General features: G+C 31.3%; 33 protein-coding genes, 3 long non-coding RNA genes and 1 other non-coding gene across 70 annotated transcripts in view; 16 read left to right on the top strand and 21 right to left on the bottom strand.

Annotated features, from left to right (window-relative positions):
• Positions 1–5,928: 5,928 nt before the first annotated feature.
• On the bottom strand, positions 5,929–7,886 carry LOC137816453 (allene oxide synthase 1, chloroplastic). The gene has a single exon (XM_068619591.1). It carries the CDS (start codon positions 7,628–7,630, stop codon positions 6,074–6,076), a length of 1,557 nt encoding a protein of 518 aa, XP_068475692.1. The 5' UTR covers positions 7,631–7,886; the 3' UTR covers positions 5,929–6,073.
• A 15,776-nt stretch (positions 7,887–23,662) lies between these two features.
• On the bottom strand, positions 23,663–40,044 carry LOC137816452 (exocyst complex component SEC3A). Of its 2 annotated transcripts, none has more exons than XM_068619589.1 (25): positions 39,769–40,044; positions 39,325–39,425; positions 38,853–38,933; positions 38,615–38,682; positions 38,405–38,507; positions 37,668–37,816; positions 37,180–37,297; positions 35,973–36,077; positions 34,470–34,571; positions 34,256–34,393; positions 33,808–33,936; positions 33,649–33,729; positions 33,300–33,374; positions 31,638–31,811; positions 31,409–31,553; positions 29,945–30,009; positions 27,720–27,890; positions 27,547–27,626; positions 26,866–26,947; positions 26,263–26,360; positions 26,058–26,166; positions 25,897–25,965; positions 24,374–24,439; positions 24,200–24,289; positions 23,663–23,949 (listed from the first exon to the last, which is right to left on the bottom strand). In XM_068619589.1, exons 1-25 carry the CDS (start codon positions 39,941–39,943, stop codon positions 23,839–23,841), a joined length of 2,685 nt encoding a protein of 894 aa, XP_068475690.1. In that variant the 5' UTR covers positions 39,944–40,044; the 3' UTR covers positions 23,663–23,838. The 2 variants fall into 2 exon arrangements, with proteins under 2 accessions (XP_068475690.1, XP_068475691.1); XM_068619590.1 differs by having other exon boundaries at positions 39,325–39,395; positions 39,769–40,039.
• Positions 40,045–43,545: 3,501 nt separating this feature from the next.
• Positions 43,546–50,369, bottom strand: LOC137816451 (uncharacterized). Of its 12 annotated transcripts, XR_011081814.1 has the most exons (4): positions 50,333–50,354; positions 49,813–49,886; positions 49,639–49,708; positions 43,546–49,546 (listed from the first exon to the last, which is right to left on the bottom strand). It is a non-coding gene; the product is annotated as an uncharacterized lncRNA (long non-coding RNA). The 12 variants fall into 12 exon arrangements; XR_011081808.1 differs by having other exon boundaries at positions 43,546–49,327; positions 49,413–49,546; positions 49,639–50,369; XR_011081806.1 differs by having other exon boundaries at positions 43,546–49,327; positions 49,413–49,886; positions 50,333–50,369.
• A 1,807-nt stretch (positions 50,370–52,176) lies between these two features.
• LOC137816448 (probable hexosyltransferase MUCI70) lies at positions 52,177–56,122 on the bottom strand. Of its 2 annotated transcripts, none has more exons than XM_068619585.1 (7): positions 55,548–56,122; positions 54,439–54,659; positions 54,169–54,345; positions 53,928–54,083; positions 53,244–53,520; positions 52,687–53,007; positions 52,177–52,590 (listed from the first exon to the last, which is right to left on the bottom strand). In XM_068619585.1, the coding sequence occupies exons 1-6, from the start codon at positions 55,906–55,908 to the stop codon at positions 52,775–52,777; spliced, it is 1,425 nt and encodes a 474-aa protein (XP_068475686.1). In that variant the 5' UTR covers positions 55,909–56,122; the 3' UTR covers positions 52,177–52,590; positions 52,687–52,774. The 2 variants fall into 2 exon arrangements, with proteins under 2 accessions (XP_068475686.1, XP_068475687.1); XM_068619586.1 differs by having other exon boundaries at positions 52,177–52,580; positions 55,548–56,114.
• A 1,531-nt stretch (positions 56,123–57,653) lies between these two features.
• On the bottom strand, positions 57,654–60,927 carry LOC137816450 (small ribosomal subunit protein uS9c). Its single transcript, XM_068619587.1, has 2 exons — positions 60,532–60,927; positions 57,654–58,187 (listed from the first exon to the last, which is right to left on the bottom strand). Exons 1-2 carry the CDS (start codon positions 60,850–60,852, stop codon positions 57,900–57,902), a joined length of 609 nt encoding a protein of 202 aa, XP_068475688.1. The 5' UTR covers positions 60,853–60,927; the 3' UTR covers positions 57,654–57,899.
• A 1,240-nt stretch (positions 60,928–62,167) lies between these two features.
• LOC137816447 (protein DETOXIFICATION 33) lies at positions 62,168–69,154 on the bottom strand. Its single transcript, XM_068619584.1, has 9 exons — positions 68,695–69,154; positions 66,435–66,630; positions 65,210–65,555; positions 65,041–65,127; positions 64,368–64,424; positions 64,004–64,242; positions 63,122–63,240; positions 62,900–62,986; positions 62,168–62,403 (listed from the first exon to the last, which is right to left on the bottom strand). The coding sequence occupies exons 1-9, from the start codon at positions 68,947–68,949 to the stop codon at positions 62,344–62,346; spliced, it is 1,446 nt and encodes a 481-aa protein (XP_068475685.1). The 5' UTR covers positions 68,950–69,154; the 3' UTR covers positions 62,168–62,343.
• A 6,415-nt stretch (positions 69,155–75,569) lies between these two features.
• Positions 75,570–78,998, bottom strand: LOC137816446 (F-box/FBD/LRR-repeat protein At1g13570-like). Of its 2 annotated transcripts, XM_068619583.1 has the most exons (5): positions 78,781–78,998; positions 78,603–78,656; positions 77,161–78,003; positions 76,334–76,489; positions 75,570–76,187 (listed from the first exon to the last, which is right to left on the bottom strand). In XM_068619583.1, the coding sequence occupies exons 2-5, from the start codon at positions 78,603–78,605 to the stop codon at positions 75,906–75,908; spliced, it is 1,284 nt and encodes a 427-aa protein (XP_068475684.1). In that variant the 5' UTR covers positions 78,606–78,656; positions 78,781–78,998; the 3' UTR covers positions 75,570–75,905. The 2 variants fall into 2 exon arrangements, with proteins under 2 accessions (XP_068475684.1, XP_068475683.1); XM_068619582.1 differs by lacking the exon at positions 78,603–78,656 and having other exon boundaries at positions 78,781–78,954.
• Positions 78,999–80,924: 1,926 nt separating this feature from the next.
• On the top strand, positions 80,925–85,508 carry LOC137816445 (type IV inositol polyphosphate 5-phosphatase 11). The gene is made up of 8 exons (XM_068619581.1): positions 80,925–81,045; positions 81,159–81,318; positions 81,461–81,600; positions 82,237–82,313; positions 82,408–82,533; positions 83,483–83,667; positions 84,139–84,276; positions 85,228–85,508. The coding sequence occupies exons 1-8, from the start codon at positions 81,023–81,025 to the stop codon at positions 85,417–85,419; spliced, it is 1,041 nt and encodes a 346-aa protein (XP_068475682.1). The 5' UTR covers positions 80,925–81,022; the 3' UTR covers positions 85,420–85,508.
• A 3,535-nt stretch (positions 85,509–89,043) lies between these two features.
• Positions 89,044–95,245, top strand: LOC137816444 (protein DA1). 2 transcript variants are annotated; one of them, XM_068619579.1, is made up of 12 exons: positions 89,044–89,796; positions 89,911–90,082; positions 90,164–90,254; positions 90,839–90,971; positions 91,346–91,466; positions 91,603–91,686; positions 92,305–92,424; positions 92,541–92,753; positions 93,291–93,347; positions 93,467–93,585; positions 94,513–94,571; positions 94,740–95,245. In XM_068619579.1, the coding sequence occupies exons 2-12, from the start codon at positions 89,969–89,971 to the stop codon at positions 95,036–95,038; spliced, it is 1,410 nt and encodes a 469-aa protein (XP_068475680.1). In that variant the 5' UTR covers positions 89,044–89,796; positions 89,911–89,968; the 3' UTR covers positions 95,039–95,245. The 2 variants fall into 2 exon arrangements, with proteins under 2 accessions (XP_068475680.1, XP_068475681.1); XM_068619580.1 differs by having other exon boundaries at positions 89,111–89,796; positions 89,911–90,070.
• Positions 95,246–95,737: 492 nt separating this feature from the next.
• LOC137816443 (lysM domain receptor-like kinase 4) lies at positions 95,738–98,166 on the bottom strand. Its single transcript, XM_068619578.1, has one exon. The coding sequence runs from the start codon at positions 97,946–97,948 to the stop codon at positions 96,050–96,052; it is 1,899 nt and encodes a 632-aa protein (XP_068475679.1). The 5' UTR covers positions 97,949–98,166; the 3' UTR covers positions 95,738–96,049.
• An 11,624-nt stretch (positions 98,167–109,790) lies between these two features.
• Positions 109,791–111,289, bottom strand: LOC137816442 (probable galacturonosyltransferase-like 1). The gene has a single exon (XM_068619576.1). The coding sequence runs from the start codon at positions 110,881–110,883 to the stop codon at positions 109,831–109,833; it is 1,053 nt and encodes a 350-aa protein (XP_068475677.1). The 5' UTR covers positions 110,884–111,289; the 3' UTR covers positions 109,791–109,830.
• An 8,530-nt stretch (positions 111,290–119,819) lies between these two features.
• LOC137816441 (probable 1-acyl-sn-glycerol-3-phosphate acyltransferase 4) lies at positions 119,820–123,801 on the top strand. 2 transcript variants are annotated; one of them, XM_068619574.1, is made up of 4 exons: positions 119,820–120,081; positions 121,644–122,247; positions 122,500–122,630; positions 123,305–123,801. In XM_068619574.1, the coding sequence occupies exons 2-4, from the start codon at positions 121,676–121,678 to the stop codon at positions 123,751–123,753; spliced, it is 1,152 nt and encodes a 383-aa protein (XP_068475675.1). In that variant the 5' UTR covers positions 119,820–120,081; positions 121,644–121,675; the 3' UTR covers positions 123,754–123,801. The 2 variants fall into 2 exon arrangements, with proteins under 2 accessions (XP_068475675.1, XP_068475676.1); XM_068619575.1 differs by lacking the exon at positions 119,820–120,081 and adding an exon at positions 120,120–120,693.
• Positions 123,802–127,194: 3,393 nt separating this feature from the next.
• Positions 127,195–128,765, top strand: LOC137816439 (pathogenesis-related thaumatin-like protein 3.5). The gene is made up of 2 exons (XM_068619573.1): positions 127,195–127,346; positions 127,904–128,765. Exons 1-2 carry the CDS (start codon positions 127,298–127,300, stop codon positions 128,599–128,601), a joined length of 747 nt encoding a protein of 248 aa, XP_068475674.1. The 5' UTR covers positions 127,195–127,297; the 3' UTR covers positions 128,602–128,765.
• Positions 128,766–131,329: 2,564 nt separating this feature from the next.
• Positions 131,330–133,335, top strand: LOC137816438 (pathogenesis-related thaumatin-like protein 3.5). The gene is made up of 2 exons (XM_068619572.1): positions 131,330–131,447; positions 132,388–133,335. Exons 1-2 carry the CDS (start codon positions 131,396–131,398, stop codon positions 133,068–133,070), a joined length of 735 nt encoding a protein of 244 aa, XP_068475673.1. The 5' UTR covers positions 131,330–131,395; the 3' UTR covers positions 133,071–133,335.
• An 863-nt stretch (positions 133,336–134,198) lies between these two features.
• On the bottom strand, positions 134,199–143,518 carry LOC137816437 (uncharacterized). The gene is made up of 17 exons (XM_068619571.1): positions 142,993–143,518; positions 141,483–141,836; positions 141,239–141,379; positions 140,751–140,883; positions 140,531–140,644; positions 140,369–140,442; positions 140,205–140,279; positions 139,597–139,689; positions 139,420–139,480; positions 138,561–138,893; positions 137,300–137,426; positions 137,098–137,197; positions 136,449–136,518; positions 136,212–136,364; positions 135,975–136,070; positions 135,299–135,618; positions 134,199–134,863 (listed from the first exon to the last, which is right to left on the bottom strand). The coding sequence occupies exons 1-17, from the start codon at positions 143,074–143,076 to the stop codon at positions 134,606–134,608; spliced, it is 2,586 nt and encodes an 861-aa protein (XP_068475672.1). The 5' UTR covers positions 143,077–143,518; the 3' UTR covers positions 134,199–134,605.
• A 5,561-nt stretch (positions 143,519–149,079) lies between these two features.
• LOC137816436 (uncharacterized) lies at positions 149,080–150,157 on the bottom strand. Its single transcript, XR_011081804.1, has 2 exons — positions 150,033–150,157; positions 149,080–149,368 (listed from the first exon to the last, which is right to left on the bottom strand). It is a non-coding gene; the product is annotated as an uncharacterized lncRNA (long non-coding RNA).
• Positions 150,158–152,285: 2,128 nt separating this feature from the next.
• LOC137816435 (calcium uniporter protein 4, mitochondrial-like) lies at positions 152,286–154,795 on the bottom strand. The gene is made up of 2 exons (XM_068619570.1): positions 154,110–154,795; positions 152,286–152,849 (listed from the first exon to the last, which is right to left on the bottom strand). Exons 1-2 carry the CDS (start codon positions 154,647–154,649, stop codon positions 152,394–152,396), a joined length of 996 nt encoding a protein of 331 aa, XP_068475671.1. The 5' UTR covers positions 154,650–154,795; the 3' UTR covers positions 152,286–152,393.
• An 11,772-nt stretch (positions 154,796–166,567) lies between these two features.
• On the bottom strand, positions 166,568–168,387 carry LOC137815403 (calcium uniporter protein 4, mitochondrial-like). The gene is made up of 2 exons (XM_068618544.1): positions 167,776–168,387; positions 166,568–166,965 (listed from the first exon to the last, which is right to left on the bottom strand). Exons 1-2 carry the CDS (start codon positions 168,310–168,312, stop codon positions 166,609–166,611), a joined length of 894 nt encoding a protein of 297 aa, XP_068474645.1. The 5' UTR covers positions 168,313–168,387; the 3' UTR covers positions 166,568–166,608.
• A 2,286-nt stretch (positions 168,388–170,673) lies between these two features.
• LOC137816434 (methyltransferase-like protein 2) lies at positions 170,674–174,708 on the top strand. Its single transcript, XM_068619569.1, has 9 exons — positions 170,674–170,996; positions 171,099–171,330; positions 171,974–172,110; positions 172,303–172,336; positions 172,852–172,927; positions 173,324–173,501; positions 173,600–173,689; positions 173,786–173,885; positions 173,993–174,708. The coding sequence occupies exons 1-9, from the start codon at positions 170,709–170,711 to the stop codon at positions 174,139–174,141; spliced, it is 1,284 nt and encodes a 427-aa protein (XP_068475670.1). The 5' UTR covers positions 170,674–170,708; the 3' UTR covers positions 174,142–174,708.
• A 2,960-nt stretch (positions 174,709–177,668) lies between these two features.
• On the top strand, positions 177,669–180,571 carry LOC137816433 (protein BRASSINAZOLE-RESISTANT 1-like). Its single transcript, XM_068619568.1, has 2 exons — positions 177,669–178,043; positions 179,032–180,571. Exons 1-2 carry the CDS (start codon positions 177,789–177,791, stop codon positions 179,725–179,727), a joined length of 951 nt encoding a protein of 316 aa, XP_068475669.1. The 5' UTR covers positions 177,669–177,788; the 3' UTR covers positions 179,728–180,571.
• Positions 180,572–186,337: 5,766 nt separating this feature from the next.
• Positions 186,338–188,354, top strand: LOC137816432 (protein BRASSINAZOLE-RESISTANT 1-like). Its single transcript, XM_068619567.1, has 2 exons — positions 186,338–186,750; positions 187,445–188,354. The coding sequence occupies exons 1-2, from the start codon at positions 186,502–186,504 to the stop codon at positions 188,138–188,140; spliced, it is 945 nt and encodes a 314-aa protein (XP_068475668.1). The 5' UTR covers positions 186,338–186,501; the 3' UTR covers positions 188,141–188,354.
• A 2,193-nt stretch (positions 188,355–190,547) lies between these two features.
• LOC137816430 (peroxisomal membrane protein 11A) lies at positions 190,548–193,164 on the top strand. 6 transcript variants are annotated; one of them, XR_011081802.1, is made up of 3 exons: positions 190,548–191,621; positions 192,119–192,228; positions 192,722–193,164. XR_011081802.1 is itself a non-coding variant. In XM_068619564.1 (2 exons), exon 1 carries the CDS (start codon positions 190,670–190,672, stop codon positions 191,579–191,581), a length of 912 nt encoding a protein of 303 aa, XP_068475665.1. In that variant the 5' UTR covers positions 190,548–190,669; the 3' UTR covers positions 191,582–191,621; positions 192,722–193,164. The 6 variants fall into 6 exon arrangements, 3 of the variants coding, with proteins under 3 accessions (XP_068475665.1, XP_068475664.1, XP_068475666.1); XR_011081801.1 differs by having other exon boundaries at positions 190,558–191,569; positions 192,722–192,912; XR_011081803.1 differs by having other exon boundaries at positions 190,560–191,617.
• Positions 193,165–194,641: 1,477 nt separating this feature from the next.
• Positions 194,642–198,035, top strand: LOC137816426 (probable protein phosphatase 2C 55). Its single transcript, XM_068619559.1, has 5 exons — positions 194,642–194,890; positions 195,039–195,920; positions 196,030–196,354; positions 196,478–196,627; positions 197,385–198,035. The coding sequence occupies exons 2-5, from the start codon at positions 195,169–195,171 to the stop codon at positions 197,679–197,681; spliced, it is 1,524 nt and encodes a 507-aa protein (XP_068475660.1). The 5' UTR covers positions 194,642–194,890; positions 195,039–195,168; the 3' UTR covers positions 197,682–198,035.
• Positions 198,036–198,746: 711 nt separating this feature from the next.
• Positions 198,747–202,733, top strand: LOC137816425 (arabinosyltransferase RRA3-like). The gene is made up of 2 exons (XM_068619558.1): positions 198,747–199,195; positions 201,319–202,733. The coding sequence occupies exons 1-2, from the start codon at positions 199,025–199,027 to the stop codon at positions 202,432–202,434; spliced, it is 1,287 nt and encodes a 428-aa protein (XP_068475659.1). The 5' UTR covers positions 198,747–199,024; the 3' UTR covers positions 202,435–202,733.
• A 7,579-nt stretch (positions 202,734–210,312) lies between these two features.
• Positions 210,313–214,263, top strand: LOC137816424 (deSI-like protein At4g17486). Of its 2 annotated transcripts, none has more exons than XM_068619556.1 (4): positions 210,313–210,472; positions 211,363–211,603; positions 212,776–213,063; positions 213,825–214,263. In XM_068619556.1, exons 2-4 carry the CDS (start codon positions 211,393–211,395, stop codon positions 214,082–214,084), a joined length of 759 nt encoding a protein of 252 aa, XP_068475657.1. In that variant the 5' UTR covers positions 210,313–210,472; positions 211,363–211,392; the 3' UTR covers positions 214,085–214,263. The 2 variants fall into 2 exon arrangements, with proteins under 2 accessions (XP_068475657.1, XP_068475658.1); XM_068619557.1 differs by lacking the exon at positions 210,313–210,472 and adding an exon at positions 210,484–211,134.
• A 379-nt stretch (positions 214,264–214,642) lies between these two features.
• LOC137816423 (lysophospholipid acyltransferase LPEAT1-like) lies at positions 214,643–222,187 on the bottom strand. 2 transcript variants are annotated; one of them, XR_011081800.1, is made up of 9 exons: positions 221,499–222,174; positions 220,512–220,640; positions 220,336–220,373; positions 220,052–220,116; positions 218,901–218,969; positions 217,748–217,881; positions 217,270–217,410; positions 215,871–216,016; positions 214,643–215,007 (listed from the first exon to the last, which is right to left on the bottom strand). XR_011081800.1 is itself a non-coding variant. In XM_068619555.1 (9 exons), the coding sequence occupies exons 1-9, from the start codon at positions 221,985–221,987 to the stop codon at positions 214,988–214,990; spliced, it is 1,149 nt and encodes a 382-aa protein (XP_068475656.1). In that variant the 5' UTR covers positions 221,988–222,187; the 3' UTR covers positions 214,643–214,987. The 2 variants fall into 2 exon arrangements, 1 of the variants encoding a protein (XP_068475656.1); XM_068619555.1 differs by having other exon boundaries at positions 215,953–216,016; positions 221,499–222,187.
• A 1,353-nt stretch (positions 222,188–223,540) lies between these two features.
• LOC137816422 (APO protein 3, mitochondrial-like) lies at positions 223,541–226,395 on the bottom strand. Its single transcript, XM_068619554.1, has 2 exons — positions 225,843–226,395; positions 223,541–225,155 (listed from the first exon to the last, which is right to left on the bottom strand). Exons 1-2 carry the CDS (start codon positions 226,229–226,231, stop codon positions 224,261–224,263), a joined length of 1,284 nt encoding a protein of 427 aa, XP_068475655.1. The 5' UTR covers positions 226,232–226,395; the 3' UTR covers positions 223,541–224,260.
• Positions 226,396–234,924: 8,529 nt separating this feature from the next.
• LOC137816427 (uncharacterized membrane protein At1g75140-like) lies at positions 234,925–237,313 on the bottom strand. Its single transcript, XM_068619560.1, has one exon. It carries the CDS (start codon positions 237,043–237,045, stop codon positions 235,090–235,092), a length of 1,956 nt encoding a protein of 651 aa, XP_068475661.1. The 5' UTR covers positions 237,046–237,313; the 3' UTR covers positions 234,925–235,089.
• Positions 237,314–239,299: 1,986 nt separating this feature from the next.
• LOC137816428 (outer envelope pore protein 24, chloroplastic-like) lies at positions 239,300–241,696 on the bottom strand. The gene is made up of 3 exons (XM_068619561.1): positions 241,381–241,696; positions 240,953–241,312; positions 239,300–239,657 (listed from the first exon to the last, which is right to left on the bottom strand). Exons 1-3 carry the CDS (start codon positions 241,579–241,581, stop codon positions 239,577–239,579), a joined length of 642 nt encoding a protein of 213 aa, XP_068475662.1. The 5' UTR covers positions 241,582–241,696; the 3' UTR covers positions 239,300–239,576.
• Positions 241,697–242,656: 960 nt separating this feature from the next.
• LOC137816429 (uncharacterized) lies at positions 242,657–245,800 on the top strand. Its single transcript, XM_068619562.1, has 3 exons — positions 242,657–242,999; positions 243,854–244,192; positions 245,252–245,800. Exons 1-3 carry the CDS (start codon positions 242,673–242,675, stop codon positions 245,729–245,731), a joined length of 1,146 nt encoding a protein of 381 aa, XP_068475663.1. The 5' UTR covers positions 242,657–242,672; the 3' UTR covers positions 245,732–245,800.
• Positions 245,801–247,522: 1,722 nt separating this feature from the next.
• Positions 247,523–247,607, top strand: LOC137816746 (small nucleolar RNA R16). Its single transcript, XR_011081861.1, has one exon. It is a non-coding gene; the product is annotated as a small nucleolar RNA R16 (small nucleolar RNA).
• A 5,635-nt stretch (positions 247,608–253,242) lies between these two features.
• LOC137816419 (protein ESSENTIAL FOR POTEXVIRUS ACCUMULATION 1) lies at positions 253,243–261,687 on the bottom strand. The gene is made up of 9 exons (XM_068619550.1): positions 261,442–261,687; positions 260,427–260,515; positions 259,362–260,264; positions 259,144–259,273; positions 257,910–258,701; positions 255,034–257,746; positions 254,203–254,393; positions 254,034–254,093; positions 253,243–253,828 (listed from the first exon to the last, which is right to left on the bottom strand). Exons 1-9 carry the CDS (start codon positions 261,512–261,514, stop codon positions 253,455–253,457), a joined length of 5,325 nt encoding a protein of 1,774 aa, XP_068475651.1. The 5' UTR covers positions 261,515–261,687; the 3' UTR covers positions 253,243–253,454.
• A 3,198-nt stretch (positions 261,688–264,885) lies between these two features.
• On the bottom strand, positions 264,886–267,747 carry LOC137816421 (protein LIKE COV 3-like). Of its 2 annotated transcripts, XM_068619553.1 has the most exons (6): positions 267,248–267,747; positions 267,072–267,124; positions 266,316–266,425; positions 265,927–266,094; positions 265,617–265,838; positions 264,886–265,123 (listed from the first exon to the last, which is right to left on the bottom strand). In XM_068619553.1, exons 1-6 carry the CDS (start codon positions 267,362–267,364, stop codon positions 265,020–265,022), a joined length of 774 nt encoding a protein of 257 aa, XP_068475654.1. In that variant the 5' UTR covers positions 267,365–267,747; the 3' UTR covers positions 264,886–265,019. The 2 variants fall into 2 exon arrangements, with proteins under 2 accessions (XP_068475654.1, XP_068475653.1); XM_068619552.1 differs by lacking the exon at positions 264,886–265,123 and having other exon boundaries at positions 265,139–265,838.
• A 171-nt stretch (positions 267,748–267,918) lies between these two features.
• LOC137816420 (glucan endo-1,3-beta-glucosidase 7-like) lies at positions 267,919–271,545 on the bottom strand. 2 transcript variants are annotated; one of them, XR_011081799.1, is made up of 5 exons: positions 271,067–271,470; positions 269,900–270,567; positions 269,109–269,462; positions 268,398–268,929; positions 267,919–268,237 (listed from the first exon to the last, which is right to left on the bottom strand). XR_011081799.1 is itself a non-coding variant. In XM_068619551.1 (5 exons), the coding sequence occupies exons 1-5, from the start codon at positions 271,128–271,130 to the stop codon at positions 268,200–268,202; spliced, it is 1,422 nt and encodes a 473-aa protein (XP_068475652.1). In that variant the 5' UTR covers positions 271,131–271,545; the 3' UTR covers positions 267,919–268,199. The 2 variants fall into 2 exon arrangements, 1 of the variants encoding a protein (XP_068475652.1); XM_068619551.1 differs by having other exon boundaries at positions 268,398–268,695; positions 271,067–271,545.
• Positions 271,546–275,160: 3,615 nt separating this feature from the next.
• LOC137816418 (uncharacterized) lies at positions 275,161–278,319 on the top strand. The gene is made up of 3 exons (XR_011081798.1): positions 275,161–275,537; positions 275,645–277,395; positions 277,764–278,319. It is a non-coding gene; the product is annotated as an uncharacterized lncRNA (long non-coding RNA).
• Positions 278,320–281,523: 3,204 nt separating this feature from the next.
• Positions 281,524–284,099, top strand: LOC137816417 (uncharacterized). The gene is made up of 6 exons (XM_068619548.1): positions 281,524–281,692; positions 281,848–281,954; positions 282,137–282,313; positions 282,783–282,881; positions 283,123–283,368; positions 283,477–284,099. The coding sequence occupies exons 2-6, from the start codon at positions 281,892–281,894 to the stop codon at positions 283,765–283,767; spliced, it is 876 nt and encodes a 291-aa protein (XP_068475649.1). The 5' UTR covers positions 281,524–281,692; positions 281,848–281,891; the 3' UTR covers positions 283,768–284,099.
• Positions 284,100–284,124: 25 nt separating this feature from the next.
• Positions 284,125–285,282, bottom strand: part of LOC137816415 (uncharacterized protein At1g01500) — a 3,956-nt gene continuing 2,798 nt past the window's right edge. For all 9 annotated transcript variants that reach the window (XM_068619541.1, XM_068619538.1, XM_068619547.1 and 6 more), the window contains exon 3: positions 284,125–284,643. In XM_068619541.1, coding sequence (XP_068475642.1) covers positions 284,407–284,643 — 237 coding nt within the window. In that variant the 3' untranslated portion in view covers positions 284,125–284,406. The remainder of the gene's footprint in view (positions 284,644–285,282) is intronic.

Raw genomic sequence — 285,282 nt, 5'->3', positions numbered from 1 at the left:
TTCAGAGGTTTCGTTTATCATGGAATTTCTCAAAAAACTAAAAATGCATGCACAGGAATTGAAACCAGGGAGAAGCGACATTTGTGTTTTTTGGTGGAGACCCTTTGCTTCCACCACTCACTAGTACCCTACCCTTAAAGGGATTCATCACCTTCTTTCCCTTTCTTTTCTCATATCACTTATATGCTCCAAATATTCTTATACTGACACGTACAAAACATACAAAACATGCATTATTACTGTAAAAAAAATTATTAAATAAAAATTAATTTTAAATATTAAAATAATTCATTACTATATTAATTAAATTAAAAATAATCTTATAAATTAAAAAATTATTTAAATCTAAAATAATTTTTATTATTAATACAAATTTACAAAATAATTTTTAAATTAATTATCTAACTATTAGTTACCAAAATTTTAGCTACTAACTACTTATATTTTAAATTAATCTTTATTATTAAAAACAAATTTTAAATTAGTCTTTATTATTAAAAACAAATTTATATTATAAAATATTAATAGTTTAAAATTTATTTTATAATATTATATTAATAATAAAAGTTAATAACTAACTATTTTTTTTTAAAAAAAAATTTAGTGTATGGTGTTATTTGAAGGAAAAATTTAGGCCTTTCTCCGTCTTCCACATGGTGAACATAGGAATGTGTGCCCCCACTGTGTTGCCAGGAGAAGGAAGTAAAGCACGTTGGTGAAATGAATTATTGAGCAGGGAAATTAGAAAAGGACCTTGCCCTTTGCCCAAAGATACATCATATTTCAAAAATCTAAATAAAATATATCACATTTTCTTTGTTTAATAAATAAATAAATAGTAGAATAGAATAAATGAAAATAACTTGATAGAGTATAAATATATAAGTAATAAAATGGAAATTAAAGTTTTTTGGTCGAAAACAAAAAGAAAAGTGAGAAGATATAGATGGTTTGTGAACAACTTATTTATTTATTATTATTTTTTTATAAATTTATTATTATTATTACATATATTTATCTCTTTGTAGTTATTTTTATTTGGTTATACAAGTAAACAAATTTGTCTGTCTGCACACCCATGGGCCAAACTGATTTAAGTGTTTAGTGGGCCAAATCTACAGAAGCCCATAATCAAATGGGCAAAACAGATGAGGCAGTTTCTTCCTGCACGCCTACATTTTTCTTCCTGCACCCACGCAAAGACAAAACTGTCCCCCGTATAAAACTGTATATTTATTGTTTTGCATTTTGGATTATGAAATACGGTAAATTTTTGGATTGGTGCTTCCGGTAAAAATTTGGATTGGTGCATCCGGTAATCTCCCGGATTGGTGCTTCCGGTAATACATGAATGATAGTGTTAATCCAAAATAAAAAAAATGCAGAACATCCATAATTGAAAAAACTATTCCAGATCCGTCAATCCGTAATTCAAAATATGCATTCCAGATTCAGAAATCTATAATTGAAAAAAATCATTATGAATCCACCAATCCGTAATAGAAATTAGGTTTCTGGATTCAGCAATCCAGAAATCAACAATTTATGCAAACTTTGCTTACGGAACACCCCGTCATACGGAAAACAACATGATTCACTTCCGGATTGATGAATCCGTAGCACAGTCCCAGATGCCGAATTCAAATAACAGGTGAAGGTAATTTCGGAATTTAAAAAATTGTTGGGGTGCAGGAAGAAAATGTAGGGGTGCAGGAAGAAACTGCCGAAAGCTGAATAGAAACCCATGTAGGTCATGGGTTATGCTTAAGCACATTTAGCCAAATTCCTTCTGCACCTTTCAAATTGTGACCTTCACCCCACCCTGTTACAAATTTCCATAATTACACTTCATTTTTGGAATTAAAAAAAATAAATCTGAGAAAATAAATTCAGAATAGATCATTATATACCGGAAATGAAACTTTGGAATAGAATTCAAAAATCAAAATCTCATTTAGAAAAAACAATTTCAGAATAAAAAAAATACATTTTGGAAAACAAATTTGAAAGTATGTTTTAGAAAAAAAAATTAAAAATCTAAATCCAGAAACATATTAAAAAAAAATCATAAGTATTTTTTATCTATACCTTCCTTAAAAATCAGATGCATATTCATATTTGATTTGGTGCAAGAAGTAATTGCCGCACATTTATTTAACCCGTGTTTTGCTGACATATACTAACTCTACTTACAACCAAACAATTCCCATGCTTCTATAAAGTATTGAAAAAAAAAATCACACTCATTTGATCTTTAATCTTTACAAGTTTACAAATTAATTGAGGTTTTCAGTTCTTAATTAAATAATTTTTATTCGTCTCTTAGATCAATTACATTAATATTTTTTTTTTCAATAGATAAAGATAAAATATTTTTTAAAGAAAATCATTAAATAGTAACTAAATTTAGATAAAAAATAATAATTAGTTGTTGTATTAATTAATTAAATACTAATTTAGGGAGTAAAAAATTATTTATATCTGAAGTGATTTCTGTTAATAATAAAAATTTATAAAATGATTTTCAAATTGGTATCTAAATTACCTACCTTAGTTATAACTACAAGTATTTTAGATTTTAAATTAGTTTCTAAAAGACTAATAGAAACTAATTTAGTATATAAAGTAATAAGTAGTTAAAACCTTAGTAGCTAATGGTTAGATATCAATCTATAAACCATTTTATAATTTTTTATTAATAATAAAAACTACCTTAAATATCAATAATTTTTTTAATTTATAAAATGGTTTTTAATTTAGTCAAATAGTAATTAATTATTTTAGTTTTTAAAAATATTATTTTTAATTATTTTCTTACATTGGAATGATATTATATTGAATAAGTTTCCTTTTAAAAATAAGTGACATTTACTATTATTCTTAATCCATATAAGTATCATGAAAAACACGTGAAAGTATATGCTGATAATAAAAAAAAACGTGAAAGTATATGACATGGACATCATGAAGAAAGTACCTCAAAAGCTTTATGGAAAGAGCAAAGGAAAAAAAATTTTCTTTTTTTAGGCTTTGTTTGGTGAACATATAAAGAAGTAAGAAACAGAGAAGTACTTGATAAATAGCTTTCACTGTTTTTATATAATAATTAGATTCGCATAAACTCCACTAACTTATATTGTGGATATGCATAGACTTTTTTTAAAATATATAAAATAGTTAAGTATATATATATATATATATATATATATATATATATATTTAAACAATTATTGGGGATGTGTAAACTTTTCATATCTTATGTGATGCAAATAGAATAAAATTATGAAGCAACACTAAAAAACTAAAATGAAAGAAAAATACTTTAAAAATTAAGATGAATAATCTATTAATGAATTAAAATTACAATTGTAAACTATTCAAATAATGCAAGTTTAATATCTAAATGCAACATCACTTACAATCTCAATCAATAGAATAAACTGAAACTAATTTCCTGACTTAATTTTGAACTTTTATTTTCAATCTGGCACTATATAGCTCTGAACCAAACATTATTTAAATTACTTGTTCAATTGTTTTTTGTTCCAAACAGACAAACACAGTTCAAACAAGATATTTTAACTACAAAATCTATGACATTACTGTCGAAACAACAGCTGCTGATCTGTATAACCAAGCATTAAAAATGATTATTTCAATAATTTGTTAAAGAAATTGTAGAGTGTACGGGTACGGTATCTGAAAGCTTAACGTTATGTGAGATCGACCGACACAACCAAATTCATTATGTCCAAACATAAGATTAACAAGATTAATAAGTGATTAAATATTTGATAATATATTTTTAATTATGATCTAAAATTCTAATTCGGCTCAATAACAAAAAGTGTATGATAATCATATAATTAGACACAAATTTCAAAAATAAAATAAGTCATCATTTAGTACTAATTATCCTAAGTGTCGAATACCGAAATCTCATTTGAACGTCGAAGTGTCTTTTGCAGTATCATTCGAACTTAGAGTTCGCGAAGACAAGAAGAAAGAGAATGAAAAAAAAAAGAAAAAAAGAAGTAGATTGATCGAAAAAAAGTTAGACAATCATTCTCTTGATCCAATCACGTTCAAAAACATAAAAAAATGTGTGATATCTCAATTATTTTGTTGTGTGTTGTTTTGCATGTGAATTGAACCGTTTTGGGGAGGCCAATGTTAAAACGATGGGAAAGGAGAAAAAGTTAGCTGATAATAGCATTAAACTCTAGGAGTGCGTGTGTGTATGTATATAATTGGTTGAAAGTCACATTGAAATGAGGACCCAACCCAATTTGAAGTTGTTGGTGATTGTTGAAGAGTGAGTACATTATGATTGTGAACAGAAACTGCATACAACACTCCTTCTAGCCTCCACTAGTTATAGTGGAGTGCATAATGTCCCCACCACAATACCTACTATTATTAGACCACACTACCTAAAGTCCAACTCTGCAATTTGCTTCCAGAGATTACAGCTATATAAACACACATCATATCACAACATTCACCCAATCTAACTTTAATGCCACCTTTTTACTATGATGAGTATTCCAAACTCCAATGGATTATTAGAAGGCTTATGATTTCATATTCAATTCCAATTCGATTGAATTGTTAAAAATTAACTATCATCAATTTCGACACAACTTGATTGGATTATATAATGTTTACGATTGGATTGTTAAAAATTAACTATCATTAATTTCGACACAACTTGGTTGGATTATACGATGTTTAGGACGATCAAAACATTAATAGACTCACTTAAGACGACATCAAATATCAACAAAAGTCAATCTTATCTTATGAAAGTTTTATGTTAGATGTTTTATACCATTAGTTACTCTCATATCCTATTAAAAAGATAACTTATTGAAATATATAACTTATTAATTATTAATAGATATATTAATAAAACTACTTCAAATCATTAAAAAAATTATCTGTTATACTTAAAATTTGTTAAGAAAAATACAATTTTTTTTATTAAATAATATTAATCAAGATTTAAAAAATAACAAAAAAAATAACTAAAACTTATAAAATACATCTCACATGTCTCACTATAGATAAGAGAACTCAACTTTAATTTCAAATCATTTGATCTTTGAACTGAGTATAAGACATTTTTTAAGGATACCAACTTATATAAGTGTCATTAATTGTGTGGGTTAGAGAAAAGGTCAACTATCACTCTAATAACTAAAAAGAGTGTCATTGGCTTTTTTACACTTAAAAATCCTTTAAGTTTGTAAAATAAATAGTAGTTATTAATTTAAAACGAATATTAGAGATTAAAAATAGTGATTAAAATTTTAGAATGATTAAAAAATAAAAGAATTATTTTTATGAATTAAAACCAAAATCTACTCATTTTATAAAGACTGAGACTAGTGTTTTAAAACTCTCATTTTTTTTAATGGAAACTAAAATTACCGGATCCAAAACTATATTTAAATCTAAAATTTATAGCATGGATATTATTTTATTAAATTTGAATTGTGTGAATAGAATCTTTCAAATATTAAAAGTATGTACTCTTGATATTTCATCAATTGATACTTATTTATTAATGTTTGATTTGACTTGTAACATTAATGAAAAACTAGAATCCCACCTAAGTGATATCCAAAGAATAAGACTCGCACAATTCGTATTTGGAGGACTAAAAGAGTTCACAGTTTCGTAATATTCTTTATAAGAAATGCTTGTGTGATACTCAAAAGATTCAATTTTAGTGGATAAAAACAGTAATACAATCCAATTTTTTATACAGTCACATTAAAATTCTTATTTTGTATTTTATTTAATTAAAAAAATTATTTTTTATTATATACATATATATATATATATTTATTTATTTCTAAATACCTAGGAGAAGAGTGAAATAAGGATTAAAATATGTGAGAAAAAGAGTAATAAGAAACCTAATTAAGAAGAAGAGGTATATGGAAGTAAAAATTACAGGAAGATTATAAAATTTAGAGAGAAAAGATGAAGAAGAGAAAGTGGGAGAATTAACAGATATGGAAGGTGATGAAAGGAAAAATAATAGTAATAAATAAAGAGAATGAAGCTAAAAGCTTGATCTCTTGAGGGAGGTAATGGTGACGGAAGAACCCAACGGAGAAGTTCCGACCTGAATATCGAAGGAGTCATAGCGAAGAAAAAACTCGACAAGAAGAAGCCTTGAGACCAAGGTCACGAAATCCTTCCCAGCACATTGCTTGTTCCCCACTGTCGGAGATTCAGTTTCAGGTCCATTCGACCACAGCACGTGTTTCAGCAGCTTCTCCCCTTCCTCTCCCACGAACCTGTCCCCGACAAATTCCTCGGCCCTCTCGAAGATCCTATGATCCTTGGTCGCGAACGGCTGGTACCCGAACAGCAAGTCCCCCTCCTTCACCTCGAACGCGTGATCGTGGCTCTCGATCACGAGGTCCCTCTTCGCCCTCCCGAACTGCAGCGGCACCGGAGGGTCGATGCGGAAGGCCTCGTACACCACGGACTTCATCAGAGGCATCTTCTCCATCGCCGCCATGGTGATCTCCCCGCCGGCGTCTCTCACGGCGGAGCGAATCTCCTCCGCCAGCCGCGCGTGGAGCGTCACCCCCGCGCGTCCGATCCACTTCATGACGTTGGGGAAGAACAGCTTCATCCCGCCGAAGGAGTTGAAGCAGGTGGCGAAGAGGAGATTGTGGCAAGCCTCGTCGCGCGTGATGCCCAATCGCTCCGCTTCGTCGAGGACGGAAGTGGAAGAGGAGTAGAAGAAGTCGTAGAGTCTCTGGTAGTCTTTTTTGATGAGGGAGGGAGGGAGGCGGAAGGTGCGAATGGTGGATTCTTCTAGAAACTGGGGGAGGCCCAACCGGAGGAGTGGGCCCAGCTGGAACAGAACCCATTTCTGCACTATTTTTGGGCCGTCGAGGCCCAGTTTGGTGTCGGCGGGGTTGGCGGCGAAAAGCGACCGGGCGAGGAAGTTGAACGCGGCCTGGTCGTTGGCGTCGCCGAAGCTGGCCTTGCCGGTTTCCGCGAGGTTGGACTCGAGCTGGAGGAAGAGGTCTCTGTAGGAGGCGTGGAACTCCGGGATGACGTGGCGGCTTCGGGACTTGAGGAGGAAGAAGATGAGCTGCTTGAGGAGGGCGTGTTTTGGCTCGGAGGGGTCGAGGTAGGAGAGGACTCTGTGGCCGCCGGTGAGGTCGGTGGAGGGCATGTAGGTTCCGGTGAAAACATCTTTTTTCTCGACCTTGGAGGTGTCGAAGAGGACGGGGAAGCTCTTGCCGTCGAGGAGAACGACGACGTTTGGTTTGAAGGTGATGAAGGGACCCGGCGGCATGTTGGTGCGGAACACCGTTGACTGGTACTTCTGGATTCGCGACTTGAAGAACTCGTCGCGCCCTTGCTTGTAGAAATAGTCTTGACGGTCCTTCCAGGGACCGATGACCGGCAGCCCCCAGTCGCCGGGGATTTTGCGGATCGGAAGCTTGGTGGGCTCCGGGGAGGTGAGCGACAGTGGCGGCGATGGTTTCTCCGAGACGGAGGCTCTGATGGAAGAGCGTTGTTGTTTTTTTCTTCCGGAGGAAAACTCCAGTTGCAGGAATGGAGAGGAGAGTGTGGAGTAAGAGGATGATGCCATTTTGGGTTTGGTTATGTTGTTGTTGTTGTGTTGTTCTCCCTTTATAGTGTTGAGTTGTTGGGTGTTGTGTTATTTATAGAGAAAGTTTGAATGTGGTGCGCGTCATAGAGAGTGGTCGGTTTTGTTGACCTTAAAATGTTTGAGTCATACTCAGATTTCTGCGTTCTTTGTTTCTTTCTCCGTCCCCTCCTCCGTCCATCTTTCTATCTACAACAACAACAACTTCGTTTCCCATTAACAATTCAATTCAATTCTCATAAATAACTACTTTTTTTCTTCCTTAAACATTCAAAGTCATCACATATTTACTATTGTCAAAAGAGATCTCTAGTCAAATAATGTGAACAAAACATGGGACCTCGCAAAAACCATTCACTAATTATGTTTTTTTTATAAGAGGTATCGTGTTTCACATCTCACAACAATTAATTATTATTACATAAAAAAAATTATTAAAAAAAATAAAATAAAAAAATATAGAAAGATTATACTAAAATTGATATATTAATAAAAATGATACATAGTTAATTTATACCTATTAATAAAAACTATAAGAAAAGATAAGATTAAAATCTATTATTACATGAAAAACCATTCACTAATTTCTATTCAAGTTATTAAGTGAAAATTTAGCTCAAATAATTCTATTAATTGAGGATATGGTTAGTTAAGTAGTGTTAACTAACATAAAAAGTATAATTAATTGTTTTCTTTTAGTTATGTACTTCAATATGGTAGTTTTCTACTTTAATTAAAAAAATTGTAATGAGTGTGGAGAGGAATAAATTAGATTTTGATTTATGTATTTGAGGTGATTCAAAAGTTTAAGAAAAGAGGGGGAACAAAGTTTGTTGCCGTCCTACTCATGAGCACATAAATAAGAGGAAATGGTATACAATTACAAATATCCTTTAATTGTAAAAGTGTAATGCTCAAAACACTATTGCCACCAATGAATTCACATCTTTGAAATGACATTCTTATTATTCTTTTGAAAATTAATTTGTGTGTTTAATTGATTGCTTCTTTGAAAAGTTTAAAAATTAATTAGTGGTAGGTTCAAAATATCATATAAAAGAAAAAATATATAATTTTATTTGTAAAATGCATTGTTGGTTAACCATGTAAAAAGAAGTTACATTATTATATAATTAATTTATTAGCCGTAATATATCTAATATATAAAGAACAATTTTCTTACACTGGTAATATTGGAGGGAGAGAATTAATATTTATATAAGTATGGTGACGAAAAACATTTCATCTTTATCCTATATGCATATTTATTATTGTTGTGATTCAAGGAGTTTATCTAAGTACTAACTTAAAATAAATAAAATAAATAAATAAAAAGTATAGCATACTCATTTTGGCTTGTTGTAAGAGAGTTTTTATGTTTGAAAAAAAGTTGGTTCTTCATTCTCCTCCCTCCATATTTATATCTAAAATCACCAATTTAAACGGAGTATGCATAAACGATTTTTATGGATTTTTCATCGAGAATATAGGTTGGTTAAGGTTAATTATTGGACATAGGTGGTTGGGGAGATCATCTTGTCTCCGACTTAATGATATCACAACGTTTGCGCAAATGTTAGATTTCTCAAACAATCTCTATGAGAAATATTCAAATAACTCATATTGTTAGTGACCTTGACATGAGACTGGACAAGATTAGGCCGATACACAGCCTCATCCTCAAATCGAGTAAACAAAGAGACTTACACATATACTTGGACAACCCTTAAAAAAATATTCAAATAACTTGTATCTTGAGATATCTTTCTACAAGACCAAACAAAACTAGAATGATATATTTATAAAATAAAAATGCAAATTGAGAAATAATTATATTAAAATCTATATTATTATTATTGATATAAAAGTGGAGTCAATAGTAACCATTAATGATAACTAATAATTTTTATAACACAATCAAGGAGGTGAGTCTCTCTTTAGTAAAAACACATGTATTTTAACCTACTCGTACAAAATACAAAATGCAATTAGTATATTTTGACAATCAACTACTTTCTTATTCCTCCAAAATTCCATCTAAGTACTTTTTATAAAAAATAATAATATTATATTACATCATCTAAATGTTATTATCTTTTAAAAAAATCCTCTTAAATTTTTTTACTTCTCTCTTATACCACAATAAAGATATGACCATTCACAATAGAAAAAAAAAAGGTGACCATACTTTTTTCACTACGATCTAACGCGTTAATTAATATTTTATTTATTGAAGTAAAATAGTATTTTGGAATTAGTGAATTAATATGAGTGTGATATATATAGGAGTAAACATAAATCAATAATTTCCTTTAACTGAATTATTAGCATTCCATAGAAGTGGTGAGTCCAATCATAAAGTGTTGTTTTTCCAATGGGAGTGCTCACAAACTTTTTCAGATATTCTTTCTTGTCTCACTCATCATGGATAAAAATAATATATTAAAACATCACTCTCCAATCATATTTTCTAATTTTTATTTTTTATTATTTTAATGCTTATGTCTCTTTAGCAGAGGCTGTAGGTTGTGGTAAGAATACTAAAAAAAATGTGTATGGAAGATGGTTGAATTGATGTTAATAACATGGCCACTTTTCTTTTCATTTTACAAAATGGTTATATATTTTTCTAATTATAGAGTTTTTAAGTCTATCTAACGAATTAAATGCAAATATCTTAATATATATATATATATATATATATATATATATATAACATTTTAGAAGTAGAAGGTTAAATGAGGTTGGTTCAGCTAACCTAATATGTTAAATAATCAACTTAATGAGATTATTTAGGTTGTTATTATATAAATTGTTCATATCATGTGATGTAGTGTGTTGGATAGTTATAACATTATTTGTGTAGTTACGAAAAAATATGCATTACAAGAAAATTATGAAATAGAAATTAATTTTCAGAAAAAAAAATAATTAGTTATTATAATGACTAAATTAGAGACAATTTTAGAGATTAAAAAAATTTTAGTTTTTAAATTAGTTTTTATTATTATTAAATGACTTTTAAATTGGTGTCTAATTAGCAACTAAGGTTTTTGTTACCAAATTCAGAATCTAAATAATTGGTAGTAAAAACCTCGGTTGTTAATTAGACACCAATTTAAAAATAATAAAAACTAATTTAGAAATCAATTTTTTTTAGTCTCTAACATGATCTCTAATTTAGTCACTATAACAATTAATTATTTTTTGTTTCTAAAAATTATTCTATTTCATGATTTTTTTTTTTGTAGTGATAGTGATAAAAATGATATATCATTATTTTAATTCATCTATTAAATCATAGATTTGCATATAATATATTTTGGCTTGACTTGATTTTACTAATTTTACAATATATATGTGTGGTATAATTATGATATAATTATTATTTTCCCCTAAATTAGGTCAATAATAAATTTATTAAAATGAACCAAAAAGAATCGTAATTAATAGCGAACACTCTATCATAGTGGCATTAAATATGTATCATGATGTGAAAATCATGAACACGTTATTAATTTTGATAAAGAACATTTATTATTTTTTGGTGATGATATATATTTATAGCATTATAACCAAAGTTGAATAGAAATGGAAGATCTTGTTTTACACGAAAGCACATAGCTTTATGTGCAACTTGGGAACATAAGACTTTTTTATTATTCTATCATAAAAAGGAAGTCAGAGCAGCCAACACGTCTTTTTGAACTCCCACGTGCTAATTTATCCTAATATTCTCATTAATTACAATTTCACTTAATAATTATTAATTTCTTATGTTGCTAAAGTAATTATAAGGTTCCAATTCAAATATTCTAACACACGTGTTAATTTCAGTTTTCCAGACATATCACTATAATTTATTAGCTTTTCAAGTCACTTGCGAGATAAACAATACTTTTTTCACTTTAATACTTAGTGCATTTTTTTTAATGAATTTTCAAATTTTTAATTTCAAACAAACAATTATCCATTTTCTTAAGTACCCTCCTCATTTGGGATAGACCTATGTCTCACCAAGTATTTTAAAAAAAAAACTTTATACTAAAGTGTTACAAAAATATAAAATTTAAGTATTATACTTAAGTAATGGGTTGTCTTTAGGTACATTACAATAAAATCACCAAATTCTAATTAATTTTAGAGATTAAAATAATTAAATATTATTAAATTAAATTTAAGACTATTTTAAAAATTAAAAAAATTATTGATATCTAAAATAATTTCTATTATTAATAAAAATTTATAAAATAATTTTTAAATTAGTATCTAACCATTACTTACCAAAGTTTTAGTTACTAATAATTTAAATTTTAAACTAGTTTCTAAAAGATTAATTGATACCAATTTAGAATCTAAAGTATTTGTAATTAAAACATTGGTAGTTAATTTAGAAATTATTTTATAAATTTTATTAATAATAAAAACTAATTTAGATAAAATAATATATAATTTAGTTAATATAATAACTAATTATTTTTAGTCTCTAATTTTAGTTGTTAATTAATGAATTTTTTATAGTGATAATAAATTAGTGTTCTTTAGGTGATGAATGTATTGATTATGAACGTTGGTTTTGGAAGATTTAGTGAGATTAGTAAAAATATTGAAATTTAAAAATTTGAGAAACAAATAAATCTTTAATTTTTGGATTTGTTTTCCTGGTATCTTATATTTTTTTTTATCTTTTGAATCATCTTAGAGTATTTAAATTTATTTAACATACAATAAAATGAAAAAAATCTCTATAGATATAATATGGCTTAAATTAAAAAAAAAAAAAGACTTGAACTTACTTACTTAAAATCAGTATTTTGAATCGTAATATCTTGTATAACTCCTCTTTCATAAATTTAGTTAAAGTAAAGGATGTATTTTAAAGAACAAGGTAGTAAATGTTAGCTATATATGACAAGAAATCTTACGAATATATATAATAATTATGATATAATGACAAAATTGATGTGACGGTGTGAACCAATTTTATAATAGTAAGTCGCAAAAATATACTATTCTTCTAAGATTATATCATCTTCAAAAATTAATAAATTTCTTCTTTCTTTTAATGCACGTAAGAGGATGCTCTTGCCTAACCTAGATTTGGATTGAGTAGGCAATTAAGCACTAAAACAATTTATTAATTATCATTAACTTCTTTACTCAAAATAACTGCACTTTTTTTTTTATTTTCTTCTTTGAGCAATTTTACTACTCATTGCAATGTTCTTTTTTTAATACCATGTTTTTAAGTACTCATCAAACTTCACGTGGGTTTTACTAGTCGTAGTAAATAACTTGGTCTGCATTTTACAGTGAGGTCAACGCATGGGTTTATTTTAAAATATTTTATTCATATTTTGAACGTATTTTCTTGAACGATAAGAAAAAGTGCTTCTGAAAATGTTAAAAGTTTGAGGTAAAAGTTGTAATCAAAATGAGGTGTAAGTTAAGGATAAAGTTTTCTACCGATTAAGAAATTAGTATATTTTATTTTTATAAGTAAATACAAATCTTATCTTATAAGTTAAATTTATGCGGTGAGTTAAGTTTAAAGTTCATTTCTTGACATGGTATCAGAGTCATTTAAAGTCTATCATAGTGAGAGTTTGTTGAGTCTATCGTGTTACCTGTTATCAGACCGTTATCGAACTACTCATAACATAAATTTTCATGCAAGAGTTGGTAGTCTCGGTGTAAGGGGTGTTGAAAATCTCACATCGATTATAGAATAAAATATTTCATTATTTATTAGTAGGTGCAAATCTCACCTTACAAATCGATTTAATGAGATTGAATTAGACTTAAATCCATTTATTGACAGTTTAAAAAATAGATAAAATATATTTTTTATATTTATATCTAGTCATCTAATTTTGTATTAATAGTTTCTTTGAACCATACTTAAAATTTAGGTTTGAAATATTTGGACTCTTTGTTTTGTAGTTTCTGAGTTTAAGAAATCTATAATTGGTAATTTAACCTAAAAAAGAGTTTAGTGCAAAGATTGAGCTTTTGTTGTATCAGATGTTGCTCTGTTTGTGACGTGAAAGTGTGAAAAAAAGTGCTTTGTATTCTCACAAATCAAAAGCCAATATCTTAACTTAATCTTTAGCTTCAAAGTCAATCCATCTCATTTTAATTAATATATTTTCCCAATATAAAGTATGTTATTATTTGTGTATATATTACTTATTTTATAACATTCACAAGTCAAAATACTATAGTCCATCCATAGATTTCCATGTTCTTTCACATGTGCTTTTCATTCACTCTTTCATCTTCCACTATTCATAATCAAAATAAATCAATTACTTGCTAATTTTAAAAATTATAAACACTAATTCCATGATTAAATATGTGAGATTATGCAAATTTATTTACTGAAATAACAGTATTTACTTCACTTTCAGAAGTTTTGTGAAAGTATTTTGCGATTAAAATCTAATATTGAATATCAATTTGATAATAAATAAAAATTTATTTTATTTTTAATTGTAGAAAACATATTAAAAAAACGAAAAAACAAGATTGAATTCTTTCTATAATTTTTGTAAATATTGTTTAATTATGATAGTTAAAACAATAGTTTTATAGAATAGACATTCGGTCAACTACTTCTCAATAAGAAAGGTGTCTAATGAGATATATTAAATGTTTTTTTTTCAATAAAAAATAAAATTAATTAATTAAAGTGAAACATTTTAGGGGTATCCAACTTTTATACAGACATACCAAGTGGTGCAGAGAGATTAAAAAAACATATAGATATATTTTCTAAATACATAAACTAAACAAATTACACTTATAAATAATGCTTACAGAATTGCAATACCACAAAACCTACTATGTTTATACTTTCTTATAATAAATGTAACAATTTGTTTAACAAATTCACTTGTTTAAAAATATTTTTATAGTGATTCTTTCTATTAAAACGCAAAGTAAAAACGATAAAGAGAAAGAGAAATGATACATAAAATCTTATTATTTTATTTATACTTTCCCGTATCTTTTTTTTTTAATTTGTTTACTTACCTGGTTTTTTTTAAGCACAATACGGACCCAGAATAAAATTGCAGAAAGTAAGGCGAAATTTCACAAGTTTTGGTAGAGGATAGCCATGGTTTGAACAAAATTTCTGAAAAATTCTCCGGAAATAGTTTTTTCCTGTAATTCCACGTAAGATACTCCATTGAATTTAGGACAAAACGCCACAAATTTCAGGTCAAACGGATGAGTATTCACCCACGAAAAAAATCAAACAGTTTCGCACACAAACAAACATTCCTTTCAGCTCTGGCAGTGATGAATAAAAAATTTATTGCCAATCTCGTGGGACGAATCTGGGGCTCAAATCTCAGCCAAAACTCAACAGACACACTGACGAACGTCTGGTAAAATTTCAGACCAAAATACCCAAGGAGTAAGGCGTAGTAAGTCCCAGACCCAGAGTGAACAAAACTGGTATTCCGAAAACAAAACGTCTTGGCTTTTCTTCCCCGTATCTTCTTTTTGTGATTTGTTTATGGACGTGCCTCCATACCTGAATGCAAACAACATATGAAAGTACTCGTGTGAATTTTTTCAGAGCAATACGGACCCAGAATAAAATTGCAGAAAATAAGGCGAAATTTCACAAGTTTTGGTAATGGATAGCCTTGGTTTGCATAAAATTTCTGAAAAATTCTCCGGAAATAGTTTTTTCCTGTAATTCCACGTAAGAATCTCCACTGAATTTGGGACAAAACGTCACAAATTTCAGGTCAAACGGATGAGTATTCACCCACGAAAAAAATCAAACAGTTTCGCACACAAACGAACCTTCCTTTCAGCCCTGGCAGTGATGAATAAAAAATTTATTGCCAATCTCGTGGAACGAATCTGGGGCTCAAATCTCAGCCAAAATCAAACAGACAAACTGGCGAACATCTGGTAAAACTTTCAGACCAAAATACCCAAGGTGTAAGGCGTAGTAAGTCCCAGGCCGAGAGTGAACAAAACTGGTTTTCGAAAACAAAACGTCTTGGCTTTTCTTCCCCGTATCTTCTTTTTGTGTTTTTTTTACGGACGTGCCTCCTTACCTGGGTGCAAACAACATATGAAAGTACTCGTGTGAATTTTTTCAGCGCAATACGGACCTAGAATAAAATTGCAGAAAGTAGGGCGAAATTTCACAAGTTTTGGTAGAGGATAGCCTTGGTTTGCACAAAATTTCTGAAAACAACTCCGGAAATAGTTTTTTTCCTGAAATTCCACCTAAGAATCTCCACTGAATTTGGCACAAAACGCCACAAATTTCAGGTCAAACGGATGAGTATTCACCCACGAAAAAAATCAAACAGTTTCGCACACAAACGAACCTTCCTTTCAGCCCTGGCAGTGATGAATAAAAAATTTATTGTCAATCTCGTGGGACGAATCAGGGGCTCAAATCTCATTCAAAACTCAATAGACACACTATCGAACGTCTGGTAAAAATTTCAGACCAAAATACCCGATGAGTAAGGCGTAGTAAGTCCCAGGCCGAGAGTGAACAAAACTGGTTTTCCAAAAATAAAACGTCCTGGCTTTTCTTCTTCGTATCTTCTTTTTGTGATTTCTTTATGGATGTGCCTCCTTACCTGAGTGCAAACAACATATGAAAGTACTCGTGTGAATTTTTTCAGCGCAATACGAACCCATAATAAAATTGCAGAAAGTAGGGCGAAATTTCAGTTGTTTTGGTAGAGGATAGCCTTGGTTTGCACAAAATTTCTGAAAAATTCTCCGGAAATAGTTTTTTCCTAAAATTGCATTTAAGAATCTACACTGAATTTGGGACAAAACGCCACAAATTTCAGGTCAAACGGATGAGTATTCACCCACGAAATAAATCAAACAGTTTCGCACACAAACGAACCTTCCTTTTAGCCCTGGCAGTGTTGATTAAAAAATTTATTGCCAATCTCGTGGGACGTATCTGGGGCTCAAATCGCAGCCAAAACTCAACAGACACACTGGCGAACGTCTGGTAAAAATTTCAGACCAAAATACCCAAGGAGTAAGGCGTAATAAGTCAAAGACCGAGAGTGAACAAAACTGGTTTTTCGAAAACAAAATGTCCTGGCTTTTCTTCCCTGTATCTTCTTTTTGTTATTTTTTTACGGAAGTGCCTCCTTACCTGGGTGCAAACAACATATGAAAGTACCTGTGTGAATTTTTTTAGCGCAATACGAACCCAGAATGTAATTGCAGAATATAGGACGAAATTTCACAAGTTTTAGTATAGCCTTGGTTTGAAAAAAATTTCAGAAAAATTCTTCCGAAAGAGTTTTTTCCTGAAATTCCACTTAAGAATCTCCACTGAATTTGGGACAAAACGCCACAAATTTCAGGTCAAACGGATGAGTATTCATCCACGAAAAAAAATCAAATAGTTTCACACACAAACGAACCTTCCTTTCAGCTCTGGCAGTGATTAATAAAAAATTTATTGCCAATCTCGTGGGACGAATCTGGGGCTCAAATCTGAGCCAAAACTCAACAGACACACTGACGAACGTCTGGTAAAAATTTCAGACCAAAATACCCAAGGAGTAAGGCGTAGTAAGTCCCAAACCGAGGGTGAACAAAATTGGTTTTTCGAAAACAAAACTTCATGGCTTTTCTTCCCCGTATCTTCTTTTTGTGATGTTTTATGGACTTTCCACCTTACCTGGGTGCAAACAACATATGAAAGTACTTGTATGAATCTTTTCAGCACAATACAAACCCACAATAAAATTGCAGGAATTGGGGCGAAATTTCACAAGTTTTGGTAGAGGATAGCCTTGGTTTGAAAAAAATTTCTGAAAAATTCTCCCAAAATAGTTTTTTTTTTTTTTTTTCTGAAATTCAACCTAAGAATTTCCACTGAATTTCGGACAAATTTATTATCAAATGGATGAGTATTCACCCACGAAAAAAATTAAATATTTTCCTGCACAAGCGAACCTTCCTTTCACCCCTGACTGTGATGAATAAAAAATTTGTTTCCAATCTTGTGGAACGAATCCAGGGCTTAAATCTCAGCCAAAATCAATAGACTTAGTGACAAATATCTGGTAAAAATTTCATATAGAAATACCCAAGGAGTAAGGCGTACTAAGTCCCAGACCGATGGTGAACAAAACTGGTTCTCCGAAAACAAAACGTTCTTGCTTTTTTCCCCGGATCTTCTTTTTCTGATTTGTTTATGGCGGAATTTCAAAAGTTTCGTTATAGGCATGTTTGAAAAAAAAATCTGAAAAATTCACCCGAAATAGTTTTTTCATGAAATTCCAAGTAAGAATCTCGACTGAATTTGGGACAAAACACGACAAATTTTTTGCTCAAACAAATGAGTATTTACCTAGGAAAAAAATCAAACAGTTTCACATACAAACGGACCTTCCTTTCAGCCCTGGCAGTGATGAATAAAAAGTTTATTGCAAATCTTGTAGAACGAATTTAGGGCTCAAATTTCAGCCAAAACTCAATAGACACAATGACGAATGTCTGGTAAAAATTTCATACCAAAATACCCAAGTAGTAAGGCGTAGTAAATCTCAAACCGAGAGTGAACAAAACTGGTTTTCCGAAAACAAAACGTCTTGGCTTTTCTTCCCCGTATCTTTTTTTTTATTTGTTTATAGATCTGCCACCTTACCTGGGTGCAAACAACATATGAAAGTACTTGTGTTAATTTTTTCAACGCAATACGGACTTAGAATAAAATTGCAGAAAGTATGGCGAAATTTTGCAAGTTTCAGTAGAGGATAACCTTTGTATGAAAAAAATTCTAAATTTTTTTTCCGAAATAGTGTTTTCCTGAAATTGCAGGTAAGAATCTCGATTTAATTTGGGACAAAACACGATAAATTTCAGGTAAAACAAATGAGTATTCACCTAAGAAAAAAATCAAACAGTTTCACAAACAAACAGACCTTCCTTTTAGCCCTGGCAGTGATGAATAAAAAGTTTATTGCAAATCTTGTAGGACGAATTTGGGGCTCAAATCTTAGCCAAAACTCAATAGACAGAATGATGAATGTCTGGTAAAAAAATTCATACCAAAATACCCAAGGAATAAGGCGCAGTAAATCCAAGACTGAAAGTGAACGAAAGTGGTTTTTCGAAAACAAAACATCATCGCTTCTCCTCCCCGTATAATCTTTTTGTGATTTGTTTATGAACCTGCCTCCTTACATGGGTGCAAAAAACATATGAAAGTAATTGTGTGAATTTTTTCAACGCAATACGAACCCATAATAAAATTGCAGAAAGTAGGGCGAAATTTCACAAGTTTCGGTCGAGGATAGTCTTGGTTTGCAAAAAAATTCTGAAAAATTCTACCGAAATATTTTTTTCCTGAAATTTCGGGTAAGAATCTCTACTGAATTTGGGACAAAACACGACAAATTTTTTGCTCAAACAAATGAGTATTCACCTAGAAAAAAAAGCAAACAGTTTCACATACATATAAACCTGCCTTTCAGCTCTGGCAGTGATGAATAAAAAGTTTATTGCAAATCTTGTGGGACGAATTTGGGGCTCAAATCTTAGCCAAAACTCAATAGACACAATGAAAATTCAAAACCAAAATACCCAAGGAGTAAGGAGGAGTAAATTTCAGACCAAGAGTGAACAATACTAGTTTTCCAAAAACAAAACGTCCTCGCATTTCTTCACTGTATCCTTTTTTTGGGATTTGTTTATGGACCTGCCTGCTTACCTGGGGGCAAACAACATATGAAAGTACTTGTGTGAATTTTTTTCAACGCAATACGGACCCAAAATAAAATTGCAGAATGTAGGGCGAAATTTCACAAGTTTCGGTAAAGGATAGCCTTGATTTGCACAAAATTTGTAAAAAATTCTACCGAAATAGTTTTTTCCTAAAATTCCAGGTAAGAATCTCAACTGAATTTGCGACAAAACGCGACAAATTTCGGGTCAACTGGATTACTAATCACCTAGGGAAAAAATAAAACAGTTTCGCACACAAACAAACATTCCTTTCAGCCATGACAGTGATGAAAAAAACCATTGCAAATATTGTGGAACGAATTTGGGGCTCAAATCTCAACCAAAACTCAATAGACACAATGACGAATGTCTGGTAAAAATTTCAGACCAAAATACGCAAGGAGTAAGGAGTAGTAAATCTCTGACCAAGAGTGAACAAAACTGGTTTTCTGAAAATAAAACGTCCTCGCATTTCTTCCCCGTATCTTCTTTTTGTGATTTGTTTATGGACCTGCCTCCTTACCTGGGTGCAAACAACATATGTAAGTACTTGTGTGAATTTTTTCTACGCAATACGGACCCAGAATAAAATTGCAGAACGTAGGACGAAATTTCACAAGTTTCGCTAGAGGATAGTCTTGGTTTGCACAAAATTTCTGAAAAATTCTTCCGAAATAGTTTTTTCCTAAAATTCCAGGTAAGAATCTCGACTGAATTTGCGAAAAAACTTGATAAATTTTAGGTCCAACGGATGAATATTCACTTAGGAAATAAATCAAACAGTTTCACAAACAAACAGACCTTCCTTTCAGCCCTGGCAGTGATGAATAAAAGTTTATTGAAAATTTTGTGGGATGAATTTGGGACTCAAATCTCAGTCAAAACTCAATAGACATAATGACGAATGTCTGGTAAAAATTTCATACCAAAATACCCAAGGATTAAGGCGCAATGAGTCTCAGACCGAGAGTGAATAAAACTGGTTTTCCGAAAACAAAACATCCTAGCTTTTCCTCCCTGTATCTTCTTTTTGTCATTTGTTTATGAACTTGTCTCCTTACCTAGGTGCAAACAACATATGAAAGTACTTGAGTGAATTTTTTTCAACGCAATACGGACCCAAAATAAAATTGCAGAAAGTATGGGAAAATTTCGCAAGTTTCAGTAGAGGATAGCCTTTGTTTGCACAAAATTTGTGAAAAATTCTCCCAAAATAGTTTTTTCCTGAAATTGCATGTAAGAATCTTGACTGAATTTGGAACAAAACGCAACAAATTTCAGGTCAAACAAATGAGTATTCACCTAGGAAAAAAATCAAACAGTTTCAAACACAAACGGACCTTCCTTTCAGCCCTGGAAGTGATGAATAAAAAATTTATTGAAAATCTTGTGGGACGAATTTGGTGCTCAAATCTCAGCCAAAACTCAATAGACACAATGACGAATGTCTGGTAAAATTTTTATACCAAAATATCCAAGGAGTAAGATGTAGTAAGTCCCAAACCAAGAGTGAACAAAACTGGTTTTCCGAAAACAAAACGTCCTATCTTTTCGTCCTTGTATCTTCTTTTTGTGATTTCGTTTATGGACATGTCTCCTTACCTAGGTGCAAACAACATATGAAAGTACTTGTGTGAATTTTTTCTACGGACCCAGAATAAAATTGCAGAAAGTATGACGAAATTTTGCAAGTTTCGGTAAAGGATACCTTGGTTTGCACAAAATTTTTGAAAAAAATTTCAGGAATAGTTTTTCCCTAAAATTTTAGGTAAGAATCTCGTCTGAATTTGGGACAAAAAGCGAAAAATTTCAAGTCAAACGGATGAGTATTCACCTAGGAAAAAAATCAAACAGTTACCCACACAAACAAACCTTTCTTTCAACCTTGACAGTGATGAATAAAAAATTTATTGCAAATCTTGTGAGACGAATTTGGGACTCAAATCTAAGCCAAAACTCAATAGACACAATGACAAATGTCTGGTAAAAATTTCATACCAAAATATCCAAGGAGTAAGACGCTGTAAGTCTGAGTCCGAGAGTTAACAAAATTGTGTTAGAATCGTGATAGAATAAATATTTTTTGAATTTGACATTTCAGTGATACATATCCTACAAGTATCGCACAAGTGTCGATATACAATACATGTGTCTGATACAAACACACCATTTAAAAGGTAAAACTAATTGTTCATTATTTTTCACTTAGAGGATATCAATTTATTTATAATTTTTGTCTTCAATTTCTACATGTAAAGAAGACCATACTATGTAAACATAAATTCATATTTCTTTAATCACGTGTTTGAACAATATTTAAATTTTCTTCTTCATTAATCATAGTTACAGTTTTTACTGCTAAACAAAAAGACGGATTGATTATAGTTCAATTAATTGTTAAACCAAAATATCAACACGTGGATTGCTGATAATATAGTCTTTATAAAAGGAAACACCAAGTTTTGATTCGTGCAGCAATGATCCTAGAAGATTATAGTGCCCAATTTTAGCATAGAAGACAAAAAGACATAATAACATAAATTTCAACTTACTAATATAACTATCATTTAATAATATTATCTTCTATCACATGATTGTGGATATGAAACCTATCAACCAACACTACCATTAAATGATCCACTAAATAAATACAAAATCCAACGCTTTTATTTTCATTCAATAATCTATAGTTTTAGAGATTAATGTTAAAATTATCACAAATCCAACACTTGTTATTTTTTAACTATTATAGTTGTATAACATTTATCAAAGGAATGAATTAATTTTTATTTAAGAAATGAGTCAAATTTTAATACCATTTATAATACTCACACATTCTATTAAATCAACAAGACTAAACTTTTTTATTATTTGATTTTTTAATGTATATTTGAATGCTTTTAATTTTTAAGATATAATTATTTTCTCAAATTTAATGACAATATTTATATTTATAACAATCTTTACCTTAAACATTTTGTAATATATTAAAATTTATCTTAAAAAAATTATTGAATCTATTACATCACTTATAATAATACTGACAAATATCACTTCAACCAAAAGTGTTGTATATCATTCTCATTTTAGAAACTAATTTTATAAAAAAAATTAAACTTAAACTAATTTCTCCATAATCCTTGAGCAACCATGTTGAAAATAAAGTTTAGATGAATTGCACATAATATAATTTCTGTTTAATAAACAAGTAAAAATGTAAATACTGTAATAATAAAATACATGTATAAAAAAAATTATACATTTGAAATTGCAAACATCTTATTATCCTATCTCTTTCGTACTTGACGTGACCTGTGGTTGACCATGGCATCTCTGTTCTTTGCTTTGCAGTGTCTTCTAAATTATTGTTTCCTTCCAACCCAAAACAAAATGCTACTCATTTCACCTCATCTATATTTTAAAGGGGACAAATTTGTTTCACTTCAATTCTATACATTTAAAAAATAAAAATAAATGCATTTGTTTGAATTTAAGTTCCATAAAAAATTATTTCAATTTTAAGTATAATATTTTAATATATGAATTTTAATACATATATATTTATTAAAATAATATTTTTTATTTTTTAAAGTATAATTATTATTTTTAGAAACACATAAGTTTACGGGTTAATTCTATCTAATTTCATTTAAACCGAATTTAAATAGGTTTTGTGTGTTAGATATTTAACTTCAATTCATAAGATTTTTTTAATCTAATCAATCTATTTTAGTGACTATTTAGAATTATTCACCAAACTTACTTTACCAAATTTATGGGTTGTATTCATCTTTTTTATCTCTAATAAATCGTAGTAAGAGTGCTAAGAAAGAAATATTGGATTGGTGAGTTTAAAAGTATACATAAAGAAGAGTTCAGAAACTAAGGAGTTAAAAACATTTTAGGGCAAATATGTGCTAAATTTTGTTCTCATTTATTGAGTGGATTTTGATAACAACTACACATAAAACATCTTCAATGACACATAAAAGGCTCCACAACAATAATTATTCTAACTCAAAATTGACACTTATATATATATATATATATATATATATATATATATAGAGAGAGAGAGAGAGAGAGAGAGAGAGAGTATAATTGACAGCTATATCTATTTTATATGTTATTCTAGGCCATAATTGATACCTATATCTACCAATATTTGAAATAAATTTATGTACGAAATTATCATACAAGTCGTACTTGGGTACTGACTTTCTGATAAAGCTCTAAAAAAATAATTACTTTTTGGAAATGTTAAGGGGATACATAAGCAAGATACTGGTTCATCACATTCCTTAGAAGAAACGTTAAAGTGCTTGTTTCAAATAGTCAAAACTACAAAGATACACTTTATTGAATAAATAAAATTAAATAGAGAGAAGAAAGATCATACCTTACATAAAATGAAAAGAAAGACAAATATTTACATACATAAACCTCTACATGGAAGCTAAAAGGTCTCTCATCTCTGCAACTGATGGGATTGACTCCGTAGGGTAAATCTTAGCCACAAGTTGGGCAAAACCTTCGTACTTATCAAGAAACTCCTTCTGCAAAATTTACAAAAAATAAATACGATTAATTAGCACGTATTTTCTACTTAGTTTTACAATCACAAACCTGTATTGAAAATACATAATTGCGTGAAGGTGGAAAAAATGATCACACAACATCAAAATTTATCTTAATGTCTGCAAAATTGCACTTGCTATCAACCAAACTGGCGAAACACTTGTTAGACACTCACTGACGACTGTTGGCAAATATTTAGTGGAAAAGCCTTCATTTAGTACATCTTACCTTGCATTTGTCCCATAAAGAGGGTAATAGTTCCTCTGAAGTCAAGTTCTTTTGCAGTTTCTTATACATCGTAGCAATGGACTTGTCAACCTAAGTAGAGGAGCAAATACATAAGTTCAAAGGCAGACATACAAAGTGAGAAGAGATCTTCCAAGAAAATCAGAATCACCGTACCCCAGATAAACTGGATTTTAACATCTTCCGAAGATCCAGTTTTGACAGTCCAAGTTGAAAAGGAATCTGAAATTTATGCAAAAGAATAGAACTCTGTGAATGTTGAAAGTCAAATTTAATGTGAAATTTGTCTAACTAATTAATTCACAGTTTCATGCATCCAGGAAAACATAGACAAGAAAAGACAATGTTAAAAGATGCATCAGCAAACACAATTCTTCAAGCTCGCAAAATTCGTCAGTAGTCGTCCTTAGATGCCGGTGCTCAGTCAATGAAGTAGCTTCAACCACACGAAGTTAATTCATCTGAACATAGTCTGGGTCTACTTCTATCACTCTTTGGTATTCATCTGCTGAAGTTACCTTTTTTGAAGAGCCACCGTATTACACCTCTTTAGTTGAACCAAGTGTTAAGAGAAGTCTACGAGGTTTTACCTATTCCCTATTTTAGTCACTTGGTCCATCTTTGCTTCCTTGTGAAAACCATCCCCAGTTCAACAGCCTTATTGGATGCAACTCGCCAAATCCACATTAGTGACCCCTAGTCAGTAATAATACACTCAGCCCAGAAACCTATAGGACTTTGTCATGTCGTTTGAATTAAAAGTTGATCACACAGTCGATTCTAGAAGACTTGGGAAAATTGGTTATAACTGCTAGTAGCGCTTATTTTACATTTTTATATTTTGCTAGATTCCTGGAAGTGTAGATTGCCAATTATTGGCTGTTGTACTTCGTTAAAAATTCCTGTGATGAAAAAATACAAGGCAGAGAAGAATAAATTTACCATTATTTAGTAGCTTAGTCTAGTTATCTCATTTCCTAAAATAGAACAGTACCCCTATCATGTGTCCTCCTTTATCAAGTGACTTGACCTTCTATGGACCTGCATGAACTCCCTCTCACTCACTGAAAGGGTACTCAAATCTACAAGGTGACTTAGTTTCTCGCCCATAAACACAGTGACAGATGACTTAGTTTCTCTATCGCTGGGTGAACGTGTGAGGGTTGACCCATATGGTAAAATTAACTTAAAATCACTTAGTTGCTAAGCAGTACACCTAAGGTCTTAAAGTAACAATACCTTTTCTCTGGTAGCTAAAATTGCTTGTTTATTTCTCTCTACGCAGCCAATAGGTCATTGACCATTATATTAATTATTGTTAAAATGTTTTTCTTCATTAAGATCTGAATAAAGAATATCCGGAGCAACAACCACTTGGTTTTGCTGCGTAGGGTGATTGGGATTTAGTTTTGCAGGTTAGGGAAAGCAACCACATAAGGTTATATTCATCAAAATGCTTTGGGTTGATTATCATATTTCTTAATCAATTTAGTGATTCATTCTCTCTTGTTTTTCTTCCTCCGTCTATATATCTAAAACCTCATTATTTGAGAAAGTGAGAAACATTGCAAACAGTTAGTTCGATAAATAGAATTTCTACACATGACAAGATGCAGTATAGCAGGAAGTAGTACCCTGGAATCTATGAAGGATAAAAATGTAGCACTATACACACAAACCTCTTCAGGTGGAACAGTGAACATCAAGTCCTCAATCCTTCGAGCAAACTGGAAAAGGCGTTCAAATTGCTTTCCAATGCAAAATAAGGGATAATCAGCGGGGCCCCAAGGATACCAATTCATGTGTGTTGACACAAAAATTGAAAATAGATTATACTCACATAGTAGATTATCATGCTAATATGACGTGTACAAGCTTGCTCATAGGCTTCACTGGCCTGATGATAAAACTTGGCCAAAGTGGGCACAATGTTGGCGAGGTCATACAAACTGAGTAAAAAGAACAAAATAATTGAAAAATGGAAAATGTCTTTCCTTGCAAAATCAACCGAGTCAAATTAAATAGCCTCTTGGCAGAGGAATTACCTATTCTGAAAGGCAGCATAGTTCTCAAAAAGAAAAATATCTGCATGCTTCGGTTCTGTTTGTGCAATTTTTTCTAAAGTTGCAAACATTATGCTAACCTGTCAAGCAACATTCCCAACGGCAATGTTATGGTAACGGTTATGTAGTAAATTGAAAACAAAAATATTAAGGACTAATTTCCTCCTATGTGAGCTACAGACAAAAAAGTGTAATTAGTAAACCAACAAAATTAATAATTCAAGATAAAGAAAACTTAGCAAGAACTCTATTATAGAATATCTCCATTCTACAAGATGGCGTGGAGATGCTATGCTACACCATATCTTCATGACAAGAACAATGTTGCTAGTACAGTTCCACTAAATATCCTCTATAATCTATTTACATTAGTTGTACTTATTCCTATTTACTGATACTCATTTCTTACAGTAAATAAAAATTGGAAATATGCTCTATTTGATCCAAGAACCTGATAATTAAAATCTATAAAGTCTACCCCTTTTCTCTTATTTTAATCTCATTACTTTCTAAAAGCATGTTCTTGACTTGTCAGAAAAATAAAAAACACATAAAACTGGATAGAGTTCTTAACGAATCACTTACAAATTTTGTATATGCTTGGTCAACCAAATCCCTAGACTGACCCTGGATGTACTGCTCCATCCGAGTTGCAAGGGTTGCAAATCTATGCAAAACAGTCAACGAAACATTTAGCATCAATCACAGAGACTTGAGAGTTGAAATAAATGCATACTAGAAAGAATCAATTGCAGAAGTAACTTATAATTGCTTCCAAAACAAAAACCATTATTTCATAAATATCATTATCCATTGAAATGATTTTAACCAATCTGTCTACAGAATTGTAACTTATTAGCAGATTGATCTTACACCAATTTCAGTAGTGTAAACAATTATAATATTTCCTCAACTTGTACCACAAATGTGTGTGTAAAAACTCAACCTGGAAAGTAAATTTTCAACAAAGAATTTGAAAATTCGTGTAATTTCAGGAACCCAAAATGAACTAACCCAGTGCAGTTTGCAAAATGTAGGGGATCATAATAGAACAATTTTAGTGTAACATTTTTAATAGAGACAAATTATGGTGTTAAGATCCTTTCATGCAATTAGAGATACTATTCTACTTCTCTCTTTCTATGTTCCAAACCTTGCATAACTGGCTAAAAAGGTAGCAGATAAGTGTTGTACTACTACCATTACAAAATGAACTTCTTATTAGTTTGGAGGAGGGGACAAATAAAAAAAACAAATTCATTTCACCTGGGAATGTAGGAGAGAACACCCATTTGGCGAACATTCCGTTCATTTCTTTCAATTTGATGGCAAGCTTCATCAACAAACTGCAAAAACATTTCCAATTAAATAAATCAGGTTAGCATTTCAATTTAAAATGCAATGGAAAAATAGTCTTCTTCATGGTACTAGTCACTTACACGGTTGAACTGCATAGATATCCGAGACTCCAGGTCACGAAGTAAATCACGTACAAATCCTGCTGCATCAGCTTTCTGACCAGAGAGATAGCGCTCTGTTATTCCATGCATTGATATACAGCGTAGAGGATCAATCTTGTACGCCCAGTCCACAACAGCATAAAAGTCTTCCTGAAATCATAAAAAAGATTATTTGTCTGTATTAGCTGAATTTTTAAACATACTAAACCACTGCCAACAACTCAATAAAACCTGACCAATTATGACAAACAGTGTATTCAGTCCTAGTCTGTAAAACAAAAATAGATTACATTCATCTCATAAATCCAATAATGTTGGCCTTCTAAAGGCCTATGCTTCATATTAAATGTTTTCTTGTATACCAGAGTGGGTGGATTCTAGCACCTAGGTACTCTTATGCTTATGTGCAGACATTTTGCTTAGAACTATTGCGTTCTATAAACCTTAAGCAGAAGTACACAAATATATGAAGTTCACACTGCTGCTAAGGGGAGAGGTTGAGGATTAAGGCACATTGGGCTTCAACAATTTATCTTGAATTTACCCTGGATTTGGTTTGTGGAACACAATAGTTACAGAGAGAATGAAGAAACATTGAAGACAGGATCACCTTCACTATTATGGTTTATATTCTTAACCACTTCGTTTCTAGAACTAATGGACTGATTAAGAGGTTGATGGTTGGTCTGGAAGGGATTTTAGCACCCCGTATTTGCTGATAACACAGTGCTATTGGAACCAGAGGGTGATTCCTCTGCCAATGTTCTAACTGTTATAAGATTCTTTGACATCATCATTTCTGGACTTGGAGATTAATTATGCTAATTGAAGTCCACCAATGTCTAATGTGAATAGTTATATTTAAACCACCTTTCACTGTTTGAACTTGATGTCAATCTCTTCACTAACCTGTCATATCTAGTCACCCCTGGGTGGCCCTGTGCCTTATCCTTTTAGGACCAATGGTATGAAAATTTTCCAAGGTTTAAGATTATAGGAGTGCACTTTATTTTTGGGAGGTCAGGTTACTGTTACACAGACTTGTTTTCTAACATCCCTTTATACTTTCTCCCATGTGTGGCAGCATGATTCCTTTGGTAGAGGGGGAAAAATCAACTATAGACCAATTCTGAGTTGGGAGGTTTGTTTGCGACCTCAAAGGCATCGGATGTCACTGTAATTTAGGGTCCAATAATGTGGCATTGACAACTAACAATTTCTTAGAAAGTTCAGGTTTATGGTATAAAAGTTGAGGTTGTGGCAGGTCTGATTCATACTATAATAAGAAGTGAGACATGGGACAGCAAGTCTCTTTATGTATTTAGTCCTTCAAAGTTTACTGGACAGGGTTTATTCTCCTTTAAATTTCTCCTATAACTCACTTTGGGTGGCAATTTTCGTATCAAATTTTGATTTTTTAAAGGATATCTGGGTAGTATTAAAAATGGACTAGGCCTAAGTCAACCCTAGAAGCTAACTCAAGGCAATCAAATTGTTTCTGGTTGTTTTCCTCTTGTAGTTATTTTCAGTTCATGACAGTCTTGCAACAGTTTTTGTTTGGACAAACCTAACTGGAAATTCATATCTCCCAATGAGTTCAAATCTTTTGTCTAGACTGCTGCCCTTAACAGGGATCCACATTAATGACATGCTACAAAAGAACAATTTCACTGCATTGTCTCTGGTGATTGTAAGTTTCTCATTAGGATGTTTTATCCTTAGAGGTGAGAAAAATGTAAAAATTAGACAGAACTATTGTAAAACTAAACTACTAAAAGTGTTTGTATGAATCTGAACTGTATAACTGTTTAGATAAATTGAACTGCATTATAGTTTGAGTGTATTGGACTAAACTAAACTACTCTGAATTGATACTGAACTATCTAAATTTTTTGAACTAGTATCAATAGACATCTATTTTAAAACATATTTTTCAATCACAAATCATAGTTCAATTTTGTTCAAACAGTTTAATTTAGAAACAATTCAATTCAGTATCAGTTGAATTTTTTTAACAGCCCTTGTGTCCTCTACTTTTGTACCATCTGTTTCTTAAACAAATTTCTTTTTTCTGACCCAAAAGACTTAACAAACACAAATCTTATTGTGTCTCTCACCACTATGCTAGATTCAGATATCTTCATCTCACAAATATCAGAAGCACAAAAAGTTAATTCAGATATAAAGGGCAATGTTGTGCATACTTGTATTCCATCAAGTAAATCCTTAAGTGATTTATTCAAAGCTTCAAGCTCGGCAGAAGTTTTACCTGCAAAATGGAAGATATGGTGAAATTCCTGAAAAAAGATACAAAGGGAAAGTAAACTGAACCATCTATCTTTACCTTCTACATACATACATAAATACCCACACACTCACACATATAGTAAAGGAGACTTCAAAAAATATTATCAGTTGAATGAAACTTTTAATTTATATACTTCTAGTAAGAATTGTTTAATGAAGAATTTAGTAGTTCACATTAATCTGATTTATTATAATTGAAAATTAATTTTTTTAATTTTAATATTGAGTAACAAATTATTTATTAATTATTTTAATATTCAAAGTAGTAACAATAAATTTATATTACTCTGTATGCCCCTTTTCTAATTAGTTTAAAATATTTTTCATGAACTACAGTGATTAAAAGCAATATTTAAATTTAAAATAATTCACAATATGCTAATAAATAAATAATTATGTATATATATATATATATATATATATCATACACATAACAAATTTAATTAATTTATTATATATGATACTAAAAAAAGAATGATTTTTTAAATCAATACTAATTATATTTATCAATTAAATTAAAATAATATTATCATTATGATTATAAATTGTATTTCGTATACAAGTTCAAGCAAAATTGTGATTTTAATTCTAATTGCAGTAATTTACCTATAGGTGACTGTTCTTATTTAAGCCTTTTGATTCCTATTTATTTTATTTTCATTACTTTGTTCGATATTAAACTACATCATAGTATCATATTAAGGCCTTTAATTTCACAGTTTAAGTAGAAGATGTAAAAAAGAAAAGTTGAAGTGAACGGTTACATTTACAAGACAAGATCTATTTAATTAAACACTTGATTGATTACTCCTGTTATAATGATTATTGTAGACACTTTCCCCTTATGTCACCATATTAATTCTCAAATTATCAGTTTCCTGAATTTTTAAAATGTAACTAGTATGGAAAAAGGGAATTATTATGTTTAGTAAGTAAAGTAAAAAGGCTAATCTATTCTGACTTTTTATAAATATTGATTATATACATACATACATACATATATATATATACATATATATGAATCTGAAGGTGTAATTTATAAAAGACTTCATAAAATTTCTATTACACACACACATCAATAACTAAATATTATTTTAACATTTTTATTAAATAATTTTGTACAGGTATTTGCATCAACTCATAATAAGTTTTAAAATCTGGAAAAAAAAAACCTAAACAACAATTTTTTTTAAAAAAAATAACATCCACAATTTTTAAAAATATTACTGAAAAACACATTAAAAAAACTACAAATGTAAAAAAATATATCATATAAACATGTGCATTCACGGGTCTATACTCAACTAATAGATAAACAATATAGAACATGACACTATTTGTGGTGAGTCAGGCATGAGTACCAGATTTGCTGTCATTCTCATCAATATCCAGAATTCCCAAATCATCATCATCATCATCATACCCAGTTTTGTTTCCATTAACAACACCTCCAGGAGGAACAAGTGTAGGAACTTCAAAGCACATAAAGTGTGCAAAAAAAGAACTCTGCAATTTATGCCATGAAGAATTATACATTTGAAATATTTAAGACAAATCTGTGCAGAAAATGAAAGAATATCAGAAGATTACCTCATCCACCAGAAGTGGGATAAAAATCGTAAGCATCTTTGCATAAGCATCGGAGACTGTGGAAGTGTCAGTAGCGTTTACATTCTGACCAGAACCTGCAGAACCTTCGAGCCAAACAGTTGGATTTCTAGATGCTTTAGTACTAGCACGAAGCTCATTGGCAAACTCACGGGCCTGCAAAAGAATGTGTGAAACCTTAGACTCCAAATACTAGGCCTACCATTGCATAAAACACAATATCAGTCAAAGTTGGTTTTATTCCCTAAACCTTACATAAGGAGATTTTGGAACCAGTAATTTTTATAATTGGTGAATTATAAAGAAAAATGATAATAGATAATTCTTTTAATAAATTAGAATGTTATTTAATTTATATTTGAATTCCCTAAAGATAGATGTCAAAACTCCTAGGGTCATTATTCTAGTAAAGTTCCATTAAAAAAAATGAGACCTACAACAGCACACTTTAACCAAAACAGAATATAAGACCCGAATTCTAATATTAACTATAACACAACTTCAGGTCAAATACCAAATTGCAATCACAACACCAGTAAAGGAAGATAGAAAAAACTCATGATGCAGCACTAGTGGTGAAGGATCTGCTAAGTGTCAATAAAATTAATCCAGGTTGAAAAGTACATCCCCTCTTCAACTAGTTAAGAAATGATAGATGCATAAAAGTTATTCGATGTTTGACACCTTTTTTATAAAGATAGTTGTTGAGATTATACACAAGGGAGAGAAGATATGGGCGCATGAGTATATTGAGATTGATATTGACTTGATATGATACGAAGTCTTGCAACATGATGAAAAAACATAAATCACCCACCCTCAGTTTATACTAATATAAGATTAAATAAAGAAATAAATCGTGATTTATTTTCCAATTCTCCCTACAAATTCCCCAGATAATAATAAGGAAATATTGAAGCCAAGTGAGAGATAATCTAACGTACTCTAACATATTCTGATATAATATAGACAATCTTCTTTCTAAAATATTGACACATAATCTATCATAATCTGTAAGAAGTTCCTTTTGCTCACTCCTAGTTATGTCAATCATAAAGCAAACAATCCAGGTAACCTAGCTCCTTCCAATACTAACAAGGTAAGAACAAAAATCCCGAAGTTTAACATAATAAGGCCCGAGTTTAAGCAGGCTACAGTATTGAATCTGAGGGTCAAAAAGTTACATGCACACAGAGGCTTAAGGATAAAACTATGCACCACCTGAAACACAGTACGTAACTAATAATCTATTTCCCATCACGTTCAAATCCAAAAGTGGCCCACCTAAACTTGCTCAGTAAGACAAATCTTAAAAATAAATGGTCTAAAACATGAAACATTCCAAAGAGCACAAACTTGACAACTTAATTTGGAACAAGTTACACTTTTATGTTCAATCACTCAGAAAATAGTCACAGGAAAAATTTAAATTGGGAGATCTATTCTCTCCAGGAACTTTATAATCCTCCCAGCCAATGATTGATTTTTCATTTATTTTATATATATTGATTAGCTAAGAAATCATATTAATTAATACTTTTTTCACATTTATAATGATGCTCCTTGCTTCATTTCATTACAAAAAATAAAGGAATGCATCATAATAAGGAAACAAAAAAAAAACCAGCATGATGTGCAACAAACCTCCCTGCGAAGAAGCAAGTTTAGAGAACTGCAATACGCTTTTCTCAGTGGACCCAAGCAATTCTTATCAAGACTCTGCATGTGTCCAGAAAGATAATTTAGGTAGAGAAAAAACACTGGACAAATATATGTATCCAAAACCAAATTCAAGCAGGAATAATAGGCACTGTTCGATTTGAGAAAATGTTTTCTAATTTGATTCTCTGCTTTTACTTTTTTGAACAAAAAATGTCACAATTTTTTTATTTGTTTTCTATTTTCAAATATTTGTATAAGGAACAGGGGAATCAAAGTTCTACAAAAGCTTTGAAAATAGGGAACAAATGAAAACAGAAAGCATTTTGTTAACCTTCAAATGTTGCAGAAGACGTGCATATGTCCTGCACTTGTACCGCAAGTCAGCATGATCAGGCCTCTTTAACTGTCCTCGCTGTTTAGAGCAAGCAGAAAAAAATGACACCAATAAACTTCCAGGGTAACAATTCTATAACAAATTTGTAGAAAATACCTGAGAAAAGTAGCTTTTATCACTTATCATGAAGTCCACCAAACTAGCAAAATAATTTCTCAAGAATTCGGATGCTCTCCTGACAAAAGTAGATTTTAACTTTTCAAGGTCTGCACGCTTTTCTTTAACCTGTAAGGAGACATAGAATCAGAACAGATGGTTTTTAGGTCGAACACATATTTGCGATATCAACCAAAGCCAGATTATTGTCGTTATTCTTTGTGATACCAAATTCGTAGCACTCTTAGAATTCCCCCAGCCAAACAAAATTGTAGAAATACGGAATGAAAAATCATATCAGTCACCTTGAAAAGATTTCCATTAATACTTTCCCAACAAATACAGCACGCCCTCTGTCTAGTGGATAATTTTGTTTCCTAAATGGCTATGACATGATTGATTTGTTTTACCAAATGATTTGTAAGAGAGAAGTAAGAAGCGAACATACAGCTCTCATATTTGCATAACTAGGGTCTAGATTAGGTGCTTCAAGGCCACGTAAGGCACTAGTCAACCACTCACATGCTTCAACATTTTGAAGCATTCGAGCTTCATCAAATGAACCTCCTGTCAAACTTGCAGCATACTACACCCAACAAAAACTCATTAAAATAAATACAAGCTAGCAAGTTCATTTGGCTTAAATTAGGATACAGGCATACCTCAGAAGGGACACGCAACCGCTCAAGAAGCTTATCAAGCTCTTCAATGAGAGATTTGTTATTAACTGACTGCATTTCTAGATTGTTATTGCGGGTTTCTATCTGGACATAAGAAAAGTTATAAGGACACAGTATAGCAAGAGACCAGTGCTTCTCAAGAACTTTAACATAAAAAATTATATCACCTAGATAACCTAGAAAACCAAACAATACTAAAATTGCATAAAGCAACTTTCAAGCACCACAAAAGTGGTCACTTTTGTAGAAATAAATGTGACCATAATCCAACTTTCCAAACATTAAATCCAAAATTAGATTAATATCATTTTAAACACAAGGAAGATGTTTGGCACATTAACCATCTGCCCCAGAATCTTAAGACACTAGGTGAAGACAAAGCTCTTATTGCATGAATGGGGTGACAAGGATAAAACTCTAGATCATTCGGCCTTCAAGAGTTTGATACCATGCCATGAACCAAGCATTTTATAAGGAAAAAAGAACTGTTTTTTCTTTTTCCTATTTTTAGAAAATAAAAAAACTTAGGAAAGAGAAGACAGTGAGTATATACAGGAGGAGGTAGTAAAATAACACTTTGTTTAGATGGGTGTATTTAGGAAGCAAGGATATAAATGGAAAGGAAATGGGGAAAAAAACTGTTTTTTCTTTTGCCTAATTTTAGAAAATAAAAAAACTTAGGAAAGTGAAGACAGTGAGTATATACAGGAGGAGGTAGTACAATAACACTTTGTTTAGACGGGTGTATTTAGGAAGCAAGGATATAAATGTAAAGGAAATGGAGAAGATGAAATAATTTTCCATGGTTTGGATGGTTGGAAATTAAAGAGTAGGAGAATTAAATTTGGGAACTCCCTGCAAAAAAAAATTCCCTCACAAGAAGGCATGAAATGGAAGGGAATAAACAGTGTCTCATTATATTAAAGAAAAACTAATTGAATAAAAAGTTATATTCGTAAGTTAATTTTAATTTGTTTAATTAATATAAAAAAATTATAATACTCCTTTATTTATTTCCACTCGTCCAATTTCCTATTTTAATCCATCCAAAAAACTCATTTTTTCCACTTCATTTTTCTTCTATTTCTTTCCTCTCTATTTCACTCATAATCCAAACAAAGCATAAAGCTCCTCCATCCCTCTATACGAAAAATTACTGATGGAGCTCGTTGGACAATTACAAAAGTTATTCTATATGACATGCATTTTTAAAGTTGTAGTAGTCTCATGCATTAAGTTTTTTTCCCTAAAATATCAATATCATTAGTTAATTAACAGTCTTTTAGCCAAAAATAATAAATGCTAGAAACTAATGAGATGGAGTTTTTCTCTTATGAGGATTGGATAGATACATAAATCCCCTTGACTTACCAAAGGAACAAGGAAAACTAAACAAATGATTCATGTTTCCAGTGCCATTACAACCACAGAGTAAACTGTATCTAGGAAATTCATATTCTTAAATTGAAGGGTAGAATTCCTTACCGATGCAATATCCTCCCTCATGTGCCGGAGTTTTAAATTGAATATGCTTAACCATTCATCCATATCTTCCACAACACTGGTTGCAGCTTCAAGCCCTTGCATAACCTGCACAAGGCACACAAGTAGCATGAGCCAATCTATAAAAGCAAATTAATTTGTTATAAACCAGGGAAAAAGTGGCCCTCCTTGCCTGTGTTTATAAAAAAATAAATGAAAAATAAAAAGGGCAATAATGAAGATTAATTAATAAATAGTAAGTGGGGGTTATTATTGGAAAGTAACGCAAGAGATAGAACAAAGACTAAATAAAAAATAAGATTGTCGGAAAGAAATAATAGGTAGTTATAGGAGTGATATAAGATATACAGAATGTGTACATTAAAACATCATATTCCCTCTATATATAGTTATAGACAACTAATGAACATGGAGATTTGTGAAATTGATTTGCATAGCAACTCTATTACTCTAAAAATTATAAAAATGAAATAGTGAGATACAGTTACAACTTGAAGTATCAGCACAAAATATATACTTCAAAAAGACATAAAATCAGGGAAATTTATTGATTTCATAAAAAAATTGAGTCCAGGATTTTAAATAATCAAATCATAGCTTAGTCAACAGAAAATCCTAGTTCAGTCTATCATTTAAAACAAAGGGAGAAAGTTAAGCCGCCATAAAACATATGAACCAAGAGGCCTACAAGAACATATATAGCAAACAAAACAGCAATACCCACCAAAGAAATATCTTAGAATTTTGGCTCACAGCCTAATTCAACTATATAAAACCAACTTAATAAAGTAAGAATTGATCAAGCTTTATAAGCTCTATTTAAGTTACAACTCTAGTTGATTTGGGACTGAACACTTCCTTCAAGGTTGCAATTAAGGCAACACAAAGAGCCTTGGGCCATACCGCAACTAATGAGGGTTTTCAACACACCCCTGCCTACCTAGGGCTATGGTTCCAGAAAGTATGACAATGCAAGTCGCCCAATATGGCATTAGACCTAACTCAACTCAACCCCACAAAACTGGTTTCTAAGGGAATGATTGCCCAAGCTTTATAAACTCAATAAACCACATCCCTAGTTGATGTTGGATTAACACCTTCTCAAGGCAACCCAAAGAGGCTGCAAATAAGTCAGACTAGGGGTAACCAAAACTTCCAATGAAAGGCCATAAACTAAGAACGGTAATACCTCATCCATCAAAGGTTCACTTTCTAAAAGAGAATGCACATTTGCTGCTTCCAGAGCCTGGAGCTCCCTCTTCAACCTTTCAGAAAATTCTTCTGCTTCACCAATACCCATGACATAGCTGCACAAATAAAAATAAAATTAAAAAACTCAACCATTTATTGGATCAAACTTGCACTGTGAAATAAGTCCTGAGACATGATTTAGTCAAACTGAATTATATACAAATCTAACTGTATCATTTAACTTTGACAAATATGTTACAATCATTATGTACAACACCTTCTAATAATTATGAATTTCCTGTATCAATATGAATCATAAAATGTGGCCAGCAGTTTTGTAAGGGAAGACCCAGAGACTCAAGTGTAACCCTAGGATTTAAAGAACCTGGTTCCACAATTTATCAAAAACACAGGCCATTATTTCAAGAAAATTCTTACTTATCATGAATATCTAGCCTCAATAAGACAAAGAAGAATAGCACCTACGTTCCCAAAAGAGCTTCCATGTCCTCTTCCTCTGCCTGGGAAACAAGTTCCTTTTCAACGTTAACTTTCAATTCTGTCTCCCTCACAACAGATGCAACAGGACCACCATCTCGCACTTTATTCTGAGCAGAAACAGGGGGTGTATTTTCCTATTCCACAGTTTATGAAAATAAATAATTGGAGCAGAAAACTTACAATCAATAACTAACTGAATAATGGAATAAGAAATTCGCACAGAGACAATCCAACACTATGTTTGGATGGGAAGTTAGGAAGGAAGAAGGATAGAAAAGGAAAAGGAAATGTTGACTTTAATCCTTGTCTGGGAGATTTTTAAGGAGAGGGGGGAATGAGATGTATTCCCTTAGTGGGCCCATTCCCCTCAAATTGGCAAGCAAACAGGGAAAATTATTTATTCAAATTAAACAAGGAGAAGTAACTCTCTTTTTCTCTGTTTAACTTTGAATGGAAAGGAAATTCCCCTTCTTTTTTACTTCATGACGGAGATATAATTCCCTCCCCTTCCCTCCCTCGACTCAACTTCCAAACATATTAACACCCCAGCTTGAAGTCATAGACTTGATACCCACAGATGAGATATGTCACGTTCCATACAGGGTAGCAAGTACAAATTCATTATTTATTAAGCAATAGAAGTTAAAAGAATTCAGCTCAGTAAAATAGAATTAGGGCTACTTGATTGTAAAGAAGCACCAAAATTAAGAGATTATATGCACCTTAGCCCAAAGAGCCATCTCCACAACATCTATACCGACAACCTTTGGAAGGCGACCCAAAACATCTTTGCATATGTTCAAGATGCAAAGAAGGAGGCGATTCCTACAAGATAAGTGGTGGACACTGTGAGAAAATTTGCATCCCCTCACATAGAACTCAACCACTAACTAACTGTCCATACATAGATTAACATTTCTCTCAAATATAACCTGTCATCAATATTGCGCATGGACCATTGAGGAGGAGCGACACTCTGGCTTCTAAGGTTATCAAATCCCTGCAAGGTACACAGGAATCAGCATAACAAGCATATAATTGGGAAGACATAAAAAAAATAAACTCCAAAACAGCGAATTGCAGGATGCTTCTCATAGCTTCTGTGTCTGAAACTGAGAACAACATGTTTAGAACTAGAACATAAAGATCTCATCCATTATGGAACTTTACCAGAGTAAATGTACATCCACTGGGATCATTTGCTACAACTTCCACTTTTGACAGGTGCTTTAGCTTGTATAGCTTTGCAGGCTGCAAGCACAACAGTTTTACAAAGTTGAAAATGCTAGACAGGAGGGTGAAGAAATGCCACCCAAAAAAAGAACACGTGACAAGAAACAACATCTAAAGGGGAATCTCTAGCTACTCTGAATTCAATTTGAAGGGGAGGGGGAATCATATATTTTCTCAATCAAAGAAATTATTATATAGTCCAGAATCACCAGACGACCTTGGTCTCAGTCAATCTCAAATTGGGCACATGGCCAAGCTTCTCAGGTAACGAGAAAGAGTTAATAAACCTCGATTATGTGTTATGTTGAAACTGACTTGACCATTGTGGTCAGGAATTACTATATAATAATTGCTGGATCATGAGCTAAAATCCAAACATATGAAAATAAGAAAAAGAAAAACAAATTACTTCAAGAACCCCTCCCGTAGAATACTTCAATACGCGAAGAAAAGCCGATGTCCTCTGACCCTTCGATTTCGCTGCAGCAAATACCACGTCATCACCAACAACTACACAAATGTAGAGTTCAACAAACAATTAAAACACAACACACGCTGAAGAAACCACACACAAACACTCCCTCCTTAAGATCCAACAAGCTAAATATCACAAAAGGCAGACGAAGTTAATCAAGCATTACTGCATAAACCATAGCTAAACCTAATGCGAAAAGTGTGTTGAAGCTTCAAAGTGTAGTTATAGTAAAAAAAAATCAATGTTCACATCAGAGTAGTTAATTTGATTCCTTGAAAGCTAAAACATCGGTGGAATCTTGCGTAAGCAAACTCGAAGTAGCGAGTACATGAAATAGTGGAATTGAGAATTGTAGAGAGGGAATTAGAGGAAGGTAACTGGAGAGAGCGAGAACCCTAGGCTTGGCCATTTGGCGACCGAGCTTGGACGATTTTCCCAAGATGCCGTGACTCTTGGCGACGCGAAGCGCCATCACGATCTTCTGCTTCGGATCCTCAATTGCGGCGTCGCAAGCTCGCCGGAGCTCGCCATCGTCGGCGCTCGATTTGGCCATTTAGCGTTCGTCGCTGATCTCGAAGCTCCTCTCGTAACTGAAAGAGAGAGAAGAAGAAGAAGAAGAAACAATGTGAAAAAGTCCGTAGCATAGTCACAGTTAAAATGAGAGAAAAACAGACTTTTCTTCGAACCAGAATCTTCTGCAGTTCAGTTTTGAACTGCGTGAATCGTAGCCGTTGGTTGCACTTCTAGCTGAACTTAATATTAATAAGAAAATAAAATAAAATAAAATGCACGGTGAAAGATTGAAATGCAGCCTGGTACAGTTATTTTAAACTGTGGAGGATTGGTATCCGTGCTGGACAATGGTTGGATTTGTTTTTTCTCCCTTTTTGACGAGTCTTTGCAATTTTGACGCAATTCACCGTAGTCATAGTCCGAAACCTTAATTTTTTTCTTTTTGTATTTTTTGAGGATTAAAATATAAAATAGACAATTAAAAATAGAAATTAATCTTCCTTCTTGTCTGAATTGGACTCTAACCATAAATTAATATCTTTAATATATTTTCATCTTTTAGTTTTTTTCCTTTTCCACGTCAATATACACATTTATTATTTTTTTTCGTTTGTATGAACAAAAGGAAAAAATACATCTAAGTGAAATCCATCGTGTGATATTTTTTCCTTAACGAAATTATTTTCGTTTAAGTGGAATTATCATTTGAGGTCTCTATTGAAGAGATATTTACTTGGGCTGTCTAATTTTATTTTTATTTCTATATATACATGCGTTTTATGTAAACATGTTTGGCTGTGTGCTTTGATGAATATTATTATTGTAATTTACTATATAATGATGTGTACATATATATAAATAATATATTTATATAAGAAAGGTGGTATACCTATGTCCATGTATGTATTATTTGAGAGTATTAAGTAAATGTTTATATTATAATAAAAATTTAATAACATTGACTATAGAGAGAAATTAAAGTGAAATTTATCTTATTAGTGACAAAATACGGTCAGGTCGATCTACAAAGAAAGGCTTAAATGAGCTAGCAAGTCAAATAGGTCATCCCTGTCACATATGATAACTTATGACCTACCATTTTGTCAAGTCAAATCATTTTAGAGTAAGTGAATCAATATATATATAATTGAGATTTAATTAAGGATATATTTAAAATTTATTTTAATTTATATAATTATGTTACATATATGAAGTGTTTAAATAGATCAAGTTTTACTTTGAAGAATAAATTAATAAAACTTTTTTAAGGAGCGTGTGTATACATTTATTAATGAATATTTTAGCTAAAAGTGGTCAGGAATTAGAAATCCAATCCAAATATGGATTTGGAACAAATTTATTAACTTTTTTATGTTAAACTTATATATAATATATAACTAGTTTTCAATATTTTATAGTAGCTTAACTTTTATTAATATTAATATTATTTTTATTATAAGTAACTAATAATATTCATATATATTATTATTGACATTAGTTTTATTAATAATAATATGACTAATTATTATCAATATTATTAACCTTACTATATTATATCGTGATATAATATGTATATTATATAAATTATCTATGAATATGTATTTGTTACTTACGAATATATATCTAAAAATATTTCAGATTAAACTTAATTTTTAATCTTATTAGTTTATGTTTAGAAAGTTGTAATGTCCCTTAAAAATAGATTACGTATTGATATTTAAAGACATTAATACTGTATTAACAAACATTTATTTGTTGAATTAAATTAATAACAAGACTAGATTCAAATACAACAACAAAAATTAATAAAAAAAATAACTCACAATAACTTACAAAAAAAAATTGGAAGTACTTTTAATTTATATTTTACATTACACTTGCTCTTCCTGATTTCTTTTGGAAATATTACACTTGCTCTTCCTGATTTCTTTTGGAAATAGAACCCCCTCATTTTCTTACCTTATAATTCGTAAATATGTCATCTCAAAATTTAACCTCATATATATAAAAAAAATTCTCTAATTATTTACAAATTTTTATTCTTAAATAATAATCCGTAGGTAGCTCATCTACATAACAATTATGTAAAGTAAATTTGAAAATTCTTTTAGTGAATTTTTACTCATCAATTTTAAATTCAACATCTACCCACACAAAGCTCTATAGTATTATTCTAACGAGTGAATTATATGTTTTCTCGCCTTTTGATTTGTAAAGAATGTCCTTACCAAACCAGGATAATACTTGTCTTCAATTTCCACAAAGATTTTAAGACCTTGATCCTTTAGAAATCTCTAGAATATGAAATATTTGCTTATAAACCATTATACATCAAGATAATGAGTGGTTCATGTGCTTTCATTTATGTACAACCTTCCAATGATGCAGACTTATCAATAGTACAAGTTTTTCCTTTACTTTTAATCACCACTCTCTTCATTCTTTTAAACGATTTATAAGGAGAGACCATTCTAATACAGAGAAAATATAACAAAAAGGCAAAAGGAATGAAACTCTTTCTCAAACAATAGATATATACTCATCAATTCTCATTAAGACCTAGTAGGTATTAGTTTGAAATAAAATATGATCAATTAATGATTGATAACTGTTAATTGAAAAGGAATTGTATAAAAGTATCAATAATTGCCTATTTACCTTGATGATCCATTATTTCATACAAGAAAATCAATATTACATGTAAATTACCGTGCTACAATGGTCTTTCCTTAATCACACCAAAGATTGAAGAGAATAGAGTTTAAAAACAAAAGAAAAACTTCGACTACTAATATATCTCCATCGTTAATAGGCTAGATTTATGATCTATAAATATAATCTTTATTCATAAATGAATGGAATGATAGTTCATTAATGTAGAATGGTTTACAAGGAAAGGTTCCCCATTACAAAAAAAGTGTTAAGGATAAAGGTCTAAAAAAAAATGAAAGATCAGTATTATCATGACTTGGTGAGGACATTCTTTGCAAACCAAAAGACGAGAAGAGGTTTGATTCACTAAATGAGTCAGAATAGTATTCGAGAACTTTGTATGGAAAGATGTTAGATTCAAAACAGATGCTCACAAAACACTATTTTTAATGAATAGGGAATAATTGCATTTCATCTTCCCTTAAGAATCACCACAGGAGTATTCTCTTAATTTTAAGAGAATGCTTATGGTGATTATTAAGGGCAGATGAAATGCAATTATTCACTACTCATCATTAAAAAGTGAGAATATAAGAGATGGGTTAATCCTATTTAAAGAGCTTATGATCGATAATCTCATAATCGACATCACTCATTGATCTAGTCTCATTGATCTAGTCACACAGTTTCACACTTTACTTGTTTGCTAATTCGGAGGGGAAAGAAAGGCATTATTTTCTCTTTATGCAGATTTTCTCAACTTAAGAAAACGCAACAAAAAATACATTAAAGATAAATCAATTAACATTGAGAGAAATTTTAATAGAATTTGGAATACGGCATAAGAAATTTAACCTTCCAAAGATGCAGACCTATCCATAGCAAGAGTTTTTCTTTCTATATTCAACCACCATTTTATGTCAATTTAAAGGAGGATCACTGTAGTACAAAAAAAAAAGATCCCAAAAGGGTAAAAGAAATAAAAACAAATAAATGTTAATAGGCGCAAATTATTTATAACTTTATGTTCGGTGATCGAGTGCAGAGAAACATAATAATAGAGAGGAATACAATCCTAATGTTAGATGATCAAGTCCGGCGAACTCGTAGAAGGTTATCTTGAGCAGTTGCCGTTTCACGTTCCAGCTTCATGTAGATGATAACACGCTCAAACAAATCCTATTCCAAAACAGTGCTGTTTAAAAACAGCAAGGGATTACGATTGAGCAATTCAGAGAGGCAAATCTGACAATTAAGGTGACTTACTATTGTTATAGTCTGATATTCATAAACAATAAATGAAAATACAAAAGAAAGCAAAGTAAGAGGATTAAATTTTGCGATGAGAAAAATAGCTTCGAGAAACGGCAGGTCTAAATTAAAAATAGCTTCGAGACAAAACTGTAATGGCCATGATATTTTGTTTCCCTCATATCTTCTCTTTCCCTTTTACAAAATTAAATCACACAAGACTTTAAATTAAAGCATCATAAGTTTAACTAGTCAAAGATTAAGACATAAGAAAAGCAAGGGTAACAAAACCTAAAGCATCACAGATCCCCTGGCTTCCACATCCTAGCTCACATATCAGTTGGTTGTCTTCCCCGTAAGGCCCAAAAATTGAAGAAAACTACAAAGTAGAAAAATCAGAGGGAGATGTCTTCACTTGTAAGATTTCCTCGATGAGAGGAATGTTACACGAAACAAATCCACCAAACATTGCTGCGGAAAACAAATCACAATTGAATCCTTATATTTGATGATCCAGTCCAAAGATATTAAATGACAGAAAGGAAACTCATCCAAAAAATTATATTACCCCTCAACATTAGAATTATTTTTTAACCTGAAAAGGAATGAACATAATCACAGATCAAACAGCTAGATTTGATAGATTTCACTAATCAAAAGACTAAGAATAGAAACAATAAGACAACTTCAAAACAAAAAGGAAACAGCATCAAAAGGAGATGTCATCTTTCAGCATGCTCGATGAGATAAATGGTGGAACAAATGACAATTCAGTGATCATGTATGTTAGGTGATCAAATCCCAAAAAAACAAATTTAGGATTTTAATACTCGAACAATCTTATTTCGACGCGCAAATTCAAAATAGATATCCTTGCAAAAAAAAAACGCATCAGAAAATGTAATGGTAACAAAACCTAGAGCTCAGAGGGTCTCCTGCTAAAGTTTCCACGCCAATAACTCTCGGAACTTGTCTTCTAAAATTTCCACACCCAGTACACAAAATTAATACAAAACTGCTGCAGCGAAAGAAAACACAATTCAATCCAAATGTTCGGTTACCAACTCCAGCGAAGTTAAATAATAGTAGAGGAAATTAGTTTATCTTGAGCAGGCAACTGATAGTAGTTAGAAGAAATTATGCTATATATTCCAGAAATGATTGTTAATACCCAGCTTCATGTAGATCGTAGTACTCAAACATATATTCCAAAAGCACTGTTAAGAAAAAAGATATCCAATTAAATTGGAAATACTAGTATAGATCATATTAAAAAGTACCGAGAGTAATCCTCCAATTGCAAACTAATATTGTTGCTCAAACTACTCCACTCCACAGAAGATTGGAACCATTCCTGATACGGATATAAGGAAAAAACAAAACTCACAGAAGAAAAAGTTCAGAATGATCACACAATAGAACCGGGCATAAAATTTACCTAATATAGAGCTTTTTTTGAGACTGAACAAATCATCAAGGGATTAAAATTGAGAAATATAACCAGCAATAAGATAGAGGTCAGTGTGTAGTACAAATTAAAATCCAAGATTCAGGATAAATAGTGGAGATCACCAAATCATGTAAGAAGACACCTACTGCATCAACAACCAACCACACACTCACTGAAGGGGAGGGAAGAACATACTAGACCGAGGAAAAGTGGAAACAGAAAGCAAATTTGAGCATACAAAATCCAGTCTAAAATAGAATACTGACCCAAAACTAGTCGACCGAACACTGCAAGAAAAAAAGGTTCACAAAATCGTCAAGAAACCAACAATATGCGTAATAAAAAAAAATCGTTAATTTACCTACATTTGTTACCCTTTTCAATTTATTCATACCTAAAGATCACCAAAATCCATTCTAAAATAGAATACCGACCCAAAACTAGTCGAACGAACACTGCAAGAAAAAATGGTTCACAAAATTGTCAAGAAGAAACCAACAAATGCATAATAAAAAAAATCTTATATTTACCTATACTTGTTACCGTTAACAAGTATTCATACCCTAAAGATCACCAAAATCCATTCTAAAATAGAGTACAGACCCAAAACTAGTCGAACGAACACTGCAAGAAAAAAAGGTTCACAAAAACCTTAAAGAAACCAACAAAATGCGTAATAAAAACAATCTTAAATTTACCTATACTTGTTACCCTTTTCAATTTATTGATACCCTAAAGATCACCATAGAGCAAACTGATACAAGAACAAATGTCATCCAGTGGTCATGATCATCTGCTAAAATTGGATATTCTTTGGTCTTCCATTATAAATTTGGTTATGCCTAAGAAGAAAAAAATAAAAATAAAACCGAGAAGTTCATCCAATCAAGAATTAATGCAACAGAAAAAAAAAGTAATGTAAGAGTAAAAAGAACTACTAATGTTTCATTGTTAAAGGAATCTCCTGCCACTGTTTTGCACATCCTATCCCACACATCTCTACAAAGAACAAGAATTCAAGAAAACTATAACTGGTAATAGAGGACTAAGTTTAGAACAAATTATATAAATTTAAGAATTAAAAAAACAAGGCAGACAAGATCGCTCATAACATGCTCCATGATATGCTAATCTTAATTTGAACTCAATGTCTAACATTTTATATTTGATGGACTTCAGTTCAATGAGAGCGACCCAAATCAAGCAGAACTATTGGTGAAATATTGATGCTAGGCCAAGCAGAACTACTGGAGAAATATACTGATGCTAGACCAACGAAATGTAGAAACGAAAGATACCGAAACACCTCTGAAGAAACAAATGGCAGTTAAATCCTTATGTCAGGTGATCAAATGCCAGAAATAAAACACATTAGGAAATGTGTGGGTAACAAAACCTAAAGCTCCACAGGATCCGAGAGACTATATAAGATGCAGGTACACTGCACGAATCTAATATAAACACTTCTGCAGAGAAACAAATCACAATTCAATCCTAATGTTCGTTGATCAAGTCCAGCGAAGTTAAATAGTAGAAGAAATTAAAGTTATCTTGAGCAGTTGTCGTTTCAATGTAGATGATAGCGCTCAAACAATTCTTATTCTGAAAGCAGTTCTGTTTAAAATCAGCAAGGGATTAAGATTGAGCAAAAATCAAGCATTTAAATTTATAAATGCTCATCCAGCAAATGAAGTCTCATACAAGAGGACATTTCAAAGAGAAAGAAGAGCAAATCTGACAATTAAGGTGACTTTTTATTGTTAGAGTCTGATATTCATAAACAATAAATGATAATAGAAAAGAAAGCAAAACCTAAAGCTTCACAGATTCCCTGGCTAAAGTTTCCACATCCTAGCTCACAAGTCAGTCACGATTGTGTTCCCAGTAAGGCCGAACAATTCAAGAAAACAATTAGGAGTGATCATATTAGGTTATAAAATCCCGAAAGTCAAAAATAGAAGAAAACTCAAAAGAACTCAGGTAATCCTGAATCGTTGGTCGATGTAAACACTGCGGGATTTTAATCCTCCACCAATCTTAGATTCTCGACAAGCAAGAAAGGAATGAACATAAACAGTTCAACACCTACACATAAACAGTTCAACACCTAGACGTAATCAAATGAAGAACTGTATTCAAATTCAAATGGATATCCGTCAATGTAAATATAAACGCATCAGAAGATGTAAGGGTAATAAAACCTAAAGCTTCATAGGATCTCCTTCTAAAGTTTCCACATCCATTGCTTGTCTTGCACGTAAAGACCAAGAATTTAAGAAAAGATAAAATGAATTAATAAATTCAAGAATACAAAAACCAATGCAGACGTATTCGCAGAAGGCTCGATTAAGACAAACCTGCTGCAGCGAAAGAAATCACAATTCAATCCAAACGTTCGGTTATCAACACCGGCGAAGTTAAATAATAGTAGAGGAAACACGTAGAAGAAATTATGTTATTTTGTGCAGTTGCCATTTCACGTTTAATCCCCAGCACATTGAAGATCGTAGTACTCAAAACATATCCTATTCCAAAAAAGGATTGTTAAGAAAAAATATATCCAATTAATTGGAAAAACTTGTATAGATCATAATAAAGAGTACCGAGAGTAATACTCCAAAATCCCAAAGTGACAAAGTTGTCTAAACCATTCCTGATATGGAAATAACAAGAGAACACCAGGCATAAAATTACATAATAGAGAGCTTGGTTTGAGATTTAACAAAATCAGAAAGGGATTAAAATTGAGAAATATAACCAGCAACAAGATAGAGGTCAGTGAGTAGTAGAAAATCAAATCCAAGATTCAGAATCATTAGTAGAGATCGCCAAATAATGTAACAAGACAATCACTGCTTCAACATCAACAACCAACCACAGACTCACTGCTTCTTCCCTGTGATATGAAGCAGTGGAATAACATACTAGACCGACGAAAAGTGGAATCAGAAAGCAAATTTGAGAATACAAAATTCAGTTCAAATAGAATACCGACCCAAAACTACTCCAATCACACTGCAAGAAAAAAAAGGTTCACAAAATGTGTAATCAAAGAAAAAATTAAATTTACTTATACTTGTTACCCTTTTCAATTTAATCCTCAACCCGTTAATGTGCTGAAAAGGAATGAAAATAAACACAGATCAAACAGCTAGAAGCTAGATTTGATAGATTTAAGTGATCAGAAGTATAGAGAAACAACGAAAAATTCAAAACAAAAGGAATTGTCATCCCTCAAAATGCTGTGAGATAAATGATGAAACATACTCCAAACACCACTGCAGAGAAACAAATGACAATTGAGTGATCATATTAGGTGATCAAATCCCGAAAAATCAAATAGAAGAAAACTCAAAAAGAACTCTGGTTATCCTGAATCGTTGGTCGATGTAAACACTTCGGGATTGTAATCCTCAACCAATCTTAGATTCTCGACGCGCAAGAAAGGATCATAAACAGTTCCACACCTAGACGTAATCAAATGAAGAACTGCATTCAAATTCAAATGAATATCCGTCGATGTAAATAAACACATCAGAAAATGTAAGGGTAACATAACCTAAAGCTTCAGAGGATCTCCTTCTAAAGTTTCCACATCCATTGCTTGTCTTGCACGTAAAGACCAAGAATTTAAGAAAAGATAAAAATGAATTAATAAATTCAAGAATTCAAAAACCAATGCAGACGTAGTTGCAGAATGCTCGAGTGAGGTACAGGTCGTTACACAAACCTGCTGCATCGAAAGAAATCACAATTCAATCCAAATGTTCGGTTATCAATACCAGCGAAGTTAAATAATAGTAGAGGAAACATTTCAAGTTTAATACCCAGCACATTGAAGTCATTACAAAAAGGATTGTTAAGAAAAAATATATCCAATTAAATTGGAGGAACTTGTCTAAACCATTCCTGATATGGAAATATCAACAGAACACCAGGCATAAAGTTAGAGCTTGGTATGAAGCGGTGGGAATAACATACTAGACCGACGAGAAGTGGAAACACAAAGCAAATTTGAGAATACAAAATCCAGTTCAAATAGAATACCGACCCAAAACTACTCCAATCACACTGCAAGAAAAAAGGGTTCACAAAATGTCAAGAAACCAACAAATGTGTAATCAAAGAAAAAAATAAATTTACTTATACTTGTTACCCTTTTCAATTTATCCCTAAAGATCACCATAGTAGAAACTGCTAAAAGAACAAATGTCATTATTCCATCCAGTGGTCATGATCATCTCCTAAAATTGGAGATTCTTTGGCCTTCCATTATAAATTTGGTTATGCCTAAGAAGAAAAAAATAAAAATAAACCCGAAAGTTCATCCAATCAAGAATTAATGCAAAAGAAAAAATTAATGTAAGAGTAAAAAGAACAACTAATGCTTCACTGTTCAAGGAATCTCCCGCCACTGTTTTGCACATCCTAACCCACACATCTCTCACATCTCTGCAAAGAACAAGAATTCAAGAAAACTATAACTGGTAATACTATAACTGGTAATAGAGGACACAGTTTATAAAAAATTAGATCAATTTAAGAATTAAAAAAACCAAGGGAGACACGGTCGCTCATAACATGCTCCATGAGATGCTGATAACACTAAACGGAAATAATCCAAACAACGCTGCGTAGAGAAACAATTGAAAATTCAATCCGACGTTTGGTGATCAAATCAAGAGAAATTACGTAATAGAAAGGAAACTCATCGAGAAATCAGGATAAACACACCAAATAGGAATAAACACAAATAACACACCAAATTGATAAGTCTCCGACATCAAATAGCCAGTCACGAATAAACGCATAAGAAAATAATCGGTCATCAATACCAGAGAAGCTAAATAATAGAAAGGAAATTGGAAAAGAAATTAGGTTATTCTGAATTAGCAATCCGAAAATCCAAGAAAACCACACCAATCCATCGCAAACATCATATAATTCGCCAAAACCCTAGACAAACTTGATCAAGAAGGAAACTGGTAAGAAAGAAGCACAACAATCACCAAAACAATACCAACAAAACCGAATCACCCGCGCAATACAAACAAAACTAAGGCAAAATCCATATACCAAAATAACAGAGACCACAACACCAAAGAGAACGAATGAAATTTTTTTGGCGAAATGCCGTATATATAGAGGGAAAGTCAAGATTGTCGGCTGAGATTAAGCGGTGGGTGGAAAATTGGACGGTTATGGTGAAATTAAAATTTTAAAACTCGCAGATACTTATCTTTTTTTATCTAGTTATTATTTTATGAATTTTAACAACTTATTATAAATCTTTTTCATTTTTTAAGACATAATTCATTAATTTTTGTATTCAAAATAATAAAAATTTAAATATTATTTTAATCTTAATTTGAATTAAAGTCTAACATTTTATATTTAACACATTAGATAAAATTTTAATGTATTTTTTATTTAAATAAATATTTTTTTATTTATCTTATCAATTTAATTTCTTAATTAATCTTTTTAAAATTATTTTTCATATTATTAATTTTATTATAATGAGACACTTTTGTTATTTTTTTTTAGAATATGACCTTTTATTGCTATTTCATATTTAGAGTAATATGTTATTATTATTCTAGTAATATTATTTTGGTTTTCTAAAAATTATATTATTAGGTTTTTCATATTTTTAACAGTGTCGTTCATATTTATTATTAGTGTTTTATTTTTTATTTTTTTCATTGCATTTCAATTAATAGCATCTTTTTTAATATACAGTTTATAGAAAATCTGTAAATTCTTATTTTATTTTGAAAACTTCAAATTTTACTGTTTCACATAACCAAAACATTCATATATATTTTTATGATTTAAATCTTTTTCCTAAATCTTCTTAGATATTTTACTATAAAATATTTTAAAATCTCTAGGAAAACATGGTAAATTTTCTCTAAAAATTAATTCTCAAACATAAAATCAGAGTACACACTAACTATATTCTTGAATATTTTTTAAGATGTATTTCAAGTATTATCTCAATCCTATAATTAAAAAAATATCCGATGCATATTTTATTGTTTTAATTGAGCATTCTTTTATTTTAAAAATAACGTTATATCCTAATGTATAAATTATTAGTTACGAATTTTAAATATAATTACGTATACAAATATTTTTTTATTATGAGTTTGTAAAATATTTATCTCATGGAATTTTTTTATTTATTTTTAGTAGAATGAAGTTCTGTTACCTGTCTAAAAATTTAGCTATTTATTTATTTAAAAATATATTACATCATTACTTGCATTCACTCAAATTTACAAACATAGTAATGCAAATTATTCTATAATATAATATATTACAAGTGTTATATCTCAATCCTTAACTTAAAAAACAATATCATATATATAAATTTTTTTTTATAAAAGTTTTCATGTTAGATATTATTATGCAACTTGACATCTCAGCTAGACTGACACTTCAAGTAACAACAATCATCTGCCGTCACATGATAAAAGTATTATTAAAAAAAAAATACAAAAATATGAAAGGACTAGACCAAAACCCACATGTGAACAAAAACGATACATAGGAATATCATATATACATATTTAGTTTTAAATATAAGTTGTGTTATATCATGATTATCTTTACATATTCTAAAATTCTTGAACCTTGTCAAATTTACTATCAATATTAATATAATACATTATTTTCTATTATCTTTAATTGTAATATTAAAACTTAAGATTAATATTAAGCTATTAATCTTATATGTAGGGCGAAAGTGTAACTTTATTTTAAACATATGATAAAAGGAAAACTTTTAGATGTTACTCCATTTTTAGATGCTACTTTACTCTTTTTTTTCAAAAATAACATATTTAGCATTTTATTATTTTGTTATATACTTAAACATTGAAACTAAAATTCCTAAAAAACTACCCAACACAATCTTGAAATGGAACCCTCTCATCATGTAACTGTTCTATATCAGGATTTTTTTTTTCTATGCTTTCTGATGTGTTTCAGAGGTGTGGCAACACAATGCATCATCAAGCTGAATAGGTATCTGTTGCATCATCAGTGGTTCGAAGTTCTGCTCTGGTTAACTATTTCATTGTATGCCTTACATGATCATTGCCATCAATAGACTCTCCAGGAATAATTGCTACATGTCTGACAAAATATCTATGCCACCAACCACATAGGGCTGCATTTATTCATTCTAACTAAATAACAGACACAGGAATCTCACAGTTCATGAAAACATTGTTACTATAGAAGTTTGTGTTGGGAAACAGGTCCAAAGCAAAATCTCTTCTTTGTTTGATTTCTCTTTCGATCAACTAGATTCTTTCTGAAGTAACCTAATCAAAGAGCTCACAATAAGCAAATGAATACAAATTATAATCATTCACTGACCATGAGAGAAGAGGGGATGAAGTTAGAAAAACAACACATACCTGATTCAGATTGGCTAAAGAAACTACTGAAATAAGGAATGAATTGGATAAATGTAGGTAGGCATTGCTTTCAACCAGTTTAACTAAATCAGCTTCGCAAAGGTTTGGCCTTGCGGACATGGCCCATACTATTGACAAGATCCTTGCGAGCACAAACAGGAAAAGTATTGATGTTTTTGAATGCTTTCAGTCTCCACAGAACATATGGGAAGCTGAGCTGATCCCTAGAAGTGAAGCGAACCACCTCATTAAACCAGACGCACATCAATAGATTAGTTAGGGGTGTATGCTTCCTGACGATAACAGAGGCTTCACAGAGAGCTGCACATCACAAGTTTAATGGAACATTTTACAAAATATATGGGAAATGTGGAGATACAAACCAATGTAAGCCAAAGTTTGGCAACAGAATGAATGAGAGGATTGAAATCTATAGACAATTTGACATATAGCAAGATCTTAAATGAAATAGAACATGGATTTTTTTTATTGAGGAAAAGAAGAAAAGTATTAAAATTACTTTACTTTTAGCTAATAAAAATATGATCAGTGCATACCTTTTTTTCCACTAAATCTCTTGTCTTCAGGCAAGCCATCTTTTCTGTATTGAGTCAGTTGCACTTCAACTTCCTCTGGCTTGGCTTTGTTCTTCTTGACAACAGCCTTAGCCTCATCATAGACACTACTGCGAGCTCCATGTTCTGATATGGCAAGCAAAGATTTTGTGCGCCAAAGAAGTGCTTCCAACACACCTAGTGGGTCTCTCCGGAATTGAGACTTGGAGTCTACCCAAATTGAGTATTTAGATTGAGGAAAAAGGCGATGGCTTAACATCTGAAAGAGTTCCAAGTGCACACATGGTTTAAAAAGTGAACAAAGGAAAGCTTTATCAGAGAATGATACCCCAAATTAAAGAATAATTGAGAATAACACATCATGCTAGGCATATACAACAATAACAAAAGTCTTGTGTCATTAAGTGAGGTCAGATGCATAGATTATGCAACGCCTTTGAACTCAATTAAACACCAAATTTTCATTGATCTGGTAAAGGCATGTGTCAATTGATGAAGTTAATGAAGGACAACAACCATTATGAGCATGCATTTACATGAAAAAAAAAATATCTTCAAAAGGGGCAGGACACAAAACTGAGTGCAGCCACATGTTAATTATGCACTGCTATAAAGACATAGGAAATGGCATAAAAAAGAAGACACCAGGCTTCAAAGATTTACTACCTTGGGAATTTTACCATTCAACCTTTGATCGGAAAAAGGAAGATCTCGAACAACAACAACACGCCACTTTCCAATAAATCCATTTTCCCCAATTCTGCGCTCTACCAACTCCTGCGCTTTGACGGTGATTTCATCCCAGAATGCAACATAGCAAACCTGCATACCACTAAATAGATTTGGCAAATAAGATCAGCGACTTCTACTATGTATCGATGACAAACTCTTATACTGCTTAAATAACCTTCTTAAGCGAAGCCTCGGACATTCCAATTGGCTGATAGAGATCGTCTCCACCACCAAATGCACAAGTAGATACCACGACTTTGCAACCTTGCATGTAAGTTTTATCTTGATCAGATATCTTAAACCCTCCATTCACACTGTAAAACCCACAATGTACCAGCATAGTTTCTTTCACCTACACGAAGAAACAAAGGCTAGAGTAAACATATAACTACCGCCAGGCAAAAAGAAAAGTGGCTAAAAATGAGAACCAAAACCAACTCATTACCTCAAAAGATCTATCTCTCTGCTGAAATGTTTGATTTCCAGTAAATAAATTAAACCGTGTGTCCTCTGTACGCAAATGAGACAACGTAATATTCCCTCCTACAAAAGGCCTATCACTCTCTGAAATGTATAAAACTTCACCAACAGGAACACTAGAAGATTCTTCTTCTACAGGTATATCCAGCTGCTCAAACTTTTCAGGAGGTAGGAGCTTCAAGCAACCTGATAGGGATCAAATCACACATCAACACCTCATTCTATGCATCTTGAAATGAAAAAGATTAACATCTCAACTGAGAATTATCCACTTTCAAGAGACACTTAACTACAACATTTCAATGCACGCAACACAATTAAGTATCAACCATTAGCGAAGGCATATTTAATCATTAGTGCCACAAGTAGATGTTGATAAACATACACAATCATTTACTCTTAACCACTTATGCAAAACTTGTCACCGTGAAACATTTCAATAACCCTGATGACATGCTAACCACTTGCAATAAAATATATTTATCACAAGTGTCAGATATTTCTATTGTATACACAACCATTTCCTCTTTAACCATATGTAGCATAGACACTGACACGAGCACTGATACGACACTGACACGGGCATTGATACGACACAGACACGGAAATACGTATAATCTCTATGCAGGACAGGGGACACAAATCTATATATTATATAATGAATTATATAAATTAACCATAACTATTGATGTGCACAAGTATGTTTTAGGTTTAGGTTTTTTTTAGCATAAGAAATATGGCTAGTTCAAAAGGATTTGTTACTTATTTTTATAATCATAATAAAATTTTATACAATAGTATTTCTTCTTTTTAAAATTGTGTTCTCCTAGAATTGTCAAAAATCCGAGCTTCATAGTTGTATACACATCCATTTCCTCTTTAACCACTCATTAGACAAAGTCAATCGCACACCACTAGGAATTTTTCAACAACCTCATGAAACTATTACCCATAAGTGGCAGAAGTTTAAACGACAATTGTATACCTTCACTCTACACAAAAGCTAACCACACATAACGAACCTCACGCTAATCATTACTAATCTGAAAACAGAGAGAGAAAAAAGGTACTTACGTTCTCTGACGCCACCAACAACATGCGTGGTAGGATCGAGGCGATTCAAATTGGCGGGGGGTTCCTTCCGCGGTGTGGTACTAGATCCATTAGCTCTGTCAGTGTGTGTTTCAGTGTGGCTGTTCGTGTTTAAACTATTCAAGCTTCGCCCAATTCTGGTGGCCTCGAATATGAGCAATCCCGCAGCGGGAACAATGACGAGCAGCATCCAGTATCTGAGGAGTAGCTTCCGCAGCAATCTTCTGTTGCCGAGTTTCTTGCGCTTCCGTCGCGCGCGGATCCGCATCCGACCCAGCTCGTCGGATTCCTCGTCCGACAAGGAGATCGAGACACTGTTGTTGTGGTTGTGGTTGTGGAACATTATGGAAGATGAGACGTCACAAGGTTGCGAGAGGGAAAGAGGGAAATTGAAACGGGAAACGAGATTTAACGACCTAAGAATTGCCCATGATTTGCTTGCATCGTGTTTGTGCCAGACTCAGTTTAATATGCGCTTTACTCTTTCTTCATGCGTCGTCCTTCTGAGGTGCGGTTCTATTGGTACCTCTCGAATGCGAACAATTTTTTTTTTATATAAAAAAAAACTTAAATAATGTCTTGTCCTATATAAAAAAACTTTCTCATTTTCTTTTTTTAATTTTTGTTTCTATAAGAAAATTATTTTAAGTTAATTAAAATTGGGAAACTTTTTTATTTAAATGAACACTAAATATAACCTTGATGTTTTGTTTTACATGTTTACTCACTTTGGTACACACTTTGTAAAATACATTTCAATGTAAAACTTATTAAAGAGGCTAGTTCAACAGTGTGGGTAAATTACTGTACATCTTTTAGTATTTGTGTTTAATTCTTACGAATAATAATAATATATATACTTGTGGATGAAATTAATTTAGAGACACGTTTAAATTAAATTCGATGATTTTAATAAGTCCATTTTAATATTCTTTTGCAAAACCCTATTTAATTTTAAAAGCCATGCTTCCCCTCTCGAGTTTTGTGTTTCTTCTTCCTTTTATCTAGTCTAGTAAGTTATTTTACAAAATCTTTCTAATATTTTATAATGAAAATATTATATAAAAAAGTGAATTTATCTAATATTTATGTTTAATAAATACACATTATCAGTGTAAATGTCAATCTATTCGATATTACTTTTAAGATAGTTATTATAAAAAATAACAAACATGTATGGAATTTTATTCGAATAACAATGTGATAACACTTTATACTGTCCATCATAATTTTTTTTCTTAATATTTTGAAAGCAAAATAAGTACTTGCTTATCATAGAAAAGAAAGTAAGAATTAATAGAAGAAAATAGTGCTTAGATTTAAAACCATTTGTTATTTAATAGAATATTAATATTATATATTCCTCTTAATCCATGTATAACCTATTTACTTTTTTTATAAAGAAAATGTTAAATGAAGTAATATACACGTATATATAATGTTTTAAAAATATAAAACAAATTAAAAATAGACATTAAAAAGAATAATTGAAGGATTTAGAGTTATTGTCAATAGAAACAAATGTAACATCTTCCCTATATCTATGCACAGATAGAGATAGGCTTGGCATAATAAGAAATGAGGGATAAATACCATAAAATTTAGGTCATAAAAAGAAAGCTACATTATAATAGTAAAACATATGTAGCATATACACGAATATCATCACAAAAATACATATAATTTCTAAGTTAAAATGTAGGACACGGAAATACAGATCTATATATTATATAATTATAAATTATATAAATTAACAATAAAAATTTATGTGCACAAGTATATTTTAATTTTTTTTATAGTAGAAAGATGCATAAATAGTTCAAAAAATTTGTTCCTTAATTTTATAATTATATTAAAAATTTATGCAATAAGTTTGGATTTTTAGAAAATTAATGTTTCTCATTTTTAAAATTGTGTTAAAACATGCTAGAATTGTCAAAAATTCAATAAATATTTTCTGAATTGGACACTCCACCGATGCGTGTCGTACGAATGTCGGTATTTGATACATGTGTCCAACACGGACACACCATTTAAGAGGTGTATCCAATCCTCTTTGAGTAAAACACTAGTTTGGTTGGGGTGAAATTAAATGAAATGGAGAGAAATCTCATTATACCTACAATTCCCAGTTCCATACAGATGAAGGAAACAAGAGATGGGGAAGCAGAGGGCAAGATTCTGAATACATACACGCCTTGGGATAATACTCTTCAATTTCTCTTTACTTTTCCTAACGAAAATCTACAAGTACAAATGAAACACAAGAAACAGTTCCCAATATAATCCAATTCCAGAGACACCAGGAGGAGCCATAGATGTGAAATCCAAACCTCAACGTTTGGAATATTGAGGGGCTTTGCGAGCTTTCTTCAAACCAACTTTCTTCCTCTCAACCACTCTGGAATCTCTGGTAAGAAGTCCTTCCTGTCTCAAAGGTACTCTATGATCTTCGCTCACCTTCAGCAAGGCACGGGCAATGCCAAGAGAGATTGCCTGAGCCTGACCAGATAGCCCACCACCCTCAGCTTTCACAAACACATCATAACTATTTTCATATCCCAAAGTTATCAAAGGGACCTTAATGTATTGAAGCCACAACGGATTTCCTTGAAGATATTCCTACACAAAATTAATGTAAATCAGACAAAAGAGAAACGACAATTATCAATCACACACAGACAGAGATCCCAGGTGTAAAAATCCATTAAAAAATGAAAAGTCCTAAAAGACGCAATCACAGCTGTAAAATGGTGTCTACAGAATACAAATAAGTTTAACATTATCTGATTCCAATTTGAGCATATTTCTCATTAAATCCTAAATCCAAGATGACAATATGAGAAATCTCTTAATCTCACTATGTATAGTGAAAAAGAAACAATGAGACACCAAGAAACTTCAATCACACAAACTAGTAAAAGCAATCCATTCATAATATGAAAATACAAAGTTAATTTAAAAGAAAATAGTGAAAGACCCACCACACATGTGCATTATGCCATCGTAACTCGTAATACTATTTATTCTTCCACAAAGATAAACAAAGAACTTAAGCAAAAATCCAACACCAGATGTTCAAATTATATCATGTTTAAGCCACCAAACCAAATGACACACCTCAAGGGATGCTTTGTAGAGATAGTGGAAAATAAAAGGAACTTGAAAATTATCCACATCAACTCAACCATGCAAAACCAAAGTGAATGTGAACAAGTACATAAGAACAAGTTGGAGTCCCCACCCCCCACCCAACAAAAGATCCCACAATGAGCACAAAGAAGTCCATCCTTTTTGTGCTCTTGTTTTCAGCAGGAGAAGTTTGTCCTGGTTTGTGAACCAGAACTTGGCACTGCACATGCAACTTGTGCTTCAGATTGAGCAGTCAAGAAACCAAGCTCCCTTTGTTTTCTTCCTGAATAATCAGGTAGAAATTTTGTTAAATGGAAAACATGGGATCCTGTTAGCAGCCCAAATACAGCAACTCATGACACACCAGGGCACACGGGCCTTCCCAAGCCCAAACAGACGTCCTCTAGGCCAGCATGGCTCAACAACTACTACTAGAAATGACCTGTTTCAAAATTTTCTTTTTCCTTTACCTGTAGAATGTGTCGAGGTATACACCTTGGATTTCAGTACAGTTACCTTTGGTCTTTTAAGTAATTCAGGTCCTTGTAGTTCGAAATCATGAATGAAAAGTATCTTACCTTCTTTTCTTCAGTATAGTGGCTCGCTTATTTCCTTTAATTTTTCCCTCAACCGTGACTTAAGCCTAACGTTTTTGGTGCTCTCATTGGTGTAATCTAACCTCTGACTTGGGAGAAGCGAGATTAAGGTCCATGAGGAAGCCCGTGACACATTCTATGTGGATGTATTCAAGAAGAGATTTTGCACCTTCACGAAATACTCATCCAGCTCTTCCCAGATACCCTTTCAGTTTTATAATAACGATTCACATTAAGTGACCCTTGAGAGTAGTTAATCAACTCCATTATATTACTAAAAATGTGCTTCAGGTCCAATACAATTACAGTCACATTAACTTCCTTGGAGACATAATTAGGAGCAAAAACAAAAGGATACTTTAGTTACTCTGTCATTCCAGAAGCAGCACAGCACCAGAACCATCTCCTCTGTTGACTGTGCTTGTGCTAAACTATCTGCTTTCTCAACTGAGGCAATTTTCACGCCACAGAACAATTAGCAGTGATGGTCACTGGTGAGATGCTAAGAAAAAACCAGGTTCGGACAAGGGTTATCCATAGTGTGAAGAGAGAATGAATTGGAGCAGTCATCCACAAAAGAATAGGAAGATAGCCATTGACGAGCAAGAACATAAATCACAGGAACCTAAAGAACTACTAATACCACACCGAATACCAGAGAGTTTATGAATCAGCAGATTCTGAATCGATTGAATTTCACAGTAGCACAATGCAAACATATATCAGCAGCTCTAATTCATTAACTCACAAGACACCAATGATTGAGCAACTAACAGGACCTATGACAATCGAAACCAACTAACAAGACCCTGTCTGGATAAAATCTTCCACAAACACTACTAAGTAAACAAAACAAAATCAACTGAATATAGCAAAGAAATCCTAAAATTTCCAGTTGAATCATTTTATCTATTTTTCTAAACTTGTCCACTTACTATCATTCTAATTCCTAAATATATGTTAATATATCATTTAAGTCACTTTTTATTTACATTTTAGACTAATATAATTAACAAATTGCACTTTCCCGAACTTATTCAGAATTTCTTAAGGTAACAGCACTATGTACTTCTAGGAACTAAAATGGCGATTTCTACAAACTGAGCATCTAAATTCAACTAACTAAACAGTGAAAACTTCAGACACCGCAAATTAAAAACAACACTCGAAATTCCGATTGATGAAAATCCAACTTAGGGTGAGAGTTCGAAAGAAAGCGAGGGAAAGAGGCGAGAGACCTTAGCGTCGCGGTAATTGATGATAAATTTGCCATTTCCTTCCTGGAGAACGACGCGAGCGATGGCGCTCTTACGGCGACCGGTGCCTATGATTGTCTGCGCGGCGAATCCACCAGGAAGCCTGGATTTGACGAACTTCTTGAGGTCTTCGGTTTCTGGTTCGGCGAGCACGGTGGCGGAGACGGTGAGGGACGGTGGTTTGGGGAAGCGCGAGAGGGAGAGAGTTGTGGCGAAGGAGAGAGTGTTGGGTCTCTGAGAAATGTGGGAAGAGAAAGAGAGTGAAGAGAGAGAAGTGGTGAGAGCAGAAAGGGAAATCGCCATTTCCACTGCCTTGGCAAACGCAAGCCTCAGAGTGGATAGTGAATTCAACAACGCCAGATAAAGGGATAACGATTTATTGACACTTTTCTTTATTTCAAAAATAAATTATATACTGTCAAAAATAAAATAAAATAAAATAAATGATCTTAATTTAAAATTTTATTTAAGCAAATATAACTCAGTGATAAGTTCGAGTAAATAAAAAATGTTTCTTTATGTCAATAAACGTTATTATTTTTATTTTGAGATTTAAATACGTAAATATTATTATTTATTTATTTTGATAAAATATTTTTTTATAGTTTTTATAATAGAGTTAATTATATATTTTTTTGTCTTCTTTTTTATAAAATATTGAAGTGTTATTATCTATGAGGTTTAGACACGTCTCTTAAATGGTATGTCTGTATTGGATATACGTATCGAAAAAAAAAAATAGTTGGATTTATAAAAATTTTAACACGATTTTAACACAATTTTTTAAAAAATACATTAATTTTTTAAAAATTTAAACTTTTTTATTGGATAAATCTTTATTATTAATTTATATAATTCATAAATTATATAGTATATATATATAATTTTGTATCCTATATTTTAAAAATTATATATATTTCCATATATGTATTCATGTAATCATATTTTATTTTATTTTTCAAAATCATATATATAAACTTCTTGATGAAGATTAAAGAAAGATGTATTTGTAAAAGGTTTTAATATTCAAATTAGTAAAATCATTAGGTAAAACAATTGAAAGTATAACTCAATATTAGGTAAAAAAAGTACTTTCCTTTTATATCGTCATATATTAATATGTTTTCAGTCTTCAATAACAAGATTGGTTAAAATAAAATAAACATAGTTAATTGTAAATAAGCATTTAAATTTAAATGCAAACTTTTAGTTTATAATTTATTATATTCAGTTTTAATATAGACAAAAATTGGTGTATTTATTAATTAAATTGTTGAGCCAGTAATAAATACTATCTAGATCTTAGGCTTTATGCAAGTACACATCTCAAAATGGATTTGATAATCTAATATTATTTCTTAATTATCATTATTTTAAATAAAATAAAATTTATAAATTTTTTTTATAGATTTCAAAAAATGTTTGTGATAAAAAAATAATTTAGTGATTATTTTATAAATTTTTAAAAAAATAAATTTCTTTGTTTGTTTATAATCTTTAAAAAATGATTATATGATAAATTATTTAAAATAAACTGTTATTTAAATTAAATTTTAGATTTTGGTAGCTTCTGATTATCATGTAAAGTTAAAATAAATATGTATACAAAAATTAAAAATTAGGAAGATGTGATTTATTTCATTAAAAAAAAGCTATAAAAATTCGCCCTATCTTCTCAAACAAAATTTGTAAATCTTGAATAAAAAACATAGCTAAAATATGAAGTTCTTCATTATTGATACAATTCTATGAACTCTAGGACTAAGTGTCCACTGAAATAAAGAAGAAAAAAAATCATTGATCATGTGCAACTGATCCTCCCCACTTTCTCACACGACTTCCTGCTTCTTCGGCCTGTGAAATTCATTGACAACAATTAAATTTGAACACATAACAGATTACTTACAACAAATTAGAACAAAAAAAATATTATTATTCTCATTGAAACATTTACTTTTAAACCTTTCTTAAATTTTTGCAATATTTACTTTTTTATAAGATTGAATTAAGCTTAAAGTTCACTTATTAATATGGTATTAGATCCATTTTTAAGTCTATTTTATCGAGTGTTTGTTAGACTTATTAGGTCGCCCGCTATCGGACCGTTATCGGATCACCTATAATATATTATCTTACGCACGAGCTGTCACTTTCGACGTGAAAAATGTTGAAAATCTCACATTCTTTATAAGTGTGTGCAAAACTCACCTCATACACTGATTTTATGTGGATGAGTTAGACTTAAAGTTCATTTTTTAATAATTTACTTTTAAACCTTTTTAAACCTTCCTTAAACTCTTGGAAGATTAACTTAAAAAGAGGAAAAACAATAAATGTGGAATGCACTAACCTCTTTTTTCCAATTGGTTAATGAAGTGACTATTATAAGGATTGTGGTCTGCAAAACTATGCCTCCAATCATCCCTGACCAAATACCCTGAATTACACAAAAACATGAAGAGTAAGTTAAAAAATTGCACACTAATCTAATACTATAACGATTAATTGGAAAACTATGTCACTAACAAAAAATTCAGATTGATGATGTTATATAATGTGAATGGTACATCACCTCAACTCCAAAATTAAGTACAAATCCCAAGACTATCCCTGCTGGTAATCCAAATACATAGTAGCATCCAATGTTGATGTATGCTACTAGAGATTGCCAACCAGCTCCAACAGCAACACCTAATGAAGTTTTATCATGGAAAAAGCTGAGAGATTTAACACAGATACACATGCTTTCTAAATTGTGCCTTAAAAATTGCATTCAACTTGTTAAAGATGTAATCCCTGATTTGGTAATGTAATTTGACAATTTCACAGTGTTGAGTTTTTAAAGGTGAATTCACAGGAGATAATTGAGAATAATGATTCATGAGAAAATCACATAAGTAATTATAATATCAGCTCTTATCCAAAAACTTAAGGTAATAATAGGTTTATGAATTATGAAGTTTCGATACATCTCTTAAATGGTATGTGTCAGACACATGTATCAAAGACTCACATGTGTACAACACTCGTACAATACGTATAGATATAAAATATCCAATTCAACAAATAAATTTTGAGTTTTTGATAATTTTAACACGATTACAACACAATTTTAAAAATGACAAATATAATAATTTTATAAAAACTAAAACTTATTGTATAAGTTTTTATTATGATTACAGAAATAAGGAATAAATCATTTTGACTCAGTCATGGTAAACATCTTTCTGTCACAAAGAAAAAACTCACATAAATCTTGATTGTCAATTTATATAATTCTCAATTATATAATATATAAATACGTGTCTCTCTATCCTACATTTTAAAGATTATACGTGTCAAAGTATCCATGTTGAGTGACGTTTCTTTATTACATAGTTTGTGACTCTTTTTCTTATATTATAACTCAATTTTTTTCATTTTTATGCAGTAATGATTTTTAGGAGTGACTAACCAGATAGGACTGGTTGAAGGCTGTTTAGAAGCACAGTGATACCGAGCAAACCAGCAAGCTTAGTTGTTTCAATGGCAACTGCAGTGGTGGAGGTAAACAAGTAGGGAAAGTAATCTTTTGTTGACAGCACTACGATCATGGCCACAACACCTATGGCCACTGATGTGATGGAAACCACCCACACTGAAAACCTTGCAGCCTTGAAATCACCAGCACCAAGTTCATTTGATACTCTCACACTGTCCATGAATTTAAACAACTCATTTAGAATATTATTCACCCACCCCTTTATAATGTCCCAACATCATTCAATGAAAAACCCTTCACTGAGTATTTAGAACATAACAATCAGAGAAATGACCACCTTATAGCAGCATTGAACCCAATTGCAATCATTGCATCCCATCCATTTATGTTCATACTGCAAACATCAAAACAAGTATTAGTAATCGACTTTGATTTTTGTTTGTTAGGCAGGCTCTGACATTCTTCTCTTCTTAAATGGTGTGTTCATGTCAGACACATGTATCATCGACACTCATATAACACTTATAGAACACATATTGGTAAAATGTTTTTTGAAAAAAATATTTGTTGAATTTCTAACAATTCTAGCACGATTCTAATACAATTTTAAAAAGGAAAAATATATTAATTTTCTAAAAACTCAAACTTATTGTATAAATTTTTATTATGATTACAAAAATAAGAAACAAATTATTTTGAAATAGACATGAAAAACATCTTTTTCTACAAAAAAAATTGAAACATACTTTACATATAAATCTTTATTGTCAATTTATATAATTCATAATTATAAAATATATAGATTCGTGTCTCCGTGTCCTACATTTTAAAAATTATATGTATCTTTGTATTCCTATCTGTATCGTATCAGTGTCAGTGTTACATTAGTTGCTATGTTGATGATAGTTGGCATTGTAATATAGGGTCAGAAAGCATTTTTAAGCAATTTTATTTTCAAGTTGTTCAATACAAAGAGATTTAGAGGGTATTGGGGTTAGAAAAATATTCACCAGATAGATATGGCATCAACAGGTATGAGAGGATTTTCTAAACGCCCTGTTATGACGACCAGTATCATCAAATACCAAAACTCCAAGCTGCCACACCATTAAAAAGTTAAAATTTAGCACCATATGTAACCATGTTGAATGAAAAAATGAAGCAAGGTAGTGAAAATACCATAACATAACAGCTGAAGCGAGAGAAAGCTTTACAAAACCAAACAAGTCCACAAATGCTAGCCATGTGAAACCACTCCATGCTCCATCTGACTTTGTGATGAAAATGTACAACAATTGTGCAATCACAATCAACCACCATGATGTGTTGAGAGTAATTGCTGCTCCAATTAGACCCCACTCCAGCTTCAGTATAAGAAGCCAACTAAAAAATGTGTGCAGCACCAACACACCTCCTGATACCCATAACATCACCAGGACTTTCCCCTGTGCCTGCAAGAACTTTTGGATTGGAAAGTTTAGAGCATATGCAAACAACTGGGGTATCATCCACACAGCAAATTTTCCTGCCAAAACAAACCAAATGTGTTCATAGTTGCATAGAAAAAAAAACATGTATATACACACACTGAAAGTGTAGTTAGTTTGAAGTTGTGTTTTGAAGAGAAAGATGAAAGTAACACTATAAAAAAAATCATTAAATAAAAATTAATTTTAGAAATAAAAAATAATTAATTGTTATATTAACAAAGTTGAATACTATTTTAGAAACTAAAAACATTATTGATATCTAAATTAGTTTATATTATTGATAAATAGTTATTAAATTGATATATATGTAGATACCAAGATTTTAGATACCAACTTTAAAATCTAAATAATTGGTAACTAATTAGATACCAATTTAGAAACTATTTATTAATAATATAAATTAATTTAGATACTAATAATTTTTTTAATTTCAAAAATAGTATATAATTTTGTCAATATAACAACTAATTATCTTTAGTCCCTAAAATTGGTTTCTATTTGATGAGGTTTGGGGAGGGATTTGGATTACAGTAGTTAATCAGGTCTGGAAGCATAGGAATAAAGTTATCTTTAAAGGGGAGTAGTAGATGTACAGGAGGCTTTTGCCTTGATCCAATTAAAAACTTGGTCTTCAGTTTTATCCAAGTCACACTCTACGTTTTTTTCCCTTTTCTGATTGGTGCATAGACCCGATGGTTTGTATGAGGATGATCTTATGAGGTATTTACTTAGAATGTCAGGTGACTTTCTCTAAGTTAAGTTAGGAGTATTTTGTATAGTCATACATGAAAGTATGTCTATTGAGAGTGATTAAGATTGTCATTATATATAAGGGTTGAACCACCACTAAAATGATTCATATTTATTATTTTTTGATTGTCGATAAAAAAAAAAATTATAGAAAGAAGAGTAACCTGCAGCAGTTGAGATTTGAGATGTTTGTCCAAGCAGCACTAGAATTGGGGGTGAGCAAACATAAATAGGTAACATAAGAAGTGCAGTGATGAACAAGATGACCCATGATCTCTGCATGTACACTCCTAACATCCTTATCTGCCCTGCACCAAAAGCTTGCCCACACAGAGTCTCCAAGGCACTTCCCATTCCCAACTTTTCCCAACAACAACAACATACACAATCCATCAATTTTAATTATCAAAACTCAAACCAAAAATATTCAATCAATGATTACTCATTAATTTCATTGAGAGCATTTTTTTTTATCTCTACACAAATTTCTATTAATCCACTTTATTTTATTTTTTTATAAAAGTTTTCATGTTAGGCATCACTATACAAACATCTCAGCTAGACTGACACATCAAATAATAACAATCATCTGTCAGCTAACACATCACACATCAAGTAATAACAATCATCTGCCATCACAGGAAAAAAAAATATTAATCCCCTTTATCATTCCAAACAAATTCTACATTATTAATAAATGAATTCGTGCTAATCAATGGCACATTAATCACACAAGTTTCTGATCCTGACGTACAACCTCTAATGGCACATTAATTTTTAACGTTTATTAGTAAATGAATTCGTGCTAATTAATACCTTTGCTACAATATATCATTTCTGTACAAAATTCATGATACATTTTATTATTATGTAAGAAATGTATTTTATTTATAAATGCATGAAAATAAAATATATTACACGGGACAGGTATCTAATTATTTTGTAAAAATTAAAATTCTTTATTTTTAATATTTGACTAAATAGATTGGAGAAGTCAAGAAGATTGAATCAAAATATCATTAAAAATAATATAAATACATTAAAATAATATTAAAATGTATTAAAATAATATAAAAATAAGAAGTCTTCAAAAATATTTTTCTTTGTTAACTTTTTTTTATTAATAATAAATAATAAAATGATATATTTTCCTTTCTCTTACTCAAAAATAAAATCTTATAAGTCGTATCATTAAGTATCCATAAGGTGTTTTTTTTTAGTGTTTGGGCACTCTAAATAAAAATGTGAATGACTTTATTTTGTTTTCTCAAAAAGCCTCCACCTATTTTGCTAGTAATGAATTTAGAATAAATATTTTAGAAAAATACCATAAATACACTTTTTTTAATAATTTCTTTAACATGTATTTTTTATTAAAATCCACAAAATATATAAGATAATCAACTAAAAAATGTAAGATCCCCTAACATTCATTATTTTCAATGAATTTTAAATAATATATAAATTTTATTTTAACACATATTTCAAATCCAATTGTGTATTCCATAATAACCATTTTGTAAATTTTGTCACTCGATTTTTTTTTATATTTTACAATAAAAGTTTTCAATTTTTATGTATTTTATCTCACAATTCTTTTACATTTTATCCTCATGTTTAAAAAAAAACTAAAACAGTATCATTACACATAAACACAACGTTTAAAAACAAAAACACACTTAACAAATCAATAAAATATGCAACAAATACAATAGGTATGATGACAAAATGTGAAAAATAAAATAAAATTCAACTTTTATGTATATTATTACATTATAATTACACATAACAAAACTTTTTTTTCTTTCACCTTTTGTCCTATAATCATAACAGCCACAAAACTCCTATCGCTTCACAATTTATGCAGACACTGTCCCAGAAAACCAGACAAATTTCTTTATGACAGAATGAGAAACAAAGTTGAAGAAAATTGAAAAAAAAAGAACAGAGAATGCAGACAGTACCCCCAGAAAACCAAACAAATTTCTTCATGACAGAATGAGAAACAAAGTTGAAGAAAATTGAAAATTATAAAGAAAGAAAATTTAGTTCTTACTCAACCTCATAAAATCAATTTATAAGTTTCCATCCACTTACATATTATGAAATTTCATAATCTTTAGTTGATATGAGATCTCTAACATACTCCGAACCGCTAAAATAAATTCGAAATGATTATGATACCATATTAAGAAATGAACTTTAAATGCAACTCAACTTCGTCAAATTGACTTATGAAATGAGATTTACATTCTCTTATAACGATTCATATGTATTCACTTATATATTATGAATAAAAAAAAAAAATAGAAGAAAGCATGCAGAAAGTGTCCCAGAAAACCAAACAAATTTCTTCATGACAGAATGAGAAACAAAGATAAAATTGAAAAAAGAAGAAGAAGAAGAAGAAAGCTTGAAATGTACCATGACTCCAAAGGCAAGACCTGCAACAACAGAGTTTTCTACAGAAACTGCTGCAAGATCAAGATCACCAACTTGGCCTGCAAAAGTTTGAGTGAGTGCACCAAGCGAGTACTGAAACACAGAGGTGAGAATAGCAGGGCCTGCTAATCTCCACAGCTTCTTTGACTCAAAACCAAAATTCTTAACAGCACTCTTCACTGTCTTCTCCTCACCAATGTCTGAGTTCTCATTGTGTTCTAGCAAGGGACTCTCCATTCACAATCACTTCTTCTTCTGTCACTGATACTGGTTTCAACTATGACACCCTTTTTCAGATATCAGAATTTCTAGTGAATATCAGACAAACTTTGGTTTAGCTTTTTATGCATGTGTGTGTTATGTGTGTGTTGGAGTTAGAAATGAGAAAATGGGAATGGCAAGTGAAGAAAATGTGGAGGTTCTACCAACTGCAATTAATAATATTAAAAAAGAGGTTAGAACGGTGGCTAAAGATAGCATGGCCACTGTAGAAAATTTATCTACTATTTAATTTTTAATAAAATCATGTAACTCAATTTTTTTATATATAAATATATACTTTAAATTTAATTTTTATCTTTTACAAAATAAACTTTAATTCGTTTTGGTTCTTAAATTTTATTATTGTTTTTAAATAAACATATTATAGATTAGAGTAGGTATATAAAGGGAGTATAAACCTTATTTTCATGAGTAAGTTTTATAAAATTTAGTTAAATTTAAAGTTTATTTATGATATCAGAATATTTTAAACTTATTTTAAATTAAAAAAGAAATTGAATTTAGTCTTATAAAGATCAATAATTGTAGGTATCAATATCATGAATAATAAAATGAGGAGTTGTAAAATCAATGTTGTCTCATTTCTTTTCAGTCATGTCTATAACTAAGACTACAATATGTATATTTTATTATAATTTAATTTAGATCAAATTTATTTTATTGTAAATTTTTCTGATCTTAATGATTCGGATTTTTATTCATAAGTACATTGAGATTTTACCGATTTTTAGAGCTAATTTATTTTCAATATTTGGTTGTTTGTATTAGATATTTAATATTTTTTTTTTCTTTGCAGCACAAACAATTATCAAATGGGAAATTATTTTAAATTATAAATCAATTTGATTTAGATTATGGAAACAAATGTTTATGTTATTGATAATAGAATAGTTAAGTTTTTTACTTGACATATATGACTAATTTTAATTAAAAAACTAGTGTGAGAAATATTATTGGTAGGGTATTATGTAATTATGAGACTGATATTTATATGGATAGAAAAGTATTTTTTTTGTTTTAATATTTTTAGCATTAAATGCATTACATTAAATGTTGTAACCCTACATTGTACGAGAAATAAACAAGACTAAGACACAAAGAATTTAAATCTATTACGATGTTAGAAAATAGTAAAATGAAGAAAGTAAAGCTTAAAAATTATTTAGAATAAAACTAAAGTTTAAAATAACAATTCACGCATAAAAAAATTTAAGAATAAAAAGTTCCTTGTTTAATTTAGCTAACCAGTTAAATTATTTTAAGTGATAGAGTTATAGTAAAATATAAATTTTGTAATAATGGATAAATATTTGTTTAATTTTACTTCGAATAACTTTTCTTTTTCTTTAAATATTGATTACATTTATTCATTTATTTATTTGTTTTTATTTCTGAAATGTTTTTATCAGGAAGTTAGGAAGACGTGACTCACCTGGGGGTTGTCACGGGTTTCAGTGGTTGCTACTTGTAAGTTGGTTGAATTTAATATTTTTATAAAAGATAATGAAACCATTTTTAATTAATATATGATATATCTATACTTATATTTATATATAATGGAATTTTTTATTATAATTATTTTTTGTGAACATAAATTTTTTCAATTATATTCTTATTTAATATATCTCATTTTATTAGTATAATGATATATTTTGTCATTTCATATGAATTATTTAAAAAAAAATATTTTTTAATCTAATATTAATATAAAGTCTTTATAGGTAAACTCACTTCTCACTCTTTCTTAAATTTCTTATTTTAAGGTAATAACTAGAAGAAATAAAACACTCTCACACGTTTCTAGACCAAATCTCACATTCTCCGGTTAAAAAAAAAACTATCAATGAAAAAAGAGAAAAAAATTTGAAAAAAAAATACTCAAACTGAAAAAATAAAATAAAATTGTTTGATCAATTCATATTTTTTTTATATGTTATTTTTTATTTTTTATTTTCGCCTCATCCAAATTATTTTTATATATATATTAAATTTCTATTATCGTAAAAAATGAGTAAAATAAAAAACTACAGATACATAAACGTTGTTGCAGCTGTGTGTTTGCGTGGTTCTCATAAATTGATTGTAACAATAGAAAAATCTTCTTTATATATTATCAGATATTATAAAAAAAAATACTGAATGTGTGTCTATCTTTTTTAATTTAATAAAAATATATTTTTTAGTAAATAGTTATGCAAATTAATTATAAACATTTTTGTGTAACCACCACATTATAAAATAATTATGAGTAAAACATAAATATAAAATGTATATTTTTATCCATATATACTTGGACATGTTTAATGTATATCTATCTTTTTGTTACGATAGTACAAAATAAAAAAATAATTTTGATTGTAATTATTAAAATAATTTATTTTATTAAATTTTATGAAAAATATGTTTATAAAAATAATTATAAATAAGTAATTTTTTATTCTAAATAATTAATTTAATTTTAAAAAATAATATTGTCATTTCATGTTTTGATACTTAGACTAGTCACCTCTGATTGTGATTTTCATGTAGTCTATTTTTAAAAAAAAAATGTCATGTTCATGGTCCAAATAAAATATAAAAATATAATTACTTTTATTAATAATATTGGTTCTACCAAGATTTGAGTATCAATCTTTTTATTTAATTGCAAACTCTAAACTACTTTTTTTAACCATATTAACATTGATATATATAAATATTTTATTTTAAATACAAATATATTAACTTTTACAATTTTAAAATAATGGTATTTTCATAAATTTATAAATTATACAATTATTTTAATTTCTTATTTCAGTCCATCAATTATATCATATACATCATTTTCACTCTCACTTCTTTCTTTCCCTTTCGACTCAGTTGTTTAGGACAAATCATTAAATATTGTCGTCTTAGTTGGACCATAATAATTATTGTACGAGAACAAGTTTCTTCTGTTCAATTACACGTTCATAAAAAGATTGTCGAAAATATATATATTAGAATTTGTAGTTTGCAGTTTTTAATAAACTGTATGAAAATAACTTATTTTTTTTACTTTGAATTAAATTAAATTTCCACCTCCTCTTCTATAACATCTATTTCTAATAGTTTTTACACCTATTAAGAGTGTGTTTAAGATAACTATGAAAATTAAACTATTTTAATAATTGATTATATGTACAACCAACCTTTATCAAAGTTGGTTTTTGTTTGTATAGTCATATTATAATCAATCCATGAAAAAACATATTATAATCATGATTATATAATTAAATTTGTTGATACACCAAATAATATTTATGCTTAGTTTTTAATATAAGTGAATTTTCAGAAGATGTGAGATTTTTATTTTTTCTAAGATTATGGAATCTATGATGCTTAATTATTTGTTTGTGTGGTAGTTTTAGTTTGTATAAATAATTCTCTTGACATTCTTCAAACAAACTCTTTATTCAATGAAAATAATATATGAGACACAAAATGTACTGGTTGATACCAGACAAGCTAGTTACTCGGTTCGACCAATTGTATCTAAGGCACCTAATAAATGACAACAATAACAGTTATGAGAATTCTTTACGAATCATGATCATGTCCCATTTAATATGGGTGACCTCTCCTAGAAATCAGCTAAACACTAATTAAGTGAAAGATATTCAAGATATTCTCTCCAATTATACCAATATACAAACATATCTCCTTATGAATCATGAATCATATTATGAATCAGTTAACAACTGAAATTTGATAAATTTGACCCATCACAACAAGGGTCAATGACTAAACACTATAAATAAATCACTTATTATAAAGTACATTTTAATCAGTTTTCACTATACACTCTATTTACATAGAGTACTTACTTAATCGTCTACAATTTTTTATGTCAACATATCTATGCCCATTTTGCTTATACAGTTAAAAAACAATATAATTTCTAAAAAATGAACTTGAATTATAAATAACTATCACAAAGTTGTGGTTTTGAAGAAAAAATAGAGAAAGGGAGAAGTGATGGAGAAGTGTTGAAAAATGGATTTGTGTTTGTTTGGTTAGTATTGTAGCATTGGTGATAAGAACTTTGCAAAGGGACACAAAGAGGTAGGTATAATAAATAGTGTAATTAAAGCACGTTGAAGACTTCAAACGCGTTATTATTTATGAATGTGGAAAGAAGAAAAATTGCACGTTAAATTCATCTAACTATTTTTGGTTACGGAAAATAGACAATAGAGGATACACATCTTTTTAATTTTGTTATAGTTTCAGGTAAGTAGGAAATAAATTAATAACAAAGGATAAAAAAAATGTGGAAAAAAAGAGAGAAAATTAAAGTATTTAATTTGAGAGAATACGAAAAAATAGAAAATAAGTGATTATATTTAAAGATTAAATTTATGCCCAAGTAAATTGATATTGAATTATTTTTGTGATTAAGTAAAATCTGATTTAATATAATCTGTTTCAATTTCTTACTGATTTATGATGAATTTTGTATTTTGAATTTGAGACGTAGTTAATTTAATTTGATAAAAATTATTAAATAATACTATTATTATTATTATTATTCAATTTATTTTATTGTTTTACTAGTTAATTTTTATTTTAAATATGAAATTATTCATTTCTTTAAATATTAAAGAATATAGTATATTTTTTTTTTAAATATTCTAAAAATGTAAAAAGATTGAAATTATAATTTGAACAAAATAAATTCAAAAGTTGTGATTCAATTGACTCAATCCAAAGTGAGATTTTTCTATTGAATGGAATGACGAGTTGTATAAATTTGAATCCGAAGTATATATCTCTAATAAAAACTAATTTTTCAATTGTGGTGTAAATTTGATTCAATAAAAACTAATTATTTACTATTTTAATTTGTTTCTGAAAAAAATAACTAATCTAAAATATTAGTAATTTCGATTTTTATTCTACCTATAAACCTTTTATTATTAATACATATTGATATGTATTATTGAAATTTCCAGTTTTGTATAATGCACATATTTTATTAAAATTTGAACCAATTTTATATGTATTTCAAATATTAAAAACTTACAAAGTTTATATTTATTTTAGTTTTTAACATCATAAAATTCTGATAATATATATATATATATATATATATATATTTTTTTTTTAAATTATTAAAACAATTTTATTATTACTGCCTCGATATTAATTATTAAATTTTCAATAATTTCTTTAACGGATTCAATGACCTTTCAGATTTTATAAATATAGATTAAAAAAAATTCAGTAAGGAAAGTTTAATTATGTTTGAGAAGACTCTTAAGAAGAAAGTTGATGCTTTAGTTGGTCAAACGTTGCGTCTTATGATCAAGAAGGTAACCATAAACTAATAATTAGAGTGTTTTAAAAAACTTATTTACACCATTTTTTTAGTTAGATGAACCCAAAATAGAAATATAAATAGATATTATGTTGAAACCAACAAATTTGCAAATATACACGTGTATCTCATCTTTAAGTCTCATCTAATCTTGTGATAAAATTAATTTATAAATATATTTAAATTTATTTACATATTACAATTTTACAATATTTTTAGATTTAAACACTATGGTATATGTAATTTGTGCTTTTTTATGCTTTTTAATTGTTAAGAACTTGTTGAACAGTGTTATATTTTAAGTTTTTAGTGTGGTAAAATAAATTGATTAATTAAAAAGCCAGGGATATAAAATCGTGTATTGTTCAGATCAAAAGGATTAAAAATACAGTGAAACTAATTTGCACTCCAAGATGCCACAATTATGTCAGTTAAATATGATTGGTATTGCATCTACAAAAATTTAGTGTAAATGTGTTGTTGGAGATCCCACATCTAGAAATTAAAACATTTCATAGTATATGAGTAGGTGCAAACCTCACTTTATATATATGGAGTTAAATTAAGTTTAAAATTCACTTCTTAATATAGGCTGATTCTCCCTATACCCAATCAAATTAAACTAACACCCAATTAAATTAGACTGACACCCAATTATGTATGTGAAAGTACTGAAATGTCCTTAATAAAAATAAAATTAGGTTAATTGAATTGTGCACCCAATCACACACCCAACAGCCTTCGTTCTCGCACGCCGCGAACAATCTTCATTCTCGCACCAACGCAGCAACCGCCAGCGCCACCTTGGTTTTCATTGGCATTTCTCCTCTGAGGCAGCGGAAGCTTGACCTGAAGGATCCCTTGAACGAAGACGAACCCAGGAGCGCGAAGGTCTTTCATTGTTGCGCAAGGTCAGTTTTAACATGTGTGTGTTATAGATATGCTTGTGCGGAAGTCATTATTGACTTTCAGATATAGTTCTATGTAGCTCACCCTACACGTTTTTTCAAAATAAAGAAGATAATGATACAATGGGATTTGCCCTTAATATAATATCATAGTCATTTCAAGTCTATTCTAACAATTGTTTGTTGGGCTTATCAGGTCACCCATTCTCAGACCGTTATCAAACCACAAGTTGGTAGTCTCGGCATACAAGTATGTTGATGATTCCACATCGACTAGAAATTAGAACATTTCATAATAAGAGTATGAGTATGAGTTTCCAAACACTAAATTTCAATCACCAAATAACTGAAGTATGTGACCTTTCATACTTAAAACGTTCTCTTTCTTTAAGAAGATAAAAAATTTCTTTATGTACATAACTCTACTAGCACACAATTTTACCAAATTTACATATTCGTGCTCATTGGCATAAAATAATGGCTTTTCAACTGTAATGATAGATTTATTGAAGCAAGTTTTTTGAACCCTATTGAAGCAAGTTTTTGAACCCACATTGGCTTCTTCCAAATTATCAGAAGTAAGGATTTTTCACATCAAAGTTAATACTACTAGTTTTAGCTTCAGCGTTTTCCACATTGGTGTAAAACTTGTTTCAGAATGCACTCTAAGAGGAGTCCAGGTAAACAATTTCAGCTTGTCTTGAGACTCTTCTGAACCGCAACAGTTCTTTCATCAGTTCTGTTCCGATGTTTGAAACAGGCTTCACAATCATCCTTTCCAACACAGGAGAGTATAGAAGTAGAAAACTGATAAAATCTAATTCAGGTTTGATTCCAGATATGCCATCTATCTTCACATTTCGCAGATGCATCTCTGGACAAGCAAAATACACATCTTCCCAAGAATAGGCGTGTGTTACCAGAACAGTCTGCTCCTCTGGTCGAGCCTACATGAGAATTGCAACCATCTTAGAAACACCCAAATGCCCAACAACACTAAACTGATTTGAAAATTCTAGAACTTAACAAAATTATTGAAAAAACGAATACCAGCAGCAAAGACAAGTCACAATAACTTACAAGGAGTACTCACCAATATTTCTAGTTCTTGTAGATTAGGAGAGCTTCTTAAGAGGCAAAGAGCAGCTGAGATTTCCTTCAAATCATTAAAGTTTATTCGTATGGAAAGATAACTTAGATCAATGCATGGTCTTGGAAGATTTACTGGCACAACCCCCACTGCCAAATACTAGCATAAGCAAGAAACAGATGAATGGATCACAAATCGGTGAGTAATGTATTTAATATTTGCATTTCAATATAGACATGCACATGCCATACGTTAGGGATGACAATGGAACAAACACAAATAATAGCTATGTATGCACAGAACCCATCTCATAAAAAAATGTCTTATAACTCATCCTGTTATCAGCTAGGTCTTCGTTTGAAAAATACCCTGGCATAGATTTTTTATTTTATTTTATAGTAAATTAGTCTTTCTAATTAATCTCTTTATGAACAAATATAATTCTATAAGTCTAACTAAAAAACATAAATCTATAAAATAAAATTATAAGCAAATTTTCAATTGTTAATATTTTTTTACCATTTAACTTAGTTTTGGTCATTTAATTCTAAAATAATATCCAAATAAAAGTTTGGATACCATGAGGACCCACCATATTAACACGCGGATGATTAAAATATTTGTATCCATTACTTATGGAAATCCATAGAAAGTACTCGTTTAGTATCCATTGTGGATTTTATCAGCAGAAAATCTTGGATCCGAATTTTTTGTCATTCCTAAGCATTGGGTTTATACACTAATTAAAAATTCAAATGATCAAGACTTTGACATATTATTCACCCAACTAGAAGAATTGTTTTGGAAAAGTGATGTTATGAGCATTGTACCTTTAAAAAATAGCTTTGAACCTCTAGCCTTTGCACGTGAGGCAGATGAAGAAAAAATTTGAGCAAATTGCTAGAGCCTCCACGAAATCTACTTTGATTGATTTCAAAGTTCACATACAAGCCAATGGATACCACAGCTAATTGGGAAGTGTTCTCAAAGCTAATATCTTCAAATTTACCCCCAATGTCAAAGAAAAGGAGATTCGGTGCATCAATATTAAGATGAGTGAAACCATCAAAGTTCATCAATGTCAACCGTTCAAGCACTGGGCAGCTGGATATTAAGTTTTCAAAAACATCCTGAGCCAAGGTAACATGTTGCAGATCAAGACTCTTTAAGTTCCTGAAGCCTTTAAATGTAGATGGAGGTTTAAGCCAACAATTAAACAACTCTAAATGAGTCAAACTTTGACAACAAAACAAACACGAGTGTATCTTATACCGCTGTCCTTTCCAGATTTCCAGCACAAACTCTTTAACAGACTTTCTGCATAAATGAAGCGTCCAACGATCAATATCAGCCACACCTAGGAGATCACGATGGGAGAGTTTGAACTTGTTGATTGACCCAGAATGAAGTAGCAGTACATGATCAACAGTTCTCAAAAGCTTGTTCTTGATAATCACATGGTCCTGAGCAGCCACAGAGACACATTGGCCATCGAACACAAGATTCGGTAGCGTGGCCCATCTGTACCTCCATTTGCTAGATAAAACACTTGTTCTCACTGCCTCCTTAATTGACAAATGCGACAAAATTTGGTCTATTACATGACCTGGCAAGTAACTGATTCTGTCTGGCTCCATATCGGTTAGGCAAAGAGACTGGGGTAGCTCTCTCCCCTACATTCAAATCAAATATAAAAACAGGACACGAGAATTAGATAACAAACTAGATTACCATCACATATGTATAAATCAGGTCTACGAACAACCTTAAAACAAAAGCAAAAACTTGGCACCATTTATATGCTAATGTTGCTACATTGAACAAAAAGAGCACGATAATTGTTTATCATTTTCAATTTCGTTCACAATCAAAGACTCTACCCATGGATGAGTCCCAAATTCAGTTAGGAACTCAAGAAATCCCACTAAACTCTCCTATGAATGACATGACCATAAAGGGCACACCTATTTATGGAGTGAAGCTCATAGAAACTACAATGTCGGACGAAGGACCAACCATCCTCAATTGGATGATCCACAACCCCTCGAGCGTGAATTTAGGTCTGTCAATCCATAACCCAACCATAATCCATAAACAAAAATATCATGATAATCATTTACGCTTTTTGAATTCAAATTACAAAACAACCCAATTGCAAGCAGGAAGCATATTTTTCAAGAAGAATGCCTAAACAAACAAGCAAAGCAATCACTAATTACACTGAAAATACGTAAAATAAAAATTCGAAATTCAGAAGACTCTGCGAAGTTACCATGCCAAGCTATGAAGTAATTCCAGGCAAGGAACTCAATCCCGAAAGTGAATGCTACAACAAACAGCAAAAATGGAAAAGTTCAATTTAATAATCAGAGTGCCAAAAACCAAATAGGAAAATGTAGCTAAATTAGGATGATTTGGAAGCACTCAGTGACCTTAAACCCTAAACTTACAGTGAAACGAAGAGAAAATGGTGCAGCATGAAAAAACTGTGATGGAATAGAGACAAGGGTTACATCTTGGAATGAAGAGAAATTGAGATTTTGTATATTCATGATGTACTGTGATAAGATTCAGATTCTTTCAGACCTAATTGGGGTTGAAGATGAAGAGAATTTAGGATCCATCTTCCAATAAAAAATAGAAATTCAGGCCCATCTTAACATTCTTTGTAGATTCAAGGCCCACTTCAACTATTTCAGAGATGGAAAAGTTTTTGTTATCAGTAAATAACATACCATTTTCACACCCAATTATAATAATATAATAATATTTTTAATTAAAAAATAAAATAAATATAATTAAAATAATAATTTATTAGTATGTAGAATGAATGTGTTTTATTATTTGTGGTTTCCTTATTAGGTGCTCCTATTTTACAAACTAATATTAAAACTTAACTTCAATTTTAAAAAAATATATTATTTTGTATAATTTAAATTTAAAGGTAATAACATATTCATATAATAATAGTAGTTTAAATTCGAAAAAGCTTAGAACGAAAAGTCGTCTTCGTAAGTTGTATGCGGATATTACTATGTAATAAAAATAATTGAAAAAATATAAAAGTGAAATGAAGCTAATACTTAAATATCTAATGCAAGAGTTGTGTACTGTTGTCAAAATATAATAAATACAGGAAAAAAATAATATAAGTAGAATAAGTTTTACTTTTATTAAATGTTTAATTTATATTAAGATAAGAACTAAATAATAATGGTAAATGGTGATTAAGGTGAAAACTAACAATGTTAATAGTGATGACATATAGAGATGGAAGTAGAGACTGCAACAACGTTATTAATAATAATAAAAAATTATTAAGTAAAAAAGTATCTATTTTTTTCTCAAAATAAAGAGGAGAACTTTTATATTAAAAAGAAAAGGTAAAAAATCGTTTAAAGATAAACTATTTTTCTCCAAACAAATATAAGAGAAAGTATAAAAACTTTTACTATAGAGATAAAAGATTTACCAATTACATATAAACTTGTGGAATGGTATGAAAAGAAAACCAGCATTGTAGACTTAAGTTCTAACATGTAGTTAGTGAACCCAATATAATAAATATGCACATAACTTTTTATTGACTTCTATTTTATTTATTCGAAAAAACTTTTCATTGACTTTTTCATAATTATTAGTGTATGATTATCTAAGGAAGAAAATCAAAGAATAAAGAGCTAGGAGTCATATATTAAAGAAGAGTGTTTTTTTATTGGTAAAAAATAAATTAAATAATAGGAGCACTTGAGGGGTGTCCTAATCTTATACAAAATTTTATAAGAAGTAACATATATACTGAATAAAGCATAACTTAAAATCCAACTAAAAAAAAGCAACGTAACTTGTAACCCAATTGGAAGAATAGAAAGTGTTAGAAGATGTGTGACTAATTCTAACATTTGAGATTGTTGGAGATTCCTAAAGATTAGGATATTTCATTCTTTATAAGTGAGTGCAAACCTCACCTTATGAGGTGGTTTTATGAGATTGAGTTAGGCTTAAAACGCACTTCTTAACATGGTATCAAAGTCATTTAAAAGTCTATCATAGCGAGTGTTTGTTGGATCTATCGTGTCATTGGGCCGTTATCGGACCACATATAACATATATCTTCACGCACGAATTGGTAGCCTCAGCGTGAAGGGAGTGTTATAAGATTGAGTTAGACTTAAAGCCCACCTTATAAGAGAGATTGAGAATAATCTGTTCGAATTTTTTTATATATTAAAAGAATATTTAAATATGATATAACTCAAAAAAACACTTATTAGTTATAACCTTTCTTTACTTATCACCCATCGAAGGGTGTGAACAATTTTGGGTGCTCCTTTTTATGACATTCCAACACGTATTAGTTAGGCAAAGTTACTTGACGTAATTTGCATGGCCTACATGGATATTGTCCTTTTCATCTTTTGTTTTTCCTTCAATCCTTTGAGTACATTTCTCAACTATACCCGACCTAACTCGTGAGAAAAATAAGACCACACATGCATATTCGAAATTTCAAAATGGTTGACAATTTCTAGAACACTTTAGAACTTGTGTTTTGTGGCTCCCTATATATACAATAATAGCAAGTCAATAGTTTAAGAATCCCTCCATCTCCCTCTCAGAACTCACCTTTTACTCAAAATCGTTTTCGTGTCAGAGATTTTCCAGTGTTAGGTTTTTGCCAATCACGTAACTATGGGGAACCAACTTTGCAAAGGGTATGATCGATCATGTTTATGGAGAAAATTTATAGTTAGGTTATGGTTTCCTTGTTCACTTTCTTTGCTCAATTCTCACCACTTTGTGTTGCTTTTGTGTGTACAATTTGCAGAAGAAAATCAAGATCCAAGAGAAGGCCAATGGGGTTCATTCATAACCAAGCTTCACCCTCTCACACAGGAATAAGAACTGTGGGTGTTGAGAAAGTTTGTAACTTCTCCACTGATTCTGATCTTTGCATCTCCATTGTTACTTGGAATATGAATGGCCAGGTATATCCTTATAAATTCATGGTATCTGCACATCAAGTTGTGGAAAATCTTAATAAAAAAATTTGTGTGAAAAGTTTTCACTTAATAATGATTTGTGATGAGTTTTGTGTGATGTTCATGTAAGTTCATTTGCTGTGAAAAGGTTACGTTTGAAGATTTGGCAGAAATGGTTGGTAGCAATCGTGAGTTTGATCTTCTAGCTGTTGGCTTGCAAGAGGCTCCTCCATGTCAACGAAACAAAGTTGCAACTATGCTTTCAGCAGCTCTCGATGAAAGTCATACGTAAGAAAATATATATACTTACTTGCCAAACTTCTTGAATTTATGTTTTGCTTTGTTTTGTTCTAATCCTAAGATTGAAAATAAAAATGTATAACTTTTCAAACTTTATCCAATTATTACGAAATGAACTTTAAGTTTAACTCAATTCCATAAAACCGGCTCATGGGATGAGGTATACAATGAAATATTATTATATTTAGTCGACGTAGGATCTCCAATACATCCCCTCACGTCAAGAATGACAGCTCGTGCGTGGAACAACATATTATGGATGATTCGATAAATAGATTCAACAAATACTCACTATGACCAATCAATCTTAGTACCTTCATATGTTCTCACAAAACTTAATGTAACTACATCCTTTCATATTTTATGTATACTTTTACCTTTCATATATATGGTAAAAAGTGAAAGTATAATTATACCTATAAAGCACTATTCAAATTCATTATTTTATACATATATAAAAGTAATGAATAACTATATATCATGAATCAAATATTGAAATTGAAACCAATTTAGCAGAAAACTGAAATTCTAAAACGTTTTTAAATAATTTGCAAACTTATTCCTAATTGTGTGTGAACTTATTGAGATTTTCTACCTTTTGCCTTCATTCTTTCTGAAATGAAGCCTGATAGGTAAAGTTATCATGCAATCTTTGCAGTTGTACCTGTTTGGTCCAAAGGATGCAAAATCATTCATCAATGGTGAGATTTTATGCCAAAAAATTCTTAGGGTTAATAGTATAAATTAGTTGCAACCCCCACTAAATGTGACAACTTCATTTGAATTGTACATCAGAATTGAAGGTAGACAAAGAATCTTTTGGAGGGTGTGGAGGAATAATTGGAAGAAAGAAAGGTGCTGTAGCAATTCGCATAAACTACAAAGGCATTAGAATGGTGTTCATCTCCTGCCACCTCTCTGGTAATAATAATATTAAGGTTTTCTTCATGATATATTTTGTTAATAGTTTGGATTATTGTTTTGCTAATATGTGACTTGATTTTTATAAAAGTTGAGATATCTGAAATATTTCTATTGTTTTTTTGTTTTTTATATAATTTTTTTTTTTCAATGTTAGATAATTAAGGTCAGACTAATTAATAAACAAGGGTCTTGTTCAAACTACTTCTCAAGAAAAATTGGTCAAGTAATATTGAATACATACACTCTACTCTACTAAATATTTTTAATTACTTAAAAAAGCTTCTTTTTCATAAAATACTTTTTTTTCATTAATAAGTGTTAAGTAGGTTAGTGCACTAACTAGTAGGTCCCATTAATTACAAAAACTAATATTCAGTGTAGAAAACAACTTTAGCTGAAAAAAAAGTTGTATATTTCATTATTTCTATGTATCTTTCACATGGATAAGAATATATGGAAACCATGCATATTACAAATACCTAATCCCTTCATACTCAATTATAAAATAAAAATAAATAAGTTTATGAATTCAAATATACATTTAAAAAAGCATAGGGCTCTATCTTTTATGCTCATTTTACATTATCTTTTATAAATGTTTTCTGCAGTTATTAAATAACAAATAAAATTAAAGATAAAAGAATTAGTTATTATATTGATTAAATTAGATAATAGAGATTAAAAAATTATTGGCATAAAAAATAATTTATATTATTAATAAATTTTTGTAAAAGAGTTTTTAATTTTGTTTTCACCACATTAGTTTTAAAACTCTGTCGAATCATTCCTTCAATGGTTCAATTAATTTTGTTCGCTTACTTTGTCTAGGTTTTTAACATACAATTAAACAAAGTTGCAATTAATGTGTGAAATAGTGTTCCATAAAATCATTTCACCTTCTCCTTGAAGTGTTCAACTACTGAGTAATATTTGTTTGGATTTTTAGCTCATGAACGCAATGTAGAAGAAAGAAATTCACAGTGCAGACACATATCACACACCCTATTTTCCAAGTTCTGGAATCCATATGCTAGACCCTCCCACATTGCTATTTGGTTAGGAGATCTCAACTATAGGCTTCAAGGGATTCACACACACCCAGCAAGAACTTTGATAGACCAAGCTACTAAAGTTACTATATTAACTAAATTATAAACTAATTTATAAACTACACAAATTATTGGTATCTAAAGTAGTTTCTATTATTAATAAAAAAGTTATAAAGTAGTTCGAAAATTAATATCTAACCATTAGCTACTAAAGTTTTATCAACTAATTATTTGTATTTTAAATTAGTCTCTATAAGCCTTCTTTTAGAGACTAATTTAGAATCTAAAATATTAGTAGCTAAAACCTTAATAGTTAATTTAGATATCAATTTAGAAACTATTTTATAATTTTTTATTAATAATAGAAACCACTTTAGATACCAATAGTTTTTTAGTCTCTAAAATAATATATAATTTAGTTAACATAGTAACTAATTATTTTTTCTTTCTAAATTTAGTTATTATTTAATGAGTTACTTGTGATATATCTTTTACACAACTTTTCAATTTAATTTAAGAAATTTCAAATTAATCCCTTATTTTACCTTTTCAGCGTTTGCATAACAAGGACCAGCTTCTACAAGAAGCACGTCGAGGGCAAATTTTCAACGGATTTTGCGAGGGAACATTGACTTTCAAGCCAACCTATAAGTATAACAAAGGAAGTAGCAACTATGATACAAGTCACAAGGTATGCAACACTTTTCAATTATCCACATTAATACGCCATGCATGCCTACATTTTAATTATTAATAATCATATATATGGTATAACTTACATGCTACGTAATTTCACAAGTCAAATAAGAGAACTACACGCAAATTTTAAACCTTTTTTTTTTTTTTTTTTTGCATCTATGTTTTGATTAGTTGTGCATGAGATATTAATTTATGAACGATTTTGATGAAATGTAGTATAATTATTAGCCTTTTAAAAGTTCATATCAACTTAAATTAATATAAAATTCTGTTTAAGTAATACAATACTCAATCTCCTTAAATAAGATATCACATTGTAGATAAAAAAATAATTGGTTGAGAAAAAAATTTCATCAAAGTCTATCATCACTCAAGTTTTCTAACAAACGAGTCACCATAAATGTTTTCTTTTTTTCAAGAGAAATAATGCTTTCCCAACTTTTTTTTATACACATTTATAATAATAATATAATAACAGTAATAGTTTAGTCAATTACCAGTAATGTTTTGATAATAATTAAATAAATGGTTATTAAATTGTATAATTAATATTGGAGTTAGCAATATATTATTACTTTTTTCAAATCGTTTTAAAAAATAAAAATATCAAGAAAATAAAAGAAAATTATTAGAAAAACATAAGGTAGTTATTCTAATTAATTAAGTTAATCATTTGAGAATGGTAATATTTTCACACCCACCAAACAAAAAAAACATTCATTTTGACAACTCTTTAATTTAAAAATTTAATATATTACTATATATTATTAAAGTGTTTGTGAATGGAAATAATTTTTTTAAGGAGTGTTAAAGAGTTAATTTTTCTTTATAAATATAGTTTTTTTATTTATTTAAACTTGTTAACTTGTAGAATAAGTATCTTTATTGTTAAGTATATCAAAATACGTATATGAAGAATTACGTAATGCATAATTTGTCTCAGGTACGAGTGCCAGCGTGGACAGATCGTATATTGTACAAAATAGAAGACGAAAAGAAGATGGAAGCAACTCTGCATTCATACGAGTCCATTGATAAAATCAACGGCTCTGATCATAAACCAGTGAAGGCACATCTCTGCTTAAGACTTAGTCAAATTCCAACAAAACCCACTTCTTCCCAAACAATACCTTAGACTCATTCTTTCTTTCATTTTTAATTCTTATGCAACTCATTCATGCACAAATGTTTATTATATTTTATTAATGATTAGTAATTTCATGCACAATGTATAGTTTTTTTTCTTCTCCTTTCTCTATCGATTAAAATAAAGTATACTTAAATTATTATCTGAATTTCTAAGTTATCATCTGAATTTCTAAAATTGCATAAATGTTTCATAGTTTTATTAAGTGGACTTTAAGTTTAAGTCAACTCCATAAAACCAGCTCAATGAGGTGAGGTTTGCACCCACTTATATACAATAAAATACTCTAATCTTTAGTAGATCTCCAACAAGTTCTCTTATTCTCTACACTCACATTCCTTTATTGTTTATAAATTATTAATCCTTAACTAAATTAAATACTATTTTAAAAAATAAAAAATTATTAATATTTAAATAATTTTTATTATTAATAAAAAATTATAAAATAGTTTTAAATTTATATCTAAATTAATTATTAAGGTTTTAATCATTAATATTTTAAATTTTAAATTAATATTTAAAAAATTAATAAAAATAATTTAATAGAAACTATTTTAAATATTAATGGTTTTTTATAAAATATTTAATTTAATTAATATTAAAAACTAATTATTTTGATATTTAAAATTAGTTTATGTTTAATGATTTTATTATAGTTTATATCTATAAAAAAAATAAAAGAATAAAGAAAAAGTGTGTATTTGTAGGTTTGTGGATTTTGAAATTGGGCATATGTGGACACACAAGTCTTATTCTGGTCGGTTTATCGATCTTTGACTATTTTTTATTGCGTTTTGATTGGTTGAGCAATTACCACCTAAAGCCACCAATGTTGAAGTTGACCTATTATATGACACAACTTATTTCTATTTCATTATTTTTTCTCCAATTTTTTAACCACTGATAAAGTTTAGTGTTAAAGTATATATATTTACTATTACTATTGTTTGTTAAAAAGTTGAATTTAAGTGTTATAAATAAATAAAAATATTGGAAAAATTATTTATTTTTATTAAGTTCTTGTAACTTATCTTTAATTATTGGTGCATGGATTGTGAGGGTCTACAAAAATCATCATTGAATAATGTAGAGATAAAGGTAAATCTTAGTTGTACTTTCCTAATATATATTATGAAAATAGCAAATATTTGAAGGAGGATTTGACATTATTCACAAAAGGCTAGACTTTGACCTATTTAAAAAAATATCTTATGACATAATAACCAATGAATTTAAGATATATACTTTATAGTTTCTATCAATAATTCATATAAATATAAAATATTACCAACATTAAACAATAACATGATAATAAAGATTTTTAAAATTTAAAAATATACGTAATTTTAATTAATTGTTATTAAATGTAACTACCTCTTAAACTAAACTACAATTGTAATAATTTGAATTGGAACTTGTTATTGAGTATTATTTTATAAAATTTCATACAAGTTAAATATAAGGTATTCTTTTATTGAGGTGAATAAAAATATATTGGACGAATTAAGATTTATTGGACAAATTAGATTTAAAACTAGACTTTCTTGTAAAATTGTTGAATATCTTCCAATTAGAACCAACAATTTCATCAAAATTATTCACAACCAAAACCATGAATTTTCCTAAGTCCAATTTTAAACATCTAAATTATATTATTTTAATGTAGGTATATCTTCCCAAATAAAATATGATTGTTCAAAACTAAAAGAGAAGCCAAAGATTCACCATAAAGAGTTACAATTCATACCTTAAAAAAATTCTTTTAATGTTTTAAACAATTTTTAATACAATTTATTGTTATTTTAATTTATAGACTATTTCCATTAGATAGTACAATTCAAATTTACCGTTTCATTAGATAGTACAACTCAAATTTACCGTTTCAAAACTAATTGTTTTCATTGAGTTTCTTGCACACATAAGTGCACATGTATTGATTAATTACTAGACATTTTTGTATTAGAGAACACATGACAGTTACATATATTCTCAATTTCAATAACACAAAAACAAATTGTACCTAATTCACAATCCAAGACTACAAAAGTCTTCAATTACATCTTCTGACATTTAGATAACTTGTTAGACTTTATTCCTTTTGAAATATTCATATTAAGTATATTCCATCAAAGACTAATATTTGTCCCGTCAAATACTAACACTTGACTCATCAAAACACAATATTAGTAATCCGACATCAACTTCCTATGCCAAGATAACATTTTACACTTTATAAAACCTGACACAATAATATTTTTTAACTTTTCACCACTTAATTTATATGATTTGGATGATGTGTGAAGTTAAGAAATATTTTTTTTTATTAAGTTCATGTACTTAATATTGTAATGAAAATAGTTTAGACATCTATTTTTCTCAAGACATGACCTGAAAATGATTTATTGTCGTTTGAACAACAATACTCGATGTAGGTCATGATTATCACTTAAGAGATAACTTAGCACTTAAATAAAAGTTGGAAAAAACTAGAAAACAATAAAATTGTATATTGTATAAAGTGTAAAAAACATCAAAATAAACTATTATGCATTCAAACTTTACTATGAACTAAATTTGACTAATCGAAACCACAATCAAAATTACAAAAACATAATTTGAGTTAGTTACTAACAAGACGAAAAAGATAATTATTATCACAACCATATTCATTTGTTATTTTAGCTAAAACTTTGGTAGTTAACTAGATATCAATTAACTAATTATATATCAATTTAGAACCTAGTTACAAATTTGTATTAAGTATTAATAATAGAAACTACTTTAAATATCATTAATTTTTTAATCTATAAAATAATATTTTATTTAATCAATATAATAACTAATTAATGATTTTATTTTCATTAAATGTGTAACATGTAAACTTTAACTATATTGTTAATTAAAATATAAGAATTAAATATATTTTTTAAGTGAAAATTCAATAATAATTATAAATTTTAAAAGCGTCTAACTTTTTATATGGCATGCACTAAATATTAAATAAAATTAAAAATCATTCTATCACATTCTTATCATATTTTCTTATCTTCTCCATAAATAAACTCTAAATATTTTGCTAAAATTTAGGATTATGCATTTGAAAATACTCTTTAACGAACTTCAATAATATTCTGTCTTTGAAAAATTGAAAAAACAATGTTTTTTTTTCATTTTTATTAGGATTTTTTATTGCAATAGCATGTAAAATTTGTAATTATGTAGTTTTCTATTTTATACAAAAATAAATGCGAAATGTGAATTTGGTCGAGATGAAAAATTTTATCAGACATATATTATAAAATTTCTTACAAGAAACTAATCATAGATATTTTACATTTATAAGACGTTTATTAAAATTATATAAATTGTGTAAATCTTTCTTTCAACTAAATAAATTGTAAAAAAAGCTTACATTTAAACTACACAAGGTATAAAAATAGTGACGTCACTAAATCTAAATATAGCATGTAAAAAATATAAATAACATTAATTATTAAAAAATCTCATTATTTCCAACAATGTTTGAAATTGAATGCTTTAATTAGATGATTAACGAAATCAACGAACTTAAACTTGATTTAAAAGTAATTCCCGCATCCGCATATATCCCCTGTGCGTGTGCGCCAGGGAATCTTTGCCCTTTCTTTCTATGAAACCAACCGCGTACTCTACTCAACGCATGAATCCCAACAACAACGCAATCAAACATAAACATTAATTAATTAATTAATTATCAATTAATTAATTAAAATTAACTAACTAATTGCAAACGAAACAAAACCATAAAACTCTCTTCTTCTTCTTCCTTCTTCTCTCTTTGTTCCATAAAGAAATAACTTTTGCCTTTGTTTTTGTTTTGTGACTTTTTTTCTTCTCCTTTGGGGTCTCCTTGAGGAGAGGGGAAGAAGAAGAAGAAGAAGGAAGAAGAAGAAGGAGGAGGACCCCACCACACACACAAACAAACACAATCACATTCACACAAATTTCAAACCTTTCTTCGTTTTCCTTGATCCTTCCTCATAAGGGTTTATCACTTTTGATGATTACTTAAATTATTTTTCTTTCTCAATTTTTTCTTCAGCCCCCAAAAACGCTTCCGCGTTTGTTTCTTCCAATTTGACTTTCAAATCGCCTGCGTTCCACTTTCTTCTCCTTTCAGCCCTTCAATCATCTTCCCTCCTCGCCTTGCTACTCCTTTTTGAATCGTTCCTCCTTTTCGTAACCCAAAAAAAAAGCGAGGTCGTGTTTTTTTTTTTCTGCTGAAAAGAACCAAGTTGTTGTAATTACATACCTTCCCTGTTATTAGATCATCGCACGCTTTGTTTCCTTCAATTGGGTATCGATTCTTTCGCCATTTGTTGAAAGGTGAATCCACACACACTTGAAATTCGGGGTCTTGCAGCAGCCAATTATTATGATCGATTTTGATATATTTATCTTTTTTTTTTGTAATTTGGTCTTGTTTTGGGATATGTGCAGGAAAAAAAAATTTGTTCTTCTTGTTATGAAGTTGTAGTGATTCTTTTTGAGTGAGTGAATGGGTTGGCTTAGCAGAATTTTTAAAGGGTCTGAGCAGAAGATTTCGGAGGGGCATTATAGTAAAGAGGATGCTGGTTATTATCTGCCGTCGACTTCTGGGGTAACAACAAATGTCAGCATTCTAATTAACGAATGCTTTTGGAAGTTACTGTTTTGTCCTCCTTACAGGAATGAGAGTTTGTTTGGATTGCAGGATGTTTGGAACCAGAACGAGAATGAGGATATAGATCGTGCTATTGCACTGTCTCTGGCCGAAGAGAGCGAGAAAACAAACATTGTAAATGGTGAGTGATTTCAGCTCTTGAGACATCATTGAGTATTCTTGATTTGATACTGAACGAACCAAGTGTGTGCCAGTGCATTTGTTTGCTGTTTACTTTCTAAGGAGCAGTTTTCTGTGGACTAATGCAATTTTGAGAAGTTCCAAATTTGTAATGTCCGTGTTGTTGCCTTTTTTAGTTTTTTATCATGTTTTTTCCGTTGCCCCCTTTGTCTTCATTTTGTAGTTGTAAGAATTTTTATATGAAATCTGTGATAAACAAAGAGGTAATTGCTTTCTGTTGAATGTCATGCTTAAATGTGATTGTAAATTTGGATGCCTCGCTTTTCTTTGAACACAATGTGCATATGTTGTTAGCTTAGCTTAGTTGGTAGCTTGACTTCCGATAATGTGCTCATTTCATTCTTTACCAATTACTACTGTGTTGAAGATTGACTAATTTGCACAGTTTTTTGTGTGTCTATCTCTCTAAATATATATTGCACTCCTATTAATTTTATTTTTGTCTCCGTAATCTTTTCTAAAGTGTATTTCCCTAGTATAAATATATTACCGTTTTACATTAACAAGTCTCTGTCTGTTTTGTAGACAACAGATCACAGTTAGAAGAAGATGAACAACTTGCCAGAGCTTTAGAAGAAAGTCTAAACGTGGAGTCTCCTCCCAGATATGGAAATGAAAATGCGTATCAACCAATTCAGTATTTCCCCATGGGGTCCAGGTACGAGTTAGATGTTGGATAATAACAATGTATGAAGTTGGTATCATAATTCAACACTTCTTTTGTTTGATTACTTCAATAGTCCTGGTTCTATAAATTCTCACCTTGGCATATACTGTCACTTCTTAATTTGAATTCTCTATTTTGAGGCATGCTATATCCCTTAGTTGGTGATCAACAGATTTTACTTGTAATTCCACTTATTTGTGCTGGTCTTTTTGAAATACGTATTAATTGATATTTCTATGATTCATTAGTCATTTCATTACCAACACTTTTGGTGATAAGGGATTTATCTAACTGGGTTTAGTGGTAGTCTAACACGTGTGAAATGCACATAACTAAAGTTGTGTAGTTGTTTACATAATAAATAGGATTTGTGCTGGCTGCTATATTGAGATTGGTTACGGGCGATATCTTAATTGCTTGAACGCATTCTGGCATCCTGAATGCTTCCGCTGCCGAGCTTGCAACCTACCAATCTCTGATTATGAGGTGCTAAAATTTCCATTTACGTGCCACATTACTTGTTTTTCCGTTTTCATAAATGGTTTTTATTTTGTACTTACAGATTTGTTTTTGCTTATTCATATTGTTCTTATTATTATTGGTGATGTTGTTGTTGCTGCAGTTCTCCACATCTGGGAATTACCCTTACCATAAATCATGTTATAAGGAAAGCTACCACCCGAAATGTGATGTCTGCAAGCACTTTGTAAGTATTTTGAACAAGTTTTAGTGAAAAATGCACTCGATACCCCTTAGATTTTCTTATATGACATGCAAACCCATGCTATCTTTTGACCTATCACTTGTCGGTTGTTAGCCTAATAACACCCCTTAGCTAATGTTGATTAAAAAATCCGATTCTCCTATGCTGACATTTTTACCCTTTCTCCCTTTTGCATTATCTATCTCTCTTACCTTCAAAAATAGAATCAGGAAGGATGAGATTGGAAGATTTCAATGAATGTTGACAGTTTCTTTGTGGAAATGTGATAGTTTTCCCTTTCCTGAGATGTGACAATGTCATTCTTGTGTGAGTAGGGTAGTCAATTCCCTTCATGAAATGTGTCCATACATACCCATGTTCTTCTTTTTTACCCTTTCACATTCTTACTGCACAACCTTCTTACTGGAATTGACCATTGTTGATTCTATCACCTGGTTTTTCTAAACTTGTAGACATTGTTTGAGTCATTCATGATTTTAATTGTTTATGATTTTCTTGTTAGAATTACAAATGACATGCTTGTAAGTTTTTACCTTGACTTTGGCCGTATATCTCATTGCCTGTTGCTGTTGGTTTTTGGTAATATATATCTTTTCACAGATTCCAACAAATCCTGCTGGTCTTATTGAATATAGGGCACATCCATTCTGGGTTCAGAAATATTGCCCTTCTCATGAACATGACTGTACTCCACGATGTTGCAGTTGTGAGCGAATGGAGGTTAGTATGGATGGAGTATATTTATCTGATGAAAGGCTTGCCTAGGGAGAAGTGGATGAAATTGTATGGTGCACAGTAAAAGGAATGTAATGAAAAATTTCTCTCTTCATTTGCAGTCGCAAGAGGCAGGATATATTGCTCATAAGGATGGCCGGAAGCTCTGCTTAGAGTGTCTAGATTCTGCTATCATGGATACAAATGAATGCCAACCCCTTCATGCTGATATACAAAGATTTTATGAAAGCCTAAATATGAAACTGGACCAGCAAATTCCACTACTATTGGTTGAAAGACAAGCACTGAATGAAGCAAGAGAGGGAGATAAGAATGTAAGAGAAAATGCATTGTCATATGTTTGCAATCAGTATAGTAACATAATTTGATTATAACGACATTTGGCTATCTGACATACTTGGAACTAGTTTTTGGATATTTGGCATTATCTACACAACTCAAATTAAAACGAAAATAATGCCTTTTGCTATTGCTATTGATAGCTTTGCAAATTCTACCTGACTGAGATTTTTCTCTTCTGTGATATGTTAACTTCGTACCGTTTCAAATAGTTCTGCCCGACATGTGTGATTTAGAAAATTGAAGAGCAAAATGGAAACAAAATAAGTATATTCATATTTGAAAGTCTAATGCTTGCTCTGTCAAATAATTCAATCTGACATTCATGATATAGAAAATTGAAGAGAAAAAAAGGAAACAAAAAGAAGTATATTCATATTTGGAAGTCTAATTTCTGCAATAAATAAGACCGTCTAAGTCAGCATCCTTTCAACTATGAGGCCTCAATTCATAATTAGTTCGTGATTAAACAGTGGTTTTCCATCTCACATTTGAGTCTTTATCTTGGGCAGGGACACTATCACATGCCGGAAACCAGAGGGCTCTGCCTCTCCGAGGAGCTCAGCACTGTAAGATTTCCAGTTCTTTTTTATTTCATGACACTGATGGATTTTTATAGTTAGATGATAGAATTTCTTTAGAACCAACAATTAACAATTTATGGTACGTTGCATTTAAACTTTATCAGTTCTCGAGAAGACCAAGATTTGGGTCAGGAAATGGAGCAATGGACATGAGAGCACAGCCATACAGGATGACTCCACATTGTGATGTGACAGCTATTCTTATTTTATATGGTCTTCCAAGGTAATGATTTAGGGTTTTTGCTTTAAGTTGTAACTTGGAGACAAACTCAATGCTTATGAGAAGATAAATAATTTAAATGGTATCAAATCCAGAAGACAAAAAAATTTCCCAAGGATTAATACAACTGTCAGCAAAAGATCCATGAAACCAGAAAATGTAATATTTAGTCTCCCTATTTTGTTTTATGAATTTGATTCTCATAGTATTTTTATTGTGCAATATTGGCACTGCACCAAGAGTGACAGTGGCACAGAGCAATAGAATGCTTCATCAACATTTCTGTCAAAAATTGAATATAAAGTTAACAAATGGAAAAAAAAACCAACAATTTAAATAGTGGAGTATCAAACTCAGGAAAGAAAAAGTGGGGAGACCAAAAGTTCAATTAAGCCTTGTATGTTAGACAGAAGCAGTGTATTGTACTTGGTCTTTTGATAACATGACTAAATAAGAATGAAAGAATCTAAAAGCTGCAAATTGTAACTATTAAGAAGTGAACTTTAAACCTAACTCAATCTTATAAAATCAGTTTATAAGGTGAGGTTTGTATCCACTTATAAATAATGAAATATCCTAATCTCTAGTAGTCGATGTGGGATCTCCAACAGTAACATTTTCCTCCCTTGGCATCCATAGGTTTAGCTTATGTGAACTCCTCTCCTACTTCATGTAAAAACCCGTGTTCTTTCCGAATTAGAAAAGGAAGCTGATTAAAAAAGTAATATCTGCAGCCAAGCAAGTGCTGCCTTGTTTTTATTAATGATATAACATATCTCCTATGCATTTCTTTGGATTTTTGCTTAGTGTCCCTGACTTTCAGAGTAATAGATCTTCTGAGAGAGAATCCCACCCACTTCCCCTTCCTATGGTTACAACTTTGCTTTCATCTGTTGATATCATTTACATTTGAATGCTATTTTTTTATAGATTGCTTACTGGGTCGATCCTAGCCCATGAGATGATGCATGCCTGGCTTCGACTTAAAGGTACTATTTTATTGTAGAGAGTTTATTCATTAGGATTTATCCATTAAGTTGTTGCAAATGGGGTGTACTTTGTTTTGGTTACCACATATAAACTGTTTATTCATTAACAGTTAAGATTAATCACCTAGCATTGAACCAATGTTTATGCTAAAATCTGTGTTTATGAAGGTTATAGGACTCTAAGTCAAGATGTTGAAGAAGGTATCTGTCAGGTTTTGGCTCATATGTGGTTGGAGTCTGAACTTACTTCTGCATCAGCATCATCCTCATCTGCATCACACTCATCTAAAAAAGGTAAAAGACCTCAGTTTGAGAGGAAGCTTGGGGAGTTCTTCAAGCACCAGATTGAATCAGACATTTCCCCTGTTTATGGAGATGGGTTTAGGGCAGGTCAAAAAGCAGTGCGTAAATATGGTCTACAAAAGACCCTTCACCACATCAGGATGACGGGGACTTTTCCATTTTAAGTACAGAGATACTCAATTAACTCATTGTTTTTCATTCATTCTTCGTATAAAGCCTGGCCTGTTATTAGAAACCAAGGTCAAGGTGTGCTTTAGGCACTAGCTTCGACGAGTTCATGATTTTTTGTACTTGTAATTACTGATACTGTTGCGGTATATTGATTACATTCACATTTTTTTTTAAATTTATCACACTGCTACTTTTTGGCACACCAACTCCTAACCTCTGCTATCTCCCAAAATTAAGAATGAAGAAAGAACACTTTCTTCACAATACCTATATTCAGTTAATAAGAAATCAGGTGGCCACCGTGGAAAGGAATAACGATTGGTAAAAATAAATGTGCTAGAGGGTAAGTAACATTTGTTTAAATCAACCAAATACGTATAATATATTCAAATTTATCATATTAAGAAGTGGATTTAACTCTAACTTAACCTCAAAATCAACTTATAAGGTGAGATTTGCACTCACTTAAATATTATGAAATGTTTTAATCTTTAGTCGATGTGGGATCTCCAACACCTCCTCATGCCGAAGCTATCAACTCGTGCATGAGACTATATATTATGGATGGTTCGATAGCGGGTGACATGATAAGCCCAACAAATCTCATTAGAATAGACTCGAAATAGTTCTGATATCATATTATAAATAAATATATGAGAAAAAACAAATGAGAAAAGAAAGGAAAACAAATAATATGAGAATGAATATTTCTTCTATTTTCTTTTCCTTACATAGATCAAAACAAAGAGTCTGAATATATATAAACAGTACACTCATTCTAGATCTAGTTAAAGAGACATAATGTAAAATAAAAGTGAATAAAAGCTAGAAGAAGAAAAGACAATTAAAAACTATACATAAGTACAAAACGAAACGCCTAAAAATTAGAAAAGACAAAATTAGTATTAACTATCTTCTAGAAGTCTTGTATCTATATTTTTGTTACAATTAATTGCAAAGGTAATGATAGTCTACATTCAATATCAGCTAGCCAAAGTATCTTTTCACCTCTCCATGCTGAGACTATTGCTGCTGCTAAGTGGCATTATTTGGTCCATATAACTTACATATATTTTCAATAAGCTAGAAACTACCTCTACCATGGTTGGCCTCTCTTCTGGTTCTTCAACCAAGCAGGCTAGACCTAATTTAACTAGCTGGAGAGCACACACTTTCTCATTGTTTCCAGTGAAACTAGGATCAATGAACAAACTCACCTTCTCTTCTTCATTCTCTTTAGCAATGAGGTTTACCATGACTACATGAAGCATTGCTTTTCTCTCTTCTTGTATGGTAACAAAATCTTTACCTGTGACCAATTCCAACAACACCACTCCAAAGGCATAAACATCCATTTTGGTAGTGACCATCCCTGCCTCCAGATACTCTGGAGCCATATAACCCCTCTCCACACGTGACAAGGCACAACTTGAAGTTATTTTCCTTTCTGATTCCTCAGCAAAAGCGAAATTTGCTATCTTGGCTCTTAGGTCTTTGTTCAGAAGAATGTTTCCACTGTTTATGTTCATGTGCACATAGGAAGGTTCCGTGAAGTTGTGAAGATACTGAAGACCATTGGCAATATCCAGAGAAATCAGAATCCTCTTTGCCAAAATCTGGTGCTGGGTGGTCCTGTTTGCGCTTAGCCATTCTCTCAAAGAGCCATTTTCCATATACTCATAAACAAGATAAGAACAAGCATCGGTTTCACAGTAACCTTGCAGCTTTATCAGGTTGAAATGATTGACCCTTTTCAGCAAATTCACTTCCTTGGATGCATCTCCTCTCATTCTTTTAACAGCCAACATGTTCTTGTCATTACCAAACACCCCACCAAACACAGAACCTTTAATTCCATGCTTTGAACTAAAATTATCTGTGGCCTTCTTTATTTCCTCAAAGTCATAAACGTTGGAGTGATGCTCAATGATTGCTATCTTACCACGGATATTTTCTGAAGATAACTTCTTTGCTTTCTCACCTTCTTCACCTCTCTTAACGAACCTTGCAGATCTCTTTCTGAACAGAAAAACCCCATAAAGGACAGCACACAGAAGCACCATGGAACCCCCAGTGGTGGCAATAACAGTGTGGAATTTTCTCTTTGAGTTGCACTTTATGGAGCTGCAAACAAGAGGAGGTGACATATTTGGTGGATCACTAACAATTTTTGTCATTGAACTCAGAGGTTCACTTGGCAGAGGAATCAGAACAGTTGTGAAGGGAAAAAGAGATTGTGTTGGTGTGCTAAAACCATTGGCATCAACCACACTACCTGCTGCTACATTGAATCTTGTAGCAATATTTGTGATGTTATCACCCCAGTTCACTGAGTGTGTAAGCAAATACTTGCTGCCGTTTTTTACCTGATGCATTGTTGGACAAGCACATCTGAGTGGCACGTGCAACTCCATGCCAGGAAGCAGATCAAGTTCCCCATATGGATTAGCACGCATAAGCGAATCACAAGTGGTCAAACCCTGAAAAGTGTTATTTGCCACAGTGAAATATGTTGGGGATGGTCCCAATACATATTCAGTTTCAGCTTGGTAATAGTCCCTAGTGAGACAAGAACAGTTCAGAGGCACAATGATTTCTTTCCCAGTTGGGAACACTGTGAGCACAGATGCATCATTGATTCTTGCAAGCTCTTCTGGGTTTGATGATGTGAGGTTGGCAATTGTGAGTATGGAATCAAAAGGGTGTCTGGATTTGAAGATTAGGAAGGCCATGCAGGTTTTGTTGAGGCCATTGCAGGTGTAAAGGAATGAAGGTGAGGGCCCCATTTTGTCATCATTCTTGCAGCTGAGTATTGAATTCCCAGAGTAATTTTGCTGAGCTTTGCTGTTAAAACAAAGAACAAAAAAGGTTGTTATTGTGAAGAGAAATGCAACATGATTCATGGTGAGATTGTGTTGTTCACAAAACAAGACAACATTTGAGTGTGTGATGATTTAAGATGTTTGAGTCTTGTGCTGCCACTATTATAGTAGAATAACGCGTGATATATTTGCTGACTAATTCAGTATATTGCAGAAAACAATAGGCAATTGCCAATTGCTGTTTGGGACCACAGTTTTTTGTGTACAGTGATTGCTTCAAGAGATGAATTACATAACTGTGATCATATTTAAAAATTGACTCAGTTATGGGGTTGCTTCATATTATATCATGGTATGATGTAAACAAAGGAAAATATTGAAGATGAAGAAGAAAATGGATTATTTTAATCATTCAGAGAATGAACCAGTATATAAAAATATATAGCAACTTGAATAAGGTTGAGCAAAATTTTGTCCTTGTATGTTCGTTCTCGACCCGAGGCTGGCACGGTTTATCTTACTAATTAGATCGTGCTTTGTACATTTTCAAATATCATTATTTGGTTCACTCTGCTAATACTTATTCTCTTTCAAATTGGACACCACAATCAAAAAGAGAAATAGAAATAGTAAAATAATTAAGAAAAATTATATAAGATAAATAAACCGTAGTTATATATGTTTATTAAACAAGCTCAAAAGATAAGTCTTAATAGTTTATGAACTAAATGTGATTCTATTTACGGTTAGAACTAATGTTTCTTTGAATATTTTGTAATAGGTAGAACACTTTTCTTAACTATTGTGCGAAAATCAGGTTTAGAGTTTCTGACAATTTTTTGTGAAGGGAATGTATGTGCTGATAAACTTGTTAACTTAGACTTTATTCATAAAAAATATTTTCATTTGTATAATAGATTTTCATCTTGTCTTTTCTTAGAGTTCTTTATTAATAGGTATAAATTATCTATGAACCGTTTTTGTTAATATATGAGTTTTTATCTAATCCTCCTATATTTCTTTATATTTTTTTTTATTTTATTTTAATATTTTTTTCATGTAGTAGAAGATGATTGTTGTTACTTGACGCGTCAGATGTCAAATTTCATTGTAATGCCTAACATGAGAACTCTATAAAAATAAAATAAAATAAAAAATAATATATATATATATATATAAAATGAAACCATACAACTATGTATTATTATTTCATACTCATTTTAATATATGTTTTCGTTACCTAATTAAATATAGAAAAAACAAAATACGATAAAAACATAATTAGAATCTCCAGAAACATTCTCCAATACCTATATATGTAAGACTCCTGTGTAAAAATAGAATCCTAACATAAATCACAAAGAAAACAAAATAGTGAGCCAAATTATTTAAATTAAGATATACAAATCTAACCATACTAAGAATCATTTATGTTATCAGCAACCCATGTATAATGATTCATTGTTTCTTCTCCATTATTTTTATTTATAATTTTTTTTATATATCTCATTCCAATATTTTTATAAGAGAATAGTTTCTTACACATCTTATTAAATACATCTTATTAAATAGAAGAGAGTCTTTATCCCCAACTTCATGATATAAATCTCGTTATTACAAAATATTTTTGTTATTTGACTAAATGTATTGGTAAAACTTGTATGTCATAAAATTAAAATCCCCTAATTTAATATTTGAAGTATACATTGTCAACTCTTAAATATTTATCTAGAAACTACTTGCATAATATATCACATCATTTTAGTAATATCACTTTGATTATTATATATCTTCACAATTATTTATTCATCCAATGTATATACAATTTTATGTATTATCCATAATCACAATTTATGATTCAACATCAACATTCCCAATTCAATTTACATATAATTATGAGAAATAGAAGAAATAAGTATATAACTTAAATCAACCAATAATAAAATAATTAATTTTTAAACATTATATTAAAAGCTAAACATTATATCAACATGAACATACCCTTTCAATGACAATCATATAACTTGCTCAAGTAATGTGTAATGTATATGTGAAGGAAAAAAATTGATTTGACTTCTTTTTCACAAGAGTTTAAGAAACGTCTAAGTATTAGTTCTAAGCAATGAGTATTATCCCTTGAACAACCAATTGGAACCCTAACCATAATGCTTTGTACTTGCAATGCATACAATTATTGAATATTTAAATAACCAATCAAAACAACAAAACGTACAAAGAATATGCTTTCTAATATGTTTTAAACACCAAATGCAACCTGTGTTCTTGTAATGAAATCAACAATTTCAAACATTTTTTTTAATATATTGACATATCTTTTGGAGTGACTAATCTTCTAGCTATATTCATAAATTTCATTAATAAAATCTTTTATCCTTAAATAAATTTGTTTTCCTTTTTTATAAATGACATGTTTATTTATTATAAAACTCATGAAAAATAAGAATCATGAATGTACCGGTCGGGTGGATTTCGGACGACCGAAGACATGGATTAATAATACAACATGATAAATACCTGACAAGAAAGACACAATTTGAAAGACACTCTCGTGATATCAAGAAGTCACTACACACGACCTGGAAACCATTACACACGTCTTAGTGAACTCATTATCTGGCCCACACAGTAAGAGGTCCAAGTCAACTTATAAATAAGACTTTTGATGGAGAAAAGATACATTTTTCATATCCTGAGATAACTAAACAAAAACACTAGCACTGGCTTGAGCGTCGGAGTGCAATCGCAGGTACCCCACCGACCGACGGAACACACGCGTAGGAGAGAAAGAGGTTCGAAGGATTTGGAGATCACCAGCGCCACAACGAATTGTGTATCAAGTGGACGAACATCCACATAGGTACAATGAAAATATTGTAGAATTTTTTGAAAAAAAACAATGTGCTAGAGTGTCAAAATGTTATTTTTAATTATCTAAAATATTTTTTTTTGGCACGTCGTACAAGCTTAAAACATTTATGTAAATTAAAAGTTTTCATGAGTTAGTTCAAAAGTTATTTTTTTTATCTGATATTATTATTATAGTTTTATTTTCTACAACCATTAAAATTTAACTTTGAACATTTTAAATTTTGGTAAATATTTAAACATTATACAAACTTTAAGATTTTAACATAATTTTTAGAATGTAAGTGTAATATAAAATCCAATTGAATTCAGCTAACTCATTCTTAACTATATAAATTTGATTAGTTTTGATGAAAATTTTCAAACCAGACCATTTTAATTAGTTCAAATTATATTCTGTAAATCCGAACTAATATGACATTGTTAACACTTTTAATTATATTAAAATTATTAGTTGTCTGCAAATATGAAAATATAGTATAATATGGTTTCCAAAGTCAAATCTTACATTATCAATATTACCTATCGTATACGCAATCTTAAAATTTGAAAATAACATTTTAACACACTTCATTTTTTTCTTCATGCATTAATTCTTCATCTTCCTCTCATAATCATATTAATCTAAAGAAACATTTGAAGATTTTATATCAATTAGATATTAAAATATTTTATATCAATTAGATATTAAAATATTTTATTGATTATAATTAAGTGTAAATTTTATTTTTTAAGTTGATTTCATGATATTAAGTTAAACTTAAAGTTAATTTTAATTAAATTAAATTTAATTAGATTAAATATAAAAATATATATATATATTCATTGACAGAGAATTTTTGCATCTATTTTTGTCAACAAATAAACCTCATAAATTTTAAAGAAAAAAAAATATGTTAATTAAACCTAATGATTCTAATACATAAAACACAATTAAAGATAAATTAAGGATAATGACATACACACATAGCCATAGCTAATACACCAGCCGGCTTCAACAAAAAACAACAAAGTCAGACACACTATAATATATATATATATACCCAACATTTTATTTAATAAATATATTTTCAATTTCTTTGTAAATAAAAAATAAAATAAGAGGATAAAATGTTTTTTAATGTTTCCCTTTGACACTTTACCTTTAGAAGTTAAATGCAAAATACTTCTACAAAAGCTTAGTGTGTGTAAATTAATTTTAATTTATTTGAGAATTTCGATTCATTTTATCTTCTTAATAATTATGCTCTCCATTTGTAATAATTATTATCAATAGAAAAATACACAACGTACGAAACATTATTTTCTGTCAACACTCCAAATTATCAATTTTTCTCTCTCTCCCTTTTTGTAAAAAATTGTCAAAAAACATATTCAAGTATTTAACAAAACACCAGAAAGTCTGCGTATAAAAGAATATCGATGTTATTAAAAAGACACTATATTTACTCTTTATATTTTAAGTATTTATAAAATTTAATGATAGGAATATTCTTTTAGTACCTCAATAGGATAAAGAATTAGTCTTCCAATATATATATATATATATGAATGTTTGTTTGAATAAATTTTTTCTTTAAAGTATTCATAAGAAGAGAAAATAAGAAATATTTAATTCAACCATTACACATTAGACTAACATATTAACTCAATGCATAATTATTAAGCATGACTGAAGAAGAAAGTAAATAAAAAATGCTCTTTACAAATACTTCTTGAAAATTGGTTAAAAATAAAATAAAATGGAAGGCTTTAGATTTAATCAAAATCTTACACATATTGTAAATGTTAAGCTCATTTTGATGGAAGCAGTTTTCTATTTTCTATGACTATTTAATCACCTCATACCCATAAAACAATTTATTTTTTAGAAAATTTAAATTCTCCCAATAATTTTTTATCCGTTTAAATATTTTGATTTGGTCTTGTATATTTTTTTTCTTTATTTTTTGTCTCTTTAAAATTGAAAATCAATGCTTTTGATCCATGATATTGTATGATAGAGATTGTTTGTTTATATGTTCCAAAAATATCAAGTAACCCAACTATTATTTTGATGTAATCATAGGATTTGCATTTAAAAAAGTAAAATGTATTATGTTTATCTATCTTAAAGTAAGTATTAAGGGTTAAATATAGTGATTTAAATTTTTAAAGTGATTAAATTTAAAGAAAACATTTTATAAAACTAAAAATCAAAATTTACAGTATATGTACTAAAAACAAAAGTCGTTAGTTTTTCCATGATTAAAAATATATTTAAATTTTTTTATTAATCATTTTACTTATTTACAATAATTATTGAATGTATTTTACATTGTAAAAATATTGAATATAAGTAATTTTAATTTAATAATTTTATTTATTAAATAGGAATGTAATTTATAAGATGTCTAGATAATATACTGTAGAAACTCTCCTTTATACCATTTTTATTCATAAAAAATGGCAAAACTAACGTGATCCCCTTATTACGAAGGACGATGGTTATAAGGAATTCACAACATGCAAATGGCAATTTCTTTCTTTTATTTGGAGCTGCATGAAGAAAGCATGGAGGTACAGGAAGAAATTGCCCATGCAAATAAATAAAAGAAAAGGGCCTAAGCTGGTCCATTCTGAAATTTTGGACTTCCTGTGAGACCTGGGCCTATGACCCAATTCTTTTTTTTTCTTTTTCAACTATTTTATTTCTTCTTTTGAGAGTTTCTTCCTGCACCCCCTACATTTTCTGAAATATCAAAAATATCCTTTCACAATTTTGGGTGATTCAAGAATAGGGGATCTATAAGAAAAAATGTTTCCAAAATAGAATTTCCGTAAGCAAAGAGTGTTTCTGGAATAGAAAATCTGACAAAATTCATTTCAAAATATTCTTTTCGAAACACTTTTTTTTTTTAATTTTCGGATTGGTAAATCCAAAATTAATAAAATATATTTCAAAAAATATGTTCTAAAACAGAAAATCATTTAAAAAAAAATTAAAATAGTCTTCTTCAAAAGTCATTTTAAATTCGATTATTGACAAATTATTTGAAATTAGCATCATGATATTATTTATGCTAATTGTTGAGTTTTTTATTAATGAAAATTTTTGGAAAGGTTAAATTTACCTATTCTCCATGCTTGGTTTCACATCAAAATTAATTAAATATCATAAATTTTAAGTAAGATGTTATGGTTATCATTCCTCTAAAAAATATATTTTTTAAAATATTTTTATCGTTTAAAGGTCTAAATGTCGTTTAAATTGACTATATTCAGAAAATAAATTCTACAATATTTATCTCACAAGAACATTATCTATCACCTAAAAATTTGAAACTCTAAAGAAAAATATAAGTGTTACAACTATCTCAACCATTGATAACTTGAAGAAGAATCTAAATCTAAAATCATTTTTCTTTTATATACTAAAAAAATTACATTTGATTCATATAGATTCAAATACCAACCTCCTAAACAAATAACATTCAAATACCAATAATATCACATCAATGAAAACAATATAAAGTAATTACATTCTAACAATATAATCTTACATAAACTCAATGTAATTATTAATACTATACACCTATATATACAAGCCAATCTTATAATAAAAAATGTTCATACCAATAATATACTTCTCATTTTATCATCAAAATCCATTAACTTAAATCCCAATACACCCATAACATAGTTAAATTCATAAGTGTTTGTCCTAAGGTTTTAACTCTTCAAGATTTCACAATCAATTTTTCCAAAGTACTAATTTAACTCAAACTAAAATCTTAAATTTCTTTTTATGTATGCAATACCTTCTAGTTCACAAGCTCGAATCCAAAAAATAAGAAAAGTGACTTCAAAAATTTAGAAAAATAAATATTTAGTGGGATGAAATATTCTAATTAAATGAAAATAAATTTATTTTATATTATATATAATCTTTAAAAAAATTAATTACTAAAATAGTAATTATCCATTTAACTTAAACTCTCTTCTCTAAATTTATTAAATGTGCTTTTACAGAACTAGATAAAAATAAAACAAATAAATGTATATAAAACTAAGCATTAAACTAAAATAAATTAAAATTGAAAGAAATTTGAATCAGAAATAAAATATAAAAAAATTGTAATCTAGAAAGAAGAAGAAGACAAAGTTTTTCCAAAACTAGTAAGGAATTTCAATGTTCATGTGAATTGATTCGTACCTTCAGTTTTTCACTATGCTTTCTGCCATTTTGTAGAATGACACACGCAATCTATAACAGTTTTCTTGGAGTGAAGAAGTAACAACCAATTAGATCAAGTTTTTTTCCCATTTTCTATCATAACTATAGTTAATAAAAAATATTAATTATTAAAAAAAATACTATTTTCAAGAGAAGAGGTCAATTTAGTCACTTTAATCCTAATATTAAATTAATTAATCTTACAAGGATCGTTGTCATAAAATGTAGTTATTATATTGAATCAACAATGAGTAAGCAATAAGTAAAGTTCTTGTAGTGTTGTGAAAAATTCATGCAAGTTTGGAATTAAAATGACACTATTACCTCTTAATTAAAAATGGTAAGATATTAATCACAATTTCTGTCGTTTAATTAAAAGGTGATTATGTTAATTTGTTGGCAATTTTTTTTGGCTAAGAAAATTAAACTATTTTTTATGAAAAGTTTATTTCTCGTCAACAAATGGGAAAAAAATTAGTTTACAGTGGACAAGTGTAATTTCTAATTAGATATAAGATATTTTTGTAAAATAAAATTGTATTATTTATAAATTGAGATATATAGAATATAATATTTTAATAGCTTAATTTGGATACTTAATTTAAGTTATTAATATAAAAAGTCGTCTACTGGTTATAAATAAATAAATTTTAAGAATTGAAGTTCAAATTTAATCTACTCTTATAAATATGATTCGTAATATAAAGTTTTCATTGTAAAATATTTTATTTATAATTGATATGAAGTATTTAATAATAAACTTAATATATTACACGTTTATTATTACTCTTAAATTAGTTCTATTTATTTTTACTAAGTATGTTTATCTATTAAAGACAAATATTAGAAAAGTATATTAAAAGAAGAAAAATACAACAAAATATAAAAAAAATATCGTAAATAATTTAATTTTTTTCAAAAATGATCGTGAAAAAATAAAATGTGAAGTGAAAAGTTTTATATTAAATAAATAAATAATACACACACAAAATACTTAAAAATTCATTATTTTGAAATTGCTAGTTGAAAATGATTTAAAATTGTTATTTTGATTTATATCATTATATCCAAATAAGGATCCATTAATATTTATAAACCAAGGTTAAAAAATATTTATAAAATAAAAAATTAGTTGGAAAAAAGTGTCTAAAATATTAGATATTTTATAGATTGAACCTAGCATTAATGCAAGGGATGTAACAGGGGACAAAGATTCGTGCGAGGATGGTAGGGAGTAGGGATTCAAAACAAAACATTATATAACTAATTCTACACTAAAGAACCAGCTATGTACTTTATTTTAATTTTATATTTTATTAAGTATCAAAGTTTTGTCATGTTTTATTATTTATTATTGTTTTAGATTTTGTTCAAAACCAAAGTAGCATTGATATGGTTAGGTTGAATCTTATATTTGAGTTATTGTTTTGAAAAATCGAGATTATAATATTTCATTTTTTTTATGAGTAAATATAAATTTTGTTTTATGAATTGGTTTTATGAGATTAAACTAAATTTAAAATATATTTTTTAATATTATTTTTAATCTTAATTCTAAGAGATTAATAGATTTAGGGTAATGATAGAGATTTGAATTTGGATTTTGTAGTATTTCTGGTGTTCTATTAGAATATGAAAAACGTATATTTTTCTCATTTCAAAAGTTCTATTTATAGATTTGACTTATAGGTTCTTACATGTGTGGACTGGATAATCAGTTGATCAAAATATATGTAATGGTTCTCTAAAATCATGAGAATATATCTTTTAGTTGACCATTACCTTAAGATATTTACCTGAATATTTCTGAATGTCTCATTCATTCAAATTCAGTTGTAACTACTTATTTATTACGTTATAAATGTTATTTGATTCAATGTTCGATCGTGGATCCGACCGATAGATATTCCTAAGAAAAAAGATAGTGAATGAGAGGAAAGTAAAGAAATGGAAGTCAAGAAACAACTCTGTCGTACAAATCATGTTACGCACTTCGTACTCCACGCGTTTGGATTTGGTATTTGATGTTCTCTCATAAGTTGTTTTTTCTTCGTCCACCGACACTGTTTCTGTCGTTTTGTTCCTTTTCCAATTACATATTGAACACTATCTAACAATTGTTTTCGGTTACAAAATAAGTCAAGAAATAAAAAATAAAAGGATAAATCATCGCATGGATATCCTACAGAGTGAATCACCATGATATTGCAAGATTCTTTTTTTTTATGCTGAAGCTTAGATATATAATTTTTTAATTTATTGACGTGCGAATTTAGATTATTTATTTCCAGATAAAAACAGTCTCTTTTAAATAAATTAATTTAAAAAAAAATGTCTTAAATTTAGTTTAAGATTCATGTGTCTTGAAGAAATCATAAAGTTATGATGAAACCTGTCATAAATAGATTAATATATTTAAAAAGATTTTCTTAATATTAATTTGGTGGATGGATTATTTGTTAACCTCTCAAACATTGATAAATAATTTACTTTATATTTTTATTTTGCTATACATAATAATCTTACATTGTTAAAGAAATTGAAATGAATAATAGTGTATATACACTTTTTTTCAATTCTTCAAATTATTATTATTTTTTTTAAAATCGTATCGAAATTTTAAATTTCAAAACCATTACACTTTACTTAAAGGTCGAAATAATTTTATAATAGCAAAAATTGTAATTATCATATTATATAATGTAATGATCTTATTTTGCAAATTACTTTTATTTTTTTTCCTTTCTTTGTGTTTTGATTTGTAGGGGAGCAAACTATGAAGTTCGGACACTTCTCTTAAATGGTGTGTTCGTATCAGACACACGTATTTGTGTCGACATTCATACGACACTCGTAGGACACTTATCGGTGAAGTGTTCAATTCAAAAAATATTTATTGAATTTATGAAAATTCTAGCACGATTCTAACACAATTTTAAAAAAAGATAAATACAATAATTTTTTTAAAACTCAAATTTATTATATAATTTTTTATTATGATTATAAAAGTAAGGAATAAATTCTTTTGAATCAATCATGAAAAATATCTTCATGTCCCCAAAAAAAATATGAAACATACTTGTGCACATAAATATTTATTGTCAATTTATAGAATTCATAATTATGTAATATATAGATTCGTGTCTTCGTATCATACATTTTAAAGATTATACATATCTCCGTGTCATCTGTATTCGTATCATGTCAATGCCGTATCTGTGTCTGTGCTACATTGGAGCAAAGCACAGTACATTCCATGGTCCACATGAGATTGAATTTTAATATTAAAATTGAGATTGAATATCATAGTTTAGTGGTCTCCAATCATCAGTTTTCTCCTTTCTTTTCTCTGTCAACTGCTTATTATTGCACATGACATTGTTTCTATGCTTTTAACTTAATGGCTGGCATAACACCTTTCCAACCTCATCTTATATTCCCTTCAATACCAATTTATAAACAATATATACAATTCAAACATAACCAAAAACCCATCAGATTTTTATTTTTTTTACATAAATTAATTCAGCATGTGGATAATAAACATTCACTTTTATATTTTTTACATATGCTTTTTGTAACATTTCTTGTATCTCTTACCATCACAATATTTATTTTATTTTTGTCTTGTTTTTCCTCCTTAATCCAACCATGCATGCATTTGACCATTTACTAAACATAACTCATTGTCCAATTACTCTCCTTCTATTACTAATAATATAATGTCTCTTACATCTTACAGCTGTATTTGCTGATATTTTTAAAAACATGTTATATAATAAATTAGATTTATTTTAAAAAATATTAAATAATTTCAAATTTAAATCCATCCATGTAACATATGATAATGAGTTTTAATTTTGTTGGCGTTATTAATTGAAGATTTGACTCAACGATCTCTCAAACATTCACACATTGAAGTCTTCACCAAGAAAATGTGTGTGAAACTGAAATGGACCAGTCCCTTCCTCTTGCTTGAAACTAAGTCATCTAGAACAAAGCAACATCATCAAAATCCGTAAACAAAACCAAGAACTTGGTTCACATTATCAAACCAGAAAGCAAAGAAGAGGACCTGAACAAATTTCTCACTGCAAAATCCTCGTCATGTTCGATTATCATCGATCATGAACGCATCCAAAACTCATTACAACTACTCTATATACAAACTCATTATATGTTACAACATTAATCTATGTGAAATGAAAAATTCAGAAACCCCACTCATCCCCTTCACGTATTAATTTTAATTACACTTGAACAGAAACGAATCTAGAAAAAGCTCAATCCACCTCCACTTGAACAGCAGAGAAATTAGCCTTTATTCATAGCCATGTTATCAAAATACAAAATTTAGACAGTATCATATATATATCTTCATACTATTTCTCAGTCAAAATTAAAAAATTTAACTCAATCCTATAAAATAGATTTACAAAATGAGATTTGCATTCACTTATACTACGAAATATGAGTTTATAAGATGAGATTTACACTCACTTATACTACGAAATATTCTAATATTTAGTTGATGTGAGATCTTCAAGAGACCCTCCTCCTACTAAGAATAATAGTCTGTGCATAAACAATATATTTGTTTATGGTTGGTCTAACGATACATACTATATTAAAAAATAACTTTAAATCGAACTTAACCTTATAAAATCGATGTATAAAATCAATTTATGATGTGAGATTTACACCCACTTATATATATTATGAAATATCTTAATCTCTTATCTTAATATTTTGTGAGATCTCACTTGAACTTGTAAAATTTTAAGGATGAAACTTGAATTGTGATGAAAAAAGGCCTCTGAATTTTGTTGAAAAAGATATTCACAGTTGATTTTTATATTAATCAAGAATCGAGAGAAAATGGGGTGCGTAAAAGATCATAAGGTGCCCAAAGAGCATCGAGAGGACAAGGTCTATTAGCGTCCAATCTGACCCAGGGTTTACCCTTGCCACTCCAATGCAACAAACTAACAGGACCAGGGTGAAGATCCCGACACAGACCACGGAAGTTGTCTCCTCCGAGACCGTGCTGGTTCCACCTATGATCCACAGGAACAATGTTCCCCGCAAACACAAGCAAAAACGGCGGCAACGAACCCAGTTCATAGATTCTCATCCTCTTCTGTACCTCCATCCACTCTTCGATCTTCCTCGTGTACTCCCCCACGCGCCACCGCCGCAAATCAATCACCATCACCCCCGTGTTGAAGTAACAGGCTCTCCGCTCTGCGAACGTCAGCGACAGCGAAGGGTTCGACCAAAACGTGGGCGTGAAGTAGGACGTGAAGTTCGCGTTGCAGTATTGCGGCGCCGCCAACACGCTGTCGGCTCCCAACGGCGTGGCCGCGAGTTTCGCGATGTCGTCGACGAGTACGAGGTCGGAGTCGAGGTACACCACGCGCTTCACGCAGAGTGGGATTAAGTTGGGCAAGTAGCTGCGCGCGTAGTTGAGGGGGCAGTCGAGTGCGGCGCGGATTGAGGTGGAGATGAGGCCCGAAACGACGCCGTCGTGGAAGGGGTAGATTTGGAAATTGAGGTAGGGGAACGAGGTGGCGATTGTGGCGCGTAGGAGGGACGCGCTGGAGGAGCAGACAAAGTGGAAGAAGACGTTTTGCGGGCACGAGGAGTGTTGGAGGACGGAGAGGATCGCCGCCATTGAACCTCGGATGTATGTCGTGTCCAGCGTCATTGCCACGTGGACAGCTTCTTCGGCGCACACGTTTGAATGTTCGGTGTTGGAAAGAGAGGGGCATTTTGGGGAGTTGTAGAATTGAGGAGCTTCTTTGAATTCTTGGGTGAAGAAGGTGTTGGTGGAGGACACAAACGAGAAGAAGAAGAAAAAGGGTATTAGAAAGTGTAACAAGTGTGGTGGTTTTGATTTTGGATTGGACTTCATTGTTGTGTGTGGTGAGAATGAAAAATAAGAGAGAGATCTAAGGGGTGGCTTATAATTGGAGTTTGAGGTTACAAACACGCTTTGGAGGGAGAGAAGAGAGAAAAGAATGCATATGAAATAATGAAGGGGAAGTTGGTGAGTTCACAAAGATTTTGAGCTTGGTGATATTATAATGGTTTTGTTTGTGTGGGTGTGGGATGGGGACCCTTGCCTTCTTCCTAAGGCTTTGAATCCAATAATGTCTCATTAACTTGTGCTTTGTAGGTTGTCATTTTATGGGCTATGCACTCTCTATTAATAGTGGATGTTGAAGAAGGGATGGGAATACAAAATAAGCTTCACCACTTACACAAACATGGTATGTACTTGTGTGTGGTGGAGTATGAGTAAATAGATCTCAATTTCACAATTCAAATAGATCACCATCTTCATCCTTCATTCAATTTTCATTATGACGAATATTTCCTTAACCGACAATATCTCTGACATATAAGATAAAAGTTGCTTAAACTTGTTTTCGTAAATAATTGGTATTTCGACTAATACAAAAATTAAGTGTGATATTTGTATTAATCTTGACACATCAACGTGAGAGTCTAATATCTTTACAAATAGATTGACCAATGTCACACAAATACATATTTAATAGTACTTATTTATCTACAACCATCGAATATGAAACATTTACTTGAGTGTCGGATAATCTTTTACAAATATCATTCTTATCTTGATCGAAGATTTACAATTAAGATCTATTACCATACTAACATTTAAAATTTTTAAAAAAATACAAATAATATAGAGAATAATATCTTCCCATTCACAACACAACAATACAAAGAGAGAAAAAAGTGTTGAATAATTACCTAGGATTAAAGGACATTCAAACAAAACGTGGTTATAATTTTGTATTGACTAAGGAGGAGCCTCAAATTTTGGACTAATTAAGTAGATTAGAGGTTAGGGGTGCCCTTCCAAATTAGGACAGTTGAATTGGAAATTTAGAATGGTAGAGTAGTATATACTTTATGGTGAAGTAACAGTGACACAGCACTGGTAAAGAGAATCTCCATACCACACATTCAATGTTGTTCATGGTTCATGCTCATGCCATTAATTCATTTTATTTTTAATTACTGAATCTATCACCCATTCATCTGAAAACTATGTCTCAGCAACCCAGAATCTTCCAATGGGAGCATTTTCACATACCTTCATTCCTAATTAAAACAAATTCATCAAGAAATAATCACATTAGAAGTAAGATATTGTTGAGTTAGGTATAAACAAAATCTTCTCCAACTTAGGTTCAAGTTTTTACTTTTTTTTTTATGAGATCCAATTTATCTTCCACTCAATTGACTTTCAATCATTTACTCTTTTTTACTAAAATTTCTAATTTCAATTTTTTTTAATTATACAAAATATTATTTAGTATTTCAAAAATATACATGTAATTAATAAAAAAAATTATTATTATTTAATAATTTTGTTGACATGATATACTTATTAGCCAATTAACAGGTTATTTTGTTATTTAAGTTAATTTTTGTCATATTTTTACTTAAAGTATTGTTTACTTTTTTAAGTTTGAAATGCACTTTCTAACAATATTGTTCTCAAAAATATATCTTAGGAAATTAATAAAGAAATATATATATATATATATATATATATATATATATATATATAACAGTTAGTTTTGACAATGAGGTCCAATATCTAAACACACATTTCACATTTTAATAAATTAATATTTTATTTATTTTTATTTCATTTTTTAATTTAAAATATTATTATATTATTATAAGTGTTTGTTCAATATATGTTTTTTTTATTGTAGATGCTGTTAAATAAACTTTTCTCATTGGATAAATGTAATTTAGAATGAGTTTGTTTCTTAATTGGTTGAATTCAATATTATAATATATTAGTTTAATTCAATCTTGGAATATATTTCGTTAAAGAATTGAAAATATTTTTTTATTCAAACAAGTAAAAATAAACTTTTTGATGACTTTCAACACACTTTGTTATGAGTTTTAATTTAATATATTTATTAAGTTCTGAATGCACTATTAGCAAGAACAGTACATTCAACTGACCCATGTGATCAATGTATTTTAATTGACTAATTTAATTCATTTTTAACCTAATCTTCATTTCATTGACTCGCTTGGTTTCAATAATAATTAAATTGGACTATATATTTCCGTTTTTCTTCTCACAGCTAATAAATAAATTTATGAACTCATGTATTTGAAATAAATACACATTCTTTATAAATTTTATACAAGAGGAATTAATTAAAAACTAAACTTAGTTGGTTACATGACTCTATAATTATATTATAGTTTAATCAAACTTCATGCTCACATGTTTTTATTCATGATATATCAACAACAGTATTTTCTTAATTTTTAAAAAAAAAATATATTTATTAATGGAGTCTTGCATACAAATTTAAATAAATTATAAATCATAAGAACAAGAATTATTATTTTTATTTTTAAAGTATTTCTTCTACCAACAAGAAAATAAAAAATTATTAAAATGTAAAAGTTATAAGAAATTTTGAAATTAATATGATGTAATGGATTGAAAATTTTGAAAATCTAACATTGCAAAACTCACTTTATAAATTTAGTTTTATAAAATTAAATTAGATTTTAATTTTTTTAATATTCTAATTATTTAGTGTTATTTTAATACAAAATTGTTAAACTAATCACACCATCTAAAATTGAGTTAACTTTAAAATTTATTTTTTAATAAATTGAAAATCTTATCTTAAAAAAATGCCTTAAAAAGTAACCCAATGCAAAGTCTAATTATACTATATGTACCCACTCTTCGTTTCTATGAAGCAAATGGCATTAATTACTTATAAGAGAATGTAAAAAAATGATTAATAACTATAAAGGTTTGAAAAATGAAGTGAAACCGCGTTATGAGTTTTGGTCCCTTCTCTGAAATTATTTTTTCCATTTATATTTTGTTTCTTTCTGAAAAGAAAACGCAATTATTTGAACCAAAATTAAAACGCGCTTCACCTCACAATGCTCTCAAAAGTCATAACTTTCTTCATATGAGTTGGCTACTCATGTGCTAACTAAGCTTCTTTTAATTACATAAATAGTTTAAACATTCTTAATTTTAATCTTTAATAAAAAAAATTTATTAAATTTTACCTATTTCTGGTTTTAATTTAAGAAAAAAAAAACTTTGGTGTAAGATTATGATTGAAAAAACTAAATCACAGTTTCTATTTTCCATTCAATCTTTTAACCTTGGTTATACGTTGTTGTCAGTGATAACTCATTGTGTCAGTGTCGGTTGAAGCAAATGGTCAAAAAGTCAAAGTTACCATTTCTCATCTTCTTTGTGTGTATACAAGTTTAACTCCTTCTAATGTTATTAAATTTTTAGTTACTTAGAAAAGTTATTTTTATTCACGAGTTTACTACACTAAAGTACAATTTAAATGTTATAAAGAAGTTTAAGTTTATGCTATGAATGAAGTACAGAAGAGGAGTTTATGGTGTTGATGAAATGTTGTAGAAATCGAAGAAGATGAACTCCTTTTGAAATTAATATGAGGGTAGGAAAATGTAAAATGAAAAAGTTGGAAAGCAAAGGAGGAGTCAAAGAAAGTTTGGTTTCATGGATTACAGTTGTCAAAAGCATTGAAGAGTCTAATCCTTGTTGATATTTTGGTGAATAAAAGTACACACAAGTACTACATTATACATTCACTATTCACTATTCTTACATCCTATGCACATGTTTTCATACCTTTCTTCCTAGTTTTCATTTCTTCTCTACATTGTCTTATTTTACATATATTTTTGTTTTTTATAATATATAAATGAATGTAAATTTTATTTATAAGATTAAGTTAAGTTTATAACTTATCATTTCTTAATATGGTATCAGAGTCATTTTAAGTCTATTCTAACGAGAATTTGTGAAACCTATCGTGTTACCTGCTATCGGACCGTTATTGAATCACTCATAAATATATAAATATTACGAAATGGACTTTAAGCCTAACTCAACCCCATAAAACCGGCTCATAAGGTTGAGGGTTGCACCCCCTTATATAGAATGAAAGGCTCTAATCTCTAGTCGATGTGGGATTTCCAACAATATAGTCCACATACGAATTAGTAATCTCAAATATATTCAAAAAAATATATAAATATATAGTCCACATATAAATTAGTAATCTAATCTCACATCAAGTAAGTGTAAATCTCATCTTATAAACAAGTTTTATAAGATTAAGTTTTCCATTAAGTTATATAATTTTTATTGAAAAATCAGGTGAAAGAAAAAGATATAATTGTATTTATACATACATTTGTATACAAAGGAAGAATATAAAGGTAAACAAAATAATATAAAAATGTAATTGATGTATATATATAATTATTATGTATTTCTAATTTTTCATTCACTTTATACTTTAAAAAATATTATTTTATTATAATATAATATTTTATTTAAAAAATGATTGTAAAATAATTGTTTTTACACTGATGAGGTGTTAAAGAAACTTTATCCTTCGTGTTTTTTTATGACATTCGTAACATCCTTTTTTCTTTCCATTTAGTTAGTGTTAAACTAGTTGAATTTATATTTAATTTTTTTGTTATTGATATTGTTAGCATAAAAAAGTAAGATAATTTTAATTATTCAAAATGAATACAATTAAAAAAAAATCATTAAGTTATCTTATAACAATATTCTAAGTTTAAAATAATTAATAAATTAAGAATAAATTAAACCAAGATTTAAAAACTGATTAGCTTACAAAAATATTACGAGTTTAATGCAAAATAAAATTAAAAATACTTCTATGTGTGAAATAAGTAGATAAAATTTGATAAAGAACTATACGATAGTTAAATCAGAGTGTAAGAGTAAACAATCAAATATATAACGAGAGAAATGTTAATTAAATAATTAAACGAGCACCAACATTTTATTTTTATTGATGTTAGGAACTAGATTAAGTTAAATTAATTAGTTGGTTTTCCTTTTGGGCTTGCGAAATTGTTGGCTGGGAGTGAGTTTTGTTTGTTGGGCTAAAACATATACCCAGTCCATGTAAGTTTGAAATATGCAATTTCTTTCAGTAGCTCCATATCTTCTTAATGCACCTCCATAGATGTATGAAAAGTTTCAATTGCCTATGAGTGAGAAATATTCTAAATTCCATAATTCAAAAATTAATTATAAAATTTGTGATCTAAAATTAAAAATATATTATAAATGGTAGAACTAGAAATATGTTTTCAGACAAAAGTTATTATAAATTATACAATTTAAAAACACATTCTCAATTGTATAATCTATAATATATTTATAAATTATTTAATATGAAATACATTCTATATTTTTATTCAGAAATGTCTATGGATTTCATAATTCAAAATAATATGGTTTCAAATTATATATTTCAAAAATACATAAATTATGTAATCTAAAATATGTTTAAAATTATATAATCACAACCTATTTTTCATCGGATAACCCATAACATATTTATGGATTATACAATCAAAATATATGTATTTTAGATTATATGGTATGAAAATCTATAATATATTTTAAAATTTAAAACTGTTTTCAAATTATGCAATAAAAAATAAAAAAAATATTAATATTTTAACTTTTCCAATGCTCCTATCGATATAGAAGATGAAACTATGGGAGTAAAAATCATAGCCTTAAAATGACTTAATCCTTTGAAACTTATTCAACTAATTAAATAAAAGAAATTAGGAAAAAAAAACTCTCTATTTTTTAAATAATTGTTAAAAATGAAAATGTAAGTCGATAGAAATGAACAAGATAAATAATACATTAAGAGAAAGAAAAAACTTAAAAAAATGAGTTTCGGAAAATGATTCTATGCCTCTATTGTTGATTATATGTGCTCAAATTTTGTGATTGTTACATTTGTTAACTACTTGATTTTTTTTTTTTGTGTTTAGACCTTTTTTGTGTTCAATTGATATTGTCATGAAATTTTCTATTGATTGTGGTTTTAATTTGATATTTTCATGACAACTAACACAATATCACTCCAAATTTATGATTGTTTGAATCAATTCTTAATAATAATTTCATCATTAACGATGTAAACATTCACTACAAAATCTTTGATATTAAAGTTGTTAAAGTTTTTTTTCAAGTATGATTTTTCACCATTAATTTTAATCTTAGACCATTGTTTCAATGAATTTTCATAAAAACAGTGTAGAACACAAATTTCTTATCACACAAATAATTAGATAATGTTTAAGTTTAATCTAATTTTTTTAAATTTACAAATGATCCATAAACAAGTACTCTCTACTAATTTCTCTTATCCAAACCTTACTTAATAAGCAACTTTGAAGCAACCTTACACCTTAAATAAGCAATGTTACATCCTTTTGTGTTTTGTCTTTCAATAAAATGTCATGTGATTAACTGTAAATTTTGTTAAAATGTCTTTCTTTAAGTAATTTTGCATTGAATTTGGAACATCACTTTTTTTGGTAAAACTATTTTTCAAAGTTTTTTTAACATAAAAAAATAATATATATTAAGAATTTTATAACCAATTATGGATCATGTTTAACCAACTACGGTATATTCTCTTGACGGAAACAAGTTTAGTAACAATAAATAATTGATTTAAGGATTAAAATGACAATAGATGGTGAAATTCAGTAATTAAAATGATAACAAGTGTTTTAAGGATAAAACAGCCATATTTAACACTTTGAGTAGAAGCCTAGATGACTTGAGATAATTTAAATTTGGACTCAACCTAATCAAATTTAACTAAATTGAGTAAAATGAATTGATTTTTATTCAGCAACTCAATCATAATCCAAATAGATTAGTTGGGTCATTTAAAATTGTTAACACTCTTTAAAAAACATCTCAAAATAAGTTTTAATACATCTTAAATTTTATACATAATGACAATATTTATAATGCATACATTAGTAATTTTGTAATTTATTTTACTAGATAATCAATAAATTCTTATATAATTAATTTTAATTCAATTTAATTTATATAAACTACTTTAATTTCAATTGAATAAATTAAAAAAACTAATTCCAGCAAAAAATATTATAATTACTCAAATTATTTATTTTTGAAATTATTTATCACGTTAGATTGAATTCATATATCTAAGTTTAATATATCTTATAAGGATAAATTTTTTGTATTATCGAGAATTCAATGACCAAATGTGGAATGTCGATTACCACTCGTTCATTTGAACACTCGGCATCCTCACAGATTGTTACACAAGGCATAATAATTAGTAGTGTAATTATTAATTATTATGAGAAAACATTCGCAAAACACAATCAAAATGCAATTGGACCTTGTTGAGCTCAACTTAATCGTCCGTACATCAGAAGGCTCAACTCTAGGTCAAAATCGTATCGTGAAACTATCTTTTACTTTGATCTTAAACTGACTTAAGTGTTTGAGTCTTATCATATATACCGGTATCGAGAACACCGAAATTTGATAAAATCAAAAAATAGAAAATGTGATAGGAAGAAGAATTTCACACCCTCTAACAGCTATGATAGAGTGTAGTGGGATAAACTCATATATTCTAATACTATGATAAAAATAAATTCTATCTCATAAAATCACATTATAAAATAAGTTTTTCATCTAATTTATATAACTGATTTTAACTTTTTAATTATATATGTAGACGAGATTTCTAACATTGTTAAATAAAAAATTATAAGTGATTCACATATTATACCTCTTTTTATTTAACAATATATGAATGAACAGCTACGATTTTATTATGATTTGATTGATCTGAACCTTTTAACAAAACAATTGATAAAGATCTATGATGCAAATACTTTATCAAACACAGTATATTGTTTGTTTGGAGGATGTAAGACGTAATGTTAGAGAATAGAACACAGAATTGTTCTTAACGCCATAGGAAACATGAAAAGTAGAATTAAGGATGTTCCTCGAATCATCCCCCATCAACAGCAACATTCCCACAACCCTCTTTCTTTCTCTTTTTAGAAACGCCAAAGCAATGTGGTTGGTGGATCAAGCCCTCACTTTTGCACTTTACCCCAATAAATAATCATTTTAATCATTTAAAACCAATAATTCAAATATTAAATACCCTTTATTTTCGCTCTTTAAGATTCAACAAATATATTGTTCAAGATCAGATCGAATACTCCTCTTAAATGGCGTGTTTGTGTCGGACACACGTATCAGACACTAAGACAAGTATTGGTGAAGTGTTCAATTCAACCTATATTTGTTGGACTTTTGACAATTCTAGTACGATTCTAACACAATTTAAAAAGAATGCATTAATTTTGTAAAAACTCAACTGATTGTATAATTTTTTAATATAATTATAAAAATAAGGAACAAACTCTTTTAAATCACTAATGAAAAACTATTTTTTGCTAAAAAAACGAAAGATACTTGTACACATAAATCTTAAATCTTTATTGTCAATTTATATAATTTATAGATTATACATATCTCTGTATCTGTTGTCCGTATCATATCAATGTTCATATTAGTGCTATTAATAAACAAAAAGTTAACGGATGAAAAATCTACAAATTATTACAAAATTTTATCAAAGTAATTAAATTATATAAAAGTATTTATTTTACTAGTTGGTTTCAATTCATTTCATCTAATAAGTTTTTTTTATGACATTTAGTAGATTTTTTTTAATATTTTTTTCACAAATTTGACCATTCATATAGTACAAGTTTTGTTGATTTGTTATTTTCAAATACAATATATGTAATTTAACAAACATGTTGTGATAATGTGAATTAAAAAAGCATTAATTGCAATTAAATGAGAGTGGAAGTTGCTAGAATAAGGTTAAATGAATGAAGAGATGAGGTTAGAACAGAGACAATAATGACAACGCAAACTCTGAAACAACACCATTGGGATCTCGAAGTGGACCCAAATCTCTTTTCACTATTGTCCAACGAGCTGCACAGTATCTTCCTGAGCACCACCGCTGCTGAATTTTCCCCAACCCAACCCAATTTCAGATTCACAATCCCTGTTTCATTCATTGTTCTTCAATTCACTGGCCACCACAACAATAAGAAGAAAAACAGAGCAAAACAAGAGCTCTCAGAATCTCCACGCAAGGTGAGTTTTTTAAGTCAACCCACTATTCAACTTTACGTGTTCTCTTCTGGGTTCTCTTTTCTTTGCGTCTTAATTCTCTCCCCTTTGTGGAATCTCAATTCCGTGTTTGTTTGTTTCTTTGACGAATTTTCATCGTGGTTGGTGGTGTGTGCGTGTTGGATTTAACCAGAGGAGGGGGGGTAGAATTTTGGAATATTTTCAAAGATATGCTTTCTTTATCGGTTTAACTTTTGTTTTGTACTCTGGGAAACAAGGTTTTGGATTCGAAACGTATTTGTTCATTCGCCAATAACTCGTGGTTGTTAGATGGAAAGTTGTTGTTCTTTGATCGGAAATGGGGTTGGGGTGTTTAGCCAGGGAAATTAGTGTGCTAAGATAGATTTGGAATTGCCTTCTCTGGTTCAACATTGGGATTCAAAGATGGTCTTGGAGGATTTATAAGGAGAAAAGTCTTGAAAAATTCAAGTTCATAGCAGAGAAGTCTTGAAAGTTTCAAATTTCAACAATCCCCTGTTATTTCAGAAGTGTTTCTCTTAACCAGTTCTCTCTCTATTTTTTCCCTCAGTTTTTATAACCAGATACCAACCACAGGGGTTGGGTTTAGTAGAAGAGGTTAGTGTCTCATAACATAGTGACCAAAGACTTGAATATCTGATGCAGAGTTGTTTGCATTTATTGTTCAACCATGTTTCAAACAGGATTGCATCCAAAAAGAATAACAAATTCTTAAATTGTGATCTTGTTCAAGAAGTTGTTTCATTACAACTCTTGATATTTCTGAAAATTACAAAATGTGACTTTTGTGACCTCAATTACAGATGTCCAGATCTCAAAAAACCTTGGTGCTGCATCTAAAATTGTGTGGAAGAACTTTTCTAAAACCTTAATGTTTTTTGCATTTACCTTGTTTTCATTTTTATTTTTGTTTCCATGATATGTACAAGAAACAGTGAAAACAGAAAATGAAAAAGAAAATAAGAAAAGGTCTTAAATGTAGAGTATTTTTGTAACTAAAAGTGAAAATAAAATGAAAGGCAAAAAAACTTTGTTTTAATTCAGAAGAAACATGCTCCTCTTTCTTTATCACACTTGTCATTTAGTCAGTTGGTGCCTTGTGGTGCCCTTGGACATTTTTACTGTGCCCTTTGTTGATGGTTTGGCATTTCATCTTCCCTTACAGATTGAAATTTATTGTGTCAGATTTTAGGCTACTGTGCAATCCATCTTTTTGCAATTTAAAAGGATTGGTACTTACTGTCTTATTCCTATGCTACTTGGGACTTGGGATTGTCTGCTGAAAGCAACTTTTTCAACCCATGTGCAACTTCTATACACCAATTGAAGATACCAAACACTGTACTTCCCAATTTATTGACTGTGGTTACAGAACATTTAATAAATACCCTATGAAATACTTCAAATATTAAATGAGTTTATTACTTCTGATATAATAAATACCTTGTGGTTGAAAAAATAATTTTTTCTCTGATGCCATTGTTGTTAGCATACATACTTGTCCAGAATTGGGGATCATGAAATAACACTAAAGTACATTATTGCAGAAGGAAAGTTTTTCAAGAGTTTCCTGAAGAAGATGGAAGTTTGCGGGCCAGTCAAATCTGAAAATAGATTAAAGCACCGACCCTTGACCCCTCTTAGGTTGTTGAGGGGTCTGATATGTTTAGTGGTATTTCTTTCTACAGCTTTTATGTGTTTAGTCTATTTTGTGCCAGTGGCAGTTGTAGGATTGCGGCTTTTCAGCATTGGGTATAGTAGGAAGACAGTGTCATTCCTCTTTGGACTTTGGCTATCTCTGTGGCCCTCTCTATTTGAAAAGATAAACAAAACCAAAGTTGTCTTTTCTGGGGACAGTCTTCCAATCAAGGAACGTGTTTTGCTCATTGCTAATCACAGAACTGAGGTTGATTGGATGTACTTGTGGGATCTTGCACTTAGAAAAGGGACTCTGGGATGCATAAAGTACATCCTTAAGAACAGCTTGATGAAACTACCTATCTTTGGTTGGGGATTTCACATTCTGGAGTTCATTGCAGTGGAGAGGAAGTGGGAGGTAGATGAGCAAATATTGCACCAAAAGCTTTCAACTTTTAAGGACCCTCAAGATCCCTTATGGCTAGCTCTTTTTCCTGAAGGAACAGATTATACGTACTACCTGATATCCCTATTACCTTGGATCTTGTCTTTTGATTTTTCCAACTGCTTTTATCATCATTGGATAATAAATATGAACTCTTTTCAGTTCCACAGATCATTTCATTTGATATTTTGTCTGTATGCTTATGGTGTTGTGTTTTGTCTAGCATGCTCTAATTTGTGGATCATATTACACCACACAAACATGAATACATAGTTCAATTGAGATGCACGCTTGACATGTGATTTGCTTTTCTTGCTTAGTGATCAGAAGAGTATAAATAGTCAAAAATTTGCTGCTGAAACTGGTCTCCCGGTGCTGAAAAATGTATTACTTCCGAAAACAAAGGGGTTTCATGCTTGCTTGGAAGCCCTACGAGGATCATTGGATGCAGGTTTACAATTGCTTCTCCTCTTTTTAAGACACTAAAGTCAATTCATAATGTTCCTGTAGTGGCTATTTAGGATATTGTGTAATCTGTGTCACCAAATGCATCTCACTCTGCTTCAGAAAATTTGAACTTAGCATTTTCCTGTAGTGTCTTAATCATTTTTATGTTCCATAACTGTCACTGGAGAATAGATGTGTGTATATATATAGGTGCTCAGAACTAATTTTTCCTCTTTGATGTAAATACAAAATGGACATTTGCGAAAACAATAAGTTATTAAAAGAAAAATAGAACAAATTAGAATAATGACATCGAAGATTTTTAACATGGGATTTACTTTTCAAGTTTATGAAGTTTTTCCATGTTAAAAATTCTCGATGTCATTATTCTAATTTGCTCTATTCTCTTTTATATGCTTATTGTTTTCGCAAAAGGAAAAATTAATTCTGATTTTTTCAAAAGTTTTATGAGAACAGAAGATGGAAAGAGTCATTATTCATGAGAATTGATCCAACATTATCCTACATCATATCCAGGCTTGTTTGTACCATGTGTTTAATGATTTTTTGACATGACGGGTGCTGTCTATTTGCACAATATTCCAACCATTTTGGTATTTTGTTTTGAATTTTTCTGTGAAGTGTGTTGACTGAACATTGTCACTGAATTACGTGCAGTGTACGATGTGACAATTGCATACAAAAATCAATGTCCCTCCTTTCTGGACAATGTTTTTGGTGTAGACCCTTCAGAAGTGCACATGCATGTAAGGCGTATTCCAGTGAAGGAGATTCCTGCTTCTGAAACCAAAGCTTCATCTTGGTTGATAAACAAGTTCCAGATGAAGGACCAATTGCTTTCAGATTTCAAGATTCATGGTCATTTCCCTCATCAGCAGAATGAAAATGAAATTTCTACATTTAAGAGCCTTCTCTCTTTTACAGTGATACTTTCTTTTACTGCCATCTTCATTTATTTTACATTTTTTTCTGTGGTTTGGTTCAAAGTGTATGTAGGTTTATCTTGTGCATATCTTGCTCTTGCAACTCGCTTCAATTTTCAATTGATGCCTGTAAGTAACTATGTTCATGCACTTTATAACACCAACAAACAAAACAGTGAATAGTGTTCTCAATTTTTAAATGTCAATGTACTATCTTGGTCTTCAACTTTATATTTGATTCTCAATCTATTTGTGGACTTTGCTTTCCATAGTTTTTATTCATACAGTAATCTAAGGTACCATTTTACTACTGCTATTTTCTAGGAAAAATCAGTATTTTTCAAAGCCAAGTTTCTATGAGCAAAGAATAAAATGTATATGATAGAAAAGAAGATGTCGATCCAAAACAAATTTCAAAAATCAAAGCTTGAAAAGAAGATGTCAAGGTTTAATTACTAAATTTTAAACATCGCAGAATTATTATACACTGCAAAAAAAATATAAAATAGTAACTAAAATTAAATTACAGACAAAAAAATAATTAATTATTGTATTAATTAAATTAAATACTATTTTATAGATTAAAAATTATTTGTATATTACTTATATATAAATTAATTTTTATTATTAACAAAAATTTATAAAATAATTTTTATATTGATATTTAAATTGGTTATCAAAAAATTTAGTTACTAATATTTTAAATTTTAAATTAATTTATAAAAAATTAATAGATAGATATTAATTTAAAAACTATTTTATAATTTTTTTATTAACGATAGAAATTATTTTAAATACTAATAATTTGTTTAGTTTATAAGATAATTTTTAATTTAATTAAATAATAACTAATTATTTTAACTTTTATAATTAATTTTTATTTAATAATTTTATTATAGTGAGTATAAATAAAGATAAAAGTTTATTTTATGATAACTTTTTATTAGCATCAATGTAGTTGGGTAAAAAATCATTTCACTTTACTAGTTTGTAATAGTCCATTAAAACTAGAAAGCTGGAATTTGGATAAAAAAATTGTTATTTTTTACATATTTTACGTAAAAAAAGTGATTTAAATGAACTCAAATGCAGTTTATTTTCTTAAAATAAATGCTTATTTAATAAAATAAACAACTTTTTATATACTTTAATATATTTATTTTAAAATAAACTATTTATGCTTATATTAATAAACTAATCTTATTTGTTTCTTAAATATAATTATTTTAAACATTACTCATTTCAATAATATTTATTTAAGGTTTTAACAATAGTTCTTCTTAATATTCAGAAAGTCCGTATGTATTTACAATTTCAATTGATTCATACTCTTTAAAAATTTAATGACATTAAATTCAGGTTATGTACAAATGTAGGTATTTAATTTTTAAGTGGATTATGTTATTTTTTTTAAATATAAAGTTTAAATTTTCATCCTGTACTTTTTATTTTTTAATTGTGAAGAACATTTGTATTAGTGAAATGAGATTATTTCAAAATAATATGACTTAATCTGAAATATTCTTTCAGATTTTTTTTTTAATATTTTAAATTAATAGTATCTTAATTAATCAAATTATTTTTCATTTAATTGTCTTTTGTTTGATTAATAAAAATTTGGTGAGAGAGAGAAAAAATAATGAATATATTTAAAAAATCTTTTTTGATCTTATGAAAAAATAAAATTCTGATTTGACCAATCTTTAATATTTAATATATTGTGCTACAATCTGTTAATTTGTTTAATATATTTTAAAAAAGTAACTAATATAACATATAGTTAAAAAAAAATTATAAAAGAAAAATAAACTATTATTTTAAAATAAGAAATAGGGATACATCTTTTGGTATGTTGTTGTTACATATTTTCTAAAGAAAAATAATTGAAGGATGAAAGGAAAACATGTGATACATTTTTTTAGTTTAATTAGCTTGTTTAGATATATAACTATGATTCAACTATCATTTTATCTTTGAAATTCATCAATGTATACTATTTAGTCATTCAAATTAAACTAATGTTAATTTCAGTTTGTCAAATCCAATAAAATGTAATTTTAGTTTTCAATATTAAAGTGACTAAAAATAGTTTAAACATAAATTTTCAACCCTAATTCATGAAAACCTTAACTTTAAGTATCTGCTACATATTTTTATAACTATCAACTACACATATAGTACATGTACATGGCATAATAACCATACTCCAATATACCAAGTTTCTTATTATTACACTAAAATCAAGTAGTATATATATTAATAAGTTGCTTTATGAAATACTCAAATCAAGGACTAATGAAAAAAAAAGGAGAAATATTTAACACAATTAAACATAATTTTTAGAGAAATTTGAGTTGTTAGTATTTGAAATAAAAATACATTTATTATATTATTTCATATGTTAGGTTACCCTCCAATTTTTTTGACAAATTACTTGAAGCTAGTGGTATGTGTGTAAATTAAATCTTGGTTTGAGTCAAAATTAAATTAAAATTATATAAACACTCATTTACTATCATTGACTTACAAATGTAATTACACAACTAAGGTAAATAGTTTCAGAAAAATTATAAATAATGATAACAAATCAGTCATTAAATAACAAAAAAAATCACTGTTTTAATTAATGACTGATTTAGTGACAATTCAAAATCGGTCACTAATATTTAGTCACTCATGCCTTAGTAATTGAAAATTATGATTGATTTATTGATTGAAATTTGTGACTAATTTAGTGATCGAAATCTGTGACTGAAATCTGTGATTTAATATGTGACTATATCACTAAAAAAATCATTAAATAATAATCAAATTTAGAAATAAAAAATAATAGTTACTATATTAACTAAAATAAATACTATTGTAGAGATAAAAAAAATTCTTGGTATCTAAAGTGATTTATATTATTAATAAAAATTTATAAAATGATTTTTAAATTGATATAGAAATTAACCACCAACATTTTAGCTACTAATATTTTAGATACCAATTGAAAAAACTATTTTATAAATTTTTATTAATAATAGAAACTACTTTAAATATCAATAATTTTTTTAGTTTATAAAATTTAATTAACTAGTAACTAATTATTTTGGTTTCTAAAATTAATTTTTATTTAATTATTTGCTTGTAGTGTATTTTTATTTAAAATTTTAAAATAGTAAAATTGTATCTTAATTATACCTTAAATACTAGTATAATTCAAACAATAATATGAATATTAAATATGTTCTTTTACCGTCCAAAAAACTTGTAAAACAACAGTGTTCATTTTTAAACTTATTTTGATAAACAATATTTACATTTTTACTTGTAAAAGAATACACAAGTAACTTATTTTTATTTTTATTTTTTTAAATCTGAAAATAAATAAATGTAACCAAAAAACACTTCTTCAAACATACAAAAAAAAAAAAAATAGTTGGTAATTATAATGTTTAAAAATATTAATGTGTTGCTTGTAATTTGATTGTTGAAACATTAATGCATGTGCGTGTGTGTGGGTAATTATGAGTTATTAAGCAATTAGAAAAATGGGAGTTAGCAGGTCCATAAGAAGAAGATGACCCACAATCTTCAATTTCTCACCAAAAGATGGACTCCATTTCTTAAATTAGGGTTGGTCAGTTATAAATTCAGTTCCCCACCTCTTCCATTCTCACACTCACTCTTCTCTCTCTCTCTCTCTCTCTTCAACTTTCTTTCTTTCTTTCTTTTCTTCACAATCATGGCCATAACCTCTCTACTCTTCCACCTTCTACCCTTTCTACTATTAGGTAAACCATATTCATGAGTAAGAGTCTTTGTGTTTTTGGGCCATTGCATGCATAGATTGTGTGAAATGTTAGGTTTGGAGTTTGAAATGTGTTATGGTGTAGTATTTGTTCTTTGTTTCATGACTTATTTAGTAGGGAGCTTTGAACATTATGTATATATTGAAACATTTCTGAAAAATTGTTGAGAAAAAAAATATTGATGGGTAAGATTGGTAGTGTTAGGAATGAAGACAAAATTGTTAGTGCAATAAAAAAATGTGTCTATTTAGAAAAATTGTATAGAAAAATTGTTTTTTGTGTGTGTCTGAAACATACATTTCTCAAAAGAAATGAACTTTTTTTTGTATGAAGAATTGGGTTATCATTGTATGAAACGAGAAGGAAGATGAGATGGATAAAGAAGTTTCAAACAGATGCGTGGTGTTTTGATTCTCAATTAAGAGGATATCATGGATTTATTTAATTTTGACTTTTAAGGTTTTATTGTGTTGTAATTAGCAAAGCGTTTTGAATTTTATAATTATTTTTTAATTAATGCATGAATTGTAAATTTTCAGGTAATGTAGCATCTGACACGGTGTTTTATCTGGAGAATCATTGCAGTCACACAGTTTGGCCGGGGACACTTTCCGGCAACGGCGCCGCCGTTCTCGGTTCCGGCGGTTTTGCCCTGCCGCCTGGTTCTTCGGTCCACTTCTCAGCGCCGTCCGGCTGGTCCGGCCGCTTCTGGGGCCGGACCGGCTGCACCTTCGATGAATCCGGCGTCGGGAGTTGCGCCACCGGAGACTGCGCCGGAGGCTTGAAATGCAACGGCGGAGGAGTCCCGCCGGTGACGCTGGTGGAGTTCACCACCGGAAGCTCCGGCAACGGCAACAAGGACTTCTACGACGTGAGTCTCGTGGACGGTTACAACGTGGGAATGGGAGTGAGGGCTACCGGGGGAACCGGTGACTGCAGGTACGCGGGGTGCGTGGCGGATCTCAACGGCGCGTGTCCGACGGAGCTTCAGGTTAGAGACGGCGGCGGCGCGGTTGTGGCGTGCAAGAGCGCGTGCGCGGCGTTTAACACGGCGGAATTTTGCTGCACCGGCGACCACGGGACGCCACAAACGTGTTCGCCGACACATTATTCGGAGATTTTCAAGAGTGCGTGTCCGACAGCGTATAGTTACGCATACGATGATGCTTCAAGCACTTTCACTTGCTCCAATTCTGATTATGTTATCACTTTCTGTTCCATGGGATCATCATCTTAATCACTATTAAGATATTAAGATGTGCCCATTTTCTTACACTTACTTCATATTTTTATTTTTCTGGAAACCTTCTATTATGACTCCTATTAATCTTTGTATAGAGTATCATTACTCTTTTTTTATCTTAAATTAAAAATTACACTTAATAAAGTATATTTTTTTTCTACATTTCTTCTATTATAATTGGGATTTAAATTAGTCCCCGCACGAACACTCGATAGAAGTACGTTGATGGAGTATGTTACTAGGGATTAATTTGTATCAATGTCACTTACAAGTATGTGAGTTAGGTAGCATAGACACACTATTTATATATTATATAATTATAAATTATATAAATTAATAAAAAAAATTATATTATAAGAATGTTTTAAATTATTTTTTATAATAGAAAGATGTTTTTTATGATTGATTCATAAAGATTTGTTTTTTATTTTTATAATCATAATAACAATTTATACAATAAAGTTTGAATTTTTGGAAAATTACTGTATTTTTCTTTTTTAAAATTGTGTTAGAACCGTCCTAAAATTGTTAGAAATCTAACAAATACTTTTTGAATTGGACACTTCACGGATACGTGTCCTACATGTGTCTCATACGAACGTCGGTGTCCGATACCGACACGCCATTTAAAATGAGTGAGTATTAAAGTTTTTTTTTTTTAGGCATAACATTGTGGGGGATCGATTTTGTCTATCTTAGCTAGAGTGTAGAAATCGATTTTGTTTTTTAATTTTTGGTGCTAAATCGAATTTGTTAGTTAATAGTCATTGAATAAGATCGATTTTGTGGGTTTATATTATGAGAATTCGATTTTGTGTGTTATACTTAGAGTGCACAAATCAGTTTTATTGTATCTTTTTGTGCTAAATTGATTTTGTTGGGTACTGTGTAATGAAGAAAATTGATTTTGTATGTTTGTGGATTGTTTTTCATATTTGATTTTCTTGTAAGGGGTAATTTTTTATTTAGGATTTGTAGTTATTTAAAATTTTAAATATTTTAAGAACTTTATATATTTCAAAATTTTATTTAAATAGGACATTAAATATTTAAAATTTATATTTATTTAAAATTTTGAATATTTTAAAATTTTTATATATTTCATATTTTTATTTAAATAGAACATTAAATATTTAGGATTTTGAATATCTATAATCCACAAATAAATCAATTAAATTAATTTTTTAATAATTTTTAAATAAAACGATAAATTTGTAATGTCATAAATAATTCGTATTTTATTTAAAATAATATTTCAATAGTACTGGAAATAATTTACATAATTTTAATTAACTTAAAATCTACACAAAAATACCTCGTATTTTATTATTCAATTTTTTTTAAAAACAAAGTTAAATTTGTAATCTTACATCTTTAAAAAAAAATCAAACCTTTAAAACCATTACATCACTCAAAAAATTTAATATTTTTTTCTCATACATTCATTCTAATATATCGCAATCAAAACAGATCCACTATCTTCACACTCTCCCCCTCGCATCCTTACATATTTACTCCATCACTTCCTATGCTTACAAGTATGGAATTCATATTAGTTGGATTATATTTATAAAAGAAATTCGAAGGAGAATAGTTAACAAAAAGATTAGTGCTCCTTATATTAACCAACATTAATTGTTGGATAATTTTAAAAAAAATTATGATTTATCACACTTTTTGTTTTCTAATAAAAAAATATTTAAATGAATAATTATTTATCTTAATTTTAAGAATAACCTAAAAGAGAGTGTTGTTGGCATTTGTAAGGTAGAATTATTTTTTTTGGTTAACTTTTTTTGGGTGAATAAAATATTCATATAACTTCAAAATGGTAAAGAATATATTTATTAACCATCGATTTTAGGTTATAGATAGGAATAGTTAGTGTGTGTTTTAATGAGGATTGCTACTTATTACAGCAAATAGGGTATTTGAAAGTGAGTAACGGTTTAATAGATCGATTATATGTTGTAACCATTTAAGGAATTTATTCATTACTCATTGAAGGCAGATTAAGATCCATACCCTACTTTTTTATGTCATATTATCATTTTCTTTTCTTAACTATATTGTGATGTTTTGTAAATAACAATATTTATAAAAATAACCATAGTCACAAACACAATTTATTCTTGTAGGAAGAAATCTGAAAAAAAATGAAGATGTACATTAAAAAATCAGAAAAAAAATAATACATTATGGTTTGAAAGAAAATTAATATCGGAATAAGTTATAACCATTTTTTCATGCGATATTTGTACATATAAATAATATTCAATTTTAAAGATGATGTAATTACTGAAAAGATGCTCTTATGTTAAATTTATAGTTGAAAGTTGAAGTTATATTAGTTTAAATAAAAAATGTAAGAGTTGCATATGTTATTACTCAATGTCAAAATCATAAAATCAAATTATGTAATGCTTGGTATATATTAGATATATATCTTATATATGGTTATTCATAAAAAAAACTAAAAAGGAGAATTTAATTTTTTTTGATTTGTGTAGTTATTTAGCTGTGGGAAGTGGTGATAAATGCATATAAAGCAGAAAGTACTTGAGTTGGCAGAGGAAACATGAGAAGATAACCCACCATATTAAATTTGTGACAGAAAGAGTATGCCAAATTCTTAAATAACAGTTATTAACAACTACTTCAACTACAAGAAGATGCTTCCCAAATATAAATTCACTTTCATGCATCTCCATTTTCCATTCTCATTTCAACACTTTTTTGCATTTTCAACCATCTTTCTTTCCTTTCTACTTCTTTTCTCTGTCAAAATATGGCCCTAAACCCAAACTCAAAAGTCTTTGCACTTATCCTCTTCTTATTAGGTAAATTAACCATATCCTCTTGCTGCATGTGTTAATACTTTCATATATATACCATGTTTGATATGTTTAATGTATGGTGTGAAAGAATGCTTATTTTTATAAGGGTCCAAATATCTCAAAAATGCTTTTATTATTTATTTATTTATTTTAATAAAAAAAACTTTCATATATACCATAATGCATAGATATTTTTTTAGGGTTTTTTACATTCAATTACTACTTGTATTGTAGTTGCCAAATATTTAGAGGAATTCATTTAGATTGTGTATAGTATTGTTATTGAGATTTTACAAATATTGAACACAATTTTTTGTTAGATTTTGCAGTGTCAATTGTCACCTTAGCTAACATTTAATTATAATTTTCAGTGGTAATAAGAATTATTAGAATGTACTATGGTAAAACACTTAAATACATTTTAATCAAATCACTTTTTGTTATTAGTATAAAGTATTTGTAGGTTACACCATGATCAGTATTTGTTGAGCAACCTAGTTATCTCTTCATTTTTCATCTGCAAAATTTGATTTCAAAACTTTAGTTCTATTATCTAAACAAATTTGTTAATGTGTAATAAAATTTACTTGTTTTTATAATGATTGAAGTAAATTCTTATAATCAAAACCAAAAGTGCTAATTGCATTTTAGTTTTAAATTTGGACGTTTTGAGACTACATTCTCAAACAATCATCTTAAATTTTGTTTGTCATTTGATGGAATTTTTTAATAATAGATACAGTAAAAGTTATATTTGTCTGAATTTAAATATAACCCAAATAAATTATAATATATAAATCAAACTTAAATGTAAATAAATAAATCAAACTAATCTTATTCTTACAATATTTTTCATTTAAACACAAATTCCTTTCTTTTTGTCATATTTCAGTGTATGAATTTAAACATATATATTATTTATTTACTTATTTATTTATTTCAGGTAATGTAGTATCTGGCGCAGTGTTTACCCTTCAAAACCGTTGCAGTTACACAGTTTGGCCAGGGACACTTTCCGGCAACGGCGTCGCCACTCTCGGCGACGGCGGTTTTCCTCTGGAGCCAGGTGCGGAGGTTCAGCTCACCGCACCGTCCGGCTGGTCCGGCCGGATCTGGGCCAGGACCGGCTGCAGCTTCGACGGTTCCGGCATCGGAACATGCGCCACCGGAGACTGCGCCGGGGGACTGAGGTGCACCGGAGGAGGCGTTCCGCCAGCGACTCTGGCGGAGTTCACTATCGGATTCGCCGGTAACGGCGACAAGGACTTCTACGACGTTAGTCTCGTGGACGGTTACAATGTAGGCATCGGCGTGCTGGCTACCGGAGGAACCGGTGACTGCCGGTACGCGGGGTGCGCGGCGGACTTGAACGCTGCGTGTCCAGAGGAGTTGCAAGTGAGAGACAGCGGCGGCGTGGTGGTGGCGTGCAAGAGCGCGTGCGCCGCATTTAACACGCCGGAGTTTTGCTGCACCGGCGAGCACGGGACGCCGCAAACGTGTTCGGCGACACACTATTCAGAGATTTTCAAGAATGCGTGTCCAACAGCGTACAGTTACGCTTACGATGATGCTTCCAGCACTCGCACCTGTTCTACAGCTGATTACGTTATTGCCTTTTGCCCTTAATAGTCCCACACTTACTTTTTAATATAATAAATTAAAAATTTCCCTCTCATAAAAATCACATGCTATATTAAATACATATAGAGAGGAAGAGAAGAAAAAGAAAAAAGAGTATGATGCAAGAAACAATAAGTGTTGGTGAATGCGGGTTTAGGATTATTATGTACTTTCTTAGTTTTGGTGGATGTTCTTCTAAGGGGGCTGAGAATATTGTTTCTTTATTTGATCTTCCATGAACAATGTTAAATATAAAGCAATCTTTTATGTCGTTCTAAAAATAGTAAAAATTATCATATAAAAATAACAAAAATGAAACTTACAATCGAGGAATAATTAGATTGCAAATGATGAAGATATCTATTTATATACATGCACACAATCAGAGGATTTACATTTTATTTACTCTGAATTACAAAACATAAACTGAAGTTATTAAAAATTATTATACATTAATGTATAGAAGACACGCTGAGTACATGATTATATATATATATATATATATATATATATACATTCATACTTTAACGGTGATAAATTACTAAATATTTCTTGCCCTGAAAGAATCACCTCGATTTTTTAATTTTACTACTACTTTAGAATAAACATATTGTAAAAAATAGTCAAAAAAAAGTAAGTATCATTATATTTGTAATATGATTTTATTATTTGTTTCGGTATTAAATTGACATTCAACCAGCACACAAGGTTAAAAATATCAAGAAATTTGGATTGAAAAAAAATATATGATTATTGATATGACAAATTCTCTTCTGCATATTTAATATGTTATAGAATGATAGGATACTAAAACTAACGCATCTGATTTTCTTAAAATTAAGATGTTGCACTATCTGACGAAATAGTTACGGCTATATTTGAATCTAATACCACTTTTATCACTCTCAAAAATATTTTTCAGGTCATTCTTTTCAACACACAACCTCATGCTGTAAAACAAACAAATTTTACTGAAATTACAAAATTAAAAAACATTAAATAAGTTTTAAGACCCACCGAATTTAATTAGTTCTAATGAAATTCAACTGTGTTAACAAATGTTAAAAAGAATATTCCTAGCATTTCCACTGCAAAAAAATTGAATGAAATTGTACGGAACAAAGAAACAATAGCTGCCGACTACACTTCACACTCGTATTAAACAAAAAGTGGCCATACAAAAATAAACAAAAGAGCATATTAAAAGGGTAAAATGAAGAACATAACTATACATACATAAAAATAAATGAAAGCGTACTTTTTTTTCTTTTCCCTCTGAAGGCCTTCGGCCAAACGACACTAATGTCAACTTCCTTTTCTTTCCTTCATCACCTATCCAATTCCAAAGACTTTCAATTTTCTCTACAAGAGGCTCTCTTCGAAAGCCAAATCTTTAACCTTCTCATCCCATTTTTCTAGACAACTTTGGACGAGTAAGGTCCTAAATCTAAGACGTTCCATACCCCCAATTTCGCCTACAATGACCCTGTAAAAATTACAATCAAAGCATCCCTCTCTCGAAAGAGAGAAAACAATTGAAGCTAAAGATGCCTATATCTTACAGATATTACTTCTGAGGAACTATTTCTCAAAGAAAAACTATTTCTCAGTCGATTAAACCATGATAATTTCATCTCACCAGAGCCAGTGCACTGACCCTCCCCCTCCCCCTCGCTGCTGAAAAGGGTTTGGTCACCGCAGTCTAGTGAAGCTCCACATGCTAGATTGTAAGCCTGACATGCAGAATGACATACTCGTAGCCTGTTGTCTCCATCCTTCTCACACTTCTGGATTGAGATCTGGAAATTAATGTACCAAGAGTTTCAGATAAATAAGCAACATTACAACTAAATGAACCAGCTAAATTTCTAGAAACAGGGTAATCAAGAATTACACGACTCAAGAATTATAGTTTAATGTTTCAGTCATTCTCAAAAGGCACACAATGTTAGAATCAGCATACTAGTCAGAATCAGGATTACCTTATGGCTAGCGGAATAACCAACGTCAGTATATTATTTTAAAACCAGAAAAATTTGGTTCGTGCTAATTGTTATATCAGAATGGAAAGTCACATGCAAGGCTTCACATTGTGTGAAATAAATAGTAACCAAAAAATTAAAATAAACATCACATTGAAAAGCAAAATTGAGCATGACTAAGAATGAAATATATTCCAGAAAGGAAAAAGAAGGATCTAAAGAATAATTTTGGCAGGAAAAGATAGAACTTACCCAGCAGGCAAGCCTTTTAGCTGTCTCATCACAGTACGTACTGCCAAATATATTAAATAGTTTCCTAGCACCACCTGGGAATAAACGATGGTAGTTGGGCATCACAACCACTTCTTCTAGTTGCTGTAGTATGCTAGCTTCACTTGGTGCACAATGTTGTCCGGAAATATCATTTCCCAGCACATTTCTGCAAATTGAAAGACTGGAGAGGAGCCTGGAGCTGTTCTGGCAAGTATATCCCGCATAGTCAGAACAACGGAATTCACAAACTCCATTATCACAAACTCCACCATGAAGACTGCATTGCTCATCACAAACAGCTGCATGTAATATCAGGGACAACAATTAAAGGTTTTCCTACTAGAATATTGTTCAACAAGATTAACTAAATCTGTTTAAATTTCACATGTAAGTGCAATTCAAACATTTGCAGAAGGAGGAAGGTACATAAACTAGGAGCCTTCATGAATTGCATAAACTGAGGCTAATTATTCTACAGGACCACAATACAGTCCCTTATGCTCAAGCACTCGAATATACACCATATTGGCTAACAATGTAAATACTATTCAAAGCTCATCCCTGATTCTCTAACTAATGCTACAAGGTTAGCATCATTTATTTGCTGTAACAATTTTTAAGCAAGAAACTTCCAAGTATAGAACTCGAAATGTACCAGTAGAACAGTCAATGCCAGTATAGCCAGTTTTACATTCACATATTCCACTGGCAAGGCAAACGCCCTTGCCAGTGCAATCGCTGGGACAGGAACCTGGAATAAGCAAATAGAAAAATTAATTAATAAAAGAAAAAGTAAAAAAAATATTGTGCCACTAAACAGAAGGCAATATTTTAGCAATCAAAGTAAAATGAATACTCAAGTTCAGACACAGCGTGGGAAATGAGAGCTTACGTCTACTGCAATCATGACCATGAAATCCAAGAAAGCAGTGACACCTTCCATCAACACAGTCTCCATTGAAATTACATGCACTGGGACATTGCCCAGACACAACCATTGGATCCGTGTTACAGAGCTCATGATATGCAGGGCAGACTAATTCACCTATTGGTAATCAAAAGCAAGCCTTCAGCTTACTGGAAATCTAATATTAATACGTAAACAAACAAAACACCAGTAAATATTGACCATTAAAGCCAAGGAACTGAATGGGTCCACCAGCCTGAGGACACACTTTCCAGACACCATCCACAGCAACCTGTATGTAATAATATGGAGCTTCATTCAGTGGTTTCACATTAAAGGAAAAAGAAGGGATATGTACGAATCAATTTAAAAAGAGGCAAAAGAAAAGACAAGCAGCAGTTGCAACCTATTCAAATGTTAAGGGAGAAAGTGTCTACTCGAATATGGTTGTCAATTACAGAAATAATCACATTTTCAGAATCTAAATTATCTAATGATAAAATAAACCATGAGGAAAGAACAAAAAATATGAATTCATTGTTTTAACAAGAACAAGAAACATTCAATTACTGCCATTCATTTCTTAACCAATCAGCCCCTGGAGTGGGTAGGGAGAAAGTGGAGGTTATTCAACCTTATTATCCGGTTAGTTTTGTTGTAGTTCAATTTTGATTCCTTAGTTCAACAGCAGCAATTGGCTACACACTTTCAAATTTGATGTAATTAAATGATCTTGCCAGACTTTCATTGTCTGATGAGGATATAGTATTGCATCATGTCATCTCCATATCAATCTAAAAAGGCATTGCCAGTCAATCTTTGACTTCAATCAAGGCATTTCCTTAAAGTATTAACACTAAAAAAACTATACCTCTAAAGAACTGTTGATACACCTGTGCTGATAACAGCCATTTCCCTGGGTCAGAGAACCCCGTACAAATCCTGTACGCACTAGCGATGAAGCCATACACCTGCATTAAAAAGGTATAAACAGTTAAAAATCCTGCACCCTGTTTCATGACAAATTGCTGTTAAAAACAGACTATGTTATCATTTCAAAGAAGAAACCTGACCTAGAGTTACTTCCTCGAACTTCACCTAGCATGCTATCAGGTGCCCGTGCACTGCTAGTGTCTGTACATGATCCGTCAGAGTATGCAACAAAATAAGTGCAATAATCAGCCAATGAGGATTGTCCACCTGCACAAATCAGTGCATAATGAGATTTCAATTTCACTACAACCAAATCTTCATTTAGCATTTAAAACCATTTACAAGATCTACCAATGACAAAAAAAACAATGTGAAACAAAAAAAAAAGCATCAGCTACAAATGAATTAGAATAGTCTACAAACTACAACAATTGCTTGACAGTCTGTAAGAACGTGTTCAGATATAAGAAATGAATATGGAAAGAATGTAAAAGACACAAAACAGTTATCCTTCCTCACCAAGTCTACAATGAAGATAGATTGAGCATAGAGTAAAAAAAATAAGTAGCTTTAGAAATTGATTCCTTTAAGCACTCCACTAAGAGGCAAGACATTTATCCTTCCTCACCAAATCTACAATGAAGATAGATTGAGCATAGAGTACAAAAGATAAGTAGCTTTAGAGAATTGATTCCTATAAGCACTCCACTAAGACATTTGAGAGACCTTGGTTCTCACTTCCCTTCCACTTCTAACTAAATTCCCTCCTGCTGCTACAACTCCCCCCTCTCCTTTTTACGAACTAATTATCTTAAATCAGAAACTAAATTTTAATTTTTGTTACATCACTAACTAACTCCCACATTAAGTATGATAAGCTACATGATATGATACTTAAACCGAAGCTCTCCCACCTCTTATGCTTACGTCCTAACAATTGGTGCTTTCATTGAGAGTTGAGCTACGAAAGGCTGGATTAAGATGCAAATTGAATACTGATAATAGATGAGTGAAGCCATATCAAGGAGAAAAGGACTACCACCATGTCAGTGTGAATAGAGTGAAACAGATGTCAACCCTTATAGGGGGTAACAAAGTTACGAGTCTCACATTGAGTATAATGAGCTACTTGATGTGGTACTTAAACTTCGAAGTTCTCCCACCTAATAGACTAGTCTTTTGGGTTTAGTTCTCCTCTTATGCTTAAGTCTTGACATTAATTGTCCAACTTTACCCACTCTGTCCTTCCCTTTATTCATTCTACTGTAATGTTCTAATTGGCAGTCTAGCATTAATAAAAAATAATCTGTCCCAAGCAATTATTATCAACAGATGAAAGGTCTCAAGTCCATACACAGACTAGCACTTGAATATTAAAAATGAATACATGAAAATAAATACCTTTATTAGCTTGAGGAAAATACCGAGCCCACTGAGGAAGATCTCCGCTGTAGGTTAGAATTGGGCAGTAACCCTCCGCCTCTCTGTTATACGTACAACCAGAGAATTGTGTTGTGTTGCAATGATAGGCCCCCTTCCATACATTGCAAGGGGAGGTAACAAACTCAGTACCCTGGTTCCGACCCCAATCAAGTTGGTCTGCCATGCTATAATTGGCTTTGTACCATCCACTGTCTTCTAATAGAGCTAGTGTCATTTTTGAAACTACAGATCTTGTATCCACAGAACCTGTCATGATCTCATTCATCAGAAGCCTCTTTTCCCAGTGAGACCCTGCAAGCCAATCATCAAACTTGGATTGATCAATTTGATGGCATAAGTTTGAAGTAGCACTTAAACATCATGCATGGTATTTTCTAAGAAAAAAATATTCCATATGTTTTTATTTATTAAGTGTATTTTGGGAAATATTAAAGAACAGAATAAAAAACCTAATGTTTTGTTTATAATTTTATCAAGATGGCAAAAATATTTCAACTTTTCAATACGCATGTTCTATATAAATTTTAAATCATAAATAAAACACTTCAATTGAGCAAAATTTTATAAATGTTATACTGCAACACTCGGAATTAACTAGTCTTGCTACTAATATTGGTTGGACTAAAGCATCAGGATAGTATTATTCTTTCAAAAAAAGGGTGGAGAGGAAGGATGATGGGTTGGAAATTTAAATAGACAAATTCAAGCTTTGCCAGCTTCAACAGTTTGCCAATGTAATATAATTCCACTGGGAAGAACATGGACAAGAGGAAAAGGATAACATTTATAATAAGAAAAAAATAATGAGATTAAGAACCTGATGTGCCACGTCCTCCACCATCTTCCAGCTCCAAGCCAGTAAAATTTCCTGAAAATGCCTGCCAATCAATCACCAATCAATCATTAGTTGAATCTTCTACTGAATATCACATTACATGTGAATACGGGAAGAGTTGAAATTGAAATTATATAAAATATGTTACATAGAAATTACCACATAATGATGCCGAGAATGCATGACAACACGTGGAAGCACCACACGTGTTACCATCCGCCCAATCTTTTCATCCATAACTCGTTCAGTAACCTGCAAACACAAGAAACAATGAGTTTCTAGAATGTGACAAAATAAATGGTTCCAGAGGAAAAGGAGTGCTTAAAAAGAAAAGGGTTTTAACAAACATATCAGAAAGAAAAACAGAGGATGTTCTAAAAATAGGGTTAAATGCCAAAAAGATTTGTAAAGTTCTCCTACAAAGTCAACATTCATTAAAGTTCCTCAACTTATTTTTGATACAAATTAATATTTAATAGTGTAAAAGAGCTAAAAAAATGTCTCCACTTGCAATTCAAACTCGCCTATTACTAGTTTCAAACTTCAGACTAACAAAGTAGACTATAATAAAATTATAGTTATAATTATAATAAAGAGAGAAAAAAACAATTATCTGTGTCAAAAGAAGGTAGAAGCCATCCATTATTTAGTTACTCATTGTAAAATTCAAATCACTAAACATGGACGAAAGTATACTAGAAAACCAATGGCTTATAAATCTATAATATACCATCAATTGTAAAAATACCAACAAAAGCAGCAAATACCTTGTCACGGCGCCTTTTCCTTTCATCTCTAAAATGAGCAAAGGCATGTGGATCGAAACCAAGAACATGCATAACCTGAAAAGCATCAAATAAAATCAATAAAGCCACAAAATTGACAGTCATATTTGCAATCTCATCTTTTCTATACACAAAAACTAAACAACCTCGTGTATCAGAGTAGCTGATAGCAAAGTCTCTGCCTCAGCTGTCAAATGACGAGGAGCAACATTAACATGTCCTGCACACATGCAAACAAAAGGACCTTTCAGTTACAAAGCATCCCAGATATAAAGACAGCAGCATTTGAACCAACACATTTAATCTACCAGCTATAGCACGACCCCATTGATCCCGTTCACATGCCACAGCCCAAGCAAGTGTATTCCCAGTTGTAGGTCTTGTAGTCACCAAGAGAACCAAGTCGGCATCAGAGACTCCCTCTGGGGAAGGCGAACAAAGAGTCATCTTCATAAATTCACTAGTACAGTTAACCACAAGCTTCATAAGAACTACATTTTCAACAGAAGGCCAACAAATGAATCATACCTTCAACATATGCATGAGGAAGCTGCACGCCTCCATCTTGTCCACATGCAGAGTATCCACTTAATCGCAAGTTCCCCTTAACAGGCTCAACAGACAAGACCCTCCTAAACCAGTCAGCTGTCTGACCTAATGCCTGCAATAAGTTTCCACCAATGATAAATACCTCTACCCAATCTTTATAGTATAGTTCTAGGTAACACCACCATGACATACATTAAATAGAAAACTGCCAAAAATGACACAGAATCACATATCATCATTGGCCTGATGAAGAGGAGCATCAACATAACAGTTGTGACCATGTGACTCTAGTTATGTTGCAAGGTAAGGATGCCTACTATAGACCCATATAGTGGATCTGATCATTCTCTGGACTCCACACATCCAGATCTTTAATTCTTTGTGACAACAGGAGGCACTTTTTTTAATTATCAATCAAGTAAAACAAATTATAATTAAAAGGAAAGAAAAGCAAGATCCCAACAAACCTTATGAAGGCGATGTTTTTTGTCCTCTCCTGAGATATCTTCAGAAGTGCAGTTATACCAACAATCACCAAAGACTGGAGGATCAGCAAGAGGATTACAAGAAGGCAAACCAGGAATAGAAGTCATGGGAGGCTCCCCAAGCTGTTCATAAAAGAAATAATGATTAACCGTACCAATAGTATATGTGAAAGAGAACACTGATATCAACACTGAAACCTTTTTTTCAATAATTTTAAACACTCACCTTGACAATATCACCAATCTTTTGGCAATCCCTGTCAGGGGAGTGACCAACTGCATCATAATTTAGATATATCCTAATAGGTTGTTTTTCAATACCTAGAAGCTCTGATGGTGTTGATATACCAAGTAATGTTCTACCTTTGAGCTGGAGGTGCTTTGAAAGACCAGGCTTGTAAACCTGTGGGGTAACTGAATACACCTTGCGACCAGGTCGCTTTCTCTGCTCAAGTATCTGGTCATGTATGCAAGAGTGTGAGGCAATGTTCTCACTCCTCCCTTCCAAACCTCCCCAATAAAATTGGTGTTCTGGGAGCTTTGCATTATAGACTTCCAACCATGCCAATATCAATACAATCTGAAGCAGGATTTAACAATAGAAATCCAACTTTAGCAACTATACAGACTACACTCTCATGCAATGTTTTAAACAATCATTATGAATCAAAACTTCTTAATTTTTGCTTCCAAGCAATGAATGACTAGATAAAAAACGACAGTGTGAAAACACTAGTTACATAAGATATCATCAACAAAGAAACTTCAAAATTGGAACCCATAAGCTCAATGATAGTTAACGCCTATCTGAATAAACTTCTCCATAAGCTCTCACAGAGGAAAAAAAAAGAATAAATGAATTTAGTTTTCCATAAGCTAAAATTAATTTATGCAGAAGTTAAAAATAAAATTTTAAAGAACCTAATATGAAAGAGCTTCTACAGAAAAGCTTATGCATAAACTAATTAGCCTATGAAGAAACTTATTTCATTTTCTCTTTTCATATTATTCTCCTGTGTTTTATGGAGAGACTTTGTGCAAATAGGTACTTACTATGAACCTGTTAAGGACAAGTTTTCTATTGTCAAAATTGTTTTCTAAGACATACACACTACTCAACAATCAATTTCTGATACAGATGTTATTAAGTTTAGAAAATTGTTCCCAAAGTAAATGTTTTAAAAACTCATACAGAAATAGCTAAGAGATGTTCTTGCATCTTCTTCTGTTTTCATGTTCTTCAACCTCTCCCTCGGTTCCACACTTTAATTCGTGCCTTGCACCAGCTTCCAAGAGCTGCCTGAGCAACCTAATTTAGTTGCATTTTTAACACTAAAAAAAGTTTTTAAAATAGAAGTTAAAGACATTCTGATTCTTAAATCTTCACCCCTCTTTTTATTTCTATATTTTACTACCTCGTTAAAATTCGTCCAAATCATGAAAATATTCTAAAACAACAGAAAAAAAAAATATCACCAAACAACAACAAAATCATCAAACAGTAAAACCATATTTCGAGTCCGAAAATGTAACGTCGAAACACCAATTCTCTTCTAAATCCTCACTCACATTCTCCAGCAAAAACTTAGATCCTAAGCACAGTTCAGCATGCTATTCACACAAATCCTAAGACCTAGACGCTAGAGCAACATTGAACTAAAAGAAATGTCCGAAAAACACATAACAAAACGAACAAGAACATTCATAAACTCGTGAAGAAGTAGCAGAATCCACACCTCAAAAACAACGACGGCGAATCGAAGGTTGCAACCAAATCCGAATAGCGCGCGCGAACTATAGCACCGAACCATGGACTCCATGGAATGGCGAACACCGGAACGCAAACGGCGCCGATTCCATCAAACCGCCGGCGATTCCTCGATCGGAGCGCTCGATAACCGTTCGCTCCGATGCATTCCGGAAAAACTTCGCGCAGAAGAGAGTGAGAGAGGGAAAAACCTAACCCTACGCCTCAAAAGGTAACACTGGCCTCGATTAACAATGTTCCGAGAAATATAAATATAAACTGAAAACGGAGCCTCGGTTTCTGAAGAGAGAGCGTGGAACGATTCAGAGAGCTTCGGATTCGCAAAACGGCGTCGTTGCGTACGGTATGAGCTTCTCTCTCTGAAATGAGGGGGAAAAAGCAGACACTGACAGTGAAAGGAATAGAAAGATATTATTAGGTAGAAGCAGAAGCTGAGAAGAAAGGGAAGAAGAAGAAGAAGGAGGTGAAAATATTGGGTGTAGTAGTTGGGTCTTAATATTATTTTAATGTTTTCTGACGTTTTTATTTAGTACTACTTTATGTTCCATTTTTCCATTACAAAATAAAAATTCATAAAGGTAAATTTTCGAAATGAAGCTTTTTATGTAGTTAATTCTTTGTCGTTAAGTTTGGTCTTGAATATTAACGTGATGTCATGCATAATTCCTTGCTTGTTTTATACCCTAGAATAAAAATTACTTATTTTTAACTTAAATAATATTTGTTTCTTAAATAATATTTTTAGGGTTTAAGAGGCAACGTCAACGGTGAGAAAATTATTTTTTAACATAAACGTGAGTTGAAAAATAATAAGAGTTTAATACTCCTAAAAATGTAAAGCCATTTAATATGACCGTTTAATTATAAATCGTTAGTAATTACTAATATCATTATTAAAATTTTAATTGTCAAAAAATATAAATACATTAAAATTATAAAAATAATGTAACAAACTATTCACATATTTACTTTAACCTTACATCATCGTTATTAACCAAATCTTAAAGTATTAAATTTTTAAACTTAGTTCTTGTGATTTTAAACTGCAACGTCATTGGTGAGGAAACGAATGAAAAAAAAAAAAACCGTTTTCCATCCGTGTTGTCCATATCTACGCGTTTTCTCTATTGAAAATATTTAGGTTGAATTTGAAATAAAACTGAAAAACTAATTTTGTAAAATTTGACATGTAAAACAAATAAAGAAAATTTTGTTTGTTTTATATTTTTAAACTTTACCTTATGAAATTTAAATATGTACAAATTGTATGTTTAAATGCTAATTTAGAGGCAAGAAAAACTTTTTTCCCTTAAAATATAACTTTAACTTGTGTTTGATGTTTTAAAGATGAAATATAATACTCTAAATATTTGATTGTTCATTTTGTATCGGGTGTTGACGACTAATCCAGTGATATGATATGATTAGATCATTTTTTAGACGATTTACATGTGTTACGATTGTCGTTTCACTGACGGACGATGAGTGAAATAAATAGTTTCAGAAATATTTGATGATTGATATAGATCGATTCCTATAATATCGGTCATTTAGAAATCCGACAATGTAGATCGACTTTTGAAAAATTGATCTATGAAATATCATACTTAATTTTGACTATTTCCACAAAATAAAAACCTTCTGATATCAAAAGTCTTACCATGAAGAAAGTATAATATTCGTTCTTATTATTACACAAAATTTGGAGATGATTCCAAATTTTATACGAGGTCTAAATTGTCTATAAAAAAAATAACATTAAAAATAAAAGAAGATTAAACTTTTTACATAAAAAAGGATTAAACATTTTACATTTGATCCACATGTACTTAAATGATAGTTAGTATTCAACACGAGTACCCCTAAACACTCTTGAAACCATGACATATTTCATACAAAATATTTTCTTTATTAAACCTTTTTTAGATCTAATACAACCTTTATAACTCAAAATTGACATGCCTATCCATTCCTTTATTCTTTCATTTTCTGCTTTTTGGCTTTATTTTTGCTCTTAATAAAGCGACTTTTCTTCCACTGCATACATTCTCTATGGTTGGAGTAACGTGAACTAGGGTTCTTGTTCCGTATAAAGCACCTACAGGGAATGCCCAGTTACCAAACTCAAGCAACCACTTCAAATTTTAATTTTCACTCTTGCTCACAAAGTACTCACTCAGAGATGCAAAAAAGTTAAAACAAATACTATAAATGGAATATATTATTATACCAAATAAAATATTAAAAAGTGGACTTTAACTCTAACTCAACTCCATAAAATCAATTCATGAAGTAAGGTTTGCATCCACTTATATATAATGAATTGTCATCATCTCTAGTCGATGTGAAATCTCCAACACACCCCTCACACCAAAAATGACAGTTCGTGTGTGAGATAACATATTATGGGTGATCAATAACGACCCGATAGCGGGTGGCTTGATAAACCCAACAAACACTCGCTAGGATAAACTTGATTTGACTCTGATACTATATAACGAAGTGGACTTTAAGCCTAACTCAACCCCATAAAACTGGCTCATGAGGTGAGGTTATGGGCCCACCATGCTTCCGCTTATGATTTCTGAACAGTTTACCGTTTTTGTTAGTATATGAATTTTAGTTTAATCCTTCCATATTTTTGTTTGTATTCTTGTATTTTTTTACTTTTAATAAAAAAAAATTGTGTCATAACAAATGATTGTTGTTATTTCAAGTGTCACCATAGTTGAGATGTGAAGTTACGGGATATGGAACATGAAAACTTATGAAACTTGAAAACCAAAACAAAAAGATGCTGAGGATGTGATGAAAAAAATTCCTCTTTGAGCCCAGCAAACTAAGGCAACGGATATGACTTACTTGCAAGCAAAAGACCAAAATCTCATGGTTATCTTTGTTGGGGTGTTTTCAATCATAAAAGATGAGTTGATTAGGTTTGGTATTTTGCTAACCTACAATTTAAGCTTTCATGATATTTTAATATGCTTTGAACTTCCACCCTTTGTGTATTATTATAATTAAAGGTAGTATTAATTTGAACTAGTCACTTCAAAGATCTATTAATGCATTACAAATTTGAAGTAAAATGAAAAAAAATATTTTCTCTCTCATGATATATTAGGTCAACAACATTGATGATGAATTTGGGTAGAAGCCATCCACCTCTTGGTGAGCAACACCAGAAAAGAGAAGATATTATTTTAGTGAAAGTTGAACAGGTGTGGATAAAGGTAGCATGTTGAGTCCTTGTCAGCATGGTTTTGTATGCATAGGGTTGTTTGTGTTAGGTGGTGTGTTCATCATCATACTTATATTTGAATTTATTAAAATTGTTTCACAGAAAGCAAATTTTGTCCAAAAGAAAAACAAGTTACAATATATAAATAAACTATCTAACACCTTTTAAATTCTTTGAATTTATTTTTGAAAAATTACTTATATTTTATCATATATAAAACTCATTGACCACAATGAAGAATAACCTATTTCAAAACATAAGCATACAAATTTAGTTTCTTAAATGATTGTTTCTTCTTGTTTCTCCGTAGTTTCTTGTAGCATTTTATATTTCTTAAAATACTAAAAATATTTTTTATTTTATTGATGATTTTTATTTTAAAATAGATGATTCATAAAATTTTTTTGTACCTATTTATGTCAGAATTATATCTCTTCATGAGACATTCCTGCTTGACCCTAATCGTTAAAAAAACCCTTAAAGATGGTTCTGTGAAGGCCTGAGAAAAAAAAAATAGACAAGAGCAAACTTAAAAGACGTAGCATATATAGGTTTCATCATAGACTGTTTCTTCCTACACCTCCATACCTTTTTTTCTCTCATCTCCGTAAATTTTCAAATTTCCAAAATTGTCCCTTTATAATATTCTGAATTAGGTAATCCGGAAATCATTTTCCAAATTTGTAATTAGTTTCCGAATTACATAATCTGGAAGTCTTTTTTTAAATGCATGATTACTTTCTGGATTACATAATTTGGAACTCTTATTTAGTTTTCAGATAATTCGGAAGTCTTTTTTCAAATGAGTTTCTAGATTACATAATCCATAAACTATTCTATGAGGATGACACAAAAAGGATAAAAATGCATTTTCATATTGTGTATGGAGGTGAGAGAAGAAGATATGGAAGTGGAGGAAGAAACACTCTTCATCACCTCCCAACTTAACTCAGTTCGGGTTTAGGGTAGCCTCATGGACTCAAAGGTTTGGACTGGTCAAATAGCCCAGTCCAAAAGAAAGCTCAGTTCGGACCACTTTACCTAAAATCATTTTACATCTTTCTCTGTCATCACATAATACTATCATGTTAATGGATCACTATTTTGATCCATGGTCTTATATATTTGTAATAATATATTATTGTCATAATTATATAGAATTTGATAATTATTTTTGTTATGATAACATTTAATTTTAATAATATTTAAAATTATTGTTACAAGTATAATAGTAGTAAATTTTAATTATCGTCACAAGATATTAAGATATTAATAGTGATGACTAAAACTAATATTTTCTTTTCATTTTGTAGTTAACATGGCAGAATCTCTAACTGTAATAGGTTCTCTGAATAGTATGAATGAACGATAAAGAAAAAAGTTTTAAGATTATAACCAAAATATATTAATCTTTGGTGATAATCATCTTTTCCCCATCTAACTTGCCTATGTGATTATTGCATTCTTCTTTCTTTTGTAAATTATGTTCATTGTCAGTTTTAATATATTTATTAGTATAGACAATTATAAAAATAACTCTGCAATTTTCCAATTAAATCTATTAATTTTCATTGTCTATTTCAATGACAGAAAGAAAATTTTCGTATTATATCTTGTAGTCAAATGTTTAATTATATAAACTTGCACGATTTTAAATATTTACTCGAGGGTACCAAAGAATTAACTATTTGCTTATATTGTCATTTATTATTGTCATATAATTAAAAATTAATAATTTTTATTTGTAGTTAATTTAAATTTATATCTAAACTATTTTTAATAGGACGATTGTAATAAAATTTACACTAATAATATATTAAAATTAAATTATAGTTCATTACATTTGAATTTAAAGAAAAAGTTGTAGTGATAAGTTTGGTCTTAATTATTTAATCAAATGGTTGGAAAAAACCGAAAATAGTTATTTCAAAAGGGCAATTAAAACAACTAATTAAGGGCAATTTATAGAAACTAATTATAATTTTAAAAAAATTAGATGAATAACAACAACTTCTTTAAAAAAATGATTTAATAAATTTAAAAGTCATCCCAAGTTGTCAATCAATTTTTTCAAGTGTATGAGAGTTATCCCAAACATGCTCCTTGTTGGCAAAGGTGGGAAATTTTCCATTGTAGTTTTTTCATAGAACATTATACTAAATTTCATAAGGTTTTGGAACATCAACTAAAAGTTCATAAAAACAATTTTGTTAAATAAAAACTATGTTTTAAGCCTTCAAAGTGTAGAAACTTGCAATAGTTTCAGGAATGAAGTTTGCTTTCTAAAAGCATATTCTAAAACTGATTAGGAGTGCTATTTTAGTAAATTACTGATGCAAAGAGATGACACATTCAACAGTAAATTACTGATGCAGTGACATTGAATTAGATATAAATTATACCAGACAAGGTTTGGAACACAAAAATACAAGAATGATGAACAAATACACTTATGGGCATAAATAGTCATGATGAAAAAGTATTGTGGATGAGCTACTACTGTCCAATACTGTTTAAATAGAATGAAAAATAATTTGTATAATGTGTATGACTGTTTAATTTGTATTTTTTAAGGATGCAGCGCCTAAACCTTGTAATGTGTTCATACTTTAACTTTCAGAACAAAAACCTTTTACCTTCAACAGATAATATAATGCAACAACCTTGTAATGTGTTCATATTTTAACTTTCAGAAGAAAAACCTTTTACCTTCAACAGATAATATAATGCATCAACCTTGTAACGTGTTCATATTTTAACTTTCAGAAGAAAAACCTTTTACCTTCAACAGATAATATAATGCAACAAAAAGATTTTAGAATAATTGGCTTAAAAAAGTTCAGCTCCCTTTCACAACTTCATATCTATCAGAAGTAACAAATGGCAACTCGGCAGAATATACAAGATTGTGTAACAAAATATGAAATTGGTAACTAAGTACACAGAACTCTAGTGATTTTATTACAAAGGGAGAAATAACAGTAGATTGCAGAACAAATTTGCAAATCACAATCATTGTTCCTTACCTGTTGTCTGAACTCTGATATTAACACGATTCTCAGAAGGATGAGGAATGCTGTACCCACAAAATGACACTCGCAGACTGCAAGATAACATTTTATGATATGAGGTCTTAAAATGAAAGTCCTTCATACTACATTTAACATAAATGTAAATGGATTAATCAATCATGCCCCGTATAAAGACACTAAATCAATATCAAAGGAACTTCTTGACTTGAATTCGCTCTTCTTCTTTCCCTCCCTGAGGGATAAGAGGGAGACTTTTCAATCAATTTGTTGTCAAGTTGAATAACTTTGTCAGGTGCATCACTATTTTTCAGACCCTAAATTTGCTATGAATAAGCAACCGTTTATGGCTTTAGTGTGTGATGTTCTCAAGAGAATTTAGGCAGACATTTCAAAATCCAGTCTCATTCCTAGTATGTAGAATCCAGTGTTTGAGATGAATATCTTATCTTCCTCTAGTTTTAGCCAATTATCAGTGTTAGAACAGGTATTAAATATAAGTAGTAATTGGTTGTATTGGAAAACTACTATATGAGTTGTTTACTTATTAGCTCTTTTTACCATATTTGAAAGAGTAAGGTAAAATCAATTTCTTAAGGTCTTTTTATCATATTTTCCCTATGTTTTAGGAATGCTATTTGACTGCACACAGAAGAACCCTAGAGAGTTGAACCAGCATAATAACACTTTGGAGTCCATTAAAAACAAGAAAAAATAGACCAAAGTTAAATGACTTACTCTTGATTTAAGGTGAATCTGACAGAGTTTGCGAGGGTATGATCCTCATCTGCGATAGAAAATGTGGATTTACTAGGGTCAGAGGATGATCCGTATTCCATTACTGTCACTCACAAACAACCAATCTGCAATCAAATCCAATACATATTCTATCATTCTAAGAACAACAACTGCACTGAAGAACCACAAGCGAGAAACAAACAACGACTTGAAGAAACCGATAAGAAAAATTAGAAACAAGTTCACTACCTCCTTCACGCCGTTGAGGACGAAGGCAGCGGTTCTCGTGGTGGCGCCTATCGCGGTGGTTCTCTCGGCGGCGCCTCTTTTGGACTGTGTTGCGGAAGCGAAACGGTGCGGCACGGTGATATGAACGATCGTTTGTAGAAGTGTCTAGATTCTCTAATAAGAGATTTCGAATAACGACTAGACTTTTTAAAAAGGAAACTTTTAGATGGTTTCCGATTATACCAATAACAAGAACAATGATAAAAAATTGAGTAAAGAAAACAAATTGTATATATTATTCATATTTTAAATAATAGTTCAATACTCTATTTATAGAATACTAAATATCATAAAATCCTAACTAATTAAATAAATGATAAAATTCTAATGTCTACTAATTAAATCTTAACAACCCAATAATAATATTAATCAAATTCCAGAATATAACACGCGCAGTAGCTGATCACAGTCCCGCTGTTCTCTCACTCTCACATGCCCTTATTTTGACAGTTTATTCCTGCATTCTACATTTTTCTTTCTGCACCTCACAATTTTGTAAAATCAGAATCTGTTATTTGAATTCGGAATCAGAAAGTGTGCTACGAATCAATCCGGAAGTGAATCATGTAGATGAGGGATGTGCTGAAAACAAAGTTTGCATAAACTGTTGATTTTCGGATTGCTGAATCTGAAAGTCTAATTTATATTACGAATTAATGGATTTGGAATGATTTTTTTCAATTATGGATTTCTGAATCCAGAATGTATATTTTGAATTACGGATTGGTGGATCCGGAATGGTTTTTTCAATTATGGATGTTTTGCATTTTTTTAATTTTAGATTCACACTTTCATTCGTGTATTACCGGAAGCACCAATCTGAAAGATTATTGGACACGCCAATCCAAAATTTTACCGGAAACGTCAATCTAAAATTTTACTGGATTTCATAATTCAGAATAAAAAATAAATAAATGTACAGTTTTATATAAGGACAGTTTTATCTTTACACAACCTTGTGGGGTGCAGGAAGAAAAATGTAGAGATACAGAAAGAAACTGCCCGTTATTTTTAGGATTTCTTGGGCTGCTGGGATGGAGGTAGGCCCAATTAGAAAAAGGCAATCACATGTTTCTTCCTGCACCTCCTCCATATGTTTTTCTATCACCCATACAAAACATGAATAGTCTTACTATGTCCCTTACAAAAGTCTTACTATTTATTTAGGTATTTTATTTGAAAATTTCTATAAATAGTGTAATATTCAATTGTTTTTTTTATTGAAGTCATGCTTTAAAAGATGATTTTTAATTTTTTTTAGAAATTATGAAATCATTTTTGCAAAAATATTTTTCTACCTTTTTTTTAATTAAAATCGTAAAATTGCAAGTATTACTTTTGTTTTTTTCTCATTTTTTTATTATTTTTATTTGATTCTTTCTTTTGAGTAGAAAGTCTAGGAAAATGTCAATCTGGCCATCTTTATTCAGTTAAATAGAACGTATTGGGATATGTTATTATTTTTTATACATAATATTTTGTAGGCTTTACTATATTAAAGTGAATTGACACGTGGAATTTTAGTATTAAATGTTTAAGTTGAGCATAACATCGAAATAAGAAGGATTACTTAATTAAAAAATAAATCAATCCAATAAAAAACAATATTTATGCATTAGATTAAAGTCTTAATATTTTTTTATTATGAGAAAAAAAAAGGATATACTCTCTTTTAACACGAGACACTAATAACACAATCACATATATTAATAAAAGCAACCAATTCATTTAAATTTTTAAAAATATTATAAATCAACCTCCTTTATTAATGACTTTTAAAATAATTTCTCCTGCATTTCAATAAAAAAATTTAATTTCTAAATTACTTTTCAACAAAATATATACAATTTTTTTTTCATTTTTAATTTATATAATTGTAAGGCTTCGGAGCTATAGAATCCATAATATCATATTATATTCTAAATTTTTAAATTCTATTTCTTCAAGTCAATATTTCTTTTTCATTCTGTTTAAACAAAGGGTTTCATTTGATCCATAATGTGACAGAGTATTACTTATAAAAAGTTATATATGTACATAGTTACTCAATCATCCCAGACTCTCTTAACTGAATTAAATGAGTGTCTTAGGAGGATGAAAGAGTGGACCAGCATGAAAACTGGAATAACATGCTTTGTATAACTCATTGTACCTATTCATGTCAAAGTTGTGTGTCTTCATGAGACGTTTCTGGTTTATCCTGAATCGATGAGCAAAGAAGCCTTGAAAGGATGGTTCTATGGAGGTCCGGAGAAAGAAAAGATAGGCCAGAGCAAACCCAAAAGAGGTAACAAAAAAGCATATAGGTTCCATCACATCCCAACTTAGCTCCCAAAAAGTGAGTCTCATGAATCCAAGAGTTTGGACTGTAAAAAAACCCAGGCCAAAATAAAGTTCTGTTCGAACCTGGTCCTTGGCCTTGTCATCGATCATAGCTTTTTGCTTCACCATCTGCTCAAGCTCCTTCCTTCTATAATCTATTGGGTTGGCTATTGTCTGATTGATTAAACTCTCTATTGATTTTGCCACCTATAAATCAGAAACAAAACAACAACATTATATTATACACTGCACTAATTGATCAGGTTTTTATCCCACAAAACAAGTCAAATCTTACAAATCTTACACTAACTCCAACTTAATCAAATCCCACATGAAATTAGTTAATAAAAGTTACAAAACAACAACAAATATGTGAGCAACCAAAGACCAAGTTGTCATTGTAAAAAAATTGTTTTTCTTTTGTAAATATGAACATGAAAGGAGCGGTTTGTTTTTGAGGCACCGCTGGTCTAGACAAAAAATTTCAGATAATTGTGACCCTTCATTAAAATTTGGAGCTTCTCCCAAAGTTGAAGACAAAAGTATTCACAACATGTTGCCACGTTTTGAATAGAAAGAATGATTACATTGACATAAAATGCCATAAACATGGCAAAATATTGCTCAGAATGATAATAAGATAAAAAAATGAGACTTCCATCACGCAAATTAAAATTTATGCAAGAAAGTGGTCATGGTGATGGGAAAATAGACACCTCACATTCCACATGTCCTATAAAAAAAATCATAGTTAAAAACTCCATAAGGTTAATGTTGGTAACAATGGGACAAAGCAAATACCCGTTACCCCAAATTAGGATAAGGATTCCTCATCATCACATTTAAGATTGCAGAACGTGCCCACTGCAGTTTCAATTCAATGGTGTTTACTGACACATTAATTTGTCTTTTATTACATTTTTACTAAAAACAAATTTAATGTCTAATGGACGATAGTTTTGTGCATTCAAACAAAAATTTATGGTTTTATGGTTATGATGAAGAATGCGTTAATAGTTTTTTTTTTATGATTAATATGAAAAAAATAAGATACAGTATTTTTTCAAGCAAGAATGTGTTTATCATTATCCTATGACTTCTTTTAATTTTGTTTGTTTTACCAACTTAACATTTATTGCAGTCAATAGTTAGAAAGTAGAGATAATGCATTTATAAGAAATAAATGCAAATAAATTAATATCTGATACTAATTTTTTTATTTTTAAACTGATACAAAAAATTATCAGCTATGATTATAGAACTTGGTTGCACAAAATATTTTTCAATCAAATTTGATATTTGAAATGAAAATATATGAATGCATGCTATAGAGACACTAGTTTAAAAAAAAAAAAAAAAAAAAAAAAAAAAAAAAAACAGAACTCTGTTATAGCTTAAATAAAACAAACTTCCAATTGAAAATGAAGTCAAAATACAAAAAAGCAGTAACCAGAACAGAGGTGATACCTCTTCCGGACGGAGAAAAACGGAGTTTCCCAAAACGATGACGTTTCCGGATTCATCCAATATTTTTGCAAACTCTGTACCTTGATCATGATTTTCACAGGCCTCAATGCAGAGACGCAAGAATTCAGAGTACTGAACGGAACTTTCCGTAACATTTCTCAGATTCCTCTTCAACTTCTCCATTTGTGCGGCTCTCAGAATTTTCCTGGCGTCTTCCACGGACATTCCGGCTCCGCACACTGCATCTCCGATCATTGGCGCCGCCGTCACAGGAGCGAAACTGGCGCTGTTGTTGATGTCTTTGAGCATCTCTCGGAGCTTCTCTCCGACAGGAAGAGTGAGAAACTCCGGCACCTTCGCCGGACCGGAATGATACACCATTTGTCGGAGGAGAAAAAACTGCCGGAGAAAGCCTCTGTCATCTGAACTCTGTGACACGAGAGGAGCCGGCACGACTTTCGAAACGATGGCGCGTTCAAACGACACCTTTCTCTTGAAACTGTCGAGAAAACGTTTGGAGAAGAGCCTCTGAAGCGCCATGGATGAGTTCTTCCTCACAGTGTTACTCTGATTTTTATTACTGTTTTTTCTGTTTCTCTCTCTTTATTGGAAGAAGAGAGATAGAAAGTGTCTCCAATAGATCAACTTTCACTACAGAAAGGTTTTTTTAAGACTCGTGAGAGTGGAGGATTTCGTTGAGGTTTTCTTGTATATATATATAGAACATATTTATTTATTTTCTTTTTAATTAATTTAGTTAATCATACAATTATTACAACATGTAGATAATGTTACCTGTGGAGATATTTTTCGTGGGAGTATAGAAAAATTTATTGAAGTTTTTTCTACGTTTTTTAAAGTTCTGACTTATCTGGTTTCTGAGTTTGATGAGGTTATACATTTTTTTATCAGTAATAAACAATGAATAAACTTAAAATATGAGACTTACTAATGTTTGTCTGTATGTGATTCTGCTTTGGTTTGTGTTGCGTTTAATGATAGGACAAATGTTTGATTGGATGCTTCGTAATCGATGAAATACTTGTCTTAAATTACTGTAGAAAAAATAGATTTAAGATTACTCGTGTATTTTTTGGGAAAAAAATACGTGTGTTGATAAGTTGGTCAATTATTATTTATTCATAAAGAATATTCTTATTGGTATAATAGGTTTCCATCTAATATGATTTATGTTCTTATATTTCTTTATGAATATGTATAGTTTACTTATATGTCATTTTTATTAACATATGAGTTTTGGTCCAATTACCTATGTTTTTGTATTTTTTTTTCTATCTAATAATACTTTTGATGATAAATTATTGTTGTTACTTAAAGTGTTAGGTGAGATGAATTAAAGTAACGTGAAACATTAAAACTTTTATTTATTTATTACAACTTAAATATCAATTTGATCCAATTGATTAGTATTTATACATTACACAATTATTCTCCATTATTTAATAATAATAATATCTCATATACATAATTTAATTTATTTTTATTGTCTAATTTAATCACTAATTGAACACATGTGTCAAAACCTACAAATTAAGAACACGTGTATGAATGTGAGATTATATATTAAAAATTTAATTATACGGAGAAACTCTAACATAAATGCAAGTTAATTTCATCGTATGCAAAAAAAAATAAAAATTATGGTGATATTTTTTTAAAAATAAAAATAATAGTTTTATGTAATTAAAAATATATTAATAATATGTGTTAAAGTTGACATGCACAATCGTGTAATCAAACTCACCGCATTACTGAACAATAAAAAAAAGTTAATAAACATATTTCGTAAATAAAAAATTGTTTTATATAATATGTTTCTTTCAAAGTGTTAAGTTTTATAACTTATAATTTATTATATTTTTTGTGAATTTATTCATATACTTTAACAGTACATCTCATGTATTGTTTTTTTAATTAATTATTGAAGGCTAAATTTAAATAATAAATACAAAATTGTAAGCATATTTTTTGGGTCATTATATATGTATGAATTTATTTTATATATATATATATTAATTATGACTTAATACTAACATTTTAACCTTTTAAAACTGAATCCAAATAACTTAAACAATGTTTTAAAACCAAATATAGTAAATAAATAAATATATGACTAGAAAAAATATAATAAAAAGTTTTGCATGGGGTCACACACCTACTCTACATTCACTGGTGTCAAGGCATTCAGGCTCAAGGTGTGAAGGTATTATTGGTGATGAATACGATTTCTAATGATTTTACCAAAAAAAAATATTTTTTTATTATTTACACAATATAAAATAAAACTTTTAAATACAACTTTTACTTTTGGTACAAAATTGATAAAAATACAGATGATTTTCTTAAAATTGATGTTTATCTATTTAAAGTAATGAAATCCCATATAAGATAATATTTTTGCATTCTAAATGTTATTACAATATTGGAAAAATTATTTTCTAGTATTTATGATTTTTTCGTACATATGAATTTATAAATACTAAATTTTCAGAGACCGATCTTGTCTAAGGTTTATTTAACCCTTAATTTAATATCTACAACTTTAATTATTAATTCACACCCCAACACAAATGTGACAACTAAGTATATTTATTTGCAAGGATTCTCAACCAAAACAAACAAAACATTACAAATCTTACATATATTATATATTATAAACGTATACAAGAACATCAAAAAAAAAATGAAGAATACACTTATTTGTTTTTTAATAATTTATTTTGAAAAATTAATATGGTTTATCTTAAGAATTTTGTAAATCCCATTTTAGTGTCTTACAATATTTAATTTTTATTTCAAAATTAAGGTATTGTCTGCTTTGAAAGTCGATGTTTCATTTTATTTTTAAAAAAAACTAATCTCAAACCCTAAATCTTGATATCAAATTTGAGATATTGTCTACATTAGAAGTTGGTGTTCCGTCATTGTTTTTTTTTTAAAAGTTAATTTTTCAATTTCAATTTTGAGAGATAGCATCGTTAGGATCAATCATCACATCTAAAGTATTATTCACTAAAAAAAAATAGGTGTTCTGTTCCATTCGAATATGTGAGACTATATTAACGGTAATAAAATATATATATTTTTTTTTAATTAAAATTTTTTCTATCCTGTATATTTCTAGGTTTTACTTTTTATTAAAGAGAAACTTTTGAGATGAAAAAATTTGTAACAGCAAGTAAAATATTGGAGTAAGAACATAAACCCTGGTTCCATTAATGGAGTTTGGAGAGAAAGGAGGTGGTCCCAAAACCTCAAAAACAGAAAAATAAAAAATAAAAATTAATGTCTTCACATATTGCTAGTTGCTCTGCATGCTGACATTTGGCAAGAATGGTTCAGAGATTGACACCTACCTATTCATGTATTAAGTTTTTGCTTGCAATTATAGTTGAGATTGAAGAAGGTTTACCAAAAGAGCTTAAAATTCACATGCACACCACCACCTATTTGACACGTGTACCAAAACACTTCACACTCTGTTCCAACAAAGGGAACCATATAGAGATGAAAAAACAAAAACAAAAACAAAAGGTAAACATGTGACACTCTCTTTAGTGTCAGATATTTTAAAGCCCCGTTCTGTGTTCTTTGAAAAAACAAACACTTTTTTTCCTGGTTTGGGAATTGCAATTCATTATAAAAAAGATTGAATTAGCCTGTAATTATAAATTAATGTTCTTAATGTGAGAGTTATATACCTTCATAAAATTACAAAGCAAACACTGAATAAGAAACAAAATAGAAACATAATATCATGTAGTATGCGATTTATTTATTTTTAACCACACTTTTATCTACTAGGTAGAACAAATTTAAATAACTAATCTTATTACAATTTTAAATCCAAATAAAGAAAAAAAATATTACTTTTTTTTTTATAGTGCGTGTTTTCAACTGATTAAAAAAAATTATGTATGTTTTTTAATTAAAAGTTTATGACTGTTTTAGGTTGATTAAGGTTGTCAGTTTAATAATAAATGTAACATTTCATTGGACTGAGTCTCAGAGTTGATACACTATATTTATTTATTTATTCTTTTTTAGTAATAAAAAATAACTCTTTAACTAAATTTTAGCAATCACTCAAAAGTGAATTTGATCAAACAAATTGTAATTTGCATCTCTCACTTTCATTAGGAATAATAGTATCAATGTTAATAATAGTTTAATTATATACTAGTTATCTGCATGATTTAATCATTGTATACAGCTGGATTTTAAAAAAAAAAATCTGAAGGTAACTCTTCTTAAATGTTAAGAACAATTAACTTTTAAAATAAAAGAAAAGAAAATGAAGATAATGATTGAACACACTAATTAGCTCCTATAGTTCTTTTAACAAAATTATACATATTTTTTATTGCCGTGTAACAGTAAGAAAAACATTCTTATTAAAAAATTTATTTAAAAAATATATTGTCATGGATCTTATTTTAATAAATAAATTGGAGTATTGTTTACTATTTAAGAGTATTGGATTAAAAATTATTCCACTAAATAAATGTTTGCATCTTTGTCTTTTGCCATTTAAGAGATTATAAATTTTTCAACATTTTGAACCATCACATTCCTTCATCTATCAATTTTCTTAAATGAGTCTCTAATCTAATAACCCTAACCCTAATAATTCATTGCACTCTAATTAAATGTCACATGTTAAAGCTTAGTAATTGTTTTGAATTCTTATATATATAAAGGAATTTAGAACTTCTAAGTAAGTATATTCCCTAAACAAGTATTGCTTTTGTAGCATCATAGGTTTTGTATCACTCAATTACTAATCCTAAGAGCACTTAATTTTTAAACCCATAAAAGATTAAACATTTTAAAGACAAGGGAAACCCTAAGACATCATTGTCTGATGGCAAAAAGTAAATGATGTGTGATTAATAAAAATGAAACCAGTGAATAAAACTTTTTCTGACAAATTTCATTAAACAATTAAGAAAAAACAGAAAAAAAAAATTTATCTAGAGATGATATATACAATAAAAATTGATACCAAATTATCTAGAGATAAATGTATTTTCTAGATAAATTTATCTAGAGATGATATATACAATAAAAAAAACAATTATAATGAATTTTCTCTATTTTTTAATATTTTTTTTTTCTTCATTTTTTTTCTCACATTATTATTATTATTGCATTGTAGGTATTCATTATAATTATTTCATCATTCATTACGTCCTTCATTGGTTACTTGCGCGTCATCTTCAAAAACTTCATTTTTGATCGTGTCACTATATAACGTGCATGTTGTGTTTTTCTATGTGACTATTATATAATTTGTTCGGTTCATATTTTTATTATTATTTTTCAAATTTAATTTGCATTATAGAAAAATATTGTAATTTGTACAATTTTAAAATGTATTTTTCATTATATTCATTATTTTACTTACATAATTTTTTAATCATAATTGAAACTTTTTTCAATGATATTTTTAATATATTTATTTTATACGAGAATGTTAATTTCTTATACTTAATCATTATATTATATTATTCATAATAATGATGAATCGATTTTATTGAATACAAATAAAAATATTTTATTTGATTTATATAAATTAAACTAAATATAAATTATAAAAACGGTTGCAACAAAATTCTGCTCATATATATCTACACGTTATACACGTGTACACGAATAACCTGAGCTGATGCAGGTTTCGGCGCGTGTTTCGGCGCGTGCAGGTCTTATGTGAGAGTACTTCCTTCCTCGGTTAAACACGGTCCAGTTCCACCCAAATATTTTTATGATAAATATAAATAAAAAAATTTAATATAATTATTATTATAATATAAAATAATGACTAAAGTATGTAAAGTAAAGACAAGTTATTTACTGTGATTTTAATAAAATAAAAAACAAAATCAAATTCATTATAAAAAACAAGTTATAAATATTACAGATGACCAAAAGCACATTCTCCCGTGGCATTTCTATCAGAAAAACTTTGTTATAACATGACACGTGTCAGTGAAAAAAAATTGCACATTATTATTTTTTTTGGCATAAAAATAACTTTTTTATTAATTTAAAAAATAATATAAAAACTATTTTCTTATATTAATTGTAGTTGGCCTTTATCAACAAATACTCTGGAAATATTAGCATAAAAATAAATACATTTATATTAATTTAAAAGTTTATATATTTTTTCCTTATACAAATTGTAATTATACTCTATCAATAAATTATTAGAACTAACAAGTTAATAAAATACTTGTATCAACTTTTATAAAAGTAAAAATTAATATATCACATATTTGATTAAGTATAAAGTATATATTTACATATATTTAACTATCTCATTTTTCATTGGAATAATAAAAACAAAAATTCTATTAATATTTTAAAACTTTTCTAAACCAACACAGTCAACATATAGTGATATTTAAGATGACAAAAGAATAATTATAAAACTATCAGCAACTTAAAATATATGCACTTCCAAATTTTGATTTTATAGAAACATTCATTTAAACATTAGATGTTAGTCAAATTGTGTAAGTGAATTTTTAATAGAATATGTATTTATTAGATTTCTCATTTCTTAATGATTCCTAACTATGAGGTATTGGTCCTATAATCAAATTTCAAATAAATTTCAACATAATTACTTATAAAGTAAATTTAACTTAAATATAACAAAAATATATATAAATACACAAAAAAAGTATAAAATAAATCTCTAATATTTGTTTCTATGCATTTATATTTATATCTCTTCCTTTATAAAATATCACTATAGTAAATTATGACACAAACACATACATATAAATTTCTAATATGAAAACAAATCTATAAGAATAATATATTTTGAATTAGTAATCCACAAACAATTCAATTCCATCAAATACAAATATAAAAAAAATCATATAATAAGACATATAAAGATGTTTAACAAATAAAATATTATCATTAAAGTAAGAGAATGATTGTTATAACACTGTTGTTTTTACTTAATACACAATTCAAACAAGGGTTCATATATCATTCAAAATTAATAACTCCAAATTCATATATTTTTTATTACTTTTTACAATTATTTTCATATAAATTAATATTCTATTTACATGTATACTAAATATTTATATTAAATCCACTAAAAAGACAAAAGAAAAGAAAAATAAGAGCAAAATTTTATTAGTTCAATTTTTTTTAACGAAAATTTATTTGTGTGAGCAAAAATATAGTCAAGAGGAAGGGTTAAGTTTCAACTCTATTACCTTGAGCAAAAACGAAAATAAAGTCGAAAGTTTCAACCCTATTTTTACTTTAGCAAAAAATCTTTCGCTTGAAAGAAAATCAACTTCATGTAACAGAACCAAATCTATTTTCAAATTTGTTACTTAAAAACACTTTAACAAATATAACTATTTGAAACAAATTCATAATTATCAATATATAGTTTGTTCAAATATTATTCTCTACTCATTTCAATTCGACCTTCCTCATTTAAACTCAATATATTTTCATTCACATTAAACTCATAAACTAGTGTATGTAAAATTATAGGAAGTTAACTTTACTCATTTAAATCATAGTCAAAACTCAATTTAAGAAATTTCATACTTTAACATGTATAATCTATGGACCATATCAACATCTCAATAAAAGTATTAGACTGAAAGCATTTTCAAACAATCATCTATTAACAAAAAATTCAAATAACATTCTTAGTGAATTTCAAACATTCAAATTATTTTTAAATATTCAGATTGTTTTTAAACAAAACATAATCCTAACATAGAAATCAAGATACCGAGAGAAAGTCATCTTCACATCTAAATTATCTATCAAAATTTTCTAAAAAAATATAATCAACTTTCATTAGTTGTAATAATTTTTTATATAGTAACTTCTAACTCAAGCAAGATAACTACTATAAATCTAAATACATAGAAAAAAAATTTCAAACATCAATTTTCACTATAGGATTAAAAAAAGTTGAGAGAATCACTTTTTTTCAATCAACCTCACCAAGATCTACATCAAATCTAAAAGGAATAAAAATAGTCCAAACAAATAAGAAATTACTCTAATTAAAGAATTTATTGGTTGAAAATAATCTTAGTTCTCCAACTTTTTACCATGTGTGATCAAATTCGGAAAGATTTAAGATTTGAAAGAAATTAGAGTAGAAAAATAGTATAAAGAAGCTAGAATTTTTTCCAAAAAATGAGAAATGAAAAAAAAAATTGAAGTGAAAAAAAATTGAAATGAAAATATGAGCTTTACACAAATTAACTTAAATATTTTTTTATTTTATGTATATTTTGTTTCATTTAAATAGAAGTGCGGTATTCAATCTTAACTTGTAAATATATGTTGTTTTACATTTTTTTTTCTGCAAGTAGTTTTTATGAGTCAATTTTGTTAGAACAATTTTTTTAATTATTTACTTATTAAAAACTAAAACCAAAACCTACTAACTATTTTGAAATAATTTAATTTTACTTTGTCCCCATGTTAATGATTTTCAATTCGCTCTTTATTCATTTTCATGAAAATATCCAATATATTTTTTTAAGTGTCATTCTTAACAAAAATTGTTCTGCTTATCTATTTTTCTCACCCTAGATAACATTAGGCATTTATTTCCAATAGTGCCTTTACTTTCCTCTTAACTTTTAATTAATTTACATATTTTGATAAAGTAAAAATAAAAATACTTAATATATAGAGGAAGAATAACTTATTTATTTTATTTTCTGTTAATTAATTTAGTTAATCATACCATTTATCTTCTAATTATAAGTTAAATATCAATTTGATTCCTAAGCAGTATTTAGATATTACCAAATTATTCTCTATAATAATAATATATCATGTATTATAATTTAATTTATTTTTATTGACTAATTTAATCACTAATTTTATTAAGAACACGGAGTAGAGGTGAGATTATATATTGAAAAATTGACTGTATAGAGAAACTCTAATATAAATGCATGTTAATTTCATTCTATGCAACAAAAAAACTTCTTATGGTGTTAATTTTTTTAAAATAAAAATAATAGTTTTCTATAAATAAAAAATATTAATAGTATGTGATATGCACATATGTAACCAATCAAACTCACCGCATTACTGAACAATAAAAAAAAAATTACTAAACTTGGTAAATAAAAATTGTGTCATTGGTTCATATAATATTTTTTTCACAAGTACTATTTCAAAATAGTGTTAAGTTTTATAATTTATTATATTTGTTGTGAATTTATTCATATACTTTGACAGTATATCTGTTTTTTCTTTTTAATTATTGGAGGCTAAATTTAAATAATAGATACAAAATTATAAGCATATTTTCACATTATTATATATGTAATCATATATGTATGTAGTACTTTACTATATATATTTTGTTTTTAGTTATGACTTAATACAAAAATTTTAACTTTCTAAAAGTGAATCCAAATAACTTAAAACAATGTTTTTGTTCTTGCCGGTTAACTTGCTCGTCGGTTGACTCTGATGACAAGTTCTAGTTCCGTCGGTCTCTTCATGAATTGTCTTATCTCTTGCTACTCTTGAACGTTGCTCTGTTGAAATAGAGAGTCTTACCTGCTAATTGCACTCTTGACGATCAAGTCAATACATGGCTTATAAGAATCAAGAAGTAACAAATTTCAGTCTTAAAAACAACGTACCCTTACTAGCAAATTGGTGGTTCAAATATCATTTTTCTATCCTTCCGTTAGTAAGGTCACCAATAAGACATAAACCCAACTTTCATGTCAAATTCAACATTGTTAAGAAAAATATATGGGTCAGAGGAAAAATACCGATAACAAAAGTAAGGGTGTTTATCCCTGAACCTCATATTTTTATTCTTACACACACCATTTTTTCTTTCAGCATCCCATCAGAAATGTGAATGGACGAAAATCACCATGGCTAACACCTCTCTCATTTTTATTTTTGTTGTTTACATTTTGTCGAGGAACTTACGATTTTGGTGATTTTGGTGCTCTCATTGTTGTGCATTCTAGTTGCATTACGCCGCTTAGTGGAAGGTTTTGTAGTGGTATTGCGTTGTTCATTGGAGAAGGCCTAGTTAGAGGTTTTGGAGTTGTCTTGCGGTGTTTGTCATTTGACATTCTGGAAGGTATAAATGCTTATGACTTCCCCCTTTATGTCATGTGGTAATTATTCCTATGACGTTACACCTTTATCGGAATTTTCACAGGTATCAATGTAGATCTGCAAAAACTCAGAGTACTGAATAGAACTTGCGGCCACATTTCTCAGTTTTGTCTTCACCTTCTCCATTAGTTTGGCTCTCATAATCTTCTTCATGTACTCAAAGGAGGTTTCGCTGATGATTGGCCCCTTCACATGAACAAAACTGGCGTTGTTGTTGTTGATGTCTTTGGGTGCCTCGGGAAAAGTGGGAAACTCGGGCAGCTTTGCCGGACCAGAATGATATGCAGTTTGTCGGAGGAGGAAAAACCGCCAAAGAACACCTCTGTGATCGAAACTCTCATGCGTCACAACCGGAGACCTTACAGCTTTAGAAACGATGACACGTTTGAACGACACTTTTGTTTTGAAACTATTAAGAAAACGTTTGGAGAATAGCCTCTGAAATGCCATGTATGAGTTTCTTCTTTTTCACACTCTTATCAAATAGATCAAAGTTCAGTTTTTTTAAAACCAATGAGAATGTAGGGTTTCATGGAGATTTATATATATATATATATATATATATATATATAATCTCAAAGAATCGATCCCGTTTGGTCTGATAGCCCATTACCAATAAAAATATTATTTTGATACTCACTTTTTCATTGTTCCAAATTACACATTTCAAATGATAGAGGTTACGAAGTGTAAAAAAGATATTTTTGTCATTTGAAGAGGTGTAATTTGAAGTGAGAGGTGTCAAATTATCATTGCTAAAAAAGAAAAATATCTCCAAAGTTGAAAGAAGAAAACTTATTTATCTTTTTAATAAATTTAGTTCATATCATTTATCTTTTATTTATAACCTAAATATCAATTTGATTCCTATACAGTATCTAGATATAACCTAAATATATTTTAATTGCCTAATTTAATCACTAATTTACAATATGTACACCTTGTCAAAATTAACAAATTAAGAACAGGTGTTAGAGGTGAGATTATATATTGAAAATTTGATTATATAGAGAAACTCTAATAGAGATTATATAAAGAAACTCTAATAAAAATGCATGTTAATTTCGTTCTATACGTTCTTATGGTGTTAACTTTTTTGTTAAAGAGAAATAATAGTTTTCTATAATTAAAAAATATTAATAGTGTGTGTTAAAGCTGATATGCACACTCATGCCAAACTCACCGCAATATTTTGTAAATAAGAAATTGTGTTATTGTGTCATATAATATTTTTTTTTCAAGTAATATTTCAAAATAGTGTTAAGTTTTATAACTTATAATTTATTATATTAGTTGTGAATTTATTCATATATCAGTAAAAAATTATAGATAGAAAATATAATTGTTGTTATCTAGATCTCTCTTGTGATATTATTACGAGAAAAAACTCTATAAATAGGTGATGACTCAAAAAAACAAAGAGCATATTATTATATGTAATACATACTACACTGATATTTTATGTTTTTATTAACTTAATCGTCGAAGGTCGGATATCGTTGGAGTATTGTCAATAGGTGGAGTTTCCCTCATCTCATTATGATCTCCGAACATTCAAAAGTTGCGCGAGAATATTTGGCGGTCACCATGGGACAGGTAAAACTAATCCTGCTAACCACGAAAACACTCAAAACACAAACTCTAATAGTCAGAGCAACACGAGACAAGGAATACAAGTGCAAGACAGGATGACATGCCACCCTACAACAAATAATGGAAACAATGCAAACTCTTCAGCAGGACAATGAAGAGACGAATAAGCAAGCTGAGAAATTCAACCAAGAGTAGGATCTCTCACATTAGAAAGAAATTATTCTCTCTCTTTCTTAGGAACATAACTTATCCGGTGTACTAGTTCACGATCTACAGTCATGGTTCCTATGAACACCATTATTCATAGTGCATAATTCGATTTTAAATCGAGATACTTATAGCAAAGAATTTGTTATGAACAATTTATTTTATTTTACTACTTTGATGAAAACTTATACGACTATCTTCTTTTCTGAATCTTGGAGGTGGTCTCCAAGATGATCTCTTATTTTCATAAAATATTAGTATAATATGTATTGCATAGAATAATATTGTCTTGTTTTCATGGTCATCCTCTACTTATTGAGTTTTCAAATAAATATGAAATTTTTATTAATGATGGAAAATTTTTATATTTATGCCGGGTATCCGTTAGCATCCAAATCATTCTATCATTGATTGATTATATAGTTCTTCAATAAATAACAATATATAAACTAAAAGATAACCACGCAGCAATATAGAATAATAAGACCTATTCTTAATAAATATAGGTACTCAATCACCCAAGATTCTCACTCTCAGGAAAGGTCTTGCATAACTCCTTATACCTATCTATGTCAAAGTTAGATGTCTTCATCAAACGTTGTTGGTTGACCCTTAATCGGTATAAGTAAAAACTAGTGGGCCTAGAAAAGACAACAAAAAGACATATAATTCCCATCACATCCCACCGAAGTAGCTCCCAAAAATAGAACCCAAAGCCGAAGGTAAGGATGGTCAAAAAGCTCAATCCAAAATAAAGCTCAGTTTGGACCTGGGCCATGGCCTTGTCATTAATCTGCTTCACCATTTGCTTAAACTCCTCCCTTTTAGGGTCATTGTCTGCTAATAATATCTGCTCTAATGATTTTTTCACCTATAAATCAGAATCAAAACAACATTATATTATGCACTAAATCCAACCTATGAAAAAGACTGAGTCAATCAAATCCAAATCCCACACTTTATGTGATGAATTAAATTAATAAAAGTTACACATTTGATATAATTATCATGTTAAAATTTGGAACTTATAATCCCAAAGTTGAAGACAAGAAATAAACACAACATCATGTTGCCATACACAAACATAAAAAGGCCATAAACATGGCAAAACATAAATATTGCTAAAAATGAATTTTTTTTATCGAAAATAAAAAATAAATAAATAAGAATCACTTTAAGGGTGGTTCAACCCTTATATACGGTACCCAACTACCGATTTCTGCCTAAAACTTCTCAAACTAACTACAACTTACCTTGGCCAAGCTAAATCTAACACACTCAAGTAATTAACCTCATGCACAACAAAGGTTCTAGACACCAATCGAAAAAGAACAAACTTAACTGATCTGACATTTAAAGAGATCCAAGACCAAACTTTTACTTGCACCAAAAACAAAACTCTCGTTAGGAAAAATTAAAATTCATGCAAGAAAGTGGTCACTGATCACATCATCACCTCCTTCGATGGTAAACTATTAGACACCTCACATTCCCGCATACATACAATTCAAGGTCAATTTCTTATATGCAAGACTAAGAGTTTTAGAGATTGAATTTATAGTCACACAACTAATGCCAAAAAAAAAAAACGAAAACAGTGATAAATAAGATGAAAGATCCTCAATTTTTTAAGGTAGATCAAATTATGTTCATAAACTGAATATCAGTAATGAATGATTACCCGTGCCGGGTTAAGGAAAACAAAGTTTCCCAAAACGACGACATTTCCGGAGTCATCCAATAGTTTTGCAATCTGTGCACCTTGATCGGGATTCTCACACGTCTCAACGCAGATCTGCAAGAACTCAGAGTATTGAATCGTATCTGCGGTGAGATTCTTCAACTTCCTCTTCACCAACTCCATTTTTACGATCCTCGTACTCTTCACGTCCTCAAAGGACATTCCACCTCCCCACACCGCATCGCTGGTGAGTGGCACCGCCGCATCAGCAAAACTGGCGTTGTTGTTAATATTTTTGGGTGCCTCTGGGAGATCCTGTCCGATGGAAAGAGTGGGAAACTCGGGCAGCTTCGCCGGAGAAGAACGATATGGCATTTGCCGGAAGAGGAAAAACGGCCGAAGAAAACCTCTGTGATCGAAACTCTCATGCGGCACAATCGGAGACCTTACAGCTTTAGAAAAGATGGCACGTTCGAACGACATGTTTGTCTTGAAACTATTAAGCAAACGTTTGGAGAATAGCTTCTGAAACGCCATGTATGAGTTTCTTCTTCACAGTGTTCTCCAATAGATCAAAGTTCAGTTTTTTTAAGAGGTTATAGGGTTTCTTGGAGATTTTCTTTTATATATATTAGGTCCATAAATTTATCCACCTATAATCTCTATTTTTATTTTCTTCATCTATTTCTATCTCCACTTTTTCTGGTTTTTTCACCAAAATGGTGTATTTTTGTTTTCATATTTACGTAAATGGACAAAACTAGAAAAAATTACGGGCAATTCTTGGTCAAACATGCCAATGGTGTAGGCAATATCAATTAAATTTGTTAATCTTCCCACTTTTTATTTTTTAATTAAAGTTTCTAACTGGGTTGGCAACTTCAGTGTAAATAAAATTGGATATTGGATTGACAATTTCACTCCATTGAAGTTGTCAATTCGATTGGCAAGTTCAGTTGATTTTTTTTAAATAATTAACTTTTAAAAAAAATTAATTTTTTTATATAATAATAATTTTTAAAATTAAAACTAAAAAATATAGAAAATGAGTGTGGGTGGTTCAGTGTGAATTGGATATGAGATAGGACTCTATTAAATAGAGTTCCTGAAACTTTAAATTCACCCGACCAATGAATATAAGTGTGAATTGCCAAGGGAATCTCGGTGACATTGTACCCAAAAGAATCTCTATGTAGCCATGTGAGTAAAGTGTAGCTTGGCATGTGTTTTGTGGAAGAAAAACATTGCTTGTGAGAAAATCAAGTTGTGATGCATGTCCTTGTAATTAAAGTTGCAATAGTGTGAGTAACTTTTTCGTTTTGTGCCTATGCAAAGTTGTCACTAAGGGAACATGAAAAATCAATAATTAGAGATATCGTGGACGACATAAGTGAAGATGGAGAGAACTATGACTTTGATTTGGATGATGAAGATCAGTTCAACAGATCTTCTTCACAGTATATTCCGTCTGGCCGTGAATCCGAACATAACCAGGGTCTTGTATTTGGTATTTAATTTGGCTTTTGTTTCATTAATTTATGTTGTCTTTTCTGGTTTCAACTTCACAAGTGAGGAGGATCTACCAAAAATTCTCGAAATTAAAATGGTTTTAAAAAAATCACATAAAATGGAAAACATAAAGTAGAATATTAAAATTACGAACACTGCGTAAACTTTCTTTTTCATTGAGAAATTTCTTTGTCACTATTTAACTATTTTAAAAGAAAAAAAAAACACATTTCATTTCTTGAATCTTCTTTTTTAGTATCTATCATGGGAGAAATAAATTTTGAGAGAATACACTATTCTCAGTAAGTGAATATAAATTATTTCCAATTGTTACTTCCATCAAAATAAAGAAGGTCCTTGGTGCTTGTTATTGTGGAAATGGTGGCAGTGCTCCTTCTCGAGGTGCATTGTGATGGTAATGGTGATGGTGGTGCTGACAGTGTTGTTGTGGTGATGTTCTTTGTGGTTTACTCATCATTCTCGGTAAGTCTTCAATCCATTGTCTTAAATACTTTATTTTCGGATTGGTTAATCTGCTGAATTAACGAATCACGCAATTCGTAACAATTAGTGCAAACCAATCATGTTCTGGATTACAAAATACGAAAATCAGTTTTGGGTTCAAAATAACATTATGGATTATTCAATCCATAATTGAACACTATGTTCTGCATTATTGTAATATGGAATGTTTTTCTGGTTCGGGACTAAGTTCCTTATTATATAATCTGGAAGAGAAAGATTATATTAAAGTGCTCCGGATTAGTTAATCCAAACGTATACCGGATCCAAAACGAACCAAACTCACACTTCTAGATTGTGTAATCCTGTATTAAGTGAACTGTGGATTACAAAATCCATAAACCATTTTAGAACTTCAATTATGTTTTACAGAATACATAATTCAAAATTTATTTTGCTATTAAAGTTTGACTCATAGATTACACAATCTAAAAGTTATTTAGAACTTCAAATATACTTTTTAAATTTCATAATCCAAAATTCATTTTAGTGTTAAAATTTGACTTATAAACTATACAATCCGGACCTATTTAAGAATCTAACCAAGGATGTTATAAGAACTAAAGAGAAATATTCATGCTTTAAAATAATTATAATTCAAGAATTCCGAACTAACCTTTTTGAATGTCTATGCTGGATGAAGAAGGTTAATGGTTGAAGAGTGATTCAACGAGAATTTTGGAGTTTGGGCGCTGCTTGTGCTTTGTTAATTTTATTTATTAAAGGGCATAATGGTAAAATCAAGTTTATTAGGGAGGTGGCTAAAGAAGGGATGGAGTGCAGGAAGAAGCAGTAAACTAGTCGAATTTTAAAAGCCCAACATCCAGTCAATTTTAAAAGCCCAACCCATTTGTTCACGCTCGCACTTACTCGCAGGGGGCGTGGAGTCTGTGACTCAAGGCATGGAAGGAGAACACAACTCGCACAAGCTTTCGTCGTTTTACGAATCTGGTGTATACTCCTTCGATGATTCAAACGCCGTTTTCGTGGATTCCGTCCGCGTTCTCAACCGTTTTTACCACCGATTCAGCGTTTCTCCTTCAACATACTATTCTCGCTTCTTCAAAACCCAAACAACTCCCAACTCCGTCAGCTCCACCGTTACTTCCTCTCTCAGGAAACGGAAACGGAGACGCAGAGAATCTCGACCATTGAACGAGAGAGAGCTAATCGCTCTACAGCGTCACCAGGTAATAACGGAGTATATTGTTGTTATCATTATTATTATTATTATTTGTGACTGTAATTAATTATTAATTAATTAATTGTGTTGGCACGTGTGGGTTGTGCAGGAAGCGAGGCCACTGCTGTTGGCGGCGCACGAGTGTTTGCTGAAATCGACTGAAGTGTTGAATGCTTTGAAAGCTCTGAAGAGTGAATCGAGTTGCTCAACGAGGGAGTGTGACGGTGGTCAACGCTCTTTCGTTGACCTGGGACACGTGGCGCCTCAACTTGAGGTAACGCTAAGCTTACGTGTCAGTGACACTGACGCTGACCCTCACCCGCTCCCAAAGGATCTAGATGGTGAGTGTTTTTTGTTCTATCAACATTCCTTGTGGTAATGCCTTGTTTGGGTTACTATTACTAATTACAAGTTAAATATGCAATGAAATAGGAACACCTTGCTATTGTTTTGAAAACTTTTTAATGAAATGGAGGAAAAACTGTTCGGAAAGTGAATGAAATAACGGTGTTGTTAGTTAAATTTTTTCATAAAAACTCACAAGAAAAGAAAATAAGAAAAAGTAAAATGGCATTCTTGAAATGCTACGTTCTTTGTTAGTAGGTTAATATTAGCTTTTAGAGTAACATACTTTATTTTTTTCTTCTCATTTTATTTTCCCATTATGGAAAAATGTATTTGAAGAGATTCATAGGCGAAGAAATTAATTGGGCTTCTCTCGTGTTAAAATCTACTTGCCGTTAAACTTTTGGAGAAGTTAGAGAAGTGCATAAGTTGGTTTTAACTTGTGAGAGTAACTCAATTCATTTTATGTTCTTATTTCTAAGTATTAGTAGAAAAATTTATCTGTGGTGGTTAAGTAGTAGATTGAGTTAGTTCTGTCATCATTGGCATAATGCTTGAGTCTTTGTTAGTTGGATTGTGTGAAGTTTGCTGGTGAACAAAAGCTTATTGCATAATAAATGTAATTCTTTGGTTTCTCAGATTTTCCCAGTGGGCAATGTGTACAGAAGGTACTCCGTGCTTTTAATAATGTGGTTGCTAATGACACCCAAGATGATGCAGTAGCTGAAATTTTGAGCAATCCTTATATAATGCCTCGGGAGAGCTGCTTTTACATGGTATGTTAAAACCTGCATGGTGTTGTAGTTGGGATATGTTCACTTTTCAAAGATTGTATCTATCGTAATCTCTTCTTTGGCTCACTTTATTTGTTGAGGATTCTTAGGATTTTAGTTTATTAAACTTTTAAATCTTGGTCCAATGCTGTGTATCTTACATTCATAATATTTATTTGTTTTCATATGTGGAAGTCTGATCTGGGACAGATTCGCAATCTAATTCCTGGTAATGGTTGCATATAAAACTCAATTTTATTTCTTGTTACATGTCTTGGTACCTCTTAGCTACTGTCTTGTTCATTGATACCAAAATGTATGCGTTTACTGTTATGCCACAATCACTTTCATGAAAAAAAAACAGGAACCTTACTTGTTGATGTTTCTAATTACGTGTCATTGTCATTCTTTTTTATGTCTTTGAATAAATGTTCAAAAGTTCCATGATATGGTAATGGTTACCTTGACTGTAATTGAATTATGTTAGATGGAAGCTAATTCTGCACTGCCTGTATGATCTTATCAGCAAAATCTCTTTTGCGGAAATTCTGTGTCATTTTTTACGGTACCTTTTGTGTTAAAGTGATCAAGTAGTGAGGGTATAATATTTAATTGCTTGATCTTATCAGTCAACCCTGTTGCGAAGATTCTTTGTGGCATTTTTTAGGGTAGCTTTTGTGTTAAGGTGGTTTAGCAATGAGGGTATAATTTTTTATTGCACTTTTGTTTGATTAATTTATGCAGCTCACGCTGATGCTGGTTTCAACCTCATAATGGTGGATCCACCTTGGGAAAATGCAAGTGCCCACCAGAAATCAAGGTATGTTAAAAGTCATGTGTTTTATTGATGTAATGTTTTCAAATTTCATGCATCATATAATGTCTTATTAAAGTGAAGTTTTCCGTGTGAGGTGTAATTCATCCCTGCATTGCCTTAAAGGATATGCATGCTTCACTTTGATCTTTATTGTTCGGATACATTTCTCTCTAATGAATCTATGAAGAGGGTTGAAACTTGTTTTTCATTCTTTCTTGGAATTTGGGGGAGGGGCCTAATTCATTATTGAATGTGATATATATATCTGTAACATATATAATATAAACAGTAATAGCTTTGTGACTCATTGATGAGTTCAATAACTGTTACTCATTTCAAAAATTGGTTCATAAAATGCAGCTTATTTTAAAGAACTTGATTGCAATGTCATCAATGTAGGTACCAAACCTTGCCCAACAGGTATTTTTTATCCCTTCCTATTAAGCAACTCACTCACACTGAAGGAGCACTTGTAGCCTTATGGGTGACCAACAGAGAGAAGCTACGTTCTTTCATTGAGAGTGAGCTTTTTCCTGCCTGGGGAGTCAGCTATGCTGCTACTTTTTATTGGTTAAAGGTGTTTCCTCTACTCAATTACTACCCCTTTCCTTGGCAATTGGCATATAATTTTATGACGTGTTTCCAATCGCTGTTATAATTTGTTGTCAATTGCAGGTGAAAGAAAACGGATCCTTGATTTGTGATTTAGATCTCTTCCATCATAGGCCATATGAATGCCTTATCTTGGGATATAGTCCTGGGAAGGTCAGATTTTGCGATGTTTATTTATTAAGCCTTCTAACTATTAGACATCCTCCTTCTGTTCATAGCACTCAGTTGTGCCCTTTTGTTCCTTTCTAGGTAAATAATACTGATAATCTATCAGAATTTAAACCTGTGAAGAACGATCGGGTGATTATGAGCATTCCCGGGGATTACTCAAGGAAACCCCCAATTGCAGGTACCCTTGTCTGTCTAATGTGGTGTTTTAAATTTATAAACAATCAGTTGCACTAAAAGTTAGACATGATTTGAATGAATATTTTTCTTCCTCTGAATGTTGGTCAGATTTATTAGTGGAGCACGTTCCTGGACTCAAACCTCCTCGATGTATAGAGCTATTTGCTAGAGAAATTTTGGCTGGATGGGTTGCTTGGGGAAATGAACCCCTCTACTTTCAAGATTCTAAATATTTTGTCAAAAAGACGGTTAAGTGATTCCTAAGGAAAAGAGGTTTTTGCACCAAACCGGTGCAATTCTCTAGAATGGGCAAAAAATATTCATTTACGACTATAGAGAAGTGCTGTCTCGTAGTCACAACTTCATTTTAAAGAAATCTTCATGCTTAATTTTGAGTGGTCTGAAATCGTGTTGAGTATTTTGACATGATTTCATAAAATGATTTCTTTGTTATTCTTTTTTTCATTCTAGTAATTTTAAAAGTGAATTGCAACAGTTTGGGTGCAAAAACCGAAAAAAGATTCTGTCCTTGGTTATGATCTATTGTCATTTTTCTTTTCTGTGAATGAGTAACGTGATCCCTTCTGAATGTAACTCTTTTTCACCTTCTTTTCTGTGGGTACGGGAAGAAAGAAAGACGCACTGAAGCTCTGCTTCGACAGTGAGAGTGTGGTCTTTAACATTGGCAGGGAAAAGTTTCTCATTTCTGGGATATGTAATGCTTATTCGATGGGATTTTGTTTAAAGAGTCCTAATGTAAACATTTTTGCGCTATCAGTAAGTTGTAGTTTAATGCAATTTTTTTTTATGTATTTATTTCATAAGCAGCGTTGAGTCTGTTAGAGTAGTTTTATCTATTCACTTGAGTGACAAATTTTGTGAAATTTACACATTATTTTCTTATCATGCAAGGGTTTTCAGTTGTGCCTCTATATCCAAGAGTACACTAATGCTACTTATGTTGTATGGTTTACTTAGATTCATCTAAATTGCTCAAAATGAGTTTCTCAATTTTTTATTTTTTATTTTTTATCAGTAATAAAAAATAAATAAATGTGGACCACTTTAGGGTTGGTCCACTCCTAATACATAAAGAGCAAACACTTTCCCATATTTTTAGCAAGAAACACCTACCAGATTAACTAAGGAACAACTAAACCAAACACAATAAAGTATTAAACAAACAACCTCATACAATCCATAGGATTCAAAATCCAATTAGAGTATGCAAAGGAAGCACAACGAAACTTTGTATAAATTTAAGACCAAACCTTTACCTGTACTAAGACAAATACTTATTTTAATTTCTACCTGCACCTCCATAAATCTTTTAATTTTAAAATTACCCTAATTTTAAAATTACCCTTTAGTGAAAGGTGTTTTTTTTTTCATTTCAAAATTGTATAATTAGTAAATCTTCTGAACCTTAGAATTAGGAATACAATTTTGTATTCAAAATTTTAGAGTACGAAAATACATTTCAAACTCTAGAAATGTACATAATACAATTTTTTATTTCAAATTTTAAAGTTTGAAAGATATTTTTTAGTCTGAAAAATACATTATGAACTTGATCATTTGAAAAATAAAGTTGTATTTTAAATTCTAGAATTTGAAAGGTATTTTTTAATTTAGAAAATATCTGAAATACAAAGTTATATTTGAATTCTATATTTGAAATTTTAGAATCGAGAAGAAGGGGAAAAAAGAATGTTAATGAAGAGAAATGAGGAAAAAACCAAAGTTGTCAATGGAGGTGCAGGAAGAAAGCATGGGGTGGAGGAAGAAATTGTCCATGAGTTTTTGGTAGCTTCATTATGGACCCACATAAGAGAATATGGAAAAAAGAAAAAGTTTCAAAGACTCCAAAAAGAAAGAAGGAAAAAGAAAAGCTTTTCGCCGTTCTTGGTCCAAATCGATGACGACAGTTTCAAGGGTCATCAATTTGACCAAACATAATATCTCTTTTCAATTAAAGAATACCAAATGTAATATTCTTTTCATCTTATTTTTAAGAGTTAAAGCAAAAAACAAAAAATATGATTAATTATAATCAACTAAGATTTGGGATACCATTATATTTAAACAAACAACGAAGTAATTAACAATGTACTTAGTATTAATTAAATGATTTGCTAATTTTAGCAAAAATGAGGTGAAGTAATGGCCACGATGTGAATTATTAAGTACGACCAGGACTAGGTTAAGGTGCTTTTTTAGTTGTAACTATTTAACAGAAAATAATTGGTAATAAATAGTAACCAATTTATTTTTTTACAAAAAAAAAATATTCTTTAGATTTATTATGCCTTTCTCTCTTTATTGAAAAGAAACATCGTATTTCGAATATAATAATTATAGTAATTTATTTTATTAATTTTAAAATGCCTCATTTTTTTTAGATTAAGTCTGCATTTTCTATTCATTTATTCCTTTTCAACCATTGATATTTGAAAACTCTTTTATACATTAATTATATATTATTCTATTAGAATGAAATTTTTCATAAACACTTAAAAATTTAATTTAATTCTTTCATAAAATAAAATTCAATTGTGCATTTTAGTTTCAGAGAAATCATTTTTTTATTAAAAAACAATGTATAAATCAATTTTAATTTACGTGATTTTATTTATTCATTTAAACAAGGCTACTTTACACATCTCTAATTCAAATCATGCTTATTTTATACCTATTTTTTATTAAAAAAATTGCTAGTTTTTTTTACATTTGTTGTTGGAGATCTCACATCGACTAGAAATTAGAATTTTTCAGTGTATATAAGTGGGTGCAATCCTTATCTCATTGAGCCGATTTTTTTTTTATGGGGTTGAGTTAGGCTTAAAGTTTACTTCGTAGAAATATACTGAAAAATGTATTACTTAAATACATAATAAAGAAAAAAAATAAAAAATTATTTTCTCTTTATTTGGAAGGGTGAAAGGAATGAGTAAATCAGATAAATAAATAAAAAAAGATAATTTATTTAATTGTATTTTGCTGAAGTAAGAAGCAAGTAAGGAGTGACTGCAATATGCAGCCTGCATAGTACAGATTTTTCCACTTTATCTGAAAAAAAATCTCAGCAACAGAAGATATATTAACTTTTTTATGGATTTTATTTTCAGAATTTAATATTTCCCACACTCAAAATTATTGACCTCAAAGAAATTTTAAAATATTTTTAATCTGAAATCAATATAATTAATGTTATTAACTAACTTTATTTATACATATGTAAGTTTTAATTATTGATATGCAGTTACAATGCTTTTAATTAATACAAGAATTGTTTTATCAGTTTTTTTAATTAATGTTATACAATAATAGTAGTTGGTGTTAGTAGTAAGTACATGCACTTATCCTTATAAGATAAATTATTAAATTCAATAAAACAAAAAAAAAAAGTAGTTTTGATTTTTTTTTCAAATTAAAAAATAAATAATTGTAATAATAATACATTTCTTATTTTTGTTACAGAGATGAATCATTGTGTTTTGAATCATTGATGATCTTCAGTTGTGGGTCCCACTTCCATTAATAATTAGCTTATCAGAGAAAGCACTCCACATGGAATGCAACGCCTCCACGCGTCACATCTCGCATTCCACTGGGCCCCACTTCACACCCCTTTCGCGTGCCGAACAATCGCAACCGTTCAATCTCTAATCGAAAATTAAATCCAACAGCGTTCACACATTGGCCCCACAATCTGCGGTGAGGCTTTCCGCACCGGAAAATATTCCTGGTCAGAAATTATCTTTATGAGATTCTTCGTTCTTTCACGCATCCAGCGAAGACAATTGGAGAAAAGCGCGATCCTCGTGACTCGTGAACTCGTTCCGTTGCATACTCGGGTATAAATCCCCTGCGACGCGCACACGCTAGTCTCCATCGCCGGAAAATGGCCTCCGACGGAGCTACTTCGGCTGCGGCTGCGGCGGCGGCGGCGAGTCGGAGAAAGCCGTCGTGGAGAGAGAGAGAGAATAACCGAAGGAGAGAACGAAGGCGAAGAGCGATCGCGGCGAAAATATACACTGGACTTCGAGCTCAGGGGAACTATAACTTGCCGAAGCACTGCGACAACAACGAAGTTCTCAAAGCGCTTTGCGCAGAAGCTGGTTGGTGTGTCGAAGAAGATGGAACCACATATCGCAAGGTAATAAAATCAAAATTGAAACGGATCACACTCATTTTAACTGTTACAGCGTTACTGGATCTTACTTTTGCATCTATATCAAACGGTACGTTTAACTTTCCGTTCATACTGCATTGCGAATTTGATGTTCGGAAGTGGAAGCGAGGAAGAAGGTTCAGTTACTCATCGTTCTTGTTAAACGAAGATTTCTAACTTAATTATCGGATTTTCTAATCCTTAACTGCGTATTTAGATGCGGAAAGTATACAAGTAATGATAAATCTCTGTTTGTTGATATACCAAAAACTGAATCGAATCGAACTTTGATGCTCTATAGTTGTGTGTCAATTATTGTTGGATTTACCAGTAAAACAATATTAATTGTTAATGGAAGAAATGAATTGTATATGAATTGTATGATTTTCTCATCTCTTGAGATTACTCGAGTTTTGTTCACTTTAGTTTCTTATTATTATGTCTATTTTATTTTATTTGAATAATTCTTTGCAATCTCTCTATTATGATGTTGGACAAATAGTTGAAATTTGTAAAATGATTTTTTTTCCTGAAAAATAACGTTATTATTTTCAGATAAAAATAATTTTTTTATAAATATTAAAATTTGTAACTTATATTAAAAAAAGCACCTTGATATACACTTTCCTCTCATGTAACAAGGGATAGTTCCTGAGAATTTAATTATCTGTAAGTTGAATCGTTTTTTGGCAATTTAAAAAACAAAACTGACTCTAGATATTATTGAAATAATTTGATTTTTGCTTAAATTTGAAACACACCCTAAATAGTGTCAGTGTGATTGATGATTTTGTCATGAACAGCTTAGACTTGTGGAGTTTCTCTCGTCTAAATTGTTAGTGTTAATGTGATTCATTTGTGACTGAATTATATGAACTTATGATTTTCTCTTCAACTGTAAACTCTCAATTGTTGGTGTTTATGTGATTAATTTGCAAATGGTAACTTAGTTTTGTGTGTTTTGGGTGAATAGGGTTGCAAGCCACCTCTGGCCAATGGTGCAGGGAGCTCGATGAGAAACATCCCCTTTTGTTCTTCACAAAACCAAAGTCCTTTTTCTTCGTCGTATCCCAGTCCAATTCCTTCATACCAAGTGAGTCCTTCTTCATCCTCTTTCCCAAGCCCGTTTCGGTTAGATGTGGATAAGGACAGTGTATCAAACCTCATTCCATACATTCGCAATGCCTCCCTGTCTCTTCCTCCTCTGAGGATATCAAACAGTGCCCCTGTGACGCCGCCTCTGTCATCACCCACGTCAAGAAATCCGAAACCAATTCCTACATGGGAGTCTATTGCAAAAGAATCCATGGCGTCCTTCAATTACCCTCTCTTTGCAGCTTCTGCTCCTGCCAGCCCCACGCACCGTCACCTTTACACCCCGGCAACTATTCCAGAATGTGACGAGTCTGATACTTCCACCTGTGAGTCTAGCCAGTGGATGAAATTCCAAGCATTTGCCCCTTCTGCATCTACGTTGCCAACTTCTCCTACCTTCAATCTTGTTAAACCTTTGGTTCCACATATTGTGCCTGATAACTCAATCCAAGAGATGAGGACGAGTTCAGAAGAGATTGGAGTGCAGGTAATGCCTTGGGTTGGGGAAAAAATTCATGAAGTGGCATTGGATGATTTGGAACTCACACTTGGAAGTGGGAAGGTGCGGAGTTAATCTGCTAGCAGAATTATCCCAAATGAGATCACAGGAGTTTTTTGCTGGTTGGTTGTTGACTCAACCTGGTGTTAGAGCTGGAGAAGTTATGTATGACTACCTCATCCAGTTTCGTTGGTGCAAGCATTTTATCGGGAAAACAAAAGACTAGAGTTATTATTGGGAACTGGAATTATCAGATGTTGTGGGCATTTTATGCAGAAAATAATCTCCTTCCATGGCTTGGGTAAAATGTAGAAATGAGAATTTCACCTCCTCCCTTCATGGCTAAATCAGCTATTATTCAAAAAGGCTCACCAGGCATATGTGCTAAGTGTTAGGTGCTGTGGTGGGTGATTTGAAATTGAAATTGAAATTTCGGGTTTTGTGAAGCTTATTATCTGTCAAAAGCTCACAAAACCTGCTTATTTGTAATGTTACATTTAAATTTTGTTATTCTTCTTTATGTTCTTGTTCATATTATCAGATAGTTTGTCTGTGATTTTATTTTTACCGACAGGTTTTGTAGTTAGTGCAAAGTCAACAGTTGTCTCTGTCGTCCTGCTACCTTATTGACCCCTTTGATAGTTATTGAGCTCAGAGCGGCATGAACTATCGTATTCAATATGGAATCATGTCTCTGGTCTATACTGATGAAGTCATGTGGTAGTTTGGGGTGTTGTTCCCTGGTTAGTGGATTGTATTATATGTGATGAGCTGTGCAGGGGATGTCTTTGGAAAGAAAAACAAAGTTCCATGAAGGTGCCTTGGGGATTGCTGTAATATTGTCCTTCTGATTTTGCAATTCAGAATGTTCTTAATGTAGTCTTGGGTTATTTATTTGTTATTCGGAGAGTTTCAGTAATGTCTTTTTGTCTTTTTAGCTTTGTTTTATTTTCATATAAGTCATGGTTAATTGGGGATGGGTTGCTAGTTTGCATTTTTTTGGTTGGATCTTATCTTTCTTCCTTTGAGGTGGTCTTTATATTTAATATAGCCAAATTGGAAGGGCCATAGTTTCCTGCAACAAAGCACATTTGATGAGGATACACAGGAAAATGTTCAAGGTACATATATGTTGAGATCATTAACTGCTTTCAGTTATATGCACTAAAGATTTTTCTGTATATAAGTTTCTGTGCTACTTGTGTCGTGAGCAGTAACAATATACATAATTTTCTCTCTTTTTCTTCTAACATAGGTTAAAGAAAACTTCTTTACTTAAACTTTTACTAAAGTTGATTTTATTTATCTTTTTTACCATGCATAACTCAGTATTAACTTATGAAAAAGTTTAATATATTTAAATTTTTTGTTTTTTTCCAATAAGTGGGAAATTTAATTTAAATGAGAGCTAAATAATTTATACTTTCAGTTGTACATTATTTTAATGGTTATTTTTCTTCCTATTAATTTGGCCAGATCTACTAAAGGAGCCTGTCCATGTGCGAACATCCCCAATGTATAAAGCTATTTGCTAGAGAAATTGTGGGTGGATGGGTTGCTTCGGGAAATGAGCCACTTAACTTTCCATCAAAGTTTTGGGTTTGTTAGGTGTGACTCAAGAGAAAAGAATTAAAAAAAAATTATAATTTTTTTTTTCAATAGCTAATTTTTATTACTTTTACTTCAAATATAAGCTAATACTAATTAGTAGAAAATTTAATTATTATTTTTTTAATTATGTGTTTAAAAATCTTCAATACATCGTTTTCATCTTCGGGTCTATTAACTTGTGTATATTTTATTAGAATTTAATTTAATATTATAAAATAAAATTTATATTTATTTAAATATTATGAAAAAAAATATTTTTAATTAATTTAAAATTATTTGTTATAAGTAATTTTTATATATTATTTATGCTTCCAATGAGATCTTGTTCAAGAGTTTTAATATAATTTTTTTCTCTATTACCTTAAATATAACTTTTAAATTATATAGAAGGCCATTTCTAGCAATGTACTAAATGATTGTACATCGTACTACCAAACTTCTTAAAATAAATAAAATTCTGTGTAGAATTTAAATTGATATTTATTATTTGATTTTTTTTGCTGATATCTTTTATGTTCCTTCACCTATCTCTCTGTCTTTAGTTGGTTCCAGCTTAACTTAAAAAAAAATTTATTTCCGTATTAATTTAATTTTTTAAGAATGCAAAAAGAAAATCCACCGAAAGCAATTTCCATAATGCATCATCTTTCTGACAAATTCTCATAAAAATAGTTTAGTTCTTAAACTTACCCGATTCGATATATTCATTAACATAATTATAATATTATATAAATTAACTATTACATAGTTAATAATTACTTTAAATAAAACATAATAACTTAATTTTTTTAATTATATAGTTAATATATTCTTTGATTATAACAATTTTATAAAATTTAATATAATCATATTGCTAAGTATCAAAAATAAGGGTAATAAAACATATATAAATATTTTTAATTATATGTTTACACAAAATTTTATTTAAATTGTGGATTTGAATCTAAATGTAATTTGTAAATATATCTTAATTTAATTATATGTTCATTCATTACTTGTATTGAGTTCGCACAACTTAAATACAAAAATTGGCGATTCCATAAATTACTTCAATAATATATGTAATAAAATTACAATTACTAAAAGCTAAGCTATAAAATAAGAATACTAACATGTCTCTAAATTGACCATTAATGTAATAATATCAGTAAAATAGTTTAAGGGTAATAAAATCAGAATTAATAATAATAAAATCTTAATTAATAACCAACACACCTCAGTAATGGTTTGACCAAATACTTTCAATTTTGCAAAATAACAATTAGTACTCATTATGGAACATTACAATACGAGTTAATGATAATAATATAAGGAGGTTTTGCAACTTTTTAGTAGACCATTACATTTTTAAAATAATGAATATCTTAAGAAAATGAAAAAAAAGACAACACCAAACTCTACTATTCTTCTTTCATTATATTATTTAAGTTATATTTAGCTGAAATTTATTTTTTATTGTGATTTTGTGTTTTAATTTGTTTTTTTATTTTTTATTTTTATTTTGTGAAAAAAGATGAATAATTCTCCTTCAAACGAAACTGGATCATTAAGAGGAAGACACAAGAACTTTTATTCAAGTGAATCATCTGTTCACTTAAGTGGGTCATATTCACACAAGAAGTTTGAAGGAATCTCTACGATAGAAGAAGAAAAAAAATGTAATGAAGGAAGAACATAGTGCATGGAAGAGATTGATACAAAATAGAGGTTTATGTTTTTTTTATTTTATTTTAAAACAATATTATTAACAATAAACACATAAGTTAAATCAATAACAAAATAATACAAAAATAGTTAAAAGCAATATTAAAATGTTTTGAATATAAATATTTTATTTTGTTTAATTACCGGTCGGATCCGTACGACCGAGTGAAGACCCAACATCCAGTCAAAATCGACCGATACAATCAAAATCATTACAATCAAACAAATGATTAACGAATCAATGATCAATCACTAGGTAATACATTCTTAATTATGATTCAAATCCCTAATCATGCTCAATAACAAAGAGTCTATGATAATCCTATAAATAAGCACAAATTCTAAGAATCAAATATGTCATCATCCCGTACTTATTACAATGAGTGTCGAACACCAAATTCTTATTCGAGCGTCAGAATACCTTTTGCGGAAGAGCCCGAAAATCACGAAAAAGAGAAGAAAAGAAGTGAGAGATAAAAAAAGAGTTAATTCGAAAGAAAAAAAGAAAAAACAGACCGATTGAAGAAAATGTTCTTTTATTTCTAATTCATTAAAAAATAGTTTACATAAAAAGTTATAGAAAAATTAAATATAGATTCAAATTAAATATAAAGATAAAGATGATAATGGTGATGGAAAAGTAAAACATGTACTTGCACACACTATTGTCATTCTGAAAAGTTACCACCCATAATTTGATACTTTTCAAAATAAGTTGTAATTTTTTAAACGAAACAAGTAGAATATATATATATATATATATATATATATATATATATATATATATATATATATATATATATATATACACACACACAATTTTATCTAATCACTTGAAACACAAATTTTGTTAAAATTAATAAGTGGAAATTGTCTATGCATAATAACCACGAGTATACTAATTATGCACTATGATTTATCTAATTTCCACAACATGAACTTACACATCAAAATAATATATCTTTTTAGCTTCAATCTTTGACCAACCAAAGAGAATATGGAAAAAGAAAAGGTTTCAAACACTCCCAAAAAGAAAGAAGATAAAGGAAAAACTTTTCGCCGTTTCTAGCACAAATCAATGACCACAGTTTGAAGGGTCTTCAAAGTTTCACCACACAATATCTATTTTCAATCAAATTTCACTCTTTTATTTTTTATTTAAATAGAATTGAATAAAATACCAGGTTACAGATTTACAAAAATATTCACTTTTTAACAAAAAACTTAAAATAACTTTACTCATTAATAATGAAGTAATTAATATTAAATAAGATATTAATTAAGGTGTTTATATTTTTCGTTTCTAATAGAGGCAAATATTTGTATAAGGAAATATTATTCACTTTTTATTGATAAAAAAAAAAATCAAATATTTAAGAAAAAATAATTGAAATTAGTAATAAATGATTGTTAATTTTTTTTAAAAATTCAATATTATTTTTTAATACGATTCAATATATTTGATTTTTTTTAAAATTAAAAAAATAAATAATTGTAATAATACATAAGGGATTGAAATATAATTTTTTTTTTGTTACAGAGACGAATCATTGTGTTTTGAATCATTGATGATCTTCAGTTGTGGGTCCCACTTCCATTAATAATTAGCTTATCAGAGAAAGCATTCCACATGGAATGCAATGCCTCCACGCGTCACATCTCGCATTCCACTGGGCCCCATTTCACAACCCCCCGCGCCGCTGAACAATCTCAACCGTTCAATCTTCATCCAACCTCAAATCCTGCAACGCGCAGACATCGACTTCACAGTCATAGGTGCGACTCTCACCACTGGAATATTCCTCCCAGCCTCTCTCCAGCAGCATTGGGGAGCCTTGGATACATCTAACGGTTGAAAAATAACGTTTCTCTCTTTGAAACTCATATAAAAGGTAAACCTTATCAACACTATTAAGAATATTTTATAAATAGCATGTAATAATTTTTTTTTTATATGTTAAAAAATGTTTGACATGTAATTTATTGAAATAAATTTTTCTCAAGAATCATACAACGGAAACAAGAAAATTCAGAAAACTAAAAGGATCAATAATAATAAAATAATTAAATTAAAATTTATTTGAATATATTCAAAACTTTAATTGAAATCAATCTCTCAACTCAGACTTAATTTCATTCTTTAAATGTATAATCATAAAAAAACTATAATAATGACTAAAGCAAACATTTTTAATTTGAATAAATAAACAGTACCTAATTAAATATACAAAAATAATTTATTTTCACCCTTTTCAATTATCTAAATAAGATAAGGCAATATATATTGTATTTATAGAATAATAACATATATTGAAAAATATGTCTCAGTCCTTTGAAAGATTAAATATTATTTATTGGAGGGAGGGGTTTGGGTGTATTACAGAAATTAATTTACTAAAAAAACCAAGCAACTTAACTTATAAATTTAGAATATAATTTGGATGATATTAATTTTCAAGTCTTAATTAAAACATTTCAATATGTAAATTTATAAACCAAAGAAACATCCCATTTTTACCAAAAAATACTCCAATTACGAATATATTTCAATAACAATATTTCAATAACAATGTATAATATTGATGGAGATTCCACATCGACTATTAGAGATAAGGACAATTTATTGTATATAAGTGGGTGTAAATCTCAACTTCACGAGCCGGTTTTCCCACATCGACTAGAGATTACTCGAAAATGACTATGATACTATGTTACAAAGTGGACTTTAAGCCTAGCTCAACCCCATAAAATCGGCTATGAGGTTTGCACCCAATTATATACAATGAAAAGCTCTAATCTCCAATCGACGTGGGATCTCCATCAAATATATTAGATAAAAATCTTAAAAAACAGAGATAATAAACGAGAAAATTCAACTAATTTTATTAGGATAAATTTTAAATAATTATCATATCTTATTATATGAAGTTTGTATTTTTTTTATATATAATTATTTATAGTTAAGTTGATGTGAGATATCAGACAGTTTTAAATATAATTATAAATTAATTGTTAATTTTAACATTTTTTAAAAATAAAATAATGAAGTTGACTCTTTATTGAGGGAGTGGATATAATTTTATCCATTTCAGTCGCATTCGATTGAATTAGTTTCAAATTTTGTTCTAAAATTAAAATAAATTTAATTGAATATCTTTTTTGTTTTTCAACTTTTTTTTTTTATTGAATTTGACTAGTTTAGTTTTGAACATTTGTTCTTGGGCACAATTATTATATGCTACATATCTGCAACACAAAAGGTACTCTCCTATCATATCAACTTTATTTATATTTTTTCAATATATGAAAACAATAATTTATTTAATATATTTTGTAGTCATAAAATATAATTAATATTATTGGTATAAATGTATTATTAGTGCTACCTTTTTCAGATTCTTCATTTCTTCCACTCATCCAGCGAAGACAAATGGAGGAAAGCGCGATCCTCGTGACTCGTGAATCCGTTGCGTTGCACTCTCCTCGGGTTTGAATCGCCTGCGACGCTCACACGCTACTCTCCGTCGCCGGAAAATGACCTCCGACGGAGCTACTTCGGCTGCGGCGGCGGCGGCGAGTCGGAGGAAACCGTCGTGGAGAGAGAGAGAGAATAACCGAAGGAGAGAACGGAGGAGAAGAGCGATCGCGGCGAAAATATACTCTGGACTTCGAGCTCAGGGGAGCTATAACTTGCCGAAGCACTGTGACAACAACGAAGTTCTCAAAGCGCTCTGTGCCGAAGCTGGTTGGTGCGTCGAAGACGACGGCACTACCTATCGTAAGGTAATGAGTTAAATCAAATCACACATTCCAACCGTCACAGCGTCACTGGATCTTACTTTTGATTTTGCATTTCAGCCAAACCGTGCGTTTAGCTTTCCGTTTATGCTGCATTGCACTCAGGAATTGGAAGCGAGAGAGTATATATAGCCATTTTTTCGTTATTTCTAACTTAATTTTCGGATTTTTCTGATCCTTTCTACTAATGCTTAATTAGATACGGTAAATATAGGTAGTGATAAGTAGCAATAAATCTCAGCCTGTTTATGTAACAAAAACGGAATTCAACTTTGATATGCGAGGTGTGTGTTAACTTGATTGATTTATCTCGTAGGTAGAGTAAATAATAGCAATTGTAAATGGAAAAACTAGAAATTGTGTATCTACAGATAATGTTAATGGATGATTTTCTTGTCAATTACTGAGATTATTAGAGTTTTGCTTACTTTAGAGCCTAATTGTTAACGTGATTATCTGTGATGTATATAATATGAACTGATGGTTTTCTCATCAACTACTGAGACTATTGTAGTTGCTTACTTTAGACTCGGAATTGTTTGTGTTAATGTGATTAAATTTTTGTCGCACTCGAAATTGTTGGTGTTAATGTGATTCAATTTTGTCGCACTCTAAATTGTCGGTGTTAAGGTGATTAATTTGCCTCGGTAACGTAGTTTTGTGTGTTTTGGGTGAATAGGGTTGCAAGCCACCTCTGGCCAATGGTGCAGGGAGCTCGATGAGAAACATTCCCTTTTGTTCTTCACAAAGCCCAAGTCCTTTTTCTTCGTCGTATCCCAGTCCAATTCCTTCATACCAAGTGAGCCCTTCTTCATCCTCTTTCCCAAGCCCGTTTCGGTTAGATGTGGATAAGGACAGTGTATCAAACCTCATTCCATACATTCGCAATGCCTCCCTGTCTCTTCCTCCTCTGAGGATATCAAACAGTGCCCCTGTCACGCCGCCTCTGTCATCACCCACGTCAAGAAATCCGAAACCAATTCCTACGTGGGAGTCTATTGCCAAAGAATCCATGGCTTCCTTCAATTACCCTCTCTTTGCAGCTTCTGCTCCTGCCAGCCCCACGCACCGTCACCTTTACACCCCAGCCACTATTCCAGAATGTGATGAGTCTGATACTTCCACCTGTGAGTCTAGCCAGTGGATGAAATTCCAAGCATTTGCCCCTTCTGCATCTACGTTGCCAACTTCTCCAACCTTCAATCTTGTTAAACCTTTGGTTCCACATATTGTGCCTGATAACTCAATCCAAGAGATGAGGACGAGTTCAGAAGAGATTGGAGTGCAGGTAATGCCTTGGGTTGGGGAAAAAATTCATGAAGTGGCATTGGATGATTTGGAACTAACGCTTGGAAGCGGGAAGGTGCGGAGTTAGGCTGCTAGCAGAATTGCTTCACCTTTGTGATTTGAAGTTGAAGTTTCAAGTTCTGTCATGTTTCTTGTATGTCAAAAGCTCACAAGACCAGCTTATTTGTCAATGTCGTACATTTAAATTATATTGTTCTTCTTTTTGTTCTTTTTCTTTGTATTAAATAGTTTGTATGTGATTTTGATTTTTACCAACAGGTTTGTAGTGAGCTTAAAGTGAACTAGTAGTCTCTATTGTCTTTCTACCATATTGACCCCGTTGATAACTTAATGAGCCCAGAGCTGCGTGAACTATAATATGGAATTTTATGTTACTAGTCTCTACTCATGAAGGCATGTGGCACTTTCGGGTGTTGTTCCCTGGTTGGTGCTGTGTATAATATGTGATGAGCTGTGCTGGAGATGGGGATTCTTTGGAAAGAAGTATAAGATTTGCTGTTATAGTGCCCTTCTGGTTTGACAAATTGGTATTTTTTAATGTATTCGTAAGTAATTTACTTGTTTCTAACAGCTTCAGTAATCGCTTGTTTTGAAATTTTATTTTATTTTCGACATAATTCATGGTTGGGTGAGGATGGTTTGGGTCTCATTTTTGTTCCTTTGACGGGGATGGACCAGAAAATGTTCGAGTGATATCTAATGAGATCATTGATCGTGAATTGAAAATTCTTATGAATCCTTTTTGGCTAGTATCATTTGGAGAACAGAGGTCATGGGATGTCTGTAATGAAGAGCAGAAGATCGCAGTACCCACGTAACTAAGGCAACTTGTTAGAATGTCTTTAAATACTCATTGATGATGACAAGCTTGTGCCAGTTCATTGATTGTCTATGGTTAAATCTGGCATGATAATAATTTGGTATGTGTTTACTTTCTGGAGTTTGTTAATGTTGTAGTGTCTTCTTTGGTTCATCTCTTTGGGAGAGGAATTGTTTCTTATGTTTTTAGTTGATTAAACTTTTATTTCTGATTGGAAGGGTAAGACTACAATGACTCTCCTCCGTACATTCATATGGTGAGGAGCTTTTGGCACCATGATGCATTAGTTTAAACTTTGACTTATAATACAACTATGCATCGTACATGTTATGATATTTATTTGTTTCCATGTGGAAGTGTGATCTTGGACAGATAAGCAATCTAACTGCATATGAAAATTTTATTTATTGTTATATGTCTTGATAGACGTTTATTTGTATGTCACACCTTATAATTAGGACTCCTTTTCACTTGAAATTTTTAACCATGTTTCATTCTCCTCCTTTCTCGTTCTTGTAAATAGTTATTATCAAAAATTGAGTCACATTTTAATGAAGTTATCTTCATTTCCATAAAATTGTCCTAGTTAGAAGGTGTATCGGTCCAGTATCGAACAAGCCATGTCACTCGATCTCGATGTTCGACTGATCGCATTAATATATATTAAAGACGCTCAATAAATGACAGCAGTGATAATTGTAGAAATTTCCTACGAATTATGATTATTTCCTACCAAATTCAGGTGACATCAATATACCAATATACCTCTTTATAAATCAGGAATCATGCTATAAAACAGCTGATATTTGATTGATTTGACCCATTCAATAAGGTTCATGACTAAACATTATAAATAAACCTTTTACACAACATACACTCTTTACACATAGTACTTACTTGAGTGTCAAAGTACATTTTTCAGGTCCATCCTGACCGAGCACCGATAACAAAAGGAGAAGACTTGAAGGAAAAAGTAAGGAGGATCTAGGTTCTTTTTTGTCCATACACAAGTGCAATTAACGCCCACCGTGGGGCTCAGATAGAGTAAAAGCAAGCAAAAGGTAACAAGACAAATGGCAAGCGAGAAAATGACAAAAGTTGAGCAAATGGCTATGTTTTATACCTTATAGAGAGATGGCGGAGATGCGCGAGAAGAACGATGAGGAGATACGAATCCTCCGAGAATATAATTATCAAACGAACCAATTGGAACACACTATTACTTTGGAGGAAGAACATGAAGTATAATCTTTACTGATCAAATCAAAAGCCTTTACTCTTGAATGAAGATATCAACACAAAACATTTACACAAACAAGTAATTATCAAAATATATATTATATATATATATATTTTGCAATTTATTCGTAATTGATATTTTTTTATGAAACAAAATTTAAAAAAAATAAAACACTTATAAAGATGAGTAGTAACTCACCTTGATTAAGCTAATTTATACCAAAATATAATGATTTTACGTAATAATGATGATAATAACATTTTTTTTATTCATAATATATTGTAAATTTTTATTATTAATATAAAAATATAAGTAATAACATTATTTAATATATAAATGAAAAAATAAGAAATTACTCACGCCTATGTTTCCCCGTTGTTATAAACGTTAATTCCTTGCCAATCCAAATATACTTTAATTACAATGTTTTCAATCCCTAAAGAATTAGATAATTTTTATAAAATAAGATAATTTTTTCTAAAAAATATATTTTTGTTTTTTTTTGTTCACTCTAACATTACTATTTGTTATTTGTTATGATCACAGCGGAAGTAATTGGAGTTCCACCAGCACCACCGCAACCACCACCACAACCACCACCCATTCCTCCCCAATCGGTGGCAACACCTTCCACCATCCCCAAATCGATAGCTATGGATTCCAATCCCAAACCTTCCTCATCACCAGCGCCAAACCCTAACCCTAGCAAAGCACAATCCTCGAAGGAACAACACCACAGAGACCTATTGAACTGCATCGAAGCCTACCTCGCGAAGCGCGACGGCGTGGACAAGCTCCTCAAGATTTCCCGTTACGCCGCCAAACTCATCCTCGCCTCTTCGCTCCTTCAATCCTCCAACAACCCAACCCTCTCCCACCGCCTCAAATCCTTCGAATCCAGCGTCGGCGTCAGCCGCAAGGCCTTCCGACTCGGCAAATTCGTCCAAGACCTAAACGCTCTCCGAGCCTCGCACCCCCACTCCAACCGCCACCTCCTCTTCACCCTCCTCACCTACGGCGGCGAGGGCTTCTACTACTTCGTCGAGCAGTTCGTGTGGCTCGCGAAATCCGGCCTCATCGATCCCAAGCACGCGCGCGCGTTCCAGAAAGTGAGCGCGTGGGCGGAGCTCGTCGGGTACTTCGGGAGCTTGGCGCTCAAACTCGCCGATTTAAACTCTATTGCTGAGGAGGAGACGTGTTTGGCGTCGAGCGTGGAGATCACGCGCTTGAGAGGGGTTGGGTGCGCGGAAGAAGAATCTAGGTTGCGGAAGTTGAGGGAAAAGAAAACGATGAAGAGGCTTTCGGTTGTTCAGGATTTGGCCGATGCAGCTATGGCTTTGGACGATGTTTTGGATGGGAATGCACCGTTTTCGAAACCGGTTTTCTTGGCTTCCGCGGGGCTTTTGTCTGCGCTTATTGGCACTCACAAGAATTGGGTCTCTTGCTGAATCTCTCACAACTTCTTTTCATGCATAAAAATTCATGTAGGTATGTACACTGTATAGATAGGAAAAAAAAATGGTGATTTGTTCTTTGTTACTTTCTTATGCTTATAGTTTTGGATTTATCAATTAATATCAATCAATGAATTAAAATGGGCATGATTCTATTTGTTTGTTTTTCTTGTTTGATTTTCTGTGGTTGTGGAAATTCTGACTTTGTTTCGTATGGTGTGGTTTTTGGATAGAAGAAAAGAGAATGATATTTGTTCTGTGTTACGTAGAATTGTATGTGTTAGAATCCATGGTTGTACTAGAAGAGAGAAAAATGGAGAAAATGTTATGAACTGGAAAAAGAAATTTGCATTAGAATGAGTATAGTGAGTTTTTAAATAGGATTAGGAGGTTTGTATGAATATGACAACTAATCTCTTAACTAAATTTCTATTTGATTTAACTTATCAACACTGCAAAATTGAATGACTCGTTGTTGTTCATTGAAGTTCATTCATAATTTTCTAGTTTTCAATCAATTTTACTCGACAGGGTACTCTGTATTATTGGTTGGGAAGAGTGTGTTGGAGAGTTTCTTGGTAACACTTTTTTACATGACTAGTGCGGCTTCATAGGAGAAGGAAAAAATAAATGGATTGCAGGTATGTTAGGCTTGATTTGTTTTAGGAATGCATTTTCATGGCCACTTTATCCCTGTCGAGATGCATTCTGATGAAGTCTCAGGTACATGCATCATTGCCACCACTGAATTCACACAAAAAACTAGATGAACTAGCAATATATGTCTCTTGTCACAAATATACTGAAAATGCTTCAGAGTATGGAAGGGTGTTTCTCCTGAAAGTTTTTGCCACAAAATAAGTGATTTTGAAATTTATCAGAGTTTCATTACCCAATGAATGTGTTGCTTGTTCTCTTGTGAAGTTCTCTTGCTTGTTCCTTAAGCAGTTCACTACAAACAAAGTTAAGCCACCGATTATGACAACTTTATTTCATGTGAGGCAACATGAAAATGAGCCACTAAAACACTATATGACCTACTTTTGTAATTTCAATATGCATTCCTCAATTGAATGTGAAGATGTTGTAAAATTTCACACATGCATTCCTTTAACAAATCTCTCATTCATGAAGGTTGAGTCCATGCAAAAGTAAGATACTGGCAGAGCCTCATACCATATTGAAGTTGAAGAGGTGATGCAACAAAAGAAAGTTAAGGAAAAGTGAGTAGTGTCATCTACTGCAAGATACATGACAAGAATTAAAGCCATTCAAGGATGAATTTTAACATGACTAACAAATAGATAGGTCAAATGCTTCCTATTTATCACACCAGGTTGGTTTACGACATCAACATCACCACCATTAAGATCTAAAAAGAAAATCATTATGATCCAAATATGAATTTCAAAAATTATAGCATAATTAATAATATAATAATCACAACATTATTTTGGAAGTGTGAAATGATATATTCATTGTATAATATTTTGTTTTGGAAAGATATGTTTGCTAAGAATTTTCATTATAACTTTTTCCTTTTCTGGTTAAACTTAATAATATAGATGATTAGTTTATTTGTTTTTTTCATTGTTTTAATGATTTTATTCGTGTTTCTTATGAAACAAAATTGTAAAGTATTCAGCTTGCTTGTTTTTTCACTTTTATATTTAAGTAAAAACTGTTGTAATAATAATGATAAGTAAAACACACTAGGGTTTCATTTGCATTTTCTATTGTCAAGAACAAATTTTTGTTATTCTGTTTTTTTCTTTTTGGATTACTGATGTAAAAAAATAATAATGATAAGTAAAAAAATATCTTTAAAACTAAATTAAAATTAGGATACTAACATTTTTTTGATGATACAGTTTTCTCGGTTATAAAAAGTTTTTGAGAAGATAAAATTGAGATAACTTGATATACAACACATTTTAATTTGAGGAAAAAAAACATATTTAATCCTTTTAACTATTAACTTAAGTTATTTTTAAATATAAATATTTCTTTAAAATTATTATTAAATATAATTTTAAATTGATTATATATTTATATTTAGTAATAAAATTATCTATTTAAATCGTAATCACGTATATCATTAAAATAAACGACCAAGTAATTTATTGTAATAAAATTGGATCCAGTTTCAAACAAAATCTCATATTTGAGTTTTGTAAATTAAAAAAATTATATAATTGAAATGAGAGATTATATAAAGGAGATGAAAAAGGAAATTTTTCTATTTCATGAATTTGGATAAGAAAGATATGTTTTCTATATTTGATTTACTTTCTAAAACCTAACGTTATTTTATTAGGAGACAATGTTTTTCAAAAGCCAAGATTTTCTCATAATGACCTTTAACTAACTTTCTGACAAAAAAATAAAATAAAATCTCACGAAATTGGTGAAAAACAAACTTTCCAAAGAAAAATACAAATTTACTAAAAAAGGAAAAAATTAGTTATATTATATATAGTAACAAATTAATTACTTTGATAAAATTTACTTTGATTTTTAAAGAAAATAAAGATTTCGATAAAAAAAAACATATTACTTTTCCATAATTATAAAATTATATAAATATTTTTAAGAATCGTAATTTCTGTGTATGAAAAATACTTCTTACACAAAATGCTGCGGCGATCAAGTTTCTCCGACCAAAATTAATAATTACATGGTTGTAAAAAAAATATTAAAAAACAATATCATAATAATATTTAACAAACAAGTTTATCTATATCTTGAATAAATAAGGATTAAAGGAAAATGCTAATAAACATAATATCTTAAAAATCAACATATTTAAATAACTATCAAGAAATTAATGAATCAATCTTGATTGAAAATTAAGTTGAAATTTCACAATAAAAATCGAATAATTGTACGATTTTCTCATTATTGTCCAATTACATGTTAATCCTTCTAACTACCTACTTTATTAATTTTTAATTACTAAAAAAAATCCATGATTAATTGATAATATACATTATTTTCCAGATTCACAAAATTAAAAAAATCTTAACAAATTGTTTTCCGTTTTTATTCGTATCTATGTTTGATGAAAAGACAAAATAGTAATAATATAAATAGAAGCCGTGGAAAATTCGAGATTCATGAAAATTGTGCCAATTTTCTATATTGTTCTTGTTCTTGTTATCGCAGGTTTTCATCATCTTGCGGCTATTGAAGTTCTTCTTTTCCCAAGTTTCAAATATTACCGAGTGAAACCCTAAGCCTCCCTCGTGACTCGTGCCTAAACTCATTCACAGTTTTTTTCTGGTTACGTTTCAACATTTAAAGGTTAGGGTTTTCTTCCCTCCAATTTTAAATTTCTTCAGTTCGCTCTTTTTTTTTTTCGATTTTTTTGGTTTGAATTACGAGCGTTATTGTTTTCTTGAATGAACGATTTGTTGAGTTTTGAGTTTAATTGTGGAATAATGTAATCCAGGTGTCGGAATTTCGAAGGGATTTGTTTGTGTGCTGCGTTGAACGTGGATTAGGTGTTGTTGTGTTTGGAGCTATGAGTGGTGGTGGTAACCCTCTTGTTTTGTTTGGTGAACCTTAATCATTGCGTTAAAATGCCATCCAATTACTTGTCGAGGCTTGGAGCTTCAATTCAGAGATCAGTTTTGGGGAAAGAAAGGGGAATATTGGACTCCGCTGAAATTTTGATTGGGCAAGGGAAGTTGTGGTTTGGTAGTTCCAAATTTTTTCATTCTGTGCATAGTTCGTATTGTGTGGAACTAAGCCTGCTCGTACGCCCTGGATTTGCCTTAGCTTCTAGCTCTGAATTACCTGGAAAAAGAAGAACATTGTCTGTAGTTGACACACTGTCTCGGACATTTTCGGTTCCGTCTGTGTCGGGGCCGTCATTTCAGGCCTGTGGATACCACATTGGCTCTGCCCTTGCTGGACCTGATCAGTTTTCTAGTGGAGGATCTGGATTTCGGATTAAGGGTATGGCTTCTCACTTGCCCGGAGTAGTGCTTGGTGAATCTTATTTAGACAACCAGAGTTTGAAGGGTGTTCACCGATCAGTGTCAACCAAGAGCTTCGGTAGTATATGTTTAAACACGAGTTTGAGGAGTGGTGGAAAAGTGAGCATGAGTTTGAAAAACCATCAGCAGCCAGATAACAGTGCGATTTATGGATATTTTATTTATAATGCTGCCAAGACCTGGTTTAATTCCCACCCTTACATGCAGTTAGGGTCTGGAGATTTCCATAGCTTGTCTACCTTGTGTTACTCAGTTGGGCCTGCTCATGACGTACCTTTTGACACTTCTGTCCGCGAGGATCAGTCAAGCAGTTCTGCAGATTCATCTGAACGGTATGTTGTTTTCCTTTGGTGTTCACCATTTTAAACGTGGATGTGAAAAGTATATTTTGAATGTGCAATCTTATGGCTTAAATTGCATGATTGGTGATGTTGACTGTAGGAAAACTCCTTCAGGCAAGACCCTTAAGTTAATATCAGGATCATGCTACTTGCCTCATCCTGATAAAGAAGAAACTGGTGGAGAAGATGCTCATTTTATATGTTCTGAGGAACAAGCAATAGGGGTGGCAGATGGTGTTGGTGGGTGGGCAGATCTTGGTGTTAATTCTGGATATTACTCTCGTGAGCTCATGTCCAAATCAGTGGATGCCATTCAAGAGGAGCCCAAAGGTTCAATTGATCCTGCTAGGGTGCTGGAAAAAGCACACTCAAGTACAAAAGCTAAAGGTTCCTCTACGGCATGCATCATTGCACTTACTGATCAGGTTAACTTTTTTTTTCATGGTTTTCTTCATTTTGCTATGTTATTATGTAATCCTGAAAGAGATCTCTGTTTTGTTTCATTCTTTCTGTCAACATATATTCATTCTTGTGTGTTTCTTGCACAGGGCCTTAATGCTATCAATTTAGGAGACAGTGGGTTTATGGTGGTCCGGGATGGGTGCACTGTATTCCGATCCCCAGTGCAGCAACATGATTTCAATTTCACCTATCAACTGGAATGTGGTAGTAATGGTGATTTACCTAGTTCTGGTCAGGTATTTTTCTATTTTTGGACTTTATCCTTGGGAGAATTGGATTAAATTGGTTAATGAAGCATCTTTTATACACACACTCTCAAATGGTAGTGCTTATCTGATTTATGAAAAAATGTTTGCTACTGTATCTGCTACTTATTTATTTTATATGGTTATTGTATATATAATTAATATAATAAATGTATTCAAAAGTTTATGGTAGTTTTTCTTTATATTCAATTTCTAATCTTGTAAAGTCTACCATTTCCTTCTGTATATCTGCTGTAAGATTTAAACCTTGTCTCAGAGGAGGGTTCTTTTATATATACAAATATATATTATTTATTTTAATGAAGTTTTTTAATGTTAGTAGTAATCTAATTTAGGCCAGAGAGAACTTAGATGAAGAAAAGGTATCAGTTAAAAAAGGAATCATACATAGTTGATTAAAGCATTACTCAGGAGTTGTACTGTACAACCAGAAAAAATTAATCAGAATTCAGCTAGATATAATGGTGGTGATAAATAAGCAGGCATGCAAAAAGAAAAAAAAATCCACATTCTAACATTTCCATTTAATTTATTGTTGACAAGTCAAACTTATGATGTTAGCCAATGTTGTTAAATAGCGCCATTATAGGGGTTCTATAAAGACTATAACCCCATTGCATAGTAGATTATTGGATAAACTCATTCAGTTTTATTGGAGGTTTGGTTTTATGCATCTATGTTTTTTCTACTAGTAGGATGCTTAGATGGTTTTCTTTGTTTATGTTAGGTTTTTACCATTCCCGTTGCACCTGGCGATGTTATAGTTGCTGGTACAGATGGACTGTTTGATAACTTGTACAATAATGAGATTACAGCAGTGGTGGTTCACGCCATGAGAGCGGGATTAAGTCCTCAAGTAACAGCCCAGAAGATAGCTGCATTGGCTCGTCAACGGGCACTTGATAAAGACAGGCAAACTCCTTTCTCAACCGCTGCTCAAGATGCTGGTTTCCGTTACTACGGTGGCAAGCTTGATGATACCACAGTTGTAGTTTCATACATTGCCGGCTCAGCAGATGCATAATTCCCTTTTGTTGTGCCTTCTGTATATAATCACTTTTGTCTCTGTTGTTGTGAAGTGTTTTTAAGTTGTAACATTTATAGGTCACATGATAGTACATTTTATTTTAATTTTTCTTCGTCCTTGTTATGCCTTGTTTGTTTGTCCAACTGAGTAGTCACTGCACTGAGAATAGTATGTTCAGTTAGAGTTAAGGGGAAGAAAGATATTTGTTGGAGGTGGAAGACCTAAATGCAGAGTCTATTGACTTTCTGTGGGGGTGGAGGTTAATTCTTGTTGTCAATGTTATGATCATAACAAATAATGGAGTGTTATCTCATTATTCCCTACCACGAATTAGGGTTACATTTTTGTTGATTTTGATGGTGTTGTCACTTGCTATTTGCCATTTTATTTTACACCTGCTTTTTCAAAACGTAATAACAAATGTGAGCTATGATTGGGATAAGTTCTCAATTTAATCGTCAGACTATAGTTTTTACCATGTTAGACGTCTTTAAAATATTAATGCATTAAGGGTAAAAGGTAAAGAAGTTATGAACATATAGCACGAACACTACTAATACAGCATGAATATGGATACAAAAGGATGTTTTTCATAATTGGTTCAAAAGGATTTGTTAACGTTAGAGGAGGGGTTGATCCGTATCGTCTTTGACTTGGTTCTAATTTCTCTATTTTTTAAGAAAATCGAGTCCGATTTTTCTCCTACTCTTATCGAATAGAACATGTTTAATCAAATCTTTTTCATGAAAACCTGTTTTATTTAGATCGGGAAAATCATATAGTTTCCTTACTTTTATAATCATAAAAATTTATATAATAAATTTAAATTTTTAAAAAATTAATATATATTTTTTTTTAAAAATAAAAAAAATTTAATAAATATTTTTGAATTGTACACCTGTTGTGTTGAATTTTATTATGAAACACTTTTATCTTTCTATTTTTTTTGGTAACTTTTACACTCAATGTTAGGGATTACTAAAACCAGCAAATATCCAACAAACTGAACAGAAAATTAATTTTTTATCTGCATAACTTGAACCCATGTTAAAGAGTTTGAATATGGTTGCTAAAAACAAGTGTCACTACATACAAATATTGAGGTGAATGAATTGCATGTGTTTTCCATATAATATAATGAGAGTGTAACGAACATGGATCCAATTACATATTAACAAAAACAGGAACTTGAAAGCGTCGTAAGTCAGAGAAACAAATACTTAACACTTCTTCTCCACTCTCTGCCAGCTGCCACTGCTCCTTCAACCTTGTCACTTCAAATCTTAATACCTTTTCGTTCCGTTTAGGGTTTCGAATTGGATCTGACAGAGAGACGCAGCATGGTGGGTCGTAGAGACGCATTGCTCACCAGAGATAAAGGCCAATCATCAGTCGGATCTCGAATCGTCGCCGCCGTCGTCGTCGGCGTTCTCATCGGCTGCGTCGTCGCTTTCTTGGCTCCCAATGGCCTCCTAACCGCCTCTCCCACTCCTCTCATTCGCCACCCCAAGGTTTTCATCTTCCTCTTTCTCTTTTTATTTATCTCTTCGTATTTTCACGAGTCAATGGCTGTTTTGTTCGCGGAATTTTGCATAGGCTGTTATGTTAGTTTTTTAATGGAAGGAAATTAACTACGATAATCAAATTAGTTCAAAATTCAAAATGATCTAGTATCACTAATTTTATAGTATCAACGTATATTTTGGATTAAAATCACAGTATGTTGTAGACAATTCTAGGAGAAAGAATTACTAATAGAGTCACCATGCAATTTGAACACATTTTCAAGGAAACTTTGGGCTGATTCAGCAGCAGAATAAGGGTGACTTATGGCCATAAAGTGGGTTGACTTGCTCAATCTATCCACTATCACCACATAAATCATATTCTTACCCTGAGAAGAAGGCAATCCTTCTATAAAATTCATTGTGATAGGCTGCCGAATCCTCTCTGGTATTGGTAAAGGTTGCAGAAGCCCTGGAGAAGCAGCTGTATCATATTTACACCTTTGGTAGATTTCACACCTCATATTTGACATCTCTTGTCATTGCTTCCCAATAAACGATAGCTTGCAACCTCTTCAAAGTAGCATCTCTTCCTGAATGACCCACCAGCGGCTGTAGAATGTATCCAGAGAAGATTATCCTTTTGCAGATTATCATTTTTGCCAACCACCAATCGACCCTTTCTTGGCAGAACATCTTGTTGCCAAGTATAATGCCTATGAGAACCTGCATTAGCCTGTAGTTCCTGTATGATTTGCTGTAAGTGAATGTTCTGCTGCCATGACAGCTTAATTCTGTCCATTAAATCACTCTCAGGAGTGATTGTGCTGATAGCATTTCTATCTGCCATATCCTGCCTAGACAAGGCATCAGCAGCCAAATCTGCATTACCTTGTTTGAACTCAATAGAGAAGTCAAACTCCATTAACTTGACCAGCCATTTTTGTTAGAAAGCTGTGGTCAACCTATGATCAGTCTTGATAATAAAGTGTGAATTAAGCAATAATGCCTAAATTTTTGCACAGCAAAGACTACTGCTAATAGCTCTTTTTCATAGGTGGATAGTGACTGCTGTTGTAAGTTTAACACCCTACTAATAAAAGTAATTGGGTGATGTTCTTGCATTAGGACAGCCCCAATACCTGTACTTGAAGCATCCACTTCCACTACAAACTCTTGAAAAAATTGGTAAAGCCAAAACTGGTGCGCTAACCAAGCTGTCCTTCAATTTTTGGAAGGCAGCGTTAGCCTCTAATGACCAGCAGAAACTGTTTTCCTTCAGCTTACTTACTTAAAGGCCTAGCAATACTTCCATAGCCTTTCACAAAACGTCTGTAATATCCAGCTAGCCTAATAATTCCTCTCAATTGTTTATGTGGTAAAGTAATACAGTGACAGTCATTTGAAATCCTGGGACTTATTCTAAATTTTCTAAATACTTGCCACTTTTCAAGGACTAAAAAATGGTATTTTATTGTAATTATTGTAATAGTTAACAAACTTATCATGCATGACGATTTATAATTGGATATCAATGTAAAAAATTCTCTATATGTTAGTACGTACACCACGAGATAATTCATTGAGATTAATAAGTCGTCTCAACTATTAGTAGTATAATTTAATTCTTAACTTTGATAACTGTATCGTTTTGGCTCTTCACTTTGGTGTGCATTAACCAATTTAGTCCCTTTTTTATGCTACATCTACCAATTTGATTCCTAGTACTTGATTTTGTTGTGCTTCAGTTTCAGTGTCCCTAACACCAGGGACCAAATGAACGTGCAATTATCAAATTCAAGAACTAATTGATAGATTTTGTATCGTTGGGGACCAAATTCACTGGTTGTATCAATTTTAGGGACTAGATTGAACAATAGTTTTAAAAGTCTGGTTAAATTTGCTTATTCATAATATCTGGAATTAAATTAACCAGTCCTTGTAATTTTGGTGTATTACTCATTTATTCTCGTAATACAACTAAGTAAAGAAAACATTAATAACAAACTAAATGCAATTAATGTCTTAAAATATATAAAATAGAACGTTTACTATGCAGAAGGATGTATATGAAGAATACAAACGGGTATAGAACTATTAGTTATATTGATTGTTACTGTTGATTTTAGATGGTTTCATCTGCGTGCGAATCACCGGAACAAGTTAATTTGCTTAAAGTTGATATTCTATCAGCAAAAGAGAAAAATTCCGAGCTGAAGAAGCAGGTGAAGGATCTTATGGAGAAGCTGCGTTTGGCTGAGCAAGGAAAGGGCCATGCACAGGAACAGTTTCTTGTTCTTGGTGACAGTCACAAGGCTGGGCCCTTTGGAACTGTCAAGGCTCTCAGAACCAATCCACCTGTCATTCCTGATGAATCTGTGAACCCCAGATTGGCCAAAATCTTGGGGGAAGTTGCTATTTATAAAGAGATAATTGTTGCCCTTGCTAACACTAATGTCAAGGAGATGTTGCAGCTATGGTTCACCAACATCAAGAAGGTTGGCATACCTAATTATTTGGTTGTTGCCTTAGACGATAACATTGAAGAGTTCTGCAAATCCAACGATGTTCCTGTGTATAGAAGAGATCCTGATCAAGGTGTTGATGCAGTTGGTAAGAGTGGTGGTAACCATGCTGTTTCGGGGTTGAAATTTCGTATTTTGAGAGAATTTCTGCAACTGGGCTATAGTGTTCTTCTGTCGGATGTTGACATTGTGTACTTGCAGAACCCGTTTGATTATCTCTATAGGGATTCAGATGTGGAGTCTATGTCCGATGGTCACAATAATATGACAGCTTACGGGTATAATGATGTCTTTGATGAACCCTCAATGGGTTGGGCTCGGTATGCTCATACTATGAGAATATGGGTTTATAACTCTGGTTTCTTTTACATAAGGCCCACAATTCCTTCAATTGAGCTCCTAGATCGTGTTGCAAACCGGCTCTCCAATGACGCAAAAGCTTGGGATCAGGCAGTTTTTAACGAGGAGCTCTTTTTCCCTTCTCATCCTGGTTATGATGGACTTTATGCTGCAAAAAGGACGATGGATATGTACCTTTTTATGAACAGTAAGGTTCTCTTTAAGACTGTCAGAAAAGATGCTAAACTCAAGAAGCTGAAGCCTGTGATTATACATGTTAATTACCATCCTAATAAATTTGAGAGGATGAAGGCAATAGTTGAATTCTATGCCAATGGGAAACAGGATGCGCTGGACCATTTCCCAGATGGTTCTGATTGATAGAAACATTACAATTAACTTGTTTCTAATACAGAGAAGGATTTGTATGTTCCAATTGATGTGATACAGAGGCAACCATTGCAGTTCACCTCCCAGGATCATCTCTATCCCAATGTACTTTCTGTTGAGTTTTACAATTTGTCGCTTTTGAGAATTAAACAGGTTTTCTGTGTACCTTATGCTCTTCATTCTGTATATATTTCTTATCTCTAATGAGTTCAAATTCAACTCGTCTGCTATGAACATGTCCGTTTCGTTCTTGTTCTTGTTTAATGCAAATAAATTAACTGTTTGTATTACAGTGCTGTGGATATAAAATTGCTTGAAATGGTTGTGGGGATCTTTAAACTCTGGTTTAGAATTGACCTGGAAAACACGTGCAACCAGTTGGAAAGGGAAATAAGTTGTTGTATAATATTTAGTGTATTTTGTCGATTCTTGAATTTTGTTAAGATTAAACATAATATTTAGGATTTAGTGTCTATGAGTTTGATGTGTTTTGTTAAGGTTAAATATATTTGTGTGTGTGTGTTTTCTTATTAAACAGACCTTTCATATGATGAAGTTATCAATTCAGTTTTTGTCATCATACAATGGTTAAGTCTTATGTATTTTTAATTTAATTATATATATATATATATATATATATATATATATATACACCACATTCTTAATTTGATTTTTTTATGGATAGCACACGTTTACTATAGTTATTATGTGAATAAAGAATAATTATATGTTTAATATAATTATGAATTGGTCTTTTCCTTTGCCACAGTTTTTGTGTCTCCGAATTTTGTCATTTTCAAAGTATATGTTCCTTCCAGTCAATGTTTTCCTCACTTCACATGGCGGGTTTCTTGTTTTTTTGGTGCCTGACGTTAATGGTGGATCACATGACTGCCCTGCAGAAGAAATGAGCTTTGAGAAAGGCTGAAAATGTGAATGAATGGTTCTTCAAGTTTAGATAAGTCAACTCAGCTAAGGGCACAGATAGTGCCCATCAACTTGTAAGAATAATACAACCTGTCATCTAAGCCCAAGTTTTTGGTTTCTTCTTTGGGTTACTGTCTTCTTTGGGATTGGGATCGTGCGATGACCAATTCCACAACCAATAAACTATTTGAGGGAGAACAGAGAGGATATTTCTTTATATTTCCTTCACTTTTACATTTTAGAAACTTTAGTTGCTTTTACCCCATAAAATTACTTTACAAAATTACTGAGCATTAGTCTTTTTCAAGCTTATATTTATTTACATCATGTTCAATTACTCCACACTATATGTCACGGGCTCAGACACATCCCTTAGAAACATGTACTGGACACTGACACTCATACAACACTTGTAGGATACATATTGATGAAGTATCAAATTTAAAAAATATTTATTAAATTTCTGACTATTCTAACACGGTTGGAACATAATTTTCATAGTTATATAACATGTAGATTTATCACTCCATATTCTATATTATACATATTTATATTCGTGTAGGATAAGTGTTTATGAAATATAACTTCACGCATTACCATACCAACAAGTTTTTCACTTCTCTAATATTAATATATCAACAATTACTAAGATATATTAACAGAATATTTGGGAAAAAATGTGTTAGGAAATCTATATCTAATGTTTCAAATTAAAATAGCTTATGATAAGAAACAGAGACAGTGAAAAAGAAAAAAAAAGTTGAACACGTGAATCCGTAGAGTACGAGTGATCAGTGTCACTTTCCTTCATTTACCTTTTAGAATTTTGCTCTTCTTTTGGCACATTCATTCATATGTTTTTGTTCTCTCATTATTGTCTGTAAAACAAATTCCATTGTCCTTTCCTGTCTATCATATCATTCCTCTGCATCGTCTTTTGGGAGCTGTAAAACTCAAACTTATCAAATATAGGTCTCAGTTAAAATTTAGTTAAATTAAGAATACTAAAATTATAAGGAAAAAACTTATCATAAGACCCAACATTTTTTTAATAATAAAATTTAAATGAACAGAAAATTAAATCTGTAAATAAGAGTTAGATATTAATTTTTATTTTATTTAAAAAAAATAGTTTTAGGAAACTTTTTTTAAACATCTTTTTCTATAATAGAAAAAGGTATTTGATCTAACATTTTTTGTCATGTTGAAGTTTTGGAGAACTAGAAGACTACAGAATCGCTTGAAGCTAGGTTTTGATACTAATACTAACTCCTATTTAGTTTTATAAAAGTTTATATGATATGGTTGATTATTAAAAATGATTATCAAGTGATTGTTGTGTGCTTTTAAGGCAAACTAATTGTGATGTAATAGGTGTTTGGATGCATACATTATGGAATTTTAAAACTAAGTAAATTACATATTGAAATGGCTGGGTTGCAGTGATATAATATGTGAATAAGAATATTAGTTTTGAAGAGATATTTTATTATAGATGTGAGTAAAATTAAATTTGATGAGAGTGAGAGTTCATGTGTGAGATAACATATGATGAGTGATCGATAAAATTAAAAATGACTCTGATACCATATTACAAAGTGAACTTTAAACTTAACTCAATCTTATAAAACCGGTTCATAGAATGAGGTTTGTATCCACTTATATACAATTAATTGTCTTTATCTATGATCGATGTGAGATCTCCAACAAATATTATATATATTAAAAGGAACAAATAAGAGGAAAGAAAAAGATTTATGATTAATACATGTACTTCCACATAAGTTTAGTCTTCCATTCAATAATAATAATAGGTGAATAAAATGTTGAATATTTTTATAAATATATTTATTTGTAAGGACATCATTGATTTGAAAAATATTATTTTTAAAATTTTTGCAAGAACCTATGCAAAAATGTCTTTTCATTGTGACGAGAGACACGTTAGAGTCTGCACCTTGCATTTAATTTGATTGTCATCTAATTCGGTTTTAATGGAGATGTTCAGTTTTTGTCCTTTGACTTTGTTTGAATCACTCATCAAAGAATATGAATATGGTGGCAAACTCTCTTTTGGATAAATGAATGGAATCTTATCTTTGAAATCCAAATAGCAAATTCACTGTGTCAAGTGTCAATCAATAATGGAAACTCATCAATTATTCACAATTTTTCTTCACTCCTTTTTCTATCATTAGCTTCAAATAAAAACCACTTATTCACATGTTATTGGAAGTGTTTTTGCTTTTTCTTAAATATGTAATTTTTTTTCCAATTATTCGAAAATATATACAGAAAAATATTTTTAATCAGTAAATTTTAAGTCAAATTCAGTTATGAGATAAGGTGAAATTGGTATTTACTTTATATATATTATGAATTGTTTTTTTATTTATGTAAAAACAGTTTTGAAAGTGAAGTTCGTGTTTATTTATATTATATATTATAAATTGATTTTATTATTTATTGATGAAAAATCTTTAATACATCACCTTCACAATGTGTAAGACTATATATTTATGAATGATTAAGTAATAAATAATATAATAGATCTAGCAAACTCTTGTTAAGAATAATTATAAGTTCAATGAACTCTAAATTTAATCTAAGAGACTTATATAGTATTTGGAACTGATTGTACAATTGTTAATGTGTTGATTGTCTCCTAACTCATTTTTTTTCTTGTCTCCTTATTATGTTATTAGTGTTCGGTCATAATATATCTGGAACTGAAAAAGGTACTCCGAATCTCAAGTAATCCTAGGATCTTAACAAGTAAAAGTCAAAATATAAATAATTCATGTTCTCGTATGCCAATATAGTCTCACATTGCTAAGGAGTCGAGGTCAATGACAGTTTATATACTCTCTCCTCCTTTCATCCTTCGAGGCGCTTTTTAAGGACAAAACTGTGACGGAGCACCAATCTCCAAAGCAGACAATACCTCTGATGCGGTGATTGATTCTATCAATGTTGTCCAACGACTTGAGGTTAGACAATGGCGCCCACCGTGGGACCGAAGAGGCTCATTCACCCCTCAACTAGGAGGATCCACTGTCCTTAACCTCGATTCCTGAGCAATGTGAAACTATATTGACATATCGGATCAATTCTTATTTTTTTTGGAACATGAAAAAGTCTCTAAATTTGTTTGGAAGTTGAATAAGAAGTATTGGTGTGAGTGAAGAGTGTTTGATGGGTTTGCATGCATGAAGTGAGAGAGTGTGTGTGTTGTGTTGTCGTTGGTTGCAGCAGCAGCTGGTCCTACCACTCTTCATCTTTAGCTTTTACTTCTCACCAATTTTATTTCCCCACATTCTTGTGCCACTCTTTTATCATTTTCTTTCTATTTTTTCTCAACACTCTCCATACATATGGAAACACAAAACACTCATTTCAAAAATAAAACATTTTTTTCCCTCCAATGACTTCTATCACTAACTCAACTCAATCCAAATAAATGGGATCTTTTTAAATATGTTAAAAACACTTTTAGGAGTTTATTTCACTAAAAAAATTGTATTTTTAAATACAACTCCATAAGGTGTTTTTTTTTTTAAAAAAAATATTTGTATTTTCACCAACTTGTGATAAAAGAAAAGAATATAAAGTTCTTTTTGATCGATTATATGCATTGAAAACTTTGTTTCACATTAGTTTTTCTCACTTCCACTTTATAACTCATTCTAATAATAAAATATTATATTTTTTAATAAAAATTAATATAAGTAAAATTTTAAAAAAATAATAATATATTAAATTATTTTTTAATAAAAATTAATATAAACAAAATTTTAAAATAAAATAATATATTTGATTTTCAAGTGAAGGTGAATGTGACCTAAAAGTATTAACCTATCATTATTCTTATATGTAATGAAAAAATGTACTATAATAAAATAATCTTGGAGACATATATTAATTGTTAACGAGAGAATATCGACTAAAGTTAATAATATTTTCGTAATATTTAGATGAATGTAAACTTTTATATTTAAACGAATAATTATTATCTGATTGTACCTTAACTATTGTATTAATAAGCGATTATTGATCTGAATGTAACTGATTGTAATTAAGAAGTATGTATAATTATAAATAATAATATTTTTATAATATATAAATAAATGTAAAGCTTAAGTGAGTTTTGTGGAATTTAATTAAAGAAAGTTTAGTATAATGAAGTAAAGTGGTCCATTTGCATGATGAATAGTATAATGAAGTATGATGAAGTTTTGTTGTTGAATATTTAGTGATATTTTGAGTTGGGTGTGATTAATGCAAGCCACGAAGTGTTGAGGTGTTGGATGCATACACATAAAGCAATATTAATGTTATCAATAATGAAACTTTTAATCACCACCACACTTCCATTCATTGGACCTTTCAATCTCCATTTTTTTCAGCCTTTTCAAACACGAGAATCAAACTCAAATACTCAAAAGAAAACTTCAGAGAAAAAAAAGAAAGAAAACTGTGATGATGCCCGTGGAATACTTATCTAATGTATGCAAAAATTTTATTTATATTAAAAATAGATATTATTTAATTTAATTATTTTATCTTAAAAATAATCATCTTAATTAAAATATCTTAAAACTAATCATCTTAATTAAAACATCTGCTGTTACCTTAATTATATATATAATTAAAAATAAATTTTAAGTGTAATTCAGTTTTATAAAATCAATTTATAAGGTGAGGTTTGTATTAACTTATATTCACATTTTCTCACGAGACTACCAACTTGTGTGTGAGACTATAGATTATGAGTGGTTCAATAACGATCCGATAAGCCTAATAAACACTCATCATAATAGGCTTTAAATAACTCTGATACTATATTAAGAAGTAAACTTTAAACTTAATTTGACCTAATCAAACTGTCTATAAGGTGAGATTTGCATCTATCCTAATAGATGTTCTTTTATATATATATATATATATATATATATATTATTGTTACCTAGTTATAGTTAAAAATAAAGACTGAGAAAATATCATAAATTTAAAACTAATACAAAAGCCAAAAACAAAAGAAATCATATATTACAGAAATTAAAGACATATTCAGTACTTAAATGTAAAATTACAAATATGTATTAACATAACATCGTGGGTTATAATAGTTTTACTTTGCTCAAGTAAGAGTATATAAATGTATAAAATAAGGTTTATAAAAGATACAGCTATTGTCCAAAAAAAAGGCAATAATTGAAGTTAGACTATTTTTTGGCATTTTTATGCAAAAAAATGAAAACCTAAACAAGAAATTAAAGACGTCAATTAAATATGGACCAACCATTTTATTATGATTACAACTTGGGAATAATTTTTGTAGAAAAAATAATAATACTTGCAAATTTCATTTCTCAAGATTCACATTCTGTGGAAAACATATAACAAATATATAAGAGTATATCAATGTTTAACAACACATGAAATAAAGTAGTGAAGAAAATGGTAAATAGTATCAAATAAAAACACTATTTGTGATATTATTATTGAGTAAATCATCGATTTGTCCACGATATAATGAGTATTTATTTAATCTCGAAATTATAAAACTTGGTATCAAATTGGTCTTTAAATTTTATTTCTTAATAATAAAATAATTTCGAAAAATTTAACGAAAGACATAATTTTTACAGTTTATATATGTGAGAATTAAGTATAATTTCCATTCTTCAAAATTATATTTACACTGGAAATTTACTTTATTTCTTCCTAAAATATTTTTTTTATTTAACTGCTATTTTATACATATATAATAATAATAATAATTATTATTATTAGACACTGATTGGCAAATCCAACGTGGCACTACTGGCATGCGTCAGTACACAGAAGAAGAAAAAAAAACATTTTTATTTTACAATAAAAAAAATGCTGGCGTTTTGCAAAAGTGTTGAACAGAGAAAAGTGATTTATAATTCTTAATGTTATTTATTTTTATTGTTATTCTAAAAGAAATATTTTTTAATTCTTTATAAACTGTTTTCTACTTGAGAAACAAAATTTAAATGAAAGGAGTTAAACGTTACATAAATTAAATAACTTTAATGCAATATTTATTGAAGAAACAGTTACTAAATCAGAAAGATATAATATTGAAAATGCTACAAATATAAATCATATTTAAAAAAATGTGTGTTTCTAATGTTAAAGAATTTAAGATGAGAATATAATTTCTCAACCTAATTCGGGAAAATATTTTCTTAACCAAAAAAACATTTATAAATATATTTATATTGGAGATGAGTGAGCTTGGAAAAATTATTGTTTGTATATTTTTCATTATTTTGGCGTATAATAAACACAAAATATTATTCAAACTTATGTACAAATAAAATTTCTTTAAATAACAAATATTATATGCAATAAAATTATTTATTTGAATAATTAGCATAATTATAACACTACAAGAAAATTATTAATTAAATTTAAAAATAAAAAATAATTAGTCACTATATTAATTAATTGATATAATTTATAGACTAAAAATTATTTAAAATTAAAATAATTTTTATTATTAATAAAAAGTTATAAAATAATTTATAAATTTGTATCTAATTAATTACTTAAATTTTAATTATTAATATTTTAAATTTTAAATTAATTTATAAAAAATTAATAAAAACTAATTTAGAATATATAGTAGTAAACAATCAAAAATCTGATAGTTAATCATTTAGATATTAATTTATAATTTTTTATTAATAATAAAGACTATTTTAACTATTAATATTTTTTTAATTTATAAAATAGTTTCTAATTTAATTAAAAAATAATTAATTATTTTAATTTATATAATTAATATATATTTAATGATTTTATTGTAACGTATACTAAGTGTAATAATTAAATTAAAATAGTTTATTAACGTAAAGAGTGAAATTACCTTAATTTTAACTAATAACAACGACACTTATCTGCTTTAAATTTCTTTTGACAATGATTTGGAGTTGCTAACGTTATAATCATATTTGGTTCAGAACTCACTCACTCTTTTGCAACTTTCAATCTCATTTTCACTTCATCGTTTTCTGAATCTCTCTCTTTCTCTCTCTCTCTAATGGCGGCACTCTTTCAATCAGCGCCTGTAAGTTGTTTTTTTTTTTTTTCATTCTTGCTTTTGAGGCCACTATTCTTGCTTCTGCTGCATTAACAAAATTTGGGATCATTTTTTTTTCCTTTACCTCCCCAACCATAGTTGAAAACCCTTTTCTTGAGGATGCCATTGTTGTACTGTACTATAGCTTGTGCTAGATCTGAAGCTGTGAGGCTCCTTCCTATGCTTAAATTGCAAGTTGGAAATGGTTTGTGCTCTGCTCGATTTGGTTGCTTTCAAGAGTTTTCAGGAATTGAAACACTTGCAAGTTTTTGTTTTTCAGTTTTCAATCTGTATTTGCTGTTGTGATTTGGTACTCATTCTGCTAAGTTCCTCATATCTAATTCTGCATCATATGTTCGTGGCCAAGAGGATATCTGCACTGAAAATTAGGCATGTTTTTGTCTTTTTCCTTCCGGGAAGTGTTTGCAAGATCTTCTAAAACATGGGAGGGGGAAAAGCGATTCGGACTGAAAGTACCCTTGTCTTTTCAAGTTATCATGTCTTAGATAAGTTTGTTTAATTTTTCCTTTTGCTATAATTTGACAACATGGTTTGCATTGTAGTTTGACTTGCAGCCCTTTTCTAGTTTACTAATAAGAGAAAGAGAGAGAGAGTGAGAGGTTGTCTTCATTGACCACTGAGACTGATAGGTGAAGTTAAATTGTATGCTAGATTTAGTTTGATTACCTGCACAATCTTATAAGAAGGAATTTTCTGCTCATTAATTTCCTGTACAATCTTATGCAAGTTGAATTTTCATGTACAGGTAGAAGCTACTAGCTGTAAAACTTTAGCATCTTTTATGTTTTTTATGTTATTTTCTTTCCTTCCTAATGTAATGTATCACCAAACACACTGTAAATGTTTGCTGGATTCAGGTACTATGCTGTTGTTCCCTATAGTGAAAGATGAAACTGAAGTCTAAGAAAGGATGGAAGTCCATTGTGCCTCTTCATTTGAAAGGAAAATCATCAACCCGCTTTTCTTTATTTCGCAAAGTCAATTCAGCTGGCTATGGACCTGGCAGAACACCAGTTTATCTGAATGTGTATGACTTGACACCCATGAATGGTTATGTGTATTGGGCTGGTCTTGGTATCTATCACTCTGGTGTAGAAGGTACAGTTTAAAGCTTTCATGCTGAATTTTGATTCTCTTCTCTTAATCCCAGCACATTATGACTTTAGTAATCTTCTGGCTTTTTTCTCAAATGTATTTTCTAGATCTCGTGCTTGAGGGATATAAGACACCTCCATTTAAGTATGGATTGCAATTCCAGCATAACGAGAGAGTCGGATAAGGGATGAGACCTTAGTTTTAATCCTTGTGTTACGATACACCATTTCAACCATCTCAAGTTTTGCTAGGTCTAAATAACTTAATGACTGGATATTTTTCTGGAGTGTGCGATAATGATGATTTAGTGAGTCTAATGCTTATAATTAGTGATAAATTCTTGGGGAGGAATGTTACCAAAACACTAACACCTTTTACTGAGATGAATTTTATTAAGACTTCGAGAATAACATGGATCTTACTCCCTATTCAATGAACCTTACTCTTAAACTCAGTTGTTAAAGATCTTACATTGACTGCAGATAAGGCCAATTTATAGTATATAAGTAGGTGCAAATCTCTCTTCATAAGTCAGTTTTGTAAGATTTTGTTAGATTTAAAGTTCACTTCTTAAGATAGTATTAAAGCCTATTATAACAATGTTTGATGGACCTATCATGTAATCTGTTATTGGACCATCCATAAATATCTAGTCTCACGAGATGTACATGCCTCGACATGAGAAAAGTGTGTTAGAGATATATAAGAAGGTGCAAACCTCACTTTTTAGGCCAAAATATGCTTACACGTTGTTGTCTCTATTTACCTAAGAACTTATAACTTTTATTCAACAAATAATGTAAAATTAATGTAGAACTTCCTATATATATAAATAACATGTGCATTAGGAAATATATGGTTCTTAATCACCCTTCTCCAATCTAACAGTGTCAGCACTCATATTAACTTATTATTTTGCATCTTGCCTCATTTAAATTCTTTATACTGATAACTTGAGGTGACGAAACTGTGAGTGAGCAAGCTGGAAAATGCTCTGAAAACCCAAAGTTGTAACTTCCATGCAGAATAATATGTTAGGGACTTCCATTTGTATTTAAGGGTGGTTCCCTAATTCTTCAGAAAGTTAAAATTGCTGCTTGGGCACCTCTTGGCTACTCTTTAAACGTAGCTATAAAGACTTATATTATCTGATCAATTTTACCTGCACTTTACAGTTCATGGTGTAGAATATGCATTTGGAGCTCATGACTACCCAACAAGTGGTGTTTTTGAGGTTGAACCTCGACAATGCCCTGGCTTCAATTTCAGGAAGTCAATACTCATAGGAACCACAACTCTGGATTCTACTCAGGTTAGGGAATTCATGGAACGCCAGTCAGCAAGCTACAACGGTGACACGTATCACTTAATTGTTAAGAATTGCAACCACTTCTGCAAAGACATATGTTACAAGTTGACGGGGAAATCCATTCCAACATGGGTAAATCGATTGGCCAGGCTAGGTATTTTCTGATCTACTTATTTTATTCAGATGGTAGTAGACTTTTGCTGTGTCTGGATGGAGGGAATGGAGAAAAGGAGATAGAATATAAGGTTTTCTTGCAGCTTCTGTTTTATATGGGAGTTTTTTTTTTATAAATAAGTAGAAGTGGAGTTTTTATGACCATTCCTACAAAATATGTTGTTTGAGAGATTTTTAAGTTTTTTTTTTTTTAATAAAAGTTTTCATGTTAAGTATTATTATGTAACTTCACATCTTAGTTAGACTGAAATCTTAAAGTAACAATAATCATTTGTCATCACATAAAAAAAAAATATGGAAAGAATATACCAAAATCCTTTGATTAACTTTTTATTTCCTTGTGAACTGATGGACAAATGTTATTATCTAGTTAGTGATTGGTTTTGACCCTTATAGTATATAATTAATGGCGTAGTTGTATTGAATAGGAAAAGGTTGTTTCAATGGCATAGTTAAACCTTTTAGAAGTTGATCTTTGGAGTTTATCCTCAAGAGTCTATTTGGATAAATTTATTTCAATTTTTAACGTATTTCAGACTTATTATATTCATTTCTTCTTATTTTCGTTTCTTATAAATGTTTACAAACTCTAGCGTTTATAACCAAGTCCTAAAACAAGTAGTTGAGTGATTGAGAGTTTCCACTGACATTGGTGTCCTTACCCAACCAAAGTGCTATTCTGTGATCCTCTCATATGTGCCAAAGACTTAAAAACATTGGGTTGTTGATTCCTTGCGACAGGTTCAATCTGCAACTGTATTCTTCCTGAAGCACTAAGGATTTCTGGTGTGGGGCATGATCCTAATTATGAGCCTCATCAAGACAGTGAAAAGAGAAGGCTACGAAGTGGTTTCAATAGCTTGTCCTCAATCTCAACGCGTCAAAAGCACCTCTCCACTTCTTCACTGTTTCTACAGTCACCCTTAAGAGGGTGTTTGTCATCGTCATGGCCATCGTGGGAATTGAGAAAATCCATTAACCGATCCTTGAAAGAAAGATAACTCAACTTTGAGAATGTAGGAAATCGATGACTGTACGAATCTTGTTTATTATGCTAGTCTTTTGTAAGTAGTATTTCTGTTTCGTCACTCATAACTTCTGTTTTTTATTAATTGTGGTGCTACCTCTGCCATTCATATCTTCATTCTGTCAATTTGAAACTAAGATTGATCCTTTCCAAGCTGTAGCGGAAACTTATAATTGAGAGCAACGCCACACATGTTCCAATCCAATTCACTGCCCAAGGTCATTTCAAAAACACGTGAAGTATATTTTGGAGTTCAATAGTTTAATGTAATGAACTCAACAAAAAAAACTTCAAAACTCAATAAGAAATTATCGTTATTTTAAAGATAATTACTGTAAATGAACGAATTAACTAATATACAGTGTTTGTGATTGAATTTATAGTAAAAAAATTACATTTTTACACACTAGTTTCTCATGATTTAACAAATTTTAGTATACCCAGTGCGTCAGGCATTTTTTCCAAACGTGATACATGATATATTGATGGAATAAATGGGGAACATTTGAACAAGGAAATTCAACATAAAAGCTAGTTTAAATTCTAAAATTTATAAATGAACACCTTTAAATATTTTACATATCTACGATCTTCCCTGCACCCCTAATTCCTTTACCATAAGCTTTGTTAAGATTGAAATCATTACTAGGTTACAAATTAGTAACCTAAACCTCCCCAACCAAAAATTGAAATAATGAGAATCATCGATGATATGGTAAATCACCTCATATCGGAGAGCAAACTCCCAGAACCTAGGCAAACTGATCGACCATATTCACATATGAATCTAGCCCAGTACCGGATTTTTCCTAAACTATCTTTTTCTTTCTTAACACAATACAACCATACCAGCAAATACACTGACCAAGAAGTCAAGTTAGCATTGGGAAAACAAACCTGCAGGTACATAAAACAAATGATTAAGATCAAAGTAACATGGCCTTTCTAAAACAGTATCGCTCACTTGTTAGAAAATTTAATACAATCTAGTGACTTTTCTCTGTAAGTGAGGAACTTCACAAAATAAATTCACAAGTAGAAGATTTACAGAAGAAGTTATTTTAAGATGCTTTAATCCTTCGTGCCTCAATAAAAGTGATATAACAGGATGATTTTCTCTCAAACAAAAAAAATTTGACTGCCAAATTTTCCTCTTTTGCAATCTGTTCTTCCCTTTATATACCCACTGTATTTCACATGAATAGGAAATTGATTGCCTCACTCACACTAATATGCTCTTTACTCTTTCTGATATCCATTTTGGAATTCATCATTTGTGTTAATTTTCTTAGGAGTTAATGTTTGAAAGAGAGAAGTCATAAAATTATTAAAAACTACAGACTCGTAAAAGTAGTAACATTCTACCCCATTACCAAAGCAAACGCTATTAATCACAATCATAGCTTGAATACATTAAACATTAACTCTTGAATTGGAGCTTCAGCAGCAGTTCACAAGCAATTAATTAAAAATCGTTGCTGACCACTCGTTTATTTACAATCAAGTTACACAAGAACATATCAGCATTGAAAATATAAATACCCCACTTAAACTCATGCAGATACACTATGTTTTTGTTTGAATGAAGAAAGAAAACACGAATAATATTAATTTTCTCTAGTCTAGTTAAAAATTATGAGAAAAAAGCATTAATAGAAACAAAAAATAAAATCCTTTATTTTTTCATAGATTAAATTTTTTTTCCCCTCATTTTTCCCAACTCTAGCAAACATAGGGTAAATGTCAATGAGACTACTGACCTACTGGAACTAAATAACATTTGAGATGCGGCCATGAAATTATCAATTGGTGATGCAAAACACTATGCAGGCTACTATTTACCGTTGAGGGCTGCATGATATATTCGTTTTTCAGCTAGCCCAATATCTGAAAGTATCAAATTTCCCTGCAAACAAAACATAAACACAAAATCAATCTCGTATCCACTACCATCTCCCGATTAAACAGTACGGCATCCATTATACTCGGCCTTCTATCTATAAGTAACCACTGCATAGTGAATGCATAACATGGTGTCAAGTAAATTTGCAGGAAAGGATTTGGAAAAAAACACGTAGAGTGGAGATTTTGATTTTAACCAACTGGTGAAGTAAAAATTAACAGGAACATAAATAGATATTATACCTAACAGCTATAATTTAATCTGTACCAAAAAGTTCATGCCCGTACTCAAGTAACTACTATCATTCAATCTTGTATAAAATTTTCAAAACAAGATGTACCAAAATATTCCTACTTCACAACATTATTCCACTCCAATTATTCAAAATGTCAGTTAATAAAATTGATGAGAACATTCATTCGATGTGTTCCTTTTGGTCTACTACCAACCCAGTTTACACGCACTGCTTTTATTCAGTCATTTTCAATAATTAAATCGCCCCCAACAGTGTATAAAGAGGTCACACACAAACAAATGTCAAACAAAAAAATATGGATCACTCAATCATGTACAAACTATGGTTTTCTAAAAATTGGAACACAAGATCATGATAAAAGCTTAAAATTTTGATGAAGTAACCAACATCATTTTCTAAAGAATTATTGAGCGGCATTAGCATGAAATATTACATTGGTGTCAGTCTAATAATTTAAATATGCACACACTAATAGATTACTCAAGTCCATCTGAAGGGTGGTGATTGAAAGAGTTGTATGAGCCACAGAGGTGAGGTAGAAGGCACTATAATTGGTAGGTTTTGTTTCAATTGCCACTACTCACAAATAGATTACTCACGGCAGCAGGGAAAAGAGGATGAGGAAGCTGTGAATTTTGTTAGAGAAAATGATTACGAGCAGAGAGAGGGCTAGGGGGAATCGAGCAGTCAACAGAAAGGAATTGGGTCCTTTGGGCATGCAGGACATAAGAAGACCCGTCAAAGAGCATGCCGTGTCTACCACATCCATCTTTTCTTTTCATTTATGTTATCATGTTGCTTCTGTTTTGGGGAAGTACAAAAAGGTCTTCCACTGCTGGAAGGAGTTAATCTCAAAGAAATTCAAATTTTTATCTTTCTCAAACACACACGGATTCTCAGTTACATAAACATTGATTCCATCTATAGAATAGAATAAAATCCTGTTAGGATGTAGTTCTTCATATAATATATTTTAATTATTTAAGGGGGAGTTACATACCTCGCTTGCCATCAACCTTCTAACATTATTAGCATATAGTTTTGGATCATCCTGCTCCTGCTGCGAGGGATAGTAAGTAGGTAACTGTGTCACCTCCATATAATTTACAAACTGACAGAGAATTAAAATCACATGACGTACCTGCCAACAACATATGTATTATTAAACTTTTAAGAATGTAGCTTAGGGATAAGGCAATCATTCAAAATTAAATAACCAGCTAGATTCTATGAAAGACATTATTAGCTCAGCATTAGGAAAATGAAGACGACGTTTATTTTAAAACAAAAGTTTATTTTAAAACAAAAATTGATTGCAGGCAAGACCATTTTGTTTCTCGTAGATGGTTAGCACCACTCCTTGAAGTTTAAAGCACAAGTGCTGATCTCTATTGGTTCTGAATGAACTAATTATATTTTACATAAGTAGAAAACAATTTAGTAAAAACAGGAAAGTCTAATACTATTGAAATGCTTACGCCAGATATGGATTCCCAGGCAGGGCTAAGTCTCTGGTAATGATAGCTTAAAATTACAGGAAGTACTGGTGCTTTAGCTAAAAAACCGCCAGTCTTGAACGGAAGGAGAAAGTCCCCATTGGTGGTTGTACCTTCTGCAGAATATCCAATACAATTAATGAAATGATTATAAGTACATGCATAGATATGTATGAAAAATTAAGATTGTCCCTGATCGATTGTGATAGTTATTGATAAATACAAACTTATGATATACAAGGAATTATACAGAGTGAAAACTTTAAATTGACCAGAATATGACATGCGAAACTGACAAAATACTAAAGTTAATAAAAGTATAAAACTAAAGAAATGTAAGGTATAGACTATAAAGAGCTATAGTTTAAGACAAAAAATGAGATATAGTTAAAAAGTATAATTAACAGTTGATCCTTAGGTTCAACAAAGAAAGAGGTTAAACTTCCACCCATGGTAGTAGAATCGAGATACAAGTAGTGTATCGGAGAGCTGATATTATGAATCGTAAATCGTTTCGTATCGTGAATCGTAAGATTCATAAACATTAAAAAATTTAATATATACTTAAATACATAAGATATGTATACATGCAAGATACAATAAATTATATAAATTATATATATGTATATATATATACCACACAATTTCACCAAAACAACCTCTATGGTGCATACATGTTATTAAACAAATTAGGTCTATCTTTTTTTATTTACTCATTTTTTAAAATCCACACTGATTCACACAATATGGAATCGTTTCCTTTCGGGATTCAGCGATTCATTGTGCGAATCGCATGATACAACTAAGATTCAGGGACGAAAAAGATTCTTCACACGATTCGTATCGTGGGAGGATGAAACTGTATCGTTTCGTACGATACGTATCGTGAATCGTAAGATACTAACTACTATGCTTCCACCTACATTTACAGTGTTAGAACATTGATGCCACATTCAATTGATTATATATGTGTGTGACTGAAGAAACTATTGTCAATAAAAAGTAATATATAAGACGCATATTTCACAAGTTCAAGCAAAAGTGACATTTATTACAGTAACAAAATCAACAGAAGATCATTTTTAACCCTCCACCCTCCTGCCCAAAAAAGAAAACATACAACTAAGATGATAACCTGGAAATAACATCATTGTTGGAGCAGATGCATTTTGGTGAGCTTCCCGAATTCTCTCAGTGACAACAGCTACAGCAAGAAAGGTCAAAGTTTAATTTTACCAAACATTTAACAGACATAAATATTTCAAGTTGAAACACTAGAATTTATATTTAAACAAAGCATTAAGAATCTAAGATCCTCGTTTGACTTGCCAATCACACATGCTAAACAGCTAAAGTATATCCAGAAGCCTAGAGAGAAATTCAAAAGCTACAGCAAGCAACCAATTAAAATTAAGTATAAGAAAAAATACTTAATTTTGATATACTGTTAGCATAAAGAAATTATGATGTCAGTAAACCATATATGACGCTACCTAAAAATACTGAAGAAATTTTTCTGTATATATAAATGAAACCTTACACGTTAATATGATTTAGAACTTTATTGTGTATAATCAGCATGAAGTGTTTTACTTGATCCAATCAAGTCATAAATAGTTATATAGCACAAAAGAAACACCTTTACAACATCCGAATTTTTAAATAGCACACACAATAATAATTCTTTCACTTTTCTGAAACACCAAATAGTTAAATAATTTAATTTCAACATTTAAAAAAATAACTATTTGTTTTCACATATTTCAATTTAAAATAATTTAATGAAGACTTGAGACAAACAGGAAAATTAGGTAACAAGCTTCTAGCTTCTCCAGTTTTCTATGGAAGGGATGTTCATACGAATTTTAAATAGTTCCCACTTTTCATCCTCACCAATTTCAATAACTAGCTACTTTCCATATGAATATCAGCTTATCTACCCATACTTTTTCAAAACCAACTGTTAACAGGTTCATCCTATGGGCCTGAGATAGATTTCTAAGACATGATATATTCAAGATAATCCAGTTGGAAGTTCTTTAATCAAAATCCATCAATATCTGACCAGGTATAGACTCAAAAGTACAAAATTCAAGATCAAATGCCTCAGAAAATACGAACGAACCAAAATTGTGGTAAAATTGTTTTCTTCAATAATTTAAAAATTCAAAATCAAATGATCCAAGGCAATTTATGAAGTGAAGAATCAAACAAAAGGGAAAGAGGGAAACGGATAGGGTTTACTTTATTAAAATTGCACACACTTTAATAATTATTACAAAGCACCTGAAACACCCTTAAAGTCTGGTGACTTTGATTCCCGTTGAACCAGGACGCAACCAAGGCACTTACTGTTACAACTCGCAAAACATAACATCATATGTAAGCACAGGATTCTGAAAAGCCTACTTAAAAAAGCGGGATAATAAACATTTAAGCAGATAAAATATAACATTCTTGTTGATCAACTTTAAGTTTATCATAAATGAAATTTCTATGTCACTGAGAAAAAAATAAAGAGGGGAGCACCCCAGGATCTAAAGATGAAGAAATTGATAAATGACACGGACCTGAGGAGACCAATAAGAGGAAGTTTAGCCACTGATCTCTTCATCGATGAGATCCAAGATTGAAATAAAAAAATTTAAAATTTAGAAAAGAAACGTCAGTTGCAAAACTATAGGCCAATAATGAAACATGTGCTTAAGATAACTGGAAGGGAGGAAGGACGTGCCACATCACAAACCTTAGCAACAAAACTCGGGAACGAGGCAGACATGTGATACAAAATATCCAAATATGACACATGATTAGATATTATAACACCGGGTCTTGAGTCTTCAGACTGAGTGTCTTCAGACTGAGCATCGTTCTCCTTCGTACATCGAAAAAGACAGCAAATAAAGTAAGTAGAAAGAATTGACGGAATAAAAGAAATTATATGGTAAGAAACCAAATTATCAATCTAATCACTGCTCAAACACATTCCCTTCCTACACCCTTGAGAAGGACCCAAACGGAGGTACAGTTTCTCGTTAGTTACATTGGAAGCAAAAAGGTAGAGAAAATCAGATAAATCACAACTTTCAATCCAGGCATTTCTGTGTTCGAATGAGCGTTTGCAAAATTACTACTAATTGATTTTGGTTAAAATTGGTTTCGAAGTGAAGAATTTAAATTAGTGTCCTGGATGAAAGAAATTTAACAGTAAATTTCAGTATAAAGTTTTCTATTCAACACCAGAAACTACCGATGTCAACAGTTATCTAAAGTCAAGCGGAAACATGATCGTAGAAAATTAACATGAATCCAACATGCACTTCGTTCCTGTTTGAAACAATTATGAGCATGTGCATTGAAACAAGAAACCACATCAAAATGCATAAAAAAAAACGTGGAAGTTACTCCTTTTCGCTTCAATCTGAACAAAGTTCAAAATAACTGACGTTTCTTTCAACCACACAAAAAATACTTGTTTCTCAGTATTGTGAATTGGAAAATTTATTTCTCCGATTAACAAGTTTCAAACTGCAATCCAAACACACCCTTATACATGCATCATGCGGGATAGATAACCATCCAAACACGCTATTGATAAAGTATATCCACCTTTTTAATCGATAGTAACAGGATATAAGAAAAACGAGTAACATCACAGATGCAGTTATCATCAATCTATATCTGGAAAGAGATTATCAAAAGCAGAATAGTTTTGGCGGGATTAAGTAAGCACCTGCTCGCTGGGGGTGGCAGGGTTTTCAACGTAAGTCTGTGGAATCCGATACGTTTGTGTTATCCAATAAAACCCTAACACGAAGAGCATGAGCCTGGAGAGGGCTCTTCCACACTGCACAATGACGATCCTCCTCCACCCTACAATGTGCGCGTAATCCTCCTGGTGCTCCTCCTCGCGATTCGGGACAGAGCACATCGTGCAAACCCTACAAATCAAGTAATAGAGCAACAGGATGGTGGTTACCGCCACCACCCTGACCGGAACCAGCGTCACAAGCGCCAAGCCGAGTAGCACCTTCTCCCGCGTCGGTAACTCACCGCGTCCCATGGAACCGTACACATCGCTCCGAACGAACGCAGCGTATTTCTTGTCGAGTTCGCCGGAGGAGGCGGCGGCGTCGGGGGGCTTGAGCAGAGGACGCTCGTCCTTGTTCGGGTCGGGTTGTTTGGGCGGTTTGGGATTGAGGCCTTGGAGTTCGGACTCCATTGATGAGAGTTGAAGCGTTAATCATGTGAGCGGTTTTCCATCTGATTTTTGGATGTTTGGGGAGAAAGGAAACGGAAATTGTTTTCTTCTTCTGCAGAAACCGGAGAAGATGAAGAATTCGATTTTCCTCTGAAGAAGAAAATAAATCAGTTTTTCTTTTTCTCTTCAACGTTCGAAAAGGAAAAACAAAAGAGAGAGAATTGTGAGCCGATAATTTAAATAATAATAATATTATTATTAACTAACAGTTTTATAATCACTAAAATAAAAATAACAGTTTTCATATAAAAAAAATATTTTAAAAATAACAATAAAATTGTGAAAAAATTGTAAAACAAAAACATCTATCTCAATATATATTATTATTATTCCACTTTTTATTTCCATTTAAAAATTTAATGTAGATTAATTTTTTCGAAAAATTATTTGTTTCAGAGTAAAATCATGCTGGAGTTCTTTAAATCAAAATGTAGATTTAAGAATTATGTAAAAAACAAAATACATGATCGAAAGAAAAAATATTACTCATATTTACTTGATAAATATTAATTAATTATTTGAAATGACAATAATATTTCGTATCTTGTAAGACCTGGTGAATTGTTTTACTAATAAATTGTTTTATCAAGAAATAAAATTGTAGTTGTATATATATTAAATTAAAATATTTATTATTTTAAATAAATGTCAAATAATTATAAAAAAAAAAGTTACAAATGGGACATGGGGTTGGTGTGGATATTTGTATACGTCCTTCTTCTCATGCACAATTTAAAAATTGAGATTACCTATACCATATTTCTACATTTTTCATCATCCGTATTCGTATATAGCCAATGTAGAAATTACATTTTTCATCAGTTTGGACAATACGGAATAGTTCATTTCTCATCTCTAACTTAAAAGATTAAATGAATTTTTAAACTATTTTTAATTTTCAAATATAAGGTTTAAGGATTAAAATCATATTTTACTAAATTTTGGGAGATTACAATGCATAGTAGTTAGTATCTTACGATTCACGATACGGTTTCACCCTCCCACGATACGAATCGTGTGAAGAATCTTTTTCATCCCTGAATCTTAACTGTATCGTACGATTCACACAAAGAATCATTGAATCACAAAACGAAACGATTTTGTATTGTGTGAATCAGTGTGGATTTTAAAAAATGAGTAAATAAAAAAATATAGACATAATTTGTTTAATAACATGTATGCACCACATTATTTTTTTAGAGGTTGTTTTGGTGAAATTGTGTGGTATATATTGTATACATATAATTTAATTTATCTTGCATGTATACATATCTTATATATTTAGGTATATATTAAATTTTTTAATGTTTATGAATCTTACGAGTCCCGATAATTTAGGATTCATAATATCAGCTCTCTGATACACTACTTGTATCTCGATTCTACTACCATGTTACAAGGTATATTTAATCCAGGTATCCAAAAAAATTAATCTGAAATTAAGTCTAAACTTATAAGTGTACCCAAATTAGAATTGTAAACTCATAATTAATTCCTCAACATGATACCAGCTATTAAAAACATAATACCATCCATTAAAAGAATGATACCTTAATATGATTAGGAAGAATAAAGCTTGATACTAATTGTGAAATTAACACCTTGAGAAATACATGGTTGGTCATTAACTAACAATAACCATTTTCACAATTTCCTAAAGACAATTTGCATGCCATACTGAGGTGTCATAGTCATCAACAACATTGGGCCATGAGCATATGATGGTGTGTTTTATAAGAATACCTCTGCAAATTTTACCTGTAGTTGCAAGAAGTCTTATTAAACATCCTTTCGAATTCCATCACTCATCTTTAAATTCAACAATGACGGTGCGAGAAATTCTAAGACATATCAGTTGTTACTTTCATACCACTGCTTGAAGTAAACTCAACTTTCAAAGATTATACCAATAATATGTTGAACTGTAACAACTTGGAGATTCTTTGTCTAAAAGCATTTAAGTTTGGAGTAGGTGCTGTACGCCATTTCATAGCAGCAACTCCAGTATCAACACCACCTCAAAATAAAAAATTCTGCACAATTTGTGATAAATGCAACCCAATTCGGGAACACGATGACAAAATACTTCTTGGACTTCTTTAAACTGTGATACCCTGTTTCTTTTCTGAAGATAACATAATGTTAGAGTATAGGCTGTGAAACCTATATTGTCGGAGAAAAGAAAACTAGCTTAAGACACAAGATTATATGAAGTCTTCAAAAGGGATGGCATTTTAAGCCACAAGATCGACTTCATCTCGATCAGGGGAAACTACGTCTAATCTCATCATGCTCCTATATTGATCAGGAACAGGAGCTCCACCATGCACACAGAGTTCCACCACAGCTGGAGCCTTCCCATAATATCTCTTAAGATTGTTATTCAGAGCAGGTTCATTCAGATCCTCCACATGCCAGACATAATTTGGATCTACAAGATCATCTAATGTTGCCTCTTGCCATGCATGTAGACCATTTCGAGACTGATGCTTTGAAGCCTTGCACATTCTCAACTTATGTCCTTTCGGACCAACCTGGATCTCAGGACAGTAGCCACAAGTATTCACAGCATATTTCTCCATGATCTTCTTTGCACCTGATGACATCTCAATCCATGAGTTCAGTGTATGATTACTTAAATCCCTTAACTTCTTTCTTTCTTCATCACTTAACTGATCCAGATGGCTTATATTGTTCTCCAATAAATTCAGGACCTTCTCTGAAGGTTGGGTCAGCGAAGTGGATAAATTCATAGAAGGTTTGTCATTTCCAAAAGAACATTTTCCTTCAGTGTCACCCTCTTTCACAACTGATTCAAAATCTACAATTCTTCCTTCAATACAATATACAGGCTTTGTTCTTCTTTTAGTAGGATATTTTTCAAGGTCTAAACCTGCTTGAATACAGAGTTCAACAATGGCAGGTATACGAGGAATGCTGAACCTTTCATCATGCCCAACTCTTGGCCTACCAACACGATCATAAAGATGAAAACATTTAGGGAAGCAAACCACATCTCGAACACCTCCCCTTGTCCAAACATGTGTCGCATTCCGGGAAAAACTGTCTGGTCCAGTACATGTTCGAATTTCATGACCAACATAACCAATGTGGACCTCATTACAAAGCCTGATAAGATGAAACCGCCATTAAACATGAAGACAGCGTCATTTAAATCGAACCCTGTAATTTGTTCAGTCCCCAAGTCTTAAAACTCTAAACGATTATAGACTAATATGAGTAAGCTAACGAAGAAAAGAAGAACCAAAAGGAGAGCACATATAATCAACAACATCCAATCAATGCTGCTAAGAATACTCATAATTCACACATAACCATACCCTGATATAGATATTTAAAATTTAAAAACCATACCACAGAAGCATAGAATGCAATTCAAACATCAAACTTTCTTGCAACATTTCCCTCTTTCTGTGCAAAATAGAAATGCAGTTGCACAAGACCAGTTAACACTTACAGTGAGTTGATTTACTTATATTCTCACACACATCAATAATCATGAGCATTTTTCTTACAACAATTCACAAACAATCAGCTTCTATTCTTAAAAACATCAATTTGCTAGTTTTCATCTTTTAGTACTCATGTAACTTCTCCAAAGACTTAAGAGAATATGTCAATATTAGTTTACAGTATAACCTCAACTCAACATTTTCTCCTATAGGTACTTACCACACGATTTCTCAGCAGAAGCAAATTCTAGGTCAGAAATGAAGTCCTAGTAGCAATAGACTAAAAACTAAAAGGTCAAACGGCTAAAAATGAAACTAAACCCTAAAGGCTAAACTCACGTACCGGCAGCGCAAAACGGGAATGACTCGAACGAGCTGACTCAGTCCGAAGATGAGCGAGCCGCGAGCTTGATACACGCGATGGGCTACCTCTACCAGTTCTGGCACCAACAACCCGTTCGCCGGTGGTTCCTCCAAAACCCTGCATGGCTGCGCCTTTCGCGCTTCTCTCTCCGCCTTCGCCCTCTCGATCAGAACCTTCATCGGCGTCACGTACGCCTTCCTCTCCGAGTTTCTCCGCCGACGTTTCGGCATGTCGTGGTACGGGAATCCATCGTCGATGAACGCCGTCGCCGCCGGCCAAGTCTCCGACGCGAAGGAGAGGGTTGGATTTAAGCAGTGAGATAGTCGCTTCAGAAGTGAAAACTTCGAGAAACTGACGACGGCACGCATGTCACCGTCGCCGCCGTGCCAGGAAATGGCGTTCTGAACGGAGCGAGAATCGACGTGGCTCAGCCACGGTGTCGTTGCGGGGGAACGCTGAGTTTCGTGAAGCGACCGGTTGCCATAAGGAGGGGTAAACTCGTGAAGCCAACTTTGGGTCCGTGAATGAGTTTTTTGGGTTGGATAAAAATGAATTTGGGCTTAAGTGATCTAGTCTTGGCTCTGGCAGCTTCTTTCTGCACCTCCATGCCTTCTTCAGCCGGTCCCATAAACTTTAAAATTCCTAAATTACCCTTCAGTAAAAAGATAAAAATAATGTTTTATGGTTTGTTGGTGAGTGAAGAAGGTGTGTGGGTTAAAGGTGGTGGTGGTGGTGTTAGTAGCGGTTGATGATCATTGACGGCGATTCGTGGTGGTGTCATTTTCAGGTGAATTTTCGACTTTCTTTTGCATGGATGTCGTTGATTTTTTAAGTTCCAAATAGGGCAATTTGACAAATAAACGGACTAGTTAATCCATAAGTTTCAACATTAAGTAATTATGTTTCAGATTATCTAAGACAAAACTAAATTCGGGATCCAAAATAACGTTCTAGATTATTTATTTTGTAATATGTATTGGTCGGATACCGGACGACCGAAGACATGAATTAATAATATAACTTAATAAATACGTGACAAGAAAGTAGTTACAACTAACGTTGAATGAGTCAAGGACACACTGCAAAAGACACCCCCGTGGTATCAGGAAGCCACTACACACGACCTAGTGACCACTGCGCACGTCTTAGTGAACCAATTACCTGGCCCACGCGGGAAAAGACCCAAGTCAACCTATAAATGAGACTTCTAAAGGGGGAAAATGTACATTTTTTTATATCCTAAGAGAACAGACTAATCACTAGCACTGACTTGAGCGTCGGAGTGCAATTGGCTAGTGAGGATCTTGCATTGCCACGATCCACATAATAAGAAGTAACCTTTTGAATTTTATCAGATGAGTTTCTTGCAAGGATAATATCGTCAACATATACAAGTAAAGTTATGAACGAGAAGACATTACCTTTGATGAAGAAGGAATGATCAACATTGGATTGAACAAATCAATTACTTTGTAATAGCAAACCATTATCTACTAGTTTGTTTCAAGCCAACCTTCCTTTCAGCCCTGACAGTGATGAATAAAAAATTTATTGCCAATCTTGTGGGACAAATCTGGGCCTCAAATCTTAGCAAAAACACAACAGACACAGTGATGAACGTCTGGTAAAAATTTTAGACCAAAATACCCAATGACTAAGCCGCAGTAAGTCCCAGACCTAGAGCCAACAAAACTGGTTTTCTGAAAACAAGACATCATGGCTTTTCTTCCCCGTATCTTCTCTTTGTGATTTGTTTATGGACGTGCCTCCTTACCTGGGTGCAAACAATGTACAAAAGTAATTGTGTGAATTTTTTCAGCGCAGTACGGACCCAGAATAAAATTGCAGAAAGTAGGGCGAAATTTCACAAGTTTTCGTAGAGGATAGCCTTGGTTTGCACAAAATTTCTAAAAAATTCTCCCGAAATAGCATTTTCCTGAAATTCTACGAAAGAATCTCCACTGAATTTGGGACAAAACGCGACAAATTTCAGGTCAAACGGATGAGTATTCACCCACGAAAAAAATCAAACAGTTTCGCACACAAACGAACCTTCCTTTCAGCCCTGGCAGTGATGAATAAAAAATTTATTGTCAATCTTGTGGGACGAATCTGGGGCTCAAATCTTAGCCAAAACACACCAGACACAGTGACGAATGTCCGGTAAAAATTTCAGACCAAAATACCAAAGGAGTAAGGCGTAGTAAGTCCCAGACCAAGAGCGAACAAAACTGGTTTTTCAAAAACAAGACGTCCTGGCTTTTCTTCCCCGTATCTTCTCTTTGTGATTTGTTTATGGGCGTGCCTCCTTACATGGGTGCAAACAACGTACGAAAGTACTTGTGTGAATTTTTTCAACGCAATACGGACCCAGAATAAAATTGCAGAAAGTAGGGCGAAATTTCACAAGTTTTCGTAGAGGATAGCCTTGGTTTGTAAAAAATTTCTGAAAAATTCTCCCGAAATATTTTTTTCGTGAAATTCCACACAAGAATCTCCACTGAATTTGGTACAAAACGCGACAAATTTCAGGTCAAACGGATGAGTATTCACCCACGAAAAAAATCAAAATGTTTCGCACACAAAAGAACACTCCTTTCAGCCCTGGCAGTGATGAATAAAAAATTTATTGCCAATCTTATGGGACGAATCTGGGGCTCAAATCTCAGTCAAAAACACAACAGACACAGTATCGAACGTCTGGTAAAAATTTCAGACCAAAATACCCAAGGAGTAAGGCGTAGTAAGTCCCAGACCGAGAGTGAACAAAACTGGTTTTCCGAAAACAAGACGTCCTGGCTTTTCTTCCCCATATCTTTTCTTCGTGATTTCTTTATGGACGTGCTTCCTTACCTGGGTGCAAACAACATACGAAAGTACTTCTGTGAATTTTTTCAGCGCAATACGAACCCAGAATAAAATTGCAGAAAGTAGGGCGAAATTTTACAAGTTTTCGTAGAGGATAGCCTTGGTTTGCACAAAATTTCTGAAAAATTCTCACGAAATAATTTTTTCTTGAAATTCCATGCATGAATCTCCACTGAATTTGGGACAAAACGCGACAAATTTCAGGTCAAACGGATGAGTATTCAACCATGAAAAAAATCAAACAGTTTCGCACACAAACGAACCTTCCTTTCAGACCTGGCAGTGAAGAATAAAAAATTTATTGCCAATCTTGTGGGACGAATCTGGGGCTCAAGTCTCAGCCAAAACACAACAGACACAGTGAAGAACGTCTGGTAAAAATTTAAGACCAAAATACCCAAGGAGTAAGGCGTAGTAAGTCCCAGACCGAGAGCGAACAAAACTGGTTTTCTAAAAACAAGACGTCATGGCTTTTCTTCCCCGTATCTTCTCTTTGTGATTTGTTTATGGACGTGCCTCCTTACCTGGGTGCAAACAACGTACGAAAGTATTTGTGTGAATTTTTTCACGGCAATACGGACCCAGAATAAAATTGCAGAAAGTAGGGCGAAATTTTACAAGTTTTCGTAGAGGATAGCCTTGGTTTGCACAAAATTTCTAAAAAATTCCCCCGAAATAGTTTTTTCTTGAAATTCCATGCATGAATCTCCACTGAATTTGGGACAAAACGCGACAAATTTCAGGTCAAACGGATGAGTATTCAACCACGAAAAAAATCAAACAGTTTCGCACACAAACGAACCTTCCTTTTAGCCCTGGCAGTGATGAATAAAAATTTTATTGCCAATCTTGTGGGACGAATCTGGGGCTCAAATCTCAGCCAAAACACAACAGACACAGTGACGAACGTCTGGTAAATATTTCAGACCAAAATACCCAAGGAGTAAGGCGTAGTAAGTCCCAGACCGAGAGCGAACAAAACTGGTTTTCCGAAAACAAGACGTCCTGGCTTTTCTTCTTCGTATCTACTTTTTGTGATTTGTTTACGGGCGTGCCTCCTTACCTGGGTGCAAACAATGTACGAAAGTACTTGTGTAAATTTTTTCAGCGCAAAATGGACCCAGAATAAAGTTGCAGAAAGTAGGGCGAAATTTCACAAGTTTTCGTAGCCTTGGTTTGCACAAAATTTCTGAAAAATTCTCCCGAAATAGTTTTTTCCTGAAATTCCACGCAAGAATCTCCACTGAATTTGGGACAAAACGCGACAAATTTCAGGTCAAACGGATGAGTATTCACCCACGATAAAAATCAAACTGTTTCGCACACAAACGAACCTTCCTTTCAGCCCTGGCAGTGATGAATAAAAAATTTATTCTCAATCTTGTGGGACGAATTTGGGCTCAAATCTCAGCCAAAACACAACAGACACAGTGAAGAACGTCTGGTAAAAATTTCAGGCCAAAATACCTAAGGAGTAAGGCGTAGTAAGTCCCAGACCGAGAGCGAACAAAACTGGTTTTCCAAAAACAAGACGTCCTGGCTTTTCTTCCCCGTATCTTCTCTTTGTGATTTTTTTATGGACTTGCCTCCTTACCTGGGTGCTAACAACGTACGAATGTACTTGTGTGAATTTTCTCAGCGCAATACGGACCCAAAATAAAGTTGCAGAAAGTAGGACGAAATTTTAAAAGTTTTCGTAGAGGATAGCCTTGGTTTGCACAAAATTTCTAAAAAATTCCCCCGAAATAGTTTTTTCCTGAAATTCCACGCAAGAATTTCCACTGAATTTGGGGCAAAACGCAACAAATTTCATGTCAAACGGATGAGTATTCAACTATGAAAAAAATCAAACAGTTTCGCACACAAACGAACCTTCCTTTCAGACCTGGCAGTGAAGAATAAAAAATTTATTGCCAATCTTGTGGGACGAATCTGGGGCTCAAGTCTCAGCCAAAACACAACAGACACAGTGAAGAACGTCTGGTAAAAATTTAAGACCAAAATACCCAAGGAGTAAGGTGTAGTAAGTCCCAGACCTAGAGCGAACAAAACTGGTTTTCCAAAAACAAGACGTCCTGGCTTTTCTTCCCCGTATCTTCTCTTTGTGATTTTTTTATGGACTTGCCTCCTTACCTGGGTGCTAACAACGTACGAATGTACTTCTGTGAATTTTTTCAGCGCAATACGAACCCAGAATAAAATTGCAGAAAGTAGGGCGAAATTTCACAAGTTTTCGTAGAGGATAGCCTTGGTTTGCACAAAATTTCTGAAAAATTCTCACGAAATAATTTTTTCTTGAAATTCCATGCATGAATCTCCACTGAATTTGGGACAAAACGCGACAAATTTCAGGTCAAACGGATGAGTATTCAACCATGAAAAAAATCAAACAGTTTCGCACACAAACGAACCTTCCTTTCAGACCTGGCAGTGAAGAATAAAAAATTTATTGCCAATCTTGTGGGACGAATCTGGGGCTCAAGTCTCAGCCAAAACACAACAGACACAGTGAAGAACGTCTGGTAAAAATTTAAGACCAAAATACCCAAGGAGTAAGGCGTAGTAAGTCCCAGACCGAGAGCGAACAAAACTGGTTTTCTAAAAACAAGACGTCATGGCTTTTCTTCCCCGTATCTTCTCTTTGTGATTTGTTTATGGACGTGTGATAGCTGTCGTTTTGCTGTCAAATTAATATGATTCTAGCGTAGACTTGTCTAACACTAGAGAGATGATAGTATAATTGTGGACAAATGTCCCCAAGTCGTCTCCCAACGAATCCAATAGTAAAATCAGTTGATCAGGGTTTAAAATCTATCTGCAGACAATACAAGTTAGCAATAACAATAAAGATAAAAAGGGGGGTTTGAGATAGTTGTGCAGAAAATATAAAAAAAATTAAAATAACAAATAAAAAGCGGTTGATCCCAAGTTCTTCCACCATTGAATTCTTCACAGGTTCTCTAAAGATTAATCTTTTCTCAATCCTCCAACAGAGCTAAACCAGATTGAACATGCACCGATCTGATTCAACTGAAACTCACCAGTAAAGCATGCGTCTACTGGTTTAATCAATACCCACTTTGTTCCATGCGTATACTCCATGGGAATGCTTACCTCCTCTCCCTTGAATCATGCGCCCAAGAAATTAATTAGAACAATGCGAACTAACTAAGAAACCAAAGTTTAAGATAAGGAAGACTCTCAATCATGCGTTCAAGTACAACCTCTCACAAAAACCAGTTTTCCAGGAGACTAGACAATAAAAACAACTGCTATAGAGAATTAAAAATCGAAACTTTTATTGGAACAAAACCTCAGAACTCAATGGGGAATTACAAAAGAATCAACCAAAAAGGTTTAGCCTTCCATGCGGAGGCAAAACAAAAGAATCACTAAGAAGAAAATAAACTAAGAAAACCCTATGAAGCTCTCTCTTTTCTCCTTGATGCTTGTGTCCTTTTATAGGCTTTTCCAAGGATCTTGAGAGAATATTGTAGTTTATATTTTGTTAACCGTTTCCAAGTTTCTATCTTTCTAGAATTCTTGTATTTTGCAGAAGATTTGCTTCCAATTCTGTTTCTGGAATCTTGTAGCTTTTATTTTCTCTTTCTTCTCCTCAGAATATTTTTTCTGTTTTGGTTCAAGAAGCAACTTGGACTTTTGCATATTTGGCCCATTCACAAAGGTAGATGCTTCCTCTGGATAATTTACTCTAAAAAGACAAAATTAACAATAATAATAGTTAAGGCCCAAATAAACCCAATTATAAAAATATTAATTAAAACAATGGATTTATTTATTATTATAGTCCAATAATCTATGAATAAGGCTAGTGAGTGTGAATAAATATATGCTCATCAACGTGCCTCCTTACCTGGGTGCAAACAACGTACGAAAGTATTTGTGTGAATTTTTTCAGCGCAATACGGACCCAGAATAAAATTGCAGAAAGTAGGGCGAAATTTTACAAGTTTTCGTAGAGGATAGCCTTGGTTTGCACAAAATTTCTAAAAAATTACCCCGAAATAGTTTTTTCTTGAAATTCCATGCATGAATCTCCACTGAATTTGGGACAAAACGCGACAAATTTCAGGTCAAACGGATGAGTATTCAACCATGAAAAAAATCAAACAGTTTCGCACACAAACGAACCTTCCTTTCAGACCTGGCAGTGAAGAATAAAAAATTTATTGCCAATCTTGTGGGACGAATCTGGGGCTCAAGTCTCAGCCAAAACACAACAGACACAGTGAAGAACGTCTGGTAAAAATTTAAGACCAAAATACCCAAGGAGTAAGGCGTAGTAAGTCCCAGACCGAGAGCGAACAAAACTGGTTTTCTAAAAACAAGACGTCATGGCTTTTCTTCCCCGTATCTTCTCTTTGTGATTTGTTTATGGACGTGCCTCCTTACCTGGGTGCAAACAACGTACGAAAGTATTTGTGTGAATTTTTTCACGGCAATACGGACCCAGAATAAAATTGCAGAAAGTAGGGCGAAATTTTACAAGTTTTCGTAGAGGATAGCCTTGGTTTGCACAAAATTTCTAAAAAATTCCCCCGAAATAGTTTTTTCTTGAAATTCCATGCATGAATCTCCACTGAATTTGGGACAAAACGCGACAAATTTCAGGTCAAACGGATGAGTATTCAACCACGAAAAAAATCAAACAGTTTCGCACACAAACGAACCTTCCTTTTAGCCCTGGCAGTGATGAATAAAAATTTTATTGCCAATCTTGTGGGACGAATCTGGGGCTCAAATCTCAGCCAAAACACAACAGACACAGTGACGAACGTCTGGTAAATATTCAGACCAAAATACCCAAGGAGTAAGGCGTAGTAAGTCCCAGACCGAGAGCGAACAAAACTGGTTTTCCAAAAACAAGACGTCCTGACTTTTCTTCCCCGTTTCTTCTTTTTGTGATTTTTTTATGGACGTGCCTCCTTACCTGGGTGCAAACAACGTACGAAAGTACTTGAGTGAAATTTTTCAGCGCAAAACGGACCCAGAATAAAATTGCAGAAAGTAGGGTGAAGTTTTAAAAGTTTTCATAGAGGATAACCTTGGTTTGCACAAAATTTCTGAAAAATTCTCCTGAAATAGTTTTTTCCTGAAATTCCACGTAAGAATCTCCACTGAATTTGGGACAAAACGCGACAAATTTCAGGTCAAACGGATGAGTATTCACCCACGAAAAAAATCAAACAGTTTCGCACATAAACGAACCTTCCTTTCAGCCCTGGCAGTGATGAATAAAAAATTTATTGCCAATCTTGTGGGACGAATCTGGTTCTCAAATCTCAGCCAAAACACAACAGACACAGTGACGAACGTCTCGTAAATATTTCAGACCAAAATACCCAAGGACTAAGGCGTAGTAAGTCCCAGACCGAGAGCGAACAAAACTGGTTTTCCGAAAACAAGACGTCCTGGCTTTTCTTCCTGGTATCTTCTCTTTGTGATTTGTTTATGGACGTGTCTCCTTACCTGGGTGCAAACAACGTACGAAAGTACTTGTGTGAATTTTTTCAGCGAAATACGGACCCTAAATAGAATTGTCAAAAGTAGGGCGAAATTTGACAAGTTTTCGTAGAGGATAGCCTTGGTTTGCACAAAATTTCTGAAAACACGTAGAGGATAGCCAATTTCTGATATCCAATGTTTATGCAACTTATCTTAAAGTAGTATTTTCTTGTGCATTTAGTCTATGAGGTTCGGATACGTATCTTAAATGATATATTTGTGTTGGACACACGTATCAAACATCTACACTCGTAAAACACGTATCAGTGAAGTGTCCAATTAAAAAAAATATTTATTGAATTTCTGACAATTCTAAGACAGTTCTAACACAATTTTAAAAATAAGAATTATATTAATTTTCTAAAAACTCAAACTAATTGTATAATTTTTTATTATGATTATAAAAATAAGACACCAATCATTTTGAACCCGCTATGAGAAACATCTTTCTACTTAAAAAAAACAAAAACATATTTATGCACATAAATCTTGATTTTTAATTTATATAATATATAAGTTTGTGTCCCCGTGTCTTATATTTTAAAAATTATACATATCTCCGTATCCGTGTCGTATCAGTGTCCTTATGTATGTGCTACCTAGCATAGCATGTAGTTTTCAAGAAAAGCATAACTCAGAATATGTGGGAGTAAAAAAGACTTGCAAGTTTCTCAATATATAATTTATTTCCCTCTTTTGTGCAACAACTTGAAAGCTAAAAAGGCAGCAAACCAAATAGCAAAGTGATGCTGAAGGATCTGATAAGATTTAAAGCTAAGGAAAGGAAAGTGGAAACTGGTTAGAAAAAAGCTCATGCAATTAACTATGCCACTCAACTGCGATCATTTACAACTTGATTTGCTACAAACATGCCATCTCTTCTCTTGGGAAAACCCGGAGGATCCATGGTGGTGGCCCTATATTTCAGCTCAGAGGCTCCACGAAAATCTGGATCAACTGATGCAGGCCTTGCATTGTGATCTGTGGAAGCACCAAGTCTATAGGAACTTGCAGCAGCTGCACCAGGATACCTTGAAGGAGAGCCATACCGTCTAGGAGGAGCTCTGAGAGCTCCACTTCTAAGATCCATGACTTCAGTGCTTCTTGAACTGGAGTCTCCAAAAGATCTTTCTGCAGAGGCTGATGCCAAAGGGGCATTGGTGGTAGCTGAAGTGGAAGTGAAAGGATCGTCTGGTCCCCATGATGTAAGTGCTTCCTTCTTCTTGGCAAAAAAGTGCCAAGCCCCAAACAAGAAAAGCACAAAGAACACCACAGGACTAGTCCATAGCATGGTGTTGAATTCCCCTTTGAAGATAGGTAGATTGGAATGGTACATTCCAACATACCCTCCTCCAAGCCCAACAACAACAAGCTTTTCACGGTCAGTGCCTATCAAAGGTATCACTCTTGTTTCGGCATCCAAACCCGGAATTGGATTGTTCAAGAATGATGATCTGAGCTCATCAAGACTTGGGGAGAAAACAAGCCTAGGCACACCCACTCTCACATAATGTGGAGATGAAACATTGTACACAAAAACCTTCTCCGGGTTAACAATCAGCAAATACCCTTTGATTGCCTGCAGAGCAAGAGGTTCATCCATGTCAAACCTTTTCTTGTATCTGACCCTGCATTTGAAGTTCATCACATCTCCAAGCAACAAGACATAGATCATTTCCCCATCTGAGGTAAAGCCATAAGCTTTGGAACGCTCCATGGCATCAAAAACATATGTTCTAGCAACAGAATGGTTCAACCCTTCACACTCAGATTCCCTGATTTTCATACCCCTTAGATCCAATGAACCGGCTCCAGTTTCTGTCAAGAACATAAGCCTTTGCTTTAAGAAAGCCAGTGGCCTGCTAGAAGCCATGACAGAACCATACAAGGAACCGTTTTCCTTGAAAACCTTGATCTTCCCACTTGCATCAGCTGAGATAATGTACTTCATCCTCCCTACATAATGAACTTCCAAAAGGGTGACAGGCCTTCCATTTTCAGGGGTCTCAGGTGACACAAACTTGCCAACATTCTCCATGAAAAGAGAACTATAATCCTCTCCACTAGACCCTCCCTCCCAAACTCTGTGCAGCAAAATTTCCCCATTTTGATGACCAGTAACTACAAAACTCTCATTCTTATAAACCGAAGTATACGAAACCATTGCAGTAATAGAGGACTCAACCAAGGTGTCAAACTCAACCAACACATCTCCATTCCTCATGAACACATACACTCTCCCTTTCTCATCACTAACTGCTACATACTTACTCAGCCCCTCGTGATCCCTAGAAGGCAAAACAATTATACAAGTGACCTCAGAATCCAACTTCACAGCAGATGCAAATTGGAACCTCTCAGACCAAAAAGGTGTGTACTTTGTCACAGACATTCCCTTAGCTCTCTCCCCATCTCGGAATTTTCCCTCAAATTCCTCATCTTCAACTCGTTTACTACTTGATATTGTGCCACCATCACCATCATCACCACCCTTTCTTTGAGTAAACCTGCCCTTTTCTTTAGGAGGGTCGGGTAGCTTTGATTCTAATCTTGCAACCAAATCACTGAGATTTCTCACTAATTCCTCAAGTTTATCCAACAAAACTTGCTGATTCAAATGATTAGCTGTTTGGGGCGGTTCAGGAACAGGTTCCTGACATGAATCGGGGTCCAGCTTCGATTCCACTGAACATGATTTGTGGTCTAAAGGGGTGCTAGAAACATGAAGAGAAGAGAAAAAGCAGAGCAAAAGGAAGATAAAAAACTTGCCTTTTTCCAACGACGCCATTGAATTTGAAGTAGAAAATTGGAGGGTGTGTCGGAAGTTGATGGATCTGGGATTAGGAAATTTAGCAGATATCCATGTAAGATATAGGACACTAAATTGACTCGTGTTGAATTAGGGCTACCATGTGAATTAAGTAACAGAAAAAAAAAAGACACAAAACCAAATTCAGATCAGTTCAACTGTTCTGTAACTGAGGTTACCTTTCTTTGGACTATATCTACATCAGATAATCCTTAGATTTTGACTAATTCAGGTCTTACATTCATGTTCCAACAAAAATTTATAATACCACATTTTTCTTAAGATGAAAAAAAACACAATATTTTAAATTATATAAATATCTTCATGATTTGTACATTTTAAAATAAATATTATAGATATGCCCTATTCCCTCCTACATGATGATCTTACTTTTTAAATTTTTTTAAATCAGATTAATAGATGAATATTTGTTTCGGTATAATAATATAGTCATTTAAAAGTCAAGTAATAACAGTTTAAATATATTTTTCAATCAGTCTAAAAGACTTAAGGATAAAATCGTAACGAAACTATAATTTTTTAAAGTGGACAATATATTAAATGCCTTGATACTAACAAATTATCTCAACGATAATTTTTTATATTGAGAAGTTACGTATAGTAAACTTAATAATTTTTATTAAACTAATTAATAATTATATTTATTATAATATCTTATTGATGGTCGGATTAAAAAATAATTATCTAATAAATAATCATGTTAAGGTCACTTAATTAAAATACTACACTGCACAAAATTATCAAATAAATACTATAGAAATAAATTGTACTTTCTGTGACTTTTTTGTTGGTTTATTTTAGGTGATAGAAGTATTGGTGGATCATTTTATATTGTTACTAGATCTCTAATGACTTATTTTTCAATTATCGATCATGAAGGTAAAAATAAAGCAACAGTTAGAATTTCCAAAAAAAAAGTTCATAAAAATAAAAAGCCATTACAGAAGTGTTATTGTAAAAAGTCATTTTATATGATTTAGGTTCACTTTATCACGTCGTTCAAATATTCATTAAGCTAAATTTCATCCAATTTAGCCAATTAACTTTTAGACATTTATATAATAAAAATATTTAAAATAATAATAACAATAATAATGATAATAAACAATTTTTAATGATATGAGATACAAAACTTATGTTATTGTTTTCATATAAGCATTAATTAAAAGATAAAACCTTACTCGGTCCATAATTTAAAGGAGAAGAAAACAATATCTTGATTGGATTTCTAATAACACAAAAAGTAAAAAAGATGAAAAATATTATTATATTAAAATAGAAAAAAAAAAGTTTATAAACGTATTATTAAAATATATTTCACATGATTTTATATATAAATCTCCCTAGTGTAGTAAAATAATAATAAAATACTACATGCTGTTTATGGATTACATTACTATACATAATTTCTTCAATAAATCAAACAATAGAGGATCATGTAATCTACTCTATAAATGGTAAGATTTGAAGTTATCTTTATAATTCTTCATTTTGATCCAAAATCTAAAAAAGAATATTCACCATCACTATTATTCTTCCTTATCAAATGAAAAAAAAAAATCAAATCTAAATAATGTTTAAACTTAAATATTGATAAAATATAAAAATTTAGTAAACATCTTTAGGATGGAATATCTTCATAATCTTCACCTTTTCATACTGAAGTGCATCTATAGTGACAATGACATTCCAAATTTCTTTTTCAGAAGATAAGTGACTTTGTCTATGGAATTGATTACATAGAAATGAATGATTACAAAAACATATAAGTAGTGAAACATTAAATAATTTTAAAAAATTACATGAATATAAAAATAAATAAAAAATTTGAATCAAACCCTAAACTTCAACTATAAAATATATTATTAGATCCTTCAAAATACAAATTGTCCTTTGTTTTTAGACATTACAACGAAAGTTCACCTGAGACTAGTTCTGTATCAGTGAGTGAAACAAACCCCTCAGCAGTTTGCTGTACACAAACTATAATTCAAATAGCTATTAAATTTATTTATATTGTCCCAAGAAAAGTGTTTTTCAAATGCCGAGATAGTTTAGATGTTTGGATATGCAAAATAAAGTGATCCAAATATGTTGCAAACTTCAAACTTACATTGAAACAATACCAGCTCCAGAAGTCTGTCTTGATAGAACAAGATATCCTTCAAACATGATCAAGCAGAATGGAAAAAGGATAGATCAAACAGAAAAGTTATATAAAATAACTTTAATGAAAATAAAAGTGCCCATATTTTACAGGCAAGCAATTACAGGATGTTGTAATGTGGGGAACATTCTGGAATAGTTTAAAAATCAAAGGAGAAATTGCTGGAGGACAAGTAATGCCAGATTGCTCATAACATGATCAAAATACTTTCAAGTATATAATATGATGTTCAGAGGCAAAATATGCCCAATGGTAACCGAAAAAGCCTTCAAGACTTGACAGTAAACCTATCAAGTAATTGAAACAATATATTGGAATCAAGCTACATCTCAAAATTCCATGTGGTCTCTGCAATAAGTTTGGGAGCTTTCAACTCCTCGGCCAAGTTAACTGATGCAAGAATCTGGAAGGCAAAGCTTAAAGTTAGAAAATATGTGAGAAACAAATAGATGATACTCAGGAACTAATTAATTATATTGGGGAGGAAGAATCAATCAACCCATTTGACCAAATTTAATTCAGAAAATAGATTATAGCAGAATCCTAAAAGAGTCAAACCAAAATTGATTAATTTATTAATAGAAAAACACACAAGGCATCTATAAGTCGTCTATGAACGTTCTAACCCAACATTTCCAAGACTAAAATATTTTTTAAAGAAACGGATGAAAGATCACAGCACTGACCGGTATCTTGTTGTATGCATGCCACCACACATGTAAGTAAGTAATTAAGACTAACAAACTTAAGGGAAAAATCAAGACTACAATGAAGCATTGACAACTCTAAAGTATGTATGTGTGTGTTGTGAGCCATAAATAATCCAATACAGCCTTTATACTGATTTTAGCACTCAAGAAAGGTAAAATCATTTCCAGGCAGCAAACTGTGCCTCCTTCTCAAACAACCAACTTCACAATAAGCTACTGGCTTCATCATATTGAAACAGAACTCCATTCCCAAGATGAATTACCACATTCTCACTATAACAGTCTTCATTCATAAGCCTAATCACCAGTCAACAAAGAACCCTTCCCTTCGTAAATGAACCCTTGAGGTTTCTACTATAAAAATCAACCATGGACGAATCCTCTAGCAATATTCAATAGAAAAACATATAACAAGACTCGTTCAACCAATGACCAAAATTTGTAAGCACTTGCAGAAAGAGATTAAACTTACACAACACACTAACACGCGACGATCATCATCGAAAATCAACTCAAGCAAAACACAAACACATGAAAAAAAAAAAACTCAATCTCAAATATGGGATCACCGTTACACTTCCCTCTCGCCGAAGACTAAACATTACAAGCATGCTTAAAAACTAGCTCATACAAAGAGTGAGTCATCTTTCACATATATCCAGTAATTTTAGTCATGTCATTATTCAATCTAAGATCACTAATACCTCATCCCAAAGACTAAATATATCAAACGGGAAATTATCATAACTAACCATCTGCAGACGATTCAAACGGAGCAGCCTCATTGACCGAACAACAAGATTCTAAGACCATATTAGAATTTGGGTTTTACTTTAAACCACACGGGGTGACTAGTTTGAATTTGTTAGAATATCCCTAGTCAAACATGAGACCCACTCCACAAATGTATAAAAATTTTCAAAAAAATAGCAAAAAACAAACCACAACTACCATCCAAATATTGATATTCATTTGCGAATTGCCTCACCTTGAATCCAGCATTGTGTTTGGGATTCCGCGCCCACTCAACTCCCAAAACCTTGCTGGATGTCTGGTATGAAGCCTTCAACGTGTCATCACCGTAAACCCTCCTCGAAACGGCGAAATCCCACGTGTTCTTCGCCACATCATAGGCGGGTTCAATCGTGGTCAACCCCTTGTGAACATAACTGTACTTCAACTTGCAGTTCCCCGAGTCCAGCGCGTAATTCGCCGAAACCTTGTTCGCGGGATCCAACACAAAGCTACCGTCCAGTACGATCCGGTTATCCTGCCTGCTGTGCGCGTAGGTCAAATTCAACGGCCTCTCCCCAACCCTAACCGTGTTCATGAACTGGAACCGAAAGTCCTGCACGAAACGGTGTCAGAAACGGCTATTATTGAAGTAGTATAAGTAGCTAGAATTTGGAATTGAACCTTTTTGGGAACGTTGTAGTCGACGATGAAGACGCCGGGCTTCTCGACGGCGAGAGCCAAGCCGGTGAGGCTGGGGCCGTTGATGAAGGTGGCTTCGGTAACAGAGGCGCGTAACTTGACGTCGGCGGCGTTGACGGCGACGGTTGCGAAAACGGCGCCGTTTTTGTCGACGTCGTACTTGCCTTTGAGCGTGGCCTTCATTGTAAACAACGGAAGGGTTAAGGGACAGTGCGAAGGAAGAGACACGAGAAGAATGGTTGTGCCAAACACCGCCGAATGTCTCCAAACGCGGAATAAATAATCCTTAAATTCCTCACGCTCTTCGACAGCGCCCACTTTCTTTTACTTCCTTCCATCTGGGCCTCGGGCCTCACCAACGTTCGGCCCATTCAAAGTCAAACTGGGTTTTCTACCTTCTCTTTCTTAAATAAACTCTTCACTTCCTAAATATAGATTAAGCTTTTTAATTATATTACATTCTGTTAAGAAATAGATTTTTGACATACTCTCTCTTCACTTCACCTTAATATTATCAACTTGTACGTAAAAATATATGTTATAAATGGTCCAATAGTGCTCTATGTATCACAAATCATAATACGGACACAAAAATACGTATAATTTCTAAAATGTAGGACACGGGAATATGGATCTATATATTATATAATTATAAATTATATAAATTAATAATAAAGATTTATGTACACAAGTATGTTTCATATTATTTTTTTGGAGTAAAAAGATATTTTTCATGACTGGTTCAAAAAAAATTGTTTCTTATTTTTATAATCATAATAAAAATTTATGCAATAAGTTTGAATTTTAAGAAAATTAATGAGTTTTTTTTAAAAAAAATTGTGTTAGAATCATAATAAAATTTCAAAAATCCAACAAATACTTTTTAAATTGAACACTTCACGGATACGTGTCCTACAAGTGTCATACGAGTGTATCTGACACCGACACGTCATTTAAGAGGAGTATCCGAACTTCATAGCTCCTTACCTACCAAGTTATGCGTAGAAGTATAGGTTAATTTATAAAGAATAAAATATAAATATCTTAATTTATAATCCACATGTTATCTTTAACATTTTTCTTAAACTCTTTAATTATTCAAGGTTGAAATATAACTGAAATTGAGTTATTTAGCACGAGAAAAATGGAAGAGCGCGAGGCCAAAAACAGTTAGCAATATCACGCTTCTTTTCTTTCTTCTTCTTCTTCTTCCTCTTATTCTCCTTCTTCTTCATCATCATCAACGTGGTTTGTCATAACAGAGACGTTATCGAATGAGTGCATTGATGAGGAAACTGTGTCCGAATTTCGATAACGTTGATGGGTTGGAGACGGTGCTGGATGTCCCCATTCCGGAGGCGATGTGGACCAACATCGGCAACTCCGGCTCCAACCGTTGGCAAAACCTTCGTTCTCTCATGAGAGCTCAAACGTCGTCACCTTCACCTTCACCTTCTTCATCGTCTTCAAATCCCACGCGTGTCTCTGCTTCTTCCAACCATGAATTCATCGCATTGCTTAAGCTCGTCGGTTCTCCCCTCATCCCTCTTCAGGTTCAATCCGATCGCACCTTAACTCGCCCCCTCAAAGATTCTTCCATTGTAAGTTTCCATTCTCTCACCTCAATGTTATATGCAATTCACTCTCACATTCATCATCTTCATGCACTTTTGCATCTTCTACATTTCAATTTCTATGTCAATTAACTATTCCTGTGTGTTTTTTTCTTCAAAATTAATCTGTTTTTACCTTGCTACTCCAATTAGATTAGTTTTATATAACTAGCAACGTGCAGAGGCTAAATAACTGATTATTTATTGTATAGAACATACATATCCATTTTTATATCTCTAGCAACAATCAAATAAAATGTTAATTTTTATATTTTCAATAAAAAAATAAAATGTCTTTATTGTTTTGGTATATTTTACACAATCCACATTCAGATTCTATCTTGTGTTTGGTGATGTAAATGAGAATGGACCTCTTGATGATAATTTATGTAAATTAAGTTAGCTAAATATTTATAGTTGATTTCATCCTGTAGGGTAAGGTTTTTGTTGTCATTGTTGTGACCTGTTATGATCTATGGTAATTTATACATATATATATATATATATATATATATATATATATATATTAGGGAACACTCTAATTTGATAAAGTTAATCTAAGATTATGTACACTTTATCATGCAAATTATGAAAAAAAGAAGCTTTAATAGAATTTGAAACTTAGCATTGGTGTAGTGCCTATGATAATCTATACAAACTTTATTTTTTCAAACAATTAATCAGTGAAAAACTTTAGTTTTTATGGGAGTGTAATGCCAATGTTATAAGAACTACATGAGTGTAGAATGTTGTAAGATATTTTTCAACAAACAATTACATTACAACTTTTAATGTTGACAGCATACACAATAATAAACATTGCTTTGTTCTTGGATATACAGAAAGCTTCGAGTGCGAAATATATAGTGCAACAGTACATAGCTTCCATTGGAGGAGTGGGTGCAATGGATTCATTGAAGAGCATGTGTGCAGTAGGGCAAGTGAGAATTTCTGGGTCGGAGATGCGACAAAGTGGTGAAAGCATTAAGCAAGTAGGTGGAACAGAGGTAGGAGGTTTTTTGTTGTGGCAAAAGAACCCTGATTTGTGGCACTTTGAATTGGTTGTTTCTGGTCTCAAGGTTAGTTCAGGGAGTGATGGCAAGGTGGCTTGGAACCAATCTTCTTCTCAACCTTCTCGTGCCCACAGAGGCCCTCCCAGACCCCTTCGTCGCTTCTTTCAGGTGAAAACCATGGTTTGACAACTCTAAGAATTGTATACTAACTCTTGATGATGAGTTTTGAAATAAATATATATAATATGAGGTTCGGACACGCCTCTTAAATGTGTTCGTGTCGGATGCATGTATCGAACATCGACGCTCGTAGGACACGTATTAGTGAAGTGTTCAATTTAGACAAAATATTTGTTAGATTTTTAACAATTTTAGAAAGGAGAAATACATTAATTTTTTAAAAACTCAAACTTGTTGTATAAATTTTTATTATGATTATAAAATTAAGGAACAAATCAGTTATGAGAAACATCTTTCAGCTTAAATTCATAATTATATAATATATAAATTTGTGTCCCCGTGTCCTATATTTTAAAGATTATATGTATTTTTGTGTCTCTATCTGTATCGTATAAGTGTCTAATATATATATATATATATATATATATATATATATATATATATAGTAAAGAGTAAATTTGTAGTTAAATGATATGAAAAAAATATTAAAACAATAGTATTAGAAGTTGTAATTTGGTTGTATAAAAGTTGTGATTTGTCAATGTATCATCACCCTTTATACTATCATTCACTATAGGATAATGATACATTGACAACCCACATTTTTTATACAACCACGTTACAACTTTCAATACTATTATTTAAATATTTTTTCATATCATTTAATTAAAAATTTACCTTTTATTATATATATATATTTACATCTAAATCCATCACAACAAGAATTGTGTACAATTTTAAGGATTGTCAAAACATCATTTTTCCTTCACGATATTGGTAGCTTAACAAGTTAACAATTTGCTTGACCATATAGATTACATCTCAAATCCACTAATTGTGGTTAAAGGAGTAAAGGGTTTGAAAATTTCTTCTTTACCTAAAATTTCAATTTGTATGAAATGACAAAAATATCTTTTTTTATATCATCAATTAGAGGTTATATAATGGAGCAGGGTGTCAATATATCATTGCTCAAAAGGGTTTTGTTCAATTATTGTGTTTTGACTCTGTTTAGTTGTTCATTTTGTGGTTGTTTGTTATTATCAGGGGCTACATCCAAGGTGTACGGCTAACTTGTTCATAGATGCTGTATGTGTAGGAGAGGAAACCGTTAACAAAGAAGATTGTTTCTTGCTGAAAGTTGAAACAGCACATTACATTCTTCAAGCACAAAACACTTCCAATTCAGAAACTCTAAGACACACAATGTGGGGTTACTTTAGCCAACGAACAGGGCTACTTGTAAAATTTGAGGACACCAAGTTGGTAAGACTGCAACCTTCCAAGGAAAAAGACTCAATTTTCTGGGAAACAACCATGGAGTCTGTGATTGAGGACTATAGGTGTGTAGATGGCATTAAAATAGCTCATTGTGGGAAGACAGTGACAATATTGTATAGGTATGGTATGGCACATAATAAACATTGGAAGACTGAGGAGACATGGAGGATTGAAGAGGTTGATTTCAACATTTGTGGGTTGTCCATGGATTGCTTTTTGCCTCCCTCTGATCAAGTAGTGCACTAGGAATTAGTTAAGGTTTTCCTTTCTCTTTAAACTTGTCATCGGCAAGAAAACTTAGTTGTACATACACCTCAGTGTAAAAAATCTATGTAGCATAGACACTGACATGAATATTGACACGATACGAACATGAAAATACACATGGTATCTAAAATATATGATACGAGGATAAGGATCTATATATTATATAATTATAAAATATAAATTGACAATAAAGATTTATGTGTACAAAAATGTTTCAATATTTTTTTTGTAACGGAAAGATGTTTCTCATTACTGGTTTTAAAAGATTTGTTTTTTATTTTTATAATTATAATAAAAATTTATACAATAATAAGTTTTTAAAAAATTAATGTATTTTTCTTTTTTAAAATTGTGTTAAAATTGTTAGAATGGTCAGAAATCCAACAAATATTTTTTGAATTTGATACTTTACCAATATATATCCTGCAAGTGTCGTATAAATATCGGTGTTCGACACATGTGTTTGTTATATCCGACATGGACACAATATTGTGAAAGGTGTGTCAAATGTTTGATTAGGAAGTTACAAAATATGATAAAAATTCATTTCAAGGATTTCTCCCAAATGTTGAATGGGGATAAAACTTTTAGGATAATATAAATTCTAGCACAAAGGAAGTGTGTATTAAACCCCACATTTCTCATTATAAAGAGAGAATTAAACTCGTATCATGACATTCTATATAAATATTAATCTATCTTTATGTTATACATTTAGTTAATGGAATGAAATAATCTTTATTCAATTTTCTTTACACATATAGGTTCTGTTTGTTTTTGTGACATGTTAAATTATATTACTATCTCTAGTTGCAATTTTTTTAATTTGTACATTATATGATAAATAAATATATATATATATATATATTTTAAAAGTATAATAAATAAAAATTATATTACAACTAAATTTAATAATAAATAATTTTCTTAACATATAAAATGAAATGTTAGAAAAATTCTTAAAAATGTTACTTGTCAAATAAATCAGAGCGTAGACATCTTCTTGTATAATACATTTTATTTTTGTTTAATTATAAAAAGAATAAGATTGGTTTACATTTTGTTAATTTAAAGAAAATATTCGTGTCAAAAAGAATAAGAATACGACACCGTATAGCTGAATGGCTATAGAAGCGCAAACCCTAATCTTCACACAACCCCTATTTAAAGTCTCTGAGTTCTTCTTCTCTTTGCCGTCTCTCACAGCAACAGCGTTGCATTTCTCTGATTCCGAATTTGTATTCCTTTTCACTCTCTTTTCGATTCCGTTTTCGTAATCTACGTTTATGATTCCACTATGCCATTAGGTTTTGCGTTGAATACCTATTTCGCATTGTTTGATTTTTTGTGGGAATTCAATTGGTTTTGTGTATTATTTTGATTTTGATTTGCTTTCTCCGTGGTCGGTCCACTGCATTTGTTTTACCCTCTCCTTTTTGTGTCCAATTTCAATGGTGTTGGAGATATAACTGATGCACAGATTTCAAAAGTTGGCTTACCAGCCCATTGCACAGATTTTCAAATTGCCATGGGTCAAATGGACCTACTGAAATACCCTAACAGAAAAAATTAATTTTTATGCATTTATTTGTACCTGCAAAGAGAGATTTTGGCAGTGATGATTCAAATTTTTAACCGCTTATTGATATACTGATAAGCTGTGATGACCACTTTGCATTTATCTGAAGCCATTTAACTTGTATTTTGTATTTTTGTTCTGTTTTTGTTTGTTCTCTTTCTCTGGTTTTTCAGTGAATCCAAAATGAAAGGGTTGGCAAGGGATGATGAAATTTCTTATCCTACACACTGATATATCAAGTGAAGATTAAAACTCCGCTTATTATCTGATGCCTTCCCTGTCATAAATTTCTATAGTTTGATGTTAATTTTTATTGTCTCTGTTTTATGGTTTGAAAAACTGAATTTGATTTGTTGAAAGTTTTATTCAAATCATCAATGATGAACAAATGCAGACGGGCGGACTGAACTGATGCCATGTTGATTGTCTGCCACTTCCATATTTGGAATTACTCTGAGATTAAATTGAATCATGTTTCATTCACAATTTGATTATGTGCTTGATTGTTGTATAAGTTTTTTTTTTTTTTCTTGAAAGTGTTTGTTGAGAAGTAATCTTTCTGCTATGATGAGGTTGCACCAATATGTCTGGACATATGAAATTTGTTTGTGATATAACAGTTGCATTTCTTCTGAGCAGAGTTATTAATCCATTGTTTTTGTCTTTTGTTTAGGGTTTTATGTGAAGTATTTGCTTTTAAAACTCATCTATTGATCAGTTCTTTTTTTGTTACAACTGAAGACTATTGATGGATGATTTTTGTTTGCACACATTGTTAAGAAGGAGAAAACCAGGTCATAAGTGGAAATTTTTTACTGATATATTTCATTCTTTATGTTTTAAACAACTATTCCTTGAACCAGTGGCTATATTGCAAGGCAAATGCCATAAGAATGGCTGGTGGTGATGCAATGAGCATGAACAATGTTGAGAATAAGGGGCTGGAAAAAGAATGAATGTGCGAGGAAGAACAAAGAAGAAATAAATAAGAAAATAATGTTTGTACATATTAATAAAACTGTAGAAATTTTTTATTTTTTTCGGCTTTTTCTTTGGATGTAAAACTTCTATCAACTTTTGTTTGTGATATATAATTTCTTTATTTTAATATATAGCGTCAAAACTAAAATATTGTTTTTAAAACAAATTAACATGTACGATTATCATAATCTAATTAACTAATACATGAACATGTGAAAATAAGTTATTTACTAGATAAGATAAAGTTGAATTATGCAGTTCTTAATCCATTCGATTAAATTTCATTAATCAAAATCCTACAACAAAAGTCTTTTAAAGGTATCACTTTGTTTATTTTGACAAATGATCATTTTGGATAAGACATTATTAAAATAAATGATGAAAAGATCAATGGAATGTTAATTAAAGGGTTTGTTTAAATAATTAAAGGGTTTGTTTACATCCTTAAAGATTGTTAAAGAACATTTGAAGTGTTTTATCAAAAAGATTGCAAGATAGAATAAAAAATTGTTTCAAGCGATTTCATTTCAAGATGTCTTTAATCAGTTGTAAACCATTTTTAGTACTTTATAAACTAAATTTTATATAGTTTTATGTTAAGTTTAAGATCGTAGACAACGAATGATTTATTCCAAGTCTTTTTAGAAGGGATTTTCATGTTTAACACACTTTTTAAAAGATATTTGATTTTGATTGTTTCTTACTAATTGATGGATAGACAAAATAACATTGTCTACAAAAACAAAATATAAACATTTCATAAGTTTAGTTAAAAAAATAACTTATTTTATTCAGAATAATGTTAGATTTAATCAAATTTGATCAAACAAAATATAATGCAAGAATTTTGAAATTTAATATATTATAAATTATAAATAAATTGTTTAGTTTATATTTTTACAATAGGTTTTTCTTTTTAAATTTTAACTTATTGAATATGAAAGCGGATTTTTCAATTCGGATTACCATTGACAATTAATCGTTCACTTTCAATTTTAATTTAATGAATATCAAATCCTTTTTAATAAAAAAATAGAGACTTGAATACTAATTTAATTTTCATAAAATGAGCTAATTTTAATTTTCACATTTGTAAAAATAATAATTCTTATTAACTATAAATCTTTATATATAAATGAATAAATGATTTTTTTTAAAAAACTATTTTCTAAATAAATATATATTGTTTCTAATATCCCTAAATCTTTTTAGAAAATCTGGAATTACAAATGTGATTCTAATCTGATAATTATTTATTTCATGTAGTCAAATAATGGAGGTTTGTTAGTTAGTTTTGGAAAACATAAGCACTATAAAATAAGACAATTATTTTATGTATTTGAGGAATAATAATCAAACCAAACTTAATTGGGGTTTGGAAGGATGGAACACGTTATCTTATATGTTAAATCTGTTTAAAGGAGGCTTGTGAAGGAGAGGATGTTATAGTGTTTAAATAGTTTTGGATGTATAAAACGAAATAAGTTATTTACTTGGGTAAACTAGTGAAATTTCGCCATACTTTCTGCAATTTTATTTTGAGTTTGTATTGCGCTGAAAAAATTCACACAAGTACTTTCATAGTTCCAAATTTACACATGTCGCGTTTTGTTCCAAATTCAGTGGAGATTCTTGCATGGAATTTCAGGAAAAAACTATTTTGGGAGAATTTTTCAGAAATTTTGTGCAAACCAAAGCTATCCTCTACCAAAACTTGTGAAATTTTGCCCTACTTTCTGATATTTTATTCTGGGTCCGTATTGCGCTGAAAAAATTCACACAAGTACTTTCATATGTTGTTTGCACCCAGGTAAGTAGGCATGTCCACAAACAAATCACAAAAAGAAGATACGGAGAAGGAAGGTCATGACGTTTTGTTTTCGAAAAACTTCACTCCTGGTCTGGGACTTACCACGCCTTACTCCTTAGGTATTTTGGTATAAAAATTTTACAAGACGTTCGTCACTATGTCTATTGAGTTTTGGATGAGATTTGAGCCCCGGATTCGTCCCAGAGGATTGGCAATAAATTTTTTATTCATCACTGTCAGGGCTGAAAGGAAGGTTCGTTTGTGTGCGAAACTGTTTGTTTTTTTTCGTGGGTGAATACTCGTCCGTTTGACCTGAAATTTGTCGCGTTTTGTCCCAAATTCAGTGGAGATTCTTAGGTGGATTTTCAGGAAAAAACTATTTCGGGAGAATTTTTCAGAAATTTTGTGCAAACCAAGGCTATCCTACCAAAATTTGTGAAATTTCGCCCTACTTTCTGCAATTTTATTCTGGGTCCGTATTGTGCTGAAAAAATTCACACAATTACTTTCATATGTTGTTTGCACCCAAGTAAGGAGGCACGTCCACAAAAAAATCACAAAAAGAAGATACGGGGAAGGAAGGTCATGACGTTTTATTTTCGTAAAACCAGTTTTGTTTACTCCCGGTCTGGGACTTACCACGCCTTACTCCTTGGGTATTTTGGTATGAAATTTTTACCAGATGTTCGTCACTGTGTCTGTTGAGTTTTGGCTAAGATTTGAACCTCAGATTCGTCTCACAGGATTGGCAATAAAGTTTTTATTCATCACTGCCAGAGTTGAAAGGAAGATTTGTTTGTGTGCGAAACTGTTTGATTTTTTTCGTTGGGGAATACTCGTCCGTTTGACCTGAAATTTGTCGTATTTTGTCCCAAATTCAATGGAGATTCTTAGGTGGATTTTGAAAAAAAAAATATTTCGGGAGAATTTTTAAGAAATTTTGTGCAAACCAAGGATATCCTCTACCAAAACTCGTGAAATTTCGCCATACTTTCTGCAATTTTATTCTGGGTCCGTATTGCGCTGAAAAAATTCACACAAGTACTTTTATGTGTTGTTTGCACCCAGTTAAGGAGGCACGTCCACAAACAAATCACAAAAAGAAGATATGGGGAAGGAAAGCCAGGACGTTTTGTTTTTGGAAAATCAGTTTTGTTCACTCCCGGTCTGGGACTTACCACGCCTTACTTGTTGGGTATTTTGGTCTAAAATTTTCACCAGACTTTCGTCACTGTGTTTGTTGAGTTTTGGCTGAGATTTGAGCCCCGGATTCGTCCCACAGGATTGGCAATAAATTTTTTATTCATCACTTCCAGGGCTGAAAGGAAGGTTCGTTTGTGTGCGAAACTGTTTGATTTTTTTCGTGGGCGAATACTCATCCGTTTGACCTGAAATTTGTCGCGTTTTGTCCCAAATTCAGTGGAGATTCTTACGTGGATTTTCAGGAAAAAACTATTTCGGGAGAATTTTTCAGAAATTTTGTGCAAACCAAGGCTATCAGGCTTGTGAAGTAGAGGATTTTATAGTGTTTAAACAGTTTTGGATGTATAAAACGCACGCTACCTTCTGCACTTTGTGCTGAAAAATAAGTTATTCACTTGGGTCAATTTGGAAGGTGAGATTGTGGTCCAAAGTCCTTTGTTTAGTTTTTGCATGATGGAGGAGGAGTTTTGTCGTCATTTGTATGGATTGAAGTGCGGCTCGTGTCCTCACAATGTTCCTTTAGTGATTTTTTTCCTATTCAGACTGAGTAATGCTCTTATTTCTGCAAATGATGTGTGGGAGTGTAGAAGCATAGGAACAATGTAATCTTTATTGGGTTGTGGTCGATGTTTTAGAAGTGTTTGCCGTTTCAATTAAAGACTTGAATGGTGTTTCGACCCTCTAGTTTGTATGAGGATGATTTATTAACCTATTTTTTCAGGTGTTTGTTTTTAGTGGGTTCTCTAAATCTAACCATGTAGATTGTTTAAGTGGTCTAGTTTGTTGAGACTAAAGTAGAATCACAAATGAGTAATTCATATTTATTTATTTTTTATTATCAATTAAAAAATATTTCCACATTAAATTTATGGATAATTGATTTTGTTCCACTGCGAAATTCTTGTGTTTAATCAAATTAACGATAGATAATAATTACTGTATTTATAATAATCATAAAAATTTATTAATAATTTCAAATTAGCGGATGACACGAAAATATCTATACAGTTAATGTATATAAATTCTTATCATTTAACTGTTATTTTAAATTAAAATAATTACTTATATAAAAAATCAATTAGGATAAAATTATAAAAAATATTTATATTCATTTATAATTTAATAATATTTTTTATTTTAATAATCATATACTATTATATAAAAAAATATACATTATTTAATGTCATCTATTAATTGGACAGTTTACCTCCTAATAAATAAAAAACAATTCCTTTATTTATTTAATAAAATAAATAATTAAATTTTCTAATGAAAAATAACAATTACGTAAACTTTTTAATACTATTTTTATAAAATTGTATATGTATATATTTAAAAAAAATATGTAACTGACAATTTATGAAAAAATAATTAAATTCACATTTAAGAATTATTCAGTAGTTTAAATTGAAACAGTTTTAAATAGTGCTATGGTTTGCATAAAAAAATCAAAATTTTAGAATTCATTAGTAACTTATTTTAAAATAAAAACATTTAGACACCATCTATATTTGATTTAACTTCATGGGAAGACAAATAAAAACATGCAATTAATTGAACCAATGATAACATGTAAAGTATAATTATTTTGTAATGCAAAATTAAATAAATAAAGATGTACTTAAAAAGTTATTATAGCATTTAACGTGAATACAAACTCATGTGAGTCATATCAGACACATCCCAATTCAAGATATTTAGAACTGCAGGAGAATTAACCAAAGATAACTTGGCGAATGTATAATTAAATTAGACTGTATCTTGGTTGTGTCACATCATCAACTATAATATTTTGAAACTGGACGATGATTTCAACCCAAATAAAAAGATACATATTTACGGATTGAAGTCAAATGAAATTCCATCTGCTAAGACTTAAGAGTTGAAAGCATTGGGAAAAGTGATTAAATGAAGAAATGGATTTGAAAAAGGGTAATATTAAGATAAAATGAATGTCACCGAGAAGTGTCAAAACAACTCCTAACATTAGATAACAAAATTGGTTAAGCAGATCCAATAAATGCTGCTACTGTTGTGTATAAAAAAGAACATAAAACACCTAAAACGGGAAAAAGCATTTACAAAGTACGACCAAAATGTATTTACATCTACGGTCAGAACCTCTTCAATTAATCTTCTAGAGTCTGGATCTCACCCATCATGATCCGGTTGCTCACAACGTTAAATCCCAAAACTGAAGGGCTGACCTTTTTCCCCTTCTTACCTTTCTTCTTTCCACCACCTTTAGAGGATCCTTCACTGTACTCCACATCCTGTATATCTGCATTAGCTGATGCTGTCCGAGCCACACCAGGTCGAGCAACTTTCTTGTCATTCCTATTCTGAAAAGCTATGTCTAAAACATCGGATGGTAACAACTCCTTGTAATTCAGGAATTTATCAATGAATTCATGGTCAGGATCATATGATCCAAGGTTTTCTGTAAGGAGCAGCTCAGCTTCTGATCTGGATTGCTTCAAGCAAAATTCAAGGAAGCTTGTATCTGCAATAAGCCATGTACCCCCCACCCCAACCAAAAATAATTAAGGGTTATAAAAAAACAATCTATGGTATTTAAAGAATAAAATACTTTCGAAGTGGTTACAATAAGTACAGCCTAATCTATAGTGCCATTTAAAATGTTGAATTCAAAACCGATAACCCTTCAAACTAAACAACTACGACCTAAGTCTTAACGATGGACATACCTTTTGAGCCAATAAGCCTAACACACTCACTCTCACACCAATCTCTGAAGTCCGTGGCCTCTGAAAATTTAACATAATTTCAACATTTAGAAGATTGTCAAAAGACCCAGACAGTATATTAGGCAATCGGCATGTACAATAAACAAATAATAAAGCATCCTTGTTTTACCAGAATGCTTTGTCATGGCATCTTTTTTCAATTTCTGCATTGATTGAGAAGAGGCGGGTGATGATGCTAGAGACCGTTCAGTTGGTTTGCCACTCACTGATTTCTGTCTTGTCAATAGTCCCGGAGAATTACCTCTCAAGGGTATGTTTTTTGAACCCGTCCCTTGGCTCGCAAGCTGAGGGAAATCAGACCTGCTCGAAGGGAAAACAAATAAATCAGCTATCGCTCATCAACTGTGCCACCAAAACTGGATGTTTCAATACACAAACATACTCAACTACTATTACTTCAGAGTACTCAAGTTTTAAATCAAACACCAAACTTTTTTAGGGGCAATAATCGAAGTAGTCCAAGAAGGGGGAAGGGGGGGCAACACACCATTCTCCAATCCCATAGTGAAAGAAGGAATGGGAACAGATTCACTACAGCTTAGAAGTTAAAGATAAGTAAATAATTTCTACGAATTTTACCAACAGGCAAGAAATTTATGTTTAGTAGCAGATGCCTTCAAAACCAAAAATTTCATGACCAATGCTACTACAAAAACACACTTTTCAATTTTCAACACCATCAATAATATAGAGACTCAATTTCCAGATCATCTAACAATAGAAACAAAAGTGGACATTTATCACATTCTTCCTTGTGTAATATTTAAGATGTGTTAATTGGTTGCAATGCTACTGCAAACATTTCTAAACAAAGATGTGTTAAAACAAGCTTAGTTTGCTTTCAAAGAAAGCCTATAAATAAAAATAATGAAAGTTTTAGATGAGAAGTTTGAGGGTAAAATTTTCAAACGCAAACACAAAAGGAGATAAGAGATCATACTGCTTAGAATCTTGCTTAGATTGCTCCATTGGACCCCAGAACAAGTCATCATCCCCCTTGTACTTTGATTGAGAAGCTTGGGTATTTAGCTGAATTGGAGAAGCAGCTTTAGAAGGAGAGGATGCTGAAACTGACCATGAAGATGCACTATTACGTGTAGACTGGGTAGGCTGAGATTTCTGAGGGGGAGGAACTGGGCTCACAGGAATTGCAGAAGAGGCCTTTTTCTCCTGCTCCTTTAGAATGTCCCTCAATGAAGTTGGTTTTGGAACCTTACCAGAATCAGTAGACCAAGCTGGAGAAGGAGACGAGCTTGGTGGTTCTCGCTCTCCTTTCCAAAGAACAAAATCACCCAAAGAGGGTCCTGCAGGGATGACAGGCAACTCTTCCTTCTCCTGCTGAGCCCAACGGGAGCTTTTTCCCTTTTCATTGGGGCTTGAAGCTATAGGTACATCAGATGATGCAATGGGCAATGAAGCTTTAGATCCTGAACCCTTAGATTTTGTTGACTTTTTTCGGCTTCTTTTAGTATCCTTCGCCTCAATAAAATGGCCGTCATCCAATGATTCTGATTGTACAACTATATTATGTGAGGGAAATATACTATCTGGAACCTCAGCATATATTTCATTAGATTTCTTTAGAACTTCTTCTGCTAATAGATCATGCAGAGGACTTTTCTTGCTCTTGACATTTTCAGAAGTTTCAGATTTAACAGAATTCTCAGTGTTGCCTCCTCCATTGGCACTTTCACTAGATACCTTCACAGAGTCTGGATTGGACACAACCCCAGCCCAGGGACTTGCCAGGCTCATTGAATTTACAGAAACAGCAACATCCGATACAAGTATTTCTGTTTCAGCCTTCCTCTGTTCTTCCTGTTGAATTTCTAAGAAAGATTTTGGTTTGAAACCAGGAGCAGGTTTCCAAGCTCGTCCAGCAGATACCTCAGTTTTCTGTGTCAAAAAAGAACTAGCTGCGTTGGCCTCACCCGCATCAACTGTTTCAGTTATCTTTCCAGTAATAATATCAGGCCAGCCACCAGCCTCTGGGACAGCACTTCCAGTTCGAGTTCCTTTAACTCTTGTTTGTTGCATATCATTTAATGATTCGTCCATCTTAGCTTCCCCAAAATCACTTAATTTTGGCATTTCAGCTTCTGTCTGCTTTGATGGCTGCAAAGTCACATTTTTTACCACTCCTTTTGTTTGATCAAAAGACTGGGATTTGGTTGATTTTTGCTTCTTAGATTTCTTCTCACTAGCCTTTTTAGGTTCTTGACCTTCAACCTTTCTCATGTCTCCCAGAGATGGCTCAGATAAAGTGCTGTCCCTCCCAGCATGTTGCTCTTGATACACAATATCCAATTTAGCCTTCACCTCCATACCAGGACCACTCACTGGTGGTGACACATTAGATCCAACTGTAGATAAGGCAATGTTGGATGCAAAAGACTCCAGATGCCCAGATTTTTCACCAGATTTAGAAGTTGAAGCCAGGACCCCAGCATCAGGCCTAAAATTGCTGGGCAGCAGCTGTTCCACTGACTTAGCAGTGTAATCAGAAGAAGAAAGAGGCACAACAAGTGGTTCCTCTTTTGATTTGTTCTGATCAAGCAATGGAGAACCGTCAACATGAGTTGATGATACTGGGAAAGATTCCTTCTGATACTGATCATTAATTTGTTCAGTAAGATTAGGGACCCAATTTTCTGGATGATGAGTATCCCCAAAAAATTGGTGTGGAAGACGAATAGAAGCTTCACTGCTTACATTAAAACTTGTATCTTGACTAACTTTAGGTGGTAGATTCAAAGAATTAGAATTATGCTCATTATGCGCATTGGGGATTGGTGCCTGAGAGCTCATGGGAAAGATCTCTTGTGGTTGAACTTGAGAAGGATCCACACGCAAATTCCCTATCGGTAATACACCTTGCAACTGTCCATAAGATAAATTGCTGAAAAGCTGGCTAGACTGTTGGTCATGCAACACTTGAGAAAGCAGTTGTTGCTGTTGTCGTAGTAGCTGCTGCTGCTCCTCCTGCTTCTGTTGCTGCTTCAGCAATAGCAGTTTATCAATCAAAGGGATCTGCGGTGCTTGAGAAGCCGCTTGAGAATGCAGTTGCAACAAGTATTGCTGTTGCAACATATTTAATATCTGCGGATCTTGTGATAAACCCGAAGAAAGTAGCTTCTCCGCTGCCAAAGCATTATTTGGGGTATCTGCAGCAGCTTGAGACAATAAATTGCTTAAAGACAACTGGTTTTGTGCCGGCAGCCTTTGCTGCTGAATTCCAAATGGCATTTGAGGAAAATTTGGATCATGAAGCAAGTCAATTTTATTCTGTAGGGGATCCAATGCACCTTGTAAGGGATAATTAGGCCAGCCAGCAGCACCATTATTTTGGCCTGCAGATGTCCTATCAGATAAACCTTGGATGATTGACATTAACTCAGAATTTTGGGATGGAGGTTGACGAGAGTTATCACTCCCTGAAGACAATAGTTTAGAATGCAAGGAGGCATCTGGGACAACATCCGCTTTTGGAGCAAATGAAGCTGCATCACGCCCTGGCCAATATGGGTAGGGAGTAGGCAAGGACCGTTGTCGTTCAAGTGCCATCCTCTTAGCAAGCAAGTAAAGATTATTTCCATTGTCAACTCCTGATGGACCCATATTACCAGGATTATTTCCCATAAACCCTTGTAAACCTGAATTGAAAGCATCAAGATCAATGTCAAGCTTAAATATCTCAAAACATGCTAGTGTACAAAAATGGAGAAGATTAAAAAAAATCATCAATGCAGAAAATTATAATATAACTTAATTATCCAAAAACGAAGACCAAAATAACCAAGTATAACAAGTAAGAACCTTCTGACAATGCCAGGCCATCAAGGGGAGGACTGTTCTTGCTACCAGACATAAGTGACTCCAGAAACCTATTTTCAGCTTCGGTATCAGGATTCGGACGATGCCTAGAATCACTTCGCAAAATGTCAACCTCATTCAAACCAGTAAGAGTATTCCCAAATGTGCCAGAAATTTGTCGGCCAGGAATATCTGTGAAGTCATTTGGCTTTGGTGTAGAAAACCCAGGAGGAGGACGGGCTTTAGCTCTTAAATGGGGCATGGCATCACCAAGAGACAACCATGGTGAGTCAGCTGCTGAATTTTCCAGACGAACAGGTAAATCAATACCAAAATATCCAGCCTCAAACCATCCAATAATATCAATTCCTTTAAATGGACCTTGGATTAGACCCTTAGGATCTTTATACAAGAGGGATAACTCCTCTGGAACAGTCTGTTGAACTCTTCTGGTTTCAAGTTCACTGTCCAATATGCCAGACAACTGCCTCTTGATAACAGGATCTTCACTAGCTTGCCACTTACCTACTTCTTTGGAGTCAGGTAAATAACCCAAATTATTTTCCCACTGATTATGAGGATCTTTTGGCTGGTGTGAGTTAATATCCGTTTTTCTCAATCTAAGATCATTAGTTATATCTCTGCTATCGTGAAACTGGGTAGCATGATCAACAACTGGCATAGTTCGCCATGGAGCACCAGGATGAACAGCAGAAGTATTTCCTTCAAAGGACGAGTCTTTATTAGTGGAAACCTCTTCAGGCACTTTGTAAGAACCTCCATCTTCACCTCTATCTGTTCATTAAATATATTATGACAAAATAGTGGTAAGTAGAGAAAGAAAAGTATACTCCTGAAAAGCCAGAGACTATAGGGCAGCAGATATAGGTACGAAGAACCCCATTTATGTTGAAAGAGGAATCCTTAAAATGTGATATTTAACATTGTTCAAGCAGTAGAAATTGAATACATAAATGGGAGGGGGGGATCAGTAGTTAAGTTTGTTTAAGGCCATGCAAACCCACTAATTAGACCACTGAATTATTTAGAACTGAGGGTTTATAAACAAGTTACGTCATGAAAATATGGGTCAAAGGGTCAAAACCTTACTCTGTTTAAGGGTCAAAATCCTCACTCTATAACTACCTCTACAAGGATAAAAAAAACAATCTAGTTCCAAAAGTTACCCTGCACCCAAACCTATCTAGAAGTATATAAATGTATATCCAGAATTTACCCTGGAAAGGTGCACTTCCTGGCTTCATTCTTCTTGTATGAGTAAAATCAGATGAACTCCTTCCATCTTTTGGCACCTGAGGTGCACTGCTGCTAATTATCTCCCCTTTGTCAATTCCATTTAAGACAGACTGTTCAAACAGAAAAAAGCACACACTAAACCACTAGAAAAGGCAATTGCATTCAGTAATTAAAAAAGAAACCAAAGAAACCAATTACCAGTTCCTCAGGATTTGGTGCCAGTATAGCTAGAGGCTCCAACGGTTCATCCTGAGTAAGATTAGGTACATGCACAAAATCCTCAACTAGTTTTCTATTTGTACCCATACCAGTCACTCTGTACACATCAAGCAATTTTGTCCTGTTATATTTAAGGGGGCTAAGTTCTTCATGCCCACTATGAACCTTTTCCAATGCAGTTCCAAGGTATGTGCTACTCAAAGGGCTACCGAGAGAACCAACCCGGCCATGTCCAATACTAGAGACTGGGGGTGTATTCTCCCCACGACCACGCCCATAGGAAAATGTAGATACTGGTTTGTTTGGGGTTGTATGGGAAGGATCAACCCTTCCACGGCTTTGTGAGTAGTTAGATCTCCACGGCCGGTAGTGATCTCCCTCCTTCTCATCCTTTCCCTGACTGGAAATGTTAGACAGACCTTTTTCCAGATGTATATCACCATCTTTCCCAGAGTCGCTCCATTTTTCACGAATGCCCTCCGGTTCCTTGTCATCAGGACCCCAGCGGGTGTTCCACTTACTTTCACGCCGCTGATCAAAGTTAGTTTCTCTGTTTCCTGAATCATTCCATCTATGATTATCAGATGCACCGCGTCGTGCTTCTGCAAAGTTTCTTGCAGTCATATTATCTGTCCATCGATCCACTCTGCGAGAATCACCTACTTCTTTGTCTCCATCTCTCCAACGATCCTTCCTAATGGAGGACTTGGTGTCCCTCTCCTCATCGCGCCAACGGTCACGACGTCCACTTTCTGAGTCAAACATGGATGGCCTAAAGACATCCTTTTTCTTATGGACATCATGCACATCCTCTCCATTTCCAGATGTCTTAACAGTATCTGATTGATGGCCAAAAGGTGGGTTTAAGACCATGTGGCTCTCCTGAGTGGTTAGAAAAGGAAAAGGAAAAGGCAAAAGTACATTAGCAATTGAAAATTATTTCTGGAAAACTAAGGCGGCACCTATGTCTGATTTAGAGACAATATCAACAAAACTATCCGCAGACAACAATAGATGAATATGCAAAACTAGTTAAGCACACACCACAGATCCTGTTCCGAGTTTATTCTCCCCAGGCTTTGGCAGAAGCCACTGTGGTGAGAGCGGAATGGGATTGTCAGACCCTTGCACATCTGCACAAAATGGATAGAAATTTCAGTTATCGAAAAGAAAAAAGGAGATTTTAACTACTAAGTTCAAAAAGTAGAAAGCATGTAGCACAAAAGAAAAATTAAAAATATACAAGAAACATGTATGCGGACTTCAACCAAATATGAAGTTTAAAATAATATATAAAATCGCGATCAAAGGGCTAAAATATGCGCAAAAGGATCAGTCAGTATATTAAGCAACAAAAAATAGAATCTCATGGCAGCAACCTAAATCTGAAACCATGTTTCATTACTTATTTATCTAAAAATAATTGAGAGCAGGAAGTGGAATTAACCAATGAAAACAAATCCTGTTTCAACCGTAATGAAGCTAATATCCCTCCGTGTAAACCCCAATAGCCAATTCCAGCATTGACAACGACAAACTCGGACTTCAAAAACCGGCTTCCTTCACTGCAGTGTAAAACTCCAACCTTCTAAACCACAGTTCACACGAAAAAAGGCGCAAACAAAACAATATTGAAAAAAAAAAATCAAAAACAAAAAAAAAATCAAAATGTAGTTCAAAAAATAACAAAAAAAAACTCAGTTGCAAAAAAATATTCGTGAATGTCATTTCCGTATCGGAACCGTGGAAGCCGTTCCGTCACCGTTCCAAAAGCAAAAATAAAAACCCTAAACTCTCACCCGTAAACGAAGTGCATTTCGGTTGTTCACAAAACTGAAAGGAAGAAAAAAAGAGAGAAATGAAGGTTTGGGGAAACTAGGGTTTAGAGAAGCAAGTGATAAACCACAACTGAATGAAATAGAAGAAGAAGAGAACGCAAGCGACGAAGGAGGAGAGACGAAACAATGGAAGCTAAGACACACAAATCGTTGGATTCCAATCCAAAGCAAAAAAAAAAAAAATTAGAAATGGAAGGAAGAGAGAGCGAGAGAAATGAAACCTTTGGAGATCTGCAATGGCGGTGCGACGGCGAGGTGGTGGCGAGTATCGGAGGTGGCGCGTTGTTCAGCCATGGATGATCAACGAGAGTTGGAAGGAACGAATGAAACGAGCAAGTGAGCACTGTGCGAACGAAAACCCTTCTTTGCGAGGAAAACCAAACTGGGAGGCCAAGGGGAAGAATATAGGTTAACCCTTTCAACACACTTCATAATGTGTGTTAGGGTGCACGTTAAGACCCTGCGACCCGCGCGCACGTTAGTGCCAACCCCTGTGATTCTCGGAACAAATGGCCACGCGCCTTGGACCTGTCCGTGTCCGACCCGCCGCGGGTTTTAGAGTGACGTGTATCTCACGCGCCTCTTTAATTATGGAAGATTTTTGCTACGTTGAAAATGAAATTTTTCCCTCGTATTTTTTCCATTCCCATCATTGGTGCGCATTTCACCCATGACCCGATTTATACGAAACGACTTTCGTTTCATGTGGTTATATCTGATTTATTAAAATTATTAAAAAAATAAAAAATAATAAACTTCTTAGGCTTTTTATAATCTTAATTAATAAAAAATTGTCTGGAAAATAGTTTGTATTTTTATTTTATTTTCAGTAATATTTTTAGTTTTTACATATCTATTCAGTTTAGTCAAAATATTTATAATGTTTTACTCTATAATATTTAATAATTAAATTAAATTATGTAACTGTTTTTTCTACAGTTTACTTTTTTTTTTACTTTTTTATATATTTATATTTATTTACAAACTGTTTAGTTTCCATCATCTATAAAACTTATTCATAAAAAATTTAAAGTGTTTTTATTATGTAATTATAATCATAATTTTAAAAAATATAACTATTTTGTCATATTTTATTATAACTTTGACATTAAAGTATTAGTAAGAAGTGTATTTTACGTATTTTTTATAATTTTAAGATAATTTTTGTAATATTTTTTGAAAAACAAAGTATTTTTATAATGATAATAAACTCAGTTGTTAAACTACTTGAAATATATGTTAGTTTTGTTTTTATTTTATTTTTCATTGTTAATTAAGTTTTAATTAATATAAATCAATTATTTTAATGAATATAATAACTTAATCATGTTTGACTAAAAATATAGGAACTGAAAAGGACTTTTTTGTTTTTCTAAAATTTTAATTTATTTTTTGGGATTATTTATGATTATAGATATTTTTTTGCAAAGAGGGGTCTACCAGAGACGGAGCATGGCACATGGTGTGTGTAGGGTAAAATCTCAAGAATTTTTTATTTTTTTTTTCAAATTTTTGTGTTGCTCCTTCACACAAACTTCACGATATTATTATGATTTTTTTTTTTGTACTTTATTGCTTTATGTTGAATTTTGAATTTTACTAATATCTCTAACTATTATTTTAGCTTCATCATTTTGTTAATGTAAAATTTACAATTACAATTATTATATTAATTAATAATAGTTTCAATTGTGTTTAAAATTCCTAAAACTGAAGGGGCGTTAATTTTTAAACATTAATATGAATAATTAATGTCATTGATATTGTATTACTTTTATTACATATTAGTATAATTTTATTATTTTCATTCTATTTTTTAAATTTTATACAAACATTTATTAGTAAATATGTATGTATATAACCTTTAATGTTTTTAAAAATTCAAATAACTTTATATTCCGCATATTCTCCTCTTTTGATTTATAAAAATGGTTTGAACATGTAAGTTTAATAGAGACTTGTTTTTATAAATAATTATTATATTTTTTAGTTCAAATCTTAATTAAAATATTTTGTACGAAATTAAATTTTTTTAAGTCAAAAAATATTCTGTACCAAGTTAGTAAATAGTTTAATCACTATATACTAAAAAATAATTGTTATTTGTGCAATAAAATAGTAAAATATAATATATAACAACAACGAAACTGTGCCAATTATCATAAGAATAAACAAAGGCTAGAAATTAAAATAAAACTCAAAAATGCTAAAACATTCAGCTTAAAATGGACATTAACAAGTTAAAACACATATAATATTAAATTAATTATCTGCAAGTTTTTATTATAAAAAATAAATCAGTCACGGGTTCGGTCCAGCCCATTTAGAGTCCAGAAAAATAAGCCCAAATGGCTAATTCATATTCCATAGTCAGACAACTTCTTCCTACACCTCTATACTTTCCTTTGCACCTCCATGAAGTAGTAAAGTACTATTTGACCCTTAATAAAAAAATCCTATAACACCAAACACTTTATCCATAAACCAAAAATCCCACAATCCAAAACTCACCCGTAGAGAAGTAAACAGGGGTTAATATTTTTTTTCCAACGGTGGCAATAAGAAAGATTTGCAAAAAAACATGAGAAAAAATGGTGATATTGTAGTAGACGTTGGTGATAAAGTCACTAAAAATTAGATTCTCAAATTTTAAATACATCATTAATTTTAGAATTTGAAATACACTATATATTCTAAATTTTAAAACTTAAAATACAAAATATATTATGATTTTAAAGTTTAAAATATATTGTTTAAAGTTTTTTAATATTTCAAATACCATTTAACACCTTGCATAAAGTAGAAGTGGCATGTTTAAGCATGTAATTTATGTTAGTTATAAATATTGTAACTCTTTTGCTAGTCACAACGTTTTCAACACAAATACAAATAACAGTGCAAGTGACTCCAATATGACATTATAGTAGGACGTTCGTAATGACTATGGTTTTAATAAATTGTAAGATATTATACATTAATTGCAACTATCGTAATTCGAAAATTAAATATTATAATTTTTAATATTTAATTGATCAGGTTTTCATAATATAACTGAGTGCATCTAATAAGATAGGTGTGTCAAAAGTTAATGACAAATATGAAAAAATGAAATGACTACATGTATATTGGAAATTTTGTAACTTGATAGTCTCATATCTTTCAACTCAATACATAGAAAGCTAATGAATTTTATAACTACTAGATTAATATGCCTTTGATAGGCAATAAATGTGTCTAATTGACTTATCAATTTTGTGTATTTTTATTATAATTTCAAAGTTACGTGATATATTTATTTTGTTACTTTACCCTCTTTAGTGTGTTTGCTTTGAAATGTGATGATTATATTTTAACATATGAATAAAGGGAAAATGTCAACATACACATGAAATTGACTAAGAATGTGTTTCTTTTGATAATTTGTAAGATATATTCGTAACTTGTTATTATTTATTAACAAAATGTATGGTTAATTCTATTTGATTTAGTTTGTAACCTTTGAGTATGAGCATATTATATATATATATATATATATAAAAGATTAAATATTTTGATATTTTATCTTCTTACAATTGTGTTCATTAATGTTCTTAATGATCACAACCAAAAACTATACTAAATGTCATGTTAACTACTAGGTTGAATATTAAGAGCAAAGTCTTGCTAATTTTTTTAATCATACATCATAGTTGAGCGATTCAATTAAAAAAACAAAAAATTAAGATTGTATTTACTCCGATCGAGGACATCTAAAGTTGAACATATAATTTTCTCAAAATCATAAACTATACTATTCTTATTATACTTTTGATGCATATGTTGCCTTTCTTGGTGCAAATTTGGCATGAGTATCCACTATAGTTAATACTTTAGGTACCGACATGCCACCAGATATAACAATTTCTGCATCACAAAAAAAATGTTTGTTAAAATCTATAAAAGTTAGATATGTTTCTCATTTCTCTACACTATAATACGTGAAATCAGTTTTTGTCCTTAGTCCAAACTTTAGACCTCATGGATACTTGTACCAAGGAAACTATTGAAGTGAGTCGTTACCATTGTTTTTTTTGTATGTAATAAACAAATTTTCAGTGTGTATAGGGTATCATAATATCATAACACACGTCAGCAATGAGTCAACATAAAATATTTTAACATCCTAATCCACACTGAAAATTTGTTTTCATATAAAAAAACTGACAATGACATGTTCTATTAGTTTCTTTACTATAAATACACAGGATGTCAAAAGTTTGAAATAAGAATAAAAACTAATTTTACACGAAAACACAGGACAAAAACATATTCAATCCAATATAGAATAACATGTAAAGATAATAAGTAGTGAAAGAAAAATAAATACCATATATGATTTGGTTAAGAACATTCATACCTATCCCTTCTCGAACCGACAAATTAGGCCTTAGAATATCATTTGGGCTAATGAGATAAATATCTCCAAGGTACAAGTGATTGGTGGGAACATAAACACAAAACAGTTCTTCATCATCTCTATTCCTCAGGATTATTGAAGAAGTGATGAATCCAAGTGCATATTCACCATGACGAGGATGTCTTATGATAGCAACTTCTTTGAAAGCATTTGAGCTTTGATCTGTAAATTAAGTGAAAAGCTTCAAGTTTACTTAAAAACACAAAAATAATAACATAGAGTTAAGTAAATGTGCTGAAGAAAAATATACCAGGTGATATTGCTGTACTTATTTGTTTTGAGGCAACATATATGTAGCTTACTAAAGGCATTTTCTTAATGAACCATTCACCAAGGGTGAGAAGTGAAACTCCTAACCACGATGACATGAAAATACCAACCAAAAATATAAAAGTGATGGAAGTAATAAATCCAAGACCTATCAATTAAAAAAATTAATTTGTTAAAATTCATGATAACACAAATCATAGAAATATAATACAAGAATCAAAATGTAAAGAATTGAACTTGCAACTAAAGTGGATAAACTTATACACCAAATTCATGTGTATCAATTATATCTTAAACTTATTATCAAACTCAAAAAGTAATAACTTGTAATTAGTGATGATAATAAGGTGAGAGATTCCAAAATCTTACCAAAAATATTGATTCCTAGATGATTATATATTGGGGAGAAGAAACCATCAACAAATCGGATAAATCCCCAAGTAACATAAAATGTTATTGCAATGGGAAGAAGGATGACACTGCAAATGATATCACAATCTCCTTCAGAAAGCTTAACAAATATTAATTCATGTAAAGAATAAGAAAAACCACAACTTTATAATGTTATTTAGAGAAACTCCCTTAACCTTTTGCACCCTTTTAAAGACATTCCCACAAACCTTTTAATTTGTGAAAAGTTCATTTCTCATAAAATAATACCCCTTTAAAAATTTAGTATTATTTTCCATGCATAAGCTAAATAAATGTCTAAGAAATAACAAAAAAAAAGTGTGTAGTGAAAAGATAAGCTAGAAAGAATGGAGATAGAACAATGGGTATCTAAAAAATATGAGTATTTGATTAAAACCTAAAGGAGTATTTGATTAAGGTTCTAGTGAGTATTTCTCCCTGTTATATATATATATCTTCTCTTTGTAAAATACACTCTTTTAATAATCATCTCTTTCTTTTCTTTTCTCTGAATATTTTCACTCAACCTCACATCTTACAGAGAGATTGAATGTTATTGAAGAAACTAGAGAAAAACTAATGTTAATATTTTTTAAAAAAATGTGAAAATTGATTCTTGAGATTCTGTTCAATGCATAAAATTATCAAATTCATAAGATCGACCAAAATGATTCATGTGATGAACACCAGAATGAACAAAACATGCATATATACCATCCTGACATGAACTTCTTTGAGGCCCAGCTACGAATCACTTTTGAAAATGCCTACAAAAGATTATCACTTCATGAAATGAAGAAAAAAGGGGAAAAAAGGGTGATAAAGATTGAATGATTTGAAGATTTTTGTTGAGAAAAGATTGAAGAAAATGACAGATAAATATGAAGGACCTCTTGCCCAGTGTGATTCTGGGTGGAACTAACGTTTGGAGAAGAGGTTGATGATTTTGATGCATTTTCTGATAAGCTGGACACAGGAATCAAGAGCTCTAGATCTCTTGATGCCATCTTTCTCTTTTCCCTGTTACTCTTTCTTTTCCTTTTTCTCTCTCAGGGATCACTCATAACAGAATGCTAAACTTTCATATACTCCTTGCGTTGAAATCGTCATATAAACAACTTTGCTGCCTTGTGTGTTTCAGATTTTATTTCTTAATCATCTCACATAACAACACACTTATAAAATTAAAACTTTGGTCACGTTTATTATATCAAATTTCCAAGCTTCTATAACATTTATTGTTTTGTTATGATCTATATTTCTTTTATTTATTGGATTTTGTTCTAACCCAACTTAATAGATTACATAATAAATTTGTATTATTTCAATTTTGTCCATACTTTAATTGAGTTACATGGAATCAATGAATAAATCAACAGATTTTTTTTATGCTCGCGGGAATTATTGGATGCCCATGATTTTTTATTTTATTTTCTTAATTTTAAAATAATTCTTAAAATATAAACTCGCATAAAAATTTAATATTAGAGTGAATTTTCAATAAATTTGAATAATAAAATATTAGTACAAGTAACTATACCAAATAAACATAAAAAAAAAGTGAAGAAAACAAACATATATTATTTAATGAGTATATACACATGACTTTAATCAGTATATCAAATGATGACTCAACACACATTAACAAAGCATCACTTTGCTTCTGACAGTGACATTAAAAAAATGTGACACTAGAAACAGAGAGGATCCTCCTCATACATCCACACTCACCTATTACTACTACAGAACACTCGAAGAACCAGGGGAATTCTTGGCAATTAAGAGACAATAATTTAAACAACAAAAAGTGACATCCTTTTATCTACTTTCTTGTTTTTTAGGTTAGGCATTTCCACCAGCATAAAGACAACTCTTGTAACCTACAAAATAAACAAAGAGCAGAGATTGTGTAAACTGGGCATGCCTAATACAAAATAAACAAAGCAGATTTTTATCCAGCTACACTATAATACAGAGAATTAAAAAGCTATGAACATAGAAATAGACTATGAGGCAAGAACACATGAATCGAATACTTACTTGGATTATTCGTTGATAACATGGCTGTTTGAGAGAAATCACAAGTCAATGGATTCCGTCCAGCAGTTTGATACAGTAGATTCATGGCATATGCAGCATGGTTTAGTAGAGTGTTAGGTTCAAAACAAGCCCCTCCTTGTTGAATTGCGACACAATCAATCCCCTGCCCACAAGCATAGTCCAAATTTGCTTGTAACTCTGCATCTGAGACTCCTGCTTTCGGCACACACCATGTTCCACTACTATTTGTTTTGGTTGGCTTTGGAGTCACGGGAGATTTTGACAGATCCGGAGTGGTCTTCAATGAAATTAAGAAACATATCATGTTAAATACTACTAGCTAGAACAACATTAAGATGAGAACTGTGAACATTATTAAAGACTGCAAAATGGTGGCTTCATGTCCACTCAAGCATTCTGCTTTATTTGGTGTTGGACCCGGGCCTTTTGGCGCTGGAATCACTGGAGATTTTTGTGTTTGACCCGGGTCTGTTGGCGCTGGTATCACTGGAGATTTTGACACATCCGGAGTCTTCAATCAAATTAAGAAATCACATAGTTAAATACTGCTATAGACTGTAAGTCTAGAACAGCTTCAATATAACTCCACACTATGATCATGGTCTCAGTCAAACATACAGACACTAAAATGATATGAGATGGTATAATAATTCACAGTTTTGTTCATAACATAATGGAATTCTTTCATACCGGTGCAGATACTGGCACGGGGCTGTTAGTTTGCTGCTGTTTGGTGAGGCCAGCATCATAGATCATAGATTGATCAGGGTTGAAAAGCCCAAAGGCTCTCTCAGAAGCATCTCCGGGCTTCAAGTCCTCATCATAGAGAGCAAAAAGGTATGTGTCCACTGATTTTCCAGGCATCAATGGGGTTCCAACCATAGATCGAAGGTGTGCAATGAGATTACCGTTATAAGCCTTGGCATTCTCAAGACTTGGACCAGCTTCACTGGTGTCTCCCTTGTATGGCCACCCTGTCTCCGCCACCACAATCTCAACATTCTTGAACCCCAGAGAATCCAACGCTGAACGAACCGCATCCACCTACACACACGAAAACATCCGCATCAACATAAGCATTATCTAGTGAACTTTAAACCTAACTCAACAATTTCATAAAATCGACTTATAAGAAGAGAAATGCACTCAAATGAAATATGTTAATCTCTAGTTATTTAGTAAACTTTAAACCTTATTCATAAATTCCATAAAACCGACTTATAAAAGTTTAGGTTTGCAAACAAATGAAATATCCAAATCTCTAATCTCTAATAGTCTCGACTAACAACTCTTAGCATGTAAATATATGATAAAGACTTGATGTTTAACTCAACATAAAACCTAAGGTAAGTTTTAGGAGTACTTCTCTAACATTTATCCTTCATTTTGAAGTTACTTTTATTGGATAGAAAGTGATAGATTAAGGAGACACTGAACACTATATCAAACACCATACGAACAGCAAGTATAATTGTGGATACCTGAGCATCGAACATGTTCATGTACTTCAAGTTGGTGTTTGGGTCAACTCGGCCGGCGTTAGGCTGAAAGAGGCAGAAAGCAAGGTTATCGGCTCTGCCAGGGTCGCTTCTGTAGGCAAAGTAGGGATAAGGGTTGATGGTGAAGGGCGAGCCCGTGGCATTGTTAAACGACAACAGCCCCTGCAAAACGGTGTTGTACTCAGGGTGGAACCTTCCGGCGGAGGGAGGCTCCGAGTCCCTCAGAACCGCCATCGAGTGCACCGTCGACACCTTGACCTTGCCGCCGAGAGAGGCCGCCTCCAGCGCGCCCTGCACGTTCTGGATCGCCGGCAGCATCTGGTTCACGAGGCCCGTGTCGTTCGAGGTTATCACTTCGTTGCCAACAGTCACGAGGATGATGTTGCTCGCTGGGTAGTACGGCACCACGTTGGTGTTCACCCACGTTTTCGCGAAGTTCGGGTCCGACGCCAGCCCCGGAATATCGCCGTTCGCCGCGCCGATCACAATTCCAATTCCCGTGTTCGCCAGCGCTTGTATTATCGCCGGATCAGTTCCGTACAGCCGGACTTTTCCTATTGCCGTCGACTGGAGCAGCTTCGCCGTCGCCGCAGGCGGCGGCAGGTTGTCGGCGACTTGTCCATAGTTGACGCCGATGAACGATTCAGAACCTGCACAGAGTACCTTCTTTGTTCATCTCTCAACCCAGTTACATAACATTACTACCAAAATAACAAAACTAAACAACAAAATAAAAAGTAAAATACATAAAAAGTTATTGTTCCCACAAATAAAAAAAAAAGACAATATTATTCAAATATGTCTAGATAATGTGAGATTTTTAATAATTCTGCTCGCCTAAAACTACCAATTCGTGCGTGAAAATATATGTTATGGTAGGTCTGATGTAACAAAACTACCAACTCCTGTATGAAGGTATATGTTATGGTAGGGCTGATATAACAGTGAATGTCAGATAGGTTCAACAAACTCTCACAATAATAGATTTAAATGATTTTATTAAGAGTTGATTGGAATCTACAATAGACTAACTCCAATTTCGATGAATTATATTATATGGTTAATTTTTATTTTTATTTTTCAAGTTCATTGAAATTAAATATGAAAAGAGTGACTACAATAATCTTACTTTAAAAGAAGAAAACTCACTTGCAAGGTTAAATATGAGAAAGAAAGGAAGAAACTGAAGAAGAAATGCGAGAGAGGTTGCCATTGGAGAACTGTGTGTTTCTTTTGTGAACTTTGCTTTGTGTGAATGGAGTTGAGGTGTGAAGGGAAGTATATAAAGGGAGGGAAAGGGAATGGGCAATTATTAGTTAAGGGTAAAACGGTCAAATTGTCTTTCTTAATGTATTCAAAAGTAACGGTAACATAGTGTGTCTGTCTGAGTTCTTCTTCTTCTAACCCTTTTTGAATATTTGAAGAGAATGAGCTGAAGAAGTTGAAATTACAAAACGGCTCTTTCTTACGTGCTAATCAAAGAACATTCTCTAAGTGGACGAAGCAGAAAGTAAAGGATTTTACTTCGTCCTCAAAAGCAGCACGTTGAATCTGTTGGGTCCTCGTGGGAACTCGAATGTTGTTTTGCTTCCATGAACAACTAAAGACCAAGGAAACTCATAGAAGGTTAGCATAATCGAATCCAGAACAATTTTAAAGATTTGAAAAATTATATAAATACTAAAAATATCAGTTAAGCTTAAGTCATCGTTTTATAATTTGTAGTCCATTATGATCTCTAATATGATGTTGAAATTATCAACTAGTATGTGAGATTATACATCTATAAACAGTCATGAAATCATTAATTTTATGTGAAACTCATGTGAAACTAGTTATGATGATACGATAATTGATAAAAATATATACTAAATGAATTTGATATTATTTTAAGTAGATTTCAAGTTTAAATTAACCTTACAAAATCAATAAGTTAAAATTTGTATATTGTCCGTTTTGGAGGTTCATGTTTTGTTATGTTTTGATTCTTAAAAAACGTTTCGATAGATTGATAAAGAGTTTAAGGTTTAGGATTTTAGTCTTTTAGACTATATTGATCGTACATGAAGAATACCCATTTATAAACTATGTATTACACTCATTTATATATTATAAATTCTTTTCATCTCTAATATATTAAATAATAAATTTTTTTTCTTTCTTTCATGAAATTTAATTTAATTGGTTAAAAAGAACACCTCTTCCTTTTGAGAGGAGCCAACTTTGCAATGGCATCCAGAGAGATTTCCAATTCAAACCAATGTGCTACAATCAAAATTTTCAGCACTTTTTGGGCCAAACTCGCTACTACCAAATTATATTTATATATCACTGTAATTCTTTCTCAATCATCAAATTAATGCTCTCAAGTGTCATATTATACCAAACAAATCAAGAGCAACATTTAGGTCAAAATAGTGGTAACATTCAAAAGAAAAGAAGAAAAAAAAAAGCTAATAGAGACGTGTTGTTAGTGTTTGTTTCCTCTTTAGGTTTGGCTCCACATTAAAGTTAGCCACAAAATCAAATTAAAGGGCATTGGAGTTTCTTCCAATGTGTTCATGGACTAAGGGATGGACCACCACCTCCACTTCCTCTTAATAATTCCCACTTTTCTACTACACTAACAACTCTCATTTCTTAATTCATAAGTTACCATTCAAACATAAACAAATCATTTTTATATATGTTCCTCATTCTTTTCTCTACATCTTTTTACTTTTCTATTTTACACCTATTATAGTTAAATACTTTAAGTTATTTCATTGTGAAATTTGTTAGGTTTTCATGCTTTAATATACACAAAAATATATGTTAATTCTTATATATTTTTTAATTAAAAAAAATCATTAAATAGAAAAGAATTTTAGAGACCAAAATAATTAGTTACTATTTAACTAAAATAAAGATAATTTTATAAACTAAAAAAATTATTATTGGCATGTCTTTTTTAGTTTTTTTATAAACTAATTTAGAAACTAAAATATTAGTAAGTGAAACCTTTGTACCTAATTTAAATGTCAACTTATAAATTATTTTATAAATTTTTATTAATAATAAAAATCACTTTAGATATCAATAATTGTTAGTTTATATAGCATTAATTTAGTTAATAAAGTGACTAAGTATTTTTTATCTTTAAATTTAGTTGTTATTTAGTGATTTTTTTTTACAATTTATTTATTTTTAACTTTTTTTAAAAATGTATTCACAATATTTTTTTTAGATTATTTTACAGCTAATTTTAAAATACATTTTCATTGATACTAGAAATATTTTTGTGAAAAATTCTAATATGAATTCACGAGTCCAATATTTAATGAAAATGAACAATATATAAAGAGGAAAATATATATTCATTCTCTTATAATTTTATGTTTATATTGGATCTTATGCTAAAATTCTTACACGTGAGTAGTCTCATATCTTAAAGACTCATTGGCGAAACCTAACAATTTTAGTGGTAGGTTGTTTTCTATTTTTTAAAAAGGTGCATTTGGTTTCTCTTCCTGCTGTGTATGAGTCTTATAATAGAGAGAACTGATTCAACACACTTCAACAACAATACTAAGTTTACTTTAATATTAAGGGGTGTGTTCGTGACATTTTTTTTTCTTCTTCAACTTGTTTTTCAGTTCACGTGATTTGGTGTGTTTATGATACTTATCTTGATAGTTTCTTTTCTCTTGAGCATATCGTGTTTCTTTATATTATTTTTTACCTGTGTTGAGTTTGGGCTTAAGTAATGTTTGTCTATTTAATACATAGTTCGCTGTCGTGTTGGTAGTCTTTAAATTTTTTGAAGGTTTTCCTCTCCTGCGTGTGTGTTCCGCCGGTCGGTGGGGTACCTACAATTGCACTCTGACGCTCAAGTCAGTGTTAGTGTTTGGTTTTTTCTCTTAGGATATAAAAAACGTGCATTTTCCCTCTTCAGAAGTCCCCCCTATAGATTGATTTGGGCCTTTACCTGTGAGAGTTGGGTCATCAGTCCACCTAAACGTGTGTAGTGGTCCTTAGAACGTGTATCATGGCTTCCTGATGTCATGGGCCTGTATCTTGAAGCATGTATTTGACTCATTCAATGACAATTATAACTGTTTTCTTGTCACGTATTTATTATTTTATATTATTAATTCATGTCCTCGGTCGTTCGGGTCGACCAGTACAATTTTTGTGCCATTTGATGACCAAATTTATACATAATCCTCACTTTTGTAGGTGTATTTTTTTTTTTTAGTTTCTTTGGACAAACGTTTCCGGAATATATAAACCTTTAAAAGAGAAAAATAAAATAAAATAAATAAAAGAAGAAAAAAAGAGAGATCAAAACTTTAATGTGTTACCACAAATTGAGCCCATTACATTAAAACTGAGACAAAAATAAAAATAAAAATTTGAACATTTGATCGATGAAATATGATATTTTATATGGTAATAATGATGTGAATATTAACGCGATTAAAAGTTGATTGAGAGTATATTTATTCATTATTATAAAAAGAAGAAATGGAAAATAAAAATTATAGCTTGAAAAAACTGATAAATTCTTTAATATCTAAAAAATAAAATTAAATGATAATCATAAGTTACCTACTATAAAATGAAAAAATCTAAAAATTAATATAAACGTCATAATTAATATATATATATATATATATATATATATATATATATTATTAAAGTCAACACCGATAATAATTGAATTCGGAATACAATTCAACGTGTGATAGATAGGGTGTACTGAACTTATTAAAGTTAAATAATTTAAATGTATATTAAACTAAAGTTTATGAAAATCAGTTTTTTTTTTTTAATAAAACTGAGAATTTCAACGGAAATATACTCTTGATAATAACTAAATATTAACAAAACAAGTTTCCTTTTGGTAATTGTAGCTTTATATAATAATATAATTTTGGTCTTTAAAAATATTTTTATTGTAGAATTGGTTTATCAGTTTCTTAAAACTAATTAATTTTCGTTTATACAATATCAAATAGAGAAGGTTAATATATTCGTCACAATAATATGCATTAAAATAGTTATTAATATTTGCTTAGAATATTCTCTCATATATGAAACTCTAGAAAATTCTACAACTGTACTTATCAAAAACCCTGTCTATGGGCCAAGAAACAGATTCGGCCCATGGACAATGTCTCCAAAACGACCCAATTATGAATTTCAAAACTGACACATAAAAAACGTGTCATGCAAGAATATCTACGTCATCCAGAACCTTCTTTTCTTTGTGACCGCAAATACCTTACCCAACCAAACCAACAACACCGGTCGATTCGGCATTTCTTTTATTTAGCGCAACCAACTCATCTAATCCGAACCATTGGATTAATCCGTTCCCAATCAATCACAGCCGTTGATCATCTCCAGATTCTTCTATATAAAACGACCCCAACGCTTCATCTTTCCATTCCGTCGTCCACGTGAGTTTCACTCGGCGTCTCTTGCGTGACTCATCAAACCCTCGTTTTCATCGCCCAAAGTCAACTTCTTCGTTCTTGTATGGCCGATCGAAACTTCTTCTGGTTTTTAGGGTTCTTCAAGTGCAGGTTCTGTCGTTTCAATTTCGACGGAGGCGAAGGAGATTGGTTTTACACAGGCAAGAAATCGTTTAATTCGGCTGTTAATTTCATTAGGTAATTTAGATCAGATGTACCTGTGCGAATTTTCAGTTGATTTTAATCGGTTGTGGTTTTGTGTTGTTAGGTTTCGGTGACGCCGTTGCTGATCGTGGCTTTTCTGGACGGTGATGGTCACATATCGAAAGATTCACACGCCGTTGCGAGATTCGTTGTCTACTTTTTGGTGGCGGGACTTCTGGATAACCGACGACCGATCCAATCCTCCTGAATCGGTTTTGTGCCCGAATTCTTGGAAGCAGGTAAGATACTGATCGGGGTTCTTCATAAGAAGTCATCCTGGCCTGGTCAGGTATCGGACGCGAAACCAACCTACAAGATCTCGGGACAGGTTGTATTGGTAAAATCGATTAGGAGATATATTTTATGTGGTTGTGGGATCTGTTTGATATGATTGGAGGTAAGGTTGCGTGAGGTGTGTGTAAGGCAGTTGTTCTGATGTTAGCTCTTGTTAATGGACCTTTGCCCTGTCAGGTGCGCTTGCATGGCAGGTCCGAAAAGTGTTAATACAATGGTTATAATTTTGTTTGCGGGGGGAGGGTAGGCATCGGGGTTTGTTTTCAATTTTTTTTGCCCCGATTCTTTTGCCTCTCCCTATTGTGTTGTGTTTTCCCCCTCCCCTTTTCCTCTTCCTTAGTCTCTCTTCTCCGCCCTCTGTTTTTTTTTTTATTATTTATATTTATTCTGGTTCGATCTCCGCGTAACGGCTCGACAAAATGACAAAACAATTGGCTACTTGCAAGGTACATAGTGCTGAACGCACACTTTAATTTATTTTAATTTCGTTATGTATGAATTTACGCATTCAATTTTGCAATATATAATTAACATTATTCCTTGCATGCAATCATAGTCTGGTTTTATTAAATCGTAATTAAAAGGAGAGGCAATGCTACAATTTCTGCATATTTTTACCTATTTGTTGAGAGTATGTTTTACAACCTCGAAAATAAATGATTTGTTTATACATATGAACACTGCCATTTGGTGAATAGAATTTATTTGAAGGGGGCTTCCAATAAATTAATGCCTATAAGGAATTTATAAAATGTCTCGAAGGAGATTTGAGCAAAGGAACTTGCATCTTGTACAGTTCTGTGGTTTTTTAAACTTTAACTTGATTGATTAAAGGCAATTTATAAAACTGAAGCATATACTCATTTTTAATATTCGTTCCAAATTTATATATTGTTCAACAATTGAATCAAAGTGGTTTTTGATTTACAATAAAGTAATGTGCAAATGTTTCTATTCTTTGTCGAGCGTTCATGCATATCAGCTAGTTCAACAATTTATAACTTGTTCAAGAATTGAATCAAGGTGCCTTCGGATTTTCAATAAAATAATATGCACATCAACTAATCCCATCGTATCAGATGCAGAATATAATCTCACTGTTTCAAACTTTATTGTCTTATTGTTTTGTCCCTATCTTTCTGGATCCCTAAATCCTTGATCTTTTAAGTTACAAGTTTTCTTCTATAAAAACAGTTAATGTCTTGATGCAACTGTATTATGGAGCTAATATTAGGATACTTGGGATTTTGATGTACTTTATAATCTGCCGTGGTACATAAGGCAGTGATTACAGATTGCTGTAAATAGCTGTACCTAGTGTAGTTTTAAGGTTCCTTGTATCTGCAGTATTCTGCTTTGGATCAGCATCAATCTTGGCCTTTGTCAAACACTGTGCGGCTGTGGCGTTAAATGTTCCTTTTGAGTTTAGATATAATCTGAAAAAGAAGTCTGATATGCATAGGATGAAAGAACGCGTTCTTCTGTTTCAGCTTATCAAGGAAGGACCTTCATACTTTATAGGTAAATTGGTGTTGATCTCGAAAGATTATGACATCTTATAAGAATGGATATAGTTAAATTTATTCTAATTACTCTCCCTGAATTCTCTTGTTGGAATTTAGAAGTAGGCTTGCATTGCAATTTTGCATTTTGTTTATTTGATTGTATTGTATAAATGGTTAGTTTTAGTTCATGACGTGGATGTTTGTTTGGGATTGTCACAGAATTAGATAATTCAGTATTTAATTGTTACCTCATTTATAGCATATGATTAATGATTAATGATTTATACTCTTATAGGTTGTAGTTGTATGCTTATATTGATATTGATTTAATCCTTATTGGTGTGTGAATTTGCATTTCTGACATAATTTATGCTCTATTTGCAGGATAATTGTTAATCCTCATTCGTTCGATGAAAATATTGATTTACTGATAGGAAACTTCCTGGCTATTTATCAAGAGATTTGACTTTGGTGCTTCAACGTCAAACGATGCTGGATGAACGATAAACAACGGTGCATTAAAATCAAACGATTGTTTTATGTCCGGTCATGTAACATATACGTTAACGGTCATGTCTGTATATTCAGCGACATGTTCGACTATCTGTATACTGTTGACGTATTCCTGAAGTTGGTGGTTGTTATCAACTTGTTCGGCGATCTGTGTACTGTTGACGTATTCCTGAAGTTGGTGGTTGTTTTCAACTTCTCATAGCCTTGGTCATTGCTATTGAAAATTTTCGTCGTTGTTCTGTAGTTCTTGGAAAAAAATATTTGTCTCTGGTTTGTTTTCTACCCTACTCTTAACTGTGAACATTTTTCAGTGTATTTTTGTAAATGTTTTCATGTAGGTATTTTGGTGCCGTTTGGCCGTTGCAGGCTGACTAGTACCATCATCCATCATTACCCCGCTACTTATTGTTAGTTTTGGTTTTTACTACCCTTGTTTCCAAACATGTTGGTTTATAATTGGTTCTCAGTATTCGGTTTCGTAATTATATTTTGCGAATCAGATGTTGTGGAATATAGTTTGATCCTCTTGCCTTTTATGTTAATGGATTGAACATTCCGTTTCAATAAATACTAATTAATTCTCAGGGAGGAACATATGCACAATGTTGTGAACTTTCTATAATCAACATTGAATATTCATATAGTAATTTACTGTTCAATGTTTCGTTGTCTAAAGTAATGGCCGAAGATGGTATAGCACTTAAAAAACACGGCCTTTTAGAGAAAATCCACTTCCAAGATTTTTCCCAAGCAAAAATTGGTTCTGAAATATTGAAGTTGTTCGTGGTTGGATTTTCGGTTCCTCAAATTTTGGGTTTAATGTTTACGTGTTACGTGCTTTACTAGTCTATGGTTCAAATTACTATAGTACATAAGTTTTATCGAAGTGGTTTGTTATTTATATTAAGTAGTTACTAGTGCTCTTTCCTTTTCATTTTTTTCCTCCTTCATTTACTAGTTACTAGTGGTTTTTATTCATATTGGAAATCCTTGATTTGTTTTATATTCATGAACTATTCAAGTAGTTAGTTACAATATTTTGTTTTGATACTTCTCAAGGTTACGATGGATCCTCGAGCTCGAATTGGAATGAGCGCCCAAATGCTGTTGCATATGGGAGGCTGGTGGTTCGACTCCACCTGGATCCGCCTACTCATGTCACATTAAAGTTTAATCGCCTTTTTTAGAACAAAATAAGTTGTGTGTGTTCATTCATGGGATAGGTCCGTAGAATAAAGTTTTGCATATGGTTAATAAATTGAATTGGGTGTTGAGAATTCTTGTGGTAGAAAATTAATGAAGTCCATTTAGCAGTTCATATTGCATTAGTAGAAAATCTGAACAAATAAGATATTGAGATATTCATTCTAAGAACAATTTGTATGTTCTGTTTTCTTAATATTCATACTAAGAACAATTCGTATGTTCTGTTTTATAATAATTATTCTTTTGGTCTGTTCTGTTAAGTATGCAGATGGTGAAGGGTTTGGCGACTGATGCGTCTGTGGAAAGTGTGTGGGCTTTTGATTGACGATGGCACTGTACTGTTGACGATGGCTTTCTGCTGTTCTTCATCTATAAACACACACTTTACGTTCTTTAAAGATATCCAGCTGAAGATAAACATTTTCTTTGACAATTTTTTTTTTTAATTTTAAACACAAGAAGGCCTAAATGTATAGGCCTTTGTTTTCAATTTATTTACAATGCATTTGAAATTTCGAATACATAACATTATCACAATAACAACATTTGTCTTTATAGATAAGTAACATTATTTTTTCTTTTGGGTGATGAATAGTCTTAAGAATGGTGATGAATGAAGTTCCTTTTTGATATGGTGGAGCAGTTGGAATATGAACTCTCCATGCTATTTCTGTGGAAATATAAGGAAAAGTTGCTAAAAAGTAAGAGAACAAGTTGTCCATAGCAGTTTAAAATATTGACCTTTTCTCTATCTATGCCTTTAAAAGCAAGTTGAGATTTTTATACAAAAAAAAATAGTCAAAGTGCATAATAAAACTTAGAAGACAATTAGTAAGTACAAATCTTTCCTCCCCCTCTCATTCTAACCTAACTTTTATTATTGTTCTTGTATGAAAAGTTGCACATGCAACTTATGATCAAATAATCGGTTAAAGATTCAACATCAAAAATAAAATAATCGGTTAAGATTAAGTTCATTTCTTAATATATTTTTTAATATAATATTAAAGTCAAATATAATCTATTATTATTAATGATCGATTTCGGACCTGTGTATATCAAATCACTAAAAAAAATAAAAAATACTTTTTAATGATTTTTTTTAAAAAAAAGCGTCATATAGCGTATAGTGGACGCTAATGGTGAAAACATATAAGATGATTTCAAACTGGGAATAACTTCCTTTTGAAATGGTTTCTGAAAAGTCACCAAATTGAAAACCTACCATTGTCCATCTAGAATATGAAGAAAATGAGTGAAGAATGGTTTAGGAAAGTAAAAGTCATTAATTATCAAAACCAATGATTATTTATTTTATTTAATACACTTTTTTTCCTTTCTCAAATTTATTAAACCCAATTTTAATCTATTTTTTTGTACATAAGTAATAACAAGTATAAATTCTCCCACTTAAATAGATCGTTCATATAATATACAAAAATATTAAATTTTAAGTATTTTTTAATGAAGAGTATATAATATACGATACAAATGAAATTTAGTGTTTATATGTCGTTAAAATTGTAAATTATTATGTTTATCTTAAAATTAATTAAAATTGTATACTTTAGAAATATCTCGAGATTTTACCAGAAAGAATAAATAACTAACATAAATAAACACACAATTGTATTTTACTTTTACGGTTTTATCGGTAAATACGCACTCCACGGCAGAGGATAATTTGTTCATTTTATTATTTAAAAACATTAAATACTTTTAAAAATTTAAGACGTTTAATACATTTATATATATATATAATATTATCTTTGTACAAATTTATTTATTACCTTTTCGTTTTATTGTTTACTTAATAGAAAAATATTAAATGCTCTTAAAATTTTGAAGACTTTAGTATTTAAATATTTGTTAGTTAATGCTTTTTAATTACTCTTTTATATGGGTCATGTAGATATAATCTTTTATGATAATTATAATTCAAGTAAACCCATAATTCGGTAACTAAAAAAACATAAAAGGTTAACTATTTAGATAGAAAACAATAAATACACCGATTTTAGTTATATTAATAAAGTAAATTATATATATTTTTTTCTATAAAAGTTCATTATGAAACTTCACATTTCAATTAGATTTACAATTCATGTAACAAAAGTATAAATTTTGCAAAATTATATCGTTATTTTCATTATTTTAACAGGTTTCAGTTTATGGATTGTAATTTAGAAGATGATAAAGTATAATCTTTACAAAATAAATTAGGTATTTAGTTAAATTTAAAATTAAATGTAATTACAACAGTTGGTTTTGTGTTATAATCAATGGTTATTAATATATTTTGTTGTTAGTCAAATCCTTTTGAAATAATTAAAAAATAATAACGTAGATATAAAGAATTTATACAAATTTGACGAAACTGCACACATAATTTACTCAATTATTTATGCTTTGTTATAATGTAAGTGTCCTTTGTTTTTGTTTTGATACACGCACATCACACTTCTCTTCTGTCCTCACTTTTGGCTCAGTCTTGTGATCTTCTGTGTTCTTCTGTCTTCTTGTGAAGAACAGGTCCATGCCTAACTAACCAAACCAACCATTGAATGGAATGAAAAAATAGTTTATGTTCAAAGGTTGTGTTTCTGTTATTGTCACTGTGTTTATGTTATGTACTTATTATGTTCCTTTGATGAATCTGTTGTCAAGAGGAGAAAAAGTTTCTCTGTGTGATTCATGTGTTTCTCATTAATTTATTCTTGTTGTGTGTGCTTTTTTTTTTCAATCTTAGAGTTGTGAAAAACAGAAGCACTTTCCAAGGAATCTTCAGTTGCCATGTTTCATCACTGGAGCAGTTCACATCAACAGGAAAGCAGCGAGCTTCATGCTGAATCAAAGGTGGGGTGCTTTTTGTTTGGTGATGTTATGTTTTGTTTTGGAAAAGTTTAGGTTGGTTGAATCTGGTGTGCCAGAGGGTCATAAATGAACAGACTTTACGGATCAAAGACCTTGTGTTTCTGGTGTTTTGTTGAGTGAGAATCTTGGTGCTGATTATTCATTGTTCAAAATTGTTCAAGCAGATGAAGGAGCTGAAGGGTGCAATTGGACCCTTATCAGGGCACAGTTTGAAGTATTGCACTGATGCATGTTTGAAGAGATATTTGGAAGCTCGAAACTGGAATGTAGACAAGTCCAAGAAGATGTTGGGGGAGACCCTGAAGTGGAGATCAACCTATAAACCAGAGGAAATTCGCTGGGTAAGTTGTGCCTTAGCTTCTCATTCTAGTTGAATCCGATTTTGGTTAGTAAATTAAGAAGATTTTCTACCGGTACCGGACGAGCTTGTCTTGGCTTTGGTGACCGACCGAGTCAAAGAACATCTCAAGATACACACTAAATGATATTTACAATGGCGTTGAATGAGTCATAATATCCCAAAATACACGGAAAATATCTTCGACAGATCAATTGAAACCGATTCACTGAAAGATGCACATTCCTAATAAGGGACCATGATCCATGTCACTTAATAACTGATGTCCGGTTCAACACGATTGTACAAAATTCATTTTAGTTTCTCAAATTTGAAAACAAAATAGTCCTTAATTTAGTGGTTAGGATCTAAAATCTTCTCTTTTGACAAATTTAAACAAAAACATAGTCTTTTTAGATATTTTGTTGTATTAGATATGATCTAAAATGCTATATGGTAATGTTATTTGTCAGCAAGAGGTTGCAATGGAAGGGGAGACTGGGAAATTGTATAGAGCAAGTTTTCGTGACAGACAAGGAAGAAGTGTTCTTATTCTGAGACCAGGAATGCAGGTATCATGGTTTGGATATGGAGATATTTGGTTAATTGGTTTCAGGTTAAACTATTCACTTTGTTCCTATAAGTTTGGTCCCCATCACTAACTTCAAAGACAACTACAATTTTGAGGGTGATGAAAAAACCTATTCATATACCAAAACTTGAAATGATATGATACTTATAGGAACCAATTGAGTAGTTTTAGCCTTGGTTAAGCTATTATTTCTCAGAAACATTTTGTTGTGTTGCATGTAGAACACTACTTCGATGGAGAATCAGATGAGGCATTTTGTGTATATTTTGGAAAACGCCTTGCTTGATCTTCCACCGGGTCAAGAACAAATGGCATGGTTGATAGACTTCACTGGGTGGTCAATAACCAACAATGTGCCCTTGAAATCAGCCAGAGAAACCATCAACATTTTGCAGAACCATTACCCTGAGAGGCTTGCCGTAGCATTTCTTTACAACCCCCCAAGAGTTTTTGAAGCCTTTTGGAAGGTTTGTTGACACTGTTCTTAATCATTCATTACTTTTCTGGCTTGCAATATGACACAGATTCCATTTTTAAGCACACTCAAGTTACATTTTGTGTTTCTATTGATGCAGATAGTTAAGTACTTCTTGGATAGCAAGACATTTCAGAAGGTGAAGTTTGTGTACCCAAAGAACAAAGATAGTGTGGAGCTCATGAAGTCCTATTTTGATGAGGAAAACCTTCCCCAAGAACTAGGTGGAAAAAGCACAATGCGTTATAACCATGAAGAGTTCTCCAGATTAATGGTTCAGGATGATTTGAAATGTGCAGCATTTTGGGGATCTGATGAGAAGCTCTCAAACCACATTGCTAATGGCCATTCTGCAGCAGTTTTCAATGCAACCTCTCCTGACACATGTTAAGCTCTGTTTGGATTACCATTTGGCGTGGTGAATGTCCATTGGAAGTACTTTGGGAGAAGCATGTTCTTTGTTTAATTTTGGATTATAAGTAATTTTGGAAGGGTAATCCAAACATACACTTAGTTTTAGTTCAGATTATATGAATACTAATCAATATAAAGTCATTACCTCAGGAAAATTAGGACTAAGGTGCATCCCAGATAAGAGTGATTTATTTATTTAATGCATAACTATTCCATCTGATATGATAAACTTGTTCCTAATCTAGCATATGTATACCTCAAGCAGAGGGTCTATTGAAAACTTGACAATGAAAATGCTGTTCTTCAAAATAACTACCTATTCAACTACACAAAATTTAACACATAAGCCATTTATTGTAGCACAATTTTCTGACCATTTACATGAAAACTCTCGTGCCACTTACATCTACATAAACCACCAAACAATCACACGATGAATGTCATTCGATGGTAAAAATCTCACACCGATCAGAGATAACATTGACCAGAGATAAGAACATTTCATCTGCTTTGATGATAGAGATTCCACACCAACCAAAGATAACATTGACCAGAAATAAGGACATTTGGTCTGCTTCTTAATGGCCTTTGACCTAAAATTTCAAACTCATTAGGGTCATATGAACCTCCTTTTAAAATTACGAGTGGTTGCTTGGTATGAACGTGCTAACAAGCCAACCCCTATACCAACTCCTACACAGATGCCAAGTCCAATTCCAACACCAACGCGTACACCAGCATTGAACCATGATAGTTCACCATCTTCCCCATCTACATATGCTGTTCTTTGCCAATACATGCTGTTGTAATCCTCTTCTTGTTCTGCTTTGAAGCTTCTTCTGTAGTCAACAAGCTATAAAGCAAAACAAGTGGAGGTTATAGACAAAAACGCATGCTTACAAAACATGGAAATTTTCACTGCCATAATGTATTATCACTACCTATGAATTTGGATGCAATTTAGAACAAATTAAAGGGGAAATAACTCACATGTTCCGAGTATAATGTTTTACTTGATCAAAAGATCTGTTCAAATTGAATTCTTACTACATTCCAAGAAAATCAAAGCATAGATCAATGCATGTATACTTTCAAGTAAATGTTGCAAAGAACATGAAACCATAATGAAAAATCAAGCTCTTAATGCAGATGCTCAGAATTATCGTGGTTGTGTCATAGAAGAAAGGGAAGAGTTAATGTTCCGGTGAGTGTTTTTCTCAATCCAATTTAGAAATTTACACCATGTAGATGTGTACTCACTTTCGAGTTTAGGCAAGAAGATTGAATATGAGTTAAAAAACATCATTCTTTTGGTTAAAATAATCTTTTTGGCCTCTCATCTTATTTCTATTTATTTATCTTAGTTTAGTTTTTCAAATTTAAAAAGTTTTGTTTGATATCTTGTTCTTTTGATGTCTCGGTACATTCAAAAGTATTGTTCGTTTAAGAGTTTGAAACTCTGTCATGATTATGAAACTACTGGACACACCAG

Source organism: Phaseolus vulgaris, chromosome 1 (assembly GCF_000499845.2).
Source record: "Phaseolus vulgaris cultivar G19833 chromosome 1, P. vulgaris v2.0, whole genome shotgun sequence".
NCBI classification, from domain to species: domain Eukaryota; kingdom Viridiplantae; phylum Streptophyta; class Magnoliopsida; order Fabales; family Fabaceae; genus Phaseolus; species Phaseolus vulgaris.
The sequence above is the reverse complement of the archived record's forward strand: the minus strand, read 5'-3'. Positions and strand labels throughout refer to the sequence as shown.

Excerpts from the sequence above, each read along its gene's own strand:
- LOC137816426 (XM_068619559.1), top strand. The coding sequence starts at position 195,169 with ATGCCATCCAATTACTTGTCGAGGCTTGGAGCTTCAATTCAGAGATCA. Across the intron at positions 196,355-196,477 it reads TCATTGCACTTACTGATCAG|GGCCTTAATGCTATCAATTT; the intron begins GTTAACTTTTTT and ends TTTCTTGCACAG. Across the intron at positions 196,628-197,384 it reads ATTTACCTAGTTCTGGTCAG|GTTTTTACCATTCCCGTTGC; the intron begins GTATTTTTCTAT and ends TGTTTATGTTAG.
- LOC137816437 (XM_068619571.1), bottom strand. The coding sequence starts at position 143,076 with ATGGAGTCCATGGTTCGGTGCTATAGTTCGCGCGCGCTATTCGGATTT. Across the intron at positions 141,380-141,482 it reads AGATTGGTGATATTGTCAAG|CTTGGGGAGCCTCCCATGAC; the intron begins GTGAGTGTTTAA and ends TTTTATGAACAG. Across the intron at positions 137,427-138,560 it reads TTTTCCTCAAGCTAATAAAG|GTGGACAATCCTCATTGGCT; the intron begins GTATTTATTTTC and ends TGATTTGTGCAG.
- LOC137816448 (XM_068619585.1), bottom strand. The coding sequence starts at position 55,908 with ATGTTCCACAACCACAACCACAACAACAGTGTCTCGATCTCCTTGTCG. Across the intron at positions 54,346-54,438 it reads AGAGAGATAGATCTTTTGAG|GTGAAAGAAACTATGCTGGT; the intron begins GTAATGAGTTGG and ends TTCTTCGTGTAG. Across the intron at positions 54,084-54,168 it reads CCGAGGCTTCGCTTAAGAAG|GTTTGCTATGTTGCATTCTG; the intron begins GTTATTTAAGCA and ends AGTGGTATGCAG.
- LOC137816446 (XM_068619582.1), bottom strand. The coding sequence starts at position 78,882 with ATGAATATACAAAATCTCAATTTCTCTTCATTCCAAGATGTAACCCTT. Across the intron at positions 78,004-78,780 it reads CATTTTCTCTTCGTTTCACT|GGGAGAGAGCTACCCCAGTC; the intron begins GTAAGTTTAGGG and ends ATTTGAATGTAG. Across the intron at positions 76,490-77,160 it reads TTCAAAGCTATTTTTTAAAG|TATTTGGCAGTGGGGGTTGT; the intron begins GTACAATGCTCA and ends TGCTTATGCTAG.
- LOC137816434 (XM_068619569.1), top strand. The coding sequence starts at position 170,709 with ATGGAAGGAGAACACAACTCGCACAAGCTTTCGTCGTTTTACGAATCT. Across the intron at positions 170,997-171,098 it reads TCGCTCTACAGCGTCACCAG|GAAGCGAGGCCACTGCTGTT; the intron begins GTAATAACGGAG and ends TGGGTTGTGCAG. Across the intron at positions 172,111-172,302 it reads GGGAGAGCTGCTTTTACATG|TCTGATCTGGGACAGATTCG; the intron begins GTATGTTAAAAC and ends CATATGTGGAAG.
- LOC137816417 (XM_068619548.1), top strand. The coding sequence starts at position 281,892 with ATGTTTCATCACTGGAGCAGTTCACATCAACAGGAAAGCAGCGAGCTT. Across the intron at positions 282,314-282,782 it reads AACCAGAGGAAATTCGCTGG|CAAGAGGTTGCAATGGAAGG; the intron begins GTAAGTTGTGCC and ends GTTATTTGTCAG. Across the intron at positions 282,882-283,122 it reads TTCTGAGACCAGGAATGCAG|AACACTACTTCGATGGAGAA; the intron begins GTATCATGGTTT and ends TGTTGCATGTAG.
- LOC137816452 (XM_068619589.1), bottom strand. The coding sequence starts at position 39,943 with ATGGCCAAATCGAGCGCCGACGATGGCGAGCTCCGGCGAGCTTGCGAC. Across the intron at positions 37,298-37,667 it reads ATGGAAGCTCTTTTGGGAAC|CTATGTCATGGGTATTGGTG; the intron begins GTAGGTGCTATT and ends TTATTTGTGCAG. Across the intron at positions 31,554-31,637 it reads TCCCACTTCTGGTGGATGAG|AGTTCTTTTTTTGCACACTT; the intron begins GTAATCTTCTGA and ends CATAAATTGCAG.
- LOC137816425 (XM_068619558.1), top strand. The coding sequence starts at position 199,025 with ATGGTGGGTCGTAGAGACGCATTGCTCACCAGAGATAAAGGCCAATCA. Across the intron at positions 199,196-201,318 it reads CTCTCATTCGCCACCCCAAG|ATGGTTTCATCTGCGTGCGA; the intron begins GTTTTCATCTTC and ends TGTTGATTTTAG.
- LOC137816438 (XM_068619572.1), top strand. The coding sequence starts at position 131,396 with ATGGCCCTAAACCCAAACTCAAAAGTCTTTGCACTTATCCTCTTCTTA. Across the intron at positions 131,448-132,387 it reads ACTTATCCTCTTCTTATTAG|GTAATGTAGTATCTGGCGCA; the intron begins GTAAATTAACCA and ends TATTTATTTCAG.
- LOC137815403 (XM_068618544.1), bottom strand. The coding sequence starts at position 168,312 with ATGGCGTTTCAGAAGCTATTCTCCAAACGTTTGCTTAATAGTTTCAAG. Across the intron at positions 166,966-167,775 it reads TTTTCCTTAACCCGGCACGG|GTGAAAAAATCATTAGAGCA; the intron begins GTAATCATTCAT and ends TCTGATTTATAG.
- LOC137816442 (XM_068619576.1), bottom strand. The coding sequence starts at position 110,883 with ATGAAGTCCAATCCAAAATCAAAACCACCACACTTGTTACACTTTCTA.
- LOC137816420 (XM_068619551.1), bottom strand. The coding sequence starts at position 271,130 with ATGGCAACCTCTCTCGCATTTCTTCTTCAGTTTCTTCCTTTCTTTCTC. Across the intron at positions 270,568-271,066 it reads TCTCATATTTAACCTTGCAA|GTTCTGAATCGTTCATCGGC; the intron begins GTGAGTTTTCTT and ends TACTCTGTGCAG. Across the intron at positions 268,696-269,108 it reads CCGTGCCAGTATCTGCACCG|ACCACTCCGGATCTGTCAAA; the intron begins GTATGAAAGAAT and ends ATTTCATTGAAG.
- LOC137816450 (XM_068619587.1), bottom strand. The coding sequence starts at position 60,852 with ATGGCGATTTCCCTTTCTGCTCTCACCACTTCTCTCTCTTCACTCTCT. Across the intron at positions 58,188-60,531 it reads TCAATTACCGCGACGCTAAG|GAATATCTTCAAGGAAATCC; the intron begins GTCTCTCGCCTC and ends AATTTTGTGTAG.
- LOC137816432 (XM_068619567.1), top strand. The coding sequence starts at position 186,502 with ATGACCTCCGACGGAGCTACTTCGGCTGCGGCGGCGGCGGCGAGTCGG. Across the intron at positions 186,751-187,444 it reads ACGGCACTACCTATCGTAAG|GGTTGCAAGCCACCTCTGGC; the intron begins GTAATGAGTTAA and ends TTGGGTGAATAG.
- LOC137816453 (XM_068619591.1), bottom strand. The coding sequence starts at position 7,630 with ATGGCATCATCCTCTTACTCCACACTCTCCTCTCCATTCCTGCAACTG.
- LOC137816430 (XM_068619563.1), top strand. The coding sequence starts at position 190,670 with ATGATCACAGCGGAAGTAATTGGAGTTCCACCAGCACCACCGCAACCA. Across the intron at positions 191,570-192,721 it reads TTGGCACTCACAAGAATTGG|GTTGAGTCCATGCAAAAGTA; the intron begins GTCTCTTGCTGA and ends TCATTCATGAAG.
- LOC137816424 (XM_068619556.1), top strand. The coding sequence starts at position 211,393 with ATGAAACTGAAGTCTAAGAAAGGATGGAAGTCCATTGTGCCTCTTCAT. Across the intron at positions 211,604-212,775 it reads CTATCACTCTGGTGTAGAAG|TTCATGGTGTAGAATATGCA; the intron begins GTACAGTTTAAA and ends TGCACTTTACAG. Across the intron at positions 213,064-213,824 it reads AAATCGATTGGCCAGGCTAG|GTTCAATCTGCAACTGTATT; the intron begins GTATTTTCTGAT and ends TCCTTGCGACAG.
- LOC137816447 (XM_068619584.1), bottom strand. The coding sequence starts at position 68,949 with ATGGAGAGTCCCTTGCTAGAACACAATGAGAACTCAGACATTGGTGAG. Across the intron at positions 66,631-68,694 it reads GTCTTGCCTTTGGAGTCATG|TTGGGAATGGGAAGTGCCTT; the intron begins GTACATTTCAAG and ends TGTTGGGAAAAG. Across the intron at positions 64,425-65,040 it reads GTTGATGCCATATCTATCTG|TATGAACATAAATGGATGGG; the intron begins GTGAATATTTTT and ends TGATGTTTGCAG.
- LOC137816421 (XM_068619552.1), bottom strand. The coding sequence starts at position 267,364 with ATGGCATCAAGAGATCTAGAGCTCTTGATTCCTGTGTCCAGCTTATCA. Across the intron at positions 267,125-267,247 it reads AGAATCACACTGGGCAAGAG|GCATTTTCAAAAGTGATTCG; the intron begins GTCCTTCATATT and ends AATCTTTTGTAG. Across the intron at positions 265,839-265,926 it reads AAGTACAGCAATATCACCTG|ATCAAAGCTCAAATGCTTTC; the intron begins GTATATTTTTCT and ends CTTAATTTACAG.
- LOC137816441 (XM_068619574.1), top strand. The coding sequence starts at position 121,676 with ATGGAAGTTTGCGGGCCAGTCAAATCTGAAAATAGATTAAAGCACCGA. Across the intron at positions 122,248-122,499 it reads CCTGAAGGAACAGATTATAC|TGATCAGAAGAGTATAAATA; the intron begins GTACTACCTGAT and ends TTTCTTGCTTAG. Across the intron at positions 122,631-123,304 it reads ACGAGGATCATTGGATGCAG|TGTACGATGTGACAATTGCA; the intron begins GTTTACAATTGC and ends AATTACGTGCAG.
- LOC137816422 (XM_068619554.1), bottom strand. The coding sequence starts at position 226,231 with ATGCGTGCCGTCGTCAGTTTCTCGAAGTTTTCACTTCTGAAGCGACTA. Across the intron at positions 225,156-225,842 it reads ATTCCCGTTTTGCGCTGCCG|GCTTTGTAATGAGGTCCACA; the intron begins GTACGTGAGTTT and ends TCATCTTATCAG.
- LOC137816439 (XM_068619573.1), top strand. The coding sequence starts at position 127,298 with ATGGCCATAACCTCTCTACTCTTCCACCTTCTACCCTTTCTACTATTA. Across the intron at positions 127,347-127,903 it reads TCTACCCTTTCTACTATTAG|GTAATGTAGCATCTGACACG; the intron begins GTAAACCATATT and ends GTAAATTTTCAG.
- LOC137816435 (XM_068619570.1), bottom strand. The coding sequence starts at position 154,649 with ATGGCGCTTCAGAGGCTCTTCTCCAAACGTTTTCTCGACAGTTTCAAG. Across the intron at positions 152,850-154,109 it reads TTTTTCTCCGTCCGGAAGAG|GTGGCAAAATCAATAGAGAG; the intron begins GTATCACCTCTG and ends TCTGATTTATAG.
- LOC137816419 (XM_068619550.1), bottom strand. The coding sequence starts at position 261,514 with ATGGCTGAACAACGCGCCACCTCCGATACTCGCCACCACCTCGCCGTC. Across the intron at positions 260,516-261,441 it reads GCCATTGCAGATCTCCAAAG|ATGTGCAAGGGTCTGACAAT; the intron begins GTTTCATTTCTC and ends CATTTTGTGCAG. Across the intron at positions 253,829-254,033 it reads TAGGCTTATTGGCTCAAAAG|ATACAAGCTTCCTTGAATTT; the intron begins GTATGTCCATCG and ends GGCTTATTGCAG.
- LOC137816443 (XM_068619578.1), bottom strand. The coding sequence starts at position 97,948 with ATGAATCATGTTGCATTTCTCTTCACAATAACAACCTTTTTTGTTCTT.
- LOC137816444 (XM_068619579.1), top strand. The coding sequence starts at position 89,969 with ATGGGTTGGCTTAGCAGAATTTTTAAAGGGTCTGAGCAGAAGATTTCG. Across the intron at positions 91,467-91,602 it reads TACCAATCTCTGATTATGAG|TTCTCCACATCTGGGAATTA; the intron begins GTGCTAAAATTT and ends TTGTTGCTGCAG. Across the intron at positions 93,348-93,466 it reads TCTCCGAGGAGCTCAGCACT|TTCTCGAGAAGACCAAGATT; the intron begins GTAAGATTTCCA and ends AAACTTTATCAG.
- LOC137816433 (XM_068619568.1), top strand. The coding sequence starts at position 177,789 with ATGGCCTCCGACGGAGCTACTTCGGCTGCGGCTGCGGCGGCGGCGGCG. Across the intron at positions 178,044-179,031 it reads ATGGAACCACATATCGCAAG|GGTTGCAAGCCACCTCTGGC; the intron begins GTAATAAAATCA and ends TTGGGTGAATAG.
- LOC137816428 (XM_068619561.1), bottom strand. The coding sequence starts at position 241,581 with ATGAAGGCCACGCTCAAAGGCAAGTACGACGTCGACAAAAACGGCGCC. Across the intron at positions 241,313-241,380 it reads ACTACAACGTTCCCAAAAAG|GACTTTCGGTTCCAGTTCAT; the intron begins GTTCAATTCCAA and ends CGTTTCGTGCAG. Across the intron at positions 239,658-240,952 it reads AACACAATGCTGGATTCAAG|ATTCTTGCATCAGTTAACTT; the intron begins GTGAGGCAATTC and ends TTTGCCTTCCAG.
- LOC137816445 (XM_068619581.1), top strand. The coding sequence starts at position 81,023 with ATGGGGAACCAACTTTGCAAAGG. Across the intron at positions 81,601-82,236 it reads GCTCTCGATGAAAGTCATAC|CCTGATAGGTAAAGTTATCA; the intron begins GTAAGAAAATAT and ends TCTGAAATGAAG. Across the intron at positions 83,668-84,138 it reads TGATAGACCAAGCTACTAAA|CGTTTGCATAACAAGGACCA; the intron begins GTTACTATATTA and ends TTACCTTTTCAG.
- LOC137816423 (XM_068619555.1), bottom strand. The coding sequence starts at position 221,987 with ATGGAGTCCGAACTCCAAGGCCTCAATCCCAAACCGCCCAAACAACCC. Across the intron at positions 220,117-220,335 it reads CCTCTTATTGGTCTCCTCAG|TAAGTGCCTTGGTTGCGTCC; the intron begins GTCCGTGTCATT and ends GAGTTGTAACAG. Across the intron at positions 218,970-220,051 it reads AGACTTTAAGGGTGTTTCAG|CTGTTGTCACTGAGAGAATT; the intron begins GTGCTTTGTAAT and ends TTCTTGCTGTAG.
- LOC137816427 (XM_068619560.1), bottom strand. The coding sequence starts at position 237,045 with ATGGCGTCGTTGGAAAAAGGCAAGTTTTTTATCTTCCTTTTGCTCTGC.
- LOC137816429 (XM_068619562.1), top strand. The coding sequence starts at position 242,673 with ATGAGTGCATTGATGAGGAAACTGTGTCCGAATTTCGATAACGTTGAT. Across the intron at positions 243,000-243,853 it reads CCCTCAAAGATTCTTCCATT|AAAGCTTCGAGTGCGAAATA; the intron begins GTAAGTTTCCAT and ends TTGGATATACAG. Across the intron at positions 244,193-245,251 it reads CCCTTCGTCGCTTCTTTCAG|GGGCTACATCCAAGGTGTAC; the intron begins GTGAAAACCATG and ends TGTTATTATCAG.